At 38.2% G+C, this 237,751-nt stretch overlaps 1 protein-coding gene and 1 pseudogene across 2 annotated transcripts; both read left to right on the forward strand.

The window, feature by feature from the left end:
- The first annotated feature begins 7,252 nt into the window (after window positions 1-7,252).
- On the forward strand, window positions 7,253-203,416 carry AFG1L (AFG1 like ATPase). 2 transcript variants are annotated; one of them, XM_001503984.7, is made up of 13 exons: window positions 7,253-7,621; window positions 37,103-37,326; window positions 59,277-59,328; window positions 70,547-70,648; window positions 71,584-71,714; window positions 86,747-86,846; window positions 106,425-106,483; window positions 139,998-140,080; window positions 163,244-163,314; window positions 163,571-163,671; window positions 196,263-196,403; window positions 199,458-199,571; window positions 201,551-203,416. In XM_001503984.7, the coding sequence occupies exons 1-13, from the start codon at window positions 7,486-7,488 to the stop codon at window positions 201,677-201,679; spliced, it is 1,443 nt and encodes a 480-aa protein (XP_001504034.2). In that variant the 5' UTR covers window positions 7,253-7,485; the 3' UTR covers window positions 201,680-203,416. The 2 variants fall into 2 exon arrangements, with proteins under 2 accessions (XP_001504034.2, XP_070081437.1); XM_070225336.1 differs by lacking the exon at window positions 196,263-196,403 and having other exon boundaries at window positions 7,264-7,621.
- On the forward strand, window positions 26,091-28,334 carry LOC102147673 (large ribosomal subunit protein eL42-like; annotated as a pseudogene).
- Window positions 203,417-237,751: the final 34,335 nt, after the last annotated feature.

Consider the following 237,751-nt stretch of genomic DNA (forward strand, 5'->3'; position numbering starts at 1 on the left):
ATTTACTGTTGTTTTAGATTCAAAACGTTGGTTTTCACAGACATTTCAGTCTAATGCAATGTCAATTAATTAGGTCCCAAGTAAAACAGCTGCCACGGGAGATTTACATTACCACAGCTTACATTTGAGAAAGTCAAAATTTTCAAAATATGGTTGGTTTCAAAGTATATTTTTGATAAACTAGCTTGAATACTGCATTGTGGATAACAAGGTTAAATAAAGGTTCTAATAAGACAAACAGCGACAATTTAAATAAATCAGATGTTTTTGTCGAAGATTACTCTGTGATTTTCTCCACTTATTCATGACATTTCACCTATTCATATTGTGATCTGTTTTAATAGTGGAAGGGAAAAAAAACTTTGTCTCCTTGTTTATTCTTTGTTCTCAAGGAGATAAGCTGTTTATAAAGATACGTTATTTGTTATTTAAATCACTTTTACTGAAGTTGTTTATTTCCTTGTTTCAGTTTCTAAAAATATTGCAACAATTGGAATGCTTCTTAGAGATGTCTATTCAATTCAGAGTGATTTGTACTGAAATCCTTTGCTAAATGGGCACAGGTGCTGATGTGTATAACATCCTAGAGTGAGTCAAAACTAATAAATGCTAAAAAAAAAAAGATAACGGGGATATACTTGTCAACTTTTGAAATCTGTGATTAAAAACATTTTAGACCTAAAGTCTCAGATATTTGTAAAGGTCTACCTGAATACTTGCCATTTCATAACCATTTAATAATAGTAATAATAATGATGATAATAATAAATTAGATAACACCAAAACTATAAGCAGAAAAATTGCATAATTTAAATCCAGAAATCTATTTCTTGGAAAATGCCCTTTAATCACTTTGCAGACTTTCAAGATCATAATTATTATATAAAAGTAATTACATTAAAAGATAATTTACCTGGTAGTAAAGTGTCAAATTAAAGCTGAAAAACAGTACTTATAAACAGAATTATATATTTTTTTTAAATTGTTCAACAGCAAACATGGGAAATTATATCTCCTGCTTCTCTCTTTGCTATGCATAAAATTACCTCCAGAATAAATTTTGGTAATTTGATACTATAAAGCTACATAGTAGGACTGTATAGCATAGAGCTCTGTATTACACATTTTGTATATCAATCTATAAACCCAAACTATGACTTATCCTAGATAATCAACAGGATTGATGTGTGAAATAAAGACAAGTGGATTTGATATTTTAAGGGGTGGTTGATTATTTCCAAGAACTAAAGCTTCAAAATCCAGCTGAGTTGATTTGGACTAAAGAAATGAAGCCTGGTACCATAAATTATAGTATGTCTTCCTGCTGAGTAAGTCCTGGATACTGCAAACTGAGATCTGTGGATGCACATCTCTCCCTTTGAAGTTGATGAGACTTGCTTGGCCTAAGTGAGATACATGCTGGGAAAATTGGGCCCTTACGATTAGTGTGTATAGACATTAGAGGTCTCATGACACTTTCCTCATCTGGTCCCTTAGTTTTCTCCAGTCTTGGTTTTGGCAGAAGACACTCAACTTTGGAATAAACCCTTCTTGAATTAGATAGGTCCCAAGAATAAATGGTATTCAGGTTTTATTATCTAGAGAGTCTAGACTGAGAACTTCGTTATCAGCCAAGTTGGCTAAATAAAACTCACCTTGATTTAAAACTTATCCAAGCAATCTCCCCAGGATGTCCATTTTAAAACAAAAACAAACAAAATCACTTAGCTGATTCCTTTGAAGTCTAGGCCAAAACATGGCTAATTCTGAGTATGGTCACCTGATGCAAGTACTAATACTTATAAATAAATGAATTCATATAGTTTTATGATTGCGTCTTGGGTTTTGAAGACTGGCTACACTTTAGGTCAACTTCAGTTCCTCTGAATAAGCAGTCCACAGAAGTGAAAAACATTCAGTCTATTTGATTGGATGCATTGCATCAAATCATCTAACCAACCAACAAAACTAGATTGGTTATAACCATCACTGAGAGGCAATCAAAATTCTATGTAGCACGGTCTACTTTTTATCTGTATATAGATCTGATTTGGGGGCTATTTGAAGAACTATCTCGTTGAGTAGATAAGCTTTCAGTCCCTATTACTGTTCAGTTAACTTTAAGAAGGAGTAGTACCTATGTTATCTTGGGTAAGTCACTTTATCTCTCAAGATCATTGAGTCTTAATATGTAAAATGGCTGGGTTAAAATCAGAAGATCTTTAAGCTCCCTTGAGACTCTAAAAATAATTTTTCTCATTAAGTCTGGATGTCTATCCACATGCTTTTTTTTGTAATGATGAATACTGAATACATATGCAGTATTAAACTTGGAACATTCTTGGAGTTGCCCTGGAAATATTAAAATTCAATTACTAGTTTTTGTAACTATTTTTATTAACATAATTTTTCTCCCAACTAAAAAAAGTATCAGAACACACAGGAAATACAGATGGGGGTAGGGAGTGGGGGGATGGCAAGTTTTCCAGTTTTTCCAAAATAATATATATGGAGGTTCATGAAAACAAATGAGATACTCCGTAAATCACCCATGACATGTATTCTGGGTCTAAATCATTTGAGTGATATGAGAAGATGGAAAGGCAGTAAGAGCCAGGTCTTGATTTTCTAAAGTCCATAATAAAGAAACTGTATTTCACTCTGTAGACGTAGGAAGGCATTGGAAGTTTAGACTGTGTGATGGGATGTGGTCAGATAGGCCACATTTTTCGAAATAAATCTGACAGTAGGATGGAGTGGAGGAGAAAGACAGAGCCAGTTAGGAGATGACTGCATTAGCTTCAGAAAGATAGGAGGAAGACCCAAAGATAGTAGATGAATTTAAGCCATATTAAGATGATAGATTCAATCATGTCTGGTGAAAGACTGGATGTGAGTGATGAAGAAGAGAAATTAATTGAAGGTTGCTCTCAGATTACAAATTTCCATGTGGAGTTGGGGGAGGTTAGAATTGATTGGGGGTTGTTGCTGTTTTAAAAAGATGCCAGAGAGACTATTTTTGTTTTTGTTTGTTTGCTTGTGTTTTAGCGAGGAAGATTCGCTCTAAGCTAATATCTGTGCCAATCTTCCTCTATTTTGTATGTGGGTCACCATCACAGCATGGCTAATGAGTGGTGTAGGTCTGTGCCTGGGATCCAAACCTGTGAACCCAGGCCACTGAAGTGGATTACACCAGATTTAACCACTATGCCAAGGGACCAGCCCCCAACAATGTTTCAGTAAAGGAAAAAAATGGCAACTTTTGTTGAAGATTAGCAAATTTATAATTTTTTCTTATTAGAAGGAATGGACTGCTTGCACCAAAATCTACACTTTATATAAATTTACACGTCACAGGTTAGCTATATCTTGTTTAGAAATTTTCATAGTCAATAAGACACAGGCATATTTATTTATTTGTTGAAATTAAGTAATCTAAATTATACTTTTGGTTAAGGATCAAACACAAATGTTGGAATGTAGAAGTTAGATATTTGACTCTACTTGACTCCAAAAAACAAGTTATAATGGTTTAAATGATTCCTTATCTGTCTTCAAAGGAACCATATCATTTCTTATAGCTCTAAACTGTTTCTTTATTAAATTAGAAGAATCTCTAACTATGAAGCATCATGTGTAATGACAAATATATGAATAAATAAGAAGTGGAAAATAAGGGCTCTTTGGTTGTATTCCAGTTACTTCTGTGATATTGAGTTTGATGGTGGTTTTTTATTAATCTTTCAATTTGGCTTAAAAATATTAGGAGCATCACTGATTTCATGAAGTAGGTAGTCTGCTTTTTTGCAGAAAAACTAAAGGATGATAAATTTTGTATTTTTACTAAGGCTACTCATTCAGGCATTCAACAAATGTTTATTGTTTGCTGAGTGTCTACTAACTTAGGCACTATTCTAGGCCCTGGGGATATAGCAGTGAGAAAAAGACATAAATCCCTGCCCACGTGGAGTTTAAATTCTAGAAAGAGCAGTAAGAGCAGATAATAAGCTAATAAATTAGTAAAGTACGTATTATGCCAGACGATGGTAATAATTGTGGAGAAAATAAAGCTGGGAAGGAGGAAAAGGAGTGCTGACTGAGATTGTAATTTGATAGAGAAGGCCTTAACTGAGAAGGTGTCATAAGGAAGTAAGGACATGAGGAGTAAACCAAGTAGCTATCTTGGAGGAGAGCATTCCAGGCAGAAGGTGCAGGCAACACAAAAAGCTTTTGGGTGGGAAGCAGGCTTGTGAGTTCCAGGAACACCAAGAGAGCCAATGTGGATGGACTAGAGGGAGGGGAATGGAGAGTGGCTTGAGATGAGATCAGAGAGCTAGTTGGGGTCGAAGTCATGAGGCCTTGTAGTTTATTTAAATAATTGAATGACAGAGGAAGGCACTAGTGGGTGTTGAACTCAGCAATGGCATGATTCAAGCTAAAATTTAAAAAATGAATTTGGCTGCTCTGTGGAGAATAGGCTGTAGGCATCAAGAGTGGGTGCAAAGAGACCAATTGGACACGACTGCATTCATCCAGGAGGGAGATGATGATGACTTGGACCAGGATTGGTCGTAGCAATGTTAGTGGTGAAAAGTGATGAAATTCTGGATTCTTTCCAAGGTGGGGCCAACAAATTTCACTGTAGACTGGATGCGGGGATGAGAAAGAAAGAGGATGACTCTGATAAACGGTCTGCGCAACTGGAAGGCCTGTTGCTATCTACTGAGGCAGAGAGGGCTACAGATAGCGTAGTGGAAGTTGGAATCAAGAGTTAGGGCATCCTCTTACCCAAAGGGAATGCTCATAAGGAGAAGAACAACAACAATAACAGTATTAAGGGATGGCATCCTGGCTTGTTCATGCAACAGCCTATCCCATCTATAGTCTGTCTCTGACAGTGGCCAACAGGCACCCTCTAAGGTGACAACCTTGTGAACTTACTGTTGGAAAATTATAGTGTCCTAGAGCTAGAGAAAAACTGAATACTCCAAATCACCCATATTTATTATGGATTATCATCTCATTTATTTAAATCCTACTTGAAATCCCCCCCTTTTTTTTTGCTTTTAATGAGTTTTATAAATTTGCTGTTTCAAGTGTTAAGGTTCAGTAGTACTTTCCTCTATTTATTTAAAAATTTCCCCCTACTTTTTTCAAGCTTTAGGGTACATGCCTTATTTCTACACTTCTTGGATATCATGAATCCATGCTGGTCTAGGCTCTTCCTTACTTTAGATTTTGACCTTATTCCTTTTCAATTTCTATTTACATGTGCATTTGACTAACTCTTTGTGTATATACATTATCTCATTCAATTTTCACAAAACCTCTGTGACGTAGCTGGGACAGACACCATCTTAATTTTATAGATAAGGAAAACAGAAAGGGAGAGGATAAATCAGTGACTAAATCAGAATCCAAATATATCTTCTGATGACTACTATAGTATGTTTTCTGTCAACCACTTTTTTCCCATTTCCTTCTTTATTTTATTTGTCCTTCTCTGGTTACTTTCGGACTAGTTTTGTCCTTGAGAGCAGATGTCAGAACTACTTGGCCCTTTCTCTAGGAAGATTTTTAAATAAGGACAAGATAATGCTTTCTGATTTTCTGATTTACCTCTGTTAGTTTTTCTGATGATGTTCAAAATTTCTTTTAGGGTTATTTTTGCTTTTTTATTTGTTTTCACAATTGCAGGTACAGCAGGAGCACAGGACTGATGTTTTAATAAAATATTTTACAACCGCTACTAGTTAGTCTTCTGGTCATGAGGATTCTCTTGAATACAACAAATGTAATCTAAGTTATTTCCCACTGTTACCCATACTTGTATACAATAAAGTTCATTTGCCATGTTTCTGTCTATTTGCACAGCCACGTGAAAATCTTCTGTAGATCTTCCTGCCAATTTGGCTTTAGACTATATGTGAGTACTTATTTCACTTCCATAATTATTAAGCTGTTGGAAAGTCTAATCAAAGGTAATTTCATTGACCAAGGCAATTGTTTTCCCAGAGGAACAAAAACGATACCTAGATACTCTCTGACAGTCTTAAGTGTGATGAATATGTAAGTCAAGGAAGAAATAGTCCAATTTTTTCAAAAGGTCTTTCACAAAGTGTCACACGAAAAATTAGGAACATGAAATGAAAGAAACAAACGAAAAACCCCATTCCCTAGAGCATAGAGGAATAGCTTGTCACGTCAGACAATGGAATTAAAGATAGAAAACAAATAGTAAGTATAAATTGATTCATTTTGAACGATACAATCAAAATAATTTTTCCATAAATGATTTGACAGAGTTGGTAGAGAAGTCTCCAAACTGTTATACATGCTATGCTCTCCCTTTTCCCGTTTCTTTGGAATCTTCTATTGTGGACCAACTGCCTAACTTCCTGGAACTCTTTCCAGTGTAGTTTTTATTTAGTTTTCACACAACTGAAACTTGGCTTCTCCTTCCTGTAATCCAGACTTTCTTTCCTGCCTGCCTTAGCTCACTTTACTCCCTGTTCTTGGAATGTCTTCATTTCCTGTTAAAAGTAAAGCTTCTAGAAGGTCTTCCTGATTTCCCAGCCAAAGTGCTCTCCTTTCATTGATTCTCTGACACCTGGTAGAATCTGTTACTTTCTTCATCCCTCCTACTGGAATGCCAGCCTCTTCTGAACAGCAATTTGTATTCCCAATACACTTATCATAGTGACTCAAAACATTTTTTGTTTAATCAAATTAGGGCAGATCACTTAGAAATTCCTCTTTGGATACACTATCTCATGGCCACTCCATCCATTCATTGTCCATCTCAGGCCATTGGCTTTCCCATGTTATTTATAAATTCTTTCAAAACATTTGAGTATATGCCATATTGAAAATGAATTATGCTATTCAAATACAGAAAGCAAAAGTGGTAGGAACACATTTCAGCTATTCTGCCAAAGATGAGTTGGACAAAAGATGCCAAAGATGAGTTTGGCTGGAGACAAAAAACCCTGGGGCTACCATTTAGAGAGGTGTGACGAAGTAACATCAATATTTTCTCAAAATATGAGGGCTCATTGGGTCACCTACATTTTATTTAGGTTTCGGAATCTCACTCAGTTACGCTAACCGAAAAGACTCAGAGGTGGTTACGTGACTACACGTCGTAATCACATTCCAATTCCTTGAGAATGTTTAGGGACCTTACACCGCCAGAGCTGGGCGGAGAATCGCCCTTCCTCCCAAGCCTAGAACTGCCCGCCCCGCCCCTCCCACGGCGCCGCCGCACTGCATGCTGGGAGTCGTAGTCTCGGCTGGCGCCACCCGGAAGGAAGGGCAGTGCAGTCCAACCCGCCTCCTGGGTACTAGAGGTCGCGTTCTTCCGCTGCTCTTTTTCGTTCTGTTGGCCAGAGGGTTCCGTTAGCCCGTCTGCGTTTGTCCGTGCTGCAGTCTCTCATCTGGGTTTCAATAAAATTTTTTTCTTCCTTCCCTTGTACGGAGCTCAAGATGGCGGCCTCCTGGTCGCCCTTGGTTACCCTGCGCTTAGTACAGAGCCGGCTGAGAGGGAGATGTGTTGGGTGCGGGGCCAAGGCCGCTGCTCTCGCCCCTCCGGCCACCGTCCTTGGAAACCCCATTTGGAAAGGTCAGTGACTGTGCCTTGAGTAGGCCATGACTGCCTCTGACCGGGGAAGCCTCGGGTCAGTCACCCTCCCTCCTCAGCTGCCTTCTGCTTTCACGGTTTTCGGAGCTAAGGGCCCCTCGAGAGGACTTTCAGGCCCTTCTATTACTGTCTGCCCATGTAAGAGTCCTGAGCGCTGAGGGAGCTGGCCCAGAGTGACTTTCATTTTGAGTGTCAGAGGTCGACCCAGAGTTTGTTCCTTCCCGGTGTAGAGTTGAGACCCGGTGAGCCCAGGTGCAGGAGTGCCTGGCTTGATGGGATGCAATGTGGGGTTGGGCCCGGGGGACCCTTGCGCCTTCCGCCTGCCCAGGCTCTCCCGGGCTGGTGACCGACCGGGCACTGATCTAAAAGCCAAGCCTGGGACCTCTGCAGGCCCCTGCGGGCTCTCGGGGTTCTGGGAACCCAAGTGTACAAGCATCCTCAGATTGAGGGATAGGTTCTTCATGTTCTTTTCAAGTCTCTATAGGCTTCAGGGGGGTGTATTTTATCATGGGTCTTGCTTCATTCATTCATTCATTCAAATTGTTATGTGTTCACGAATGAATGAACATATATTTTGAGTAACCAAGCCCACAGGAGTGCTAATTTTACGGCTGTATTCATATACTCCCATTAAACTGCGGGCTACTCAAAGGCAAGGACGAGGTGTCATTGTTTCCTCAGCACTTCACACAATGTTTGTTGTCTGATTGGCAGATATGTTTTTTGAATGAATGAATGACGTTTTTCTTATTGTCTCTCTCATACTTATGCTTTCCTGTTTCTCATCTCCAAGCACTCCCTCTTATACATCTTAAATGGATTCTTATTGGCTAATTTAGCTAAAATCGTATCAGTCTTTCATTATTATCATCAATAGAGTTGAAATTAATGCTAGCACCATGATTAAGTCACCTTAGATTTTTCTGCAAAGTTTAGCATAATTCACTTACTATATAATGGGATATTTTGGTAACATAAGGTTTGGATCGTAATGGAAACTTTACTTTTGGAATAGGCAATAAAAGCAAATGATACAAAATTCAAAAGGTACAAGAAGGAATATGGTAAAATGTTAAGACTCATCCATCTCTATCCCTTAGCCACTTAGTTTTCCTCTACAGAGGCAATCTCTGTTACTAGTTTCTCATGTATTCTTCCAGAGACATTCTGTGTATATAAAAACATATACATATATAAATATCTGTTTTTAAAACAATAAAAATGGTAACAGATTATACACACTGTTCTGTTCCTTTCTTTTTTTTCATTTAGTATATCTTGGAGATCATTCCGTATCAATACATATAGAACTGCCTCATATTTTAAATGGTTAAAATAGAATTCCATTCTATACATGTACCATAATTTATGAAAATTAAGATTTAAGGAACGTCATCATAATAACGTATAAGATTTACTGAGTGGTTATTCTGTGTCATGCACTATTCTAACTGCTTTCTCCATACGTTATCTCATTTAATTTTCATTATCCTCATTTTGGGGATAATGAATCCAAGATTGCAGAAGTTATGTGGCTAGTTAAGTGTCAGAACTTGTGGGTTCAAGTAAAGGCTATATTTGGACTTATATCTGACCATAAAGGCTATGCTGTTAACCTGTATTCATACTGCTTCCTATTCTCAAAATTTAGCCAGTTTTGGATGTGGAGATTTGATGAAAATGCAGCTAGGGTAGAGGTTGATTTGATTGTAGCTAAAGATGCTCCTTCCCCTTCTTTAAACAAAAGGACAGTTTAAGTTGAAATGTTATTCAGCGTTTAGAGTCTGATTTAAAAATTTGTTTTGTATCCCTTTCTTGTTTTTTTTTTTTACTGTTTACATACGTTCATATTTTATCTCTACTTTTTCGTCTTTCCAAGTCTACTGTTTACTGCAGTGTAATGTGATAGAAGCATTGGCTTAATGTTAAACAAAAGAAGGAAATAGAGAAAGGAAAGTAATAAGGGGAAAGGAAGAGCAGGTTCTTAACTTTGTTTTTATGCCCCATCTAAGCTTTAATGCCAGCCCTGACTCCAAGACATTTTGGAAACTGGAACTATGAAAACTTTAGGGATCCTAGAATGCTGTTCATCCAAATCACCTACCTGATTGCCTAACTTTAAATTCCTTAGGAAATACAATATTGTGAATTCCATTTGGGATACATCTGTTTAAAATAGTTAGATTATTAAAAAATTGAAAGTGAAATTTGGTGTTTTAGGTAATTTAAGCATATATGGTCAATTTTGATTTCACTGCCTGTTTTCTTTTAGGTCTAAGAAAGAAACCTTCATTTAAGGTTTTCATTAATGTAACAGTTATTCAACCTTTAGATAGTTAAAGGGAAGTATTTTGTTAGAAATCAGAGTGGCTGTGGTGTGGGTAGAAAATGCCTCAAAATTGGTAATTCAGTTGAAGCCTTGTATTAAGTGTGTGTGTGGGGGGGAGGGAAGTGAATGAAATCGGGTCCCAGCCCTTGAATAGCTCACAGTCTTGGAAGGGAGCTGAAATTCCAATAGCTAACGTTTATTGAACCCTTTCTATGTTCCAGGCAGTATACTAGCACTTTCTTTCTTCATAATTTAGTCTTCATTAAAAACCCTGTAAGACTATTGTTATCTCTATTTTATAGATGAATAAACAGGCGTGGGCACTTAACTGGGATTTGAACCCAGGTATTTTTGCTCCAGAACCACAAACGTAACCTCTGTGTTCTACTAGCTCCTTAACATAATAATGGACATTAATAACCCATCATCTAGGCCCATCTGAAGTGAGGGGTAGGACTACAGATGAGAAAGCAGCTCTGCTTAGGGAGAGGAAGTTTTTTTTAGTAAAAGTATAGAATTGAGCTGTACATGGCCTTTATTGGTTTATGGTCCCCCAGTGAGAATAGCTAGAGATGAAGCTGGGAAGGTGGCCTGGGATCTGGTTAAAGGAGGCTTGTGTGGTGTGTGAAGATGTGTAGGTTCAGTGGGACGATTTTGTAGGTTTCTTAAGAAGAGAGGTGATCAGATCTGGTTTAGCGTGATTATTCTTACTGCTGCCTGAAAAACAGATCAGGAATGCCTGGATGGGGGAATATTGGAAGCTGGGTGATTATTTAGGAGGAAGTTGTAGTTCAAGGGAGAGTAGTTTGTGGCCTCAATTACTGCTGTGGCAAGAGGTGGAGAGCAGGCCAGCAAGAGAGGGAATTCAGAGACACTTTGGTAGAGTTGACAGGCTTTGGGGAAGAGAAGGAAAGAAGAGTTAAGACCAATTTAGGTTTCCTAGTTTGGGTAATTTAGTGGTTTCACCATCCATCTATCAAGGGAAACAAACACACGAAAGGTCCAGAGGCATTTTAGAGGGAGATTCCATTTTCGATTTGTTAAATTTGAGGTGTTTATGACGATTCTAGGTAAATAAGTCTAATTAGTTGTAGAAAATATGGGGATCTGAGACTAAGAAAGGAAATATGAGGTGTGGAGACCCATGAGAATGGAAGAACTAGCCTGGGAATATTTGTAGGGTGAAAAGGAGAAAAGGCTGAGGGTGAGTCCTTGAGGAAAACTGACAGTTTATGAGCAGAAGAACATAAACTTGTCGGAGAGCAGGAGAGAGGTCATAGGAAAACTAGGAGAGAAGCCAAGGAAGAGAATGTTTCTAGGTTTTCTAAAACTGAAAATTAGCTTGTCTGAAAATTCTATTTTATTTAAGCTAGACTTAGAAATTAAGTTTATTTCATAGAGGCAAGGTAATATGAGAGTCATATCTTGTGATTTCCTATTATTATAGTGTCCCTCTGTATCTCAATGTTATATTTTTAGGTGTCTCTTAAATGATGACTCATATTTACCTTTAGCTCCACAATCTATTCTTTACTACATGTGCATAGAAGATCTTGATTAGGTATTAATATGAGGAGAACTAATCCAACTCAGCCATATGAATTGATGAATTGATATAATTTATTGGTAGTACAGAAAAGTGGTTAAGAAGATGGGCTTTGGACTTTTATTACCCAATTAGATGAATACCCTTATGTGAAACTTCATATTTCTTGGATTTCCATTAACATTTATTATTATATTAGGAAAGAATATTCATTCCCACTCTTGAGGCTGATTAACTTCATGTTAATGGTTTCTTTCAATTAAAATTTTTTAAAAGCATAGCACAGCTTATTACATAGACATAGTGCCCTAGATGTAGTTCTGGGGTGGAAGGAGAGGCAGATGAAATAGGGTCAGTCCAAGAGTAGAAGTGATAGAAAGGAACTTCAGAGGTCTAGAAATGGATTATTGATCTTCTGTAGATTAGCGCTGTGTTACACCTCAAGAGCTTCATTCTCTTTGTTTAAGTAAATGATGAATGTTTAAATGGGTATAACTGTGTTTTTGAATTTGTCTTTTCACGAAAAGTACCACAGAAATAATTGGTATCAAAGGTGTAGAAATAGGTAGTTCAGCCTTAGGCCCAGTGCAATAATATGCGCTATAAATTCTCTGAGGTCCTCTAGCCTCTGCTTGAATATATCTAACTAGATCACTCATATATTTCACTAACCTGTGACTAAGATTTGTTCTAATTTCTCTCTTAAAAGCCTTTTGGATATGTCTGTTCTTCTTGCTGTGTTTTGTCTTCCTTGCCTAAGGTGTTCTGTTGAGGTCCCCTTTGTATGCCTACCCTACTGGAAGTACCTGATAATTTTATCTCTGGAGTCTTTTTCATAACCTTTGTTGACTGTCTTGCTTGCCCCTTCTTATTTCTTCTCTCCATTGAGGCAATACCAGAAGTTACCTTTTCAGCACGATATCTATCCATATTCTTGACCAGGTGGCAGTTTTCAACAATTTTTAAAGCCTGAGTGTGTAATTCTTAGAGTAGTTCCTTCATAGCTTCATAATGCAGTTTATATCTTAAATGCAACTCCTGTAGATTCCATTTAAAAATTCTCATTTGTATATGTGTGTGAGTGTATAAAATTTAAATGAATATAACAAATAGATGTTGTTTTTCTTTGTCGTTTGAAAGAAAATAGATACCTTAGATCTCATTATTAGTGTATGAACAGAGTGAATATTAAGGGGTTACTCAGTATGCTAGGCCATACCTATAATTACTTCAGAATAGCTTTATTCAGATTTTTACGCAGTATTTTACTGATTTATTATCATGAAATTTAAAGTACAATTTTTTTCCTTTTGTAAAGTTACACACATTGGCATATTTAAGATTAGCTTCTAAAGGAAAAGAATGATAACCAGCAAGCATTTAGTTTTAATTTTCATAATTTTTCTATTTAAATCAAAAGCACCTTTTAAAGCCCCTAAATCAGCCCCTTATAAATAAAGTAAATCATCTTGTGATACGTTCCTTGATGATGGCTTATGTTGTTTTTCTAAAGAAAGAGTTTAATTAAGATTTGATTTTCTTGTATTCTGCACTTTGTTTATTCATTACTGAAGCAAACATAGGTCTTTAATGTCACTGGTAAGTCTGACTTTTTGGGTCCTTGATGACCATTGCAGTTTTCAAAAAAGCAGCTGAATATTTATCTTTTGTGTATGATTAGAACATAATAGAACGTAAATGGGCTGCCTATGACCTTAGCATGGGCTTCTGTCATTGTACAAGAACATTTCTGGTCAGTGGCCACTGTTTACAGTTTGTTAAAGTCAACACAAATGTACAAATAACTCATGAATAATTGTGAGCACAGTATTTGAATGGATGTTTAATAAATATGCGTTAAAAATCTAATTACAGTAATGAAGTTTACAGCTGAAATTTTAATCCAGCCCTTTAGAAATATTAAATGTGCTTTTCCTGATTGTGCGTTTTTCTCACAGCAGTTGGGTAAACATTTTAAACTGGAAATCTAAATTCCTTATATAGTTTTGATTTTGTTTAACTAAGCGTGTGTACTTTTTGGCAACAATCTTCTTTCTCTTTGTGAAGAAGTGAAGCTCCTTTTATTTCATAACTGTTACTTTGAAGAATTTCCATCAGTTCTGTCTTAGGCCTGGTGAACATACGGGATCCAGACAAATGATAAAATGTGACCTGGAAAGACTAGATTGTGATTTTGGTTTCATTTTGTAGTACTGGATCAATCATTTAATTTGGTATTTCCATTTTCTCATCTGTAGAATGGGATTAATTATCCTAACTCTACCTTCCTCAAATGTCATTTACTAGGCTCAAATAAGGTATTATATAATATGAGGAAGTCCTTTGAAAACTATAGGAAATATTATATAAATGTGAGGCTATGCCAGGAGTAATTGAAGTATTAATGCTGAAAATGCTGGGTGGTGGATTCCAGTTAGTGAATAGAAATGGGATGAACTCTATATAGAATTACTAAAACCATTTTAATTTGGGGGAGGACTCACATATATTAACAGTAGTAAAGGGGTCAGTCTGATTTCAGTGCGTTGAATTCTAGAATATGCAGTTTTGATTTTTCTGATTGTCAAAGGGCCTTCGTAGGTAACCAGGGATGGTTTTTGTTCTCCTGGATTTAACTACCTTTTCTCTGGCTGTCCTGAACACCTAAAGTTTCTTAGAAAATATGAATTACTGCTTTTGTCATCATGTTTCAAAGACAGCTGTTGAAATTTGATTTATAGTATGCAGGTAAGTCACTAAGGTAAAATATCTTAATTTAGTAAGATACTGTTTTCTTTTTCTTTTTTCTTTTTTTTCAATTTTATTTTTAAAGACTGGCACCTGAGCTAACAACTGTTGCCAACCTTTTTTTTTTTCTGATTTATCTACCCACCCTTGTACATAGTTGTATATCTTAGTTGCAGGTCCTTCCAGTTGTGGGATGTGGGACACCGCCTCAACGTGGTCTGATGAGCGGTGCCATGTCTGCGCCCAGGATCTGAACCCTGGGCTGCGGCAGCAGAGCGCGCAACCTTAACCACTGGGCCACGGAGCTGGCCCTATGGATGCTGTTTTCAAAGGAGCTCAAGAGGCTGTGAACTATTTACTGTGCAGTAAGATATAAAGATAACGTTTCATAGAACCATAGAATGTTAGAGCTGAAGAGGACCTCTGGGTCGTGTAGTCGAATGTCAGAGGGGCATGTAGTTTCTGTCTTAACCCTTTCTTTTTGAGGCATCCTATTTGTTTTTGGACAGCCCTAACTGTTAGCAAATTCTTTAAATAGGATGAAATTCAAGGTTTTCTGTAACTTCTCCCCATTCATCTTGAATCTTTCTCCAGACACAACATATATAACTCTAGTCCTCATCGGACTTATGACAGCTCTTTAAACATTATCAAGACTGATAGTATCTTATTCATTTATTTACTTGTTTGTTCATTTATCAAATTATTGGGTGCTTACTTGTCCCAATTCCATTTACAACCTTTAAAACATCCTTATATTTCTCCCATTCATCCATTCATTTACTTATTCCCCAAATATTTTTTGGTGCCATCTATATGCTAGATACAGGATGCTGGGGTGTTGTTACTCTCTTCTCAATGTCGGCTGTCATTTGTCCTATCAGTCAAATCTCATGACATGGATCTAGAAACCATTCCTTTCTTGAGATTACAGTCTACTTTATGAATGTCACTCTGAAAATGTGTCCCCCATATCTCAATATATTCCTTTAGATATGCCTAGCAGCAGTATTATAGGTTACCTTTTCTGTTTTGTGTTGCATTAACTTTTGGTGGCCAGATCATATTCGTGTCTCACCTTTAAAACTCTTGGGGCTATTAAGATAGATCTCTTCAGTTTGTATCTGATTATGTTTTCTATTTAAAAAATAAATTATTTTTAATTATAAAAATACTACATGTGCATAGTAGAAAGTACAGAAAGGACAAGTACTGTTAACTTTCTTTTTTTTTCTTTTTTTTTTTTTAAGAGTTTATTTTTTTCCTTTTTCTCCCCCAGCCCCCCGGTACATAGTTGTATATTCTTTGTTGTGGGTCCTTCTAGTTGTGGCATGTGGGACGCTGCCTCAGCGTGGTTTGATGAGCAGTGCCATGTCCGCGCCCAGGATTCGAACCAACGAAACACTGGGCCGCCTGCAGCGGAGCGCGTGAACTTAACCACTCGGCCACGGGGCCAGCCCCTGTTAACTTTATTTTTTAAGTATGCTTATTGAAATATGTTTCATTTAGAAAGTAGATGATAAGTATAAAAGCCCACTGTATTTTGATAAATAGATCTGTGTAAGTGCAACCTAAAGCAAGAAGTAACACGTTTATAGTGCCCAGAGGCTCCCATTGTGCACCTTCCAAGTCACTAGCTTTTTACTCGCAATGGTAATCAACATCTTGATTTATATTACTATTGATTTATCCATTCATCTGTTGATGGACGCCTAAGTTGTTTCCATGTCTTGGCTATTGTAAATAATGCTGCAGTGAACACGGGCGTGAAGATAGCTTTCAAGATAGTGATTTTGTTTCCTTCGGATAAATACCCAGAAGTGGAATTGCTGGATTCTATTTCTTTCATTTATTTTTAAAGATTTTATTTTTCCTTCTTCTCCCCAAAGCCCCCCAGTACATAGTTGTATATATTTTTAGTTGCGAGTCCTTCTAGTTGTGGCATGTAGGATGCACGCCTCAGCATGGCTTGATGAGCGGTGCTAGGTCTGAGCTGAGGATCCAAACCTGTGAAACCCTGGGCTACCGAAGCAGAGTGCGTGAACTTAACTACTTGGCCACGGGGCCGGCCCCTGGATTCTATTTCTTAATGAATTGTAGGAGTTCTTTATATATTTCGGATATGAGTCCTTTGAAGATATGTAGATTGCAAATATTTTCTCCCACTGTGTGGCTTGCATTTTAATTTTTTTAGTGGAGTCTTTTAATGAACATAAGTTCATTATGATCATAAGAAATCTTTGTTTACCTTAAGGTCATGAAGGTATTTTTAAATTATCTTTTAGAAGCTTTATTGTTTTACTTTTCACATTTAGATCTATGATCCATTTGGAATTAATTTTTGTGTATGATGCTAGGTTTGGGTCAAGATTCATTTTTTTGCATGTGGATTTCCAGTTGACCAAGGAACATTTTTTGAATAGAGCTCTTTTTTCCAGGCTACTGCAGTGCCACCTTTACATAAATAAAAGCGTCTATATATGTGTGGGCTTCTATTTTTTACCGTTGGTCTGTTCTTGTAGCAGTATTACACTGTCTTAATTCTCTTAATATCTGGCTGCGTAAGTCCTCTAACTTCACTCTTTTTCCAGACTGACTAGACCTGAGCTGTCTGATACCATAGTCACTAGCCACATGTGGACACTGAGTACTTAAAATGTGGCCAATGTGGCTAGGGAACTAAATTTTTAATTTTATTTAATTTTAATTAACTTAAATATAAATTTTTAAAAGATACTTGATTCAGCTATTGGAAAACTTTTATTTTTAATACACTTTATTTTTTAGAGCAGTTTTAGGTTCATAGCAAAATTGAGCAGAAGGTACAGAGATTTCCCATATACCCCCTGTTCCCACACATCTATAGCCTCCCTCATTATCAACATGGGTATTCTTGGAACAACTTGGGAATGTGAATCCACTTTCCTAACTGTAGATTTTATGAAGTCTAAATACAGATTACATATTTCCAATAAAAATTTAACATCCAAATTGACACATGTTCTAAGTGTAAAAATATATACTGAACTTTGAAGACTTAGTATGAAAATGAAGACTATAAAATATCTTATTAAAATTTTTAAAATTTTGATTACATGTTGATTATAGTCCTTGATGTCAAGAACTGTGAAAGATCTAAGATTTTACCCTGCTTGCAAGGTGACATGTTAACCTGCCATGGTTTGATGAATGTTGGCAGAAGACATGAAACTCCTGGATTTGAGATGAAGAATTTTTTTTTTGCATGGGAAGATTTACCCTAAGCTAACATCTGTTGCCAATCTTCCTCCTTTTTTCTCCTCCCCACCCCCAAAGCCCCAGTACATAGTTGTGTTTACTTAGAAGTTCTCTTGGTTCTTCTGTGTGAGCTGCCGCCACAGCATGGCCACTGACAGACAAGTGGTGTAGTTTTGCGCCCAGGAACTGAACACGGCCCCCGAAGTGGAGTGCTCTGAACTCTAACTGCTAGGCCACCAGGGCTGGCTTGAGACAAAGAATTTTATTAGTCATGGCCCAGCAGGCAACGTGAGCTTCATGTTTGCCTTAGTTCCTCTTGCCCCTCAGACCCTATGGGGTGATGCAGCAATTGGTATAGGTGGGTGCCTGCATATTCAGTGGGTTTGTGTCATAGTTGAGGAACTCTGAGCTTAGGAAACCCTATTTTTTATAAGGGGGCTGTAAACAAACTCAGCTTTTGACCTGGAGGGGGACATTATACTTGACAGCAACAAATACTGTTGAAAAGATGATCTAGGACAAAAGCTATCTGTACCTCTACTTATAGGTGTGCAGAAATGCAAAAGACCGATGAAAAATGGTCTTCCAACAGTTGAAATGATAGTTTGTATGTGTTGGATTAAATAAAATGTTAGTAAAATTAATTTTACCTCTTTTAAAAAGCTTTAGAAAATGTAGCTATTAAAAAATTTTAAATTGTATATGTTGTTCATGTTATACTTCTTTGTACAACACTGATCTGGGCTATTCTAGGTCCTTTGCATTTCCATATAAATTTCAGAATCATTTTAGGAATTTCCTCAAAAAAATATGCTGGGATTTTTTTTTTTAAGTGAAGTGAAATTTAGAGTGAAATCCACAAATCTTATGTGTAGTATTCAGTGAATTTTAGCAAATATATTCATCATGTTACTTGCACTCAATGAAGATATAGAATAGAGGTTGACAAACCTTTGCGGTAAAGGGCTAGAGAGTAAATATTTTACGCTTTATGGGCCTTTGGATCTCTGTCACAACTTTTTCTTGCCCTTGTTGTACAAAATCATCCATAGATAATATATAAATGAATGAGCATGGCTGGGTTCCAGTAAACTTTATTTACAAAAATAGGCAATGAACTGGATTTGGCCCATGGGCCATACTTTGCTGACCCCTGATATAGAACGTTTCCATCACCTTGTAAAGTTTCCTCCTGCCTCTTTTAGTTATTCTTTACATCCTACGGTTGATCTTTGTTCCGATTTCTATCCCCATAGATTTATTTTGCCATAGATTAATTTTTCTATCACAATAGATTAATTTTACCTGTTCTTTGAATTCATCTAAATGGAATTATATAATACGTACTCTGTTGTGTCTGATTTCTTCCATTTTACGTTTTTCACATTAACCTATGTGATTTTATGTTTTAGCAGTTCATTTTTGTTACTGCATAGTATTCCACTGTATGAATATACCACAATTTGTTTGTCCATTCTCCTGTTGATGGACATTTGAATTCTTTCCAGCTGCTTCAATCTTGTGTTAGTTATTTTGTGGATAGTTGTTTTCATTTCTCTTGGATGTATACCTAGGAGTGGAATTTCTGGTTCGTATGGTAAGTGTATGTTTAACTTTATAAGAAACTGCCAAAGTGTTGTCTAAAGTGATTGTACCATTTTACACTCTCATCATTAATGTAGGAGTTTTCAGGTTGCAATACATCCTTACCAAGGCTTGAGGTTGTCAAGGTTTTATTTTTTATTTCTATTTATTTATTTATTTAAAGATTTTATTTTTCCTTTTTCTCCCCAAAGCCCCCTGGTACACAGCTGTATATTCTTAGTTGTGGATCCTTCTGGTTGTGGCATGTGGGACGCTGCCTCAGCATGGCTTGATGAGCGGTGCCATGTCGGTGCCCAGGACCCAAACCGGCGAAATGCCAGGCCACTGAAGCAGAGCATGCGAACTTAACCACTCGGCCATGGTGCTGGCCCCTCTTTATTTATTTATTTATTTATTTATTTGCTGAGGAAGATTCACCCTGAACTAACATCTGTTGTCAATATTCCTCTTTTTGTATGTGAGCTGCCACGACAGCATGGCCACTGACAGACGAGTAGTGTAGGTCTGTGCCTGGGAACCAAACCTGTGTTGCTGAAGTGGAGTGTGCCAAACTTAACCACTAGGCCACTGGGGCTGGCCCCCCCCCCAACCTTTTTGTTTTTCCTGAGGAAGATTCACCCTGAGCTAACAGCTATTGCCAATCTTCCTCTTTTTGCAGTGGAAGATTCACCCTGAGCTAACATCTCTTGCCATTCTTCCCCTATTTTGTATGTGAGCCACTGTCACAGCATGGCTATTGATAGATGAGTGGTGTATGTCCATGCCTGGGAACTGAACCTGGGCCTGCTGAAGCAGAGTATGCTGAACTTGACCATTACGGCACCGGGGCTGGCCCTGTCAAGGTTTTAAATTTTAGCCATTCCAGTGAGTGTGAAATGATATCTTATTGCGGTTTACATTTGAATCTACTTTATGACCAAAGATGTTGAGCAGTTTTCATGTGCTTATTGACCATTTGTTTATCTTCTTTTGTTAAGTATCTGTTCACCTCTTTTGGCCGTTTTTAAATTGGGTTCTCTATCTTATTTGTAGATGTTCTTTATGTATACTGGATACAAGTTTGTTATCATATGTATGTTTTGGGAAAGTTGTTTTCTTGCTGGAATTTTTTTTAATTGAAAAAGTTATTATTAAGATATAATTTACCTTCCATAAAATCCACCCTGTTAAAATGTACAATTCAGTGGTATTTAGTATGTTCACAAAATTGTGCAGCCATCACCACTATCTAATTCCATAACACTTTTATCACTCCAAAAAAGACACCCGATACTCGTTAGCAGTCACTACCCATTTCCCTCCTTCTTCTCTCCCCCCACCACCCAATTGCCCCCAACCCTTGGCAACCACTAATTTACTTTCTGTCTCTGGATTTGCATATTCTTGACATTTCATAGAAAAGGAACCCTACAATATGTAGTGTTTTGTGTTGGCTTCTTAGCGTTATGTTGAGGTTTATCCAAGTTGTAATATTTATCATTCCTTATTATAGCTGAATAATATTCCATTGTATGAATGAATATACTATGTTTTGTTTATTCATTCATTCATCAGTTGATGGACATTTGGCTTATTTCCACTTTTTGGCCATTATGAATAGTGCTGCACACTATTTGTGTACAAGTATTTGTGTGGACATGTATTTTCATTTCTCTTGGCTATATACCTAGGAGTAGAATTGCTGGGTCATGTGGTAACTCTGTTTAACTTCTTGAGGAACTGTTACTATTTTCCAAAGCATCCGCACTATTTTACATTTCCACCAGCAGTATATGAGGGTTCTAATTTTGCCACATCCTCTCCAACACTCAGTATTGTCTTTTTGATCATCACTATCCTAGTGGGTGTGAAGTGCTATCTCATTGTGCTTTTGATTTCTATTTCCCTAATGACTAATGATATTGAACATCTTTTCATGTGCTTATTGACCATTCATGTATCTTCTTTGGAGAGATGTCTATTTAAATCCTTTACCCATTAAAAAATTGGGTTATCTTTTTATTGTTGAGTTGTAAGACTTCTTTATATATTCTGAAGTCAAGTTCCTTATTAGATATGTGATTTGCAAATATTTTCTCCCATTATGTGGGTTGTATTTTCACTTTCTTGATAATATCCTTTGATATACAAAAGTGTTAATTTTGATGAAGTCTGATTTATTTATTTTTTCTTTGGTTGCTTTTGCTTTTGATGTCATATCTAAGAAATCATTGCCTAATTCAAGGTCATGAAGATTTACAATTATGTTTTCTTTTAAGCGTTTTATAGTTTTAGCTCTTACATTTAGGTTTTTGATCTGTTCCTACTGGGATTTAATTATGATTCATTAAGTTTGAGTTTCACAGGTGATTGTGATGTCCAGACAGGTTTGGGCTTAGAAAGTCCGCACCTGTTAAAAGAGTAGATCAGGTGGCAAACGTTTTCTGTAAAGGGCCAAATAATAAATGTTTTTGGCCTTGCAGCCCATATGTCTCTGTCACTCTGGTATTGTAGTGTGAAAACAGCCACAGACAATACACAAACTAATGGGCATGACTGATTTGACCTACATGCTATAGTTTGCAGACCTCTGGACTAAATAAATATTCATGTATACTTTCTTTTTTTGGTTTGAATTTTTTTTATGTATTTACTTTTTCAAACCATCTGGAAATTATTTTGGTATGTAGTATGAGGGAATAATTTAAATTAATTTTTCTATTGTCTTCCAGTTGTCCAAATGTCACTTGTTAAATAATCTATTGCCTCCCATTGCTTAATTCATTTATTTAGCAAATATTTCTTGTGCACCTATCATATGCCAGGCATTGTAGGTGCTCGGTATTATTACCTGCCATCAAGTCAGCTCCTGCTCCTGGTGACCCTGTGAATGAGTGATGTCCACAATGTCCTGTCCTCAACAGCCCTGCTCAGCTTCTGTAGATTCATGACTATGGCTTCCTTTATGGAGTCAATCCATCTCATGTTTGGTCTTCCTCTTTTGCTGTTGCCTTCTACTTTTCCCAGCATTATTGTCTTTTCCAGAGAATCCTGTCTTCTCCTGATGTGTCTAAAGTAAGACAGCCTCAGCTTTGTAATTTTTGCTACCAACAATCGTTCAGCCTTAAATTGCTCTAGGACCCACTTGTTCATTTTTCTGGCAGTCCAGGGTATATGTAGAACTTTCCTCCAACACCGTATTTCGAATGAATCAATTTTATTCCTGTTAGCCTTCTTCACTGTCCAGCTTTCACACTCGTACATAATAATTGGGAATACGAGGGTGTAGATAATCTTGGCCTTTGTCTCCAAAGACATTTCCTTACAGTTAATGATCTTTCCTAATTCTTTCGTTGCTGCCCTTCCAAGTCTCAGTCTTCTCTTGATTTCTTGGCTGCAGTCTTTATTTAAATTGATGACTGAACCAAGGTAGACAAAATCTTTAACAATTTCAGTGTCTTAATTGTCTATGTTAAAGTTATGTAGTTCTTCTGTAGTCATGATTTTTGTCTTCTTGATGTTCAAATGCAGTCCTGCTTTGGCACTTGGTGCTAGGTAGACAGTGAATTAAACAGGCGTGGTACCTTTCCTCTGGCTGCTTGCAGTCTAGTTGAGAGGAATAGACATAAAATGAATAACAAATGTGTAATTACAAGTTGGATGATAAAAAAAAAAGTATGGTGATAAGATTTGGTATTCTTCCCTCTTTTATTACATATTAAATTATTCCATAAACTTCTTTTTGGAATGTCTATTCATTGATCTTTTCATTATAGTGTTTTATATTTATTTTCACATCTGGTAGGCAAGATCCCCCTTGTTTGCTTCTTCATGATTTTCTAAGAATTTCGGGTTAGGATTTTGGTGGAACTGTATTTAATCTCCAAATTAGTTTGTGAAGAATTGGCAATGTTATAATGTTGTGGTTTTCTTTCCAATAATATTGTGTGTCTGTTTTTTCAAATTTTCACTGACACCTTTGAGAAAGATTTTATTTTTTTATATAGTTCTTATAAATTGATTGTTAATATCCTTTATTTTAGACTTTTTATTGTAATTGGGATCCTTTTTTTTAAATTGTATTTTCCAACTGGTTATTTTTAGTACGTTAGAAAGATAAAGCTGTGGAAATATTTTTCCAGTATCCTTCTTCTTTGCCTAAGATGGGGCATAATCAAGCCGCTGCATTCTTTGAAACTCCTCAATGGCTTCCTTTTGCCTTCAGGATGAAATTCACATGGTTTATCATTGCAGGGCCCTGTGTCACCTGGTTCCTTTATACTTCTCTGGTAGCAACTCTCTGCCTTCCACTTTATATCTCAGCCATACTGAGCTTGTTTCATTTTCTTTAGTGTGCCACACTCTTGTGTTTTGGAGCCTTCTCTCAGGCTAATGCATCTGCTTCCCTTCCTTCCATCTTTCCCTGGCTAACTTCTGTTTGTCCTTTGCTCTCAACTGAAACATCATTTCCTCTGAGTACCCTTCCTTAAGTCCCTTACCTAGGCTACTAGCTTTGGTTCTGTGATCTTCTAGCATCCTCTTCTTCCCTTTACTACATACCACACTTTATTAAAGTTGTTTATCCACTTGTTTCTATCTCCCCTAGTGCCCTGTCAGTATTTTGAGTGCAGTTACACTGTCTGTCTAGCTCAGCACTGGTCGTATTTGAATTTTTTAGCACAGAGCTATGCATTTTATAGATGTTTTATTATTATTTCTTAAAATATTTGTTGCTTATTGAATTCTTCTATTTAATAGATTTTCAGTTGATTCTTTTAAGTATAAGTAAGTTTTTGAAAGTAAATGCACCTTAGTTAAATTTTATGTTGGTAGTTTCATCCAGTTTTTCTGGCACGTCAGCATCAACTTGAATCATGATGTGACCTGGCACTGATTTGTCTCCCAACTATGTGTCATCTTCATATTTGAGGGCTAGGTCATTATGTATTTGTTTAGGGCCAAATATATTAATATTTGTTCTCAAAGCTCAAAAAGGTGTACATAAATCTAGTTGGTCAAAATTCTTAAAAGCTAACTGTGAAATAGAAGGCTTTTTGGTTTATATGGAGAGGAATTTCTTTCCTCTAACAGTTCAACTTTGGGCTTTTAATAGAAAAAACTGCTGCAGCTGGTGGGGTTTGGAAGCGTGTTGTTAGCAGAGGCAGGTTGACTCCAGAGTGCAGGCAGGGCAGAGCTCTAGCAGGGCCTGAGGAGGATGGAGCCCCAGGAGGAGCGGGTTGTTGGTTGCTGCAGGAGGCTTGAGTACTTCAAAATAGAGGGCCTAAGAGAGGTTTGTGTTTTGATTTTCTGTTGCCTGGTTACGACAAATAGGAGCGCAGCCTTCACTTGTCTGTAATATTATGGTGGTTTTAATGAGGGCAACATCCTGGTGGTTTTGGGTCACTTAGCTTCAGATCCTGTCTTGGTCATTCACTTAAGTTTCCTAGCTTTTAAGGTATTTTAGCTTCTTCGTTTGTGAGGAATAACAATATCTACCTCAGATTTTTTGGAGAAGTAAGAAAATATATAGAAAGTGCTGTGTGCTAGGTACGTAGTAGGCACTATTAGTGTTAGTTTTCGTTTTCTTTACCTTTCGGGATTCTGTCGCATATGAATTTTCAAGTGAATCCAAGTTTTTCAAAGAAAACCTTAGGTTGTTAACATAAAGCATATAGCTTTTCTGGGTTACATAAATACCTATTACAGTCAGTTGATTTTTTATAACTTCCTTAATTCTACTGAAGTAAACACACATAATGCCTTGAAATAGTTAGATTCATCACAGATTACATAGAATATTTCTGGACATACAACTATCTAGGAAGGAATAATGCAAAAAGATAGTTTTCTTTACCTTGGAAACTGTAAATTTGTGTGGTCATGTGTCATCTTGCATATCTTCAATTCTTTCCTTTAATCATAGGATAGTTTTGAGCTGAGAAATTCTTACAGAATGTTTTTGAGCTGAACCCAACTTTACTGACAAGTTGTATGTAAAATGCACGTTAAACCACATCTTTACTGATTTTGAGTGTGACCTTGGAGATGCATTCTCAAAAAATATTTAACCTCAGATATTAAAACAAAAAGCCTTAAAGATGAAGCAAACCATTAAAATAACATTTCTGAAAGGGAAAATGCTTACTTTCTATTGAAACAATTTGGTCCACCATTTTGCTTAAGTCTCTAAAGAATATCTCTAAGATATTCTTAACTATCTACCTTTGTGTAGAATTAGAAATCCATTCCAATTTAAAGTACCAAAGAACACAAAGGCCACGTATCCCCTTTGCTATTATCACTCAGCTCTATGGAAACAGTGTCAATACAATTAAGCATCTTGATATGTGCATTAGTCAGAGTTCTCCAGAGAGACAGAACCAATAGGATGTATATACGTTTAGAAAGAGATTTATTATAAGGAATGGCTCACACAAGTATGGAGGCTGACAAGTCCCAAGATCTGCAGTCAGCAAGCTGGAGACCCAGAGACCCAGGAGAGTGGGTGGTGTAGTTTTGGTCTGAGTCTGAAGGCCTGAGAACCAGGAGAGCCAATAGTGTAGTTCTAGTCCAAAGACTGGCAGGCTCAAGACCCAGGGAGAGCAATCTGCTTTACTCAGTCTACTGATTCAAATGTTAATCTCATCCAGAAATACCCTTACAGACACAGCCAGAATAATGTTTGACCAAATGTATGGGCACCTCGAGGCCCAGTCAAGTTGACACATAAAATTAATCATCACAACATATGTCAAGATTTATTGCCCTCTGTGTGTCAACAGCATTTCTCTTCATGTTCTTACGATACTTGCAGTAGTCCAGGTATCCTGATTTCTCAGGTAAAAGTATAAAGGCAGAAAGGAATGAGTTCCTGTCCTGGTCTTCTTTTGAAGAGCAGTCGGGGGAACTTTGGCAGAAGCTGACTTCCCCTTAGCATCATTGGCTAGGATGGTGATCACATGCCCAGTCTGCCATAGAAAATGGTCTTACTATGACTGAGAGTTGAAATGGTGGAGTTAGAAGATGAATCTAGAGAATATGACTGCAGAGCCCGTGTTCCTTCCACTGTAACGTCTTGCCTCTCTGCTGTATCTATAGGTACAGATGCTGGCTCTGCCACTACCTGGCTATGGGAACATGGACAGGTTACTTACTTAGCCCCTCTATGCCTCAGTTTCTTCATCTTTAAAGTAAGGATAATATCAGTACCTACCTCATAGGGTGGTTGTGAAGATTAAATGAATTAATGTTTGTAAAGTACTTAGAAAAGCACCTGGCACTGAGTAAGTACTCAGTAAAGGTTAATAATTGTTGTTGCTGTTGTTATTATCTACATGATCCTGGCTAGTTTTGTACTGCAATGCTAACTCTCGGGTCCAAATCACAGACATCTCTGAACTGGACTATTGTTATAATTTCCTAACTAGTCTCTCTGCTTCTACTTTACGTTCCTACCATCTTATTTTCTACTAACAGAATAGTCTTTCAAAAAACAAATCAAATAGTGTCACACCCCTGATTAAAGCCTTCTACCTACTCTTAATCCTACTTATAAAATCCACACTATTTACCATGGCTTACAAGAGCCTGCATGATCTGGTTCTTGCTCTCCTTTCCAGCTTCATCTTGTAACACAATCCACCTTGTTCTTTGAAATCCGCCACATAAACTTCCTTTCTCTTCCTGGAAAATGCGAAGGCTGCTTCCATTTTCGCTTTAGGATTTTGCCCCAGCCCTTCCCTCTGCCGGGGACGATGTTCTCCTAGCTCTTCCTCAGGGCTGACTCTTCTTAGCGTCCAGATGTCAACTTGAATGTCACTTCCATGGGATGGCTTTTCCTCATAATCTGTAGGAGTTCTCAGTCATTGCCTGGCATAGTGCTTCTCAAACTTCAGTGTGCGTGTGAAACACCTAGATATTTTGTTAAAAATGCAAATTTTGATTCAGACCCCTGGGGTGGGGCCTGAGATTCTGTATTTCTGTTGAGCTCCCTGGGGATGCCCACGCTGTTAGTCAGAGGCCTTAGGATATCACTCTTTTTTATTCTTATCAGTGTACTGATCACTACCTGATCCTTTCTGCTTCTTTATTTAATTTTTTGTCTGTCTTCCCTTTTGATTTCACTTTTGACTGGGGTGAAGGCTCCACAAGGAAAGGAATTTGTTTTTAGTGTTTTTTCACCACTGTCAAGAATAATACCTGAAATATAGTTGATTCTCAACAAGCATGAGTGAACGAATGAACAAATTTATCTATGGCTTTTTAAAATTATTTGTATAACAGGATTATTGTGAGGAGTAGTAAAAATAATCACGTTACTTAACCTGGTCCCTGGCACACAAATGCTCAATAAACATGAGCTGCTATTAATAGACTTTCCTTCTAAAACTCTTAAGTTTTGACAATTATTTTTAAAACAGTGGTTCTTAACCAGTTTTGTTCACAAACTTGTTCGAAAATCTGAAGGAGGCTTTAGTATGTTTAGAGATCTTGCCTCAGAGAAAATACACAAATACGCCCACACCCACACACAATTTTCTTCTAATTTCAAAAGGCTTCCAGGTTCCCCACCGCCCTCAGTCCCTAACGGACTCTAATTTAAGACCTTGTTCAAGAAAACTGGTGTGTATATAACAATTCTTGTTAGTGCTATTTGCGACAGTTTGCCTCTTTCTAATTTCTTTTATAACTGTGCTGTTGAGTTGCCTCCTCTTTCTGCATCGTAGGCTACCATGCTCCATTAAGAAGAGCAGAATTGCAGTTTATTATATTATATATTAATGTAGTGAGATTAGTTAAGTGGAGCATATTAGCAAGACTGCAGAACTTCAGAAGAATCTTTTTGTTCCAAACTTCTGTCTTCAGAGGAAAACTTAAAAATTGGGGGAAATCGCTTCTTTCCCTGTTGATAGTGCCTCCCACAAACAAATCTAGTGAACATTCCTAAAACCTGCCAGACTTCCTATAAGAAGTGTGGCAAGCACTAAACGCAAAAAGTGACACAGGACAAGAAGGGCAGGGATTCTCTGTATGTTCAGGGAAAGCAGCCTTATGACAGGAAGCAGAGAGGCTGTGGTGGACAGACTAAGCTGATTTTCCAGAAAAAGGCTAAAAGTACAAAGACGTTTGTCCTGAAACTTGAGTGCATTGAGCCCAACTGCACATCTAGAGAATGGTGGCCGATAGGACATGGAGGTGTTTTTGAACTGGGAGGAGATAAGAAGAGAAAGGGTCAAGTGACCCAGTTCTAAGCCTTACATTTTGTTTTCTTATGAAGACAATGAAATCTTGAGATTATGTTCACCTCAAAAAAAAGAAAATATGGGGAGTAATGGAAATAATCACAAATACACTGAAAGCCTGCGGAAATTCATTTTTTTTTCCTGGGAGAAAAAATTAATTGTTAAAATAGTATCTAGGAAGTTATAATAGATTATTCAGATTCTAGGACATTATGATATTGACTAAATTTTACAGCAAATGGGCTGTAAGCTTAGTTTACAAAACTTAGTTTGGGAGAAAGTGGTGAAATAAGGTACAAAATTGAGGTATCAGAACAGCGCAGACTTTCCGGGCCTCTAAAATCTTCCTGTTATGTTTGTAGATTAGTGTGTGGATCTTGAGAATGGCATTTTCCCACTGTCCATTTGGAGTACAATAAGACAAATTAATACAAATCAAAATAATATGGCAGTAGCATCACATAATTTGTGTACACTGATGTAGTAACAGATTTAATTTAGTGCAGCTTTTGAGAAGTCTTTTGTGTTTCAATTTATACAGCTGCTATCCAGGCCTAAGCTGGCCAATCTCTCAGCCTTGAGTGTCTTGCCTGACTGATTCTCTTTCTCTCTCTTTTTTTTAAAGGACTTTATTTATTTTTTAAGAGCAGTTTTAGGTTCACAGCAAAATTGTGAGGAAGGTACAGACATTTCCCATATACCTCCTACCCCTACACATGCATAGACTCCCCCATTATCAACATCTCCCGTCAGAGTGGTACATTTGTTACAATTGATGAACCTGCATTGACACATCATAATCACCCAAAGTCCGTAGTTGACATTGGGGTTCACTCTTGGTGAAGTACATTCTGTGGGTTTGGACAAATGTATAATGACATGTATCCATCATTATAGTATCATACAAAGTATTATCACTACCCTAAAAATCCTCTGTGCTCTGCCTATTCAACCCTCGTCTTTACCTCCCCCGACTTTGTCTACTACTTATCTTTTTACTGTCTCCTTGATTTTACCTTTTCCAGAATGTCATATAGTTAGAATATATGACCTTACAGAATATAGCTTTTTCAAATGGGCTATTTCATTTAGTTATATGCATTTAAGTTTTGTCCTCGTGTTTTCATGGGTTGGTAGCTCATTTCTTTTTAGCACTGAATAGTATTCCATTGTCTGGATGTACCAGTTTATTTATCTGCTCACCTACTGAAGGGTATCTTGGTTGCTTCCAAGTTTTGGCAGTTATGAACAAAGCTGCTATAAACATCCATGTGCAGGATTTTGTGTAGATGTAATTTTTCAGCTCCTTTGGGTAAATACCAAGGACCATGATTGCTGGATCATATAGTAAGAGTATCTTTAGTTTTATAAGAAACTGCCAAACTGTTTTCTAAAGTGGCTCTACCATTTTGCATTCTCACCAGGAATGAATGAGAGTTCCTGTTGCTCCACATCCTGGCTAGCATTTGTCAGTGTTCTGGATTTTGGCCATTCTAATAGGTGTGTAGTGGTATCTCATTGTTGTTTTAATTTGCATTTCCCTGGAGACATATGACATGGAGATCTTTTCATATGCTTCTTTGCCATCTGAATATCTTCTTTGGTGAGGTGTCTGCTAAAGTCTTTAGTACATTTTTCAATTGGATTGTTTGTTTTCTTGTTGTGAGTTTTAAGAGTTCTTTGTGTATTTTGGATAATAGGTGGGTCTTTTGCAAATATTTTCTCCCAGTCTGTGGGTTGTCTTTTGTGAGACCATGGTGTTGTCTTTTGCAGAACAGAAATCTTTAACTTTAATTTTTATTTATATATTTATTTAATTTTAAAATCTTTAATTTTAATGAAGTCCTGCTTATCAATTATTTCTTTCATGGTTTGTGCCTTTGATATTGTATCTAAAAAGTCATCACTATGCCCAAGGTTTTTCCTATGTTATCTTCTAGGAGTTTTATAGTTTTGTGTTTTACATTTAGGTCTGTGATTCATTTTGAGTTAATTTTTGTGAAGGGTGTAAGTTCTGTGTCTAGATTCATGTTTTGCATGTGGATGTCCATTTGTTCCAGTACCATTTGTTGAAAAGACTGTCTTTGCTCAACTATCTTGCCTTTGCTTCTTTGTCAAAGATCAGTTGGCAGTATTTATTGGGTCTATTTCTGGGCTCGCTATTCTGTTCCATTGATCTAATTGTCTATTCTTTTGCCAATACCCCATTATCTTGATTATTGTAGCTTTATAGTAGGTGTTGCAGTTGGATAGTGTCAATCCTCCAATTTTTTTCTTCTCTTTTAATATTATGTTGAATATTCTAGTTCTTTTGGCTCTCCATTTAAACTTTAGAATTATTTTGTCAATATCCACAGAATAACTTGCTAGGATTTTGATTGAGATTGCATTGAATCTATAGATCAAGTTGGGAAGAACTGACATGTTGACAATATTGAGCCTTCCTATTTATGAACATGGAATATTTCTCCATTTTTAAGTTCTTCTTTGATTTTGTTCATCAGAGTTTTGTAGTTTTCTTTATATAGATCTTTTACATATTTTTTAGATTTATACCTAAGTGTTTCACTTTTTGAGGTGCTGATGTAAATGGTATTGTGTTTTTAATTTCAAATTCTACTTGATCATTGCAGGTATATCTGAAAGTGATTGACTTTTATATGTTAACCTTATATCCTGCAATCTTGCTATAATTGCTTATTAGTTCTGGGAGTTATTTTGTTGATTCTTTGGGATTTTCTACATTGACAATCATGTCATCTGTGAACAAGGAGTTTTACTTCTTCCTTCCCAATATGTATACCTATATTCCCTTTTCTTGTCTTATTGCATTAGCTAGGACTTCTAGTATGGTGTTGACAAGGAGTGATGAGAGGGACATCCTTGCCTTGTTCCTGATCTTAGTGGGAAAGATTCTACTTTCTCACCATTAAGTGTAATGTTAGTGTAGGTTTTTTGTAGATATGCTTTATCAAGGTGAGGAAGTTCCCCCTATTCCTAGTTTACTGAGGGTTTTTTTTTTTTTATCATGAACAGGTGTTGGGTTTTTTTCAAATGCTTTTTCTGCATCTATTGAAATGATCATGTGATTTTTCTTCTTTATCCTGGTGATGGAATGAATTAAATTAATTGATTTTTGAATGTTGAGCCAGCTTTGCATTCCTGAGATAAGTCTCACTTTTTAATATTTATTACATATATATATATGTTTTATATTATTCTTTTTATACGTTGTTGGATTTGATTTGCTAGTATTTTGTTGGAGGTTTTTACATCTATGTTCATGATGGATATTGGTCTGCAGTTTTCTTTTCTTGTAATGTCTTTGTCTGATTTTGGTATTAGGGTAGTATTGGCTTCACAGAATGAGGTAGGAAGTACTCCTTCTGCTTCTATATATAATTTTATACTTATAATTATAAATTATAGTTTTAAATTTAGCGTATAATTTATACTACGTATATATAGTAAAAATACCAGAGTGCATCAAGCATAGAAACATCCTTTTTTCTTACTTTTTAATACTTTCGCTAAACCTCTTATTATATCGTGAAGCTTATTTTTCAGTTAAATATATGTGTGTATGTATATTGGGTCATGATACAAAAAGAGGGTCTAAAAATTTGAAAGCCACTGATTAGAGGACAAGTGAAGGCATTAATAGTCCTTGACGGAATAAGAAATAGCTCTTAAGCTGTAACCTAAGGAGAGAGAAAAGGATGGAGATAAATACAGGTGAGTTGGAATTCTAGTGGTAAGGAGCTGAGGAACCTTGAAGCATGGGTGAGATTCTGTAGAGAAAATTAGGCTGGCAGACAGCTGGAGGAGGATGATGTCCAGTGAGGGAATCTGTATGAACAAAGGATGACTATGAAATGAAAGAATGGAAAATGTTTGAGACGTGGTAAGCAATCCAATCTGACAAGAAGGCAACCCACATTATAGAATCTACCTTTGCATTTTCCATTTGACCAAACTTCCTAACATTTCTGCTATTACCTATCCTAATTTGGGCTTTTATTGTTTCTCATTTAGAATACCTTCTTAACCAGTTTCTCTGTACCCAAATTCATTTTGCTTGCTATTGCCAGTTAATCTTGATACATTACTGCTGCAATTTTTGTCCCTCCACCCCCACTTAAAAAAAAAAAAAACTTTGATATTCTTGATTACCCATTGCATATGGTAGGTGCTCAATCATTTCTTGTATCAATGGATACCTTTTGGAGAGTAGATGGAAAGTAGTCTTGAAATGCAGGCTGGGACCCTATTATGGATTGCTTGCATCCCAGAATGAAGATACTATCTGTGTTGGGGATCCCCGAGACTACCCCCAGGTGTAGTAATTTGCTAGGAGGACTCACGGTACTCAGCATATAGTTGTAATCACAGCTATGATTTATTACAGTGAGAGGATACAAAGTACAATCAGCAAAGGTAAAGGCATGTGGGGTGAAAAATTAGATACAAGCTTCTAAGAGTCTTCTCCCAGTGAGTCACACTGAACATGGGTAATTCTTCCAGCAATGAACTGTGACAAGAGGTGTGAAATGTTGTCTACCCGGGAAGCTCATTAGAGACTCAGTGCCTGGGGTTAGGGGGTGGTCACATAGGCGCTCTGTGTAGCACTTGCTGAAATTCTGGACTTGTAGAAGGAAACTAGGTGTTCAGCATAAACCACATTGCTTATTCATGGTACAGACATCTGGGCACAATGAGTCACTCCTACCATTTCTGGGAATGGTGAGAACCCTCTTGGAATCCAAGTTCCCAGCCAAGGGCCAACCTTTGCAAGCAGGCCTTTCCAAGGACAGTAGTCTCAGGCCTGCTGCATTAACTCTTTTCTGCACACTATTCGTACTTAATGTGATCCTTTAAGGTAGGGAAGTGGCCTTGGCGGCTGCTTTGGAAATGGAGGTGTTACCACACAAAATTGGGGTTCTCTTGCCTGATATACATAAACAGCCCATTAACTATGGCATCAGCGTTTGGGAAAAGAGATCAGCTTTATTCCACGAGATTGATCTGCAGGGAGATGGAGGTGTATGCCCTCAGATCTGTCTATCTGATTCTGGATTTGGGGCAGAATTTAAGAGGTTAGGGAGTACAGTCTGGAACGTGGAAATGCTGGTGGGACGGGTTTTGATTGGTGGGCTTCAAGCATTTGTGACAGGGCTCTAAATATTTACAGTGAGCTTCTAAACTTTTAGGATGAGGTGGGGAAGGAATTTTAACACCAGGTCTTCCTGAATGAGTGACCCCTTGCTTCTGATAAGAGTCTGACTTTAAGTTCTAGTCACGTCCTGGTCCTTTGGTTCCATCAGGAGGACAATCTTTGGTTCCCTGGTCATTTCAGGTCAAGATTTCTTCTGTGCATGCTCTGGCTGTGTGACTTTGCAAATTTTCTGAAAGACAAGTCTTAATTGCTCTGTTGGTAAGGGATGAGGTCAGTTGAATTGTCCTGGAGGGCTCATGGTTACAGGGGTCGTATGGGTGTGGGAATGAGGGAGATGTGAAGAGGGTGGGACTTCGTGACCCCCTCTTCCCACTTTTCTCTTTAATAAATTTAGAATTCCATGGAAGGTTTTGTATATCAAAAAGGTGCTGCTGTTAAAATTATGTTTGAAAACACTCCTTTATACAATGAGATGAATTTCAAGCAAAATATTGATAAAACCAAATTTGGATTTTAGGACGACCATCCCTGTAGTTGATGGAAGATATTTCAGAGATTGTAGTATTGGTAAATTTGGGGCAGAAGCAGGGAGGCCCAGCTGGGGTGGAAGGATGAGGAATGACCAGGAGGAGGGGATGGATTAAAGAGTATTTAGGATGCAAAATTGAGTAGCATTGATGATTGTGCCAACCTTCAAAAATGGAAACCAGTTTAAGAGGCAAAGCATCTATTTGGGATCAAAGAATTAACAATTTGGGGAGCACAGATTCAGGTAGAAACCCAAATGGTGTCCTACTAAGGAGTAAAAGTGAGGGGCTTTTATTTTTTAATTTAATTTAATTTATTGATTTAATTTTTTTTTTTGAGGAAGATTAGCTCTGAGCTAACGTCTGCCACCAATCCTCCTCTTTTTGCTGAGGAAGACTGGCCTTGAGCTAACACGTGTGCCCGTCTTCCTCTACTTTATATGTGGGACGCCTACCACAGCATGGCTTGCCAAGTGGTGCCACGTCCACACCGGGGATCCCAACCGGTGAACCCCGGGCCCCCAAAGCGAACATGCAAAGTTAACCACTGCGCCACCGGGCCAGCCCCAAGTGAGGGGCTTTTAAAGGCACAGAACGGAGATTGTATTACAAAGAATTTTAATTGGAATTGGAGGCAGAAAGCTAGTCTTGGCTAAACATTGATTGACTGTTGATTCTATCTTCAGAAAGTCCACAGTCAGTCTTTGTGATCAGAATGTCTGTTCTCCTGCTGACTTCTCAAACAATTGCTTATAAAACTGCTGTTTTGGCCCAGTCCAAAGGTTTGGCCCAGTCCAAGGTTCAAGACAGGAAGACAGTTTCTCTGGAAAGGGAGCTCTGACTCCATTTTAAAATGGTTCCACTATAGTCAGTTTTGACAATTGATTGGCTGAGGACCTGGTTAAGTGTGGGATGGAAGGGAAGGAAATTAGTATTACTCTTGGGTTTCTTACCTGGTTAACTCCAGAAAATTAAAGGAGGGAGTGGAAAAGAGAATTTTCCCTGTTTGTGAGATTCTCAAATCCTCCGATACCAATGGGTATCCAACAAGTCAATTCAATTCTGATACGATATACCTGGAGGGCGAGTCAGATCTCATGAGTTAAAGGGCTTAGTCCCACCAAACTGGCCCCACTTCAGACACCAGCTGCAAATGGGCTGCCCAGGCTACCCACACTTCTGCATGGCGACTGCATACTCAGGTTTGATAATTTGTTAGAAATGTCTCACTAGGACTCACAAAAACACTTCTGCTTATGTCTACCAGTTTATTACAAAGGATACAACTGAGGAACAGCCACGTGGAAGAGATGCACAGGGCAAGGTATGGGGGTAGGGGCAGCTTCCGTGCCCTCTCTGTGTGTGTCTCCTTCCCAGCACCCTGATGTGTTCACCAACCTGGAAGCTCTCCAAATCTCATTGTTCAGTAGTGTTTATAGAGTTTGATCTCCAGCTTCACCTCCCCTCCCAGGAGGTTGGTGGCTGGGGCTGAAAGTTCCAAACCTCTACATACTTGGTCTTGCTGGGGATCAGCCCTGTCCTGAGGCTATCCTGGGGCCCTACCCTGAGTCACCTCTAGCATAAACTCCTGGTGTGATGGAAAGGGACTCATTATGAATAACAAAAGACACTTGCGTCACTCAGGAAATCCAAGAGGTCTTGGAAGCTCTGTGTTGGGACTGTGGGTGGTCAGATTCTCTTTTGTAGCCTCGAAGCCACCTGTATTAGTTAGGGTACAACTTAGGCCTCTGTAACAAAGAGACCCCCAAATACATTTCTTAAAAAGCAATATAGAAGTTTATTATTCTTTTACATAAAAATCCAGGTAGGTGGTCCCAAGCTGGTTTGGCAGCTCAGCATTGTTGGAGAACTTTGCTCTGCTTCGCTCAGCATTCTGTGTGCCTCTCCCTGCCAGGTTGGCTCTTCCAGCTGCAATCCCTGCACTTTCATTCCAGTCAGAGGGAGGGGAGGAAGAGGGAGGGGTGATTTGCCCTTTTCCTTTAAGGGTGTGTTCCAGAGCTGCACATATTTCAGTTCACATCTCATTGGTTAGAACTGGTTGGCCATCCTGGCTGCAAGAGAGGCCTGGAAATGGAATATTTAGCTTGGCAGCGTTGGACCCAGCTAAAACTTCTATTCAGAAAGAGAGAACATTCATGCTCTATCCCCGACATTCATAGTATATGTAAGGAATTGTCTTTTCCTCTCGGGAAAAAGATGGAATAACATTGTGACTGTCAATTTTTTTCCCCTGAAGTTAAGTGATTTTCATATTCTTGAAACAAAGGAAACATGGTATTCACTGAAACAAGAGAAGCTGGCAAAGTACCTTTGAGAAATCTTTATCTAAAAAATGTGTCAGTTTGTTGCTGTTTATTGTTGCTTCTAAAAAACAAAGAGGTAGTTACCTGCTCATTGAACCTGATAAGGAATGGGGTTATCATTGGACCTTACCATGGCCAGTCATTTCTTTCCCAGGAGGGTCTTAAAAAAGGATCAGAACACCCTGCTTTGAAGCAGATGCTCTGCTTGTGTTCTCTGTGTTCAACCTAAAGGCTATGGGAAAGGGAAGGAATCTCATAAGAAGAGAACTGAGATCAATGTGGTAATATCTGAATGCTGTGTTGTTTTGCATACAGAATAATGGGGCAGTAGAAAACTTTTTGTAATTAGTATCTAGGTCTGTGGTACTCAGGAACCAGAATTAGGCCTAACTCAAAGAAAGGCATCACGCCTGCTGTGGGGAGGGGTCTGAGGAACCAGGTGGCTCATTTAATGGGGTGGAGGCAAAGCAGACTCCATAGCAGGTTAGGCTCTCTAGAAGAGGAGTTACAAAGATAGCTTATGGGTTTGGGGATTTATTCCCTTTTATGAAAATGAAACAATTATAAATATATTTATTGTATAAAACATGTTTTATATTATCTTTATCAAAATGATATTTACAATAACTGCTCAAATGTATACACTTGTAACTGGTTAAAGGTTTTAATGTGACCATTAAGAAACACATGTAGAGCACTGTGAAATATCTTCATTTAAGAAAATCTAAAATTTTGTATTTTTGTCTATAGCCTACACAGTTCAGACACCTGAGAGTATGTCTCCACCTGTGGCTACAGAGGCTTATTCAAAAGCTTTGGCTGTTTGCCGTGGACCACTGGACCATTATGACTTTCTGATCAAAGCTCATGAGCTAAGGGACGATGAACATCAAAGAAGAGTCGTACAGTGTTTGCAGAAGTTACACGAGGACCTTAAAGGATACAGTATAGAGGCAGAGGGCCTTTTATCAAAGGTGAGTTTTGTGTGATATTAAAGATTGAACAATTAAAAGTGTAAGCACTTTATAAAATGGATTAAATGCAGTTAGTTATAATGCTGAAACAGCTTGAAAATTTCCCACCAGTTCCTTTACACAAGCTCTCTGGAATCCCCATTCCTGACCTCTTGATGTTCCATAGCTTTCTTTCACCTTTGGAGGATTCACATTGCTTTATATTTAGGTAATAATTGATGCAGTCCAGTCTAAATGAAAACTTCTGTGCAATTCAAGGCTTTCCCCTCCTTCCAGCTCAGGCCTGGCCCAGGTTCAGCTGTAGAGAAGGGGGAATGATTTGTCCTTCCACTTTCTCTGCTTGCCTGGCCTCTCTAGGGTCAGAATGAGAGGAAGGGAAGATCGAGTGAAAGAGTATAGTCTTAATGACCAGTTAAGGGCCTTTTGTGTGGTAGATGCTGACATGCTAGCTCTTTGTGAAGGAGCACTTTGGTGGGTTCTTCAGGACTCCCAAGGGGACCTCCCCACTGCTCCGCTCTTTGACTGACCTCTTATGCCTCTAGCAGAACACCTCACACCGCCATATTCTGCTGGGACCCCCTTGCCCTTGTACTTAGCCTTTTTGGGTGTGGAGTGGGGGGAATCCTTTCAGGGCTGTCTAGCCAGGTCACCTTTTACGATGTCTACTTAGGCGACAGGAAGCATGACATCTCCTTTCTCCAACCCCGACTGCACAGCAGCTTTGGTGAGTCTCCTGCCCTTGGACTTTGCAGATTAGTAGCAGGCGCCAGTCCCTGTGTTCGTCCTGTACACCCCCATGCTCCTAGGGACACATGCCAAGTTCTTCCGTGAACTCTTCCATATCCTGCTCTGGTAACTGCCTGTGGATTTCCTCAAATTAGCAAACATTCAGCTGGGGAAGGGGATGCCCATCTTGTCTTACACTCCATCTTCATATCTTTGGATGCTTCTCTTGGGGGCCCTTTGCACTTGGCATGAAGTTTATCTGGGAGAAATGCCACAGCATTCCTTACTCAGCTAACAACTTTGTACCTTGATTACTTTCTTCAGTTCCACTTTGGTTTTGGAGCTGTTTTTGCTTTTTTTTTCTTTTTAGGTAATTCCTGCATGGATATGACTAGTGGCTCTCTTTAGAGTGTAGGGGAACTTGTCTCCCCTTTTCCCCAGCTTTGACTTTTTGCTGAAATTCTGAGACAACAGGAAAACTCCCATTCCTTATCCCATTATAGAAGCCAATGTCATCAGTGGTGTCATCTTCAAATTATGAGGGATATTAATAGTAATAAGAGTTAGGGGGCCAGCCCCATGGCTGAGTGGTTAAGTTCACGCGCTCTCCTTCGGTGGCCCAGGGTTTCATCCTGGGTGCGGACATGGCATCGCTTGTCAGGCTGTGCTGAGGTGGCGTCCCACATGCTACAACTAGAATATACAACTATGTTCTGGGAGCTTTGGGGAGAAGAAGGAAAAATAAAATCTTTAAAAAAAGTTAGAATATGGTTCAACCTAAGAAACTAATTTTGTTTTAATTGACTGGCCAAGCAACTTCTCCCCTGCCCTCCACCCCCCCATAAATATTCTTTTATTATAACATCTTTAGAAGGAAGGTGCTGTATAACACGTTAGTAGTACTTTATTTAAAAACTCTGCAGAAACTAATTTTACTTTTTAAAAAGCACTGAGGATATAATCAAATAGTTTTATTTTTATATAAAGAAAAAGGCTGTCATTGTGTTAACATCTTTTAGTTAAAAGGCATAGAGATTCATTTAGGTCACAGAAAGAAATCGAGATTTAGAATAAGACTACATATGCAAATAGCAATGAAGGTAATCTCCATTACACAGCCGGGCCTCACCATGCCTGAGCCAGCTTTTGGCAGCAGCATTGGCTCTGAAAGTGTGGACGACTTGACAGGCAGTAGTAGCAGGTACCTGGTTGATTCTTACTCTAGTGTTCTGCTGTTCATGTAATCCGCTTCCTCTATTCCTTTTCTCCTATACCCATTTCGACTTCTGTTCCTTCTGCCAACTTTTAAATTCTACCACTGTATATGTGGTTTAAATTCTTGAGTAAGAATCCGATAGGACAACCAACCTATCACTTTATTTGTGTTCAGGCAGAGGTTTCACACCAGGTTTGTCAGAGGTCACTAGCCACCATGAAGATCAGATCTCTGCATAAGGTACCCTCTGGAGCTCCTGTGAGCATGGCAGTTTCCCTCAGAAGTGAGTGTGGCAGCCACTGTGATTGGCCCGTCCAGCACAATGGTTATAGGAAGTAATGATGAATTATCCCTTTTGATGGCCAACTTCTTTTTTTCCTGTATTTCCAAAAGTTTATAGGTGAGCAAAGAAATAATAAGTTTGGAAAATTTCGACTGTTTATGTATTGCATACCTAATTATAGTTTGCTATACAGGTTGTCTTCCAAGTAAAATAGCAACTTGGATATGTGTCATAGCCAGGAATCAAGGTCTTTTACTTAACTGGATTTTACTTAACTGGCTTAACTGTTATCTGAGAGTGAAATTGCTTTCATGTATTTTGTATCTTGTTTCCTTTCTAGTCCTTTTTGGAAATACAGTCTTCTTTTTCCTCCTTCCCGCTCTGTGTCATCCCTAGGGCTCGTCTTACTGTGATTGATTAACTTCCATCCAGTCAAACGTCTTCTTTAATCGTTAACTTTGCTGGTTGCCAGTTTAACAACATGATTTTTTTCTTTAAGATTATTGTTTGGCTCTTCTTAGGGGTGTTATCCCACCACCCTTGATTTCTGAACTGGCTATGATGGGTCTCTGTGATAGATAGACAGCTATTTAGCAGTAAGTCAATGTAATACTTACTATTTAGAAGCCCTGGTTTTATTGTGTAGTCGTAATCTTAGGTAAGTAGATTTGCCACATCAGGTAGTTTCAGGTGTGTCTAATGAAAGCTTGTATTTGTTAAATTCGAATGCATATTTGAATAAATGTTTAGTAGATAGAGCCATGTCTCTTTGTGGTGGTATTTGTCTTGTAGTTTCTTTAGCCAGCCAAATCTTTAACATTGAAAAAGACCCAAACAGCTAACGTAATTTTAGTAAAACATATATAAAAGCTTTAGTTTTTAAGATTGAAAAGATGCCACAGACCTATTTCTTCTAAAAATAAACAGTGATATGCTGATTATTAGAGAAGGAAAATTTGGGCTATTAGGTTTTCCAGTGATAGAACTTCATTTGTAGAGCTTTTGGTTTTGGTAATAGGATTTCTGATTTTATGGGCATTTGATTTTTTTCCCCAGCTTTACTGAGATGTTACTGACATATAACATATGTAAATTGATGGTGTACAATGTGATGATTTGATATTCATGTATGTTGCAAAATGATCAGCACAATAAGGTTAGTTAGTACCTACATCCCCTCACATAATAATCTTTTTTTTGTGGTGAGAACTTTTAAGATCTACTCTCTTAACAGCTTTCAAGTGTCTGATACAGTATTGTTAATTATAGTCACCATGCTGTGCATTAGATCCCCAGAACTTATTCATCTTATAGCTGGAAGTTTGTACCCTTTGACCAACATCTCCTCATTTACCTCACCCTCCAGCCCCTGGCAATGAACATTCTACTGTTTCTATGAGTTTGGCTTTTTCAGAATGCTGCGTATAAGTGAGAACATACAGTATTTGTCTTTCTCTGTCTGACTTATTTCACTTAGCATATATGGGCATTTGATTTTGTTTTTAACGGAGATGTTTAAACATTCATTATGGTGGACTTACTTTTTCTCATTATACTTCTAAGAAACTTTCTTTAAGACTTAGCTATAATATTAAAGTAAAATGCACCTTCTTCACAAAATGCCAGAATCGTTATCAATGAGAAAGAAGTCGGTGGCTGACTATTAGCCTACTTTCACCTACCTATGTAACAATGTTTTCTCTAATAAAAATTTGAAAAAGTTATGAGCCGATGACCATGCTGTATGAGCAACAAACTATAAAGAATGAGCATTTGTGAACACTTTACTTTTGTTATCAAATAAAACTTAGAAGCAGGTTAATCTGACACATTTAATGTATGCATAATTGTTATTGTGCTGTGAGGTAATTAGGCATAAATGGTAAGTAGTTCATGTAAATCACTATAATTAGAATTACTTTTACACAGCCAAATCAAGCATTTCTGGAGTCAGGGAGGGAAAGGATTAAATAGAATGTGGAGCTGCTCTGAAAATCTCTGGTTCCGTTCATCAGGGGTATACAGGCAGCCAGGTTTTTTATCTCATGGGAGGAGACATAGCCCAAGAGACCTGGGAATTGGTATGTGGGGTGCACAAAATTCCTTTGCTTTTTCTCCTGCTCTCCATAAAATAATTTTCAGTTTTTCCCTAATGAGAAATTATTATTTCCAACTTCCTCTTATATCCTATCTACCATCTTTTATTTGGCTACCTCCCCTCACCTTGCCAAGAAGAATGCACATAGCAGATAGAAAGACCTGCCCTGCTTTCAATCCAGCTGGTCTAAGGTCTTGATGCTTTCCTTGTTCTGACTTCTAGCACTTGGAGGCTGGGAGCAGGAAACCTGGGATTCTGGACTGTGGAGTTTTCTCTCAGGAGATACGGAAGCCTGTTTGTCGGGAGCCCTTCCATTATTTATCCAAGACCAGGCAGTTTGCTGTTTTTCCCTCAGTTCCTCCCTTCTCTCCTCCAGCTGAACGAATGAGCACTTATTCTTGCCATTCCTCTTAGAATTGGCATGTCCTATAGGTAAAGTAGATTGAGCAGTGTGATTTAGGTAAAGCTTCCCCGATCCCTGGAACTTTATCCTTTAGAAGATCATAGACAACATTGAGTACAGAACAGACAATATCTATAGCTACAGTTTTATTAAAGACCAGAATTTTTTTTTTTTCTGAAGAAGATTTGCCCTGAGCTAAGCTCTGTGCCAGTCTTCCTCTATTTTGTATGTGGGTCACTGCCACAGTATGGCTGCTGATGAATGGTGTAGGTCCTCACCTGGGAACTGAACCCCGGGCCACTGAAGCAGAGTGCACTGAACTTAACCACTAGGCCATGGAGCTGGCCCTTAGAAATATTTTTAAATGAATGTTTGTTGTATCAAATTTTTATGAAAGCAGAAGCAGAAGCATTACGTCCTAACCCAATGATGGCTTTACCTGTAAGGAAGTGAGATCGGGGGGGGGTCACACTACATTGTTTTTTGAGAATTGACTCATACCAAAGACTCATTTAAACTCTGAAATTTGAGAAACAGAGTATAATGGGCCTGATTCAGTCTTCAGAATAATTAACCAACGTATTCAATTGCATTTTAAGTTTTGTCATGGTTCCAAAAGGTGAAATTATGCTATCGACATAGATGAGAATGTCTTTAATACATCCCTTGAAATGAATTTAAAGAAAGGGAGTATAGCCCTATGTTAAAAGGTTTAGGGTTGGAATCTAATCTGTCGCTATCAACCAAAGCTGACTCCTTAGGTTATGGCAGCAGAATTACGTAGGCCATACAGGCATCCGTACCATGGAATGTATGTTGAGATTATGGTCAGGTCTCTAGATGAGGGTTTGACAAGTATTTTCTGTAAAGGACCATACAGGAAATCTTTTAGGCTTAGGGGGCCATATAATTTCTGTCGTTAACTACTCAGTTCTGCCATTGTAGTCAAAGCAGCCACAGACAATACATAAATAAATATATTCTGATAAATATTTATTTATAAAAACAGGTGTCAGGCTGGGTTTGGCTCATAGGCCATGATTTGCCAACTGCTCCTCTAGAGGATTGCTGCCTGATGGAATGTGAGGGCTGGTGGGGGACCATTAGTTGGTCTCAAGCTTCTACTTGAGCTGTACTTAGTCCAGCTTTCCAAGCTAATGTCCCATTACTTCCCTTTATATATTCCTGTCTCTAATCAACAGAACTACTCACGATTCCATTATATAGACAAACAGCCAAGTGGAACGAGACAGAAAGGCCAGAACATAGATGGAAACTTGATACACCTTTGAGTTGGCACTGAAAATCAGTGGGAAAAAGATGGTCTAATCAAGACACAGGAATGAGACAAGTGATTATCTATGTGAAGAGAGAAATAAAATTAGATACCTTCCTCTCTAAACATAAAAATTAAATTCCATAGAATTAATGTCCTAAATTTAAAGTGAAACTAAAACTTCTTGAAGAAAATATAGAAGAATATCTTTATGAATCTGGGAAAAGGAAGAATTTCTTATACAAGATATAAAAGCCTAAACTATAAAAGTAAAGATGGATACATTTAAATACACTAAAATCGAAAACTTCTAGTTAACAAAAAGCACCATAGAAAAAGGGAAAATGCAGACCACAGACTGGGAGAAAATATTTGTGTCAAAAAGAATTGACCACGGGTTGCTATCTAGAATATATAAAGAACTCCTACCAAAAAATAGAAAAAAATCAAACAACCTTGTAGAAAAATGGACAAAGAAGAGTCTGTTTTGGGGGGATAACTAGCAGCTACCACAAAAAATGGATAAATAAGTCAGAATGTATTTTTAAAATGGAATGTTACATAGCAAGGGGATAATAAACTCCCAAATCAGGATTGATAACTCTGAAGAAGGGTGCAAAGGGGGCTTCATCTGTATCTAATGTTTTATTACATAAATCTTGAAATAAATGTGTCAAAATATAAAGATTTGATAAAGCTAGGTGGTAGGTAAACAGGTGTCCAATATTTTCTCCCATTCAGCCTATTTATAATATTCCATAGTAAAAATAATATAAGTGTAATTGTGAGACATTTCAACAGGGGTTTTTTTCCTATAATTTTGAAGAAATGAAAACTTTTCTGGATAATGTAATTCTAGACTCCACTAGTTCAGCATTTCCTTCTTACAAATAGACTGAGGAGGAATTACTAGCACAGTGCTCAGAAGGGCATAGGAAATATCTTCGTAAGAGGTTTTTAGCAATGGAATTTTTTTCCTCTTTCTGAAATTTCATAAGCTGAATTTTCTTGCCCTTAAATCTTTTCCATGAATGCCAGATGTTTCTGAGTTCTATGTACAGTATGTAGTTATGTCTCCATTTAATACTGAACTTATTCTTGTCTCCTGTTCGGCAGTGTCTTGTCATTTCCAGGTAATGTGCCCATTTCAGGTGCTGGGGAAATAATTAGCCAAGTGTCTCTTTGTCTTCTAAAGGAGAATTAGTACATTTCCAGAGTGGGCACTGGGGAAAGTAGTTATCTTGTGTAGCTGGGAAAAGCAATGATTTTTAGTTTTACCAGAAAGTCTATCATGCTTAGCTAGAAAATATATCTCTTTGTTTACCAAAGGACCTTCAATTATTGTGTATGAATTGAATTCAACAAAAAGAGGGTTGGTCCTCATTGTATGCTAGGCTTCATCCTGGGAACCAAGGATATAGAAGTGAATAAGATTAATGGTTTCTGATTTCAGTATTCCTTGTTCTGTGGAGGAAACAATCATAAATGGTTAATTTATAACTCAGTGAATTAAGTACTAAAATTCAGGTGGGTATAGAATGCATATGGGAAAAGTCTTTGAGAAAACACTCTAAATAAAAGGATTTAAATTTATTCTATTCTGTATATTGCTTCACTTGGGACTTATAATTCTGACTCTCATAAAGAAATTTTATGGGGCTGGCCCGTGGCGTAGCAGTTAATTTTTCATGCTCCACTTCAGCGGCCCAGGGTTCACCGGTTCAGATCCTGGGTGCAGACCTACACACACTCATCAAGCCATGCTGTGGTGGCGTCCCACATAGAAGAACTAGAGAGACTTACAACTAGTATATACAACTATGTACTGGGGCTTTGGGAGGGGAAAAAAGGGAGGAAGATTGGCAACAGATGTTAGCACAGGGCTGATCTTCCTCACCAAGATAAGAAAAGAAATTTTATGAATCAAATTACTGTTGATTTACTCTTGAAGGACCAAATTCCAAATGTGGATATATATATCAAAATTAACAATGTAAAACCCACAAAAAACATATGGTACAAATTTATATATTTATTTAAGTTTATATATATTACCTATTAACTATTTGCTCCTGAGAAGCAATGTTTAAAATACTTTTTTCAACATGTTTAAAAAAAATGTGAATTAAAAACATATTCAAGTTACTTTCATATTTGTCTTATAGTTGAAATAAATTAAAATAAGTTACTGCTTTTGGCATATAGAATGGCTTTGCCATTTCAAATGTGTCTAGCTGCTGAACTAATCATGTAGCAGTTTCAGTATTACATAAATTCAGTATTATTCCTGTATTAATGGACTGTTAATCAAATTAAATGTAATAATTACTATCTAGAGAGAATAATAAAATGTAAACAATATACTCAATAAGATTAATTTTTAGATAAACTTTATAAAACTGTTCTGAGAATTATTATTCTGTAAAGCTTCCATTTGTGCAAAAGTATATCACTTAAAATAGCAATTTTTGAAACTAAAATTGAGAATTCAAAATTACATTTGAAGAAAGACAAGAAAAGTCTCAAGTTTCTTCTCATATTCAGAGTATTCAGTAGTAGTTTTGTGTGAATACTGAATCAAAGCTAAAGGTAATTTTCTTTTATTTTCAGAATGTGGGGTTGGTCGGGGAAAATTCAGCACATAGAAGAGGAAAATCAGGATGGATAGACAGTAGGCTAGAAAAATCCCTTGCCAGAAAGTATTTATGGAGTAGGAAAGCTGAGGTCTCTATTTTAAGGATTGTCCACTTGGATCCACTGGCAACAAGGACTGTGATATGGAGGAAGAAGTGGGGAGGAGAGCGTGGTGCAAGGGTGAGGATCTGAGTAGAGGGGAGTGGAAAGATCTCTTTTCACAGGAAGGCCGACCCTTTGGTGAAGGGCATGCTCTATTTGGAAAAGCCACGTGATGTGATAGATTTTGATTTATGTCTAGGAATTTTGTTCTTCTTGTAAAGTCACCAATCACTTAATCTAGTTCTGAATTGTTTAGTCTTTCTTTTTTCAGTTGTTTTTCCATAAAATCTATTTCAACCTGAAGTTCGGAGTTGTACCTAGTGAGCTCTTCACCGGTTGCCTTCACATTTGCTGTTCCTGAAGATTCTCTATGAAGGTGGCATCTTTTAACTATAACTCTAAGAAGTAATAGTCTCTTTTAACGATATTAAGCTTTTCAGGAGGTAGATATTTGCCTTCAGTTAGTTTCTTAAGTTGAATAGTAAGCCGGTTTTGCATTATACAGTTGGTTTTCAGCTGAGTGAAAGCCTCTATTCTGAAACAAGAGACGATAAAAGAAAAACTGAGCACTTGCAAGCCATGCCATCATCTCTCATGGAAATGTGCAGATATTAGGATCTGAACACATGTTTCAAGCCACACTGCCACAGCCATGTACAGTTTCTCCAGGAGAAGCCTGAAGCACAGCTCCAAGGCAATCTGTAGCCCCTTCATGGCAATGGAGACCACCACAGAGCTGCCTTCAGTTGCCTTTGCCCTGATGAACCACGGAAAAGCCCCCACAAGTATTTCTCCCTGAACCACACTTCTATCTGGCAACCAGGATGGCTTGTCAGTGGAGCAGGTACAAGTGGTGATGTCCTTGCCTGTAGTTTCCTCCCATTAAGTGCATGCTCCATAATGTATCACGAATGATTTTTTTTTTTCGAGGAAGATTAGCCCTGAGCTAACCGCTGCCAGTCCTCCTCTTTTTGCTGAGAATGACTGGCCCTGAGCTAACATCCATGCCTGTCTTCCTCTACTTTATATGTGGGATGGCCAGCACAGCATGGTTTTTGCCAAGCGGTGCCATGTCCACACCTGGGATCCGAACCGGTGAACCCCAGGCTGCTGAAGCAGAACGTGTGAACTTAACTGCTGCGCCACCGGGCGGGCCCCAAGAATGATATTTCTAACACACAATCTGATGGCACCATTCTCCTGCATAAGGTTTCTCATGCCCTCAGGAGAAAGTACAAACTCATTAGCCTGTTCTACAAGGTCCTTGAGAGCCTGGTGTCTGTCTCTTGCAGCTTCATCTGTCTTTGTTCTCTGCTGACAATAAAAGCACCAGCTGTGACTAGCCACTTGAAGATCCTTGAGCAAACCTGGGTCCTTCTCTTGCCTCTGGGTGTTTTCTAAGGCTGCCCCCAACCCCCATCCTTTTGTTATGCCCCATCCCATATTGCTCACCCAGTGACCACATGCTTTTTTGGTAAATACTGTGTCTTTCTTTCCTGGGTCTCCTAGATCTGCGGAACCCAGCTCACTGCCTGGCACAAAGTAGTTGCTCAATGCTCAATCCATGTTTGCAGAGTAAATGAAAAATGAATAAATAACAAAGCTGTCACTGAAGATTCACAAAATAATTCTCTGCTGACTCTGAAGGCAGTTGTCCTGGAGGATGTCAGCCTATCCATGTGTCTGCATGAGAGTGTAGGTGTCTCTCTGAGTTCCTATATCCATTTGCCTCTCTGGATATGTTTGTGTTCTCATTCCCTCCTTAGCATCAGCTCTTCACTAATCCAGCAGAAGCCTGGAAGGCCACTTTAGTTCCTCAAATTCAGAACCTCGACTGGGTTCAGACTGAGGAATAGTTTCCACATCTTGCTTTTGATGAATTCCAGATTGGTTTGAGAATTATGCTAATGTCCTGGACATCCCTCTGAACTAGTGGTGGACTGGAATAGATCACACCTAGCATAGCTTTGCCTAAGCTAGGCCAGAAGCAGAATATCAATTAGGAGTGAGTGAACGTGGAAGGATTTGCTGAAGAAATTGCCTCCTGTCGTTTGTCTCCCAGTGGCACATATAGGCACTTCTAAATGCTTGTTGCTTGAATGCATGAGGCATTAAAAGTCATTTGCATCTTCAAATTTTGTTATAATCAGAAATTGAGCCATTTCTTATGCTAGTTGTTTTAGAGGTTTAAGCTCACTCCCCCCCTTACACACACTTTCTAGTTATTTAGATACTTAAATAGGCTTAATTATACTAGTAAACTGAACAAATTGGTGTACTTTAGGTTATGAGGGTTCTTTTGCAAATCAGCTGAAGGCATTTAAAAAAAGATTTTCATTTAGAGAGAATTTACGGGTGCTAACATATAGTTCAGTTTTTTAGTTTTTAAAGATTTTGTTAGGAACCTGAAGTGATTTACTTTTATGAAAAAGTGGTCTATGTTGAGAATCATATAATGCTAGTTTTTAAAAGATGTAATTATGCTCAGCATTCCAGCTGGAATCATTGTCTCCGATTCTGTCATTTTGGGAGATAATAATGGAATGGTGAGGGGAGTGGGGAGAAAGAGGAAAAATAGTATTCCTGCATTTTAAACAAATTGGAAACACTTTTTATTTTAAAGCACCATCCTTATTATCTAATTATCCTAATGGAAATTATGCCAGAGTAGCAGATGGATAGTAACCCAGAACGGTGGAGGACATGCTATTTTAATTTATAACTTTGATGAGAATCACCTTGGGTTATTTGTTCATGATAGAATTTTAATATCATAAGGAACAAAGAATAGGGTTAGAATGATTAAATAAAAGTATTTGGAATGGTGGATGACAAATGTTTACTTTGCAGCAGTTAAAGAAATAGTTTTGGTAACAGTTTTGAAAGTAGCTGTCTAAAATGCAAATATGCGGGTACTTTTGGAATAATTTTAAATTTAATTCAAAAGAAAAAGTAATACAGTAATTAGTCACCTTACCAAATTTTGTTTTGTTTTTTCCTTTTTATTTTGAAAAATTTCAACAATACACTTAAGCCCACTAATGATTAACATTTTGCCACACTTGTTTTCTTCTCTCTCTAAATATATGTTTTTCTTTAGTCATCTGAGAGTAAGTTGCAAAATCATAACACTTGACCCCTAAAAACATCATTATATATCTCCTAATAAAGATATTGGAATAACTGCATAACTGTATTACCATTATCACACCCGAGAAATTTGACATTGATATAACAATATTATCTAAAAGAGTTGCCTGATTTGGCAAATAAAAATACAGGATGTCCAGTTAAACTTGAATTTCAGGTAAATAATGAATAGTTTTTTAGTACACATATGTCCCATGCAATATTTGGAACATACATATACTAAAAATTATTTGATGTTAGTCTGAAATTCAAATGTAATTGGGCATCCTGTATTTTATCTGGCAATCCTAAAAATGAAGCCCACGTTCAAATTCAGACTTCTTGAATTTTTACCCAAATGTTCTTTTAACCCTGTGTGTGTATGTGTGTTTGTGTCTGTGTGTCTGTGTTTGGATCCAGGATCCATAATTCGCATTTGATTTTGTCTCATAAAATTTTGATAGAATGATGATTAGATATTTACTTTTAAAAATATAAACCACATGTTCCAAAGAGTCCTTGTGTGGAAATGGGCTTTATATAAAGTATATGTAAAATTCAAAACATAAATTTTTACTAAATTTAGTGGTTTGGAGTACATCACCAAATGCATAACAGTCAGGACCCCAAACACTCATGACATCAGTGCATTTCCTTCTTGGACAATTTGCAGTATAGTCATATTTTTAAAAAAAATTTTAATGACTGTTTTTGATACCTGCTTTTCTTATCATCCTCTCTTTTTTTTTTTTATTTTAAAGATTGGCACCTGAGCTAACAACTGTTGCCAATCCTTTTTGTTTTTTCTGCTTTTTCTCCCCAAATCCCCCCAGTACATAGTTGTATATTCTAGTTGTGGGTCCTTCTAGTTATGGCGTGTGGGACGCTGCCTCAGCATGGCCTGACAAGAGGTGCCATGTCCATGCCCAGGATCCAAACCAGCGAAACCCTAGGCCGCCGAAGTGGAGTGCATGAACTTAACCACTAGGCCACAGGGCTGGCCCCTCATCTTCCCTTTTGATTTAGGTTATTATAATAAGTCTAAACTTGAGGATGCTTCCTGACTACATATCTATGAGTTTATTTTGTTTTTTTAGATTCCACGTATAAGTGATGTCATACTGTATTTGTCTTTCTCTGACTTATTTCACTTATCATAATGCCCTCAAGGTCCATCCATGTTGTTATAAATGGCAGCGTTTCCTCTCTTTTTTTTTTTTTGAGGAAGATTAGCCCTGAGCTAACATCTGCTGCCAATCCTATTTTTGCCAAGGAAGAGTGGCCCTGAGCTAACATTTGTGACCATCTTCCTCTATTTTATATGTGGGACTCCTGCCACAGCATGGCTTGATAAGCAGTGTATAGGTCTGCACCCAGGATCTGAACCAGCGAACCCTGGCTGCCAAACCAGAGCGTGCGATCTTAACTGCTATGCCAGTGGGCCAGCCCCGGGTTTCCTCATTTTTTATGGCTGAATAATATTTCATTGTAGTTATACACCATATCTTCTTTATCCATTCATCCATTGATGAATGCTTTGGTTGTTTCCATGTCTTGGCTATTGTAATTAATGCTCCAGTGAGCATGGGAGTGCATGTATCTTTTTGAGTTAGTGTTTTTGTTTCCTTTGGATAAATACCCAGAAGTGAAATTGCTGGATCATATGGTAGTTCTATTTTAAATTTTTTGAGGAACCTCCATACTGTTTTCCATAGTTGCTACAACAATTTACATTCCTACCAACAGTGAACAAATGTTCCCTTTTCTCTACATCCCTGCCAACGCTTGTTATTTCTTGTCTTTTTTCTTTTTATTTGGTGAGGAAGACTGGCCTTGAGCTAACATCTGTTGCCGGTCTTCCTTTTTGCTCTAGGAAGATTCTTGCTGAACTAACATCTATGGCAATCTTCCTCCATTTTGTATGGGGGATGCCTCCATAGTAGGGCTTGATGAGCAGTGTATAAGTCCACACCCAGGATCTGAATCTGCAAACCCCGGGCCACCAAACCAGAGTGCGTGAACTTAACCATTACGCCACTGGGCCAGCACCCTTATTTCTTGTCTTTTTGATAATAGCCATTTTAACAGATGTGAGGTGATATCTCATTGTGGTTTTTGATTTGCATTTCCCTGATGGTTAGTGGTGTTAAGCACCTTTTCATGTACCTGTTGGTCATCTGTATGTCTTCTTTGGAAAAATATCTATTCAGATGCTCTGCCCATTGTTTAGCTGGATTTTTTGGGGTCTTTTGGCCACTGAGTTGTATGAGTTCTTTATATATTTTGGATATTAAATCCTTATCAGATATATGATTTGCAGATATTTTCAGCTGATTTGTATGTGGCTGTCCTGTTTTCCCAGCACCATTTACTGGAGAGACTATCTTTTCTTCATTGTATGTTCTTGCCTCCTTTGACATAAATTAATTGACCATATATGTGTGGGTTTATTTCTGGGCTTTCTCTTCTGTTCCATTGATCTATGTGTCTGTTTTTATGCCAATACCATACCATTTTGATTACTATAGCTCTCTCTTGAGAATAGATACTTTCATAAATACTTTACTTATATCAGGCCACTAACATGGCTAAGTGGAATATATTATGGCATCAGTTAGCATGCTTTCAGTTACAAGTAACAGAAAACCCAGCTAAAACTGGGTTAAACAGGATAAGTAATCACTTGACTCATGTAGAAGTCCAGGGCTTAGGTATGCTTCAGGTGCAGTGTATTAGGGTCTTGGCTGTATTTCTTTGAGATCTTCTTGAGTTTGCCCTCTTGCATATTTTGGCTTTGTGTTTAGCTTGGCTTATCTCAAAGTAGCAAACTTGTGTCACGTCTATGCACCATACTGCCCAGAAGAAAGAGCTTCTTTTTCACCAAGTGTTGAACAGCAGAACTCCACTTGATCAAACTTGGGTCATAAGCTCAGACCTCAACCCATCACCCTGTTACGGGGGATGGAGCTGGGGATGGGGTCATTCTCACTTAAAGAGCGTGTCTGTTGCACAGTTGTGGAAAAGTGGAAAGCAATGGATATGGAGTAGGGGGGACTGTAGTTATATTTAAAGATAACTTCCAAAAAGAAAACATGCATTTGAGCTATTTTTTCTAGTAATATGTTGTTTGCACTGCAACCTCCATATTTCATCGTGTCTCCTTGTTGTGATATATTTGAGGGACCTCTGACCAAAGTTGCTATGTCCGTGGAAAGATCTCCTATTCTAATGCATTACAAATCCTACGGTCCTCAGACTAGGTGACCATATTATGGTCACCATGACCTAAAGGCATTTATGAAGCCCCTGTTTATGCCTGCCTGTGGCTAAAGTAATAAATATAAAGAAGGCTGATTTATTTTAGAACTAATGGCTATTTGAAAATATCCAAATTAATACTGGGATTAACTCAAAGCATATGGTACAACAAATTTTTTTCTAGTTGCCGACTTCAAACTTTATTTGTTCTATTTTTCTTGCTTTTAATATAAAAGTTTAAAATAAATTAAACAACTAGTGTTGATGGTTGGGAAGAACAGTCAGTTAGCAAATGTTGTAAATCTGAGGCAGAGAACTCAACAAAAGCCAGTACAGGAATGAGGGGAGGTGATTTTTATGACAACGGGACAGCTCTCATCTTTTGTTCCTGTGTGTAGTCTGTATACACATTTCATGATTTCCTTTTAAGTTTGTCCCAGAAAGCTATTTGTTATTTCTTACCATCGCCTGCAATTCTTGAAGGCATTGACTCAACACTCACTTTTGAGTGTCTACTGTGTCCGTTGTTCTGTGGATGCTAAGATGATTAAGTCCTTGTCCCTGCCATAGGAGATCCTGTTCTAGTTTAGAGCCCAAACTTTAATAGGAAATTTGGAATTTAAAAGTATTGGAAAATTTGAGGAGTGTGTTCTGTGTGGTCTCTTGGCTCCATCAAGTAGGCCAGTGGACACGCTGATACAATGGAACTCTACATGTCTGGTTTTGGTCTGAGAAGAGGCTTCTGATCTTTTGCCTGGGCGTTAAAAGTGTTCTAGGGGTGCTGTCGGGGAGGGGGAGGGGGAGGGGGATGGCTGTGGTTGTATGTGACTATTCCACATACGGATGTTCGCTTCATCCTTCTCCCCCCTTTTTCTCATGCTCTCCACAAGACCCCTCCTTTCCAAGACCTTCAGCCTCTCTAGTGTCCGTCCTCAGGGCACATTTCTCCAGGGCCGCTCTGTGCTCTGCTGTTCCCACCTGCTCGCTCAGTTACCCTCCTTTGTCAACATTCACTCTTCCAGAAGTTTGTTTAAATTTCTACTCAGCTGATGTCTCTTCTCCAGTCCTGTCCTCTTTGTACCTAACACCTTTTTTATCCCTTTACTTTTCTTGTGCTGTGGCTAATGAGTCCTCTGGCATAAGCATATCTACTCTTCTCTAAATCATCCTTTTTAATGAAAAGAAAAAAACCCATTTATACTTGGTAACAAATTAAAACTTTATAAAGGAGAGTACAATTAAAATTAAGACCCTCTTATCCCCTCCGTTCCCTTTCTGGAGTGTTCACTGTTGAGTTTCTTGCGGAGTCCTCCAGAAATTTTCTGATAACCTTTATAAACAATTGTGTATGTGAATGTATGCCCACACATTCTTACTTCTTTTTTATATGGTGGGACCACAGCATACACACTGGTTTGTATTTTTAAAATTTTTTTAACTTTAACACTGTATCTGGGAGACAATGCCACATCAGACTCTCTACTTCTTATAAGAGCTACCTTGCTCTTTGTAATTCTTTCATATGAATGTTCCACAATTCAATAGCTTTTAACAATGGTATAGTATTCCATCATATGAATATATACTAACATGTCCTATTAATGGACTGTCCATGCATCTTTGTGTACATGTGTGGGTACTCCTGCAGGATAAATTTCTAGAAATGGAATTATTCAGTTAAAGTACATTCTAAAAGACAATGCCAAATTGCCTCAAAAGAGATTGCAGCAATTCATATTCTTAGCAGTTTGTGAGCCTTCCTGTCTCCATACATCTTTGATAATACTGTATCATCTCAGACTTTTAGATTTTTGTCATGATGGTATTTCATTGTCATTTTAAATCACACTTCTTTTATTGTGAATGAGATTAAATATTCTTTCATATGTTTAATCCATTTGTACTTTCCTTATCGATTTATAAAAACTCTTCATTTACTAAGGAAATAAGTTCTTGTCTGTAATAGGTGTTGCAAATTTTTGTTTGTAGTTTATTATTTGCTTTTTTACCTTCCTTAGCATTTTTTTCCCAAACAAATGTTTAATTTCACTGCTTTTGTATCTTTCTTTTCCCTTAGGGTTTTTAGGTTTATGTCTTGCTTATAAGACATTACGCTTCAAGATTGTAAAAACAAATTCACAGAAAGACATTTTACATGAAGTTGATATTTCATATATCAGTTGATAGAAGGTTGTATAGGAAGAGGAATCATCTTCCTTTGTCACAGGAAGAAGAGAGGAAAGGATGGATGCAGATATGGGTGGGATTGCAATTTCATATAAGAAGTTGAAGGAGTTCCAACCCAATGCCTTCTGTTTTCTCTCTATGAAGAAGTAGGCATCTGCTGAAAGTAACGGGAAGTGTAGTTTAGCTTGAAGGGAACTGAGAAGGTTCCAGAGAAACATTGTGGAGACAGAGAGTGAACTAACCAGGGAATCAGAATTGTTGACAGTATGGAGGGACTGGTGAGAGGGTACCCTCTGCAGGGCTTCCAGACTTTTTTCAGCAATCTTCAGAAGTCTGGGTGAATGTGTTGGGAAGGTCGATACCTTAGTATGAGATTTTCTTTATTTTTAGTTATCCTTCCATCATTTAGTTCTAACTTTATTACATTATTGTTGGAGTACAGTGATTTTTTGGAATTTATTAGTTTCCTTTATGGCTCGGCATATGGACTACGTTTGAAATTGTGCCACATGTTCTTGAATGTGTTCTTGATTTGTTTGGTGTAGAGTTTATATAGACGTAGAATAGCTTAAACGTGCATTAGTATTGTTCAGATCTTTGAGAGGGATGTGTCAAAGGGTGTGATGTTTCTTTTTGCATAGTCCACAGGTTTGGATGGAAGCAGGCATCAGTAAGCACATGATGTTTGCAGTCTTCAGTGTGAGTGAGTGGGCCTTGTGATTAGTCATGCAGAGGTGGGCAGTGAGTGGGAACTCCCCTGTTCTCTGCCCTGCACCCAAGAGATAAGGAAACAGCGGGTTGTAGAGTTGATGTGTCTTATCCAGAGTCACATAGCTCCTAAGTAGCAGACCCAGAATTTGTACTCGGATCTTTTGGTTTCAACTCCGATACTCTTCTGCTATATCTTTTATGCTTAGGAGGTAGGTGATAGATTACCACTGTCTTCCAGCATCATCCTCAAGCTTTCCATCTACACAATCTATAATACAGTGTCATTGGATCCTTATCAAAAACCCATTAGAGAAGATGTCATCATCCTACTTTACAAATTCACTTGGATACAAGTAACATGACTTACAACTTGTCACTAGGGAAACTTATTCATTTGTTCAGATTTTCAAGTCTTTGTCTAGTGTTTGTGCATTTTAAGGATTGAGTATGTATCAGATTCCTGGGAGGAAACATTCACAGCAGATGTTTCAGATAAAGACTGAATCAAGAGATGACATGGGCAGGGCAGCCTAAGACAGCAAACAAGGAATGGAGGGCTGAAGGAAGAGCCTGGAGAGACCTAGAGCTGTGTCATGAGGACCTCATGGTTCTGGAGGGATGCAGCTCTGCCAGAGATGCAGCACTGAAGTCGGGAGGGAACAGGAGAGAATGATCTGGATTTTTCTCTACCTTCTCCCTCCCATCTCCTTTAAGTAGTGAGTCCCAGGGGCTGAGCCCAGCCAGCAGCCAGCCAGCAAGGTTAGCTTCCTGGGTCCCCAGCAGGAAGGAGGAGGCATATGGGGGAGGGGAGCACAGGAGAATACCAGCACTGAGGAGCTATGCCAGGGTGGAGTTCTCTGAGACATAAGAACAAATTACAGGAAATTAAAACATTAAGAAAGGAATTTCATGGTACTGAAAAAATAGGATAAACTGTGAGAAAATGTAAATTAGGAGTATGTAAATGGTGTGGGTTCCTGTGTAAGTTAGTTATTTTGAAGAAAACTGTGTGAACCTAACTCTCCCTGAATTCACAGCTATGAATAAAGAATTTTAAAACTTCTTTAGGACCCATTTTATAGCCTTCTAAATAGTCTTACTGTTCTCTGTTCAGTCCTCTGATTTACCTCTTAAAATATAGATTTTTAAATCCTTTGAAATAATTTCAGTAATTTTTGGAAGACTGAAATTTTTATTAGGAGAAAATTAGCCTGCCTTAAGTAATACGTGGAGTATATAGCATCATTTAGATAGATGGTATCTAACATTTATCATTTTTGTCAATTTATTTAGAATAAAATCTTCATCTTAAACAGTATTTGTGTCATACCATGTGTTTGTGATCTCAGCTGTGGGAGGATCCCCTTTGGTACTCTACAACAGTATCTCTTTGTCATCCTCTAGATTTTACTATAATATAAATTATATATGTAATATATTTGCCAAAGTGCTCTTTTGAAAATATATTGAATGTGAGTGGGTAAAACAGAAGATAGGACCTGAGTGCTTTTCTTTTTTTTTTCAATAGCATTGAGTTCTCTCCGTGCCATCTTTTCCCCCATCTTTGTTAAATTTTTGCCTTGAACTTTGTTTATTCAGCATATATTGCTTATAGCACATGAACAGTACTAGAGTAGCCCCAGACTATTCCTGCAAACTGTGTTGTGAAGAATTATTAATTGCTATGTGCTTCCAGTTACCTAGTACAGAATGTTGCTTTCAAAAGCTTTCTAATATATAGAATATACTTAGAGATTATTAGGTTGTAAGTTTTCTAATATATAGCATAAACTTAGAGATTATTAAGTTCAAAGGGTTCTAAAATTATTTAAGAGCTAATGCTTTTTTCCTGGCAAGTGGAAAAGAGAATAACCAGTGTACAAGAAGGGTTCATATAAGATATTAAAACAAGGCAAATTAAAAGGTTATGGCAGGAGTGGAATCTGTTTTCAGTTGAGATTTAAGAATAGCTGGTAAGTTAATGTGCAGAGAACAGAGGGGAGGCATTCAGCTGGCAGAATCAAAGCAGAGAAGATACTTTTGCCTAAAGCCTGGTGAAGGTTCTTCTGGAAGGGGCCTGCTGGAGTCAGGGGCTGGATTTATAGGTAAAGCTGAGAGAGGGACAGGAAAGTGAGAGAGGTTTCTGAGGCATGTTGGAGTGAATCCACAGATTAAAAAACGAAAGCATTAGTACTAGATCCTGAAATCTAGCTTTGGAGAATGTTCTCTGCTGAAATATTGACTTCTAGTTGGTGCTAAGTGGTATAACCTTCGCTTCTTTCTGCTTTTACCCTTTCTGAATTCTCTCTGCTCTGGTTTACCTTGGTTTTTGCACAGGTGTCCAGGACCTGTTGCAGAGTTTGAAGGTTGCTCTTCTAAGTGCAACAAAATTCAGGATGGTTATTTGGTTAATAATAATATTAAGCAAAGAGAAGTTCCGTTTTGTTTCTCCCTTGGAGCCCTCCATCCTCCTGTTCTGGACTGGACTTAATTGCTTTCTTGACCTGCTTGTGCCGCTGTGGTTCTGGAGCAACTCTCCATCTTACCAGGGCTTCCTCCCCAGGATCCTCTGTGTTTCCTGGAGCCTGGGTGTTCCTATTTCTGTTGGGGAGGTTTTTTTGAGACCCTGTATGTATGGAATGTCAATTTCCCATTTGCACACTTGATGGATAAATTGGATGGATTAGATTGAAAATCATTGTCCCTCAAATTTTACTCAAGTCTTTATCTGTTGTTTTGACCTGTTCCTCTACCCACCTCTAACTGCTACTGCTCCCCCCACCCCCACCACCTTGGACGTTTGTAGGGTCTTCTTTATGTCCTCGGTGAAATTTCAGAATTGTGGCTTGTTATAGATCTTATTTCCTTCATTGTGCCGGACACTTATTCCGTCCTCCTTATCTAGAAATTAAGTCCTTCACATCTGAGAAAAATCTGCATAAATTTCTTAGATAACTTCTTCCCTCTTTTTTTTTCTCTCTTTTCTCTTTCTAGAATTCCTTTTTGTCATATATTGGGCTTCCTGAATTAATCGTGTAATTTTCTTATGTTTTCCATCTCTTATTGTTGCTATTTATTTGTTGTATTTTCTGGAACATTTCCTCGAGCTTATCATCTAATCCTTTTTCTGGAATTTTATTTCTGCTACTATATTTTACATTTCAGAATGCTCTCTTTTGTTCTTAATGTTCCTTTTAAAAAATTGCATTGTGTTCTTGCTTTATAGTATTAATAGCTTCTCTTATTTCCCCCAGCATATTGGTTGTGTCGATTACAGTTTTAATTTGAAGTTTCCCTTTGCTGTTTGCGTAGTCTGTTTCCTGTGAATTTTCCTCCCCTACTGTTTATTTGCTCTGGTCTCTGACTTTCATCTTGGAAGTTTTTTTTCAAATTTCTATTGATTCTTGGCTATCAATTCGTTTTAGAGTCTTTTCAGATACTAACAAGCTGATTGGAGGCTCCATCTTAAGAGATTTGTTGACTGCTGTGTTTTACTGTAAGGTGATCTGATAGGGACATCTTTGAGAGAAGCCCACACATAAATGCCGTTGAGCCTTTTTTTCCTGGAGACCGTTCAGTTTCTCCAGAGAAATTCTTTTCGTCTCTTGCTTGCTGAGAGGGAGCTTGGTGGTTGTTGTTTGGGGAGCCCATTTGGGAAAGAAGGGGAAGATTACATGGTTAGTAAATGGTGTAGGGGATGTAAACTCAAATTGTGTGACTTCAGTGCCCTTGCTCTGGGCTCCCATGATTCTTGCCTCCTGTATTAAAACCTAAGTTGGGCTTCTTAGCCTTTTACATCAAGTTTTTCGTACTTATTGTGTACAATAGCCCATTTTAGTCCTGTATAGCACAGTTAGGAACACTATGTATATGATGATATTTAATTATTTCCATGTTAGAGATTTATAATTTGTTCTTAATTTGCAGCTTTTTTCAAGGAGAAAACCTCCAAGGGGCCTGTATGTTTATGGAGATGTTGGTAAGTGTGCTGAAATAAGTTTTGAGTGGTCCAAACAGAAAGTGTCCCAGCGTTCACTCAGGGATAACTTCCGTTTCTATCCCTCAATTGGCTGCCAGCAAAGGAATAAGGTAAAATAAGGGGAGAGGAAAGGGGACGGGAGGGCAGTGATCTTAGTTTGCCCTTTTGCTTCTCATAGTGTGTGACTGTAGTTTAAAGCAGGATTAGTTAGCAGGTTAGGGTGCAAACACTGTTTAATGTATGAAATGAGTTGATCTCAGGGAAGGAAATCATCTGTAGATAGGTTATTAGATAAATCTGCATCTCATTGCTCAGTGCTATTTGACTCAGCTTAATACTTTTTAAAAAATAAGCTGTTCTTTTTAACTTTTAATTTCCACTAATATTTCTACTCATAATCTAAGCCCTTGTCCTCAATTTAGTTATTATCTTTAATTTAGTTATTAATGTATATTCTTAACACATGGATGGTAACATTTGCTTGGTGTCCCACTTCCATACATTCAGCACAAAGACTCAGATTTTCTTGGAAACTTTATGAGCTGTCCCTCACTTTCTAGATTTTCCTAATCAGTTAATGTCTTGCTTCTTCCCTGACTTCATTCTTGCTGAAATTATCTATTTCTGGTTTCTGTTTCTTCAAACAAATCCTTTTGTCCTAGTCCTAAACCTCTCCCTGATTACCCACATTCACTGAGGTCATGAACATGGCTCCTACTTTATCTGGCCTTATTGCTTTCAATCATTTCTTTTATTGATATACTCAAAATGCACATTTACATGTACCGAGATCAGTTTTGGTTCTTGACTAATAAACAGCCTTCAGGCTCTCCTGTAGCCATAATAAATTTGAATTATGAGGAAATGGTAGCAGAGGTTATTATCTTACTAAGAATTTCAGTGCAACTCCTAAAAATAATAGGAGTTGAATAAGTAGTTATAGTGCCTTAAAGATGAAACTGTTCTTTTCTGGATCTTCCCTCTCTTTCTGATTTGCTTACGAATGCCTCTCAATACCTGTTTTACACTTATAGATTTAGCAAATCTAATAAAAAGAGAATTGTTTAGCTCACAGTGAATGATAGAGATTGCCCCGTAGGATTCTTCAAGTTCTTGAAATTTAAAAATGTGAAAGAAGCTCAAACTATTCTTTTTTTTTAGTTTATTGGTTAATTGGTATTTTTGAGACCATGCATGCTTACTTCTTACTTAGGAAGCAATTTATACCAGGTTCTTGATCAGTTTCATGTGTCTGCACCTTTGGGTACCTCTAGCAGGTCTCATTCTGTTGTCATCTCTGGTTCTTTGCCTCTTTGTAGAACACTTACTTCCTATACCTTCACTTTCATGTTTTGTCATTGCTAAAATCACCATCTTTGTTTCTCCTGTTACCTTAACCACTTAACCATAAATGGAGATGGTTAGTAAAGCACAACTGTTTCCACTTCTGCAAAAGGACTTAGAAAAACCCAGCAACCTATGAAAGTTATTAGATTTTAGTTTGGAAAATACAGCCATATTCTAATGAATTGAAGGGAGGTACAATAAATGTAATTCATCTGAATGTTGGAGAGAATTAGAAAAGATGTAATAACATGGGATGTTCACATAGGCTGGCTGTGTGGCAACCTCTGGTTAGGAACTTCTTTATTATATAGAGAGGGGAAGAGAAAGTAGTTTTGAAACAGGAAATGAGATGAACATTTTGGTGGCTGTAATCACTTGAGTTTAGAATAGTTACAAAATAGGTAATGAAAGATATGTCAAATTCTCATCTTGGGTGCTCTCTGACTGGGAGAATAGCATCAGAATGTTTTCATTAGCTCTTATTCTTTACTATTTTCCTTTTTTAGACTTGGGCAACAGGTATGAAATTTTAAGGAGGCTGGATGGGAAAGATGATGTCTGCTTCATAGCGCCTCCTTCTCCCTCCTTATTCCTGCTCTTGGCTTGGGCTCTGTCATGCTCACTTCGTTCTACTCTCCTTCTTCAGAGACATGTTGAGATGATTGTCTTAGATGGACTCTCAATCCAGGAAACCCCAGTAGAGTTGATGTAGAAGTTGGAGGGATTACCATCATGGTTCAACCCTGAAGTGAAGTGTTTTCATTAATAAAATGCTTAGCACATCTCATACAGAAGCCCAAAGCTTCAGTAGTAGTATGTTATGGCTTCATTCTTCCCCTGCAACTGGTTTTCTTACAACCAGGGCTCAACTTTTGACCGGCAGACTACAGTGGTGATGGCTGGGCTAATGATTTGTTCGGTACATTAGAAGAGAAAAAAGTACATTTTTGTTTATCAGTCCCTGTTTTACTGCCTCCTGTTTAACCTCTCCTATTTCACATTGGCAACTTCACCAGGTGAAAGGTAGACTTGTTTTAAGGTTAGGACCTGGGAAGCAAAATTCTGCTGGGCTTGGAGGCAATGATGGAGGACGCCGCTTCCAGCTCCTTCTGCAGGGGGTTGGCTGTGAAAAGGGCACCACTAGGCGGGGCTCTCGAGCAGTCAATTTTGGCTTCAAAGTTAGCACTTAAAAGAGTTTTAGGTTTCACAAATTACTCTCCTAGTTAGAATCTTCTTTTGAGAAAAATACAAGGTTTTATTTAGGATTCTGTAGAGACAAAAGCAAAATTGTGAAGTAGGTAAAATTAGTATTGGTTTCTTCCCCACCTTTTTCCAACATCTCCTGTCCACATTCTTCCATTCACTCGACAAGTGTTTATTGAGCTTCTGCCTTGTACCAGGCAGTGTGTTGTTTCTGGAGATGTAAAGTGACTAAAAGGAGACACGGCCTTTGCTCACTGAAAAGTTACAAACTGTTGCGATGGCTTTGAAACATTTTTGAACATGACTGACAGAAATATATTTTGTGTCCCGACCTAGTGTATGCCTGCTCACGTGCGTGTACACACATACACACATACCTATGAAAAATAGTTTCATGAAGGAAAACTTACACTTCCGTGTTTTGATATTTTCTATTCTATTTTATTCTATTCTATTCCATTCTATCTTATGACAAAAAAGTTCTGTTTTAGTGGCAGCTTGCAAAACACTGGTCTGGTGTCTCTAGTATCCATTACTACCTGTTGGCGTGCTAGGGTTTGTTCCTGCTCTTTGACCCCTTCAGGCCTCAGGGTTTCCAATGCTGGATCCTCCAGAGGACGCAGCTTTCTCCTCTACTTGTTTAAATTGGTTGGACTCCTGTTATCCCAGGATCTGCCTTCTAGCTAAATGTCTGAACTACTTCTAAGCTATTTCTAATCTAAGCTGTTCTAAACTACTTGCTAAATTTTTAATGGGTACCATTGGATTAGGAGGTTACCTCTCCAGAACATTTGCATTTATTTTTATATATTTTTTGGAAGATTCGCCCTGAGCTAACATCTGTTGCCAATCTTTTTTTTTCCCTTCTTCTCCCCAAAGCCCCTCAGTACATAGTTGTATATTCTAGTTGTAGGTCCTTCTAGTTCTGCTCTGTGGGACGCCGCCTCAGCATGGCCTGATGAATGGTGCTAGGTCTGTGCCCAGGATCCGAACTGGCAAACCCTGGGCTGGCGAAGTGGAGAGCACAAACTTAGTGGCCACGGACCCGAACATTTGGATTTAAAGAGAATCTTCTAGGAGTTAGAATTTCACTGAAATTTTGGTGTATGAAATGGAACTTTAGTGACCCACCTGGCCACTTAGTGATTTTGGGCAAAGAAATCTTTTAACATCTCTGATATTACACCACCTACAGGCTCTTGCCCACCATACTAAACCTAAAGTTGCATATCATAGACACATTAAAAGAATTTTACATTTCAGAAAGGTCTTGGTTACCTTTTTTCCTATTTTGCTAGTGGCATGAACTGAACATTCTCCTCTGATACTCACACTGAGCACTGTTTGGTGCTGTGGAAAGTGAAATATTGATAATTTCTTGTGTATATCTACTAGTCTCTGTTAGAAGTAGAGAAAATATAGACATTGATAAGAATTAATAAGAGGAATAATGAATACAAAATAAGTAGAAATTTAAGTATGTATAGCCTCTATCATTTTCATACTTTTAAAAATTATTTTTAATTTCATCAAATATTCAGTTATTCACATTTCTAATTATATCATAAATGTTTCTGTTTTCAATGTGATATTGGTCATCTTTAGATCTCTCTTTGTGTGTGTGTGTGTGTGTGTGTGTATGTGTGACTCATGTCACACCAAAGAGGTGCTTCAGCAAAATCCAGATTATGTTTGTAAGTGTGCGTGTGTGTATACATATATATGTGTGTGTACATGCGTATATATGTTTATATATGTGTGCATATGTATATGTATATATGTATACACACTTACATACATATATATAAACTTATTTGTCCTGTAGGGTTTCCTACAACCTGGATTTTGCTGATGCATCTCCGTGGTGTGATGTACGTCCTCCAATTTTGTCGTTTTCAAGGTTGTTTTGGCTATTCTATGGCCTTTGTATTTCCATATGCATTTTAGAATGAGTTTGTCACTTTCTTAAAAAAGATCATTCTGGGGACTTTGATTGTGCTTATTGAATCTATAGATCAATTTGCACAGAATTGAAAGCTTAAAATATTGAGTCTTTTAATCTATGGGCATGGTATATTTCTTCTTCTTCTTTTTTTTTTTCGTGAGCAAGATTGGCCCTGAGCTAACATCTCTTGCCAATCTTCCTCTTTTTGCTTGAGGAAGATTGTCACTGAGCTAATATCCATGCCAATCTTTCTCTATTTTGTATGTGGGATGCCGCCCCAGCAGGGCTTGATGAACGGTGTGTAAGTCCAAGCTCAGGATCTGAACCCGCGAACTTTGGGCCACCAAAACGGAGTGTGTGAACTTAACTACTATACCACTGGGCTGGCCGCAATTTCTTCATTTTTTAAGATCTTTAATTTTTCTCAGTGGTGTTTTGTAGTTTGTAGTACAGAAGTCTGTCATGTTTTTGATAAATTTATTTCTATGTATTTTATGTTTTCTGATGACACTGCAAATGGTATTATATTTAAAATTTTTAATTTCCAACTTATCACTGCTGGTGTGTAGAAGCAATTGACTTTTTGATGACCTTGCTAAATTCAATTATTAACTCTAGTGGTTATTTGGTAGATTCTTTAGGATTTTTCGTGTACACAATCGTGTTGTCTGTGAATAAAGATAATTTTACTTTGTCCTTTACAATGTGTATGCCTTCTAGTTCTTTTTTGGCCTCTTTGCACTAGCTAGGAACTCCGGTACAGTGTTCAGTAGAAGTAGTGAGAGTGGATGTCCTTGCCTTGTGTCCAATTTTAGAGAAGAGTTCAGTCTTTGAGTAGTGAGTATGATGTTAACTGCAAGGCATTTTTTTTCTTAATGTTTAATTTTTTTATCGTTAGCAAAATATGTATAACATAAAATTTACTGTTTTGACCATTTTTTAAGTATACAGTTCAGTGGCATTAAGTACATTCACATTGTTGTGGAACCATCACCACCATCCGTCCCCAGAATCTTTTCATTTCCCAAACTGAGACTCTGTCCCTGTTATAAACAGTATCTATCCATTCTGTACTACCTCCCTCCCAGCCCCTGGCAACCACCATTCTACTTTTGTCTCTATGAGTTTGACCACCCTAGATACCTCATATAAAGGAAGTCATATAATATTTATTTTTTTGTGTCTGGCTTATTTCACTTAGCATAGGATCTTCAAGATTCATCTATATTGTAGCATCTGTCAGAATTCCATTCCTTTTTAGGGATGAAAAATATTCCATTATATAGATATACCAGTTTTGTTTATCCATTCATCTGTTGATGGATGTTTGGGTTGTTTCCATCTTTTTTTTTAATAAACTTTTTTTTTTTTGAGGAAGATTAGCCCTGAGCTAACGTCTGCCACCAATCCTCCTCTTTGTGCTGAGGAATACTGGCCCTCAGCTAACATCCGTGCCCATCTTCCTCTATTTTATGTGGGATGCCTGCTACAGCATGGGTTGACAAGTGATGCATAGGTCCGCACCTGGGATCCAAACTGGCGAACCCTGGGCCGCTGAAGCAGAACGTGTGCAGTTAACCTCTGTGGCACTGGGCCGGCCCCGGGTTGTTTCCATCTTTTGATTGTTGTGAATAATACTGCTGCGAACACTGCTGTACAGATATCTGTTCAAATCCCTGCTTTCAATTGTTTTGTGTATATACCCTGAAGTGGAATTGCTGGATCATATGGTCATTGTGCATTTACTTTTTTGAGGACCTGACATACCATTTTCCACAGCAGCTGCACCATTTTATATTCCCACCAGCAATGTACAAGGGTCCCCATTTTTCCACATTCTTACTAACACTTGTTATTTTCTACTGTTTTTTTCTGCTGAGGAAGATTAGCCCTGAGCTAACATCTGTGCCAGTCGTCCTCTGCTTTAGATGTGGGTCACCGCCACAGCATGGCTGATGAGTGGTGTAGGTCTTCACCTGGGATCCAAACCCATGAACCTGGGTTGCTGTAGCAGAGTGTGCTGAACTTAACCACTATGCCATGGGGCTAGCCTCTCTTTTCTTTTCATAGTAGCCATCCTAATGAATGTGAAGTGGTATCTCATTGTAGTTTTGTTTTGCATTTCTCAAATGATTAGTGATGCTGAGATCTCTTCATTGTAGTTTTTTTGTATTCATCCTTTATGAAACTGAAGAAGTCTCCCTCTTTTCCGAGTTTTCTGAGAGTTTTTATCATGAATGTGTGCTGAATTTTGTCAAAATTGTTTTCAAATGTTGTGATAATTATATGGTTTTTATGTGTTGAATTTTATTTTGGCAGAGGGTTATTTGCATGCCAGATTGATTCATTTGAAGTATTTTTTTTAATTGAAATTTGTTGAGATAATTATCAATTCACAGGCAGTTGTTAAAAGTAATACAGAAGGATCCACATGCACTTTATTCTTTTTCCCCCAAAGGTAACATTTTGCAAAACTATAGTATATATATCACAACCAGGATATTGACATTGATACAATTCATGGGCCTTATTCAAATTGCTCCAGTCTTACTTATACTCACTTATGTGTGTGTATTTAGTTCTGTACAATTTATTACCTGTGTAGGTTCATGTATCTACCACCACAGTCAAGATACTGAACAATTCTATCACCACAAGAATCCCTTGTGTTGCCCATAATTTTGTAACCATACCTGCTTACCCTCAATTTCTTGTTTTTTCTTTTGGTGAGGAAGATTGACCCAGCACTAACATCTGTTGCCAATCTTCCTCTTTTTGCTTGACGAAGATTCTCGCTGAGCCAGCATCTGTGCCATTCTTCCTCTATTTTGTATGTGGAATGCTGCCACAGCATGGCTTGATGAGCGGTGTGTAGGTTTGCGCCTCAGATCCAAACCTGTAAACCCCAGGCCACGAAAGCAGAGCATGGGAACCTAACTACACCACTGGGCCAGCCTTCATCCTCCGTTTCTAAGTTCTGGCAACCACTAATCTGTTCTCCTTTTCTAAAATTCTGTCATTTGGAAAGGTTATATAAATGGAAAATATGTAACCTTTTGAGACTGGCTTTTTTGCACTCAGCATAATTCCTTGGAGAGTCATTCAAGTTGTTGCACGTATCAATATCTCTAGAAATTGTTCATCTTACACCTTCCTGGTGGCCATTCTTTGCCTCACATCATGGAGTATCAACCTACATGTGAGCAGCTAGTACTCAGCCAAAGACTCAAGAGTACCCACAGGTTGATTTCTAGAGCTCTTTCATTATAGTGTAGCCTCCTCTTCTCTGGCCCTTTGCCTTGCAAATTTCCCCTGCATTGAACTCCCATAATTCTGATATCTCTTAACTCACTCAGCTAGACCTGGGCATTTTACTTGGATTTACCCTTTCGGTGCAGCAACCTTCAAGGTGCCTCCAAGCCAAAAGCTGGAGTGGTATAGGGCTTATCTTATTTTTCCTTTCTCTCAGGCAGCAGAGCCTTGTGTTGCTTCTTTTCCAATGTCTGAAAACATTAGTTTCATATATTTCATCCAGTTTTCTGGTATTTTATGTTGAGATGGTGAGTCCAGAACCAATTTCTGTAACACAGGCTCTTAAGAGTTTTCATTTTCCTGATACACATTGCTAAGCCTTTCTTACTCCAAGGTTATGCAAATGTTCACAACTGTTGTCTTCTGGGTCTTTCATTTTTTTTAGCAACTTAAATTCATCTGCAGTTAATTTTGGTGTGAAATGTAAGGTGTAGGGATCTGGTTTTATTTTTTACAAATGGCTGAGTATTTGTCTTTAGCAATTGTTAATTTTTTTCATATACGTTGTTATTATATATACTTCAATCTGCTTATTTGGTTTAGTTGATATTTTAAGAAATCCAGTACTATTCAAATGTAATTTCTCTAATTTTATAATATCGTTTTGTTTTGTACTTCCTCTCCCTTCTCTCCTTGCCTCCCCCAACCATCACTACTTGCCACTTACCTTTTTTAAAAATATTTTTGACACTTCTTTTTGTATTATCCATTTAAGTGAAAATTTTAAAGTGTAGGTGTTTATTTTGTTTTACTCAAATGTTAAGTATTTTTTCAATTAATTGTACATCCTGGATGTCATGCTATATCAGTACATGTTGATCCATCTTGCTCATTTTGCTGAGTATATACTATTTTATTATATGAATTTTCCACAATTCACTTAACCAATTTCCTGTTGATAGGCATTTATTTATTTATTTTTAACCAGGAGATAGACTGTAGAATCATGTTGTCAAATTATTCCTAAATTGATTTTGATTGGAATTTCATTGACCGTCAAAATAATTTAGGGAGAAGAAATATCTTTACAGTAGTTATTTTGGTTCTGAGTATTTTTAAGCCATTTGATGGACTTGCAGAAAGACAAATTGACTTGGAGAAAGATTGGTCTTACACTCCCAGCAGAAGGATGTCAGGGTGCTTATTTTCCCACATCCTCACCACCGTAAAAATGGTATATCATTGGTGTTTTAATTTGTATTTCTTTTATTTCTGGTGGAGTTAAACTTTTAAAAATATGTTTAAAGCTATTTATGTTTTTGGGGTCATTTTAATACTTGTATTCTTTGCACATTAATGATGTTAATTCTGTGTTGTTCAGTACTCTTACAGTTGCAGTGAAAATAAAAAGCCAGTTGAATTAGCTGAACCGGGGAGGAATTTAATGGTGGCTTTAATTGTTAAGTCTAGTAATAACCTGATTCAGCCACGGTAGATCTGTGAGCTTAAATGGTATTTGGAGGATCTCTCTCTCCTTCCCTCCCTTTCCCTCCACCTTCGTCTTCTGGTTCTGCTTTCCTTATTGTTGGCTTCATTCTTGGTCAGGACTCTTTAATGTTGTAGGAAAGATGACTCCTGGGATCTTCTAGGTTGCTCTCTTAAAAGGAGAAGGGACGATTCTCATTCTCAGAATCCATATTAACTCCGTCTAGAGAGCGCTGATCTAATTGGGTTACATGCCCACCACAAGGCCAACCGCAGCGAATAGGGTAATGGGGTATTTTGATCGGCCCACCCCGTGATCAATACTGTCATAGAATCATACTAAGTTGAGAAGTTTTTAGAAGGAAGAGATTTAGGACAGACAGGGGGAAAAAAAAAGATATCCATTGTAGTTTCTAAGAGCTGTTTATATCTTAAAGATATATGAGGTTAAACCCTCCAGCTCCATGAGGGCAGGGATTTTTCTCAGTTTTGTTCACTGCCGTATCCTGAACACCTAGATTAAGATCTCATACATGGTAGGCATTCAGTAAAAATATATTCATTAAATAAATAAGGATATTAATATTATTTATGGTGACCTTAAGGACCTGCAGGAGGTTGAATTTCCTGTAGCCTAATCTATCAAACTTTTCCTTTATGATTTCTTCCTTTTGCTTTTATCTCCAGAAACTTTTTATTTGATGGTCTTATTATATTTTAAGCCCAGTTTTAGAGTTAGTATAAAGACTACATTCAAATATATATTATTTACATTTTTGGTTAGGTAATTCATGACTTTTTTCTGGATCCACAAGTATACTATCCTTCATGCCACAGAATTTGAAACTTTATTAATTTACTTTGTTGCATAAATGTAATCATATAAAATCTACTGCCACTCACTGTATCAAGAGATATTGTACTGAATATTTTTGCAAAAAATTACTCTTTGATATAAATGATCTCTTCATTAAAAACATGTTTGGCGAATTGTATTTTCATATGCAAAAAACTTTCTGGCCATTCAAATGGCATGGGCCCAAAGTCATCTTATGGAAAAGAGGAAAGTCCCAAAGATTTAAGACGCAGATCTTAGTTCCTGAGCTGCCTTTGAATTTACTAATCACAGCTCCTGTGAGGAGAGTGTGGGTACGGTGGAGGTGGGGTGGTGGAGGAAGCAGTAAGGATGAGAGACAGGATCAGCATGCCCTGGCCTGGCCTGCCAGGGAATGCTAGGTTTGAACCGAACTTGAGCACTGCCACCGTCCTGAAAGCTCTGGGCTTTCTGCGACGGAACGGGGCTTTCTGTGCATTCCTTGTTGAATGCTCAGGCTGTTGACTCTTCAATTACTCATGCAGTCATAGTGACTAGAAGTTTCAGAGTATTGAAATTGGATAATTTCTTTATAAGGGTTAACTGTATCAAAATTTCTTTCAATAGGCCTCAGTTTGAAAGACCTATATTCTCTGCTTTTTAAAAAAGTGTTATAATTGGCAATTTTCCTGCTCTAATCTACATCTGTTTTTATTTTCTGTATTTATGTTAGATACTAATCTTCATTTTCTCATTTTTTGTTTTCTCATTTTCCCATGGGGCCTGACGGTTCCTCATGCTTAGTAATAGCCCAATAAATATTTATTTAATTAAGAAAGTTATTTTATTTCTACTGATGCCTTTTGGAAGAGAAATTGAAGAATGAATAATCTGTAAATCTTGCCAGTTTATGAACATACATCTCTGAGGGAAATAGCCCTGTAATGTTAAAGTGTTGTATTTCCTAAAAACAAGATTTTAACAGAAAAGGGTAATATCAACATTTTATTTTTAACTAGTTTAACATTAAAAATAAACACCTCTTTTTAAAAAAGTGACATTGTCTTAAGCTTTCCAGCAGAAGAGTGTGGTCTCATTATCCCAAAGCTAGTGAACAGTCGTTAGAGCGATCACTACATACTGTTTAAAAGTATTCTTCCTTTTTTTTTAAGGGACAGGGAAAACAATGGTGATGGACATGTTTTATGCTTATGTGGAAATGAAGAGGAAAAAACGGGTTCATTTTCATGGTTTCATGCTAGATGTTCATGAAAGTAAGTTAATGATATGAAAGAAGTGATTTTTTATGTGGGCAAACACTACAAATAGTTTTTCTCATCTTTTGAAATTCTTAATCTTTTAATCTTTAAAAAAATTAGATTTTTGCTTGAAGTAAGATTTTATTTGGTTTCGTTTGTTTTGGGCTATACTGAAACAATTAGTAATGTGTCCAGAGTTGGTCCTAAATACAAATGCAGTACTTCCGAATAAGAGAACAGGAGTTACTAAATGATGGTAAGGCATTTTCTCTTTCTACTAAGGATCAATGAGAAATGTTAAAACCTTACCTGTTTCAAGAAATTCTCGATAAGGTCCTTTCCTGTGTGTCACTTTAGCATGTAGGCATTTGGGTTATTCTTGTGTGCATGCTTTATTGCTTTGTCAGTGCTCTTATGTAATCTTGTTTCTACATTCCTTGTCTACCAGTTATACTGTAACCTTCCCAGGGCAGGAACATTGTGTTCTTCTTCTAATACCATCAGCATTTAGTACACATGTAACGAATGAAGTGGGACTGGCTAGAGACAAGGGAACATCCTGATTAGATATGCTAGTCATAGGGCAGGGTCACCACCTCTGTCTGCATCCCTCAAATCCTCAGGACTAAGATGGATCTGTCCATCCATCTGGTCACCGTCTAGTCATCTAGTCTATCACTTTGTCGTCTCCAAAGTGATTGAAGAGTAGAGATGGAATGACCACAAAGTGTCCCTACAACCGTGGGAATATAGTAATATGTGAACAACTTATTTTGAGGTAGAGAAAATGCAACCACTTTCAATAATCGCATTTGATTGTATGTGGAATTTAAACTTAATTTTTATGCTCACACTAAAGTTTCATTTAGAGATTTAAAAAATATGTTATAGTTGTCTAAAATGTACTGTTAATACAACATTTGATTTGTGTTTACTTTCATCCATTTAAGGAATACACCGCCTTAAACAGAGTTTGCCAAAAAGGAAAGCAGGGTTCATGGCTAAATCATATGATCCAATAGCTCCGATAGCCGAAGAAATCAGCGAAGAAGCGTGTCTCTTATGTTTTGATGAATTTCAGGTAAGGTAGAGATGTTTCATAGATGTTGAATGATATACTGAATGAAGTGTGAAGATTTGACACATTGTCTCTTGTGACTTCAATTTTGTTTTTTTTAAAGATTTTATTTTTTTCCTTTTTCTCCCCAAAGCCCCCTGGTACATAGTTGTATATTCTTCGGTGTGGGTCCTTCCAGCTGTGGCATGTGGGATGCCGCCCCAGCGTGGTTTGATGAGCAGTGCCATGTCCGCGCCCAGGATTTGAACCAACGAAACACTGGGCTGCCTGCAGCGGAGCGCACGAACCCAACCACTCGGCCACGGGGCCAGCCCCTCTTGTGACTTTAATTTTACTGTCTGGTCCAGGAGTTGGCAAACCGTGGCTTGCACAGGGCAAGTCTGGCCCAGCTGCTTTTGTATGACCAGTGAGGAAAGAAGGATTTTTGTATTTTTAAAAGGTCATTAAAAAAGAGAAAAGAAAATACAACAATGTGGCTTGCAAAGCCTAGAATATTTACTATTCAACCTTTTATTGAATAAGTTTGCCCACCCCTCTATTCTAGTAGTGGATTCACATTTCCCCTACACCACAGTGGAGATAATGTAATGATTACACAATAATGTCTTTAAAGATGTTGGAGTTTTTTAAAGTGTTATATAAAAACCAAGTGATTCACACATCGCATTTAAGCCTCACCATTTATCTGTGATGAAGGGAGGGAGTTGCCCTAGGTGAACTTTTAAAATTTCTTCTAGTTTTAGGATTCTCTGAAATTGTACATTTAAATTGATAGTAAGTTATTTCCTGATCTTTATGTCTTATGAGAGCAAATATGGCATGAAGGCAAAAACCGTGTCTTATGCTTATTCTGTATCCTATGTCATAGCCAGTGTTATAATAATAATAGTAACAGTAATAGTAAATACTCTACATTAAGAATTGCTTCCTTTTTATTTGACTGATTTCTTTAGTAGTTCTGAAAGTACTACTAGTAATAGTTGGTTTTTCTATAATGCTTATCATAAAAGCAATTAATTACTGGGATAAAAATAGAAAAATCCACAAATACTGAATATAAGCTTAAAAATAGGGCTTTACACCCAAAGCTTTTGGAAAACATTTCTGGGGCTGAGTGCAGAAACGCCTGTGTCTGATTGCCTAGAAGAAAGGCCCAGAGAACTTTCAAGGGCGGGAAACTAACTGTTGTGTGCCTACTCTGAGGTAGGGCCTGGGTCATTCACACATCTCATTGAAGTTCACATCGTATTTGTGATGAAGTGAAGGAATTGCCCTAGTTGAATTTTAATGTTTCTTCCAGTTTTAAGATTCCCTGCATTTATGCACTTAAATTGGAAGTGAGTTATTTCCTGTTCTTCTGTGCTTAAAAACCATGGTTAGTGGGAAGATAATGTGGGCCGGATGCCTTTGTCCCAATGACGCATGATAGGTCTTCTCTAACAACTTGATACACATAGCTAACAGTGGTCTCGATTTATGATAGAGGAGAAAGAAGAATTTTCACTAGGAATGGTGTTACATTGAACCATCTACAAAGGAGGAAACTTACTTCTTTACCTCTTTAGTCATATTAAGACAGCCTGGCATTCACCCCTTCTTTTCAGAGGTCTTCAGAAGAAAGGCTTATGGAAAAGAGATGTTCCCTTGCTACTCTGAAGAGGTATATGAAGTACAACTGTGTATTACAGAAAGAGAAGGGCCTCACTTAGTTCTAAATTTAGTTCTAAATATAGCACTGAAGTTAATAGTTAAGCTGCCTTCAACAACAAAAGTCAGGGATGAATCAATGAAAGCCATCTCTCTTATCTTCTCATTATGAGTTTCTTAAGCAAATTATATCTAAATAAAATTGAATTTGGCACAGTAAATTTTCTTTTGCTTGCGGAAGATTCACCCTGAGCTAACATCTGTGCCAGTCTTCCTCTATTTTGTATGTGAGTTGCTGCCACAGCATGGCTGCCACTGACTAGTGTTGGTCCGTACCTGGAAACTGAACCTGAACCATTGAAGTGGAGCATGCCGAACTTAACAATTAGGCCATGGGGCCAGCCGCACAATAAATTTTTACTTAAGTTAGGATTAAGTAGTGAAGTTAAAATTTTTAAGAAGTATGTTAATACCCAACCTTTGTAAAATGATTCATGGTTTACAGAGTGTTTTTACATCCTTACTTCATTTAATTCTATAAAAGAGTTATTATTATCTCCATCATATAGTTGAGGAATATAAAGGCATCAGAATTTCCTAGGTATTGTGTAGAAATTGTTACCCTTAACTTAAAAAATATAAATTTTAAAACACATAGAGAAATGATTGGCAAGTTTCTGTGACGTGAGGACCGTTGGCTAGACTATTTCAGGTTAGGAGCCGAAAATCTGACTGTGCAAAAGAGATCCTTAGATTTATAATTAAGCAGGGCCACATTGCCCATTAAGCACAGGAGGTACAGTCCCTAGGGTCAATGATACTTTTAGGGGCCCATGGAAATATTTTAATTTCTTTTAAAATTTGAAGAAAAAAATGAATATATCAATAAAGGATCCAGCTTGAATCTGTATTATATGTTTCTTATACCAACACAGTTATAAGATATTATACATATACAATTAACTTATTTTTTAGTTGAGGAAGGGGCTCATGAAGGTAAAAGTGCCTAGGGCCCATGAAAGTCATAATGCCGCCCTGATAGGGAGGTCCTGACAGAAATGTGTCTGGTTGCTCTGGGAATTCTCCATTGAGTTCAGATTTCAGAAGGGTTGAGAATTGGCTGGGAAGAAGGAAACAAAAGCAACTATCAAGATGCTAACGTTTCCGATAATCCAAGTCTTGCAAAAGAAATGCAGGCAACAAAAAGGATTTTTCAAATTACACATTAAATAGAAGGGAGAGCAGACCCTTTGCTTATAAAATAGCATTTGCTAACGAAGAAAAGTGGATGTGATGGGGCTGTCTGCTTGCTTCATCCAGAGTTGGTTTGATGTTTATTCATTCATTTATTAATTCATCCCAGTTGCCTTCCAGAGCCTTATTTCATACCACAGGACCCTATCTGTCCCACAATCAAATAGACTGTGTCTGGACATCTGATCTATGAATAGCCAGTCTACAAGCTTGTCAACAACCTTGGACTTGTGTGGTGGGGCTTGGCAATTGGGCCAATCATATACTCTCCTTCATGTATTTAAAAGGCATAGAAGGAAGTTCCCACTTGGAAAAGAGACAGGAACAAAGAGACATAGGAAGTAACTCACTCACATTAGAGGGAGGAGTACTAGGGTGCTCCCTAGACAGCTGCTGAGTTCTCCAGAGCTACCTCCAATCCCAGGGCAATTCCAGCTCCAGTTCCCAGGAGGTGTTATGAGTCTGTTCCTATCCTGGAATCTCGAGTAATACTCCTTTTCATTGATTGATTGATTGATTGTCATATTGATGATTATAAATCACATTGTGTGTACATTATTATATGTCACTTTCTATATAGACCGCATTGTGCTCACCACCAATAGTCTAGTTTTTACCCGTCACCATGCTTATGTGTCCCTTTACTACTTTTGTCTACTCCGCCTCCCCCTTCCTCTTGGGCAACCACTGATCTGTTCTCTTTATCCATGTGTTTGTTTATCTTCCACATATGAGTGAAATCATATGGTGTTTGTCTTTCTCTGTCTGGCTTATTTCACTTAACAAAATACTGTCAAGGTCCATCCATGTTGTTAGAAATGTGATGGTTTTGTCTTTTTTTATGGCTGGCTAGTATTCCATTATGTATATATATGCCACATCTTCTTTATCCAGTCATTGATTGATGGACACTTGGGTTGCTTCCATATCTTGGCTATTGTGAATAATGCTGCAGTGAACATAGGGGTGCGTAGATCTCTTTGTATTGTTGATTTCATGTTCTTTGGATAAATACCCAGTAGTGGGATAGCTGGGTCAAATGGTACTTCTATTTTTAATTTTTTGAGAAATCTCCATACTGTTTTCCGTAGTGGCTGCACCAGTTTGCATTCCCACCAGCAGTGTATGAGGGTTCCCTTTTCTCCACATCCTTTCCAGCATTTGTTATTTTTTTCTTGTTAATTATAGCCATTCTGACGGGTGTGAGGTGCTATCTCATTGTAGTTTTGATTTGCATTTCCCTAGTAATTAGTGATGTTGAGCATGTTTTCATGTGCCTGTTGGCTATCTGTATATCTTCATTGGAAAAATGTCTGTTCATATCCTCTGCCAATTTTTTGATCGGGTTGTTTGTCTTTTTGTTGTTGAGTTGTATGAGTTCTTTATATATTTTGTCAATTAACCCCTTTTCAGATATATGATTTGCAAATATTTTCTCCAGGTTGGTGAGTTGTCTTTTCATTTTGTTCATGGTTTCCTTTACCTTGCAGATGCTTTTTAGTCTGATGTAGTCCCATTTTTTAATTTTTTCTTTTGTTTTCCATGCCTGAATAGACACGGTATTTGAAAAGATGCTGCTAAGACCGATGTCAAAGACTGTACTGCCTGTATTTTCTTCTGGGAGTTTTATGGTTTCAGGTCTTACATTCAAATCTTTAATCCATTTTGAGTTACTTTTTGTGTATGGTGTAAGATAATGGTCTACTTTCATTCTTTTACATGTGGCTGTCCAGTTTCCCCAAAACCATTTATTGAAGAGACTTTCCTTTCTCCATTGTATGTTCTTAGCTCCTTTGTCAAATATAGCTGTCTGTAGATGTGTGGTTTCATTTCTGGGCTCTCAATTCTGTTGCACTGATCTGTGTGTCTGTTTTTGTGCCAATATCATGCTGTTATGATTACTATAGCTTTGTTGTGAATTTTGAAGTCAGAGATTGTGATGCCTCCAGCTCAGGATTGCTTTGGCTATTTGGGGTCTCTTGTTGTTCCATATCAATTTTAGGATACTTTGTTCTATTTCTGTGAAGAATGTCATTGGGATTCTGATTGCGATTGCATTGAATCTGTAGATTGCTTTAGGTAGTATGGACATTTTAACTATGTTTATTCTTCCAATCCATGAGCATGGAGTATCCTTCCATTTCTTTATGTCTTCTTTGATTTCTTTCAATAATGTCTTATATTTTTCAGTGTATAGGTCTTTCACCTCCTTGGTTAAATTTATTCCTAGATATTTTATTATTTTTGTTGTGATTGTAAATGGGATTGTCTTCTTGACTTCTCTTTCTACTAGTTCATGATTGGTGTATAGAAATGCAACTGATTTTTGTGAGTTGATTTTGTACCCTGCCACTTTGCTGTAGTTGATTATTTCCCATAGCTTTCTGGTGGATCCTTTAGGGTTTTCTGTGTATGGAATCAGTCGTCTGCAAACAGTGAGAGTTCTACTTCTTTCTTTCCAGTTTGGATAGCTTTTATTTTTTTTTCTTGCCTAACTGTTCTGGCCAAAACCTCTAGTACTATGTTGGATAAGAGTAGCAAGAATGGACACCCTTGTCTTATTCTTGTTCTCAGAGGGATGGCTTTCAGTTTTTCACCAGTGATTATGATGTTGGCTGTGGGTTTGTCATATATGATCTTTGTTATGTTGAGGTACTTTCCTTCTATCTCCATTTTATTGAGAGATTTTATCATAAATGGATGTTGGATCTTGCCAAATGCTTTCTCTGCATCTATTGAGATGATCCTGTGATTTTTCTTCCTCATTTTGTTAATGTGGTGTATCACATTGATTGATTTGCGGATGTCAAACCATCCCTGTGACCTTGGTTTAAATCCCACTTGATCGTGTGTATGATCCTTTTAATGTGTTGCTGTATATGATTTGCCAGTATTTTGTTGAGGATTTTTGCATCGATGTTCATCAGTGATATTGGCCTTTAATTTTCCTTTTTTGTGTTGTCCTTGTCTGATTTTGATATCAGGGTAACGTTGGCCTCATATAATGAGTTAGGAAGCATTCCATCTTCTTCAATCTTTTGAGATAATTTGAGAAGGGTAGATATTAAATCCTCTTTGAATGTTTGGTAGAATTCTCCAGGGAAGCCATCTGGTCTTGGACTTTTGTTTTTTGGGGAGGTTTTTGATTACTGTTTTGATCTCTTTACTTGTGATTGGTCTATTCAGGTTCTGTATTCCTTCTTGATTCAGTTTTGGGAGGTTGTATGAGTCTAAGAATTAACCCATTTCTTCTAGGTTATCCAATTTGTGGGCATATAGTTTTTCGTATTATTCTCTTATAATCCTTTGTATTTCTGCAGTATCCATTGTAATTTCTCCTCTTTCATTTCTAATTTTATTTGAGCCTTTTCTCTTTGTTTCTTAGTGAATTGGGCTAAGAGTTTGTCAATTTTGTTTATCTTCTCAAAGAACCAGCACTTAGTTTCATTGATTCTTTGTATTGTTCTTTTAGTCTCTATTTCATTTATTTCTTCTCTAATTTTTCTTATTTCCCTCCTTCTGCTGACTTTGGATTTTGTTTGTTCTTCTTTTCTAGTTCTGTTAGATGTGATTTAAGATTACTTATTTGAAATTTTTCTTGTTTGTTGAGGTAGGCCTGTATTGCTATAAATTTCTCTCTTAGCACTACTTTTGTTGCATCCCATGAGAGTTGGTATGTTGTGTTTTCAGTTTCATTGTTTCTAGGTATTTTTTTATTTCTCCTTTGATTTCTTCATTGATGCAGTGGTTGTTCAGGAGCATGTTGTTTAGTCTCCACTTATTTGTGACTTTCCCAGCCTTTCTCTTGTAGTTGATTTCTAGTTTCATAGCATTGTTGTTAGAAAAGATGCTTGATATGATTTCAATCTTCTTAAATTTATTAAGACTTCCCTTGTTTCCCAACATATGGTCTATCTTTGAGAACATTCTGTGAGCACTTGAGAAGAATGTGTATTCTGCTGTTTTTGGATGGAATGTTCTATATAAATCTACGAAGTCCATCTGGTCTAGTGTTTCATTTAAGGCCACTGTTCCCTTGTTGACTTTCTGGATGATCTATCCATTGACGTAAGTGGGGTGTTGAGGTCCCTTAGTCTAATTCTGCTGCTGTCAATTTCTCCCTTTAGGTCTGTTGACAGTTGCTTTATATACTTTGGTGCTCCTGTTTCAGGTGCACTTATATTCATGTTATGTTCTCTTGCTGGAATGTCCCTTTTATCACTCTATAGTACCCCTCTTTGTCTCTCATTGTCCTTTTGACCTCAAAGTCTGCTTTTTCTGATATAAGTATGGCAACACCTGCTTTCTTTTACTTGCCATTTGCTTGGAGCATCGTCTTCCATCGCTTCACTCTGAGCCTATGTCTTTAGAGCTGAGATGTGTTTCCTGGAGGCAGCATATTGTTGGGTCCTTTTTTTTAAATTCATCCAGCCACTCTGTGTCTTTTGATTGGAGAATTCAATCCATTTACATTTAGAGTGATTATTGGTATATGAGGGATTAATACTACCATTTTATCTCTAGTTTTCTAGATGTTCTGTATTTCTATGTTTCTTTTCCCTTGTATTTCTGACTGCCATTTCAGTTTGGTGGTTTTCTGTGATGGTTTTCTCCTTATTTATGATTTGTGGCTCTGCTCTGATCTTTTGTTTAGTGGTTACCGTGAGATTTGTATAAAAGATCTCATAGATGAGATAGTCCACTTTCTGATAGCCTCTTATCTCCTTTAGCCTAAGCAGGTTCTGCCCCTTTCCTCTTCTCCTTCTGAGTTTTTGTTGTCACAAATTGTTCTTTTCTTTGTTGTGAGTTTGTGACTAAATTGAAGTGTTTATAGTTATTTTTGATTCTTTCCTTCTGTTTGTCTTTTTTGTTATAATTAAGTATTTACTAGGCTATTCTGATATAGAGCTGCACTTTTCTGATTTTATCTGTCTATTTATCTCCTTGCTTAAGGTTTTGTAAACCTTTGCTTTTTAGTTTCAGATAGGACAGCTCCTTTCAATGTTTCCTATAGGTCAGGCCTAATGGTGATGAACTCTCTTAGCTTTTGTTTATCTTGGGAAGCTTTTACTTCTCCATCATATCTGGGATAGTTTTGCTGGATAGAGTATTCTTGGCTGAAAGTTTTTGTCTCTCATTATTTTGGCTATATCTGTTCTCTCCTAGACTATAAGGTTTCTGCTGAGAAATCTGCTGAAAGCCTGATAGGGCTTCCTTTTTAGGTTATTTTCTTGTGCCTTGCTGCTCTTAATATTTTTTTCTTTGTCATTGACTTTTGCCAGTTTTAGTATTATGTTCCTTGGAGAAAGTCTTTTTGTATTGATGTAATTAGGGGTTCTATTAACTTCATGTACTTATAAGTCCAGATACTTCCCCAGGTTAGGGAAGTTCTCAGCTATTACTTCTTTAAAGAAACTCTCTACTCATTTCTCCCTCTCTTCTTCTCTGGAATACCTATAATCTTTATGTTACTTTTCTTAATTTAGTTGGATATTTCTCAAAGAAATTCTTCATTGTTTTAAAATCTTGATTTTCTCTCCTCCACTTGAAGCATTTCTATGTTTCTATCCTCTAAATCACTAATTCTGTCTTCTATCATGTCAGCCCTATTTTTTAAGTATTGTAGATTATATTTTATCTCATTATTGTGTTTTTCATGTCCAGAATTTCTGTTTTTTTTTTTTTTATAGTTTCAATCTCTTTGGTGAAGTATTCCTTCTGCTCATTAATTTTATTCCTGAGCTCACTGAACTGTCTTTCTGAGTTGTCTTGAACTTGTTGAGTTTTTTTATGACAACTATTTTGAATTCTCTATCATTTAGATTGTAAATTTCTGTGACGTCAGGATTGGTTTCTGGAGACCTGTCATTCTCCTTCTACTCTGAACTGTTACTATAGTTTTTCATGGTATTTGATGAACTGATTCTTTGCTGGCCCATTTGTAGTAGTATCAGTTCGCAGATTCCACCTGCCATCACTGGGGGTGCCAGGATCTCTGTTTTCTGATCCCACCCCATCTGTTGGAACTTGTGCTGGTAGGGCCACTCTGTGTTTGCATGGCCTGCCTACAGCTGCTAGGTAGGTCACACATGGATGTGGAGGTGCTCTGGTGTGGGGCTGCTGCCTTGGCAGGGGACCAGCCAACGTGTTGTGTTAGGCAGGAGGAGGGGGGCTTTCTTTCACTTGCATGGCCCATCTTTGTGCTTGCATGCCATTCGGTTGATCTGGTGGGGGCTCCTTCGTAGGGGCTGAGTCATGCCACTTGGTGGGAAGTGTTCCCACAGGCAGGGCCACTGTGGCATGGGCTGGGCTACAACTCTGAAAGTGTTTATTCAGGCTGGGCTGTCTCCACCTCCTCTTACAGTCATGCCAGCCACTGTGTGAGGACTCGTAACCTAAATCACTGCTACCAGGGAAGGGGAGAGGTGTGTTCATATAGTTCCATTGCCTCCTGGGCATCCAGTCCACCCACGTTCAGATGCATGGCTGCATGGATCTTTCAGATGTCCTGTTGTGCTGTGCAGGGAATCCTCTGCTGGTTAATGAATGTCTATTTAATTGTAACTTGGAGGGGAGAGACAAAGGGAACAATTCACTCTGCCGTGAGGTGATGTCACCCCTCTCAAGTAAACCTCCTCTTCTTAGTGACTCTTCTGTGCCTATTTCTTGCAAGTAGAGTCTTGCTGAGAATGGAACTATTCAACACCTGTTTTGCTCATTTCTTCTATGTCAAGAGAGATTTCCCTGTGATCTACAAAAGACAGCATAAGTAGAAGTACTGTGAGGAAATTTCACCTTCCTTAGTATAAAATCTGTTACCTCCAATGGAAGGAGAATTACCTGACGAACTAAAGCCCAGGAAAGCAGAGATGAGGTATCTAACAGGATGCTTTTGGCTGCAGGTAACAGAAAACTCAGCTTAAAAGGGCTTAAACTCTAAGGAGGGAAATACTGTGCTATATAAGACAGTGTCATTCCTCTTGCTCAAACCCTGCTGCTTCCTCTCTGACCTTATTGCCTACACTTTCAGCCTTGCTCATTGCTCCCTACTATTTTCTTTCGAATCCTATTTTATTCATAAATTGGGGAACCATAGTTAATAGTGGGTGTTATACCAAGTGCCTCTTTCTCACCAGGGCTCTGAAGAAAATAGGCACAGAGATGACAAAACAAGACTGAATATCAAATTGATTGCTTGTATTTGATCCCAAATTTCAGTGTAGCCTTGTAGTATGTTAGAGTTGACAACATGAGAGGCCTCCTTCCCTTGAGCAAAGTTGGGCTGAATGTCCTTGAGTGGAAAATATTAATAGTCTTGCTCTTTTATTTCCTCTGTGATTCCAAACTTGAACCCTGGAGGTTACCACTGCATTCAAGAAAAGGACAATGTCTCCGTATACCAATTGTTGAGAAGAGAGAAAGAGAGAGTATAAGGGCAAGAATCTGTCCCCTAAGGGTGGAAATGATCCCTGAGCAGATCCTGGATTTCCTAGTTTCAATATCCTGGAGCCACTTCTACTGGCCTTAGAGAAGCTCCTTCAACACACCAAAACTGGATATTGCTGGTCCAAATCTCTGTGCCCCTTTTCTAAAATTCAAGAGGGTGAAAGGATACCCCTAAAAATTGCTGCACCAGGACGCTGACACCCAATATCCACGCAATTTAGAACAAACAAGCAGAGCTTTTGCACTGGACATTCCTTGTACATGAAACAGTTTCGCCCATATACCTCTCCTCTATCAATATCATTTTAAAAATAGGTTTGACCATTTTCATAGAACAGCAAAGCTATTATAAACTGCTAATAAAAGATAGGTGCTTATTTTTGTGCTAATACAAACCAAATACTAATCAAAATAACTCTCTCACTTCTTCAGGTCTTTGCTCAATTATCTCCTTAGCAAGACTCATCCTTGCATCCTATTTAAAACTGCAATTTGCCATTGACTTCCACACTTCCAATGCCCCTTGCCCTCCTTTTTTTCATAAGAGATATCATCTTCTAACACATATATTTTCTTTTTTATTTTGTAAACTTGAAGGTGGGAATCTTTGTTTTGCTAATTGATGTATCTCAAATGTCTAGAACAGTGCTTGAGAATGAATGAATAATTATACAGAGTGAATGAATAAATCCTAGTAGTACCAAATGATAACCATTGAAGTAGCCCCCAGCTTAGTCCCACTTTCCTTCTATATAATAACAACCCATATTTTTTCTTAACATTCTGAATTATCTTAACATTTTTGTCTAATTTAATAGATAAAAAATGGTATCTCCTTGTTTTAATGTGTATTCCTTTAAGTAATAATATGGTTGAACTTTTTGCATGTTTGTTTACTTACTAGTTAAAATACATCTTTTATGATCTGTTTGAGCCAATGCCCATTTACCTATTGGAATGCTTACATTCTATTATGTATTCTGGAATAATATTAGCTACTGTCTAGTGAGTGCTTTCTTTGTGCCTGTGTTCTTAGCTGCTGTACTATGCTATGTGTCATTCTGTCTAGAGCTAAAATTCTATACAGCTATGCATAAATAACATGGAATTATACTAGCATATGTACCATACATAGGTAGTAGTCACAGTAAGCATTTCTTGAGGATTTACATACGTATCATAACAATTTTGCACCGTAGATATTATTACTGCTTTCATTATATTGATGAGGAAATTAAGGGTCAGAGAAGTTAAGTAAGTTGTCCAAGGTCACACAGGTGGTAACTCAGTTTGAATCCATTGTCAGTGCTCTTATTCACTAGTAGTAACAACTATGTTATATGGTCTCCTTGGTATATGATGTATTCTATTGTGTGTTTAAATATATAGAGCTAGAGCTGGTAGACTTTTAGTAGATGTTTTAATGATAGAACCTAAAAATTATCCTTAAACCTTTTAAAGCCTATTACAATACATTGCTGATTTACTAGAAAAGAATTTTTTAGGTGCTTTAATCATAACGACAGTATGTCTACAATCACCACTTCACTTTTAATTGAATCCTATTAGTGGTCTTGATTTTTAACCAATTATTATTGGCCTTTAGGTGGTGTTAATTAATATAATATTTATTTTACTTGGGAGATGAGTGGGAATTATTGCTGCTTAAAAACAAGAATATGCTCTTTCTTTTTTGTGCTTTTGAATTTAGGGCGTTTTTAGGATTATGTTTTGGTAGCATTCAGATTACATTTGCAGAATGTGTTCCTCATTAGCTTGGTCATCTTTGCTAAGTGTAGCCTTTTAATTTTACCTATGGTGTCAGATATATTATTCTTATTTTGTTTGAGAAATTTGTCCAGATAATTGTTTTTTTTTTTGTTTTAGTTGCTGAGATAAAAGAATAGATTTCCCTTAAAGTTTTCTTTAAGATCTTCATTATGTCCTCCTTGAATATTTATATTTCTCATTAAACCATTTATGATTCTGAAGATACCAGAATACTAAAGGAAACTGATTTAGAAAAATGTTATTTCTTCTGATCTCTTTTTAGGGACACTGGATAGATGTTTTGCTAATATGGTTCCAAAAAAAAAAAAAAAAAAAAGAATTCTGATGAGCAAAATATCATTCAGAATTCTCCTCTATAAGCTATCAATATCATTTAAAAAATAGTTTTGACCGTTTTTGTAAAACAGGAAAGCTATTAAAAACTGCTAATAAAAAATAGGTACTTATTTTTGTGCTAATACTAATTACTGATAATGCATGCTTATGTTTGTCACTCATTACATGGCACTGTACCAATCAGTGGATGACTGAGACTCAAGCACTTACACATGTAAATTAACCATTAGATTTTTTTTTTTTTCTTTTTTACTTAAGTGAGTCATAATGGAAAGCAACTCTAGGTCATAAAAAATCTTTTCTCTTTAATGCTAATGAAATGTCTCCACTCTCTGTATTAGCAGACTACCCTTATTGGTAATCTGTAGCCTTCTCTTTTGTTCCTGGTGGTAATGAAATGCTGGATGCTGAAAAAGCCTGCTCTCCAAGAATGTGTGGCCAATTGTCTCCTGTTCACTTGTACTGTAAAATTACTGTTCCCCAGCAAAGCTGAACAAGTGCGCGGACAAGATCAAAAGAGTATACATTGGCACCCGGCTACACCAAGTGACTCCTGCTTTATTAATGAGCCATAGCTTCTCCAAGTTAATTTACTCTGATAGAGCAAAAACATTCTGTAAAGGAAAAACAGCAAATTATAATTCAACCACAAGTCTTTATTGTTTGCTTTCTTCAACTTTCAGTTTAAACCTTTGCACTATGTTATAAGCCAAATGTCCCTTCAGTTTTCTGAACCTTAGGGCACGAAAGCTATTTTTGATTTTTTCAAAAACATTGGTGAGATAGTCAAATGACCTTTTTTATTCTCTAAGATTGGATAATTTTTAGCTGATATTCTTTTTAAAAGTCAGTGTATTGGGGATCCAGTTTGAAAGTGCACTCCCTTCTAAAATTTACAAGCTAGTTCTGTCCTCTCATCAGAAATGCCACTGGTGTTTAAGCATTTGAAAAGGGCCTTCTCTGTGAGTGTTTTTGTGGAAGCAAAATTTGACAGTGGTCCTAAGCTCCAAATTAAATAATATCACTTTCCTAAATAATTAAAGAGTGCCACTCTCCTTTTCATTTTAATCACTACTTTATAAGTTCCTGAAGTCTTTTTAATTTAAGGAATGTTCAGCAGTTTTTTAGTTAATGTTTTAAAGTTACAGCCTGAGACAGCAAAAAAAGATCTGCACATCCCCATATCTTGATTTGGTTTTGTTTTTTCAGGTGGGAAGGAAATGATTAAACTTCTGAGTAACATATCTACTGTAAGGAGAAAAGTGATTTAGACCTGTGTAACCCAGGTTGTTGGTATTAGTTGTGTTATAGCCATTTAGTGGGTAACTGTTAGTATTTTGATTCAATTTTAAAGAATTCCACTAGTTTCTATGTACTCTAACATGGTTTAAAAATAACAGTGTGATCATATATTATATGATATATTTTGTGAATATAAAACAAGCTTTATTGAGATTATCTAAAATGTGCTATTAAAGAAAATGTAAAAACACTTTTACATTGGGGGTATCTAAAAGCTGTGTTATTAATATATTCGTAGGGGAAGATGCAATGATGAATATCAACCTTCACTATACATTTGTTTTTGAAGTCAGCTTCCTTCCCTCCTTAATTTCTGTGTTTCTTTGTGATTTTTAAAAGCTTTTAAAAAAGTTATCATTAGGCTTACTTGTTAATTATGGATTTTTAAAAAATAATTTTAGAAAAGATCAGTAGTTATATGTATCTCCGTAACTTAACTTGGATGGAATAGTTTCATAACTGATGCATTTCTGGTTTTGTCCGAAGTTATTTTTTTGAAGCACTGTGTTAACTATTCTTGTTAGGTTTTTTTTTTGTTGGTAGAACGAATATTTGTGTTTGCGAAGGTTAGCAGAGGCTGGCTGTGCTGGAAGTGACTGCAGTGCCTTTTGATTATTCATGGACAGTAATAGAAGGCACTTAAAAAGAACAATGAAATTGCTTATTTTTGTGATGGGCCATCTGTTGAATTGTTTTGTGCAACAATTGCACAATAGTATCTATGTCATATCATTCTATTTTCAACAGCAGCTGATTATGTCTCGCTGGCTACTTGTCCTTATTTCTAAAGTCTCATAACCATTTAAAGTCACCTTTTCAGGGCCTTTGCCAGAAAGGTATTAGAAATCGCAACAAACTGTGTGTTTTTTTTTTCTATTTTTTCCCTTTTTTTTGGAGAAGGAGGACTGTGATGGGAGTAGGAGGAGGAAGTTGGTCATGTTAGTTCTAATTAATTAGACTTCCTAAATGTTTAGTACAATTATCTATGCTTTCCACCTGTAGTACTATAAAAGAAGTTAACATAGAACCATTTGATAATTCGCATAGAAATGATAGGCTTACAAAAACAAAGAGTCAAGTTTAAAAGACTACTATATAGTCTTTCATGTTTTTAATTATCTACTCTTTTCTTCATGATGATAATTAGAATTTTTCTCTTGGAATTCACTTCTATCTTAAAAAAGAAAAAGATGAGCCATTAGCAAATTTGTTAGAGCAGAAGTGAAATTAAAATAAAACAAATGTGTTGTTGTCCATAGGTCACTGACATTGCTGATGCCATGATTCTGAAACAGCTTTTTGAAAATCTGTTCAAAAACGGGGTCGTCGTTGTGGCAACATCCAACAGACCACCGGAAGGTAAAAGCAAACATTGTGTTAGTCTCATCCAATTAGATGGAAACTAACAAGCTTTAAAAAAATCCATAATTTTGTACTCATTTTATGGTTTTAATAAATCTGGTGACTTTGCTTATCATTAATTTTATGACTGACTTAATCTGAAAAAATCAGTTGTTTTTTGTGTTTGAAAAATGTTTATTCTCAGCAAGCTAAATCTAGGTGATTTTCCATGTTTGATGTCTTTGCTGTTTTTCTCTGAGTATTAGGCATGTCATACGTGTATATAGAAAAATGCAGGCCTTTCTAACTCTTTGCAGGCAATGAAAGAAACTCAATGAAATGAGAGAAAAAATTCCTAATTAAATTTTAGAAAAAGACCTAAAACTCACTTGCACAAGTAGTTTCTAGTACTTCATTTAATTTATCATTTCTAAAAAAGCACTTGTGGCTTGTTAGGAAATTATTTAAGAATTTAAATATAAGTCATATTTAGATAAAAACAACAAGTTTAAAATCTTGTATCTTTCAGTTCATCATGTGGTCAGTTGAAGGGCCAGGGAACCAAAAATAGTAATTTTTGCATTCTTAATATTCACGTCTTTCTGCCTGGAATGCTCTTCCACCAGACATCTGCAAGACTAACTAAGGCCTTGCTTCCTTGAGGTCTTTGCTCAAAAATTACTTTGTTAGTGAGCCTAGACTTATCCCACTGTTTGAATCTACATCCCTTCCCTTTTTTTCTGCCACTGCGCCAACTTACCTGCTCTCTCTTTTTTTTTACCTTGTAGCACTTATGGACCCAGCAGATAATTTACTTATTATATTTATGGTTTATTGTCTGTCCCCTTCCAGGATGCTAAAGCTTCATGAGGGCAGTGGTTTTTCTCTCTTCTGTTAATGGTTGTATTCTAAACACCTAAAAGTGCCTAGCGCATAGATACATCGCAGTGAATAGTCTTTGAATGTTGAATGAATGTGTGTTTTAAAGGCATCTCTCTGGCTATAGTATTGAGAATAGACTGTGGGGATGAGGTTTCAAGTCTGGAGGTAAGAAGACCATTTAGGAGATGATTGCAACAATCCTAATGGGAGATGAGGGGGCAGTGAAGGTGGTAAGAGGGGTCAGATTCTGGATGTATTTTGTAGGCAGAGCCAAAAAGACTTACTGATGGAATGAATATAGTGTATCAAAAAAAAAGAACGGGATCAAGAATGACTCAAAGGTTTTGACCTACTCAATTGGAAGGGTGAAGTTGCTGTTCACTGAGATGGGGAAGACTGCAGAAGAAGCAGATTTGAGTAGGGAGATGGAAGTAAGGGTTTCTATGATGAGGAGCCAGATGCATATAAGAGTTTAGATTTATTGGTAAGATTTGAACTGGAGATATAATTTTAGAAGTCATTAGTCCTAAAGGAAGCTGTAAAAAGCAGCCAGTGAGGTAGGAGGAGAACCAAGAGAGTGTCAAGTGAGGAAAAGGAAAGTGATACAAAAAGGGTGGATGATCGCCTTTGTTAAATACCGCTAGGAGGCGAAAATGAGGTTGAGAATGGACCACTGGAACTTGGAATTCACTAGTGAACTTGAAAAGAGCAATGTAATGGTGTGAGTCTTTTTAAAAAAATAAGCCATGTCACATTGATGATTTATAATGAATTTATAATCTAATACACCCAGATCTTACTATGTGAGCTGCTGTTAAACTAGATCTCTCTCATTCTATATTTGTGTGGTTGGTTTCTTTTTCTTCATATTACATTTCAGCTTATTAGTTTGTCTACATTGTTCCTTTTTACTGATTTATCTTAATATCTTTTATGTTAATATCTAACAAATTATTTTTAGCTATCCCTACTAACTATGACCTTTATAAACTTGGCAATCATGCTTCTATATCTTCAGCCATTCATTAATTAAAATGTATACATAGGATAGGACCAAGTTTAGACCCCTGTGGCATACTTCTGGAGCCCTTATTTTAGGGAGACATTAATTAATTAATCAATACTTTTTGGATCCAGTTATTCAAGCAACTATAGTTATACCTAATCTGTTACACTATAAGAGAATTATGAATGATTTTGTCCGAGGCGCTTATTAAAACTGTTATGTTAGCTATGGCATTCTTGTGATTTACTAGTGTAGCAACCCTATAAACCCAGGCAGTGAACTTTTTTTTTTTTAAAGATTTTATTTTTTTCTTTTTCTCCCCAAAGCCCTCTGGTACATAGTTGTATATTCTTCGTTGTGGGTCCTTCTAATTGTGGTATGTGGGATGCTGCCTCAGCGTGGTTTGATGAGCAGTGCCATGTCCGCGCCCAGGGTTCGAACCAGCGAAACACTGGGCCGCCTGCAGCGGAGCCCGCGAACTTAACCACTCGGCCACGGGGCCAGCCCCCAGGCAGTGAACTTTTTGACATTAGATCATTTGTCTAGGTGGAAGTGAGGCATGACTCTACTCTGGCTAACTTGTTGGCTTAACAGTATCGTCAGTATTACATTTAGATATTCAGTGACAAGCCATGTTCGTAAATAGGAAGGTGCTAGAACAAGCTTGGAACTCCCCCAACAAAGACTGTTGAAAGGAAGATTGCAGTTGCTGCTTAGGCTACTGCAGTGTGGTAAATTGAGGAAAGATAACCACAAGGAGAGAGTAAGGAACATTCTGGAGCTCAGAGCTTTGTACGAGTGAACTAAGTTACAAGCCCACCAAGGTAGCATGCAGAAATCTGAGGTGGAGCTACCCTTCTGGAGAAGGCTGAAAGTTCCAGGTGCAGAATTGCATAAACTGGGCATTAGCCACAAACTTAAAGACAGCTTTTTCTAAATATATATCATAGAGGGGAAGCTGGACGTATACTAGCTTTTTTTAGCCATGGCAGACAAACAATCATCATAAATAGCTTAATATTTTAATCTAAGAAGATTATGTTGTCTCTCTCTCTCTCTCTCTATGTGTATATGTGTGTGTATAAATAATTTCATGGGTTAAAGAAACAACACTCAGAGAGATTAAGTGTAGATATCAGGAAAAGGCAAAACTGTAGGACAAAGAATGGGTCAGTGGTTGCAGGGACTAAGGTGGGAAGTGTTTGACTACAAAGGGGGCAGCACAAGAGAACTTTTGGGGTGATAGAACTGTTTTGTATCCTGATTGTGGTGGTGGTTACATGTGTTAAAACTCATAGGACTGTACACAAAAAAGAGGTTAATTTTACAGTATGTAAATTAAAAACAAATCCTGTGGCTTGTGAATGGCTGAACAGGGGGTAGAACCTAGGTTTTGTGACCCTTTGAACACATCATCCTCCATCTTTTCTCCTTGCTGGTCATCACGGATCTCTCTCTTCCCTGTCCCAGATAAAGCATGTCCTCTTTTCCAACCATCAAAATGCATTTAACTTTTTCTTTAGGTCACAGCTTTTCATCTAAGGCCCCAGATAGGTTATTATTATTTTTTTAATAGTATCTATTTCTTCTCAGAGTGTCACAAGATGTGAGGGAAGGACATTCCTGGCGGAGGGTTGAGGCAAAGCCCCATGCCTGGAAAGAGAATGGCCCACTTGAGGAACTGAACGGCGGCCAGTGTGGCTGGAGTGCAGCCAAGGAGGGGAAGTAGATGCAGTGAGGAACAAGATGAATCTGGAGAAGTGAGAGCTAGACCTTGTAAAGCAATACTAAGGATTTTGGATTTTATTCTAGAAGAAATGGGAAGCCATTGAAGTGCTTTAAGCAGGGGCTGACAAGATCAGAGTTGGAAATGTCACCCTGGTTATAGTGTGAAGGATGCATTGAGGGATGGGGTGCAGTGATATGGTGGAATCAGGGGGACGTAGTAGGAGGCTCTCGCAGTACAGTAGGCAAGAAATGATGATAGCTTGGTATAGGCCACTGATTCTCAGCAGGGCGGCTATTTTGCCCACCAGGGTATTTGGCAATGTTTGAGACATTTTTAACTACCACCACTAGGCGGGGGTGGGAGGGCGTGGGTACTGCCACTGGCATCTAGTAGGTAGAGGCCAGGAATTCTGCTGAAACATCCTGTAATGTACTGGGCTACCCCCCGCAACAAAGAATTATGTAGCCAAGAATGTCAATAGTCCCGAGGCTGAGAAACTCTGGTATAAGTGATGCCAATGGATATCGAGAGGATAGATTTGAAAGATATTTAAGAAGTAAAATGGTAATATCTGGTTGTAGGTTAGATACCAAGGAAAAGGGAAAGGACAATTTCTAAATTTCTGGCTTATACAGCTGGGTGGGTGGTGGTGCCTGTCATTCAATAAAGAGAGAAAAATCTGAAGATTAGAGGTCCAGAAGGTATTGCCCAGTGGAGAAGAGCACATATATTTTTTTCTTCATTAATCCTTTAGCCTCTCTGTTTAAATTTCTTCTACTTCATTTATTTAATTCCCTTCATTTCTAGTTATAATGCATCGCTTTCATGGGCAAGAATGAGGATTATTGTAGGTGGAGGTTACAATCGTACCCTAATCTTTTATCAGCTAACAACTTAATTGTCAACTTATAGACAAATAAGTTATTAATTTTAATAGAAAATGATCAGAAACATTAATAATAAATAATTTTAATAGAAAATAATTGATAGTAAAGTAAAAGCAACACTAGAATTTGGGAACCTAGGAGAGAAAATAGCTTTGGAGGGAAGTGGTCTGGGAAAGTCCCATAGAAGAGAAGGGGAAGCAGTTCTTGAGGAGGGTGAAGGGAATAAGGTATTAGGGAGTGGCCGTTTCTATGTCACTGTTTTTCCTAAATTCTAATTCCCACCTCACTTGGGTCCAAGACCTCACCCTCTGCACACCGTGTAGTTGTTAAAACCCCAAACCAGTGTCAGTTTATGATTACAACTTTAGCTTCCTGTTTGTTTGCTGGTCTGTAGGGATTTTCCCACTTTCTCTCGAGCTCAAAATATGTTTAGTATATTTTAAATAACATCTCCAGCATGAAATTTGTAGTGCTACTATTTTATATTTTCCAGGATAATCTGATTAAGCCTCTTTAACTTGAAGTAGAGAGGATCTTGGATCAGATCCACAGGAATGGGAAATTGCTGGAAAATTTTCAGCTAAAATATATCTAGGGATAGTTTGTATTCAATTTATTATTTTTATAAAATCTCAAGTAAATGATTTATTTAGCAATTTTGTCATTTAGGTAAATATTTTATATAGTCTATATACAAGTAGACATATTTTTACCTTTGAAAGATTATATTGTCAGGTCATTGGAAGAGCTAGAAACAAAAATCCACAATTAAAATTTCATATATGTTACTCACTTTTTATGTTCTGGAATAAAATTTTGTTAATTTTGTGATATTCTGGTACTGAAAAATAATATTATAAGATTTAAGTGCCTGGAGACCCTATCAACAAATTAGACTAGTAGATTAAATTAATTAAAAATTTGAAATTAATAATTAAACTTAAGAACCTATTCAATCAAAAATAAGAATAAATTTTTATGGGGAAATAGAGTATGTAAGTTGAAATGACTATGTTTCTTTGACAGTAAAACACAAAGTAGTAAAAAGAAAAATGTCCCTTTATTAACTGAAGCTAGAAGAACTGTGAGAACAGTGTATTCTGGACTTTCTACTTTTTTTTAATGCTTTTTTTTTTTTTCTTTTTTGGTGAGGAAGATTGGCCCTGAGCTAACATCTGTTGCCAACCTTCCTTTTTTTTTGTCCTCCCTAAAGCCCCAGGACATAGTTGTATATCCTAGTTGCAAGTGATTTTAGTTCTTCTATGTGGGATGACACTACAGCATGGCCTGATGAGCAGTGTGTAGGTCTATGCCCAGGATCCAAAGCCACAAATCCTGGGCCGCCAAAGTGGAGCATGTGAACTTAACCACTTGGTCATGGGACTGGCCCCTCTAGTTTTTGATTTCCTGTTTGTTATAAGGAAAATACTACAGATAGCATTAGAATGTCCAAGAATAATCCTGTGTTACTTAGATTATCAGGCAACAACGCTGTGTATCCTTCCTCGAGCCAACATATCCATAGGAAATAAAAGACTGGATATCACTAGATGGTTGGCTAGCAGTTACGCGTGCACATACACACATGCGATTTATTGTATTAATGCTTTTGGGAAGAAAAAATCCAGTGGTGTTCACTATCAAAGCTGAAAGACTATTTAGCAAAATTCAGCATCTTTCTTGATAAAGTCACTCTATAAAATATAAATAGGTGTATAGTTTCTTAACACGATACCAAATATATATATATATCATTTCAAAAGTCAGAATTATGCTTAGTGGGAACGTTATATTTCTACTGCAAGTATGAACAAGGCAAAGATACCAACTATTACTTTTTAACATTGAAGTACAATACAGATAAGACGATTTTAAGAACAACCATGTTGATAGTGAAGAGAACCGAGGAGAAACCACATATCTTGATTACAGAGATTCACTGAGATTAGTCATACCACTCCTTGTTCAAGGTTGTATAAAGAGAAAATAGCTTAATATAGGAACAATAAGTAGGAAAGAGAAGTAAGTATTGGAAAATTTCTATTTTGTATTCTTTAAAAATTAGGAAAACAGACTCTGTGATATAGATGATCTAAGCTGAAAGAAGACAACAGATTGAGCTGAAAACCTTTTTACTAAGAAATCAGTTGAAATAAAAAAAGCTAAACGAAATAAGAAGAGATTAATTAATTAAATTAAATCAATTAAAGTCAGCATTAGAAGCACTAAAGTACAGAATTAAAACTACAGAAAATGAAATCAGTGATGTAGGAAAGCAAGAAGCTCTGCCAGAGCGTAGGAGCAGAATAAAGAGAGTAATATGATAAAAAAAAGTAAAGAAGTCTCCTGGAGGAAAGAAGATTTTATGTGAACTTACTAAAAGGAAATATTTGAAATAAGAAAATTATTGTGACAATGAATTGAGTGTAAATGAATATTTGAGTTATTGCTTGCATATGTATTTGTAAATTTTGTTCCCCTTAGAGGGAGAGTTTACAGATCCTGAGTGACAGAGTCATTATTTGTGGCACTAATAAGTAGGGAACTACACAGTCAAGTATTTTAGAATTTAAGATACGCCTTCTACTTTTCAAATTAGTAGAAAAGACAAAAGATCAAAGGAAAAATATTTCTTAAGCAAAAGCTAGAAAACAGAAGAAACAAAAAAAGTGTGAACAAAAAGCATGAAACAAGATCAGGCATGTCAATGACAAGAAATATAAATCATTCACATTCCTCTATTAAAAACTAAAACTTCTTCTGGTATGTCTGAGTAAACTCCTAGCAGAATGACCTCCCTGCTGGACAGCAATCATAAATTCTGAACAAAATAACGAAGCACAACGATCTGAAGGTCCTAGAGAGGGAAGAAAGGCAGGCAGATTCTATAGGGGAGACAGAACTTGGAAGAAGGTCCAAAATGGAGAGACTTTCCAGTTTGTTTTTTTCAGTGCTGTTAACTTTGGGGCAGGTAAAGTCAGTATTACACTGGGTGTCTGAAATTCTGGTAGAAAGCCCACAGTTTTCTCTGTCCTGAAGAACCAGATGGCAGAGTTTGGGGCAAGCACTACTGCTGGGAAATGAGAAGTGATATCACAAAAGGGAAGTCATGGAGAGAGATGCTAAGACTGTGCTGACTCATCTGTACAATTTTTGTAGAGATTAGTGCAAAACACACAATGAACTTAAATGAATGCTAAACAAGTTAGTCAAGGAATCCCATTCACTCACACCAACACCCCATCTGGTGGTAAGGACTTCCCACTCCAATGACAACCTTTAGAGTCAAAGCCAAAGCTATTGTTGGCTGAGCCTCAGCCTCACACTTGATAATGAAATGGTTCTAAAAGTTAACAGGGGAGTTGGAGTCTCTGCGACTAGTTGTTGCCTGGCTGGTTTTGGGTCTTCTTCATGCATGAAAGATTCCCAGAAATACACAAGTTTTGTTTTCTTATTGAAGACTCCAGTCATGATATTTAAGTCTGTTGACTTCTATCTTATAAAGCAGCTCTGGTGTGAAAAATTACTTCGTTAATGTTTGACTTCACTGAAAATCAATATATAAGTGTATGGATGGTAGTATTTTTATAATCAAGATTTTATGTAACATTTTGTAAAGTTTCTTTCTCACGGTTCTTAAAAAAAAAAAGACCTTGTGGGGGCCAGCCTGGTGGCATAGTGGTTAAGTTCCATGCGCTCTTCTACAGCGCCCGGGCTTTGCAGGTTCGGATCCTGGGTGTGGACGTATGCACTGCTCATCAATCCATGCTGAGGTGGTGTGTCCCACATACAAAATAGAGGAAGATTGACACAGATTTTAGCTCAGTGACAGTCTTCCTCAAGGAAAAAAGAGGAAGATTGGTGACAGATGTTAGCTCAGGGTCAGTCTTCCTCACCAAAAAAAAAAAAAAAGACTCTGTAGAGCCTGTAATTTCCTGGGATTCCTATTATCCTTGTTATAGGCGATTGAACCATTTAAAATGTTGTAGGATATCTAAAGTTGAAGGCCAGCGATGATTATTTGATTAAAAAACAGATTCAATTTATAGGACCATTTGTAGGATTGATGGAAAGGATTTCATCTTCCTGCCATTTCTAAGGCAGTTTTCATTGAAAACATTAGGCAAGGATACAGTAAATGCAGTAAATTAACATCAACAATAGATGTGTAGATTACCCTAACTTTTCTTTCTGATTTATTAACTTGTGTGTCAGGAAACACATTATTGGCACTTTTAAAAATAAACTCTTATGATCAGGATATTGGTGGTGGTGAATCTCTCTGGAGTAAATTGAATTTTATTTGTTGTTCTAAACTGAGTGGCAATGATTAAAAAGGAACGAAAGAAGAATGGAAGGAAGGCAAGAACCAAGAAAGGAAGAAAGAGAAAAGAAAGTAATGTAAATGTCAATTTTTCTATTTAACCCAAATATTTTGTGAAGAAGAGACAGTTAAGCATTGTCTAGCATATGTAAAGTCTATGTGAGGTCTGTACTTAAGGTTTTATAAATTATGTAAATATGTTAACCAATTCCAAGTTTCATCCAAAACTCCAAAAATATAGGCATCAAAACAAATATTACTAGAGATAAAGAAGGACATTTCATAATGATAAAAAAGTCTACTTATTAGAAAGCCATAACAATCATAAGTGTGTATGTACCTAATAACATATCTTTAAATTATACAAAGCAAAAATAGATTCAGTGAGAGAATTAGACAATTGAACAATCATAGTTAGAAATTTGAATATCCCTCTTGAAGCAGTTGAATGAACAAAATTTTGTGAGATTTGTAAAGATTTAGATAATCATCTGTCTTGACCTAATTAGTATTTATTGAACATCAAACACAACAACTGCAGAATACACTCTTTTCAAGTGCACATTGTATGTTCACCAATATTGAACATTTGCTGGGCCATAAATGGTCTTAATAAAAATTTACAAAGTTTGAAATCCTACAGAATATGTGTTCTTACCATAATGGAATTAAATTAAATGTCAATAACAATAAGATATCCAAGAAACTCTAAAATATTTGCAAATTAAACAATACATATAAATAACCCATGGATTACATAAGAAATCAAAAGGAAAATTAGAAAATATTTTGAAGCAACATACTGAATGGGAGAAAATATTTGCACATCATGTATCTGAAAAGGGGTTAATATTCCAAATATAAGAACTCATACAACTCAATAGCAAAAAACCAATTTGATTACAAAATGGGCAGAGGGTCTGAATGGACATTATTCTGAGGAAGACATACAGATGGCTAACAGGTACAGGAAAAGGTGCTCAGCATTACTAATCATAGGGGAATGGATACCAAAAACCATAATGGGATATCACATTACACCTTTCCGAATGGCTATTATCAAAAAAACAAGAAATAACAAGTGTTAGTGAGGATGTGGAGAAAAGGGAACCCTGTGCACTGTTGGTAGGAATGTAAATTGGTGCAGCCACTATGGAAAACAGTATGGAGGTTCCTCAAAAAATTAAAAATAGAACTACCATATGATCCAGCAATTCTACTTCTGGGTATGTATCTGAAGGACACAAAAACACTTTGAAAAAATATCTACACCCCCATGTTCATTGCAGCATTAATTATAATAGCCAAGATGGAAACAACCTATATGTCCATCGTTGGATGAATGGATAAAGAAGTTGTGGTATATATATCCTGTGGAATATTATTCAGCCATTAAACAAAAGGAAATCTTGCCATTTGTGACAACATGGATGGACCTTGAGGGCATTATGCTAAGTGAAATAAGTGAGACAGAGAAAGACAAATACCATATGATCTCACTTATGTGTGGAATCTAAAAAACAAACAAAAAAAACTGAACTCATAGATACAGAGAACAGATTGGTGGTTGCCAAAGATGGGGATGCGGAGGTAGGCAAAATGGATAAAGGTGGTCAAAACGTCCAAACCTACAGTTATGAAACAAATAAATCATGGAGATGTAGTATACAGCATGGTGATTATAGTTAATAATACTGTATTGTATATTTGAAACTGCTAAGACAGTAGATCTTAGAAGTTCTCATTACAAGAAAAAAAATTGTTAACTATGTGGTGATGAATATTAATTAGGCTTATTGGTTGATCATTTTGCAATATATACAGATATCAAATTATTTTGTCATGCACCTGAAACTAATATGATGTTAGTCAATAATAGCTCAATTAAAAAGAAATAAAGGAAGCTGGAAAAAGAAAGGTAAATTAAATCAAAAGTAAGTAGAAGAAAGGAAGGAAATATAAAGGTAAGAGGAGAAACCAGAGATAGAAAACAAACGATAGTAAAATTAACAAACCCAAAACTGAGTTTTTTGAGAAGAACCAATTTGTAGAACCCTTAACTAGACTGATCAAGAAAAAAAGAAAACAAATTACCAATATTAAGAATGAAAGGATTATTATAGTTCCTACAAATATGAAAAGGATAATAAGAGGAATATTATGAACAACTTCGTGACAACAAATGTGGCAATTTAAATTAAATGGGCAAATTTATTGAACTATGTAATTGCTAAAACTGCCACAAAATGAAACAAAATCTGAATTTCGATATAGTTATTTAAAAAACTGAATTTGGTGTCAAAAACCTTCCCCCTAAAAAAGATCAGGCACAGATGTTTTCACTGATGAATTCTATCCAACATTTAAGAAAGAAATAACATTATTCTTACACAAACTCTTTCAGAAACTAAAGGAATGGGAAACACTTCCCAACTCCTGTTATGTGGCCCACATAATCATACCACCAAAACTTGACTAAGGCATTCCGAAGAAAGGAAATTACAGGCTAATATCTTTCAAGAACATAGGCAAGAAAATACTGGCAGTAAGCAAATCTTGCTATATATGAAAAGGATAATACATCATGACCATGTAGGGTTCATCCCAGGAATGCAACATTGATTTAAAATTTGAGAATCAATCAGTGTCATCTACTATATTAACAGAATAAAGGAGAAAAATAATATGATCATTTCAATAAATGCAGAAGAAAACATTTGACAGGATCCAACACCCATTCATTATAAAATGCTAGGGTTAGCATTTTATTTAAAAAAAAAACAACAACCAACTAGGGATAGAAAAATACTTCTATAATCTGAGAAAGGGCATCTACCAAAAACTAGTAAATATATTTAATGGTGAAATATTGAGTACTCTCCTTTTCTGATTGGGAACAAGGAAGGCAATGATGCTTACTCTTCCCATTTCTAATCCACATAATATCAGACATCCTGGTCTTGAAATAAGGCAAGAAAAATAAACAAAAAACACATAAAGAATGGAAAGGAAGAACTAAATGTCTATTTTTATAGAAGACACTTTTGACATAAAAATGTGTTTAAAATCTCCAAATAAGCTCATAGAGCTAATATGTGAATTTAACAAAGTCACAGGTTACAAGATTACTATGCAAAAATCAATATGTTTATACACTTGTAGCAAATAATTGGAAAATGAAATAAACATTTTTTTATAATGGCATTAAAAGCATAAAATAATTAGAAGTAAATTTAGCAGAAAACCTATAATACCGCTACACTGAAAACTACAAAACATTGCTGGGAGAAATTAAAGAAGACCTAAATAAATGGAGTGATATACTATTTTCTTGGATTAGAACATTCAAAATTTTTAAAATGTCACTTCTTCCCAAATTGACCTATAGATTCAGTGCAATCGCAGTCATAATAACAGCTTGCTTTTTGGGGGGTAGAAATCAATAAGTTGATTCTAAATTTTATATGGAAATGAAAAGTACCTTGAATAAGCAAAACAATCTTAAAAAAGAGCAACGGGGGCTGGCCCGGTGGCACAGCAGTTAAGTGCACACATTCCGCTTCAGAGGCCCGGGGCTCGCTGGTTCGGTCCCGGGTGCGGACATGGCACTGCTTCACAGGCCATGCTGTGGTAGGCGTCCCACGTGTACGGTGTAGGAGGATGGGCACGGATGTTGGCTCAGGGCCAGTCTTCCTCAGCAAAAAGAGGAGGATTCGCAGCAGATGTTAGCTCAGGGGTAATCTTCCTCAAAAAAAAAAAAAAAGAACAACTAAGTTGAAGGACAAACAAGAGCTGATTTCAAGACTTACTATAAAGCTACCATAATCAAGATGTGTGGCATAAGGATAGAAAAATTAATCACTGGAGATTAGTGATTGGAATGGAGGATGGAGAGCCCAGAAATAGATACCTACTTATATGATGGTTTGACTTTTTGACAAAGGCAGCAAGGCAAGCTGTTATAGGGGAAAGAAATGATGCTGGAATAACTGGACACTGATATGGAAAAAACGAACTTTGACCCCTGCCTCACATGGTATACAAAAATTAATTTGAGATGGATCCTAGACCTAAGCAGAAAAGCTAAACCTATAAACTTTTAGAGGAAAGCATTGAAGTGTATCTTCATGACTTGGGGGTCTTAGACAAGTCACAGAAAGCAATAACATAAAAAAAAAGAGAGAGAAGTCGGACTTCAACAAAATTGAAAATTTCTGCCTCTGAAAGTACCTCAGGAAGATGAATAGGCAAGCCACAGTCAGGGAGCAAATATTTGTAAATTATATGTTTGACAAAAGAATGGTATCCAGAATATATAAAGAAATAGTAGAAAGACAATCAACCCAATAAAAATTGTGTCCAATTTTTGAACAGGCACTTCTTTTGACTAGTAGGCATGTGCAAAAATGCCCAACTTCAATAGTCATCAGGTAAATGTAAATTGAAAGCACAGTGAAACATCATACTACACACTCACCACAATGACTAAAATTAAAAAGACTTGCAAAACCAAATACTGATGAGGATGTGGAGCAACTAGAACTCCCATTGACTGTTGACAGGAATGTAAAATGTGACACACGCTTTGGAAAAAAGGTCTGGCATTTTCTTATAACATTAAACGTCTACCCTATGACTCGACAATTAAACTCCTAGCTATTTGCCTATAGAAATGGGAAAGTTAGTTCACAGAAAGACTTCTTCAAGAATGGTTGCAGCAGCTTTACTTATAGTAGCCAATAACTGGAACCAACTTGGGTATTCATCAGCTGGAGGATGGATAGACTGTGGCATATTCGTAAAATTGAGTACTACTCAGCAATAAAAAGGAATGAGCATATAACAACATGGATGAATTTCAGAAACAGGCTGAGTTAAAGAAGCCTTATACAAAAGAACATATACTCTATGATTCCATTTTTATGAGGTTTTAGAAAAGGTTTTGTGGTTTGCTTTCAAGATTATAGTATATATCTTTAACTTATTACAGTCTACCTTCAAGTGATATTATACCACTTCTAGTATAGTGTAAGAACCTTAGAACAGTATACATCCATTTCTCTCCTCCAAGCTTTTGTGCTGTTTTCATACATTTTACTTCTATGCATGTTATAAATCCCAAAATATATTGTTATTGTTTTTGCTTTAAATATGATTTAGATAATAGTAAAGAAATGGCTTATGTTACCCACAGTTACCATTTCTGGTGCTCTTTATTCTTCTGTGTATTCTAGGGTTCCACCCAATATTGTTTTTCTGCCTGAGGACTTCTTTTTAAGATTTCTTGGAATTCTGGTGTTCTGGTGATGAATTCTTTCAGCTTTTGTCACAAAAAGTCTGTATTTTAGAAGATGTTTTTGCTCAGGATAGAATTCTTTGTTGACAGTTTTATTATTATTTTTCTTTGTCCTTTAAAGATGTTCCTCCACTATGTTCTGGCTTGCATTGTTTCCGATGAGAAATTTTTATCATTCTTATTTTTATTCCTCTATATGTAATGTATCTTTTTTCTCTAGCTGCTTTTAGGTTTTTTTTTTTTTCTTTAATCACCAGTTTTAAGCAATTTGATTGTAATTGGCCTTGGTGTCGTTTTCTTCATGTTTCTTGTGCTTGGGCTTTATTGAGTAACTTAGATCTATGGGTTTATAGTTTTCATCAAGTTTGGAAATATTTCAACCATTATTCCTTCCAATATTTTTTTCTATGCCCTCCTCTCATCCACTTTGGGTACTGCCGTTACACATGTATTAGGTTGCTTAAAATTGCCCCACAGTTCACTATTCTCTGTTCTGTATTTTCCGTGTCTCCACTTGATATGATCAATATTTCTTCACGCTGCTTGAACACATGGAATACAGCCATAACTGTTTTAATGTTCTTGTTTTCTAAATTTATTATCTGTGTCAGTCCTGGGTCTATTTCTATTGACTGATCTTTTCTTCTCATTATGGGTCGTATTTTCCTGTTTCTTTGCATGTCTAGTAATTTTTTATTGGATGGCAAACAATGTAAATTTTACCTTGTTGGGTGCTGGGTATTTTTTCTTTCCCATAAATATTCTTGAGCTTTATTCTCTTTCTTAGAAATAGTTTGATTCTTTTGGGTATTGCTTTTAAGCTTTGTATGGCAGGACAGAGCAGCATTTAGTCTAGGACTAATTTTTCTCGCTAGTGAGATGAGTTTCTTCTCAGTACCCTACCCAGTATGCCATGAATTATGAGGGTTTCTGATCTCACTGGTGAAGACAGGCACTGTTGCCTGCTATGTATGGGCTTTCTTTAATACTTTCAGATGATTCTTTGGCTGGCTTTGGGTAGTTTCCTCACACACTTGGACTCAACAGTATTCAGCTGAGAACTCAATTGGGCCCCTCAGCAGATCTCTAGAACTTTTTCACTTGGCAGCTTTCTCTTCTCTGGTACTCTGTCCTGTGAACTCTAGCTGCATTTTCTTCCCTGGACTCTCATCCATCTCAATTCAGGGAGACTGCCAGTCTCTGCCTGGGTTCTGCTTCCCTGTGCAGAGTTCTATAAACTTTCACCAGGCACTAAGCTGGGGCAGTTGTAGAACTCACTGCATTTGTTGTTTCCTATTCTCAGGGATAACTGTTTTTTGTTCCTGGTGTCCAATATTTACACAAAGCTATAATGCCGGGTCTGGGAATTCAGGAGAGCCACTCTAAAAGTTTGTCTACTATAGTGGATTCAAGGAAGGTTGATAGAGAACGTGGCATTTGAGTAATTGACTGTATAGTATTAGAAAAGAAGGAAGAGAGAGTCATGAGCTCATGCTGACTCTTCTGCCTACAATACCGTTTCTTCCTCTCTGCTTGGTGGCATCCTGCTCATTTTCCCGAAGTAGTCCAGTCCCATTGTTACCTCTCTAAAGCGGCCTTTGAACCTTGATAAAATCAATAACTTCTTGCTCTGTCTTTTCTGTTTATGTTTTGTGTCCCTTTTTACCTTGAATCACGGTTGTGGTCTGATTGTGTCTGTCAGCTGTGATGAGCCCAAGTGGTCACAGCATGCTTCTGAAAAAGTCTGCAAGTTTTAGCATCATTAAAGGTCTTGACTCCTGGGTATATTAATTATTGGCTAGGAATGCAGCAAATTATTTAAACAACTCTGAATATCAGTTTCTTTATTTGTAAAGTTGAGTAGAAATGTCTACTTTGTAGTGTTAATTTGTGTACCATACCTTGCCTAGCAAATTGCCTGGCTCCTGGTAGCTGTTCTATAAATCCTAGTTCCTCCTTTTTTTACCTTATATCTTCAGCACTCATTTCAGCACAGACGTATAGTAGGAATTCATAAATGTATGTTGAACTCTAATTAGTTTTTTAAAAAGAAGCTAAGTAAGCTCTCGCTGCTTAAATGGTCTAAAGCTGCCATTTTCTTTTACTCTATACTAAAATAAGAATCTCCCGGAATGGTAAATCAGATTGGTTCCATAAGGTGTGTAATTATTTTGTGTTAATTTATAGGAAAACTTTTAATATCCTGTCTTAAAAGTTTTTCTTACTCTAAACCGATATGTACTTACATGAATAAGCATTATTCACCCTGTTGGTTTTGACACTTGAATTTTTAAGGAAAAGATCTGCATATCCATGTGCATCTCCAAAGTATTTAGATCCTTATAATTACTTAAAAAGTCCTCTTTGCATGTATTTCATCTGTAAGTATTATTATAGTTATTCACTGAGGAGAATGTAGAAGTCCTTATACCGTTCTCAAGAAATGAATGTCCCATAATTCCAGTACTCTATCTTATATGTGCAAGTGCTCATTTAGCTCTGTTTAGAGATCATAAAAAAATCATAGGCAAAAACTTATGCTGAATTTTAAAAAGTATTTAGTAAATAATGACAAATATTGATATAAATGTATTATGAAAGCTTTATATATAAGAAAAATGATACTAAACAACTAATATTAAAAATTTGATAGCTACATAATGTTTCAGGAGATGGATCTATTGCATTGATAATTAGCATAATATTTGAATTGCAAAAAACTCTTCAATTTAATGAATACAGTCCGTTTTCACTTAAGTGTCCTGTAAAAACCTAAAGGTTTTCAAGCCAAATGAATTCTGTTTAGAATTTTGTATAGAAAATAATTCTCAGAGCATAAAGTTTGAATTATACATCCCTGTAAAGGTGGATTTTCTTTTTAAAGTTAACCCTTTAGAAAATTAAATCTTGAAGACTTAATGACATTTTTATTCTGCTTTAACTTCGCTGATGAGTGGAAATCTTTTAATCAAGAATGTTACAAGTGGGCCTTTACATCTCTCATTGCCGACTAACTAAAAGGTGCATGCATGATAAGTTACATCCCAGAGCCTTATGTGTCCATAAAAAAAAGTTATTATTCCATGAGTAATACCAAAATGTTACCTTATAGATAAACCTTGATTAGCGCAATATGTTAAATTCTATAACATTGTGTTCTTTGATACGCACTAATGTTGTCTACTTTTTTTCCCAGTAAATTTTAAAAGAACTTATTGAGGCATAATTGACATAAAATAAGTGGCACATGTTTAAAGGGTACAATTTAAAAAATATTGACGTAAGTATACATCTGTGAAATCACCACTACAGTCAATATAATGAACATTCCCATCACACCCGAAACTTTCCTCATCCCATTTTCATCTCTCCCCGCCATGTCTGTCCCACCTACACCCTGGCCCTTCCCCAGGCAACTGCTGATTTACTTTCTCTTACTATAGATTAGTTTGTTTTTTCAGGAGTTTTATATAAATGGAGTCTCACAGTATGTACTCCCCTCCCCTTTTTTGGTCTGGCTTCTTTTACTTTGCATAGTTATTTTGAGATTCATCTAGTTTGTTCTGTGTATGAATAATTTATCCTTTTTATTGCTGAGTAGTATTTCTTTTTACGTATATGCCACAGATTGTTTATCCATTCACCTAATAATGGAAATTTGGATTGCTTCCAATTTTTGGCTATTACAAATAAAGTTGCAGTTTTTTGTGTGTTTTTTTTGAGGAAGATTAGCCCTGAGCTAACATCTGCTGCCAATACTCCTCTTTTTGCTGAGGAAGACTGGCCCTGAGCTAACATCCATGCCCATCTTCCTCTACTTTATACGTGGGACGCCTACCACAGCATGGCTTGCCAAGCGGTGCCGTGTCCGCACCCGGGATCCGAACCAGCCAACCCTGGGCTGCCGAAGCGGGAATGTGCGCACTTAACCACTGTGCCACTGGGCGGGCCCCTGCAGTTTTTAGCTATTAGGAATAAAGCTGTTATAAACATTGACTGCATTTTAAAAATTATTTTATTTTCGATTTTTACCACTTGCTGGCAATCATAGCTGTCAACTCTTATCATACAGCAATATTTTTATGCACCTTCTCCAGCAACTTGGTATTAGGGAAGACTATGAAAATACCTAACTTTAAACCTGTTTCTTGCATTTTACCCATTTTACTCATTCAAGGTATTGATTACAGGAAAGAAAAGATCTCATTTTGAATTTTGAAATCCTGACAGCATGGCCAGCATTATCTTACCTTTTATACTAACCCTAAATAAAAATTTTAAATGTAACTGGATTAAAGCCTCTAGTCCTTAATTAACCAAAGAGCTTATGCAAATAGTTTCTTCACTGTAATGATGTTATGATGAATATTTTTATAAGGAGAATAAATGTTTCCTAATGACCATGTTTTATTTCCATAAGTAAATGTGGCAATTGAAGTCTATTTTAGTTATCAAGTTTTCTCTAAACAAGGAAATATAGAAAGGATCCTATAATGCAATACGTAAAAAAAATTGAGACATAATCTAATTTGTGTTTTTTGTTGTTGAGAAAACTTTTTACTGTTCTCATTTTTATACTTTTTTATTTTTAAAATCTTATTACTTTATAGATTTGACTTTTAGGAATGTTTCATATGCAATAAAATTTCGCCCTCTTGAAAAATATTCCAAGTCTCCATTTTTAAAGAAAAATATGCAAAGCTTACAATATGTTGCCCCTTTCCACTTGTTTGCTCTTAACAATGTGTGTATATGTGTCTGAACTTACAGATACTGTGACACATACATATATATAAAATATTCTGTGACACATACATATATATAAAATATTCTAAGGCAATGGATGCTACCTGTTTATGATATACAATTGCATTAAATTCACAGTCTGTTAAGAATGGAGTTTTAATTTTTGGTAATTTCTTTTAAAGTAAAGTGGTCTTAATGTCATTTATGTTAATGACAAATATATAACTTTGATACAAATACATGCACAGTTTTATCTATTGATGTGTTTTCTTAAAAGGCTAATCTTATTACACACTTTTAATTCTGTATAGAGAACTTTTATTATAGATTGAGAAAAGGAAAATATAATTCCTTTCCTAGTAGAATCCTATATATTGAATTATTAAATCTGTTTAAATACATTATTTTCTTGTAGTATTGATTTAGGATCATTTATAATACCATTTGTGAATTGTGAAAAGCAGTTCTTTCGTTGCTTTTTATTATAGTTTAAAGCTAATTTGATTGAATGCCTTTTGATCTTCTTTCTGTGATTGTTAATATTTCTCTTATTAAGAATATTATGAATTTTGTGTAATACCAGAATAGAAATCAATTTTGGTTAATTTTCTTCTCTTTTGCTCCTTTATCTTTTTATCAGTAAAAAACTTTATTTGCCAGGCTAAAATATAAGCTAACATTATGATTTAGGCTCAGTAAAAAGCTAATACAAAGTATTTCTTTCAGATCTTTATAAAAATGGACTCCAAAGAGCTAACTTTGTACCTTTCATAGCTGTCCTGAAGGTAAGGAAAATCACTTGCTTGTGTTCACTGACTAATATTGTATTGATTGATAATCAAGGGCTTTTATAGGATTGCCATGGTCTTTCATTCAAGCAGAATTAATTAATTAATCAATTAATTAATTAATTAAGTTTTGATGAGGAAGATTTGCTCTGAGCTAACATCCATGCCAGTCTTTCCTCCATTTTGTATACGGGTCACCGCTACAGCATGGCATGATGAGTGGTATAGGTCCGTGCCTGGGATCTGAACTGGTGAACCCAGGCTGCCAAAGTGGAGCATGCCGAACTTAACCACTATGTCACCAGGCTGGCCCCAAGCAAAATTCATTTTGATATTAGATAGTAATAGTCAAAGAGTAAAGGAGGAAAGGATCTTTTTATATAGTATTCATCAATGTGTACACAGGAAAAATTACAAAATATAGTCTAAATTATTGTCTAACTGAAACATTTGATAGTTTGCATTTTATAAATTTTAATTTGAGGTTTCCTCATAAATATTACAGTAGATTGTTTAAACTTATACATTGATTTCTGAAGAAAAGGTTTAATGTTCCCTGTTTCCTTCAGGCTAATGGCCATTAACGTGTTTTCCCAGCTATTAAAGTTGCCATTCTAGAATAGCATTATTATAAAAATGTTCTAATATATTTAAATGTGATTGCCATCAAGTTATCATGAAATTATGTCAACTTGAGGCACATAAATAGTTTAAATATTTGTGTATCATCACCACATAGAGTTTAAAATAGTCTTCATTACAATATGATTAAGAATAAAGTAGTCTCCCTTTTCACTGTTAATTTTAAGTAATTTTTTACACAATTACTCAATACTTCTATATTCTACCAATATTTATTGAGACCCTACTATGTGCAAAGTTCTACTTTAGGTGTAATGGATAATATAATCATGAAATAGGCTAGTTTCTTGCTTATAAGTCATTTATAATCTAGTTGGGCATATAGTGTGTACACAGATATCTATAACACAAAGCAAAATGTAATAAGTATGAAAAAGAAGCATATGTACCAAAATATAATTTCCATACTTTACCCAGTCTATAACAACATGACTAAAGAAAGGATAAAGTGTTTTTAAAACAAAAACCTAAAACCTCAAAAATTCCTACAAAGAAGGAGTAAAAACATTTTATCTTCAAACATTCTAAAGATACAGTCAGGCGACCTTCTGAAGTATACTTTAGTTGGAATTGTTGTTGATGCCAAGCTTAATCCCTGTGCTATACTTAGGAAAATTCAAACATCTGTTTCCTTGACCACTTTTAGCTTCCCAGAGGGTTTTAATTTCTCTCAGATATTTTTAGATATAAGGAAAAGTACTTTTTGAAGATTTATGCTGTTGGTAATTTTTTTCCCCTTTATAATCATGTTTTGCATTAGGGGAGAAGGTAGGTTTGATGTGTTTTCTCCACGCCAGGAATCCGAAGTAATATGGTGTACATAGATACCAAAATGTACATAGGGAAGCTAAGAAAAAGAGGTGCCAAAAATAGCATCTTAAAATACATAAAATACACAAGTAGCATAAAATACACAAAATATAAAGAGAGAAAGCTCATAGAATGAAACAAGTTAAAAGGTTCTCAGGGAACTTTGTAGCTGTCCTTTTTTTTTTTTTTTTTACCCCAAACCTTATTTTTTGGCTAGCAATTTGTCATACTTCAATATATAATAGCATTATTAATAGTTTCCTAAATTGGCCAGATTGGATTTAATTTCCTTTCCTTTTCCCACCCTTAATTTTTTTTTTTTTTTTTTGAGATTTTATTATTTCCTTTTTCTCCCCAAAGCCCCCCGGTACATAGTTGTATATTCTTCGTTGTGGATTCTTCTAGTTGTGGTATGTGGGACGCTGCCTCAGCGTGGTTTGATGAGCAGTGCCATGTCCGCGCCCAGGATTCGAACCAACGAAACACTGGGCCGCCTGCAGCGGAGCGCACGAACTTAACCACTCGGCCACGGGGCCAGCCCCACCCTTAATTTTTTTTTTAAAGAGGAAGGAAAATCAAAGAGATGAATAATCCAAATCTGAAATCGAACAAGAACTGAGATAAATAGTACTCAATTTGAAATTGAACATGAACTGAAATTCCTAGGAAACTAAATACCAGATTGGATGAGAAAAGATCTAAAATGTCTCATTTATTCAAAAGACTTTTCACATGTTACAAAACATCAGCAAGATGAAAAGTAGACTGGAGCTTGTTTCCCTGGAGCTGTTTGGTGGGTATATGAAGTTTCCCTTGTAAGGAGAGCTTGTTTCACGTCAATTTAAGTGGCATTTTGCTTATTCACATGTGCTAGTGTTTCTCTTTCGTTTTGGCCCAGCTGAGAGAAAAGTAGAAGTCAATCTTAAAACAAATACAGAATCTTAGTTTAATAAAAAGAGATTATAAACAGCATAGAAATTTATTTGGGGAAAAAGTAGAGTGTAAAATCAATTTTTCCTTTATGTTCTCCTCTATAAACCAAGTGGTAACAAGTTTGTACTTCACCACAAGAACTTGTGATTTGTCGCTTAAAATATTGCAAAGTAGCAAAAACTTAAGCTCGTAGTAAACATGATATTTTGATAAGATAGTAGGAATAATGAGAATGAGGAAGACTAATAAGTTATTAAGAAACAAGTTGTGGTATATGCATACAATGAAATATTGTTCTGCCATAAAAAGGAATGAAGTTCTGACATTTGCTACATTATGGATGCACCTTGAAAATGTACTGAGAGAAGCCAGACACAAAAGGACAAATATTATATGATTCCACTTGTTTGAGGTACCTAGAAAAGGCAAATTCAGAGAGACAGAAAGTAAAAATAGACGTTACGAAGGGCTGGGAGGAGAGGCGACAGGGTAGTTCTTGTTTTGTGGGTATGGAGTCTCTGTTTGGGACGAGGAAAAAGTTCTGGAAATAGATAGTGGTGATGGTTGCATAACATTGTGAATGTACTCAATGCCATTAAATTGTACACTTAAAAATGATAAATTTTTATGTTACGTATATTTTACCACAATTTATTAAGAAAAAGCCATAGAACTGGAAAGGATATAGAAAACGCTCAGGTGCGTTCCCTCTAGGAAGCCTTCCTGGAGTAGCTCCTTAAAACAAAGCAAAGCAAAGCAAAAACCAAGCCCTTACATAGAATTTCCACTGCTGTTAAGTAGGGAGGTTCCTGTTTTGCTCTCACTTGAACTTTCTTTGAGTTTATTTTGCTGTTCTTTTTCTGATTTACTAAGATTAATTTTTTAATGTCATTTCAACCTTCTTTCCTAAATGTATTTCAGGCTATTTATTTCCCTCTAGCTGCATCCATGCAGTTTCGATATTTAGTATTTTCACCATCAAGTTCAAAGTATTTTCTAATTTCCATTGTGATTTCTTCTTTAAGCCATGAATTATCTAGAAGTATGTTTCTTATCCAAGCATATGAGAATTTTCCAGTTATCCTCTTGTTATTGTTTTCTTAAGAAATGCTTAATTGCACTGTGGTCAGAGAATATGCTCTGTGCAACTTTAGTCCTATCAAATTTGTTGAAACTTGCTTTATGGCCCAACATGTAGAAAATTTTTGTAAATATTCTCTGTATTTTTGGAAATAAGTACTCTCCAGTTGTTGTATGTGATAATATATATAGCTGAATACACCATATATGCTGTTCAAATCTTTATTCTTATGTATTTCTCCATCAGTTACTGAGAAGCTTATGAAAAATGTCTCCTCCTTATGATTTGAATTTGTCTGTTTCTCTTATAATTCTGTCATTGGCCTTACATATTTGGAGGCCATGTTATAAGTTGCATGCAGATTTAAAATTATTAAATATTGCTTTTGAATGGAACTTTTTAAATGATTTTATTATTAAGTAGTAACATAAGCTCCTTTGTCTCAAGTGTAGTTATAATTGCCTGTTGAAGCATTTTTATCATGTCTGCTGTAAATTGCGTATTCCTGGGTTAATTTTATCAGATAATTCTAACATCTCTATCATCTTGATGTTGGCATCTATTGATTGTCCTTTTACATTCAGTTTGAGACCTTGGGTTTTGGTATAAGTGAATTTCACTTGAAACTTGGACATTTTGATAATTTGTCCTGAGACTTTGGATTTTATTTTTTTAATCAGTTTTTTATTGTGGTAAAATACCCATAACATAAAATTTACCATTTTAACCATTTTTAAATATAGAATCCAGTGGCATTAAGTGCATTCACTTGTTGTGCAACCATCACCACCATCCATCACCAGAACTTTTTCCTCTTCTCAGACTGAAACTCTGTACTCATTAAATAACAACTCCCCATTCTCCCCCTCCCCCAACTCTCTGTAGCCACCATTCTACTTTTCATCTCTATGAATTTTCCATTTCTGGGTACCTTACATAGGTGGAATCATATAATATTTTTCCTTTGTATCTGGCTTTTTTCGTCTAGTGTAATGTCTTCAAGGTTCATTCACGCGTGTGTCAGAATTCCATTCCTTTTTAGGGCTGAATAATATTCCATTATATGTATATACCACATTTTGTTTATCCATTCATCTGTTAATGGACATTTGGGTTGTTTCCAGCTTTTGGCTATTGAGAATAATGCTGCTCTGAACATTTGTGTACAAATATCTGTTTGAGTCCCTGCTCTTAATTCTTCTGTGTATATACCCAGAAGTGGAATTGCTGGATCACATAGTAGTTCTATATTTAATTTTTTGAGGAATTGCCATACCGTTTTCTACAGCATTTGCACCATTTTACATTCCCACCAGCAATGCACAAGGGTTCCAGTTTCTCCACATCCTTGCCAACACTTGTTATTATTATTATTTTGATAATAGCCATCCTAATGGGTGTGAAGTGGTATCTTATTGTAGTTTTGATTCACATTTCTTAAATGATTAGTGATGTTTGGCATCTTACTTGTGTGTCTTCTTTAAACTTTTAGTTTTAGGTGGCTTTTTTTGACACTATTCTGGCAGAAGAAGGAGAGGCATGGTATCATTACTGCCAGCTATGGGTAGAAGTCCATGTTCCCTAATCAGCCTCCACTGAGCGATGCTCCTTGTTACTGCAGGTGGAGAGGTTCCACTGACATCATGGGAGGGAGGGAGGGTGGTGCTCAGTATTGACTGGTAGGGATGAAACTTCTGGCTCCCTACTTGGCCTTCTCTGACTCATCCTGGCAGGAGTGTTGGGATGCCTCATTACAGCCTTGTGAAAGTGTAATTCTGGGCTCCCTCAGCCTTTGCTGGAATGGGTAAAGGTGACTTCAGTTTTTTTCTGTGGTGGTTGTTTCAGTAGGACAGTTATTGTCAAAAAGTTTTCTTTCTTGTTATGCTGCCATTTTCCGGCCTCTTTGGCTAAAGAGAGCAAGCTTTTGTTGGGGCCTCGGTTGTCTGTGTCCATTGGCATTTCTGGGTTGCCAGCTTCTTCAGCTCCAAGTCTGGAATGTATGAGTCAAAAAAAACCCCCAGAGAACTCACCATTCTGTTGTCCCTCAGGTCTGGAGGTCCCTAGTTTTTTTCCTTCTTTCCACTTTTCAGTGTCTTCTTATGTTTGTTTTATGTATAATTTTTCAGGATTTTAAATAGTATATAGCAGGAGGAATAGGGAAAAGTACACCTACTTCATCCTCCTAGAAGCAGAAGTCAGTTTATTAAAAGTCCTTGTCTGTTAATTCTATCATCTCTGTCATTTCTGCTTTTGTTTCCAGAGTTTGATTTTTTTTTCCTGGTTGGGAGTCCTATTTTCCTGCTTCTTTGCAAGTTTAGTAATTTGTAATTCGATGCTGGACATTGTGATGATTATGTTGAGTCTCTGTTAGTTCCTTTAAGGCTGTTGAACTTTATTTTGGCAAGTGGTTAAGTTTCTTGCACATCAGCTTGATCCTTTTGGGGCTTGTTTTTAAGCTTTGTTAGAGTGTCTAGAGTGGCCTTTACTCTAGGACTATTTTAGTTTTTCTTTAGGTGTGACCCTTCTAGGCTCTCTACTGAATCCCCCTAGTGTTCATTGAAGTCTCTCTACTCTGGCTGTTCAGAATGCTTATATCTCCCAGCTTTGTGTGGATTGTTCTTTGCTGAGTCTTGTGGAGTTTCACTTTATGCATATGCAATTTAGTATTCAGCCAAAAATTACAGACATTCCCTATGAGGATATCTGGAGCTCCTTCTCTACATAGCTTTCTTCTTTAGTGAACTCTACTGTGCAAATCCCAACAGCCTCAGCTTCCCGAAACTGATCACTGTCTCCTCAATTCATTTAGACTGCTGTGCTGCAGTCTATAAATTGCCTCTAGGCAGAAAGCCAGGGAAAATGGAATGCTTGTTTGCCTGATTTACTTCCCACATCTCAGGGATTGCTATTCTTTGCTACATATTGTGTTATGTCTGATATCAGAAGTTTTACATGTTTTGTCCAGTGTCTTAATGCTTTGTGACAGGAGGGCAAAACTGAATTCTAAATACTCTACCTTTGCCAAAAGTATCTGTCTCTTTCTTAGTTTTTAATTGTAAAGAAGAAAAAGGCAGAAGTTTTTGTACTTCAGGAACTCAGTTCCATATTTTTTCCATAGATAAAAAAATATAAACAGGATAACTATTAAAAAAACAGTCATGGGCACATCTTTCTCTCCCATGTTTAGAGGAATCATTAAGTAAATGATGGTACAGTCACATGAGGGGATATAGTATACTTACGTGGAATGATTTTTTTTTATTGAGTTCATAATAGTTTACATCATTGTGAAATTTCACTTGTATATTATTTCTCGTCCATCACCACTCAAGTGCTCCCTTTTACTCCCTGTGCCTAGCCCCCAGGCCCCTTCCCCTGGTAACCACTGAAGTATTTTCTTAGTCCACGTGTTTGTTTATATTCTACATATGAGTGAAATCACATGGTGATTGTCTTTCTCAGTCTGGCTTATTTTGCTTAGCATAATGCTCTCCAGGTCCATTGAAATGATATTTTTAAGAAGCTTTTGATAATGTAGAATAATGATCACAGATAATGTGACTGAGAAAAATATGATGCAAGAGTATATCTATTGCTCTTTTATAGAAGTAATATACATGCATGGAAAAATACTCGGAATGAATATCCCAAAAGGTAAATAGAACTTATTTCTGGATAATAAGATTGTAGATGATTTAAATTTTCTCTTTAAGACTTTTCCAAGATTCCTGGAACAATCTTGTATTATTTTTATAATAAGAACCAATTTTTAGCAGGTAAATTTTTGCTTACCCTTTTTAGGAAATCAGCAGACCTGAGTAGGACTACCCATATTCAGCAACAAGCAAAATGGATTGAACGTAGGTTCTATGTATGGAGGCTATCGTTAAAAGAAATAGAATGGCAGGCATAGGAAGGAAGCAGGAGGAGCAGACAGGACACAAAGACAAGGGGTAACAAGTAAAAGCACATGAAGAATATACTTTGGAAGAAGAACTACCTCAGGAAATAGGAGACTTTTTCAGATAGAACTTTTCTATATTTTAAAAGAAATTAAAGAAGTTATGGTACTGATAAAATAAGAGATCAGAGATGAAATAACTATAAGATTAGATGAAAAGTGAGCTAGCAGAGCTAAGAAAACAGACCAAGGGTGGACCCATTAAAAAAGTGAAAAGCATCTTAGAAAAAGCAAGTTAAAGAACCAGCACTTCTGAAAATAAAATCAGTGATAAAGAGACCAGACTTATGAAAAAAATCACACAAAACGAAGCTAGAATAGTCAGAGAGAAAAACTGTTACAGAGAAGACGCTGGATGTAGAAAGCAGACAACAGAGATCAAACATTCACATAATTCCTATTTCTAAAATAGAACATAAGATAAAATAGAAGAATAATACATTTTTCTGGTGCATAACTGAACTTCAAGGATAAAGAAAGAATCCTTTAATTCCATAGAAGAAAAAGCAAGCTGAACTGCGACTTGTTTGCCATGAGTAGATACTATAATAGAATAGAGTAGTTTGTAGTATATTAAAAAAAATGGTGTATCCTCTTGTCGGCTGGGCTGTCATGAAAATCTAAGCTCATAGATGTGTATTTTTGGACGTATCGTAACTTAGGAATTATAGTCCTTTTGAAGCTTCCTGAGCAAACTACTTTAAGATTTATACCACCAGTCAAAATTAACAACTTATAAATGGAGATATTATGGTAAGACAACAGTGGCATGGTGGTCATTGAATCTGATTAAATATTGTCTTATTCTGGTAAGTCAGACAATAAAAATTTTTTTGTATCACGTGAGAACTTCTGTAACTGAGTCAACTACAGAATGCTAAAGAGTATAGAAAAGGGGCCCCACCCCACATTAGCGGTTTGAGTGGGAAAGCTGGTACATGTCAGGAGTATTTTCAAAGAGGAGACGATGCTTAAATTAAGACTTGAAAGACAAATAAAAGTTACCAGGCAAAGTGGGAAAGGGCGTTCATCATGGAGGAAAAAGGACATGAAAAAGACACAGAAGCATGAGAATTATAGATTAAAAATTTTGTGATTAGTAATTAGTTCATTGAGATTTTTCACAAAATAATAGCTATCACTATTCTTCTGTTTACTTGAGGCTTGGAAATTTATTTAAAACTCAGAGTTTTTCCTCCAAAAATAAAAGCAGAATATATTTTGTATTGTACATAAATTAAAAAAAAAAACTATTTTGGTACTTAACATTCCCTTATTTATGGAAAAAGATGATTAATATTATGATTATTGTGCCTGCTTCAAACTTGAAACTTCTTGTTGACCATATGACATAACGTCCTGATTGTACCGATTTGTTCTTGAAGAATTTTTGTTGTGACTTTAATAAAACTTAGGTAATTTTTCTAAAGTATATGAACAGATATAATTGTGAAAGCATTTGTTGGTATCTACATAGCACCATTCTATAACTGTACTACAGTATTTTAAAGCAGACTGTGATAATCTATACCAGGGGTTAATAAAGTATAGCCAGTGGCCAAATCTGGCCTGCTACCTGTTTTTGTAAATAAAGTTGTATTGAAAAACTTCATGTTCACTTGTTTATGTATTGTCTGTTGCTGTTTTCACACTACAGTGAAACTAGAGTTGAGTAATTGTGGCAAGAGACCTATGGCCTTGAAGACCTAAAATATTTACTATCTGACCCTTTACAGAAAAAGTTTTCTTACCCCTGAGCTGTATGACATACGAAGGACAGAGAGATAAACAACTGTTTAAAGTAACATATGTAAATAGCACTTTTTTTCTATAAACTGTGACTTGCTTTATGTGATGGAAATCATATGTCAGCATAGATTCATTAGTAGGTCTTAGAGAAAGTGACATTTTAAGAGCTTGCTGGATAAATGGTTGATAGAAGGGAGGAAAGTTGGTGAACCAAAAGACAAGAGGGTGATTCAGTTTCAATTTCAAATAATTCTATAACTTGAGAAATATAAGCTTTGTTAGAATCAACTTTCTTAGAAATATCCTCCATTTTATACATTAAAAAAGTAGCATGTGTTAAATGTACATTCAGTGAATAATATACATTGAACGTAATCTCATTGCATTGTGAACATTATTTAAAATTATTGTGGAAAAGAGGACCTATTGGTATTTTGATCAGAAGAATGATTTCTTAAGTTAATTTCAACTAGACTGCTATTATTGGCCTTCTTGATAAATGGATTGCCTGGTAAGCATTGCTATTCTCACCTTACCAAGTTCCAGCAATCCATGATATTTTGGACAGGTGTTTTATATTTAGGTAAAAATCTGTTCATTCCATCACTTACACTTACATAAACCATTTTGTTTGATTCATTCCATAATGAGCAGTGAAAGAGATAGATGCTATTCATAACTTTTAGAGCTAAAAAAAATTCTCCATGTGAATTTCATTAACTTTCTTTTTTAATCAGTTTAACAGTATGGACAAATCTAAAATAATCTGTCCTTGGAAAATGTTCATGTGCAATATTGTATGTAGTGTTTTTGCCACATAGTGATAGATTCTGTTGTCAGTAATAGAGCACTTTACTTTTCATTAATACTAACATTTTAGCATACTGTCTTCTTTTTTAAGTTTTTTATTTCTGTTTAAAATTCAGCGAGTTAGGTGATTAATAGATTACTGAAATGGTAACTGTAAGATGGCCAAAAATAACCAACAAGGCATTCTACAGTATAATTTTCTCTTTGATGAATGTCAGTTAGTTGACGGAATTAGAGAAAAATAAGATACTAGCATGAACTCTGATGAATATGAATTTCCTTTTCCTGATAAAGAGTTGCCCATTTGGAAAGCATTATAATCTGATTTGGTTTAATATTTTTTGGGTTTAATTATGCAACACATAAAAATACTTTATAATCTGAGGTTGTAATAGTTTTATTATTATTATCACTACTTTTATAATATTTATTTAGTGTTCAGATAATGACTTCGTTTCTTCTATGTGGTTGTTAATGTTTTTCAGCTGTTATGCATCCTTTATCTAAAACTTAAAAAAAATTAAGCTGTATATTAGCCTTTGTGTTTTTGTTTCCTGAGGAATTTTTTCCAAGGAATCTTATACCTTTAGTGAACTCTTTGAGAATATTCTCATGGTGGATCTCTGGTTATAACCTTTAGAGAAGTTGTTTATAACCTTTAGATAAAAGGTTTCAATGTTCAGCTTTTGTCCAGCCACCTGCTTTAGGATTCATAGACTTGCTAAGTGTATATTTCCCACTTTTTCCTGCCACAATTTTCATTTCATTGGTGAAATTGATTTGTCAGTTTGTTCATTATAATTTTCAATACTAGAGCTTTCACAGGGCTAAATAATCAGAATCAGCTTTTGAGGTCAGTGTCAGCCCCACTGACCTCCACTGTGTTGTCACCTGAGTCAGCCTGACAGGGATTAACCCTTTGTTAGTGTGATAATGTCTTTACTTATGAGTTGGCTTTTTAATACTTAAGATTGAAAGAAACAAAAGACAGAACAAAAGTAGCAGACTGAACTCCTGAATTGAAAAGAGTTTTGTCTTTCCCCCACAAACCATGAAAGTGTTCATTTGAATTTTAGTATTAATATTTTAAGATACAAAAATGACTATTTGACTTGCAAAACGTTCCTATAATTACCAAGTTTTAGGCTAAATAAATTAAGGAAATACATGTAAGAAATTTTCATAAACTTGGCTATTTCGTATAGGTCTAAGACAATGTATTTAAGAAAATTGGCTGTAGTGACAGGCATTAAACTTTATTTTTGGTGGTATTTTTGTGCTGTGTCCTTGAAATTAATAAATATCTAGAATAAAAATCATTGTGATGTGGATTTAAAATGTAATTCTTGTCCATCTTCATACCAGGAGGTACACCTTCTATTAGTCAGGGCCTACCTATGGCAAAGTAATTTGGGGTGTATACCATTTAAAATAATATTTTCTATAATTGTCTTATATAAAATAAAAATAAAGGTTTCTCATGAAATATATAAATTATGTGTTTGTTTCAAACTGGGATACAGCAAACTATTGCTTGTATGTAAAATATATACTGTTTAGGCCTTGAATTCTCTTCTCTTAGATAGTAAATGGTTATTTTTTGTTAAATTACAAGAAATCAATTCTTTGAGGACGAAAATGATTTAAAGGAAGTGTGTCTTAAATATGAATTAGTTGTTTCTTTGACTCATGAGATAAATTAGTTTAATTACACGTGGCAATTTTCTTGGCTAGTGATGTAATGTGAAATAAAATTCTCTCTTTCCCGTCCCTGAAAACTCAAGCCAATTAATAGAACTTTTAAGCTCTTTGTCATAGGCCACCATGGAGGTCTGCAGAGAAGAACTTTAATCCAATAAACATTTCATTTAGATCATGAAAAGAAAGCATGAGGAGAAGCTCCTGTAAGAGAGGGTGTTACTATGATTCCACCCATGAAGAGATGTGAGGAATTTGCCAAATTAACCAAGAGGTCCTCATATTTAACGCATAAATGTGTCAAAACTAACAGAATAATTATTTAATTTGCTTGAACTCTATATTGAGAAAACTCTAAAAAGCCACAACTGTTTTCTTCAAAGCCTTCACTGTTGGGCTGGATGGACAGGGCAAAGGGAGGTTGTGAGAAATCCAGATAGCAAATAACACTGGCCGAAGCTGGTCAGAAAAGGGAATAGATAATTAGACGTAATTAGCGTGTATGAATTGTTGTCTCTCTGCCCTTAGCTTGAATAAATTTTGAAGAAAAACCCCTAGTAGTGAAAATCCTTTGATGTAGGAAGAGTCATTGTGGCTTGGCAGCATAAAGGCAGTGTTTTATACTTCTTACACAATGGTTGTGATACAGAAAGAGTGAATAGACTCTGCACCCCCCTGTCTGCTTTATAGCAAGGACTTTTGGATTCTCTTGAAACAAAATGCATCACAAGTTTTCAGTTGTTAGTAATGAGGTAGCGGACCTCATCAGGGCTCAGAGGAAGCCATCTTTAGCTTTTGTTTAAATCTTAATCACAGTTTTTTTCTTTCTGGGAAATCTGTTTTCTTAAATCAACACTTCTTTTCCCTTCTTTGCTTGCACCTCCAATAAGAGAAAGGAATAATGATCAAGATAGCTAAATAGAAGAGTTAAACAAAAATTATCACATAAAAGACATGCATTTTTGTGTTTTTAATCCCAAATGAAAAAGATGTTTGCTATATTCCTTTTTGCCTCGGATTGGTAACATTCTAGTAAGGTTGTTTTTATAATAAAATGTATAAGAAAACATGGGGAATGATTTTAGATTGGTTTTTGAAAGAACTTATTTTTCAAATTGAAATTACACAAAGTAAAATGGTATGTTCCTATTTTATTGTATTTAAGTTTTTAAATGGAAATCAGTTTGTTTAAATATGTTACTCAGTAGATTTACCTTAAATTTATTTGAGAGACAGTGGAAATACAGGTTTGGGAACTTAGTTCTGTGTGGATATTCTGTATCCATTACGGGGAAAACAAATTATTCTGGAGAAAGTATTGCATCTATTTGGAAATTTCCTGAGACCTGAGACAATAAGTCACCTAAAATGCAGTATCAATTTATTCTGGTAGTTGAATTATGTTCACTTTGACTATCTAAAGTATTTTTAAAAATTAGCCCTCAGCAAAAAGAGAAATTAGCTATTTCAAAATTCTAAAGTAAATCCTGTATTTTGGTGGGGAGGGGGACTAAAAGAGTTTACACGTTATCCTCAGTATTGGAATAGCATCTCTAAGTAAGTTTTATATTTCTGATAATTTTCACTCTCCTCTGTCAGCTATTCTGGAATTATGTTTTAAAAAACTACCCTTCGGATACTTAAGTGCTCAGATTTCCTTCTAATTAATATTCCTCTTTTAACATATTTTAATGATCAGACTTTCTGCAGCAATCATCAGTGATCCATTCCTTCGTGTTTAATCTATGAATCTATTTTTATGTGTCGCTTTGCTTTGGTGTATTTTTGTTCTGACGTTTTGATTCTGGATAGACTTCTTTCAAGGCACAATGCTCTGAGATGCTTTTGGCTACTTAACCCATTTTGCATATTGTGCCATTTGTAGAATAAAGTAGCCTTTTATACTCAAAGTTGATTTGAACTCTGAAAGGCAACACCTGAACATCTCACAAAACTGGATAATTATGGCTGATTGTGTTTTTCAGGTATAGGTCACAGGAAATTCATTTGGGGTAAAGTACGTACAAAGCTAAGAAATATGCAGATTTTCTGTTGTAGGATTGTGTAAAAATTATTTACAGTTAATACTTGCATAAAGGTTAGAAAGGTTGATGAAGTGATATTTAGTTTTGCTTTACTATTCACTGCATGTCAGAATGTAATTATGACTGATTCATGAAACTGTCTTAGAAACGAACCATCTTTATTAAAATGCTGATCAAGATAAGAGCTGACAGTAATAAAGAATAGAACATTTTAGTCTTGTTGCTTTTGAATGATTGCTAATTACCCCAGAGGTCATGTATAGTGCTTGGTAGGATTCATTGACATTATTTCTTTTAAGTCTGCTGTTTCAACAACATCTGAGTATGAAGACACAAACTGTGTGCAATCGAACAATAGTTTGGCCAAGTTTTTGAGGCTTCAGGATATCCAAGAAATCTTTTTTCTGCTATAATGAATTTAGCTTTTCTCTCTCTCAAAATTATAGTATATTAGAGGTGCTTGGTACAAAATACTTTGTATATTCATTTACTATTGACTGTATTTAGACTTCCCATTTTTAAGTTGGTATTCAATTGTATACATAGGTTATTGAGACAATGTCCTCTCTAAATAAACGCACAAAGATATAAAATTAATAAGAATAAAATGTAGACTGGAACTTAAATTAGAATCCATAGAAAAGACTTCTTAATATGATCAGAATGTACTCCTACGATCAGTAGTTGGTGTTCAACTTGTTTTTATTAAATGTGAACTTTGTAATTTGTCTTTAAATACACTTGGAAGTCCTTGTAATGTATTCCTCAGCCAATAATGAATAATGGTGGTTAGCATTCACATATTATAAGGATATAGTCAATTAACTGAAAAAACTCTGACATAATGTCTAAAATAACTTGTCTTTAAAATTCTTAACTGAATGTAGAAGAAACCACACAATCACATCACACATGTTTGTGCGGTTTCTATGATATAGCAGAAAAAACAATGGGTTAAGAAGGCAGTCCTTTGTGAGTCTGGCTCTGTCACTGACTTTGGGCCAGGTTCTTGAATCCACTTGAGTTTACATTTTTTTTTTTCCATCTGTAAATGATGGGGTTGGACTACAAGATTGCTAAGGCCCTTATTAAGCTAAGAATTTTAAAAAAGATTAAATTTCGGAAGTTTACTTGTAAATGGTTTCTTTTGAACTATGATCGATTTCTCCCCCAAACATTTTTCTAAATGTGGCGTTAAAGTCCTAGGCTAGCTAGTCTACAAAAACCTACTTGCTCCAAATAGCTGAAATATTATACCTTTTTAAGATAAAGTAGAAGAAAGCAATGTTCATGTTTCAACATGCATTAGTTAAGTGCTTAATCACTGGGGATACAATGATGAATATTGTCCTGAGATGAATCCTGCCATCAAAGACATCAGGATGTTCTAGTAGAGGAAATAGACACACCAACAAATAATTATAGTATAGGAAAAATAGTATACTACAACATACAATGAGTAAGGAGTGATTAACTGTGTGTTAGGAGATTACAATTCTTATAATTATATAAAACAGCAATTTATTAAATTAAATTAAAACCACAACTTTTAGATAAGTTTTCTACTTTCTGTAAAGCTGGTGATTATGGAGGATAAGGGAATGAAATGGAAGTTTTTGTGAATTCTGACTGGACTCCTGCGTGTGTCTACAAATTTCAGAGGTTGATGAAACTAGAGCTTTGTTATGCCTTTTGTTTTCTTTATTTGGATGTATCACTGCCATCACTCTTGGTTTAATAATCATGCTTATGATTTAGTTTTGCTCTAATTGGAATGACATAGAGATTTTCCTGAGAAAACTGGACAAGGCTTAGAAGGGAGGAGAGGGCAGAGGAAGAAGGCTAAAAATAGTTTCAGTGTATGTGGAAGAAGTTACCTAGGTGGAACTAAGTAAGTTATGAATAGTGAGAGTTGAGAAATATAGAGCAAAGAATATGTAGAAACTTGTTTTGAAGGAGAAAGAAGGGTAGTAGGAAAGGGATGTAAGTCATAACTAGAGGTTAAGAGAGCCTGTTTAACTTTTGGAATATCCTCATTTTGTGTGAAGGCAGACTGCAAACACAGGGCTATCCATGTTAGCCATTTTATAACTTGAGGAGTGCTTGTAAATAAGGATGATCATTCAAACTGCTTAACAACTGGTACAGCGTTGACAGACCAATCAGAACAGACGTTGGGCTCTGAACAGTCAGTCATGCCATCCTGGTGTGTGCTAGTGAGTACCAGCCATGCCAATAAATAAAAGTAAGTGTGTGTATATGTATGTGTGTCTCTACTCACAGAGGCCGTCAAAGTTTGAAGGAGCCTTAGAAACATTTATCCCACTACCTCTTTGTACAGTTGAGACAATCGAGGCTCATGCCTTAGATCGTCTTACCTAAGATTGCCCAGCTAGTGGCAGAGCCAGGTCTAGAACCCAGATTTCCTGCTCTTTATTGAGAGTTCTTTCCACCAAACCATGTTGCACAATATGTGTGTGTGTATGTTTTAATATTTAATTATAATATATGATTATATATTCATTATATTTACATATTATAATCTTATTGTCTTTGGGTAGAATTAATATATTCTCAATTGCTTTTATCCTTAAGGAACTCTTTATCTTTTTCTTATAAAAGTATAATCTACCTTTCTAACGTATCTTTAGTTGTATACAATAATAAGTTAAATATGGTGATAGGCAAATCTTGTTTTAACAAATAGCTTAAAATTTACTCTTCAGATCTTTTATCAGCAATAAGAATAAGTTGCAAGTTGACTGAATTTGTCTTCTTTCTCTTCCTCTTTTCATCTTCAGATAAAAGTGCTAATGAACAGTGAAATGACAAAAAGTTGAGCAAATACAATGAGGAAAGAGCAGAAGCAGAGTTTAGAATATTTATAAATGCTATCTTGAATGCTGAAAGTCTTGATAATGAAGTCTGAAAATAGACGGGTTTTTTTTAAGCTAAATATTTTATTAAGATTTAGTTTTTCTTTATTATTTCAGAAGTTGTGATTATACTGTAAATGAATCACATGCATTATGGACTTTGTGTATTTATATTATATTATATTATATTACATATATATTATATATATATATTATAGTGTTTTTTTTAGATAGAAAAGTTATTTTTTACTTCTGATTATTTGTATAGAAGAAGGAAAAATCTTGTAGATAAATTTATTGGATTTTGAAAACATAGATTTTGCAAAGCTGCATATATAGCAAGAAGTCCCTATTAGCCTGGAGATTTATTGCAGAGTTCCTTTTTGTGGGAGAAAATGAAAGCTTACAGGGCTGCAGTTATGCGTTTGGTAGCATGATTATGAGAAAGATTCTCAAAAGGTACATGCATCGGCTTCTTTCCAGTTTGTAATAGTCATACTTATGTTTTTCTTTTTTTACCTCAGGAATGAGGACTCTGGTTTTCTTTGATAAAGTAAACAGCAGGAGAAGAATGGAATATTAATTAAAATTCTATTTGTTATAACAGAGCTGGAAATGTATAGTGTCTGTGATTTCAGTAAGATAGCTATCAACTTTTTCCGAGCACCACTATTTAGGGACAATACATGAGTTCTCTAAAATCTTTCCTTTTGTAAAATTTCATGAGAGACAAAGGAATGCATGGAAGGTTAAAAAATCTAAACATCATATAAGTGTATATATACAGGCACACCTTGTTTTATTGTGCTTCCTTTTATTGTGCTTTGCAGATATTGCATTTTTCGTAAGACCCTCCACCAGCAAAAAGATCACAACTAGCTGAGGGCTGAGATGACGGTTAGTATGTTTTAGCAATAAAGTATTTTTTTTTTAAAGATTGGCACCTGAGCTAACATCTGTTGCCAATCTTCTTCTTCTTCTTTTTTTTTTCCCCTCTCCCCAAAGCCCCCCTGTACATAGTTGTATATTGTAGTTGCGGTCCTGCTGGTTGTGCTGTGTGGGATGCTGCTTCAGTATGGCCTGATGGGTGGTGCCATGTCTGTCCCCAGGATCCGAACTGGCAAAATCCTGGGTCGCCAAAGTGGAGCACGTGAAATTAACCACTCGGCCCAGGGCTGACCCTAGCAATAAAGTATTTTTAATTAAAGTATGTACATTGTTTTTTTAGGCATAATGCTTTTGCACACTTAATAGACTACAGTATAGTGTAAATAGAACTTCTCTATGCACTGGGAAACCAAAAATTTCATGTGACTCACTTTATTGCAATATTCGTTTTATTGAGGTTGTCTGGAACCAAACCTCCAATATATCTGAACTATACCTGTACTAAATATCAAGAGCTCCCCCTTCACTACTCTTCCCCTTCATCATTTCCTCCCACCCTTCATCCCAATCTTGTTCCTACTTCCCTCCCAAGAAATATCACAGTTAAACATTTAATGTGGAGGCATGACGTCAGCATCATGGCTGAATAAGACATCTTTTGTTGGTGTTCCCCCACCAACAACAATGTCGCAACCATCTACAGGCAAAAGAGCCTTAGTGGGAGCTGTTAGATTCAGCACCATATACCAAGAGACCTGGGAGGAGGCCCACCCGTGTGTTAGGTAATAGGCATATAGACCTCAGTCCTAGCTGTAGACCCTGCAGTGGCCCATGAACCAGCTCCAGTTCCTCTCAGCCGTGGTCTGGGAGCCCCTGGAAACACTGTCTTAAACAATCACCCAAGGACAAGGGAGCCTTTGTGGATGTCCAGGTTTCTAGTGGAGAAGTTCCAGCACACCACTGGAGCAAAAAAAAATATGAGTTTGGATACATTGGAGAGGGTAAGAGGAACATTTGCCGTTACCTGTATTACCCCTCCCCCAAGACAGCACAGCTTAGGGCCAAGAGAGATCTTCTTGGCCTATGATTTCCCCTGCAGGGGAAAGCAAGAGCATGTGAGTGATCACTTAGCTTCCCCAGCTGTGTGGGGTGCTCCCATAGAAGCTTATTTCTCTTTTGCCGCATCCAGAGTACTCAGTCGTGAGCTGCATGACTGGAGAGCAGGAAGAGGCTGGGAGAACAGCAACTGGGGCTCTTGGAAGGCATTAAAAGGAAACAGACCCTCCTAACTGCTTCATGGATACCATTAAGAAGTCTGCCCATGAGCCACTGGGAACACCTTGCCTACAGATCCCCTAACTAGCCCAAGGGCATCCCCAGTTCTCTGTGAACTTCACCCACACACACCCCAATCTGTGGCTGGCACCCTATGTGTGCTCCTAATGGCAGTGGTGAGAGGGAGCTTTAGCAGACGGCTAGTGAGCATATTCAGAAAGCCTGAATCTGTGGGCCAGGGAGAGACCACAAACTTGAGCTTTGGTGCCATCTTTGGGAAAACAAAAGGAAGGCTGTCAGCATTTGGCCTGGTGTGTTGCAGGATCAAGATAAGCTGTATAAGCTTAGGAATTCTACCACAAGAGTGAACAAGAATCATGGGGCAGGTGTATCCATAGAACGTCTGAGAAAGCCTCAAAATCCCTAGCAGGGCTGATGGAAGGTATTTCTCTCCTGAAAGCAATTAATAAAGACTGGAGGAGGTGACTGCTACTTCAGATGTAAAGACAGCAATGCAAAACTTCAAGGAACAGGAAAAATCAAGGAAACATGACACCATCAAGGGATCACAATAATCTTTCAATAACCAATCCCAAAGACATGGAGATCTGGGATTTACCCCATAAAGAATTCAAAATAGCTGTTTTAAGAAAACTCAATGGCTACAAGAAAACAAGCAAAGACAATTCAACAAAATCACGAAAACAATACACAAACAAAATGAGAAATTTAACAAAGAGATAGAGATAAAAAAAAAAAGAAAGAACCAAACAGAAATTCTGAAGCTAAAGAATAAAATGAATGAATGGAAAAAAAATGCAATAGAGAGCATCAACACTGAACTTGATCAAGCAGAAGAAAGAATCAATGAGATTGAAGACAGGAACTTTAAAGTTGTCCATTCAGAGGAGAACAAAGAAAAAAAAATGAAAAAGAGTGAAGAAAGCCTATATAATCTATGGGATACCATCAAAAGAAACAATCTGTAATACTGGGGTTCCAGAAGGAGAAGGGAGAGAAAGGAAACAGAAAGTTTATTTAAAGAAATGGTGGCAGAGAATTTCCCAAATCTGCAAAGAGATATCCAAATTCATGAAGGTTATAGGTCATCAAACAAACTCAATTTAAAGAGTCCTCTCCAAGATACATTATAACAAAACTGTCAAAAATTAAAGACAAAGAGAGAATCTTAAAAGCAGCAAGGGAAAAGGAACTTGTAATTTCCAAGGGAACCCCATAAGGCTATTAGCAGATTTCTCAACAGAAACCTTACAGGCCAAGAGAGAATGGGATGATATATTCAAAGTGCTGAAATTAAAAAACTGCCAACCAAGAATACTCTGTGCAGCAAAGTTATCCTTCAGATATGAAATATAGATAAAGACTTTTTCAAACAAATGAAAGCTGAGGCAGTTCATTGCCACAAGACCTGCCTTACAAGAAATGCTGAGGGCTGGCCCCGTGGCTGAATGGTTAAAGTTTCATGCACTCCGCTTTGACAGCCTGGGGTTCACAGGTTCGGATCCCGGGTGTGGACCTACTCCACTCATCAGCCATGCAGTAGAGGCATCCCATATACAAAGCAGAGGAAGATTGGCACATATGTTAACTCAGGGCTCATCTTCCTCAACAAAACAAAGAGGAGGATTGGCAATGGATGTTAGCTCAGGGCAAATCTTGCTCCCCAAAACAAAAAGAAATGCTGAAAGGAGTTCTTCAAACTGAAACGAAAGGACAGTTGTTAGTCTGTCCAACATGAAAACATACGAAAATATACAACACACTGGTAAAGGTAAGTATATAGTCAAATTCAGAATACTCTATGATTGTGATATGGTGGAATGTTAAACACCTAAGCTAGTACAAAGGTTAAAGGACAAGAGTATTAAAAATAACTATAGCTGTAATAATTTGTTAATGATTACACAATATAAAAATAGGTAAATTGTGACATCAAGAACAAAAAAGGAGGGTGGTAAAAGGGCAGAGTTTTTGTATGTGATTGAAGTTAAGTTGTTATCAGTGTACAATAGATTGTTATATCTAAAAGCTGTTGTATGTAAGCCTCACAGGAACCACAAAGGAAAAACCTACAGTAGGTGCACTAAAGATGAAGAGAAGGGAATCAAAGCATACCACTAGGAAAATTATCTGTTCATAAAGGAGGGAGGAGAGGAAAAAAGGAACAAAGAAATTATAAAACAGTGAGAAAACAATTAATAAGATGGCATTAGTAAGTCCTTACCTATCAAACAATTATTCTAAGTGTACATGGATTAAATTCTCCAATCAAAAGGCATAGAGGGGCTGGGTGGTTAAAAAAAAAACCCAAAACCTAACTATATGCTGCTTAGAAGAGACTCCCTTCAGCTTTAAGGACACATAGGCTCAAAGGGAAGGGATGGACAAAGATATTCCATGCAAATAGAAACGAGAAAAGAGCAGAGATAGCTATACTTATATACTTATACTTAAAGTAGTCTTTAAGTCAGAAACTGCAAAAAAAGGGCAAAGAAGATAATTATATAATGACAAATGGGTCAATTCTTCAAGAAGATAAAACAATCATAAATATATATGCACCCAACATCAGAGCACCTAAATATATTAAGCAAATACTAACAGATCTGAAGGGAGAAATAGACAACAATAACAGTAGGGGACTTTAAAAAATGGGCAAAGAAACTGAATAGACATTTTTCCAAAGAAGACATACAAATGGCCAATAGGTACATGAAAAGATGCTCAACATCACTAATCTTCAGGGAAATGCAAATCAAAACCACCATGAGATATCACCTCACATCTGTTAGAATGACTACCCTCAAAAAGAGAAGAGATAAGTTTTGGGGAGGATGAGGAGAAAAGGAAACTCTTGTGCACTATTGGTGAGACAGTAAATTTGTGCAGCCACCATGGAAAACAGTACGGAGGTTCCTAAAAAATTAAAAATAGAACTAGCATATAATCCAGCAATCCCACTTCTAGGTATATAGCTGAAGGAGATGAAATTACTACCTCAAAGAGATATCTGCACTTCCATGTTCCTTGCAGTGTTATTCATGGTACCAGTAAGTGGGAACAACCTAAGTGTCCATCAATGGATGAATGGATAAAGAAGATGTGGTATATATATATACAATGGAATATTTTTCAGCTATGAGAAAGAAGAAAATTCTGCCATTTGTGACAAAATAGATTGGACCTTGAGGGCATTATGCTAAGTGAAATAAGTCAGACAGAGGAAGACAATTACCGTACGATATCACTTATATAAACTCCACATATAAATGGAACTCATAGAAACAGAGAGTATATTGATGGTTGCCAGGGACTAGGGAGTGGGGGAAATGGGGAGATGTTGATTAAAGGGTACAGACTTTCAGTTATAAGATGACTCAGTTCTGGGGATCTAATTTACAGCATGAGATTATAGTTAACAATACTGCATTATAGACTTGAAAGTTGCTATAAGAGTACATTTTAAATGTCCTCACCACAAAAAAAAGAGATGATAATTTTGTAAGGTGATGGAGGTGTTAACTGATGCTACTGTGGTAATCATTTTGCAATATAGTAAGTATCAGTTGTACACCTTAAACTTAGACAATGTTATATGTCAACTATAGCTCAATAAAGCTGGAAAAAAATCAATGTGTATCTTTTCAAGCATTTTCCTGTACATTTATATGTGTACATATCTCTTTATATGCCTAAATATGTAGTTTTCTTTGTTGTAAATTAGTGGAGTAATAGTTACGTCTTAATCTGATTGTATTTTTATCCCTTGAAGATATCCTGGAGATCTTTTGCTATCAGATATCACTCTGTCTCATTCTTTTAGAAGTGGTTGCTTTTTATTTCACGTTATGACTGTATTATCATTTTTAAACTAACCTGGTATTTTTGTATACTTAGGTTTATTCTAGTTTTTACTTTTCAAATAATACTTTAAAAAACCTGTTTACAAATGTATTTTTAGTCACACGAATCAATGTTTCTGTGGGATAGATTCCTAGAAATGGAATTTCCAGGCCGAAGGTTCTGTTCAATTAAAGCTTTGTTGGGTTTTGTCAATTTGCCCTTTACTTGTGTACTAGCTAATATAGAAAGTTAAATGGTGAAATTGAATTTACAAATAGTTAAATGATATTTTTTTAAGAAGCCACATTAACCCTTCTAGCACCGTAGGGTATAAATAAATAAATGACAAGAAATCTTGTGGAGTTGAGGTATGATGTATGATGTGGTCTTATTGGATGTTACTTGTACATATTGAGTCAGCAACAGGTTATTGCAAGATCATATTACCAAAATATTTAAGGGTGGTAGAATTTTTGAACCTTTGTTCTGTGTCTTATTCTGAACATAGGAAGTTTGTGTTGTGGTGAAGACACATGGTCTGCAGACTCGAGGCCAGGTCTTCTGCCCCCTATGAGCTAAAAAAACTCTAGACAAGTGATCAGAATATTTGACCTTTTCAATCCTCAAATACTGCATTGGCAAATTGAGGTCAATAATCCTATCTTTAAAGGTTATTGTAAAATTAAGTGCTCAATAGCTGGTAACTGTTGTTATTTTTATTCTTCCTGACAGTTTTGTAAAGATAACCGTGATTAAATATTTTTCTTCTGGATTAAGTGGCAGTGGGGCATCTTCTGTATAGCCAATAGAAAGCATATAAACTCTACGTACCATCCCATGGGTCAAAGGTTGCCACTTTTCTAATGAACAGAAACAGTTCTTCCTATAAACATTGAATTCTTTGTTTTGTTTTCCACCCCTATGCCAAAATAATTTGGTAGTATAAGGACAAGACTTCGTCGATTCTGACTTGCTTACCATCCTGGCACATAGCTATTTTGGATGCAAATTGGTATCTTAGATCATCCAAATTAAGTCTTATCAGGAAACATATGCTAACAGCACAAGTTGACAAAGTCAGTATAGATTCGCGTTCTTCACAATTTCCTACTTCCTGATGGTCTAAAGATGTTAAATACCGTAATTTACTAGAGTCCAAATATTTTCTGGAAATCACTATGTCTAAGATAGAGTAAGTCATTGGCCTTCTGAACAATGCCTCTGGTTACACAGTAGTAGTTGCCACAGTCAGATGTTCCATTTTTCCTTTTATAGATGTGAGAGTGGTGGTGCGTTCCACTCGAGTTCCAAACACTGACAGAGAGACCCTGTAGCTGTTGTGCTGGGCTTCAGGGCTACACTTGCTAAGTTTGATCAGGTGTGCCTCCAGATGCTGGTGCTTTGCCCCCTACTCCCCCCCTCCCCCCACTTTTTATAGTTACTTTGAAAATATTTTGTGACGTATCAAGAAACATTATTTCAGAGGAATATTGGGATGTTCCAATTCATAGTAGTGCTCAGAAAGATAAGGATGTAACCTCACTTGCAGTATGAGATGTGAGTTGAAAACCTAACTCTGTAAACTTCTGGTTGTCTAGTTTGAGATGTTGGGATCCTTGCTGGACTGATCTGTAGTATCTCATCACTCAGGTCTTCTTCTGTCCTTTCTGTACATTCTCATATTTTTTTCTCTAGGGAAATTTGTTCCAAATCCTTTTCATCTAATCAAATTACTCCAGCTTTAGAATAATTCTCCAGCCCACATTAAGCTTTATCAATCCTTTGTTTCCTTAGTATTCTGTTATTTTCCTTTGTTCATTCAGACAATTCTTGACAACTCATATGCTTTTATGTCCTTTACCCCCATTGCAGAGTAATTTCCTTTTCATCTCATTTTATCCAAATATGAGCGAGAAGGGAATCAGTGCTACTGATCTAGGATCCTAAACAGCAACCCTGGGTGGTCCTATGGCTTTAGTTACCACCTATGGTGGACATTGTGGTTATTTTCTTTAAAATCCATTCCACCTCTCTGCTATTGTGTAGTAACCATGTGATCTGGATGGGACCGATCAGAGGTGGGGCTAGATTAGGCTAAGCCAGTGGTTCTCAGCCCTGGCCACCCATTAGAATGACCTGAGGAGCTTAAAACAAAACAGACAAAATCCGCCAAATAAACCCTCCCCAGCAAAAATGTCTGCAAGTGGGGCCTGGGCATTGGTACTTTCTAAATAATTCCCAGCTAAAGCTAATGTGCAGCCAGTGTTGAGAACCATTGGTCTTCTAACTAGGTGTTTCCATCTTCCCTGCCACTTGCATTGGTTCGGGAAACTCAAACCTAAGCAGTTAACTTGTGCCATTCCTCAAGTTACATGAATTGGTTATGGTGGGTATAATCAGCCTAATCAGCATAGCTCAGGACTTTTGTTTTCTGGATGTGGATATGTTTTCAGTTTCATCTCTTTGTTGTGAAGAGACCCTGCCTTGGGATGAAACTCTTACTTGGAGGAGGACAGAACTTCTTAGCTGAGTTTCCTCTCTCGGCTGAGTTTTGACAAAGACTTCTCTGACCATACTTTACTTACCCTCCTCAAGCCCTCTTCTCTACCAGGCCCCGACTTTGGCCTACCAGGTGCATGTTAGTCTTTGCTGAGTCCATTTTTGCAAGAATCCTGCTGAATCAGCTCCCATTTTGTCGTAATAGCTCTTTGGGAAAGGCACTTTACTGATTGGCTGCTTCTTTTAGTTCCTAACATATTCACTTGCACCTAAGCTTTGCACATACATTGCTGATGATTTGTTCAGTTGATCAATATTTACTGAGCATTTACTATGTACTATGTACTAGATAGTGTGTTATGTGCTGGGGACACAATAATGAACAACACAGACGTGATCCTTGTCTCATAGGGTTTACCGGCTTGAAATTCAAATCCGTTTCTACTATCTCAGTCATTATAGGAAAACTTTCAGTTTGTTATGTGCAGTATAATATAGCTGGGCAAAGTCTCTAAAAAGCTGCCTCATATATTTTTGTATGGGGTTAGACTGTAAATAAGTAAACAAATCTGTTTGCAACATGGCTGCTTGTCACGTTACCTGTGAAGACTAGGACTTGCTCAGTTAGCATACGAGCTGGGGGCAGCATAGGTACAACTTTCCCCGGGGGGCTGACAGAACACTGCAAGAACTCCCCAAAAAGCCCACAAGAATTCTGCATTGCCTTGTATATCCAAGTAAGAGCCCTGATTGCTTGAACATATGCTGGGGCATGGTGGCAATAAGGCAAGCAGTTAAGAATACGAACAGTGGAGCCAAAATGCTTGGGTTTGAATTCTGGTTCTACCACTTTTGATCTCTTTGACATTAGGCAAGTTACTTCTCTGTGCTTTAATTACCTATCCATCTGTAAAATGAGAATATAATAATAATAAGAGGATTAAGTAAGAGGGATATATTTAAAGAATTTAGAATGGTTCCTGGCACGTGGTAAGCCCTTATATCAGTGTTTGCTGTTTAATAATGTTGATGATAAAGATGGACCTGTTTATTTACATCTCAAATTCTCTTACCAAGGGCCGGCCCTGTGGCTGAGTGGTTAAGTTCGCGTGCTCTGCTTCAGCGGCCCAGGGTTTCGCCAGTTTGGATCCTGGGCGCGGACACGGCGCCGCTCGTCAGGCCATGCTGAGGCGGCATCCCACATGACACAACTAGAAGGACCCACAACTAAAATATACAACTATGTACTGGAGGGATTTGGGGAGAAAAAGCAGGAAAAGAAAAAGAAGATTGGCAACAGTTGTTAGCTCAGCTGCCAATCTTTTAAAAAAAAAATTCTCTTACCGAGTTTATGGCAGTCTTATGAGATTTTTAAAAATAAAAACAGAATCTGCATGTGTATTTTGTAGAAGAGAGTAGTCGTCAGAGATTAGTTTGTACTTTCCTTTTTATGTCTGTGAGAAGGGGGAAATCGTCGTCACTGGACTCCAGTCGTGCTTTGAAGGGCCTGTGAATGTATGGTGTTGTGTAGTGAGGTGAGCAGGCAGTCCCTGCTGTCTTGGAGTTTACCTTCCAAGACTGACAACGTTGGTTTAGATGATCAAACAAAGGTCGGAAAAACAGTCGTCTATGAGTTGACCAGACACTTTAAACGTAAAAAACATCCTATATAATGGAAGTTTACTATAATACAACTCATTGTAGGATAGGATTTAGTATAGGGTGCATATATCTCTTACACAGTTTTGGACTAAATACTTAAAGGAAATTGTAATAGAATCATATAGTATGGACCTCTAGAAGAACAATTAGCACATTTATACTGTACAGAGGTAATTAATTTGGGACAGGGAGGGAAGAGTAGGGGAGCAAAAATTTATCATTTAAATTGTATAAGGCCAAAGAAAAATGGTCCTCTGGTTACCGTTTAATATAGCAGTGTGATATGGTGGGAAGACCATGGATTTGGGGACAGGAATGACCTGGGCAAATCATGGCTCAGCCACCTACAAACTCTGTGGCCTCTCTGGAGCTCTGTGAATTGTGAATTTACTGTGTTTTCCCTTCCAGCTGTGGCTGCGGAAAGAGTCAGATTTGTAGCTCACCTAACAAACAAGTATATATAGGTATGCTTTTTAGCTTCAGTCTTGGCTTTTAAAATTTTAATCTTACAATTATTCTTTCCTTTTTTACTGTTTTTAAAAATGCCTTCCTATATACTTATTAATGGAACAAGAGTATTAACTTGCTGGGGCTTCCCTAACAGAATACCACAGACTGGGTGACTTAAACAATAGAAATGTATTTTCTCACATTCTGGAGGCTAGAAGTCCAAGATCAAGGTGTTGGCAGGGTTGATTTCTTCTGAGGCCTCTCTCCTTGACTGGCAGATGGCCATCTTCTGTCTTCACATGTCGTTCCTCTGTGCACATGCATGTCCCTGTCCTAGTTTCCTCCTCTTATAATGCCACCAGTCATATTGGATTAGAGTCCACCCTAACGACCTCATTTTAATGTAATCACCTCTTTAAAGCTCTACCTCCAAAGACAGTCACATTCTGAGGGACTGGGCGTTAGGACTTCAACTTACGCATTTGCGGGAGACACGGCTCAGTTCATAGCAGTAATTAAAAAAAAGGTAACCTCCCTCATAAATTTCCTCAACTATAGAATGGGGATTGCAAAAATGATTACCTTGCTCTTTGTATGATTATTGTGAGGATTATATGAGATAAATTCAGGTCAATTGCCTAGAACAATTGACTCAAATAATAGTCACTTTGGAATTGTTAAATATCTTCCTTTCCTACTTTTTGGAAAAGGAGAGAAATTCTGTAACTGATTGATAAAAGAAGAGACACAGACCTTACCTACTAAGGCGATAGTGTGTGTATTTGAAGTGCGAGAGATACCTGGGGTGGCCAGGGAAGTAGGAGTAGGGCAGTGGGGAAAAAAAAGTTTTTGCTTACTGTGGAGTATGAGATGATCCACAAAGCAAAGGCGCCGAGGTGGCTTGAGATAGACTCTGAGGCTGGGGTCTACTCCAAGATGCAAAAAACCTGGAGAACTTTGCCCTGAAGTGGAAGAACTTCAGCAATAGTGTTAAGAATTTTGGACTGAGTTTAGAATTTCCTTTATTTTATGAAAGAGGAAACTGGCATCCAGAGAGGTTAAGTAATAGGCTAAAATCACACAGCTAGTCAAGTGGCAGAGGGCTTATCAGCTTTAAAAAATTACGTGCATGATTGGGAGGAGAAGAAAATGGTAACTTGAGGCAAATATCTGAATTTTACCAGACTGTCAGAGCTTAAGCTATGTCTTATGCATTATTGTATCTCCAGTAGCCAGAGAAATGCCCAGCATATAGTGTTCAATGATGTTTGTAGTTTGATCCAAAATAAATATTAAATTTTCAGGGGACTTAAACCTTAACTGTACATTTTTATGATATAAAACAATGTAGCATATTTATGAAATTTATGGAACATCTTTGGTATCATCCCAAAAATCAATATACAAAAAAAATTACATTAATAAGCGAGTTTCCAAGACTGCTAGATACAGAGTCAATATTGAAAAATCAATTGTATTTCTTTATACTAGTAGCAAGCACATACTTAGGAGTGCTTATACACTCCTGGTGGGAGTGTAGGTTGTACAATCACCTCAGAAAACTGGCAATATTTACGAAAGCTGAGCACACTTTTACCCTCTGGTCAGGCAGTTACTCTTCTAGGTATATATCCAACAGGAGCATGTGCACGTCTACACCAAAAATCACGTGCAAGAATGTTTGTGGCTGCATATTTGAAAGAGCTAATAACCAAATGGTCATCGACAGTAGAATGAATCAATAAATTGTGGCATATTCATATAGAGGATACAGTATGACAATCAGTAAACTACAGCTATATGTAACATATGGTTGGGTGAATCTTGTAAACATCAAGGAAACAAGTCACAAAAGAATACATGCTATATGATTCCACTTATATAAAGCTCCAGAAACAGGCAAAATTCTGTGATGCTGGAATCAGGATAATGGTTACGTTTGGGGAAGTAAAAGAGGATACTAGGGGCTTCAGAGGTGCTAGTAATGTTCTATTTCTTGATTGAGCTGGACACTTATGATTTGTGTACTTTCTGTATTTGTTATACTCGATTATAAAAGGCTTAAAAATATGTAGAAGTTTATGTATTGAATTTTTATATATCATTACTTAAGTTTAGAAATAGCACATGATTATTTTAAATGAGACTGAAGCAATTGGCTTAGAATGTATAGCTGCCTCAAAAAAAAACACAAAAAACCCACCCTCACCCACTCTCCCACCCCTTGTTTGGTTCACTATCTTTCTTGTACTCTTACTTGTCATTTGCTTATAGAACTATATTCCTCGCAAACAAAATTAATACAGTATGCAGTATAGTTTTTCTATATTTAAATCTGTAGTTGTTTCTCTCAGAACTTTTAAGATATCAAAAAGAATTAAGCTTAGAACCATGTGTATAATATGATCCCAATTTCTCTACCTGCTTGTCTGTCTGCCTGTCTATCATCATCTCGATACGCGTAGGAAAAACTTGAAGGATATAAGCTATAAGCAAACTTTTTTCTGAGAAGGGGATAGACTTTGTTTCTACTTTAATACTCTTAATATTTGAATTTTTTACAATGAGCATGGGACACTTTTTTAGTTAAAAAAATACAGTTTTAAAGAATTAAGTAGAAAGATCTTAGTTATGACAATATTTTATTTCCTAGAACTAGAAAAAGTCTCAACCATTTTTTCCTTTTATACTTATTAAAAATGTATAAAACCAATCAATTGAATACTGTCAAGAAAAACTCCAATAATTTTGATCCTTTAAATTCCTATTTAATATAATCACTTAGATTAGACATAAGATTTTGATTTATGTACTTGGATTTTTTTTCTTTTTTTCCAAATTTTCTGTGGTAAGCAATATTACTTTTATAATAAAGAGTATTTAAGGGAGGCAGATCTTTATTTATTATTTCAATCTTTGCTTATGAAGTTAGTGTGTTGTGCTCTTAAAGGATTTTTCTCCACAATATTTATCGTTCTTTTGTTCCAACTGGGAAGGGAAAAGGCAGAGTAGAAGCTATATAAAGTTGTTTTGTGAGATGGCTGTTTTTCTAATGGTATTATTCAGAATTTCTAAAAATACACACAATAGATTTTGAGGAAAAGGCAAACTGCTGGAATACAGTTCCTTTAGTAGTACATTTTTCTTTCCACAATCTAAGGCCTTTGACTCATGAGTGTGCTCCCAAGGGTGTATTAACCTCCCTCCTTTTCCTCCCCAAATTTCCCAATTGCATTTTTAGTTTGTGTAATTGTATTTGTCCTTTGTATACATAAATATACAAATTATTTTAAAATACATTTTCTTTGGTGGCTGATTAGTTTTATGCATTTGAATTGGATGGTGATAAGAGGTCACAGGTCTTGTAAATATCCCTGGAAATTAGGAAATTACTTAAGAGATCATGCCCTTTTGACTAGATTCATTCTCGACTTAGAAATAGCTTATCTTTCACCCTCCTTTCCCCTTCTGCAAAGTGTTTTGAAGAATCTAGCTTAAGTGAATAAAGTCTGAAAATCTGAGGTTTATTTTTCTTTAAAAATATAAACTGAGTGTTAGTATTTTTCAGACAATTAAAAGCTAACATCTAAGGGCTTCTGTTATAGTTCTGCTGCTGCTGATTAGGTATTCCTCAGTGGTGATTAGGAGATGTACAAATGCAATCATTTGCTAGGGCTTAATCACTCATATGAGAGAGAAGTTAGAACCCAGAAAGAGAAATTGAAGCTTGTATAACTTCCATTAGCCTTATTTTTTTAATGGCAAAAAAAAAAATTTGTTTTGACTAAATTAGGAATATTAAGCCATATAAGATAAATTGTGGTTTAAAAGAAATAAAGAACCTGGGGAAATACACTGATGTGAATACATTGCTACACTGTGTAGTGTTTTGTCTGTAGAACAGGTTGCTTAGGAATAATCGGCCCTTACGTCCCAGGACAGATTTCCCTCAGAGAGGTAGAGTAGGAAGGCTGCCTCGACAAGTGTCTCTCCTTCTTTCTTTGTACTGGGTGGCTGAGTCCAACAATTATAGCACAGGCAATGGGGGGACGTGGCTCTTTTCTCAGGTTTACTACATTCTGACTGATAGTTGAGAAGGAGAGAGATATATGGCTATGCCTTTTTTTTTTACAGGTCATCTGAGGCAAGGGGAGAGTGGAGTGCATGTATTTGGGCAGTGCTGTATTCCTTTCTGGTGAGAAGCGTTACAGGGCCTGAGTACCGAGAGTGAGGCCTGGGGAGAGGGTTTGAACAACTTAGCGTGATGAGCTAGGGATGTCTGGATGGGGAGGCCAGCTGTCTGCGCAGGTCAAGCCCTGTAGGGAGGCGTGACCCTGTTAGATTCAGGGGTCATTCTTCTGATGTGCAGTTCACAGGCTCAGATTTGTAGCCTTCCCCAGAGGACAACTTCTTGGGGATTGTTTTATACTAATCACATTCGCTACTGCTAATACATAAATCAAAATGCAATACCTACTTCAGCCTTTCAGCCCAGGTTTCTGGGTCTTCACTGCTAGGGTGATCAACTGTCCTAGTTTGCCTAGAACTGTCCTGGTGTGAGCACTAAAAGTGCTACGTCCAGAAAAACTTCTCAGCCTTAGGGAAACCCTTCAGTCCCATGGGGATGGTGGACCTCCCTATTTTACTTCCCTGAGTCCCTTAGCAACTGCAGCCCGGGAGGAGGGGAAATGTATTCTCCCCGCTGCTGGGGGCAGTCTCTTCCCTCTACTGCAGGTAATAAAGAGCCCTCAGCCCGTGCAGAGCCGTACAGCCAGGATGCAACTTCAGGGAGGAAGAAAGTTGCTACATCTCAAATGTGCCCTGATAGCTATTGCTGTGGAACAAATGACTGCAAAATATAGAGGCTTAAAATGGCATTACTTTATTATCTCCCCTGGTTTCTGTGGTTCAGGGATTTGAGAAAAGCTCAGCTGGCAATTCTGGTTTGCTCACTACCGTAGTGACAACAACTGGAAGAGCTGGGGCCTGGTCAGACACCTCTGTCTTCATGTCACCTCAGGGCCTCTCCAGGTCGTCTCCCTGTATGGGCTACTTTAAGCTCTCCCATGGCACGGTTGCCTCCGGGTAGTTTGATGTTTATCTGGCAGTTCAGGGTTCCAGAGCAAGTGTTCCAGCCAACGAGTAAGAAGCTGCCTCAAGTGTCACACTGGGTATTATTGCGTAGCAGCATTGTCACCGTAGTCACAAGATTCAAGGGGGAGTACGTAGACCCCACTTCTTGTTGGTTGGAATGTCAATGTCACAACATGTTGGGATGGAGAGATTATTGCAGCCATCTTTGGAAAAATACAATCCACCATAATTAGCCCAATAATGCAGTTTTTCGTTAATAAAAGTAATGAAGTTGTTAAAATATAATTTTTTCCTCATGAATTTTCATAATGCAATTTTCCTTCTGAATGAAAACAAAAAGGTCAGCCTGTAAATATTTCTTTGCATTGTTCTGAAAACCCATGCTCATCATTGTTCTGCTAGAATGAATATGTATATGTATATGTACATATATTCTCTCCCCTCGCAGAAAAGCCAACTGACCATGAGAGGTATATCAAACGTTCATTTGCTTCCATAGTAAGAGTTTTATGGGTGTGTGTGTGTGTGTGTGTGTGGTGTGAGTTTCTGTGCACATATACACCTGGGGGTCTAGAAAGGAAAGAGTAGGTGTGAGAACAGGAGGACAGCAGTGGCACAGGACGACTCAGGTTGAAGGGAGGCATCCACAGCAGGAAGGAGCTCTGAAGACCTTGATAGCTGGAAAGGGAGCTAAGGGACAAGGGCAGTGGCGGTCATTTAGAAGTGAGGGGCAGGTATACCTATAGCATCACTTTAGTATGATCATTCGTTTGAGATGTGGATACTGACGGTCTGATGCAGCTCTCTTAGACTCTCTCTCCCATTGTGACACTTAAGACCCATGACTTATTCTTTCCGACAGCCTCCAGCTTCTCGCTTGAGAGTAATGGAAATTGGGGTTTTAAAAAAAATCTAATGCAGTTATTTGGGGAATTTGCTGACAGCACTGTTTTAGCAAAGTTTCAGGAAGGCATGCTGCAAATCTTAATTTTATTAAACTGATTTTTTTGGCTTGATTTATGATTCTTGCATGAGTTCTATTGTTTTGTCCTTAACTCATTATATTATTTTAAAGAGGAATATTTCAAAAATTGAAAAAAAATAGGATAGCAGAAAGATGATAATTCTAAGCTACCACTTGTTTAAAAAGATATCTTGTGTGTTTGCATTGTAGGAATACTGTAGTACGATCCAACTCGATTCTGGGGTGGATTACCGGAGAACGGGGCTTCCTGCTGCAGGAAGACTCTACTACCTGTAAGTTTGTCAAAAAGTTTTCATTTTCCAGGTTTAATATCTAATAATTAATTAGGAGAAGATGTGAAAAATAAGTAGAGTGACTATTAGAACAAGAAAGGCTAGTTCTGAAGCCCGAGATTTTCAAAATATGAAATGTTCTACCGTTAACTTCTTTAAACTGCGTTTTTTGCCATGCACATTTGCATGATTTATAATGTGTGATTGGAGGAAACCCTAATTAGTTTTTTGGGGAGGAGTGATGACAGATGGTTAGAAAGTAATGAGTATCCTCTTATAAGAGACTCTAGTACTAAGAGAATATCTTTATTGTGCTAAAGTAATTAATTATTTGTGGACATCTTCTGACAAACGTGTCATTTCTGTTCCCCCCAATTGTTGTTTTATTTTCTCAGGCAATCTGCTTGTAGTTATCATTGTTGATTGACTTCCACACGTAACTGTGTAAAATATATACACACAAGTGCAACTGGATATATTCTGTCTTTGAAAAGCTGAGACGCTCCTGAGTAAGAGCAATTTGTAATAATAGATGTATTCAGCACGTGCCGTTAATGCTGAAAAACAAATATAGTTTGTTTTAAAATGTCATTTGCGAGAACCTGAAAAGGAAAAAGTGCTTTACAAATGCAAACTGTTGTTTAGCGTGTGCTGCCAGTGTTTGGCACATCGTGGGTTCTCAGTGAATAGATCTGTCTAAGGGCTCATTGTGATTTAACTCAAAGGCATGTTTCTGCTAATTTAAATTTTGATGACAACGTGCATATGAGAGGTTCAGAAAAGTTCTTGTCTCTGCCACCTTGTAAGCAGAAGTACTTTACTGTTTTTGAAGCAGAAATTAGCTAGAAAAATCACATAATTAAAACTGCATACTTTACAGTGTACCAAGGGGACTATTTCAGTTTATTATTCAGATTCTGATGATTATTATAGGAGGTTCTTCATCTACCCTTAAGTACTTTGTCTTTAAAGTACTTTATAATTTTAAAAAGTTCTTGCACTTTTTTCTGCTTTAACTTGGACTTTTTTTCCCTCCAGTTTCTTTTCTCCTTTTTTTTTTTTTGGTTGGGAAGATTGGACCTGAGTTAACATCTTCCTAACGTCAAATAGTCTTCACATCAAATAGCTAACATCAAAATAGTCTTCCTCTATTTTGTGTGTGGGTCACAGCCACAGCATGGCTTGATGAGTGGTGTAGGTCTGTGACTAGGATCCGAACCTGTGAATGCTGGGCGCCAAAGTGGAGCACGCCAAACTTAACCACTATGCCACTGGGCTGGTCCACTTCCAGTTTCTTTTATGTTTGTGTTTTCTGGTTTTTAAAATTTTTCTGATGTTCTCAACCTTTCCCTGATTCTTTGCTACCTATTTCTTGATATTCCAGATGTGTGATACTTATAAATTAACTTATTATTATTCTCTTTATTCTTTTTCAAAAGAGGTAATCTTTGTACCCTGTTTTCCCACAAAATATGTCCTTCTATGGAAGAATTAAAACATTTTCCTAATGGGAAGTTCCTTAAATAAAGATGGTAGTTTGAGTCTAAATCATGAAATTTGTTTCATAGTGCCGGAGAGGTCTCAGTGGAATTTACAGGAGGTGGAAAGTCTGCTTTTGCTTGGAGCATAGCCATTTTCTCTCTGACCTACCCTATGTTGGCTCTTCCTCTTCCTGATAAAAGTAATGCAATTCTAACACAATGAAATTCAGGTTTGTACTTAAGATGTGCACTGGAAGAAAACAGAATCTAACAATATCCCAGAAGTCCAGGAAACTAGAACTACAAAGGATAGATACCCTGACACTCTGGAACAGTATTCTTAAAAATATATAAATTCATTTAATCCTCAAGGAAGATAGATTTGTTCATGAATTTAACAGCAAAAGGGCTTCACCCTAGTCTGGTAACCAAGAATAGAGTCTAGAGTCACACCTCACTCATAGGGTATGGCAGATATGTATCCCTGAGGGGAATTAGGAATTAAATCATCTCAGAAGTGGGAGAATAATATTAGACACCAAGATAGGGTGCTAGGAATGTAATTTATATTGTTTCACATGAGCCTTTAGGTGGAACTTCTTTCATGACAAAGTAGAAGAAAATTTCCTGGGGTCATACTCACATTTCTGATTTAATTAGGTTTCTTTTTATCTTGTTCTCACAGGAAAACTTATTAATTTCCCCCCATAACAGATTTTAATGTGCCATGCTATATATTGCCCTGTTAAAGCGTGTGTTTCTCTGCCTAAACATCTGGAATTGGTTCCTGAATATGCAAGCCCTTGTCAATCTCACTGGCACCCCAACTGCCCGAAAGGAACAACAGAATTCTGGCTTCCCTCTAGGGGAACACCGGGCACTCTCTCAGAATTTCATACAAGCAGAATCCCTTCTATGATATTTAATTAAATAGAAATATTCATTAATTCTGTATTTTATTAGTCTAACTTTCCAAAAGCCAATTAAAAATGTCCCAAAACACAATCCAAATAATATCAAGAATTACCAGAGATTTTAAAAGACTACCCCAAAAGTTGATGTGGAAAACTGTCTATGGTTCATAATATCATGTGGGTTACAGAACTAATTCATATGTGGCATTGTATGTGTGTGTGATCTATTTCAGTTGTAGTTTTATGTCACGTTAAATTTAGAAATCATAGAGTACCTTTATAAATAAGTTTCAGATGTTTTTGGCCCATCTCAAGAAGTTTTTAACCCCATATAAAACAAACTCAGAGAATTTAAATTTAGTAAGTTACAAGCGACAGAGAGCTTGAGTGCAAATTTCCAAACTTTTGCGTAGATTAAAACACGCCATGGTTGTCCAATTTTTCATTCTCTGGTAACTGCATGATCACCCCAGAGATGAGCACAAAGTCATTTTCTTCCTGGTTGCTTGGTGGATTGGGCTCAATAAGATGTCCATATATGGAATATGGTTTGCCAAAATCCAAACAAGTCGACCAAGCGTTGGGCTCAGACCAGTAATTTATTTTGAACTCCTGGGTGTTTGCCAACGGTGGCCCTATCCCATGCCTTCCAGAGAATTTAACTGCTTCAGATTAGCTCTCTGCTTGGGGGCTGGTGATCCTAGAGGTAATCATTTTATGTATTCATTGAACATCTCTTTTCAGACAGGAAACACCACTGCTGAGGGGGTCCATGAGATGCTCCCCCAGGCCATTTTGCTGTGTGGGGTTATGGTTTCCTGCGGAGAGGAGGTCACCTTAGACTCACCCTTGCTCTCTGTTTCTTTTCCTTTTCCATTCAAAAGCTGAGTAGTATAGGTTTTTTCCTGCTAAGTCTGTTGAAGGAACTGGGAGTTGAGGGTGGAGAGAGGGTTCCTGTTCAAACACCATACCTCCATCATACTCACATACAAACTCTCCACCGCCAGCACAGAAACCACAGCCCCAGTGGAAGATTGTAAACTGAACCAAAAGAGATGGGGGACAGGTGCTGGACCTGGGATTTGTTTTTACCCTGCTTGTACATGAATAGGTTTACCTATTATTGTTTCATGGATGCTGGCAGAAGGCACAAGAGACCTGGATCAGAGACAAAGGATTTCATCTCTTTCGGCGTGAAGAGCATGTTGTGCCGGTTCCCTCCTTGCCCCCAGTCCCACTGTAGGGGAGGGCGAGTTTTGCTTAGGGCCCAGATAAATGCCTGCATAGGCAGTGAGTAGTGTTATAGGAGAGGACCTCTGAGCTTGGAGAATCCACCAGTTTACTGCCAGAAGTAAGCAAGCCTGCTTTTTGTCTTATGGGAGACATTGCTTCATCCCTCAGGGTTTCTTGCTGCAAACACAACCTTGAGAAATGGTTTGGGCCTTCCATTCTTGGCGGTCTCAGCAAGATGTGTAGGTGAGTGAGAGACCCATGGGGGATTGTCTGTCCCAGCAGAGGACATTTACCAGACTTTTAACCTTAAAGAAGCCAGGCTTTCTCCCTTTATTTCATTTGGCTCCTATCCACTGAAGTCATCTATCACTTCAACAAAATTACATCTGAACACATTATTCAGTTATTTAATACCTCAATTAAATTGTCTCAAGACCATTTCAATTCCATGTATATGGGGACTAGAATCATACTGAAAATAATGAAAAATATAAATTACAACTTTTCAGACACAGCCGAAATACTCACATATTTTTACCTGGCTAATTTACTACATACGTTCATCCATCTTTTGAATATATTTCAAAAAGAAACTTCTTGAATACTTTTACCAGTGGAAGTTTCAAGTCTTAAGTACTCTTAATCTTCCACTTGGGAAACATTTATTCCAAATAAAAAATCATTTCTGAGAATATATCTTTGAACATCATTAAAAAAAGAAAAAGTTTGCTGGCAAAAAACACATGGCTTCAAGGTTATAGCTCTGTTTTAGAAGAAACGTCTGTGAAAACAAAGACTGGAGCTCATACATGTTAAAATGTACTTCCCCACAATCAGAAACTTCCTGTTACTTGTCTGTGATCTTACGTATACTCCCCTGCCCTCACCTGAGAAAACCAGATCAATGAAAATTTAAAACATTTCCTAGCTTGATTGTCATATTTTCTCATACCTAAAACTTTAGCAAGAGATCTATCTTCTGCCTGGGAAGTTGCCACCTCTGGTTCAGCAGAGTCTCCAGGACATCTTGGAACCTTTCCCCCATCCCCCATCATTACCATTCCAGGTGTTTCTGTTACAGACATTGGAATTTACAGTTTCAGTCTTAGTTTTTCTTACCAGTTAGAGTACCAGCCCAGTCATTTCCTGTTTCAATTCCCACTAAGAACCTCTGAAACATCTGCCAGTAGAAGCAACTTGAAAATTGTTAGGTCTAGCCCCCTTCCTTTTAGACTGTGATTTGTTTCAGTTTCATGTACTAGACTGCCCGGAGTCCCTAAGAAAGCTATGTGTGTACCCCATTGAAACAATTTATCATCTATCATCTCCAGCAAAGCTGTTATAGTGGCATGCCGATATAGGTCTGCTATACTCTTTTCCCTTCAGTTCACTAAATTCTCTCATGTATCTTTTAGAGTCTTCTGCATGCACCTCATTCCTACTTCTGACACTAGTTTGCATGGTGTCACAGTGGAGCAGTGATGGTACTGAAGGGAAAACATCACACAGTTAAAGAGTATAAAATTTATTCAGCAGCAAAGAATACAGAAAAATATCCATACAGAGATAGTTGCACAAAACAGAAGACAACAACTCAGATGAGAATATGCTATGTTGTCTTCTGTTTTGTGCAACTATCTCTTGTCTTGGTGAAGTAAGGGAAACTGACCTTTGATTCACACTGATTGACAGTGAACATTCAGGCATGTTCTAGGATTTGCATCTCGTTGTTGCACCTGGTGAGCAGGCAGGTACATAGCCAGAATCTCCCCCATCCACCCACCTAAGATTGACAAAGGTGACCTGATGGAATCCTTATCCTGATCAGGTGCTATCTTTGTTAGCTGATGGGCCCTTATGGGCCAGAAAAACATACAACTTCAAACAAGAATATGCTATAGAAGTGGAACCTGGATTTGACCAATTTACAGGAAGTATTAGGTGCAATGGAATGTATTAAATAACATCATAAGAGTACGTTCATCAAAATATAGACTGTAGATTTTTTAAAATTATGTAAATAAATTGGTTCTTCAACAAATAAGAAAAAAAGAGAGAGAAATGGTAGATGGAACCTGTAGTTTGAAAAAGACTTAAGGAACATATCAACCAATTGCAGTGCATGGACCTTATTTGAATCCTGAATCAAAAAAAAGAACAAAAACAAAACAAAAGCTGTGAGCAATCAGAGAAATTCAAACACTAACTGGATATATCAAGACATTGAAGAATTATTGTTAACTTTCTTAGGTGTGATAAGGATATTATATTTATTTTTTAACAGCTTTATTGAGATGTAATTCACTTGTCATACAATTCACCCATTTAAAGGGTCTAATTCAGTGACTTTTAGTATATTCACAGAATTGTGTAACCATTACCACAATCCATTTTAGAATATTTTTATCACCCCAAAAAGAAACCCCATATCCCTTAGCCGTCACTTCCTTCTCCCCACATTCGCCTCACACCCAATCAGTCCAGGCAACCACTAAGCCACTTTCTGTCTCTATAGAATTGCCTATTCTGGATATTTCATATAAATGGAATCATGCAATATGTGGTCCTTAGTGATTGCTTTCTTTCACTTAACATAACTTTTTCAGGATTCATCCATGTTGTAGCATGTGTCAGTACTTCTTTCTTTTTTATTGCCAAATAATATTCCATTGTTTAGATATATAACTTTTATTTATCCATTCATCAGTTGATGGACATCTGTGTTGTTTCTCCTTTTTGGCTAGTGTGACTAATACTGTCATGAACATTCATGTTCAAGTTTTTATGTGGACTTATATTTTTGTGTCTCTTGTGTATACCTGGGAGTGGAATTTGTGGAGATGGTAATTCTGTGTTCAGTCTTTTGAGGAACTTGTAGACTCTTTTCCAAAGCAGCGGTACCATTTTACATTCCCACCAGTAATGTATGAGGGCTCCGGTTTCTCCGCCTCGGTGTCAGCACTTGTTAGAATCTATGTTTTGGTTGTAGCCGTCTGTATTAGTTTCCTAGGGATGTTGTTACAAAGTACCACAAAATGGCTTAAAACAACAGGAATTTATTGTCTCACTGTTCTGGAGGCCAGAAATCTGAAATCAAGTTTTCAGCAGGACCATGTTCCCTCTGGAACCTTTAGGGGAGAAACTTTCCTTGCATCTTCTAGCTTCTGTTATTTGCACAAATACTTGGTGTTCCTTGGCTTGTAGATATGTCACTCCAGTCTCTGCCTCTGTAGTCACATTGCCATCTTCCTGTGTCTCTCTCTCCTCTTCTTCTAAGGACATTAGTCATATTGAATTAAGGGCCCACCTACTTTAATTACATCTACAGTGACCCTATTTCCAAATAAGGGCACATTTTGAGGTACTGGGGGTTAGGACTTCTACATATCTTTTTTTGGAGACAACCCAAACACAGTCCTGGTGAGTGTGAAATGGTGTCTCATTGTGGTTTTCATTTGCGTTTCTCTGATGGCTAATAATGCTGAGCATCTTTTCATGTGCTTGTTGACCATTTGTATATCTTCTTAGGAGAAAGAGCTATTCAGATACTTTGCCTTTTTTTTTTTTTTTATGAGGAAGATTAGCCCTGAGCTAACATCTGCCACCAATCCTCCTCTTTTTTTGCTGAGGAAGATTGACCCTGAGCTAATGTCTGTGCCCATCTTCCTCTACTTAGTGGGACACCTGCCACAGCATGGCCTGATAAGTGGTGCATAGATCTGCACCCGGGATCTGAACCAGCGAACCCTGGGCCACCCAAGCGGAGTATGTGAACTTAACCGCTGAGCCACTGGGCCGGCCCCTGCCTATTTTTCAGTTGGGACATTTGTGTTTTTATTATTGAATTTTAAGTGTTCTTTACATTTTCTAGATATAGGTCCCTTGTCAGATAGATGATTTGCAAAAATATTCTCAGACTGTATGGATTTTTTTTATTTTCATTTTTTAAAAAATTGAGCTATAATTGACATATAACACATTAGTTTCAGGTGTACAACATAATGATTTGATATTTGTATATACTGTGAAATGATCACCACAGTAAGTCTAGTTAACATCCTCTTTTTATTTTTTTGATGATGTCCTCTGAAGCACAAACTTTTAAATTTTGATAATGTCCAATTTATTTTTTCTTTTGTTGTTTATGCTTTTGGCATTATACCTGAGAAACCATTGCCTAATCCAAGGTCACAAAGATTTATGCCTATGTTTTCATTTAAGAGTTTTGTTTTTAGCTTTTATGTTTAGGAGTTTGATTAATTTTGAGTTAATTTTTATATATGGTGTGAGAAGGTGGTTCATCTTCATTTTTTGCATGTGGATATCCAGTTGTCCCAGTACCATTTGTTGAAAAGCCTATTCTTTCCCTATTGAATTGTATTGACATTCTTGTTGAAAATCTGTTGACTGTAAATATGAGTTTATTTCTGGTCTCAATTATATCCCACTGATCTATTTGTCTATCTTTATGTAATACCACACAGTCTTGGTTGCTATAACTTTGTAGGAAGTTTTGAAATCAGGAATTGTGAGTCCTTCAACTTTGCCCTTTTTTCCCCCAAGATTATTTTGGCTATTCTGGGTCCTTTGAATTACTATATGAATTTTAGGATCAGCTTTTCAATTTCTATAAAGAAGCCAGCTGGGATTTTGATAGAGATTGTCTTGAATCTGTAAATCGCATTGAGGAATTCAATATCAAGTCTTGTGATTCATGTAATGTTTTTTAGTTTCCTAGGGCTGCCATGCAGAGTGCCACAAACCAAGTATTTTAGAATAGCAGAAATTTATTCTCTCGTTCTCAAGGCTAGAAGTCTGAAATCAAGTTGTTGGCTGTTTGGTTCCATCTGGGCACCCTGAAGGAGAATCTGCTTCATGCCTCATGAAGCTTCTGGTGGAGGTCCTAGTTTCTGGTGGAATTCCTTGGCTCGTAGGTGCATTACTCCAATCTCTGCCTTTATCTTCACACGGCGTTCTCCCTGTGTGTCTCTATTTCCAAAGTTCCTCTTCATATAAGGACATCAATCATTGCATTGGGGACCACCTAATCCAGTATGATCTCATCTTAACTTGATTACATCTGCAAAGACCCTATTTCAAAATAAGGTCACACTCATAGGCATTGGAGGTTAGTACTTTAACATCTTTTTGGAAGACACAGTTCAACCTATAACAGATGCCTTTCATTTATTTTGGCCTTTAATTCCTTTCAACAATGTTTTATTGTTTTCAGTGTATAAATTTTGCAATTCTTTTGTTAAATTTATTCATAAGTATTTTATTCTTTTGGAAGCTAGTGTAAGAGGAATTGTTTTCCTAATTTCATTTTTGGTTCCTTCATTGCTACTGTTTGGAAATACAATTGATTTTTGCATATTGATCTTGTCGCCTGAAACCTTGCTGAACTCATTTATTCTAATAATTTCTTGGTAGATTCCTTAAGATTTTCTAAATGCAAGATCGTGTCATCTGCAAATAGAGGTAGTTTACTTCTTCCATTCCAATCTGGATGACTTTTATTTACTTGCCTAATTTGCTTGCCTAGAAGCTCCAGCGCAATGTTGGATGCAAGTGGTATATTCTATCATAGAGAGGAGACACCTTGTTCCTGAGCCTAGGGGGAAAGACTTCAGTCTCTTACCATTAATTATGATGTTAGCTCTGGGTTTTTCATAGATGCCTTTTATTAGGTTGAGGACATTCCCTTCTATTCCTAGTTGAGAGTTTTTATCATGAAGGTGTGTTGGATTTTATCACTGCATTTTCTGTGTCTATTGAGATTATCGTGTGGTTTTTGTCCATTATTCTGTTGATATGGTATATTTCATTAATTGATTTTTGGTTTTAAATCAACCTTGCATTTCTAGGATAAATCTCATTGGGTTGTGGTGTATAATCCTTTTTATTTGTTGCTGGATTTAGTTTGCTAGTATTTTGTTGCGGATTTTTGTGTTTATATTCATAGGAGTATTGGTCAGTAGTTTTCTTTTCTAGTGATGTTTTTGTCTGGTTTGCTATCAAGGTAATACTGGCCTCATAGGATGAGTTGGGAAGAGTTTCTTCCTTTTCTCTTCTTTCTTTTTTTTTAAAGATTGGCACCTAAGATAACAACTGTTGCCAATCTTTTTTTTTTTTTCCCTTCTTCTTCCCAAAGCCCCCCAGTACGTAGTTGTATATTCTAGTTGTGAGTGCCCCTGGTTGTGCTATGTGGGATGCTGCCTCAGCATGGCCTGATGAACACTGCCATGTCTGTACCCAGGATCCAAACTGGCGAAACCCTGGGCCATCAGGAGCGGAGCACGCAAACTTAACCACTTTACCACGGGGCCGGCCCCCCCTCCTTTTCTATTCAGATTTTCTCTTTCTTCTTGAATCAATTTTAGTAGTTTGTGTTTTTCTAGGAATTTGCCTATTTTATCCAGGTTATCTAGTTTATTAGTATACAGTTGTTAATAATATTTTCTTATAACTCTTTAAAATTTCTATAAGGTCGGTAGTAATGTTTCCTCTTTCACTTCTCATTTTAGTAATTTTAGTCTTCTCTCTTTTTCTCGGTCCATTTAGCTAAAGGTTTTTCACTTTTATTCACCCTTTCAAAGAAGCAAGTTTTGGTTTTGTTGATTTGCTATATTATTTTTCTATTCTTTATTTCATTGATTTCTACTCTAACCTTATTTCCTTCCTTCCACTTGTTTTAGGTTTGCTTTTCTCTCCTTTGTCCAGGGTCTTACGGTAGAAGGTTAGGTTGTTGGTTTGAGATTTTTCTTCTTTTTTTCAATGTAGGCATTTACGGCTATAAATTTCCCTGTAAGCACTACTTTAGCTTCATCCCATAAGTTTTGGTATATTGTGTCTTCATTTTCATTGTCTCAAAGTATTTTCCAATTTTCCTTTTGCTTTCTTTTTTTGACCCCCTGGTAATTTAGGACTGTGCTGTTTATTTTCCACATATTTGTGAATTTCTCAAATAACTTTCTGTTACTAATTTCTAGTTTCACTCCATTGTGATTGGAGAACACACTTTGTATAATTTCAATCCTCTTTAATTTATTAAGGTTTGTTTTATGGGCTAGGATATGCTGTTTCCTTGAGAATGTTCCATATGCACTAAAGAATATGTGTAGTTGGTTATTGAGTATTTATATAGATGTCTGTTAGGTTTAGTTTGTGTATGATGTAGTTCATGTCTTATTATTTCCTATTGATCTTCTCCCTAGCTGTTCTATTCATTATTGAAAGTTGGATATTGAAGTCTCCAACTATTACTGTTGCATCGTCTATTTCTCCCTTCACTTATGTCAGTTTTTGCTTCATGTTATTTTGGTGCTCTGTTGCTAGGTGAATACATGTTTGTAATTGTTATATCATCCTGTGGATTGACACTTTTATTATTATGAAATATACTTTTTAATCTCTAATCACTTTTTTTTGGTTTGCTTTAAAGTCTATTTTGACTGATATTAGCAGTGGTTGCTATTTTCACGATATATCTTTTTTCTGTCCTTTTACTTTCAACCTATATGTATCTTTGAATCTAAAGCATATCTCCTGTACAGCATATAGTTGGGTCTAGCTTTTTTATGCAATCTAACAATCCCTGCCTTTTGATTAAATTGTTTAATCCATTCACAGATTATGTTATTGATATAGTTGATTTATATCTGCTCTTTTACTTGTCATTTTTTTAAAGTTTCGTGACTTTCTTGTTCCTCTATTCTTCCATTACTGCCTTCTTTTACATTAAGTGAATATTTTTTAGTGTAACATTTAAATTCTTTTAATGATTTTTTCTTTTATATTTTTTGTTATTTTTTTTGGTAAAGAACTATTTATCTCTATGAGAAGTATAAAGTATAAAGTTTCATTCAAACTGAAATGTTATTTTAAATTCAAAATGGAGCATTGTATGTTGCTATATGTTTTGATAATTAAAAAGTCAGTAATGGTAATGAATCTTTATGCTGAGGCCATGAGTAGGGAAAAGGGCCCAATGGTGGGTAAATATAGTTGGCTCTGAAAAGTAGATATGCAGTAGTGTCTTTGTCATAAAAACTCCTGTTGATAATTTATGAATGAGTAAGTGTCTACGGCATTGCAAACTTAGAACTGGAAATTAGTACACAACAGCAACAACAACTTTCTGTTTTATATCCTGTCGGACATAGTCAGGTAGGCTATTTATTAATTATGTCTGTTAAAATCACAAAATTGTCCTATTTGACATAATTTAGATGCATATTTAAATATTTATTTATTAATCTTATATTAACTCAAGGACTACTGAATTAAAAATTAATATCAAGAGTTTGAAACACCACCTGAAAAAGTGGTGCAGCAGCAGCAGCAATTCATCTTGCATAGACTTCAACATCAGGTTCCGTCAGTCCACTCAACACACCTCTTATCTTCTATTCCTTTATTGAACTGTAATTTGGCAATAGCACATCACAGCGTTTGTTTTCCAGCAGGCCAGACAGGACCAGAGTAGAGTTGGCCCGCCACTTCCAGCTAAACGCATTAACAAAGTGTTAAATTGTATAGCTGTACTCACCTAGTAAACTGTGAATAAGCTGTTTACACAAAATGTACATGATTAGATAATATATGTACTTGTAAAGTACAAAAGAAAATTTTTAGATTTTCTTAGAATTCTTGTCTTCTTGTTATTTCATCTTCAAAGAGAGATCGTTTATAACTAAAAATCAGTCTTCAACATAAGAAAAGCTGTTTTGGCAGAAGTCCTAGGTCTTTAGTTACTTGCCATGTACCTTTTTTACCTACGAAAACTCCCTGGCCTCTCTTTCCAGGGTGGATATGACCATCTTCTTCTCCTGAAGAGGAGTTAGAGCTTTTTACTCTCAAGCTTCTCTGCATTTTCTTTTTGTTGTTGTTATTCTTTTTAAAAATCTTCAATTGGGGCCTGGCCCCGTGGCCGAGTGGTTAAGTTCATGCGCTCCTCTTCGGCAGCCCAGGGTTTCACCGGTTTGGATCCTGGGCGTGGACATGGCACTGCTCGTCAGGCCACACTGAGGCGGCGTCCCACATGCCACAACTAGAAGGATCCACAAGTAAATAATATACAACTGTGTACTGGGAAGTTTTGGGGAGAAAAAGCAGGAAAAAGGGAAAAAAACTTCAATCATAATAGCCTTTTTGAAATTTTATGAAAACGAAATATTTTTGGATCTACCAAGTTGCATTTCTGCATGTTACACCACTGATTTATTTGGGGGGAAATGCAATATATAAATTTGGTAGAAATTTTACATGGAATTTGGGGCTGAGAAGAGGGAGCGAGGGTCTGGAATTTGAGAGCTAAAAGTGCCAGATCCCACTTTCTGCATTATACACAGGTCAAGATTAATGGGACTAGGTGAGTTACTCTCCAGGTGATTGAGAAGGGTGGGAAATTTAGAGACTGAAATGGATCTCTGAATAGTCAGTTAAGCCTTTGAGTGATTGAGAAGATAAATACTAGGACAAAATCCATCCTAACAACTGAGTCCGTTATGTAAAGCAAACCTACGGGATGTGAAATGCAACCAAGTCTGTTTTATGTTAAGGCAAGTATAAACCAACTTAATCTTAGACCTGCCTCCAGCCCCAGATTATGCTTGGTGTGAGCACAAAGAGCTGTACAGCATGAATGCACAAGGAATCAGTGGAGTGAGAAGGCTGACTGCCAGGGAAGTTTGGCACAGGCACTCTAAGAGGAAGGGGAAATTTTTCCCTCGTTGAATCAACTTTGGCTCTCTGGAATAGAGAACATGAAGAGAGGGGGACCAAGGAAAGCCAACCCTATTCTACTTGTTGATACCTTAACAAGCTGTTGATTTTTAAAAGGGGATAAAGGGGCAAAGTGTGGGTAGCATTCTGTTCCCCGAGTCAATCCTAATGAAGTAGGAGGTTCTTGAAGAAATTAATTTCCATTTAAATTCATGTGTGACCCTCTTCTAGAAACCTCCACTTGTTTTGGAATTTTTGTTGAGAATTTCAAGTGATCCAGCAATAATAAGGTCTTTTTTTGACATGTTCTAATTCGTAAGTCTACGTTTCATGTTGAGTGCCTGATTTCAGCTGTAGAAATTTTCTCAAAATTGAAACGACTGATTGCTTTCCTGTTTACTAATTTAAGACAGAAAAATAAATCATGATTTTTGTACTTCCGAACCAATCAGGCTTTTAATCCAGGGTACTGTACTCACAGGATTCCTGTAGGAGTTGATGCCAAATTTCCTGGCGAAGGAACAGTGGTCAATTCCAGGGCTTTTCTGACTTAAAGACACAGTGGTACTTCTCAGCAGAAAATACAAACCTGCCCCTCCACTGCAGTTGCTGAGCTTAGCAAAAGGTGACAGAAGCAATGAAATGGGTGGATTTTACCAAGGCATTATAGAACAAAGAAAAAAGAGTCGGTGATCTTCTTGGGCCCCCCCACACCCTACCCCCCGCCAACAAAAAGCATTTGAAAAGACTGACTCTGTTTCTTCTTCAGAAATGACTTTAATTCTCTTACCGTGGTCAACTTTTGATTATCTGTGGGCAGATTTTCTGTTTTGCATCTTATCTGCACAAAGGACTACTCTACAGTAGCATCCCACTGATGGAGCATTTACCCAGAATTAGAGGAAGTCACTTAAATTCTTTTTTGGTTTTTTTTTTGAGGAAGATTAGCCCTGAGCTAACTACTGCCAATCTTCCTCTTTTTGCTGAGGAAGACTGGCCCTGAGCTAACATCCGTGCCTGTCTTCCTCTACTTTATACGCAGGATGCCTGCCACAGCATGGCTTGCCAAGCAGTGCCATGTCCACACCCGAGATCCAAACCGGCAAACCCCGGGCCACCGAGAAGCGGAACGTGTGAACTTAACCTCTGCGCCACTGGGCTGGCCCCTAAATTCTTTATTCCTACTCAGTTGTAGGAGCTTATGTTTCTGTCTCCCCTCCTGGGAGAAAAGGGGGTACAATTCATAGCATCTGAGCTTAATTCCTGTATTTTCTCCTGATCAGTTTGATGCTACCTAAGGCTCCCTTCCTTAAGATATGCGTCTCTGGTTAAAATTGAACTACATAAAGCTGAACAGAACATTTTCTTTCATGCTGTGTGACATGATGTTCTTTTGGTTCCAAAAGAAAACTCTGAATTTAGCTCCCTTTTACACTGAAAAAATCATGTTTAATTTAGTGCCGTCCCTAGGCTGTAGCTTTTCCGTGCAACTGCTGTTGACTGACAGGCATTGCTTTTTCCTCAACTTAACTGGTTAGGCTGGAATATTTTTCAGTTATTTTTGTAATTTGATTCTAATTTTAATGACTCTTTGTATTTTTGTATAATCATACCCTTGTGTGTTTTTTATGCATTTGTTTTCTGAATACACCTTTTGCCCACCTTAGGTCCAAAACACTTGATTTTTTAAAAACTAGCTGAGCCTGGTCATTCTTTGGTGCTTCACAGCCATGGTTGTATTTCTGAGTGTAGATTTTTAGTGTGAGGGAATGTTGCTATCTTTTTAAAGTGTTTCACTGGAAAATTGACAAGAGGGCCCTGGCGTCATAGACTTACTGCTGTTACTCCAGTTTTTCTCCATTATAAATGCCATGTTTTATTTTTTTTCTCTGTTTTGAAGTTAAAGACATTTTCTGTGGCTGAAATTTTTACAATAAAGTTGTGTTCTTGAAATTTCGTACTTAAAAAAGCCAAGAGGTCTTAGGTGTTTTAAAGAATGGATTTTAAAATTTTATGTATATCATAATGACATTTTACTAAGAAAAAGTGTCTGGATTACTATTGCACTAATTAAATTATATTTGTATTTTTATGCCCCACCCATTTCCAAAATAATTTCAGGCAATTTACATTAAAATCATTTATCATACATCCGCCATAACCACTGAAATGGAAGAGGTAGAAAATACCAAGTGTTGACAAGGATGTGGAACAGTAGAACTTTTTGTACGCTGCACGTGAGAGAGTAAATTGCTACAAGCGCTTTGGAAAACTGTTTGGCAGTATCTGCTAAGCTGAACATAGGCAAACCGTATGAGCATTCTACTCCTGGGTATATACCCAACAGACATGTATACATATGTTTACAAAAAGGCGTGTACTAGAATGTTCACAGTAGTACTATTTATAGCAGCCCCAAACTGCAAGCTACACAAATACTCGTTGTTATGGACTGGATTGTGTCCCCCTAAAATTCATAGGTGAAGCCCTAACCCCCAATGTGACTGTATCTGGGGACAAGGCATGTAGGAGGTCATTAAGGTTAAATGAGGTCATAAGGGTAGGGCTCTAGTCCCATAGGACTGGTGTCTTTATAAAAAGAAGAGATACCAGGAGTGCTCTCACATGGAGGAAAGGCCGTGTGAGGACGTAGTGAGAAGGTGGCCATCTGCAAGCCACAGAGAGGCCTCAGAGGAGATCAAACCTGCCAACACCCTGACCTTGGACTTCTCACTTCCAGAACCGTGAGAAGAGAAATTTCTGTTGCTTAAGCCACCTAGTTGGTGTTATTCTGTTACGGCAGCCATAGCAGACATACACTCATCAACAGTAGAATGGAAATAAATGGTGATATTTTCACGCAATAGAATACTGTACAGAAACAAAAATAAACAGATTACTTCCACATGCATTGATATGGATGAATCTCACAAATATAATATTGAGTAAATGAAGCCAGATACTTGTTAATAAGGGAAAAGAGCTTATATGAAGCAATATGCACCCCAGTACCCAACTTGAAAATGATTTAGGACACACTCTTAATGATGTGATCACTATTAGTGCAAAAGGAAAGAAATTTTCCTATGTCTGGAATATTTTTCAATCAGCAAAGTTCAGGACTATCAGATAGGGTAATTAATACTTTATGTTTTAAAAACCTTTAAAAAGTGATAACTTTTACATATTATATATTTGAGGTATTTAAATTTTAAAATAATTTTATTTCTCATTTATTTTGTGTTAATGTTTCCTGCTGTTAAAAGTCTATATCAGGTAGAGATCATTTTTACATGTTATTGAAATATATAATCTTACTATTTTGGTTTATAATAGTGATAAACCATAAACTTATTATTATACTGTTGTTTTACAAAGTTTTGTATAAACCTAAGATGGAAAAATGATTCACTGTTTATTATTATGGACGCTCATTCTTATTTGAAAGCATATAAAGTATTGTGATAAATACAGAATAACTTACGATTTCAGGAATTTTCAAGATTGTTATCTTTTGGGAATTTAGAAACACTTTTTCTGGGATTCCCTCAGATTTTCCAGCTGTGTGGTTACCCCTAACTCTCCTCTGGTTCTTCATGTTCTAAGGACTGTAGGTTTTCTAGTGGAGTTTTAGTTGCCCTGAGCAGTACTGACTTCCTGTCTTCAGTCTGAAAGCTGTAAAAATGGGTAACTTATCCTGATTTTCCCTTCTCCCTGGTGTCGGCCCCCTCCAGAATCTACCTGCTTCTGTTCACTGTCCAATGCCTTCAGCTCGTCTGGTTTTGTATTTTGTCCAGAGTTTATAGCTGCTTTTGGCAGGAGAGTCCGTTGAGGTGGAGCTTCCTTGGTCCTACTAGAAGCAGAACTCTTCTCGCTGTTCTTACAGAGCACACCCTCTAGTATCTTCTGGAGAAGGCCACATGGAAAATGTGTTTTTGAGGGCTCATCTGTCCAATCTAATTGCTTGATTAATAGTTTGACTGGGCATAGGTTGTTTGACAATAAGATTCCCTTAGAAAATCTTAGACACTATACTGTTATCTTCACGCTTCCATCATTGCAGTTGCAAAGTTTGATGTGAGTCTTTCTTGAACTTTTATATTTGACCTATTTTTTTCCCTTTTGGAGTTTTTAAGATATTCTTTCTTTATTCCTGGTTTCCTGAAATTTCATGATAATGTGCCTTAGAATGGAGCTTTCCCCTGCTATTCTTTGTGCTGGGTATTCATTGGGCTCTTTCAACTTAGAAGATCATGTCCCTCAGTTCCAGGAAGTTTTATTTTTCCTTTGATTCTTTTCTTCTTTGCTTTTTTTCCGTAGTCTTTGAAGCTCATCCTGGTTAGATATTGAACCTTGTGGATTTATCTTCTAGTTTTTAAAATTTTCCCTTCTATTTCCCATCTTTTTGTCGTTTTGCTCTATTTTCTGAAAGATTACTTCAACTCTTTCTCCCATTTCTTTTGCTGAATTTTCTATTTAGCAGTCATATTTAGAGCTCTTTCTTTCTTTTTTGAAGAAGATTAGCCCTGAGCTAACTGCCACCAATTCTCCTCTTTTTTTTTTTGCTGAGGAAGACTGGCCTTGAGCTAACATCCATGCTCATTTTCCTCTACTTTATGTGTGGGACACCTACCACAGCATGGCATGCCAAGTGGTTCCATGTCCGTACACGGGATCCGAACCGGCGAACCCCGGGCCACCAAAGCAGAACATGCGCACTTAACTGCTGCACCACCGGGCCGGCCCCTAGAGCTCTTTCTTATGCCCTAATTGTTCTTTTAGTTTACAGCATCCTTCTTTGTTTTATGGATGCAATATCTTCTTCTCTCTGGGCATATTAGAGTGTATTTTTCCCCTTCTGGTCTCTGTATTTTTTCTTTGCTTCCTCCAAGATCCTTTTTTCTACTTCTTTATTTTGGTTTTTATCTTTTATCCTAGAGGCTTTCCTTAAATGCCTAGAAATACTTGGTTGTCCATTCACACTTAAGATTGAGGCATTAAAAAGCTTATTAGGGGGCCAGCCCATGGTCAAGTGGTTAAAGTTCCATGCACTCCACTTTGGCAGCCTGGGTTCACAAGTTCAGATCCCAGGCGCAGACCGATACCATTCATCAAGCCATGCTGTGGCAGCAACCCACATACAAAATAGAGGAAGATTGGCACAGATGTTAGCTCAGAGCTAATCTTTCTCCAAAAAAAAAAAAAAAAAAAAAAAAGCTGATTTGAAGTTCTATGTGCATAAATCGGGTTTTATTGATTGGTGAGCTTCACTGGAGGGTGATAAGGTGGCAGGTTAGGTTTTCCATTGAAGAACCCGCAAATGTCAGTATCTGCAAGTCTTTCTTTTGGCTATTCAGTTTACTCCAATCTTTCTGTCTGTTTCCTGGGATGGAAGCTTGGCTAGTAGAGTTCTGGATGCTGGAGAGGGAGGGACTTTTGGTTTTGTTGTTTAATATGTAGGATTTCAGTATGGTGTCTCTCCTCCTTTCTTTTTTGTTAAAACTGTCCCAGACAGTAAACTTACCAGTTTCAGCTGGAGTGGAGAAGGTACAAGAATCTGGCAGTCTAGGTAAAGGGAGGGAATCTAAGGAACTGCCTTTGTCTTATTTTCAAACTATGCCTCTGTTTCCAGCCTGACCCCTCACCTGTATATTTGAGTGTATCTAATGATGCCAAACCTTTGGAAGATTTTTGGTGAGAACTGGCTTGCTTCATCTTGGCTCAGCACCTCATCTCCCACCTTCTGATTTCTCAATCTGCTGAAGTCCTGCTCATCCAACTAAGGAAAGCAATGGCAGTCTTCTTCCAGACTCCTCTTATCTTTCCAAGTGATTCTCTTAGAGAACCCTTCCTCACATCACTTGTCTTTGGGGAGGATAAATTACCCTCTTCTTTCCTAATGGGAAGGGAGGGAAAAAGTTCCTATCACAAATACTAGACACAGAGGCCAGTGGCTCCTGACCCCCTTTTCCCTCCTTATAAAGGAGTGGTGGTGTGGGGAAGAGGAGGGGATGGTGGAGGAGGAGTGGCATTTGGAGTAGGGCTGCTTCTCCTCATTATTTAACTGTGAGGGCAGGAGTCTGGATCCAGTTAATGGTGGATTGTTGGTGGTTCTCTTTAGAAACAGTGGGAGTACTTAGCACTTCTGGCCATCAACTTTGGGCCTTAATTGCAGTTCCAGGACAAGAGGGAAAAGTTGTGCTCAAAAACTGCATAAAATTCCATTGTATGAATGTATCTAAATGTATTTCAAATTCCCCATTGTTGGACATTTAGGAGGTTCTTTTTCACTTTTTTAATGTTGGCAGTGTCACAGTGAACATCCTTGTAGTTCTTTTTCACTTTTTTAATGTTGTCACAGTGAACATCCTTGTAGTCATTAACCATTATTTCCATAGGTGAAATTCCTATGCGTGTAATAGCTGGGTGATATGATATGCATGTTTTTAATGCTTTTATTATATATTATCTGGTTGCCCTGAAATCTTTTACCAGATTTACACTCCTCTCAGCAGTACATAATAGGGTCCCTTTTCTCTTACCCAGGCTTGCTCCAGCTGTTTGATCTTTTTTCTTATCTCTGCCAGTTTGGATAAAAGAATGGCATCTCACGATTTTACTTTGCATTTGTTATCACTAGTGAGAATGAACGATTTTACATAAACTTCTTGCCCATTATGCTATTTTTTTGTGTGTGTGCAATTTGCCTGTTCAGGTCTTTTGACAGTTTTTCTATTGGCGTATTCAATTTTTTTTATCTGTTGGTTTTTTTTATACATTGATAATATTAATCATATGCCATAAATGTTGCCACTATGTTTCCTGGTTTGATATGCCTATATATTTTATTTATAATACTTTCTGTTATACAGAAAATTTAAATTTTATATATTCAGATCTTAGATAAGTGACTTAATTCTCTGAGTCTCAGTTTTCTCTTCTGCAAAAATGGAATAGTAACACATACTACGTAGTAAGGTGGGGTAGTATAGGTAAATTATCTGCTATATAATAGTTGCTCAGCAAATGATAACTTTTATTCCCTGTATGACACATTGAAATAGTTCAGAATCATCTAAATTTTTTACTAGAATTACAAAACATACTCAAAGATGTTTAAAGCAGGTGTGAACTTGGATAATGAGTAAAACTCTGAATCTTTTAGGCTAATATAGACAGGTAAGTTTTAATTTCCCTTTTTACTTTTCTAATTCTCATCCTTAAAAAAAATTAATGAGCTCTGATTGATGCATCCTCTTTTTATTTTTATTTATTTATTATGAGGAAGATTAGCCCTGAGCTAATGTCTGCTGGCAGGCCTCCTCTTTTTGCTGAGGAAGACTGGCCCTGAGCTAACATCCATGCCCATCTTCCTCTACTTTATATGTGGGACGCCTACCACAGCATGGCTTGCCGAGCAGTGCCATGTCCACACCTGGGATCCAAACAGGCGAACCCCGGGCCGCCGAAGCGGAATGTGCTCACTTAACCGCTGCGCCACCGGGCTGGCCCGATGCATCCTCTTAAGTAGGGAAATCTGAAGCCTGAGTGGAGTGTGAGAAGACTAGTGTTTTCTTGTAAGTTATTTGTTAAGGGATTATGAATATATTCATTTCTGGTAAGGATTCCTTTCACAGCATCCTTATTTATTTTATATCAATATAGATACATCTAATAAAACCAAAAACACACATTAGCCCCTCCTGCTTTTAAGACAATACGAAGATGAGGTTCCTGTTCCCCAGCAGATCAGTAGAACTTACTCCCTGAGGTCAAGTACAAGTTGGCGTAGATGGGTAATAGTCTATTCAGTTGTAAATTACATAAACTGCGTTTGTGAATGTTTATTTTTAGGCCACTTAACACCAATATGAATTTTTATTTTGCATGTTCTAACTTCTGAGTAACTTTTTATGATAATATAATAGAATTCTTATAAGATACTGTTATAATAAAAATAATTGTGTAATTTCATCACTATAAGTGAAATCACATATAGTAATTTCATAAACGACATAGAATATGTGGCCTGACTAAAATCTGGTGAGCTACATTTTAATATTATATTAGAGCACAAAGTAAAAAAGAAATCACCACTGAGGACATTTTTAATCAGTTGTTTATTCACCGAATATGCTTTTAGAAACGTCTTGTGTGCTGGTTATTTTTCAGAATTCAGTTTTCCTCCTCTGTTGGGTAACACGCCTGCCCTACAGAGAGGTTAACTTTCTGAAAGCCAGCAGATGCCCTCTGTGGCTGGCATTGCTCCCTCTTTTCCATATCCCTTAAAAAGTGGCTCACTTCTCCAACAGTTTTGCATGTGTATGCTGCCATTGCAAGGTGGAGACAGTTCCAAATGAACTCCCAAGAATGATGTGGGCAAAGCCATCTGAACATACATGTGCTTGGCGTGGGCATTGACATTTACATTGGCTTGGGTGATTTCTTTGTACCTTTTAAATAGGTTATTGTCTCTATAGTCACTCTTTCTATAATGTCATTTTGTTATTTTAATATGGCTCTATTCAAATGTCATACAAGGCTTTATGTAAGTCAAATAGCATTTTCCCTGCAAAGTTAATCATTGCAAATGATTTTTTTAAGATCCTTTGAGGTGGAGTGGTTATTACTTGCAATGTGATCATTCCAAACCCTTCATAATGACTGTGTGCTTTGTTGCATTTTAAAGGCATGTGCTGTAGTACAGTTGAAGAATTAGGTGCTCGTGTATTAAATGCCTGCCACCTGATAACTATCTCAGGGGAGAAATTAGTTTGGTTTCATTTAAGCTTAATCTAAAGAAAAAATAATTTGTCATATTAGTTTTCAATAAGACTTATTAAGATAGATGTCCAGAACTGAGTTTAATTGCTTCCACACCTACATAAGAGTGATTTGTGTATCAAAATTAAGCATATTGGCAGGTCATACTGTATAAGTTTGTATGTAGAATGGAAGTAAACTTAACATTTTCACTTGAAGTGTTTTTTTTAACAGCATTTATTTCTTCTGCCAGTTATTTTATTTTGTTGACTGTTAATTTATCAACCCCTCTTTTTAAAAAAAAAAGTGAGAGGAAAAAAGGCCATAGTATTATCACATTTATATATGTGGGTTCCCTAAACCATATGGTGATTTCTAATTAGAATACAAAGGATTCTTTGATGAGGCTAACTTTATAGTAGCTGCAATGGTGGGCATCACAGAAGGAGAGTTTTCTTGAATTTCCAACAAGGGTACTTTTGAGAGAAATCGTGTAGTCTATAATTGTCCTTATACTTGAAGTCTGATAAAGTTATTGATGTGCAGATCAAGTTGGTATTTCGAAGCTGGTAATTTAATTCTGGATGTTTGATCCTCTCAGTCAGTGGCTTGACTTGATTTTTTTTTAAAGCATCTTCAATATTTAATTTCACATGTACCCTCTCAGTAGAGATTTCAAAGGATACTTTGCTGGATGCTTGACTGCCTTGTCTATTTGCTCTTGTTTTGCATGCAAGAGAGAGCCAGAAGCCTTTCTTCTCATTGTGTACACATAGTATTAATGGATTTACTCTGCCTGTATCGTCTCATTACTGGAAACAGCCAGAAGCACAGAAGTCTTTCAGTGTATGCAAATAAGGCAGAATCATCTACCTGAGAGTTAATATTCTCTGCTTTTAAGTGTATTCTAAATCTAATGTTTGTATTTAGAGCATAACATCCTGTTCTCTTTTTTTATGGGCAAAAAGCTAAGCAGGCTCAGGCAGCTGTTTGATGTTGGCTTCAAGTGTTATTAATTTCATATTCTATTATTCTTTTCACTGTAGCACAAGTGAAGCTGATGTGGAGGCTGTCATGGATAAGTTGTTTGATGAGCTGGCTCAGAAACAAAATGATTGTACGTAAGTTAATTTCTCTTGAAAGAGAATACATTTAGAACACAATGCCCAATCTCCACTGACCAATTAATAAGTTCCATTGCTGTATATGGGTTGATGCCACGCTCAAGTGGCAGTCATTGTATCAGCATTTTGTCTAATTTATGTGTTGAATCATGTGCTATTATTCATCAAGCTATGCATTTCCTATCTGTAAGAGATGAATTTTATAGTAATTATCCAGACAAGATTGAGTCTTTGTTCGTGTTCCCATAGTAACTAGACCAAGGATTCTAAAAGTGCAAGGCAGAGAGCTACGGCTGAATAAAGCCTGTGGAACCGTTGCCGACTGCACATTTGAAGAGCTGTGTGAGAGAGTAAGTATCCAGACACGTTCAGACTCATTGGCCTTTTCACATATTAAAATACTTCATATTTTCCTCTCTGCCTGTTTCAAATTTTAAAATACTATTCACAGAGTCAACTGACTAAAAGTCTCATTAAGGGAAATACTCATCTGTGTATGCCATGTGCTTTTTATAGATATTGGCACAAAATTTGCACTTAGAAGGACTCTAAAGGAAAATTAGAAATACAGAAAGAACTGTCAACTGTTGCTGGAAGCAAAACTCGAATCAGTTTTAGGGATCTTTTGTAAAAGTCAAACATAAGAGAATTGTTTTTTTTAAAAATTGAGGTGAGGTTACTATGTGGAGAAAGGAAGATGAAGTAATACTACCGTGATCCAGGGAAGTGTGACATAAAAGAATTTCCATTCCTTGTTCTTATTGCCCACCTGTTATTGCTGTGACATCTGACCTATTTGGGCCAGGGTCAAAGAAAGTGAATTTCTATAACTGTGACATCTATATTACATAATAATATATTCAACAGAGAAAAAATGTATATACACACACATTCATATAAATGAGAAGGACCTTGATTGTAGATTCATTGTAGTTATGAATTCTGTCTTTAAAAACTCTGGAATTCTCAGTACTCAAAGGATATTCAATGTATTTATTGACTGTAAATCTTGAGAAAAACAAATCCAAATTGCATATAACTTGAAGCATAATGCCTCAATTCTCATTTGTAAATTATCATTCCAGCTCGTCTCTGATTTATATTGACTTTTAGGTAACTAAAAAAGAATTGTTTTTCGGTAAAGGAGATGAGAAAGTCTTTATTTATACCTGATAGTCATTTTATGAGTACTTTTCTTCAAAGCTAGTGACTTAATTACTTCTCACCAATGTAAATTTGTAATTTTTGAACCAAAGAGATGAACCCAGTCTATAATGGTTGTTACAGAATCAAAGCACTTCAAAACCAATGAAGTTTAGGATCAATTAGGATGCTCTGACAGGGTGATAATGTCAACCTCTGTTAGTGAAAGTCATTCTGGGTGATATGGACCCTTCACACTTCTACTGGATCAATCTCATCAAGGCCCTAATAGCCTAATATCCCCAGAAAAAATTCGATCGAGGCTTCCATCTAAGTTTTACTTACTTTGCCAGAGAAGTAAACTTGAGAAAAAATCTTATATATTCAAAAAGATGAAGCTCCTCCTCTTTCCACAGAAGGGGTCCTAGTGAGGAAAGGGTGAGGACAGACCTGTTGTAGACCATCCAAAGATGGCCCGTTGGAGAAGATACTGAGGACATAAAAATATTTATCCTTATTTTTTATGTGCTCATTATTTCAGGAGACTTAGTACCAGGAAAAGGCTGCTGATCAGAGACCAAAATCTTCCTAGTCTACTGTATGGGGGTAGTGGGAAAGAAGATGGATTGGGACTTCAGCTTGAAAAATGAAACTAACACATAAAAATAAGTCATTTTTATTTTATTTGACAAAATATGGATTATAATCGCAACTATGAGTTAAATTGCTAGAATAAACAAGGAAGAAACTGCTATTTATTTTTGGCATAACTTTCTTTACAAAATTTTAGGTCAATAAAATAGTATATCCTGCACTTTACAATTTGGTTGTTCAAGTCCATAGAAAATCACTTTTATGAAAATATTTTAAAATTTCATCAGTTTTTCAAAAATTCTCTTTTAATTCCTGAATATTTCAGTTACTTTCTTTTAAACTTGTTATGGTGTCATTATCCGTATTGATTTATTTTTTCTTCAAGTTGGCCAGATCCTCATTTGTCAGTGACTTTGCAAGGATAGATTTGTTTTTTATCTGCATTGTAATTGTGGGATTTTTATCACATTTGACAAGCAGTGAATGACTGATGAAAGATACTGACATGATGGGTGGGGTTAGGTACCCAGATCAAGCTGTGAGGGATGTTTGAGGAAGGGCTACATTTTCAAATGGTCAGTTCATTTGTGGCTATTTTCTTGTTATGATGATTTTATGTTTCTTTTCAACCTTACAACTGTGGGAATTCAGATATTAAATACTTGCATGAAGAGGACTCTTGAAATCATTCAGCTTCAGATATAACCTAAAACTCTTAATTAGTTATAATGATCTTATGAGCCAGGCTAAATAGTTGCAAAAAACTGTTCAGTAAAGAAAACACAACCAACCCAAGATAAAGAAGCAGGCATCTGGTGTGTCTGGGATAGTCCCTGCTTTGGATCACCTATTCTAGTTTTCTGGGAGGCTCCTGAAACCTGAGGCTCATCCAGCCATGACTCCTGACACACCATACCATCATGAAAAAAAAAAAAAAAAAGCCTTTGGCAAAGAGTGGATGGGTTGATAGTCTGTAATGATTATTTTTGAGCCATGGCCCCTCCCAAGGAAAAATAATATGTTTATAAACATATATTAGATAGAAACTTATCTGTTAGTGTCTTGATAGGGAAAAGAAAGTTTTGATTATAAGTCCTTGATGTACACCATAAGTAAAACTAAAAAGGCCCAGAACATTCCCCTCTTCTTACACCTCTTTCCCTCCCTGCTCCAAGCACATTTCCTGAGGTCTGGAATCCCGCAGGTTAACATCTAGCCTCTTAGCATCTCTAAGATTCTCTTTCTTTGCAAATCTATAATTCAACACTGTCATGCTCAGAGAGGCAGCCCCAATTAGGAAACTCTAGAGCACCTGCATAATAATAACAGCGAACATTGCCATGTATCAGGCATCATTCTAAGCACTTTATGTACATTAACTCATTTATTATTTAAAATAGGTAGGCACTATTATTATTCCCATTTTATAGGTGGAGAAATTGAGGCACCGAGATACGAAGTTACTTCCTCAAGATCACACAGCTCGTAACTGGCCGAGCCAGGGCTTTGAACTTCTTGGTAGTCTGGGAATCCAATTCTGCGCTCTTAATGACTATGGTATCTCTGAAAATGCTTGACAGTTATTTTCTTCAAAATGAATGAAGTGAGACCGTCACTTTAAGAAAAACAACTAACGGTATTTGTTTCCAGTGATAAAATTTGAGCAAACAAGTAAAAATTAGAATTTTGGAAAACTTGTTGCCGCCACCATGAACTTGACAGCTTCCCAATTCTTAGACATTTTTTTCTGATGAGATTGATGGTGATATTAACAAATGCAGAGTTTTGACATTGTGTAATTAAATGTGTCAACATTTGGAAGATCTACATAACTCATGAAACCAGTATTTTCCAATAACGAATGCATACTCTTACAAAATCATGTATGACAAAAGATCCATTTAAAACATAAGAAAGATTCATGGATTTTAATATAACAATTCAAATATTCTGATATTGTTTCAGATTCTACATTGCAACCAACATTTAAAAAACTACTTCTTGTCAAGTTTTAAAAAGTTTTTAAATAGACTATTTTTTAAAATAGTTTTAGATTTACAGAAAAATTGAGAAGATAGTACAGAGAGTTTCCATATACTCCCAAATCTAGTTCCCCCTATTATTAACGTCTTACATTAGTATGGTACATTTGTTACAATTAATGAACCAATATTGATATATTATTATTAACTAGTCCTTATTTTACTCAGATTTTCTTACATTTTACCTAACGTCCTTTTTCTGTTCCAGGATACCACATTACCTTTACTTGTCATGTCTCCTTAGGGTGCTCTTGGCTCTGACAGTTTCTCAGACTTTCCTTGCTTTTGATGACCTTGACAGTTTTGAGGAGTACTGGTCAGTTATTTCTTGGATGGGATTTGTCTGATATTTTTCTTATGATTGGACTGGAATCACGGGCTTTTGAGAGGAAGACAACAGACATCAAGTGCTATTTTCACACGTCATATCAAGGGTACCTACTATCAACATGACTGTCACTGTTGCTCACACTGGTCTGCGATAGTGTTTGACAGGTTTCTCCACCATAAAGTTATTCTCTTCTCCCTCTTTCCATAGTGTGCTCTTTGGAAGGAAGTTCTTGTGAATTCTCATGTAGCATCAAAGAGGAATAGCCACAGTTGCCTGAAAAGGCTATTCAAGTACTTTCCCCTTCCAACTGCATATATGTGTGAGGCCAGATTTTCTATATGCTTCAACCCAAACAACATAGCACAGTAGAGTGAATGTAGGAGCAGATATGAGAATCCTGCTTTCTTCTATTAAGCCAGCCTCTAAAGAGATTTGCAAAAAATGTAAAACAGTGCCACTCTTCTACTAAATTATTTTCATTTTGGAAAATATAATTATTTTTCTTAAAATGTTATTCATGTTAATTTGATGGGTTGAATGTGGTGGTTTTATCATTGTTCTTTTAAATAAATTAATAAATATTTAAAATTTTTCTCAGTTTTAATTTCTAATACAGTAAATATTGGGAGAGATAACCCACATAAATAAAAGCTCTTTGGGTTCCTCAATAATTTTTAAGAATGTAAAGGGATCCTGAAACCAAAAACTTTGAGAACCACTTGCTTTAGGGTTAAACTTCTGTGGACCAAAAATGAAAGAACGCTATTCAAAGGAAGCAAGCCAAAACTGAATTCTAAAGGCTTAATGAGTAAACTGACTATACCTAAATTTTCCTTATTGAGAAATGTAATTTTTACACCTGCAGAAAATTGTTTCCTCAACTGATAACTGTGCTCACAAGTAACTATTTGCAAGAGTAGTTTGTTATTTGTGTCTTAAAAATAATGACAGGTGGCCAGGTGTGTTTGTAAAAAGTCTGAGCAGAAAAATGTATCAGTTGATGCATATGCATGGATGTACACATTGTTCACTGTCAACTTCTGGTTCATTAGCTTTCTTCTTTGGTTCTTAGTATTCAAGGAATGGGCCATCAGATCTGTGTTTTGACCTTCATCTGTCTGTTGATCTTGGTTATGTCATATTAGTTTGTATATCATTAGACTTATACTGTACTGAACAGCGTCTCTTGGGGAGTTGTTAAGAGACATCTTGCTTCTCTTTCTCTGTTTGATGCTTTATTTTGCTTCATGTATTCCAAATGAAACCACTGGTTGTGAACTACTTCTGGTTTGTGTCCTCTGCTTGGTACACACTCAGCAAATACTAAAGGATGAATAGCTTTTATCTCTACTATTTGGCCAAGAGTCAAGACTGATGGTGTTTGGATGCCAGCCGTGGGTGGTGATTATCATTAGGGAATAAGGGCATTAATCACCAGAGCCGAGGTAGCCCAGGAATCTCCACAGCCCTTTACCTTCTCAGCAGCAAAACCATTCTTGTAGCATTGCTGATCTGTGTGTGCCCATTTCCCAGATATGCTGACCTCTGGCAATACCACGTCCAAATAAGGCAGGCAGGCAGCCTGGCTAAAGCATAGGGGACAGGTAAGGCAGAAATGAGATTACGAAGAGCTTAGTAGAGAATAGGTCAGATTCTTATAGAGAGGAATGTGTATCCAATGTCAAAAAATGATCTCTAAGTCTTTTTGTCATTTGTCTTTCTCTGCCCCGATTCCTGGTCAAGCCTTAAGCTAAAGAGTCATAGTCTTGGTGTTGAAAGGTACCTTGAAAGTCATCTTATCTATCCAGTCATGAATCTTCCCTAAAACTGTAGTCCTCTAGTTGTCCTGCAATGTCAATTTGGGGGACAGAGTTGCATGTGTGAGAAGGAATTTAGGACACATGCAGTTAGATATAAAGTTGCAACATACAGACCTGGACTTTAGCCTGTTTCATATGGGCCCTCAGTATTTGTCAAGAAGGTTTGTAGAATGAAATCTCATAATTGACCTATGTGATAATTTGATTTAAAAAGGTAAGATGTATACTAGTAACTTTTTACCTGAATTTATTTAATTATCCTGCAATTTTGTAAATAAAAGAAAAAGAGAGTTCTCTGCAAGGTTGGAGGTTGGACTGAAGGATCAGGCTTTACTAATTGTTGATGATGATTTGTATCTTCCAAGGAAGTAACTAAACATTGGGTTAAAAGCTGTTGATATGTTTGTTGTGTTTTACTGTTTTAAAGGAAAAAAGACTTTTAGAAAAAAGCCCAAGAAAAGGGAACTGGATTAGAAATTTGAAAACTGTAGCCACTTAGAATAATTGTGGTCATTGCCATGATGAAAAGCCGGGGGCGGGGGCGTGGTAGTGAAGAAGAATCAGCAGGAATGAGGAAAAACGGAGTCCAGAGAACACCTTCTTATTTTCTTCACATGGCAAGTTTTCTGTTATAGGACACATTGTGAGGCTGAGCAGTCTTGCTCAGCTTCTGTTCCCAAACTAGGACAAGAACAGGCCCTCAGATGATGCGGCATGTGTCTACAGATTGTACACTCTGCAAGCCGCGGGCCTCTCAGACTCAGCTGCCTGAAATTTCTCTGAGGCAGAAAACTTGCTTTCATTTTCTGTGAATATATTTATGTTGTGTGCTAACTGATGTTTAAAAATATGGCTGGTCCCTGTAATGGGGAGAAAGTACTTGGGGGTTCCCTGAGGGTCTTAAGGGAAGAGTAAGAGTGCTAAGAACTGTACACCTTCAACATGTTCTCTTTCTTAGCAATAAACTTATTGGGAGGATCAGATCTAGTAGTAACACAACTCCTCATATTCCTTTTAAGATCGCTTCTACTCTAGGACAGTATGACAAACTAATTAATATTTGCTTCAGTCTTTGGGAGGAGTGTGTCGTTTACTTCCTCAGACAATGATTAAGAAGTATGACTTAGAGTTAAAAACAATTAAAGTGGTCATTAACTTTTTAAAATTACAATTTGTTGTTAACTTTAAAGTAAATGATCTCGCTTGGCTTTTAATAATAAATATATCACAGCCCTAAATAATAATTGGGAACAGTTCTCTAAACAGAAGACCTATAGGATGAAACAATTGGTAAAGTGCTGAGAAAAAAAAATCTAAGCCAACCAATTAATATGACTATAAAACACTTTAAAAAGTACTTGTTTGATTTTTAAAAATACTTTCAGCCCTGATGGCTTTTCTAATGCTTACCTACCAACTGACTGGGGTTTTTTAAATAGAAAAAAATTTTATCAGGTAATTTTTTGATTTGTAATTTTTAAGTTTTTCTGTTTCCCAGAATAAAGTATGTGATGTGATATACTCCGTAGTACCTTCCCCCTAAATTAGATCAATTGACTCAAAATTAGTAACTACTTAGTACATTACTACTTAGAATATTTAATGACATATCCCATTAAATATATTATTACTTTGAGATATATTTTATAGAAGAAAGTTTGAAAATTGTGAGAATATACTATTTTTGTTTCTTAAAATAATTTGGTGAAGATATTATTGAGTCAGGCAAAAGATTTTGAGAAGAAAAACTAGAAGTGAGCTATAATATCAAGAAATTATAAAATTTCCACATCTTTTATTGTTAATCAAGAAATATATGTTATATAAGATTTCCCCCCAATATTGTTGCATTGATTCAATGGTCAGCAACTATTTCTTAAGTGCTTCCATATCTGTATGCCACTATGTTATAAGGAATATAAAAGAAGTATAAGAAGTTGCTTTCAAAGAGTTTACAATTTAATAAAGGATAGAACATGAACCAAATACCAGACAGCGTAGTATGGTGGAAAGAGGCCTTTGGGATATTCAAGAGATATGAATTCCAATTCTTACTCAGATGCTATGTAGCTGAGTGGCCTTAGGCAGGTCACTTAACTTCTCGAAGTCCAAGTAACTCATCTGTAAAATGCATGATGTGATCAGCTAATTTCTGTCATTATTTTCAGCTATAACAGTCTATTTTAAAGAGCTGTGCTCACTAGTTAAGTACCTGTTATGAATGCATCAGGAGTTAAAAGTAAAGATGGTAAAGATTGGTAAGATTCTGAGGAGACATGAAATTTAAGGAGGAAATTGATCTTGACCTTGAAAGGTGGGTAGAATTTAGATGAGCAGAAAGTATTTCAACCATAATCTGAAACCAAGCATTGAATGTTTTAGGAGGAACAGGAGATACTTGTCTAATGAGAGCAGAGTGCATGTTGAGAGAAAAGGAAAATAGAGTGAAAATCTCAGAGAGATCAGCCATAAAAACAAGGCAGAGAAATGTAGACTTCTTACCGTGATCCGCAGCGAGTCATTTTGGGTTTTAAGCAGGAACATGGTATGTAAAGTAATGTTTTAGGAAGATTAATGAGGTGGTACACTCTAGGAAAGGTTGTAACTTTCACCAACATCTTCTAGTGGGTCAGCAAATAGTATCTTCTCTTGGGAAGGTCCTTCCTTCAGGGAGGAAACTTGATTAAATAAACAAACATGCTATTAAATATTTGTTTAACTTACCTTATACAGGGGTAACAGAGAGAGCCTTACTCTCTTTATATTTTATGGCACTTCTTCTTAGTCATTTAATAGATATTTACTGAGTACTTAACTGAAAGTTGGCATAGTTCTAGTGCTATAGGGGTAGCAAGATGAATAAGAGTCAGTCTCCACGCTTACACAGCCTTAATTTAGAAGAGAAAATGGAGTCAGTACATGGATCACTAAAATGTGAGGCAGATTTTGATTAGTACCACAGGATCAGTATGACCAGAGTGCTGTAGGTATTCAAAGAGGAGCTGGGCCTTGAAGGCTGGAGTGTTGGAGATGCTATTGGTGCAGGGGAGGTAGGGGAGAGTGTGAATGTTTGGTTGTTCCTAAGGGGTCATGAGGAAAACCTTTGTGATCTCTTCCTCCTCGGAGGTTTTATGTATCTATGAGAAACACAGAGATGGGAAATTACAGAGTATGTTCAAAGAACTGAAGACTCAAGGGGTCTTCCATTAATGACAGAGTAGCTCCTATTTACCAACCCACCTGTCGATCACAACTGTAAACTCTGGACAAAATCTAAAAAATAACTATCTGGAATGCACTGTTGAGCAGCCAAAAGCATGGAGAAAGTGGAGTGCAGTTAACACTTGGAAGAAAGAATTTGACACTGGTGAATTTCTTATTTTTATAGTCTTCTGCCTGAGAGCAGTTCTAGTTAGCCTCATATGAGACATCTGAAACTCAATGGGAACCTGCAATATTCCTGGCTTGAAGAACCAAAGGAGAGTGACCATGGCAGCTGGAAAACAAGAGGAGAAATCATGGAAAGGAGAGATCCCCAGAGGAAAGTCCAGTATTTTCATGCAAACTCTGCCCACATCTTGTGCTAACCTGTGAACTATACATGCACTGCTAAGGCTAAAAAAACTGAACAGATATTTCAGTTGCTGCTCATCACAGAGGAGATGGATGGAGTTTGGAGTTTGAGACTAGCCAAGTTAATTACCTGCTAAAATAGCAACAACAAAAATTCAGTGTACTTCGGTGGAATATAAAAGAATCCTAAATTTCCACAACATTACCCACAATATCCGGACTACGGTCCAAAATTACTAGATGTTTGTAGACACTGGAAAATTTGACCTGTTTTAAAAGAGAAGAGATAATCTACAGAAACTGACTCTGAAGAGACACAGGTGTTGGAATTAGTGGCAAGGATTTAAAAGTAGTTTTTATATCTATACTCAAGGATATAAAGGAAAATATACTAATAATGAGTGAACCAATAGGAAATCTTAGTAGAGAAATTAAAACTATAAAAAAGAACCAAATGGAAATTTTAAAACTAAAAATTAAAAATTCTAGACCTGAAATTTTTAAAGTTTGCCGTAGGTACTTAATAGCAGATTGCAAATGGAAGGAGAGTCAGTGAACTTGAAGACAGATCAATAGAAATTTTGCATTCTGAAAAACAGAGAGAAAAAGATTGAAAAAAAGGAATGAAACCTCATGACATAGAAACTATATCAAAAGTCAAACTATATCATTGGAGTCCCAGAAGGAAAGGAGAGAGAGAATGGGCAGACATTTCTTTTTGAAAAAATAATGGCTGAAAGTTTTCCAAATTTAATAAAAAAGGTAAATTTACAGATTCCAGAAGCTCAACAAACCCATAGCAGATACAAAGAAAATCACTCTTAGGCATGTCATAGTCAAACTATTGAAAACCAAAGATAAAAAAAATTTCAAAGCAGCCAGGGGAACAACAATATGATTAAAGACTGGCTTCTCATCAGAATCAGTGGAGACCTGAAAATAGTGCAACAACATCTTTAGAGTGCTAAAAAGAAAAACCACACAATCCAGAATTCTCTTTCCAGAGAACTTAAGAGTCCTGGTTGGAACTTAGATTATATGTAGGAGAGTGGTGTGGGCCCAGACAGGATAGATGGGTTGAAGTCAGTGTAAAGGGGCTTGCATATCAGGTGATAGAGTTGGGATTCGAATCTTCATTGCCATAAAACAAACTAGTCATTATTTTTTAACAGATCTGGATAATCTGGCAAAGATGTACAAGATTGACACTGCTGCTGCCATATATGGAGACTTTGTGTGCCTTAGATGAAACTGCTCCTCAAGATGGGCATGGAGCTAAGTGAGCAAATCACGCTTTTATGTGGCAAAAAGGGTACCCTGTTGGATGCTGCCCCTCACCAGGGTGTGTGGCTTGGCAAACAGAGCATGGACTGGGTTTCTGCTCCTAATTGCCCCCTAAACCAGGTATACATGTTAAATTGGAAAGAACAAGGTGAATGTGAGAGAAATTTATAGATTGGATGCAGAGAAGCCTCAGGGCCAAGGACGAGCTACCAAGGACTCTGACGTTTTCAGTTTGGGTGACCAGAGGAATGACAGGACCCTTAACAGAAATACTAGAGGTAGAAGAAGGGAGCTTCTGAACAATTGGAAATCTAGGACTGAATCTAGGACTGAACAATTGGAAATCTAGGAAATGATCTGGAAGTCGTTTGTAGAGATGTGTTATTTTGGAGTCTAAAGGAGTCCGTGAAATCACCTGTTCTGACATCGAAAAAGGAAGAGATGAGGGGTACAGGTGGGGTTGCATAGTCTTATCACAGGAGTCAGTGGAAGTAGATAGAGCCAAAGTCCTAGTACAGATGAATCAAAGGAACAATAGGAACAATACAAATTTCCCACCATTTTATTGAAGAATTTTAAAAGGAAGTAATTTACCATTTTGGTAACATCTTGGGACTCGGATATTACTTTGTAGAAGGTCTTACTAGGCATATATAACAAGCTGCTGCTCTTAACCTAATGTAGCTGCTTTTCAGCCTTCACATGTGTGAAAAATTCTGTAAACTGTAAATTATTCACGCTCAGATGGAGATAGAAAATTTATCTTGCATACCAAAAGATATGCAAGATATTCTCAACTTCTTTCCTGAACTTTCTGCATTCCCTTATCATGTCCTAATACAAATCCAGATTGTTAAATATCCCCATCATTTTGGATCACCCTTTGCAATACATTCCTAGTCTGCTTTACTAAAGCTAGTGATGCTTTGCTTTTCTCAGGCTACTTCTTCATACCAATTTCCATTCAATTCCATGTTCATATAATAGATTTCTACTTCCCTACACTGGACACATTCCCTCTCATTGAAAACCTACCTTTTCTAAGAATACCACTCTCCACATTTAGTGCTATGCAACTGATGGATGCTCAGTATGTACTTGTTAACTAACAAAATTAAAAGAGGCTCTACTGTTTATTTTCTGAAGTTCTTACTGACAGTATCTCTCTCTGAATCCCTTTTGCCTCCTATTTAACTGAAAGTAAACTAAATAAAAAAACAAGCTTTGAAAGGAAATAGAAAAAGAATAATTTTTGCATGTATTTATTTATACTTTGATTCCAAAAAGTTATATGTGTGTACACAGACACACACATACACACACACATAGAATTAAATAGATTTTTTTTAAAAATTAGGGCAAAGGTAAAGAGAGAATAGTTAAGTTGAAAGACAGCAAAAGTTAGTATACATAAATCGGTGTCATAAACTTCTACAAAGTTCTTAAAATTGAACAATTAGGGGCCTGCCTGGTGGCGCAGTGGTTAAGTTTGCACATTCCACTTCGGTGGCCAGTTTGGATCCTGAATGCGGACCTAGCACCACTTGTCAAGCCATATTGTGGGAGATATCCCACATATAAAGCAGAGGAAGATGGGCACAGATGTTAGCTCATGGCCAGTCTTCCTCAGCAAAAAGAGGAGGATTGGCGACAGATGTTAGCTCAGGGCTAATCTTCCTCAAAAAAAAAATTGAACAATTAAATCAACTCTCAGCATCCTCTTAGACAAAGTAGGAAAAAGATATTCAGTAAGTTAGAAGAGAGAAGCAAATTAGTTACTCAGAAGAAGTGAAGATTTTTCTGGCACTTGGGCCTTTCCCCCTTTAGGGACTTCTGAAAGATGGCAGTGGACAATGTCCTCAGCCCCATTCCTGCTGCCGATATAAGTTTGTACCATACAGATTCTTATACACAAGCTAAGGGCATAATGACAAAGTACAGTTCAATGAAGCTAGTGCTATAGAGGTCAACAAGGTGCTTTCAAGTCAGCTTTTCTCTTTCTTTATCTAGCTTGATCCAGAGAAATAGTTTTAAATGTTTAGATATTGGATAAACTCTCATTCAAGCCTTTCATGAATGTTGTATCTTTAGTAAAATTTGGGAGCAGATAATTCAAGGTTGTTTTTTTGACAAGATGGAGTGAAGAATTCTGTTGGTCTTCGGTTTGAAGGGTTTGGCTCTTTGTGTATCCAGCAGCACAGAGAGGCACTCTACCTTGCTCTGATTCGCTTTTTAATATCTTTAGAATATGAATTAGCATTTTCCACCCAGTATTTCTGTGATTTGGAAAGCAGAATAGTGGGAGGAAGCATAATAACTCTCTGATACCCACTTCTTTTCCGACTCTGATTAGGCTTTTCAGATATCCAGATCTAAGAGGATTCCATTTCTCCCCAATGACCTCTCACAAGGAAAAGCGAAACAAAAATAACAAAATCTCTGCATTTGTAAGACTTTAACATGTTCAGAAGTCATCACTCTCAAATTTAAAATAAGTTCTTTGCTATTCTAAAGCCTTTTCTCTTTTCTCTTTAGTTTTCTAAATGTCACTTTTCATGCCTCTTAGCTCCGATTTCCAAAGGGAAAGGAAATTGATTGACCTTTCACTTCAAATGCACATGTAGGACCAGTAGCAAAGGGTACAGAACCTCTTCTTGCACCTTGTGGGTAATCTTTTCAGATTTCTTCTGGCTAGATCTCAAAGCAAGACAAATTTATAACACTGCCTTTCCTCCCACAGAGATGTAGCAAATACTGCCCTCTACTGCGGGGATGCTCAGGATAGCTCAATTAGTTAATGAGCAGGTGCTAGTCTTTGCTTACTGATTTCAGTGATTTTGGTAGAATTGTGTTGTTACTAATAACTTCATTATTACCATATACATTCCTATTAAAATCATTATATTTAAAAATAGAAAAAAGGATGGAAACATATTTTAGCCTTGGCCATATACATTTATTACCTTCTGTAGTCTGTATAATCAGATATCATAATGTCTGAGGCATTAATAATGTTTAAATTTCCATTTGTTTAGAACAAGTTAAGAAAATCCCTTTTCCAGCGGGAAATTAGAAGGGAGCTGTTATAGCATTATTTTAGTAAATAAATTTGTGGAATAATTCTAACAATGGTTGGGCTATTTTTCTTCCCCCGCCGATGTTCTTTTCAGTGTCTATTGGATTGTTAATATCTGGATTAGTCATTTCAAAGAACTAGCTGTTTGTGCAGCTAAAGAAAATTTTCCTCATTCTTTATTATGTTAAATGGTTAATTATACATGGTTAATTAACAGTAGAGGATCACATTAAATAAACTAAATACCTTCCAACCAAAAACGCCTTAAAGAAAGTAACTACTGAAATAGTTATACACACACACGCATATATTTGTATACGTCATGTTTTTGCAAAGTGTCATGCTATCTGTGTTCCTGGATATGAAGAATATGGGTCCTCTTATTAGGCTAAATGTCAGTATAATGCACTATTCAGCTCACTTGTGGTGTTCCCTTTTTTCAGAACCTGGTTTGCTTAGGATTGCCTTGAAGCTAAAGAGATTTTAGCAAGGGAGCCATGAGAAACAAAACCTAGTAATCCACAGTGTCCCCATGGCTTCTTATGAAATCTAAAGCTTAAACTTCTCATTACCTTAACTCAGAAACCTTAGATACCATGAGAGCTAGTAGGAGAGTCTGATCAGGTTAAGTAATCCCGTGGTGAGGGTAAATTCTAGGACGCGGTTACCCAACGTTTGTAAGGGAGGCTCTGAAGTCCCATTTCCCACAGCTTTACAAACCAGAGAAGCTGTCCTCTTTTTCATCAACTCTAGGCTGCTTTCTGACTATCCCTCATACTACAGTTAATTTGAAAACTTAGTCTAAATAAAGTACCTAGGCAGGATTTTCTAATTCCAGAAGTATCTGGATCCTTTCTAAGTGTTGGGCTCTGAGCTACACTAACTCATTCACTGTTGTTGATTCTGTTGGCTGGTTGAACCCAGCTTATCTCATCTCTAAAAGGAGCAATTCTTGACTTCCCTCAAATTTTAGATGTCTCTTAAACAGTTGACACTCCATCCTAGTCAGATGCCAGCTAATTGTTTAACAAATGATTGTCTGGTTTACTCAATCTCAGGTAGTTAGGATAACAATTTTTTTTTTATTGAGTTCATAATAGTTTATATCAATGTGAAATTTCAGTTGTACATTATTTCTTGTCTGTCACCACATAAGTGCTCGCCTTCACTCCCTGTGCCCACCCTTCAGCCCCCTTCCCCTGGTAACCACTGAACTGTTTGTCCATGTGTTTGTTCATATTCCACATATGAGTGAAATCTTATGGTGTTTGTCTTTCTCAGTCTGGCTTCTTTCGCTTAGCATAATTCCCTCTAGGTTCTTCCATGTTGTTGCAAATGGGATGATTTTGTCTTTTTTTATGGCTAAGTAGTATTCCATTGTATGTATATACCGCATTTTCTTTATCCAATTATCTGTTGATGGGCACTTGGATTGTTTCCATGTCTTGGCTATTGGGAATAGTGCTGCAATGAACATAGGGGTGCGTATGTTACTTTGTCTTGTTGATTTCATGTTGTTTGGGTAGCTGCCCAGTAGTGGGATAGCTGGGTCATATGATAGTTCTATTTTTAGTCTTTTGAGGAATCTCCTTACTGTTTTCCATAGTGGCTGCACCAGTTTGCATTCCCAGCAGCAGTGTATGAGGGTTCCTTTTTCTCCACACCCTCTCCAACATTTGTTATTTTTAGTCTTAGTGATGATAGCCATTTTAACAGGCGTAAGGTGGTATCTTCGTGTAGTTTTGATTTGCATTTCCCTGATGATTAGTGATGTTGAATATCTTTTCATGTGTTTATTGGCCATCTGTATCTCTTCTTTGGAAAAATGTCTGTTCATATCCTCTGCCCATTTTTTGATCGGGCTGTTTGTTTGTTTATTGTTCAATTGTGTGAGTTCCTTTTATATTATGGAGATTAACCCCTTGTCAGATATATGATTTGCAAATATTTTCTCCCAATTGGTGGGTTGTCTTTTTGTTTTGATCCTAGTTTCTTTTGCCTTGCAGAAGCTCTTTAGTCTGATGAAGTCCGGTTTGTTTATTTTTTCTTTTGTTTCCCTTGTCTGAGAAGACATGGCATTCGAAAAGATCCTTTTAAGTTCGATGTCAAAGAGTGTACTACCTATATTATCTTCCAGGAGTTTTATGGTTTCAGGACTTATCTTCAGGTCTTTGATCCATTTTGAGTTTACTTTTGTGTATAGTTACAGATTTTTTACCACTAGTTTTTATCATCTTATGGAGATGTTTTGCAGTTTTTATGTATTGCCTTGCAGTTGTATTGATGCTTTCATTCGGTGATGCTTATTAATAATAATGATGATGCTAATGATAATAATTTCCTGCCTCTTCATATTCTTCTAAACGTTGTATTTTTAACCTATCTCCACATTTTTCATTTTGGTTTTCTAGGCTGTAGGTTATAAGTCAGATGTTTTTGTGCCAATTGTTGGAGTTTTCCACTCCCCAAATGAACTGGAAGTATTCCCAGGAATGAACCTAGCACAGTGCTTTGCATGTAGTAGGCACTCAGTAGATCTGCTTTGAGGTGGCTTGTGTTTTGAGCAAGTTGTCAGTTCCAGAATCTCCAGGATTAGATATCTCCAGAATTTGGAGATCTATTACATACACAAAGCTAATCAAGTGGGGATGGGGAAAGGGTGCAATTGCCTCTAGTGTGCTGCTTGAATTTTTTGGTGAAGTCATTGTTTCTACAAAGTACATTGTTTCTGTTATTCTGTTAAAATAAGAATATGACGCCCCCCAAAAGAGTACTGTATTAGCCGTTATTATTTGGCCATAGAGGGATAGTTTAGCAAAGATCTGGCGCATTTAGGAAGAACTGGCCTCCTGCCATTGAGACTTTGTAAGTCAAGTAGTAAAACTTTGTAGCTCCCCGAAGAACACCTTCTGAAGTAGAATGTGGTAGTATTTTCCGGAATTGTGAGATATTTCCCAGCTGGGTGCTATAGACTTCATATTAATGAGATTTCTCATCCTAAGGTGCCAGATGACTAATCTTGGGAAATTATTTGCTGTACAAATACACACATTTCAGTGCTCTATTTTTCTAATTAGTATCTTTGTTAATTTGATGCACATAAGTTGTTTTAACATCAATTCACATGATATTTTTAGTTTGTTTTGAAAAGGACATATTCATCTGAATTCCACTCAAGCATTTTTTTTCTATTAAAAGGTACTTCTATTTAAGATATGAGGTATTGTCATTTCTCTGTAAACAAAGCAAGTTACCACAAATACTTGTATAATGAGGAGCTTTCAGGGTATCACTACGTAGAATTTGTAAAGAGGCGTCTATACAGATAAAGAGTAACCCTTAGGACAGTATAATCTAGACAGCGCTTGAAATAATAATCGTCCTACTTGAGCTGAAATAATGGTGGCAGAAGAAGCATTAGCCAGGCAGAGAAAAAAAGAAACTCAAGCTGACAGCTCATTCGTGTATGTTGAAGTGGATCAGCCACTCACTGCAGGGCAGAAGGCAGCCTGGTGGTAGCGCTCGTGCATTTCACGTTGGTGTAGCATTGAGTAAATCCCCACCCCTGGCACCAGGGTCAAACCGAAGCAGACAGCTTTTCTCATACTGTTGCTGTTTCTCAGGCAGGAGAAAGAAGACGTCAAGCAAGCTCTTTATTCCTAAAAGTTTGTTTGAGAAACTGTGCTACATATAATCCAGCTGTATACTCTCGGTAATTAAGGAAAACAAATGCTCTTTGCAAACTCATTATAGATTTAAAGTTCTTTAAGTTTTCATCAGGTTTCCACAGAAACAGAGTTTGAAACAATAGTCGAGAATGCACAAACCATCGAATAAGTGGATTTTAATTGTTCCTGTTCAGAAAATTATTCAGATAACCAGCCACATCAAAGACTATTAAACTTTTTAATTGCTCAGGTAGAAAGATGGAGAATGTCATCATTATCTATCATAAGAAGAACCTGCATTAGATAATGATACTTGAATTCTGAGCTAGAATAACATACTCAGGGATGCTACTAACTGAAGTGCCATTTAGTACTCAAAAATAATCATATGCTTTAATTATTCATAGGACACAATGCACGAATTTACAATACTAATTGTGATTTCAAAAAATGTCTTATGCTATGGTTTACTTACATATGAGATCAATTAATGCAAAACAAAAGTATAAATATTAGCAACTCCCTTTGATATTGTATGCTTGCAATTTAGTGATAGTGAGGTCAAGAGTGGAGAAATGTGTCTTCTCTGTGTTTTGCTAAGTTCTCGTAGGATTTAGTACAGTGCTTTGTATTAAGGATTCAGTAGTTATAATTGATTTTGAAGAAGACTTGGTGATAGTGTATTCAGTTTTCACCAATCTTGTATTATGCAAGCCTGAGTTCCCTGGGCTGTGCTAGATGCTAGGGACATGGAGGTAGATACGATAGTGCTGGCCCTGTTGGGACTCCCTGTCTTGAACAGGGGAGTAAGTGAGGGTGGCAACTGCAAATCTAAACAGATTTGTGACTCCTCAGGCTCTTTAATTTATGCATTTATTGAATATTTTACACATTCACTCTTCATTATTATTAGGAAAGATGCAGGGGACTAAATAGCTGAAAAACAAAAACCAATGTAAAGTATACAGACTTTGTTTGAATTAGTAAAGATCGCCAACATTGTTTTGCTACATCATTCTCTTTTTACCCTTTTTTGTTATAATGTATTTTGTTTCTCTCCCCTTTGGAAAATGCGGAAAAATCTAAAAAATAAACAGGATCAGAAGTCTCTAAGTCTATCACTTAGACCATTTAGAGATAACAATTATTAGCATTTTTTTACATATTTACTTAGCCTTTTTCCTACAAATGTATTTTGAGCAAAACAGACACCTTAATACAGTTATAATTTTGCATTATGCTTTTTTCACTTAGCTTTTTTACCAAAGTTTGTTTCCCTATCATAAAATATTTTTCATAAACACCATTATTTGTTGGCAACGTATTATTCCATTATATCCATGTGCCATAATTTATTGAGCATTCCTCTGTTGTTATATTTTAAAATTACTTTTTGGTTCGCATAGTTATAAATAATCCTTTTCTATAGCCTTTGGTTGCATTTCTGATGATTTCCTATAGATTGATTTCTAGAAGCAGAATGACTGGGTTAAGTTTATGTCTCTTTTTAGGACTCTGAGCTAATTTACTCTTCCAGCAGCAGTGACTGTCTTATGACATGCTTGCCAGCACTGAGTAGTATCATTTATTTTTCTTTGCAGAATTGCTATATGAAAAATATCTCTTCTTTTGTCTTTCTTTAGTTACTACTGAGCTTGACTATATTTTTCTTTTGTTTATTAGCCTCATACTTTTTATATTTTCTGTTCTGTGAATTGCATATTCAAATTCTTTATGCATTTTTCTGTTGGCATGCTCTTACAATTTCCGTTTTATTGCAGTCATTCCTTGTCTCCCCGATTCCTTTTTCATGTCAACTCGTTCTCTGTGGCTTTTTGTTTTTATTTGATTGAGTCCATGTTTTCTTACTTTCTGTAGGGATACCACATAATTTTCTGGCTTTTTTTCTTCTAGTTCTTGTATACAGTAAATCATAAGTTTTATTTTTGGAAATAAGTTTTCTACTACACCTTAAAAATTCCAAAATTGATTACAAAAATCAATGTATCATAAAATAAATGGCAATATCTGTGTTTACATATATTTATCAATTATGTAAAACTGATCTTTTGCTATAAAAGCTAGATCATATTTTTCTACATGTGCTGGACTTGTTAGTGTCTTCTAAAATGTGGGCTTTTCCTAGTAAATCTCTCTGCAGCAAGTACAGTATTTTGGTTAGCTATTGCTGCATAACAAATAACCCTTAAAATTCAGTGGCTTAACAAAATAAGCATTTATTATTGCTCTGTAGTCTACAGGTCAACTGGGAAGTTTCTTTTGATCTGTTTTGGGCTCACTTATGCATCTGCAGTCAGCTTTGCTGATCTTGGTTGGGCTTGCTCATCCGTTTGTGGGGCCAGCTGGCTGTAGACTGGCCTAGGATGCTTTCCCAGTTTAGGTAATTGGCTCTTCTTATGTCCCCTCCTCCTCCAGCAGGCCAGCTTACGTGGTACAATAGAGTGAGTGGAGGCATGCAAAGCCTCTTGAGACCTAAGCTCAGACGTGGAAAATTGTCACTTTTGTCTCCTTCTATTGGCCATGGTAAATTATAAGCCTGGCTCTGGTTAAAGAGTTGGTCAGAGAGACTCCATGTCTTAATGGGAGAGCTGGAAAGTCACAATCCAAAGGGTGTGGACAAGGAGGCAAGAACAGTAGGAGCCACTGCTGTAATCAGACTGCCCCACATAGGCATTCTTCATTTCTCCAAAAACATTTTAAATGGGTTTGAAATTATCATAATTTCCTGGAGAATTTTTTAGTTAATGCATTTGAATGCCCCACATACCTTTAAACACTGAATGCTATGGAAAGAGGAGATGAATAATCCTGTGGCAACAGTATCAACTTATCAGTCCTAGTGATCAGGATGTCACATCAAAAATGATACCATTTGTGAGGCACGTGGGGCTGTATAAGATGTTTGGCAGCGTCTATATGTGGTTTGGTGAAAACATTTGTTATATTCCTCTATATTGTATAATCATGAAAAGAAAAATAAATTTACAAAGATATTTTAGAATATATCAAATAATGAATTAGAATAAGACTTTCAAATAAAATCTTTTCAAATTTGTAATGAGAAAAGTTGCCTCCATGAACATAACTTTTAAAAAATAAGATTTGATGGGGCTAGCCCCGTGGCTGAGTGGTTAAGTTCGCGCGCTCCACTGCAGGCGGCCCAGTGTTTCGTTGGTTCGAATCCTGGGTGTGGACATGGCACTGCTCATCAAACCACGCTGAGGCAGCGTCCCACATGCCACAACTAGAAGGACCCACAACGAAGAATATACAACTATGTACCAGGGGGCTTTGGGGAGAAAAAGGAAAAAAAAAAAATCTTTAAAAAAAAAATTAACTTAAAAAAAAATAAGATTTGATGCTGAAAATGGCTAAATGCAGTTCCTGATTAAAAGTTTTTAGCGGGAATCTGAAGAAAATTTGAGAAAATTTTTTTTTCTTTTGTGAGGAAGATTGCCAATAAACTAATGTCTGTGCCAGTCTTCCTCTATTTTATGTGGGATGCCAACATAGCATGACTTGACGAGCAGTGTTAGGTCTGCACCAGGATCTGAACCCGCAAATCCCAGGCCACTAAAGTGAAGCGTGCAAACTTCACCACTATGCTACCGGCTGGCCCTGAGGAAAAATTATTTTTAATTTAATTTTTAATTTAATTTTTTAAATTGAGTTCATAATAGTTTACATCATTGTGAAATTTCGCTTGTACATTATTTCTTGTCTATCACCATATAAGTGTTCCCCTTCACCCCCTTGCCCACCCTCCAGCCTCCTTCCCCTGGTAACCACTGAACTGTTTTCTTTGTTCATGTGTTTGTTTGTATTCCACATATGAGTGAAATCATATGGTGTTTGTCTTTCTCAGTCTGGCTTCTTTCGCTTAGCATAATTCCCTCCAGGTCCTTCCATGTTGTTGCAAATAGGATGATTTTGTCTTTTTATGGCTGAGTAGTATTCCATTGTACATGTATACCACATCTTCTTTATCCAATCATCGGTAGATGGGCACTTGGATTGTTTCCGTATCTTGACTATTGCGAATAGTGCTGCAATGAACATAGAGGTGCATATGTTACTTTGAATTGTTGATTTCCTGTTGTTTGGGTAGATACTTAGTAGCGGGATAGTTGTGTCATATGGTATTTCTATTTTTAGTTTTTTGAAGAATCTCCATTCTGTTTTCCATAGTGGCTGCACCAGTTTGCATTCCCAGCAGCAGTGTATGAGGGTTCCTTTTCTCCACACCCTCTCCAACATTTGCTATTTTTAGTCTTAGTGATGATAGCCATTTAACAGGCGTAAGGTGGTATCTTCATGTAGTTTTGATTTGCATTTCCCTGATGATTAGTAATGTTGAACATCTTTTCATGTGTTTATTGGCCATCTGTATCTCTTCTTTGGAAAAATGTCTGTTCATATCCTCTGCCCATTTTTTGATCGGGCTATTTGTTTTTATATTGTTCAGTTGTGTGAGTTCCTTTTATATTATGGAGATTAACCCCTTGTCAGATATATGATTTGCAAATATTTTCTCCCAGTTGGTGGGTTGTCTTTTTGTTTTGATCCTAGTTTCTTTTGCCTTGCAGAAGCTCTTTAGTCTGATGAAGTCCCACTTGTTTATTTTTTCTTTTATTTCCCTTGTCTGAGAAGACATCGCATTTGAAAAGATCCTTTTAAATTCAGTGTCAAAGAGTGTGCTACCTATATTATCTTCCAGGAGTTTTATGGTTTCAGGACCTGTCTTCAAGTCTTTGGTCCATTTTGAATTTATTTTATGTATGGCGTGAGATAATGGTCTATTTTCATTCTTTTGCAAGTGGTTGTCCAGATTTCCCAACACCATTTATTGAAGGGACTGTCTTTTCTCCATTGTTTGTTCTTGCCAACTTGGTCAAAGATTAGCTGTCCATAGATGTGTGGTTTTATTTCTGGGCTTTCAGTTCTGTTCCACTGATCTGTGTGCCTGTTTTTGTACCAGTACCATGTCGTTTTGATTACTGTGGCTTTGCAGTATATTTTCAAGTTAGGGATTGTGAGGCCTCCAGCTTTGTTCTTTTTTCTCTGTATTGCTTTAGCAATTCAGGGTCTTTGGTTGCCCCATATGAATTTTAGGATTTTTTGTTCTATTTCCATGAAGAATGTCATTGGGATTCTGATTGGGATTGCATTGAATCTGTGGATTGCTTTGGGTAGTATGGAGATTTTAACTATGTTTATTCTTCCAATCCATGTGCATGGAATCTCTTTCCATGTCTTTATGTCATCATCTATTTCTTTCAATAATTTGTTCTAGTTTGCATTCTGTAAGTCCTTCACCTCCTTGGTTAAATTTATTCCTAGATATTTTATTCTTTTTGTTGTGTTTGTAAATGGAATTGTATTCTTGAGTTTCTCTTTCTGTAAGTTCGTTATTAGAGTATAGAAATGCAAGTGATTTTTTTTTTTTAAAGATTTTATTTTTTACCTTCTCTCCCCAAAGCCCCCCAGTGCATAGTTGTATATTCTTCGCTGTGGGTCCTTCTAGTTGTGGCATGTGGGACGCTGCCTCAGTGTGGTTTAATGAGCAGTGCCATGTCCGCACCCAGGACTCGAACCAACGAAACACTGGGCTGCCTGCAGCGGAGCGCGCGAACCCAACCACTCGGCCACGGGGCCAGCCCGAAAATGCAAGTGATTTTTGTAGGTTGATTTTGTACCCTGGAACTTTACTGTAGTTGTTAATTATTTCTAATAGTTTTCCCATGGGTTCTTTAGGGTTTTCTATATATAAGATCATGTCATCTGAACAGCCAGAGTATCACTTCTTTACTCCCTGTTTGGATTCCTTTTATTCTCTTCTCTTGCCTAATTGCTCTGGCCAAAATCTCCAGTACTATGTTGAATAAGAGTGGTGATAGAGGGCATCCTTGTCTTGTTCTTGTTCTCATAGGCATGGCATTCAGTTTTTCCCCGTTGAGTATGGTGTTGGCTGTGAGTTTGTCATATATGGCCTTTATTATGTTGAGGTAATTTCCTTCTGTCCCCATTTCGTTAAGAGTTTTTATCATAAATGGCTGTTGGATCTTGTCAAATGCTTTCTCTGTGTCTATTGAGATGATCATGTGGTTTTTATTCCTCATTTTGTTAATGTGGTGTATCACAGTGATTGATTTGCGGATGTTGAACCATCCCTGTGTCCCTGGTATGAATCCTACTTGATCATGATGTATGATCTTTTCGATATATTGCTGTATTCGGATTCTCAATATTTTGCTGAGGATTTTTGCATCATGTTCATCAGCGATATTGGCCTGTAGTTTTCCTTTTTTGGATTGTCCTTGTCAGGCTTTGGTATCAGAGAGTTGGCCTCACAGAATGTGTTAGGAAGTGTTCTGTCTTCCCTAATTTTTGGAACAGCTTGAGAAGGATAGGTATTAAATCTTCTCTGAGTGTTTGGTAGAATTCTCCAGGGAAGCCATCTGGTCCTGGGCTTTTATTTTTTGGGATGCTTTTGATTACTGTTTCAATCTCTTTACTTGTGATTGGTGTATTCAGATTATCTATTTCTTCTTGATTCAGCTTTGGGAAGTTGTAGGAGTCTAAGAATTTATCCATTTCTTCTAGATTGTCCATTTTGTTGGCATATAGGTTTTCATAGTATTCTCTTATGATCGTTTGTATTTCTGTGGTATCTGTTGTTATTTCTCCTCTTTCATTTCTAATTTTATTTATCTGAGCTTTCTCTCTTTTTTTCTTTGTAAATCTAGTTATGGGTTTGTCAGTTTTGTTTATCTTCTCAAAGAACCAGCTCTTTGTTTCACTGATCCTTTCTACTGCCCCTTTTGTTTCAATTGCATTTATTTCTGCTCTGATTTTTATTATTTCTCTTCTTCTGATGACTTTGGGCTTTGTTTGTTCTTTTTCTAATTCAGTTAGGTGTAGTTTGAGATTGCTTATTTGGGATTTTTCTTGTTTGTTAAGGTGAGCCTGTATTGCGATGAATTTCCCTCTTAGTGCCAATTTTGCTGCATCCCTTATGAGTTGGTATGGTATGTTTTCATTTTCATTTGTCTTCAGAGATTTTTTTGTTTTCTCCTTTAGTTTCTTCAATGATCCACTGGTTGTTCAATAGCGTGGTGTTTAGTCTCCACATCTTTGTCCCTTTCTCAGCTTTTTTCTTGTGATTAATTTCTAACTTCATAGCATTGTGATCAGAAAAGATGCTTGTTATCATTTCAGTATTCTTAAATTTTTTGAGGCTTGCCTTGTTTCCCAAGGTATGGTCTATCCTTGAGAACATTCCATGTGCACTTGAGAAGAATGTGTATTCTGCTGTTTTTGGATGGAGTGTTCTGAATGTGTCTGTTAAGTCCAACTGGTCTATCTTTTCATTTAATTCCACTGTTTCCTTGTTGATTTTCTGTGTGGATGATCTATCCACTGATGTGAGTGGAGTGCTGATGTCCCCTACTATTATTGTGTTATTATTAATATCTCCTTTTAGGTTTCTTAATAGTTGCTTTATGTACTTTGGTGCTCCTGTGTGGGGTGCATAGATATTTATAAGTATTATGTCTTCTTGGTAGAGTGTCCCTTTGATCATTATATCCTGCCCCTCTTTGTCTCTCTTTACCTGTCTTATCTTGAAGTCTGCTTTGTCTGATAGGAGTATCGTGACACCTGTTTTCTTTTGTTTGCCATTAGCTTGGCGTGTCATCTTCCATCCCTTCATTCTGAGCCTGTGTTTGTCATTGGAGCTGAGATATGTTTCCTGGAGGCAGCATATTGTTGGGTCTTGTTCTTTAATCCATCTCACCACTCTGTGTCTTTTTGTTGGAGAATTCAATCCATTTACATTTAGGGTGATTATTGATATATGAGGGCTTAATGCTGCCATTTTATCACTCATTTTCTGGTTTTCCTGCATTTCCTTTGTTTCTGGTCCCATGTGTTTCAGTCTACCAACTGGGTTATGTAGTTTTTTATGTTGGGTTTCTTTGCTTTCTCATTATTTATTATTTGTGTCTCCATTCTACTTATTTGTTTAGTGGTTACCCTGAAGTTTATAAAATCTCGTAAATAAGACAGTCCATTTTCTGATGGCCTCTTATTTCCTTAGACTAAACTGATTCAGTCACCTCCCTCTTCCCATCCTATGTTGTTTTTGTCACATCTTATTCCATCTTGTTTTGTGAGTTTGTGGTTAAAATGACAAGATTTTCTTTGTTTTTGGTGTTTTCCTTCCTTTTATCTTTAATGTTATACTTGAGTATTTGCTAACATTTTCTGATGTATGGCTACGATTTTCTGATTTTGTCTACCTATTTATCTCCTTCCTTTGTGCTTTGTAACCCCTTTCTCACTTTTTTTTTTTCCCAGTATGAGGGCGGATTTCTTGTAGGGGGTTCTTGTGGCTACAAACTCCCTTAGCCTTTGTTTATTTGGGAAAGTTTTAATTTCACCATCATATCTGAAAGACATTTCGCTAGATAATGTATTCTTGGCTGAAAGTTTTTGTCCCTCAAAGATTTGAATATGTCATTTGAGTCTCTCCCAGCCTGTAAGGTTTCTTCAGAGAAGTCTGCTGAAAGCCTGACAGGGGTTCCTTTGTGATTTACTTTCTGGTCTGGAGATTTAATATAATCTTTGATATTGCTTGAGGGCATGGCTTTGTTTTTTTGCATTGTGATATTATTTGGTCACAGTTACCACCTATCGCCACTGGGTGGGTGTCAAGAGCTGCATATTCGGAGCCCTCTGCATTCTGCTGCGATCCCAGCCACTGGAGCCAGTGCTGGGCAGGTGGGGGAAGGGGCTCTTTCTCCTAGGTGCCCTCAGGGTTTTCTCGCTCTGCCCTCACTATCTGCTTTCCTGGAGTTTTGGCTTGATGAAGTCACCCCCCCAGTAGCTTTCACCTTGGTAGGGGGGCCTTCCCCTAGGCTGCGAGGGACCTCAGGGATCTTTGATGTTTCTGTGAATATGTGCACCCTCCCTGCTTCCTTCCCTTTTGGATGCTGCATGCAGTCCCAGATCACAGTCTTTTAGGGAGGGAGCGAAGTTTTCTCTTACCCCATTCCACCTCCTTTGAGGGGGGCTCCAGCCTCTCCGCCTTCTGGTGTATGGCTGCGTGGGTCTCTCAGATGTCTTTTGTGTTGTGCTGATGTCCTCTATTGGAATATGAATGTCTTTTTCGTTGTATCATGGACGGGAGAGATCACTGGGAGAGCTCACTCTGCCGTGATGCTGACATCACTCTTGAGAAGTCCCAAGGAAAAACTTTTGATAGTTACTATCTTGTGTGAATGAGAATCTTTGTTCACACAGGAGGTGTTAGAAAGTCTTCCACTTCAATAGTGGTGGACTCTTTGTCAGAAATTTGTACCAACCTTGTAGTTGGGACAACAAAGGGAGCTGGATGAAATACGTATTAGGACAGGCTACCTGCTGAAACAAACAGTCCCAAAATCTCTGGGACTTAACAAATAAACATGTGTTTCTTGCTCATATCACCATCCAGTGCAGGTTGGCCAAGAAACTCTGCTCCATGCGGTCCTTCATGGATCCAGGCTTCATCTCACTTGTGCCTCTACCCTCCTTTAAGTCCTCAAAGCCCTCTCTTTTGAGCCAGCAGATGAGTAAAGGAAGTGAGGGTTCTGTGTGGGAGGTTTTTATGGGCCAGATCAAGAAGTGATGCATATCACTTACTCTTACATTCCACTGGCCTGAACTTAATCATACGGCCACACCTAAATGCAAGAGAGGCTGGGGAATATAGACAAGCTCTGTGCCCAGGAAAATGAGGAAAACAGGGATATTGATGAGCACTAGCAATCTTCTTTTAAAAAGTGAGCTGAGCTTAACTGAGCTTACTTTTGGCAGCCTCACTGAGTTAGTGGGACAGAAGTCAGGAACTAGGGCAGCTAAGGATGTGACCTGGTAAACTGCTCCCCACTTTGGATGGAACCCTGCAGACCTGCACTCTAGGAGTAAGTATGGACCAGAAGTAAACCAGCTGTCTTGTGGACTTCAGTCACACTTGTGTGAGCCGAGTATCTCAGAATACTTCCAGTCTTGAACTTGGACTTTTTTTCTACAAGTATTTTTTTCCAAAGATAAGTCCACTACACAAAGATAGCCAGATATATGAGGAGACAAGACACTATGGATGTGAACAAGCAAATGCAAAAACAATAAAATTAGCGACACCAGATATTGGAATTAATGAGTCCATATTTTAAATAACTAAGCTTACATGTTCAAAGAGATTTTTTTAAAAAAAGCTAGGCTTGGAAATTTAAGTGTAGAAATTCTAGAACTGTAAAGTACAATAACCAAAATTAAGAACTCAATGGATGAGTTGAAGAGCAGATAAAACACAGCTAGGGAGAAATATAGTGGACTAGAATATCAGTCAGTGGAAACCATTCAAAAGGAATCATGAAGGGGCTGGCCCTGTGGCTGGTTGGTTAAGTTCATGTGCTCTGCTTCAGCCAGTTCGGATCCTGGGCGTGGACCTAGCACTGCTCATCAAGCCATGCTGAGGCAGCGTCCCACATGCCACAACTAGAAGGACCCACAACTAAAATATACAACTATGAACTGGGGAGGCTTTGGGGAGAAGAAGGAAAAATAAGTAAATAAATAAAATCTTAAATAAAAAAATGAGTCATGAAGAAGTGAAAAAAGGAAAATACTAAAGAAAGGATAAAAGAAATGGAGAATATGAAGTTTAACTTGGGTTCATTTAGAGTACCAGAAGGAGAAGAGAGAGAGAATGGAGTAGAGGCAATATACACTTACAGACGGACTGGATAGTGTGTGACGTTTATGGAGAAAAGGAACAGTGACAACACACTAATCCTCAAGCTTACGTGGAGAAAAGTTGCTCAAATTAAGACACGATATAAACAGGAACATACCAACCTGGACTGTGACGTGGAGTTTGATGCTACTAGGCCTTTGATCTGGGGAGCTCGTGCGCTTGGCTGTGAGGGCTAACCACGAACTATGTGGGAGTGTTGCCGCTCACCCCATCCCCTCCCTCCCTCTAGTCGCCCGAGTGTGAAGAATCGTTAGCTGAGTGTAACTATAGAACCGAAGTCAGATTTCATCCCAAATATCAAATCCTTTATCCTTTTGTCAAAATTTAAAGGAGAAAATATATGTTCAGCTTATGTTTTATTTTCTTTTTAAACACTCCTGAAAAAAATTCCACTTCTATAGATTAAGAAAACTTACGGGGAAAACATAGAAATGTCCATGACGAAACTGATATTTTGATCTCACACAGGTGAGATGTAGATGATAAGATGCCCATTATAAAAATGACCTCCAAAAAAAGCATTATGGTTTTTGCTGTTTAAAAGTAACAACACAAGTTCACTGTAGAAAAAGAGCAAAAAAGTATAAAAGAAACAAAATTGATCTTGTATGCCACCACCCAAAGATAAACACTGTTAACATTTTGGTCTATATCTTTCTAGACTTTTCCTACATATATATTAGGATATACAACAAAGGCTTGCCTTGGGAATGGGAAATTTGGGCCAAGTAAGAAGAAGTGGGATTTTTTTTGTAGGTACTTCAGTTATTTTGGAAATAAATGTGTATAAAAGAAGGAATAGGCCTGTCCCCCAGGCTATGTTGTATTTTATTCATACATTGACTCACTTATTCATTCAGTAAGTAATAAGCACTTCCTATGTGCCGTGTACTGGGTTAGGGGCTGTTCATTATGTGAGCCTGGGGGTTCCCCCCACATGTGGTGCTAATGGTGTTACCAAAAGACGTGTGGGAGGGAGAGGGCCTGAGGCAGACGGTATTTTTGTTATGTACATATGACTTCATATGGGTCACATGGGGTGGGGAGAATATTTTGATGGACCAGAGACAGCAGGAAGGACCGGAGGGAGCGGCTCTTACCTCCTGTGTGCAAAGGCAGCGGCAGACTGGAGTCCGTTGAGCTGTTCACTTGTTAGGCTGCCTAGCTTCATGAGCTGAGGAAAGGGTTAGTTAATAGTTAAGAAAAGAATAACTACTGTTTATTAAGTGTCTGTCGTATGCCAAATAGCATACTATGCATGTATCATTTCATTTACTTCTCACATGAACTCTGTAAATTAATAACTAGCATTTATTGAGTACGTACTGTGTGACAGCTACTGTTGTAAGAGTTTACATGCAGTCAGTATGTCAACTCCTCGGGACAAACCTGTGAGACAGGTCATGTGAGGACCCCCCTTTTACAGATGAGGAAATGAAGTTCAGAGAGACTTGCTCGAGGTGACTGGACATGACAGACCAACGATTCCAAAGTCTCTACCGTATTTCTGCCCACAACTGTTTAATTTATTTAATTAATGAAAAATAGTGTCTCTGATTAATAAGAAACCCCATCTCTTACCGAATTCACTCCTGGAAGTTTGAATGTCATTTCTTAGATACTTCACATCGAAGCCAGGATAAAACACACTCTTTAAATATCTGCTAAAAAAGCCCTTCATATTTTAAATTAATCTTAATTTTGTTGGAGCTGATTTCTTTTGGGAAAAGACTTCCTTCTTCAATTAATACATTTCATTCTTCTTTCCTATGTTTTTAAAGAAAAAAGTAATATTGCTGTCTCTCCATGGCCTAAATTGGGATTTCTTTGGCAACTGGTAGGCTCTACGTTTTTTAATGACTGTTTTTTTAATTGTGGTAAAATCAGAGATAAGATAAAATTTACCGTTTTAATCATTTTTAAGTGTACAGTTCAGTGGCATTTAGTACATTCACGCCGTTGTGCCACCATCACAATTCTCCATCTCTAGACCATTTTCGTCGTCCCTAACTGAAATTCTGTACCCATTAAACACTAACTCCCATCCCCCAATGACTGCTGTTTTTAAAGGAGATAGATAACTATATTGAGCTTGGTTTTCTTTATTTGAATGAGCACATAATTGTTTTAGGAATATGAAGGAAAGGAATATTTGCCAGTATAATGGTAAATGCAGAACCTACTGACAAAGATATATAATTTGTAAAAATAGCTGAGTGGGCAAAATTCTGATTTTCAGTTGCCCTAGGCACTTGAGGGCACTTCTGATAATGATTTTCCTTGGGCATGTAGTTATACTGATAGAAATCACATCCACGCATAAAGAGTGAGCCTAATTATACATAACTACATACCTAAGATGCAGTTTTACATTTGTTTACATATACTTTCTGATTTACAAAAGATGAGACACTAAATTCTAACTGATCTCAAAAAAGTAGTGTGTGCCACCCTCAGAACATGAGAGTCTTATTGTGTGAATTATCCCTTTTATGTGAAGATGCTGTATCTTGCCTTTCCCTTCCCCCTTTTGGGAATTGTTTTCATGACATGAGGATTCCACAGTCTCATCCAGCCCCTGCTGTGACTCTGAGGGCAGGCAAATGCACAAAGGCTGATTTAGGGTTTGGGATGTAGTCGGTGGTGGAGCAAAACTAACTGGTCCTATTGAGAATGTCACTTCTTTACATCCTCAACTCGTTTGTACTGAGCCCAATCATTTGAGCTCAAAATAATAAAAATAAAAAGCAGCCAAAATGATTTGAATGCGAATATATGCCCCAGGCACTGTGCTAAATGTTTTACCTTTGTTACATCATTTAGTCCTCAAAATCCTCTGAGATAGGATTCAAAGTCCCGTTTTACAGGTGGGAAAACTAAGGAACAGAAAGATGATGTAACTTGCCAAAGGCGCACAGTAACTCAGTAACAGACTGAGGATTGAAACCTGGGCCGTCTGGAGCCCTTGCTCCCAGCTACTCTGTTAACACATGGGCCTGGTCCATAAATTGACAGCAGGGGTCCTTCATAACAGAGTCAAGCTTAAACCAAAAATATATACACACTCGAGCCCCTACATGGGTGAAGCGAGCAGGGGAGTCCCAGCTGAGGTCAGGCATGGGCATGTAGGTAAAGGCTCTCCAGCCAGGGGAGGGAAGTGAGAACGACAAGGGTCAGCTCCTTTTGGCCCCGTTTGTTACCTGGTTGGTGAGAGGAGATGGGAGGAAGGGACATCACTAAGCAAATTTCCAAGGGAGTCAGGTCATTCTTTGTGCTCTCTCTCTAGTTTTGTGCCCCTCTGCCCTAGGTCTTGTGTTTGCTGTATCCTCCTTAGAACTGCTCGCCCTTGAGGGAACCACTTCTCCAGAGCGTCACTCTCTGATTTACTCTTACGTCCCCACGTCTCCATGAGCGGTATTCTTTCCTGAGCGTAACTGATTTCAGCTGGTTGTTAGGATAGCTGGGGGCTTAAATGAATGAACTCTAAGCTGAGAATGGCTCTCCCCTTCCTCATAATTCTCCCAGGAATGTAGCCAGATCTATATTTCTGAAAGAAGTTTTAATGCAAATAACTCCCCAAGTGAGGGAGACATTTCTAGTGGGGAAGATATTGATGGATTCTGCCAGAAATTGAAGATGCTGAGCCAACTGTGTCCTGGGGATGGGTCATGATGATCCAGGAGCTTTCAGAGGGGCCTCAGAGCAGCTCCAGCCCCGGTTAGTCTCTGGCCTCCTCCACATTCAAGAGGGCCAGAAACATGCTCCTGGTTCTTGCCACAGGGCGCAGTCATGCTCATGCAACTTAAAATGAGGAGAGGGAACATTTCCTGAGAATGTTCCTAACCTCAAAGAATGTGTTTGCAGATAACTTTCATAATTTTCATGAGTTAAATTTATGTTTCAGGAATAAGAGCCTTACATCTGTAGGTGGCACCTTTGTGGATAATCTTGTGGACTGTGAGAGTTGTCCCCTCCTCGTATGAAGAGATAGCATGCTGTGCCAGACTATGCCCCCATTCTCCGTCTACTTCTGGTCATTAAAAGCCTCTTGTATTTCCTACAGAGGTTAGCAATGTTTACTACACTGCAAGTGAATAATTGTGCCTCAAATTAAATGAAAAATATTCTCTGATGATTTTCATACTGAAGTATAGTCTTTATTTCAAAATGGTGACATAATATTCAGCATGCCATTATAAGATAGCTCCATTTAACAATAGTGACAGTTTCCAGTTGAGTCATGGGAAGGGTTTGTTAGGATGTGTTTAAAGTTTATAAATAAAGAAATTGAAGACTGCATTTAGGATGGGGTCCTACTAGGTACCAGCTGAGGCGGCTCGAGGTATTCCTTCACTCCCCACCATGCTCTTGTCTTCTTTCTTGCCTACTTGTTACATCACTATTACAGCATAGTATGCACTGTCCTTAGCCTGTTGTGAAAACACTATCCCATTTGGTCAAGTGACCCCAAAACTACCACCTAGATTACACCATGACAAGAAAAAGGTGTTTTCAAGTTAAACTAATCCAATGGCAAGCAGAATTGGTTTATTTCAATTTTCTATTCTTTATTTCATTTTAATTACAGCCACTTGGAGCCAGTGACTATTTGGAGCTATCAAAGAATTTTGACACGGTATTTTTACGAAACATTCCACAATTTACGCTGGCAAAGAGGACTCAAGCTCGAAGATTCATAACACTCATTGATAACTTTTATGATTTCAAGGTGAGGATGTAGTACATCTTGTCAAGACTCAGCATTCTGGACTGTGGAGCCAGGTTGCCTGGGCTGGAATCCTGGTCCACCACTTACTTCACTTCCTGTGCCTCAGTTTCCTCATCTGCAAATCAGGAATGATAACAGTATTTACTTCAGAGAGTTGTTGTGAGGACAAAATAAGCTGATCCATGTAAAGCATTTAAAATGCTTGGCACAAGCTGAATGCTGGATAAACACTATTAGCGGCAGTATAGTAACCCTCCCATCAGAAGACACTCTGCTGTGTTAATGATTCTGTCATCCAGCTAGACATGTCATGTGCCCTGTCCATGCTGGTGTACAACAGAATGCCTTCCCTGGATTGAGTGCTCAATAAATATTTGTTGCCTGAATAAATCATCGGACTGATAAAATAATGAATAAACAAATGGGTGAATGACTAAAGGACCCTCCTCAGTATTGGAGCTTTCTCTCCCTATGACCCAGAGACCCCAGTAACTGGCATGGTACAATTTTGTTGTTTGTTTTTTAATCTGTGTGTTTTAAGCGTGAGTTGCAGAGCGACGATCCATTCCTCAGAGGCAGGATAGCTGAGTGGTTAAGGGGTGGGCTGTGGGGCCAGCTGTCTACCTTGAAGCCTGGCTTCACCTCCTCAGCTTCAATTGCCTTCTGTAGAGAAAGGGGATCATGATGGTACTTATCTCATACGGGTGTTGTGAGGACTAAATGAGCATGTGAAACACTTAGAACACTGTGTGGCATATAGCATATAGGGAGGTTTCAGGGAGGGCGAGCCACTGCACTATTAATAGGATATATCTGTAAATATACATTTTCAGTAAAAGTGTAAGTACAACTTCCAATTAGAGTTAATTTAAAAATTGTTTTACTGTTAGAGACAATTTCCCTCCCTATTCCTTATACAGAAATGGATAGAGCAGTGATTCTAAAATTGAAGGGACTTTGAGGGGAGGAGGAAAGTACCAGAATCTGCTGGGAGGGAGAGGTGAGATTTCAATGCTTCATTTATTCATTCATTCATTCATTCCCTCAACAACCTTTATCATGCCCAGCACAGTGCTAAGCACTAGAAATTCAATGACAAGCAAAGCTGGATGTGGCACTTGCCTTCATGGAGCTTATAGTCTTGTGAAGGAATATTAATCAGATGTCCACACAGTTAAACGTAAAGTTGCCACTGTGGGATGATCTCTTGGAAAGAGAGAAAGGAGTTTGCTGGGAGAGTAAACTGATCTTTGTGTGTGTGGGGGCGGGGAGCATGTGGAAGTCCTGCTCAGGACCACCTGCATCAGAATCATCTGGGCTATTTAAGATCTGGATTCCAGAGCCCACCCCACCCCCAGCCCAGCAAATGAGGCCTAATCCTCGGGGATGGGGTCTGGAACCTGCATGTTCACAAGCTCCTCAAGTGCTTTTCATAGACGCTGAGAAGTGAGGGCTGAACTCCATGTGCAGGGTGGAAAGGGTTGCTGGGGTGAGGACTTTGCAGCAAAGGCCCTGTGATGGACCGGAGCATGAAGGGCAGGCAGCGTGGCTCTGGGGCAGCACTGACGGGAGCCTTCCTTAGTGAGTGACATCAAAGTCTGCTGCAGACTCCCATAGGTCTGACGTGGGTGTGAGCAGGGAGTTAGGAGAGGAAGGAAGCTGAGAACAGCAGAGCACACCAACTCCTATCACTTGTCTCCTCTGGGTCACTGATCCGGAGACTCTGTTCTGAAATAATCATATGGGGTCCAGAATAAAGGGAGTGAGCGTGAAGGTGGCACTCTGTTCAGAGGGCTAGTGCTTCAGGAAGAAAGTGGGACAGGGGCATTACTAGGTTGTTCTTAGAGTGGAGGATTGATTGACTCTTATTTTTTTATATTTCAGCTAGGAAGACCTTACAGAAAGCTTGTGGTCCCAATCCCTCAGTCCAACCCCCTAATCCTACCTCACCCCCAGTCCCACCCCCTAATCCTACCTCACCCCCACCGTTTCACTTCTTAAATAAAGGAAAAATGATTTGTGTGGCAATATGATGGAATACCAGCACCACTCTCCTAACATTTGCTTCTCCTAACATTTAACTAAATCACACATTTGAAGTTTATATTCTTTTTAAAGAATAGTTGAAATTATCTTATTTCATAAATTGAGAGCATTAAACAGACATTATTATAGAATGTATTCATGGAAATTTGTGAAATAAGGGTATTCCCATCAAAATAATGAAAAAAGTGTCATTTGTGATTAAAAGAATTTATAAGAAGAGGTAGAGGGCCATTTAGATACAGAAAAACTAGCCCCAAATGTCTATACATTACAGTATTGGCATGCTTATTTAAGTAATGATTTTAAAAAGATAGCTGTGAATCTTGAAAACAAATTCAGGGTGCTTTAAATGTCAAGAAGAGTATATTTTGTATTTAAACTAGTGGACATAAAGTTTATAAAAATACAAAAGCTGTTTCCAGTATATGATCACATATGCACACTCATCCAAACACTTACGTAATCAAGAAATATTAATGTAAAGCTTAGTCTTTTTGAAGGCTGTGTTGGCAGGATGATGGTATAAATGTAGGTTCTAGAAACTCAGAGTGTCATAGAGTAGCACTGCACAAACTCAGCAGTCACCTATGCAGTAAAGTGGTGACCTCTTCACAGTGCATCTGGGGAACATCTTTGATGCACAGAGACGGGCTCCAAACAGCCAGGTGTAAATGTCAACCTCGGGGTGTAATGGAAAGACATGGGACTTAGAACCAGAAGATCTGGGCTGGCATCACAAGCTGAGACCTCTCCAAGCCTGAAGTTGCTAATAAAACCTTTCACAGGATGTTGTAAGCTGTGCGGAAATATTTCGAAAAGTACTATGCAGTTTAAAAGTACGACTTTAAAGAGACACAAACTATTAGAAAAAAAAGTGAACATTTTAAAAGCCAAAATCTGAGCTCCCTGTTATGACGAACAGAGTTATATTTTATGAGAGATTTGTTCTTACCTTAGACTTGTGAAATGTAAGAAGTAATACCATTTACTCATTTTCCTCTGTTTCAGGTGCGCATAATTTGCTCTGCGTCGACTCCTATATCAAGCTTATTTCTGCATCAACATCATGACAGTGAGTTGGAGCACAGCAGAATACTGATGGATGATTTGGGGCTGAGCCAGGTAGGCGATATTAACATAATCTCTTTTTATTATAAAGCAGCTTAATTGTTGTTGGTTTGATACAAGGCTACATTTTGAAGAAGGAATGCAGTATATATTTAACCATTGATTTGCTGCGTTCTTCTAAAACTGTATAGCAGACTTATTCTCAATGTCACTAATTAAAGAGAATTACAGCCTTAGAGTGGAAGGAATCTTCATGATCATTTTTGCATATGACAAAAACAAAGTCCAGAGAGGTGGACTAGTGGGCTCGTGGTCACACCACTGACTAATGGCAGGCCAGAGCTGGATACCAGGGCACCTGTGTCTGGTTCTGGGCTCATTCTGCTACACCGTGCTGCCTTTCCTGGATATTCTTCTTCCTGTCTGCTGGGTTTGCAGAGTGCACAATATAGTATCCAAGCATGCGGGCTGGCTGTGCCAGGACCAAGGAGTGCCTGGCAAGGCCCTTGGCTTAAAAAGAAATGCATGATTCATCTCCCAAACGCCATTCCGTGAATATTTATGGAGCACCTGTGGGTGCCAGGCTCCAGGGACACTCTTAGGGAACCAACCAATGCTGGGCCCGTTCTCCTGGAGCTTGGGGTCTGGTGATTCACCCCAGGCCAAGCAGGAGTGACTTTACATTTCCTTCCTCTGTCAGGACGTTACAGGTAGATTTCTCAAATGTAGACAATGGAAATACTAGTTAAAATTTTGAAACTATCTATAAAAACTCACCCTCAGAATGAGGGGACCCCCATTCTTTCAATGGGGTGTAATGCCATTTGGAATGAGGAAACAGTTTCTTATTGACCTGAGTAGAAATTATGCATTCTCAGGAGTTTGGGAAAATGAGGCCAATAACCCTTTAAAAAGTGAACTTTCAAAATATGATTACTTAAACCTACATGTAGAAATAAGTAGCTGCTTATAAACCCAGTGGTGGGACCTTTTGAAATGGTGGTTTCTCAAAGAGCAATACTTTCATTCAAGTAATGCCTCTGACAGCTTGAGAGGATCCCCTTGAGGCGCTACGTCACCGCGGTTTCTAAAGTCCTTTAAATCATTCGCTCTTAAATGTGTCTCCCTAGGATGGGCTCAGATACAGGGTAGAGTGAGCTCAGCCCTCGGGGCTCATAATATATAAAGAAATCAGGGCATGCCACCACAGGGTCATACGGGGTTACTGTGGGTCAGTGGGCAACACAAACTTAGGAGTCCAGAACTTTCCTCTTGAAAAAGGATAATAGCAGACCTCTAAGGAAAGAGACAAAAATTCAATGCCCACTTACTGGCCACAAGCCCACGTTAGTATCATCAATTCTAGGCTGTTTCCTGACCTCACAGAGGGCTCCCCCCTTACCTCTAGATGGGCAGATCGAGTGTCCGAGCAGCTCAAGACCAGAAGCAGCACTGGCCTTCCCAAAGTCAGCTCCCAGGCACAGTCTCCAGGCCACACCGAAGACCTCTCAGCCACCCATGTGGAGAAGGCCCTTCAGAGTTTATGCCCAGGGCCTCCCCTCGGGAAGGTGGCGCTGTCTGTGAAGCTTCAGAGGAGGGCGCCAGCCTCTTCCTAACTTGGCAGAACTACTGTTTTTCTGTTACTTGTTTCTGGCATGCATTTTTGGAGAAAGAATCCCTTTTCTGTCTGGAATGTCTTTCCTTTAGATTTTGCAGAGAACTTTCATCTGAGGAAAAATTGTCATATTTGGGTTTTGGGGTGTTGTTTCAGCTTTAATTTTTCTTTTAAGGTTTTCCCTATTGTTTTCTCCCTGGGAATTTGTTCTGTTTATTGATTGTTGGTTTAAAATACTTGATTCTCTAGTCAAATTTAAGAGATTGTATATGAAGAAAATTGTAGAACATTTTATTATCTAAACAGATTTACCTAACAAGTTTTTTAAAACCTGTGCTTAGTTCTGTAAGTTTTTATTTTTGGTGGTTTTAATTGGTGCTGGTTGCTGTTTTGTTTTGCTTTGTTTTTTGGTAACCAGGAGTCCGCGGAAGGACTCTCCATGTTCACCGGAGAAGAGGAAATCTTTGCATTTCAGCGCACAATTTCCCGACTCACAGAAATGCAGACGGAACAGTACTGGAACGAAGGGGACAGAAGCAAGAAGTAACCGTCACTTTCGCCCGAGGAAAACTCTGGACAAGTGATTACTGCGGGAGAACTCTTTATTATGAGACTTGAAGGAATCATTTTCTCATCATTAATTATGCACTTTGTCCTCTGGACCATTTTTATTTAAAATTGCTGTCAAAGATCTAGTGGATTAGTAAGTTAAAGCCCTTTTTATAGGTCTAATTTTTGCCATTTATTTGGCCTATTTCTGTACCACAAAATTAAAATCTGCGCCTCTGAAGATTAACGTAGGACCAGACATTTTGGCTTCATGTCAAGCCATCTGAATGAACCTTGAATACACACACACACACACACACACACACACACACACACACGGTAAATGCAGGGTGTCTGGATGTCTCTGAGCTTTGGTTACCTGGTAGCCAAACGATAGAAACACATCTTTTATGAGGGGTTGGGTGAACCCTCATTTCAATTCAAAGCAAAGAAAGCTTTCTGATCTTATTATAAACAAAAGAGAATAACATTTTAGAATATGGGCTCGTAACATGGATTTTGGGGGGCTACAAATTATACTAAATCTCCCCGACCTTCAGCTTTCCTCATAACAGAGAGTGTTTTTTACCCTGACATCAAGCTTGGCAGGCAGGACCTGATCTCCAGCGGCCACAGAGTTGCCTGAAAAACTCGAAGATTATGACACCATAGAAAAAGGAGCAAGGGTGTTAAATGCCAACCGACAGGCAGATCCCCCAACCCTGACAGCCAATAGGAGGACGGATCCAGGAATGGGGAGCAGTGGGAGTGTCAGGAGGAGCAGAGTCCTGGACACAGCATGCAGCAGAGCGCACTCCTGCTCGTTGGAGGCCAGCAGGACCCCAGTGGCCTGCAGGCTCCTTCCCACCACTCATACGTGTTTGCTGTGGCTTCACACTGCCTCTCTCCATCTTTGCTGCTGCGTCTGTGGTGAGACGGACCTCACAGTAAACAGGAAAGTACCCTTGATGAACCTGCTTACGTAAAATCCGACCTGGCCTCGCTGAGGGCATTCCGTGATTCATCCAAGTACAGCCTGACTTTGCTAACTGTTGTCACACAAGGGGTCTGGGTTGAGGCTGTTACGAGAGTCCAAATCCCTCTTCAAGGAAAAAAGAGAAAAGAAAAAAATGTGAAATCCACAAAGTCGTGTAAAAATCAGATATTTTTGGGGGTAAGCACAGGTGAGTCAGTTCAAATAAATGATGATGATTGTCAACATACGTAAGCACTTTGAACCTATTTAATTTATCAGGTTATAGTGTATCCACATTAGTCTATGTTGGACATTAACCTAAGTCCAGCAGATGGATGGATCGGGTACCTAAGTACAGAGAAAAGTTTAAGTGAAGGCTTCTGAAAATTAAATGTGATTTAAAAATATTTTTATTGAAGTGAAACAGTGAGTTCAAAAAGAGATTAATAGGGAGAAAGGATAGAAAATAACCACTGTGTGCCAAATTTATTGCTAGACATTTATATGATCCCAGCTAAAAAATTAATCTTAGAGTTAATGTAGTCATCCCTGTTTATAGATAAGGAAACCAAGGAAAAATTAAGTAGCTTGACCTGAGATTCTCAGTTAACTACAAAATTCATGCACTAGGTTTTGTCCCACACCACTTCTTTAAACAAAGAGATCATTTTTAATATTGATTTTTTTTAAACCCAGTGAAGATAAATTTACAAGAAAACCATTGCTTTGACCTCAATAAATATAAAATGTTTAACTTTATTTTTTTAATAATAGCTTTTTGCTTTTCACATTTTTTTTGGCAATTATGCTGCATTTAATATAAAGATAATGTGAAGGGATGGACAGACAGACAGATGGGCAGCCCACCTGAGAGACAGAGGAACTGTCCCTGCGTGTGTGGGTGTGTGTGAAGTAGGCCCCCGCTCAAGTTCTGTTGTAAAAGTTTGTTTGAAGTGAGGTATTTGGAACTAGAATTTCATTTTTCCATAGAAAAATAATGTGTTAGTTAAGGCCCTGGCTCAAAGCACAGAAGCCTATGGAATTCTCAGTGTAGCCGCCTTATAATTTGGTACCAAAGAACTGAAACTCGTTAAAATGTTGTTTCTTTGTGGAGAACTGTGGTTCAGGTTCCTCCTGAGTGCTTGGATCAGGCCCCCGCTTCTGCCCCAGCCCCTACGCCCCACCCCCTTCCAGGGCCTGGTGGGCTAGGCTGTAGTGGAGGGGCTTTCTGAGCTGGGAGGGGTGAGGTGGGGGGATGGACTGCAGGGGGTTGACATATTGGCCCAGGTACCAGGAGGGGAGAGGAGGGAGTTTCATGGTAGCCGGAAATGGTATATCTTTATCCCCAGCTCCTCTCCACAAAGTCTGTTTCATAAAACAGCCTGCAAGAAAATGAAACAAGGGTCTTAAAGAATAGCTGCTACTGGGAAACAATATGGCGGTTCTACTGAAAGAAAATTAATGCCAAAGTGAGACACGAGAAACGACCCCTAGATTGGAAAGCAACATTTCAGTTTGGTGTTTCTCTTCCGAGTCCTGCCCCCGGCAGTTCTTGGCATTCCCATCTTTCTCCCTGGGCTTGTGTGAAATCTCTTGGCACAAATGCTCTCTTCTTGAAAGTTTTAAATTTATACTTGAAGCTGGAGGTTTAAGCTGAGTGTTGCTGTGGAACATGCCCATTCACCTAGAAACTCAGACGGAGGACGTCTTTATAGCCGGGGAAATGCCAAGGGCGCCCTCCAAAATGATCGCTAATTCCCAAACTCAGAAGAAACCAAGTGGAAAAAAAGGAATACTGTTCTTAAAAAAGAGAGAAAGGCACATCTGATCACTGCATTATTCTTGTATTTCTCTAGGCCGTGGATAGGCTTATTTGCCAGCATCAGTAATAATGAAAAGAAAAACATTGTGGATTAAAGAATTTTTAACTTATTTCGCATGTTTATAAGGCCCAAAAGACTATAGTACCATTCTAATCAAATTTATGCATTTCAGTGGGATTTCAAATTTTAGTCATAAGGCAATACTTTAATCTTCCTGAAGTGTATTTCCTGTACCTACAAGTGTGCAAATAATATAATTTAAAAATTACTTGAAATTTGGAAAAAAAAGTAAAATTTCACTTGTAAATACATAAATGGATATGATCGTATCCATTTATTTATTTAACATGATTTAATTTAAGAAATGCATAGTGCTTACTGTGTGCTGGGTGGGGTTGTAAGTGCTTTATCAATAAATTCTCTTGATCCTCGTACCAATCCTGTGAGGTTGGTACTGTTACCTCCATTTCACAGACAGGGAAGCTGAGGCACAGGAAATAGTGCTAAAACATACTGAATTGCTAAGATGCACATTGGAGTCAGTAAAATGATCAAAATACTAATTAATTAAACTTTCCATGGAACTGCTTCTGTCCCGAATACAGTCTCCTATGCCAAGTAACGTGAACCTACACTTGCAGCCCCTTCATCTGGGATAAAAACACCTAGAGGGTTTGGGGTCCTGGGGCCCTGACATTGGAATCTGTCCATCAGTAAGTCTGTCAGTGATCTTGTAAATGATCTTCAAATGACCCACTAAGCTCATCAGACATCACTTGGTAGTAGAAAGAGATTTTCCTTGGAGACGAGTTTGCAGCTTTTTCTTAAGGCAGAATTAAGGTTTGTTTTTCCCATTGATGTAGCAGTTCGTTTTTATGGAACAGAAAACTAAAAATAATAAGATCTGTCCTCTTGTTGAGTGTCTGCTGACTCTATACAGCTTTGCACTAGAAACTTCGCTTCTGTTACCTCAGCTGGTCACTCAGCCCAGTCAAACATGTCTGCTGACCTGTTGTCTGTGACGGCATGAGACTCAGAGGACATCTGTGCATCCTTCTCCCTTGCTTAGGAAGTCTCCCAGAGGTTGTCCTGAGAAGTTTCCTCTTTTCGGGTCCCAAGCGGGTGACTACTGATCCCTCTGATGCACGTGCTCTTCTCATCCGAGTACAGCGGGAAGGGCTCAAGATCTGGTTCTGCCAACTTTTGCTTTGTGACCTTCAACTAGTGCTCTGAGCCTCAGTTTTCTCATCTGTAAATGAGAACTTTAATACCCACTCATAGAGTTATTCTAAGGCTAGTTGGTGAAAAACACTTTGTAAATGGTAAAGGATTGAATGAATATTAGTGGTTATTGGTCCTAAAGATTATGATCTTAAAGCAAAACGAACACCTACTCTGCTTTGCATCACAGCCCCATGAGGAATGCACATCAGTAGACAACACATCCCAACCCAGCACAGTTTCTAGCAGAAGGGAAAAGATACGCATTAAATGGCTGGACACCAAGGGCATAGAATTCTGGCTTAACCAGGTGCTGTGAAGATTGTTAAATTCAAACCCATTCTTTCAGGATTAATAGAGAAAACGCATTGTTGCCCATTTGGCGAACATCATATTTCCCAGAAAGAGTGCACCATCTTGTGGTCAAAGGGATGAACTGACAGAAAAAAAAGTCCAAGAATCCCACAGGGTTGGAGCACAGTGCTTCTCAAAGCTGCGCGTTCCCAGGCCTTGGTCCCACCCCTGGAGAGTCTGATGGAAGTGGTCAGGTGTGGGGCTCAGGGTCAGTAGCCATTAATGCTCCCCAAGGGATTCTGACATGCAGCCGAGCTTGATAACCGCCCATCAGGAGCTCTTGCTGGTGACCGCACAGCCAGGAAGCGCGTAGAGTGGGGCCTACAGCTGGGTCTCCTGACTCTGCACCAGGGCCTTGCCCAGAGAGCATAGGCTGCTGCTGTGACACTCGGGCGTCCTGGAACCCAGGTCACCCACGCACCAAAGCATCTCCAGGCCTCCCGGCTGCCTCCCAGTGCCTGCTCCTCCCCTTCTTCCTCTGCTTTTCCCCCTCCCCTAGTTCTGCCTTTCTCCTCCACCCCCGCTGACAACAGAATAGCTAACCCGGCCGTGCTTCCTGCTTTACACAGCACTTGCTCCTGCCCTGTCATTCCATCCACGGCAGTCCTCGGAGGGGAGCGTGGTTATCCCTCCTGCCTGTGAGGACACGGAGGCCCCAGGTGACAGATCTGGGAAACGCAGGGCTAGACCCAGAGGCTGTGCTCTGTGGCCTCGTCTGCCATGGGAGTAATAGTAATAGCCCCCGTTTATTGAGTCCTTGAGGACCTTGAAGGCTGGGATAGGAAAGATGTGGGTGGAGAGGTGTGCATGAGGGCTTGTTCCTCACGGCGCCGTGTGTGATGGCCAAGAACTGGAATCTCGGTGGTTGGCAAAACTCTGAACTACCAATTGGCACCACAACTCTGTAAAAGGAGGTATTATCGCCACTAGTCCTTTTGTTTAATGAGAAAACTGAGTGTCAAAGAGATGGGCTAATTGGAGGCCACCTGGGAGTCCATCACTGGGCGACGGCTAAGAAGGGGGACTCTGCCTGCAGGGGAGTCCTCGGCAGCAGTCGGAAGCAGTGAGCTGGATTTCTGTATGGCGTCATGGACAAAGCTGAAAACCATGCTGAGGGAAAATTAGATCCAATACCGTTCATATAAGTCTGGAAACCCACACATAAAATAACACTCAGTATTTTTGTAGGGCACCCAAAATCCAACTATATCTCTGGAAGATAGATTGGAGGGAAACAGCACACACTAGAACGGACGCTTTTGGGAGGAAGGGAATGAGATTGAGTATGGTGGATGAGAGAGGAAAAATAAACCAAAGGGCAGCCTTGCATGGACAAATGACACCAACGTGTCGTAAACTGAGGAGTAGGATCAACACACTTTGATGCACCAGAGGCCCCTAAAAAGAGAGAAGAGTGGCAACTATTTGGAACAAGCCTTTGAAGGAAAGTGATGGGGGTGGGGGGCTCCGCTAGGCATGACTGAGGCAGCCCTGAAGGCCCAGCTGGGGGAGGCAGCATGGGTGCTAAAGGAACCAGTTGGCACAGTCGCTGGACCTTCTCCAGCACACGGGGACTCCAGGGAGCTGCAAAGACCACAGACATTTTTGGAATTGGCAATGAGGGTTTGTAAGTCTCTGCAGGGGTGGGAAAGGAGGTGCTGGAGAGAGACCGGTGAGGCCTGAAAAGCTGGGATGTCAGAGCACTGCAGCAGAGCTGGGGCGGGGAGCGGAGGAGGGAAAGGAGAGAATAACCCCCTACGTGGTCAGAGAAGGGGAGTCAGGGACTTGAAGAAGGTAAGGAGCTTGATAGCACTTATCAAATGTCTCAGGACTACTTTCCACGCTTAAGTGATTGCAGACTCCAAAGAGCTTTTATTTGTGTGGAATGTGTGTGTGTGTGTTTAACCATATTAGAAATTAAAATTGGGAAATTAAATATTTAATTCATTTAAAAATAATAAGCTCATTACATATCATTATACATAAATATCATTATAAAAATACCTATATTTTCCAAGACAATTTAGTGAGAAGAGTGGTATTGTTTTAAATTTTTGCAAATGTCTGGCTTAATAGAATATAGCTAAATTCTCATATCTGCTCATGCACTCAATCTGTTGGAATGTCACACATCATGTAGCTTCTGGAAAAGTCAACTGTATATTTATGAGAGAACAAGAGTAAGAGAAGTAAATAGTGTCTCTATTTTTTTTTTAAAGATTGGCACCTGGGCTAACAACTATTGCCAATCTTCCTTTTTTTTTTTTTTTTTTTTAAGGATTGGCACCTGGGCTAACAACTGTTGCCAATCTTTTTTTTTTTTTTTTCTGCTTTATTTCCCAAACCCCCCCTCCATAGTTGTATATCTTAGTTGCAGGTCCTTCTAGTTGTGGGATGTGGGACGCCACCTCAACGTGGCCTGATGAGCGGTGCTGTGTCCGCGCCCAGGATCCGAACCCTGGGCTGCCGCAGCAGAGCACGCGAACTTAACCACTCGGCCACGGAGCCTGCCCCCTGTCTCAGTATTTGAAAAATAGTTTTGACCTCATGGACCCACTGAAAGAGTCTCTGGACCACACTTTGACAAGGTTGAATTCGTTGCTAATGGGATAAAGGATTCCAGTGAACCCACTGGAGCCCAGTGTTAAGAGCTGGTGTGGAGAACCGGAGGGGGAGAGGGCGCTGAGCATGAATGAGCAGGGAGCAGGGTGGAGCATGGGGTAGGGGTGGGAATTTGAGCACAGGAGAAGATGGTGGCCAGTCTACCTATGGAAATGTCTCCTCTTGGACAACCCTGACTTCCTGATCACCCTCATTATCTCCTGCTGCTCTGAAGCATTTAGCACTTTGCCACCCCAGCCCCACAATTGCCACTCCCTCCTGGTTCTCCTCCTGCTTCTTACCTCCTTCTCTGAATGCTTCTGGCCTCTTTTCCTTTTCTACCCCCTAAGTTCTTTCTTGGACCCATTAAAAATGGTAATTATAAAAACAACACCCAATATTATACAAAGCGCTTTCACACACATCATCTTCTTCCCATTCTTTTCTTGATTTCCACAGCTACAAATACCAGTCAAAGCCGAAAATCCCCAAACATGTGTTTCCATCCTTGACTCCCCCAGTCTCCTGTTCTGCACTTCCAACTGCCTGTTGGAGCTCTCCTCTTGAATGTTCTTGAAATTCATGTCTAAAATGGTACTGATCTCAACCCAGTCTTCCAAGCCTTCGGTATCTTCTTGAAATGATATTGTCCCAGGCACTTGGGCAGCTGCAATAGTCTATGAATTGACAAGAGCCAGTGATGTTGGGAACAGAAAAGGAGGGATGGACATTAGAATCATCTTGATGCATGATCGAGAAACTGGTCAAGTGGGTATTAGTGCAGGACAGGACTTGGTGGATAGATAGTTGTTAGAATGAGCGGCAAATTCCACAATCCGAAGATAGAAGCAGTTTGAGCAAACATGATCCCACACTTTTGGCCTGTCCTGAGTGTTTCTACAGTAACCGAATCAGGTCTGGAGTCTCCCCAGTCCGCAGTATCCACCTTGGGGCTTACAGAACGAGGGGGTGCGGTAGATAGGTGATCATTCTCGTTCTTTTTGTTCAGTCTTTCATTTATTGATTAACCGGTGTTTAAGAGCTTCTTATGGTGAGACACTTTACTAGATGCTATGTGGGATATAGTGATGTAAATGCTTTAAAAACAGTGCTTATTTCGATGAGAGAACCTTTATGTTGATTATATTGTTTCTTAAGGAAAGCTCGCCAATTTAAATCAAAATAAAAACTGGAATCTCCAAGACTGACATAAGAATGAGACTCTCCTTACTGGAGGTGCCAACCTTGTCTGGAATATTTGGCCCTCCCCTGCTCCTAATATCACCTTCTGTATAGTCTGGCACAGGCAAGGATGAGCCATATTTGTTGAGTTTCCCCGAATCTTAGCTAAGACAAAGACTTCATTCATGTTTGGGGAATACAGACAACAAACTCAGAAAATACTTGGGATCTAGATTATCTGGCTAATATTTAATTTGTAGCATGCCTCTCCCCTTTGTTTCAGCTCCCCCTCCACATTCCAGACACCACCTCTGTCCCCTACCACAAAGGGGTACCACTCTCATAGGCACAAAGAGAGCTCCAAGAGCTTCCCTCGAAAGAGCAAGGTCCAAAAAGCAGCCCCTTCTCCAGCTAGGGTACAGAATTATTAGAGCTCGCCCAGTTCCAGTCGTCTCCTTCCCAAGCTTACGGGAGGATCAGTCTTCCCGGCCTTTGGCGTTAGGCCAGGCCATGTGTCTAGTTCTGAGCAATTGGTTGTGCGCAGAAGTGATGTGACGTGTCACTTCCAAGGTGAAGCGCTTATTAGCTGATTTGAGATTTTGATCTCTGTTCTCTTGCCATGGAAAACTGGAAATATCCTGTTGAGACATAAAAGTAGCCTACAATAGTAAGCTATCACTTGAAAATGCATAATGAATGTTGCATGAACAATAAATAAAATTACATTTTGATAAGCCATGAAGATTTTTGGAGGTGTTTGTTACTGCATCATAATCTAGCCTATCTTGACTATATACCAGCTAGCCCCTAGGCCATTTCTGTTTCTTGTCTGAGGACCTGACTCTCCCCTGAGGACTGACACTAAGAATGGCTTCTCACTTCAGCTTCATGTCCAGATCCACGTGGTGTGACCCTGGGAGAGCTGAGCAATATCAGCTCATCTCTGTATCCGCCCAAACCCCAGTATCCGTGCATACACTCTAACTGTCCCCATCAGCCCCACCGCATCCCTTAACTCTAAATGCTTTCTTACTTCGTTTTTGCGTTCTTGGTCACAGAGAAAATATTAGGTGGACAGGTTTTAATTTATTCTAAGACTTTAAACCCATCCTTGCTAGCTCTCAGGTGGCCAAGAAAGCTGCTTCAAATTATCTAATGATTGGTGTTCAGACACAGTTGTTTAAAACTTTCAAGAGCTGCCAGTTATAAAAACCATCCACTCAAATATAAAGCCTGCACCCAGAGAGAACCTTTGTCAGAGACGAAATGAATCCAACCAGAGAAGAAAAAACAGGGCCTGAAATCAGGCAGCCCTGAAGCACATGCCTATCCTGGCTCAGGAATCCGGTCACTTCACTCTGCAGTGGGGGGGGGGATCCAGAGGCACCTGAGAGGGCCCCGGGGGCAAGAGCAGAGCACTGGTGAGGAGTCAGGAGTGTATTTGAGACCCTGTGCTGCTACTAACCATACATAACCTTGGGCGTATGACCTTGGGTAAGTCACTTAACATTACTCTTTGGGCCTCATCTGTGAAGTTTGTTCTGTGAATCGCTGACATTTTATAATTTGATTAAATAGTCTACAGATACATGTGCCCAATAAACACATGAAAAAATGCTCAATAACTCAAGGAAATGCAAATCAAAACCATAACAAGATACCACTTCACACCACTAGGATGGCTAGAAGCAAAGAGACAGATAATAACAAGTGTTCACAAGGATGGAGAGAAATTGGAACCCTCATACATTGCTGATGAAAGTGTAAAATGGTGCAGATTTGGAAAACAGCTTGGCAGTTCCACAAAATGTTAAACATAAAGTTACTCTATAACCCAGCAACTCTACTCCTAGGTATATACCCAAGAGAAATGAAAATATATGTCCCCCAAAAAACTTGTACATGAATGTTCATAGACAGCATTATCAATATTAGCCAAAAAATGAAACAACCTAAATATCCACTATATTATGTGGATATCCACATAATGTGGTATATCCATACAATGCATTATTATTAGCATTTAAAAAATGAACTACTGACACATGCTAAAACATGGATAAACCTTGAGCACATTATGTGACATGAAAGAGGCTAGTCACAATGCCACATATTGTACGATTCATATACAATTCCATGTATACAAAATGTCCAGAATAGGCAAATCTATAGAGACAGAAAGTAGGGCCTAGGGGGATGGTGGGGGATGAGGAATAATTGCTGACAGATACAGTTTTTTCTAAGGGTAATTTCAGGGGGTCTAAAATTAGTCCGTGGTCATGATTGTACAATTATAAGAATATACAAAAAACTACTGAACTGTACACTTTGAATGGTTGAATTTTATGGTACGTGAATTATGTCTCAATAAAGCTGTTAAAAATCGTGTCTCGATATTCACTAATCATTCGTTCATCATTTGCTTGCTATCTATTCTGTGCCAGGAGCTGGGCACACCCAGGTGAATGAGACAAACTCCTCAGCCATGAAGGACTTATGATCTTTTGGGGGCAACACACGGACACGATGTAGTAAATGCCAAGAGAGCAGCTTGCCCAGGTGTCCTGGGCATTTAAGTCAGCCAGGAAGTTTAGTGAAAGGCAGAGAAACAACAGAGCAACAGACATTGTGTTCTGGGGGAGAGGCGCAGGATGACTAGACCCATCCTTCCTCTCCAGGAGGTGAACTGGGTACAGAGAAAGTGCTAACAGACAGGGCAGAGTGAGATAAATACCATGAGAACTTACTCAGTCTGCTGGAAATTCAGAAGAGGGAGATAGAATGACTTGAATGTTACTCTTCCAAAGGTTCAGAGAGAAATGGAATATCATTTGATCCTCCCAGACTTAACAATACCTCTTTAGAACCCAAAACTTAGGGTGCATAGTCTTAAAACTGCTGCTGTCATCAAAACATGCCCCTTATTTTGCACTAATAACCTATCATGTTTTTAACCAAATTCTGTAACATGCAGACTATTAAACTCAATTGCTAAAGAACTATCAGTTGATTTCTGTTGATTAGAGTAATGGCCTGTGGATTTAAAAATAATCGCTTATACCTTTGTGGTACTGACATATTCAGATTTGACAGCACAAAAATAATCCTCAAACCATGATAAGGCGACATTAAGTTTGGGGCAAAATAGACACCTGGTGTATGGGTGGCCACACTCTCATGTTAGGATCCCCATGAGGTAACCCACGCTGTGAGAAGGAAAAGATGGAACTGCTGTGACATGGCTGGGAGAGGACTCCCTCCTTTAGGAGCCACTGAGAAGGAGGGGCAGGATATTGATACCCAGAGCTGTGTTGTAGCACAGGTTAGAGTGTCCCAGGATGGCCTGCTGAGGGCAGGTCCTTCCTGCTGGCACTGGTGTGACAGCTCCCAGACGGGCACAGGGCATGGCTCCTTGTTCACGGCTGAACTGGATCTGCAGCCTGTGCGCGGCCTCTGGGCCCACCTTCACACTTGGCTCAGGAAGAGCTTTCTCCTCCAGGGCTCTGGGCTGTCCCCACTTTGTGCCACTGAGTTTCAGACCCTTCAACTCTGCCTCTAGACCAGAGATTGTGCCCCGGGGTTGCGGGAGTAGGGCAGGGCATCCTCACACCTGCTCTCCACCTCATTCACAGCCTGTGTTGGCCCCGTTTGTCCTCTGCAGAGCAGAGCTTTGGTTTTCTGCTTTCATTTGTCCTCTTTCCAAGCTCCACTGGTGGTAGAACAGGTCTGGACTGGCATCAGGAGACGCCGGCTGGGGCCCCAGCTCTGTGACAGGGCAAAGCCCAGTTCCTACGGACCTGGTTTTCTCACCCACCCTGGGAGGGCGAACTTGCTGTTTGGAGTCAGACAGACCTGGGTTTAGCTCCTGTCCGTAGCCCGGAGACCCTGGTCTGTTCCCTAACCTCGCTCCCCTGCACTTGCCTGATTGTAAACTGGGGGAAAGCACACCTACCCTGCAGCGTGTCACGTGTCACGGGGACTAACACTTAGCATCCATTCAATGGTAATTGTCATCTGTGATTATCTCCTGAGAGCATGCTGGGTCATGGGGAGGCCCATTTTTCCCCATTTTTCAGGCTGACCGTGTCAGTTCCATCTGAAGGATGAGGCGAGGTGACGCTGAGGAGCCTGCCGGTGAACTCAGAGGCCCAGAGGATAGGTGGCTGTCACCCCTGCACTCCTGCTCCCACAAAGTGGCCTGGGGCAGCGCACTTCTCACCTTCAGTCTTCCTCCTGCTGCCCTTGGTGTTTGCATTTGTGCTTCTTGCTCCAGCAGCGCAAGTGAAGCCGAGTGGAGGGGGCCCTGAATCCTCCCCCCAGCACAGATCTTCACCTGTGAGATGGGACTGCAGAGGAAGAGGCTGGCCGGCACTGTGGTGCTTTTTATAAACGGTCTCGTCCTTGAAGCTGAGGCCTGACCTCTTCAGTCATGGGCTCCATCGGGAGTCTGAGGATGAATGCTCAGAAACTGCAAAGTAATGGAAACACGGCCACGTTCTGCACACACATCCTCTGAGGCCTTTGCATGGACCTTTGGGGGGCCCACGGACCCCAGGTGAAGGACGCCTGAGTTATAGTCACTGCATGTATGTGTGCACAGCCTCTCCAGGAAGGGAGGAGGCTCAGAGTGCTTGGCTGCTCCTTGGATGGTAACAAATTCGGGGCTTCCCCGGCCCAGGCGCTGCTGCTGGTAATGATGAGGATGCTGAAGAGACTGTGGAACCTGCACCGCCCTCCGCTCAGGGGGTTCCTCCTCTCGGTGACCAAGAGGGTCCCCCAGAGGGAGCCCCAAGGGGTCTGGCATGTTCAGGGAGAGTCAGGCCAAATGTCAACAATTTAATCAGCAAATTGTAAGCAAAATCTTTTACTTCTTTGACACCATTTTCCTCACAGTAATGGGCTTTCAAGCTGTAGAATGAACGATTGCTATTGTTTTCTGGATGACTGGTAAAGGGTAGTTTATTAGATTGTTCCCCAAACTCAGGGAACTATCAGAATCACTTGGGAAGCTTAATACAGATGAATGGACCCTAGCCCCAAATTAACTGAATTTGAATCTTCAGTGGAGAGGCCTGAAAATCTGTATTTTAAATAAGTCGACTCAGAGAACCTGTGATTAACTAAGACTGGGAAACGAGGACTCAGAACATTTAACATTCCTAAAGAAAATTGTGGAGAAATCAAATACTCAAAGTTACTTCCCCAAAGTATGGGGTTTTTTTCACCACCAATAGTCTAGTTTTTATTCATCACATCAAATGTGCCACGTTACCCCTTTCTCCCACCCCACCACCCCCTTCCCCTCTGGTAACTACCAATCTGTTCTCTTTGTCCATGTGTTTGTTTATCTTCCACATGTGAGTGAAATCATATGGTGTTTGTCTTTCTCAGTCTGGCTTATTTCACTTAACATAATATCCTCAAGGTCCATCCGTGTTGTTGCAAATGGGATGATTTTGTCTTTTTTTTCTGGCTGAGTAGTATTCCATTGTACATATACACCATGTCTTCTTTATCCAGTCACCAGACAGTGGGCACTTGGGTTGCTTCCGTGTCTTGGCTATTGTGAACAATGCTGCAATGAACATAGGGGTGCATGGGTCTCTTTGGATGGTTGATTTCATGTTCTTTGGATAAATACCCAGTAGTGGTATGGGTCAAATGGTGTTTCTATTTTTAATTTTTTGAGAAATCTCCATACTGTTTTCCACAGTGGCTGTACCAGTTTGCATTCCCATCAGCAGTGTATGAGGCTTCCCTTTTCTCTGCATCCTCTCCAACACTTACTATATCTCGTCTTGCTAATTATAGCCATTCTGATGGGCGTGAGGTGATATCTCATTGTAGCCTTGATTTGCATTTCCCTAGTAATTAGTGATGTTGAACATCTTTTCATATGCTGGTTGGCCATCTGTATATCTTCTTTGGAAAAATGCCTATTCGTATCATTGCCCGTTTTTTGATCTGGTTGTTTTTTTGTTGTTGAGTTGAGTTCCTTATATATTTGGAAATTATTTGCAAATATTTTCTTCCAGTTGGTGGATTGTCTTTTCATTTTGTTGATGGTTTCCTTTGGCTTGCAGAGTTTTTTAGTCTGATATAGTCCCATTTGTTTATTTTTTCTTTTGTTTCCCATGCCTGAGTAGACATCGTGTTTGAAAAGATATTGCTAAGACTGATGTCAAAGAGTGTACTACCTATGTTTTCTTCTAGGAGTTTTATGGTTTCCGGGTTTACATTCAAATCTTTAATCCATTTTGAGTTAATTTTTGCGTATGGTGTAAGATAATGGTCTACTTTCATTATTTTGCATGTGGCTGTCCAGTATTCCCCAAATCATTTATTGAAGAGACTTTCCTTTCTCCATTGTCTGTTCTTGGCTCCTTTGTCAAAGATTAGCTCTCCATAGATGTGTGGTTTTACTTTTAGGCTCTCAATTCTGTTCCATTGATCTGTGTGTCTGTTTTTGTGCCAGTACCATGCTGTTTTGATTGCTATAGTTTTGTAGTATATTTTGAAGTCAGAGATTGCCTCCAGCTTTGTTCTTTTTTCTCAGGATTGCTTTGGCTATTCGGGGTCTCTTGTTGTTCCATATCAATTTTAGGATTCTTTGTTCTGTTTCTGTGAAGGATGTCATTAGGATTCTGATTGGGGTTGCATTGAATCTGTAGATTGCTTTAGGTAGTGTGGACATTTTGACTATGTTTATTCTTCCAATCCATGAGCATGGAATATCTTTCCATTTCTTTATGTCTTCTTTGATTTTTTTCAATAACGTCTTATAGTTTTCAGTGTATAGGTCTTTTACCTCCTTGATTAAGCTTATTCCTAGATATTTTATTCTTTTTATTGTGATTGTAAATGGGATTGTATTCTTGACTTCTCTTTCTGCTAGTTTGTTATTAGTCTATAGAAATGCAACCGATTTTTGTAAGTTGATTTTGGACCCTGCAACTTTGCTGTAGTTGTTGATTATTTCTAATAGTTTTCTTGGTGGATTCTTTAAGGTTTTCCATATATAGAATCACATCATCCATGGCAGCAAGAGTTTACTTCTTCCTTTCCAATTTGGATACCTTTTATTTCTTTTTCTCTGGCCTAATTTCTTTGGCCAAAATCTCCAGTACTATGTTGAATAGGAATGGCGAGAGTGGGCACCCTTCTCTTGTTCCTGATCTCAGAGGGATGGCTTCTAGTTATTCCCTGTTGAGTATGATGTTGGCTGTGGGTTTGCCATATATGGCCTTTATTATGTTGAGGTACTTTCCTTCTATTTCCATTTTATTGAGAGTTTTTAATCATAAATGGGTTTTGGATCTTGTCAAATGCTTTCTCAGCATCTATTGAGATGATCATGTGATTTTTATTCCTCATTTTGTTTACGTGGTGTATCACATTGATTCACGGATGTTAAACCATCCCTGCATCTCTGGTATAGTTCCCACTTGATCATGGTGTATGGTCCTTTTAATGTATTGCTGTATCTGGTTTGCCAATATTTTGTTTAGGATTTTTGCATCTATGTTCATCAGTGATATTGGCCTGTGACTTTCCTTTTCTGTGTTTCCCCTGCCTGGTTTTGGTATCAGGGTAATGCTGGCCTCATAGAATGAGATAGGAAGTGTCCCCATCTTCTTCACTTTTTTTGGAATAGTTTGAGAAGGATAGATATTAAATCTTCTTTGAATGTTTGGTAAAATTCTCCAGAGAAGCCATCTGGTCCTGGACTTTTGTTTTTTGGGAGGTTTTTGATTACTGTTTCAATCTGTTTACTTGTGATTGGTCTATTCAGATTCTGTATTTCTTAGTGATTCGGTTTTGGGAGGTTGTATGAGTCTAAGAATTTATCCATTTCTTCAAGATTGTCCAATTTGTTGGCATATAGTTTTTCACAGTATTCTCTTATAATCCTTTGTATTTCTGTTGTACCCATTGTACTTTCTCCTCTTTCATTTCTAATTTTATTTATTTGAGGCTTCTCTCTTTTTTTCTTACTGAGTCTGGCTAAGGGTTTGTCAATTTTGTTTATCTTCTCAAAGAAAGAGCTCTTAGTTTCATTGATCCTTTCTGTTGTTTTTGAAGTTTCTATTTCATTTATTTCTGCTCTAATTTTTATTATTTCCCTCCTTCTGGTGACTTTGGGCTTTGTTTGTTCTTCTTTTTCTAGTTCTGTTAGGTGTAGTTTAAGATGACTTATTAGAGACTTTTCTTGTTTGTTGGGGTGGGCCTGTATTGCTATAAATTTCCCTCTTACCACTGTTTTTGCTGCTTTCCATAAGGGTTGATATGTTGTGTTTTCATTTTCTTTTGTCTTCAGGTATTTTTTTAAATTTCTCCTTTGATTTCTTCATTGATGCAATGGTTGTTCAGCGACATGTTGTTTAGTCTCCAAATATTTATGACTTTCCCAGCCTTTTTCTAGTAGTTGATTTCTAGTTTCATAGCATTGTGATTGGAAAACATGCTTAATATGATTTCAGTCTTCTTAAATTTATTGAGGCGTCTTGTTTCCCAACATATGTTCTATCTTTGAGAATGTTCCATGTGCACTTGAAAGGAATATGTATTCTGCTTGTTTTGGATGGAATGTTCTATATAAATCTATTAAGTCCACCTGGTCGAGTATTTCATTTAAGGCCACTGTTTCCTTGTTGACTTTCTCTCTTGACAATCTGTCCAGTGACATTAGTGGAGTATTGAGGTCGCTTACTATTATTGTGTTGCTGTCAATTTCTCCCTTAGGTCTGTTAATAGTTGCTTTATATAATTTGGTGTTCCTGTTTTAGGTGCATATATATGCATAAGTGTTATGTTTTTTGGTGGAATATCCCTTTTATCATTATATACTGCCCCTCTTTGTCTATCATTGTCTTTTGATCTTGAAGTCTGCTTTGTCTGATATAAGTATGGCAACACCTGCTTTCTTTTACTTGCCATTTGCTTGGAGTATTGTCTTCCATCCCTTCACTCTGAGCCTATGTTTGCCTTTAGAGCTGAAATGTGTTTCCTGAAGGCAGCATATTATTGGATCTTGTTTTTTAATCCATCTCTCATCTGTGTCTTTTGATTGGAGAATTCAATCCATTTATATTTAGAGTGATTATTGCTATATAAGGGCTTAATACTGCCATTTTATCTCTTGTTTTCCAGTGTTCTATATTTCCATTGTTTCTTTTCCCTTTTATTTCTGGCTGCCATTTCAGTTAGGTGGTTTTCCATGATGGTTTTCTCTGTTTTCTCTTTATTTATGAATTGTGGCTCTGCTCTGATTTTTTGTTTAGTGGTTACCATGGGGGTTGTATAAAAGATCTCATAGATGAGATACTCCGTTTTCTGATAGCCTCTTACCTCCATTAGCCTAAGCAGGTTCCATCCCTTTCCTCTTCACCTTCTGGGTCTTTGTTGTCACAAATTGATCTTTTCTGTCTTGTGAGTTTGTGACTAAATTGAAGTGTTTATAGTTATTTTTGATGCTTTCCTTCCATTTGTCTTTTATGTTATAATTAAGTGTTTACTAACTTATTCTATACAGAGCTGCACTTTCCTGATTCTATTTATCTCCTTGTTCAAGGTTTTGTAAAACTTTGCTTTTTAGTTTCAGATGGAAGAGCTTCTTTCATTTCTTGTAGGGCAGGCCTAGTGGCAATGAACTCTCTCAGCTTTTGTTTATCTGGGAAAGCTTTTATTTCTCCATTGTATCTGAAGGATAGTTTCACTGGATAGAGTATTCTTGGCTGAAAGTTTTTTCTCTCATTATTTTGAATATAACATTCCATTTTCTCTTAGGGTGTAAGGTTTCTGCTGAGAAATCTGCTGAAAGCCTGATAGGGGTTCCTTTGTAGGTTATTTTCTTCTCACTTGCTGCTCTTAATATTTGTTCTTTGTCATTGACTTTTGCCAGTTTTACTATTGTGTTTCTTGGAAAAGGTCTTTCTGCATTGATGTAATTAGCAATTCTATTGGCTTCATGTACTTGTAAGTCCAGTGTCTTCTCCAGTTTTTGGAAGTTCTCAGTTTTGACATCTTTGAACAAGCTCTCTGCTCCTTTCTCCCTCACATCTCTCTCTAGAATACTTGTGTTACTTTTCTTAATTGAATCAGATATTTCTCAAAGAATTTCTTCATTTTTAAAAAATCTTAGTTCTCTCTCCTCTGCCTGAAACATTTCTATATTTCTATCCTCTAAATCACTGATTCTGTCTGTAATAATATCAGCTCTATATTTTAAGGATTCTAGATTATTTTTTACCTCATTAATTGTGCTCTTAATATCCAGAATTTCTGTTTGTTTGTTTGTTTGTTTTTAGAGTTTTAATCTCTTTGGTGAAGTATTCTTTCTGCTCATTAATTTTATTCCTGAGCTCACTGAACTGTCTTTCTGAGTTTTCTTGTAACTTGTTGAGTTTCTTTATGACAACTATTTTGAATTCTCTGTCATTTAGATTGTAAATTTCTGTGACTTCAGGATTGGTTTCTGGAGACTTGTCATTTTCCTTCTGCTCTGAAGTGCTACTATAGTTTTTCATGGTGTTTGAGGAACTGATCATTTGCTGGTGCATTTTTAGTAGTATCAGGTCACAGATTCCACTTACCACCACTGGAGAGGGCAGAAGCTGTGTTTTCTGATCCCGCTGCATCTGCTGGAAGTTGTGCTGGTCAGGCCATTCTGTGTCTGTGTGGCCTGGCCCCAGCTGCTTAGCAGGTCACACATGCATGTGCGGGCACTCTGGTGTGGGACTGCTGCCTTGCTAGGGGACAAGCTGAGCTGATGCACTAGGCGAGAGGGAAGGGGCACTTTCTTCCACACGCATGGGCTGGCTCTGTGCTTGTGTGTGGTTTGACTGAGCTGCCACACTTTGTGGGGGCTCCTTCATGGGGGCTGTACCACACCACTCGGTGGGAAGTGTTCCCATGAGTGGGGCCACCATGGCACTCCTGTGGGCTGGGCTACAACTTCAAAAGCATTCATGCACAGGCCTGGCTGCCCCTGCCTCCTCTTACAGTCACATGTCAGCTCCTGCATGATGACCTGTGACCTAGATTCCTGCCCCCAGGGAGGGTGAGGGGGCTGCTTGCCTAGTTCCACTGATTCCCAGGGATCCAGTCCCCCACCTTCAGATGTACGGTTGTGTGGATCTCTCTGACATCCTACTGTGCTTTGTAGGGAATCCTCTGTTGGTTAATTAATATCCATTTAGTTGTAACTTAGTGGGGAGAGACACAGGAAACAACTCACTCTACCATGATGCTGATGTCCAAGATGTGTTCTTTAAGGTCCAAAGTATTTTTAATGTATTTATTAATTCAGTACCTTTTTTCTACAGCCTAAGGCATCTTTGAGAGATGCATGAAACACAGTGATTTTTTTTTAACTGAAGTAAGAAATGGAACAAATTAGATTAATTTCATATATGAAATAGGGATTTCATATATATAAATAAGAATTTCAACGCAAGCTGCCTGGTAACCTCATACATCAGATTTAACTGGTAAAATTTCCACTCTTATATATTTTTCTCTCTTTATTCCCATAAGTGGATTTGGGGTAATCTCAAGTGGGGCCATTTCACCAAACTGACCTTGTAACAAGTATTTTATGAGGACCTGGATGAAGTCGCTCACTCAATATTTACGGTCGGTGATCAAAGCAGCCCTGACCTTATATTTGTGTGTGTTTGGGGGGGAACAGTAAACAAATCACCATAAAAATAAACAAGAAAACCTCAGGGTATGTTTAGTGCTGAGACAAAAAAGAATGGTGAGGTCATGGAGCGCCCCTGGGCTCCCCTCAGTTAGGAGGTCAGAGAAGTCTCTGGGGAGGCAGCATCCAAGTGGAGCCCTGAATGACATGGGGGATCAGCTGTGTGGCCCTCTGCAGAGGGTATTCTAGGCAGAGGGAAGCTACTGCAAGGACCCTAAGGCAGGACCATGTTAGGGGTGTGGGGAGAACAGGAAGAACATCTGTGAGTCCTTGTCTAATGACTATTTTTAACCCATTAGGTAAAAAAAAAAATTGTTTTTTTTTTTTGTTTTGGTGAGGAAGATTGGCCCTGAGCTAACATCCATGCTGATCTTCCCCAATTTATTTGTGGGATGCTGCCAAGGTTTGATGAGTGGTGTGTGGGTCCATAGCCAGGATGTGAACCCACAAACCCCAGACCACCAAAGCAGAGTGCATGAATTTAACCACTAAGCCACCAGGTCAGCCCCTCACTAGGTAAAAATTTTTATTAAAAACCCAATGTATCTGGAATACTGTAGCTACTGAAATGTCCCAGCCCACCACTTGTGGAGTTTTTTAGTTTTTTCTTGAGAGTGACATGGTGAGCTCTTCCTGCTCCATCTGTATTTTCCCCTGACAGGCCCTTCTCTGTGATGACATCTCCTAAGGGCCACTTCATCATCTTCTGTCCATTCTTTCCCTTGTTGCTATGGTGCAAAAATCTACCCCACTGAACAGAATGCCACCTCCTCCAGGAAGCCTTTCTCAATCCTAGTACAAAGAATGAACAAGAACCAAGAGTCATTTGCTCCATTCTCCCACAGCCCTTTCTTGCATTTCCCCAGCAGCTCCTAATTCATTCTGCACTGGCTTGTATGCTGTCCCTTGTTTACACATCCTTCACCCCAGTACATGAGGAAGGCTCAAGAGTAGGGTCTGGGCTGTCTTCACCTCTAAGCCCTGCCCCAGCCAGGTCTGCATGGGCATCTGCACATTACAGGGCGCACTGTTGGTAGAATCCAGTCATTCCATTAACCCAGTGTCATGGAGCAGCTGAACTTTGCTCTCCCTGTGCTAGGTTCTTGGCAGGAATGGGAAGGGCAAGGCACAGCCCCTGTTCCTAAGAAGCTTAGAAACCCATGGCAGTGGTGGTTGGGGGCGGGATGGGGGACTAGGCAAGACTAGCACCCTGAAAGTACTCACAGGGCAGTGGTCTCCAAACTGGGGGAGAGTGCACACCACAGGAACACTTGATAAGCACTGGGATGCAGGAAGAAAGCACAAGAAATTCCATTTTGTTGTATTGCTTATTTAAAATTTAGAAATGTTACAAACTTGGAAATAAATTTTTTTTACTCATTTTCACTATCTGGCTTGCCCTTAGCACCTGTCTAGGTACATCATCAGACAGCCAGTCACAGGACTTGTCCTCCCGGAGGGGTGGTGGCCACAATGCCGAGGCCTGGATGATGGCGGCCCCACTTGTCCACTCACCAGCAATGAATCACCTCACACTACAGTGTAGGTGTTACAGGATGTCATCAACATGGTTACTTTTATAAAGACAAGACCTATAAATAATAGGCTCTTTACAGTATTTTGTAAATGAAATGATGGAGGACAGACGTGGCCATGAAAATCTTTTGTACTACATAGCAGCTTTGGGATTGCTCACAGCAAAGTGCTTAAAAGAATTGTTGGACTTAAACATGAGTTATGTACTTTTCTTTGATAAATAAAAGAAAAAACATAATTGTTCTAAATTTGCCGACCTTTCCTGGGATAAGTGGTTTAGTAGCGTGCCACCAATGAGTGTTTTTAAATCAGTCCCTTCAAGGAATGGGTGATATTTTTTAACAAGAGTGAGAGAGAAGCAGCCTTACTACGGCTGTACCAGCTGCCATAAAGAGAACATTTTGGACACATCTGGGAATATTGCAGCAAGATGTGATCTGTGGCCAAAAATGACGTTGAGTGTCATTTATAAAAACTCCCACATCGGCACACTTAAAAAACATAAAGTTTTAAAGTCTTCCAAATTCAGGGCTCACTTGTTAAAAAAACACAAAATACCTCTTGGTGTCAAGAAGATGGAAAAAAACTGTGCGTAAGTGGTGGACAGAACTGAAAAATGTGTATCGTGAATTAGTAAATGCAGACATTAATCCAATTTTCCTAATTTGAATCTACATATCAGTAGCTCGTTCTGTTATAATAGCCACTAAAACCAAGTACAGAAATCAACTGAAGACTAGGCCTTTGAATCATAAAGTATGAAACTAAGATTTTTAAGAGAATAAACCATTTCCAACCACAATCTTGAGAGTAAAGAGCTCTTTGAAACCTGTTAATAAATAAAATAACAAAACTCCACTATTTACAATTTTACTTTAATTTCAGCTTTTCAAACATATTTTTTTGTATTAGAGAGTATGTATATATTGCTACATCAGTAGTAGCTATTTTACTAGCAAAATATGTATCATGTCTATTGATTGGGGTATATGATGACAAACATTTGGAGACTACTGGATTGGCACATTTTTAGTGGCTACCTCCCTGGCATCTATTCCTTTTATTCCATCAAAACTCAGGGTCCAGTTTCTTTAGAGAATGCCCCACCCCACTTTGTGAAAGCCATACGTGCTGTGTGAGACTGATCCCACCCCAACTCCAGGAGGGGCCTCGGTTGGGCTTATGCCAGTCAGAGGATCCCACCCCCCTGGGCATGATTGGCTTAGCAATGAGCACCTGGTCCTCACAGAGGCAGAGGGAAATATTTACCAAGGGCTTCAGACCAGGAAGCTTCTTCAATGTCCAGGCACTACTAGAAGAGATACTCTGCGTTTCTCTGGACTATGTAACATGCAGATTTGAGGCCTGGCCTGACACTGCTACAGTGAATTCTACAGCCTGGGGATGATGCCAACATACAGAGGGGGCCAGAGAGACCCAGATCTGGAAGCCTAAAGACAACATGAACCTCTGGATCAATCCATGTCTGAAGTTTTCCCTACTTTTGTTTTTTTCAGTTATATGAGCCAAGAAATTCCTTTTATTTTGTTGGTATTTAATGTTATTCAAAACATGAAAAGCCCCAATTAAAACAATTGGAGAGTAGTAAATTTAGCTGAACTATGGAAGAGAGGCATCATAGGTGTTCTGGATTATCACTGATGGGATGGCTGCAGTGTTGGTGAAGTTAAGACTTGTTTGTGAAGTCTGTCCTGCAGCATAGTTAGCACTGCACTTCAGAACAGAGTTGGATGGATGGGAGGGCCCCACTTCTCAGGGCACCTCATCTGCCCAGCCAAAGTTCAGTTGGCATCTGATGTTTTCCGCCTCCCTTTCTGGTACCTTTGCCATGCCCTTCCACAATCTGTTTCCTTTCACCTGTTTCATTCTAAGGGGCAAATGAATTATGGGTCCAGTGGATTCTCCCTCTCAGGGTGTGGCTTGTAAGGGACAGAGACTCGCTCGGATTATTCAGAGAGCGTGGAGACGCAGAGTGGAGTTTGCATGTACGCTTAGCTAATGGCCACAAGATGGCAGGAGGAGCTCAGCAAACACAGGCAAAGACCTGTGTCTTCCGGGCTCGGCAGAGGACGGCCCTGGGACCACTCGCTCCATCTTGAGGAAACCACAGGCTGCCAGCGCTGGGCCAGCTTCCCCATCTGGGTAAGTTAGCATGGAGAGAAATAATTCTCTTTTTGTTTAGAGTTCCCTGTAAAATGATAAGAGCTGCTGACCAAAACAAGTAGATGCTGTGAAGTTTGATAGTAAAGGTAACCAATAGGGAGGGATATGTGTTTCTGCTGCTTCTCCCTCTGCCTCTCAGGGGTTCTGGTTGTGACCTACGTCACGGTGATAAAGCAGGCAAGAGAGACGATGAGTAACGTGCCCTGAGTGCCACAGATGAAAGATGTTTCTCTAGGAAGATCAGTGTCAGTGTACAATGTGCGTCCGACCCTTCCAGAACCTTCTGGGAACACGTGCAGTGCCCTGGTCTTCTGGTGGCTGTGGACCATGGGGTGATCTCTAAATGTGCTTCCAGTTCTGACATCGTTCTCTACTTAAGTAAGACAGTGATACCAACTGAGTTGCAAACACTCGCCAGAAAGAGTTGCCTCTTGACAAGTGCCAGAGGCAGAGAAGAAAGACATTTTCTTTGTAAGACAGAATTCTGGGAAGGGCAGATTTGGAGCAGGTGCTGTGGTTGAGATCTCAGCCTGGTTCTGACCAAGCCTGACTCCCTCAGCCCCAACTCTCCCACCTGGAAATAAAGGCCATCTACCTCATAAGCCCCTCACAGGCTCAGCAGAGATGAGGGGAAACATTAATGCTGATCTGAATAAACTTTGTGCCTAATCATGTGTGACAGTTAGAGACTGTCTCCTCCTAGTCCCTTGTATTGAATGTCACCCTTTTCTGAGGATATCTGATTGTCGTCCACCAGGGAAACCTGGAGTCTACTAGTGTAGAGGCGCCTCATTACATTAGAAGTGTGGTGGGAGGGCCCCATCTCTGGCCAGTTGGTCAGCCAGTTTTGTATTCCTTCTCCTTCCCGTGAGTAACTTCATCCTATTTCATAAATATCATTGTTATTTCTTGGCATCTTAAGCTGTGAGATGAGCAACATAACTGGGGTCATGGTATGTTTTCATTTTAATCAGGAAATTCTTCTTGAGACTTCACCAAAAGTCTTTCTGTTCCCATCCTGACCCTCCAAATGTCTTTCACATGGCGGCTGGGAGGTGAAAATTAAAACGAACTGTAGAAGACTCTCGAGTTACTAGGATGAAAGCGCCCGCGGAGGACGCCGAGTGCTCAGGTCTTGGCCAGGAGGTTCTCTCAGGGGATCCAGTTTTCTCCAAGTGCAGTCACAGAGCAGCCTCAGACCGACCCTTGGGGAAACTGGGAACCCTGGCCCAAGAACAAACCCTCCCTTCACTGGAATGTTGTCAGGAATGGGCGCCGGGAGAAAGTCTAGTGGTTCAAGTGAAAGGAACTTGAGAAATAGAATTAAAGTGAAGGCATGTCATTGGTACGAAACAACTCTGGAACGAGGAGGCATTGGCGGAGTTCCGCTCTGGAGGGACGGAGAAGGCTGCAGTCAAATGCCAAGCCTGGCTGCTGGCTCACAGAGCGCGGCCTGATGGGTCCTGCTGTGCGGCTGAATGCACTTGGGGCGCCCTGACGTTGGCCATTTTGCATGGATCCAGGAGGCCATGGCAGCTGGCAGCAGCAAGAGTGGGGAGCCCACAGCAAGGGGGTTAATGATGATCCACTGCGACCCCCGCAGAGAGACTGATGTCAAACAGCATCATACGGAAGCTTCCAGCAAGGATGGCAGTTGCATGGGGTATGGGGAGGATTAGGACAGCATTTGACTCAGGACGCAAAGCAGACCAATCCCCCCGGTTAACAGCAGGGTCATGCAGGCAAAACAATGGCGCAAATACCGCCTGAGGCCTCTGTTGGCAAGCCCCAGTTTCACCTCCTAAGATTGCTCTGAAAAATTACGTTTTCAAGAGAATAATGCTCCAAACTTGGGTCTTATCCCCAAGGTGATTCACTTTTCAGCAACTATTCAATTTTTTAAAATTATGCAAGATCAGAATGAGGGCGGTAGTGGTGGTTATAAAACCCAGAATAAATGTTAAGGGCTTAATTCCGTAGCTTATCTCTTTCTCTTTTTTACAGCTTCAGTGCATGGTTGTGTATCCTAGTTGTTATTTTAGTTCTCTGTGTGAGCCTCCGCCACAGTATGACAACTGACAGACGGGTGGTGTGGTTCAAAGACCAGGAAGGAACCCCGGGCCGCGGCAGTGAGAGCATGGAATCTTAACCACTAGACCACCAGGGCTGGCTTAGAAGCTCATCTCTTTTTAAGAAGGGATGTTTTTTACCAAGCCGAATCTTTCTTGTGACAACAGTTACAGGTCAACTAAGGCAGAAGTGCAAAGACAGTAAGCCCATCGTCCACTGACGCAGATTCACCTCGCTGATGAGAGAGTGTGGGCGTCTTTCCTTAGTCTCATCCCGAAAGGAAAGGAAGCCAGGGGTCTAGGAGTGGGGATAATTGGCAGTTAGATAAAAAATATCCATTGATATCTTTGCCCAACCTTTCTGCATGTGAGGGCTCCTTTTTAACGTCAAAAGGAGCCAAGGCCTCTCCCATGATTGTGGCTCTACTTTATTATCCTTTGATTGAGAAAAATTCATGATGATAAGTAATTATAATGGCACCTAGATACCATTCAAAAATAGTAATGCATGGGTGCATGAGGCATTGTTTTTTGATTTTGGGCACAGGTTGGAGGATATTGGCAGAGCTGTTGTAACAGCCCCTGCAAACCCAGGAGGGAAAATGGCTAAGATGTACCCCTTCTGTTTAGAAGCCTGTCATTTGGTTTTTAAAATGGGCCTACACAGGGTTTGACCTCAGAGCCTTGCCATTAGCCAGCACTGGGAGACTCATGGCTTTGGGACAAGGCAGGCAATACCTTGGACTTGACACAGGACACTCCACCCACAGGCCCTTCTGGAAGGTTACTGAATAACGGGAGATTCTGAGGGGAAGGGAAGAGAAGGGAAGGTGGTTGCCATGATCAGCTCTACAGCCTGACACGCAGCAGCTGCTGCGATGAGCCCCAGCGAACTGGAAGGGGGAAAAGTAAGAGGGTGGGTTTCTGTTTCTCACCATTCTTCTCCCTCAGGACCTTAACTCCTGTTCGCCATTGCCTGGTGCAGGGCTGCAGACCGTTCTCTCTGCCCTCCTCACTGAAACAGGGTAGAGGTTGGGAGCTGTCCTGGCACCCCAAGTCCACATGGGAAAGGAGCAGCTCAGTGCCTGGGGCCTTCCTTCAGAACCTCTCCAAGGCCTGCTGGCTTGAGAATGGGACTTTGTAGACAGGAACATGGCCTGAGGTCAGTCTGGCTCTCAGACAGACTCATTTCAGTCCTTTGACAACTAGATTCCCCCTTTCACTCAGAGATCATCCCTCTTGCCCTGGATGCCATAGAGGGAGGTGGTAAAGAAAAAATAAATCAGCAGCCTGATCCTCCAAGACCAGCCAGTGGTCAGACTTTGGTTAGTCTAGGGTGGGGGTGGGGGTTGGTAAGTTTGTTTTCCACCCCTGCCCCATGGGGAAAGGTCTGGAAATCCAAAGGCTTCTTTTACAGAGGGCAAGAAGCTGTCAGGTGAATGCACCCTGGTCAAGCACGGGAGAACACGGGTGAGCAAACTGAACTTTATATTTGACACCTGAGTGAGGAATATGTGGCAATGATGGGGAGGACATGTAATCGGGGCATATTCATAATAAGTCACAGGCATCAGGAAGTTCGGCAGAGCCCAGGGCTGGACCCAAGTAAAGACAATTAGACCTTCCTGAAGAGCATCTCTAAAACACACCAGCCAAAACTAACAGAAAGCAGGTTGCCCCAAGGAATGTCAGCTCAGCAGAAATAAGGACCTTCCAGAGGAGTAGATTTTCTATGGTTAGAAGTCAAATGAGTCTGGTAACTTTATTATAATATTTTTCTCTTCTCCTTTGCGTGCAGGGGCATCCTTTGGCCTGTTTTATAGACGAGGAAACTGAGACTTGGGAAGGTCAAAGGGCCTGGGTGAGCCAAGGATGGGGCAGAGAGCAGCAGCCATGTCTCCTGGTGCCCATGCTTTTTCTCCCATATGGATCCCCGGTCTGGGAATTCAACATATGATTTATTTTCTTTTGTTTGTTTATTTTATTTTAACCACTTTATTGAGGTATGATTGATATACAAAAAGCTACACATATTTAATGTTGAGAGTGTGAACTGTACAACCACTTTGGAGAACAGTAGGGCATTCAGTGTAGTGGAAGATGCACATGCCTAGGACCCAGAAATTTCTCTAAGTACATACTAACTCATGCACGCATGCTTAGGAATGTTCAGAACAACCTGTTCACAGTTGCCCTAAACTGGATACAACCCAATCAGCCATCAACATTAGAACAGATAAATAAAGTAGCCATATATAGATTCTAGGTAGATGGATAACTCTTCACATAATGGATAACTTCATTCGTAAAATGAATAAAGCACAGCAGCACATAGCAAGCTGGGGGAATCAGGACACAGAGAACACATGGAAAAGGTCACACATGCAGAGTGATCCCACTCGTATGAAGATCAAAAACAGGCAAAACTACATGATAGTGTTTAGGGATGCAAACACAGGCAGGAAACCATATAGAAAAGTAAAGATTATCACTAAAGTTATGAGTGATGACTTTTAGGGAGAGAGAGGAGGGTGTTGATGGAGAAGGACCCCCCAGGGATGAGTAGGGTGCTAGTAATGGCCTATTTCTTGACCTGGGTGTTACTTATGTGGCTGTTCTCTTAACAACCATTCACTAAACTGTGTACTGTTACCTAAACTACAAACTATTCTGTGACTTTTTGTAAGCATGTTATTTCTTGATAAAAAGTGAAAAAAAAAAGAAAGAAAGTAGATGCTAAAGGAGATAGGAGTATCATCCTCATCGGTATAGGGCAAGTCAAAAATATAGGTGTCTTTTAAAATATTCTAAGTGCTTTTGTTTCGTATTGGATAAGCTGAAAGATTCGAGGTTTAAAAACTTTTTTTATATCTGAGAGAATGAAGTAGCATTAGGCAGGACCACGTCAAGGACTTCCAGAAGGACTGTTCCAAGCCATCTAACATTCTCCTCTTTGAGCATTTCTTGAATCCGGAAGTTAAGTAACAATAACATATGAATTTTGGCCTGGCCTAATTTCAATATTAATGTACTACAACTGTGAAAAAGTGGTGGGGGACTAATTTAAAACATATATAGACAAACTGGTTCTTATACTTTTGAGAAAGGAATGCAATTCTCATTGTTCACTTGGGGATCAATTAGTTTAAAAAGAACAATTTGTTGATAATATTGATTTATAGGGGGGAAAAAAATAGGTCAAAACGGCCTCTTTTTGACTGGGCCTCACGGAATTCTTTCGCCTGTGGTTTCTCCAGATCAGGTCTGATTCTCTATTCGGCAGGTAAAGAAACTTGATTTTGCCACTTAACCAAGAGAGTTGTGAGGTCTGGGGGACCGCTGGGAGTGGTTTCCGAGGCCACTGGCCCTCCCTTAGCTGTTGGGCCCGCCGCTCTGCTGTCTGTCCACTGGAGACAGGCCGGCCTGTGCAGGCCGCAGTCTCTCCCCTTTCCCGGCTCCATGTCAGTCACAACTCTTCCAGCTGGTTATCTTGACAACCCATTCACTCTTCAACAACACATTTTTATGGCACTGCCAGAGGAAAAAAAGGGCCCAGCTCAAACCTCATCTTTTTCTTCGTTGGCAAAATCCCCACAAACTCCAAAGGGAGTTTCATTCTCCACAGCAAAGAGGAAGGCCGACCAACGTGACTGGGTTTGGGCAGCTCCCCAAACAGGACAGGTGCCCCAAGGATTGTGTTCTTTTATGGAATTATTCACTTGGCTTCATTATTTGTTTCCAAAATACAGATTTTATAAAAGTCATTGTAAGTGCAGAAAAAAAAAAGCTTTCAAATTATACGTTTGAGAAGTGAAATGGCAAAAGGACTCTGAATGCTACACAAATGTGTGAGGTTCAGATGTTATGCTTCCAGAAAATAACCCATGTTTGGAGGCCTGGACACTTCCTCCTCACATATGTCTCATGTAGCAATTTTGTCACCCGTTTCGGTGGCATAAGATGTCTCTCCAGACATGAGCACAAGAAGGTCCTGAGAGGCCACAGAAATGTGCTATTAAAGGAATGTGAACTATCCAGAGAGTGGGGAAAGGGGTGAAGGAGAGCCCTCTGCAACACGTGGAGAAGGGCTACCTTCTGACAAGAGGGGAGTGAACCACCAACCAGAATTTCTTCTCTGGGGAGAACCCGGGTGCTCTCACACCATCTGCTGGAGTGGACAGAGTGGGCTCACAAAGCAGGTCCCCCTAACACCACTAGGACCCCTCCTCTGATAGACCACCAAGAAGGGTTCCACCAGGACCTGAACAGAGAGAAAAGTTCCTCCAACAAAGGAAAAACTTTCTTCTAAGATGTTTGAACCATCGCTAATAAATGGCATTCAAACTCAAATATGCCATCCTCATAGCGACGGTGGTAGCTTTACTTGGTTCTTTTCTATGACAGGGTCTGTTGTAACATATGCACAGGGCTCATACCTTGCTAGCTCGTGAATTTTAAACTGTTTATATCAGACTTGCAAAATTTGCCAAACTTAAATTTTCCCTCCATTGTCTTCCTGTTTCACAGGTTTACTCCGTTTCCAGGTGTGGAGGTGGGAGAGGCAGGAATTAGATCTGATATCCTTCGAGCCTTAAATCACAAACTGTAGGTGCTTTAGTATTGGACTATTCCAGAAAACTTGACACATTAGTGGACATGTCAAATTGCACCAGGGAGATGCAATATATTCTGGAGAGTAATGAATGGTTCCATATGGCCTTGATTTCTTTTAGGTACCACATCAATGTTTTAAAGTAATTTACATTTAGGATTCCAATTACAGGCATTTAAAATAGATTTTCTAACAAGTGGACATGGACACATGCTCACTTCACAAGTTTTCCCAAGATGAGAAATGGAGTAGATGGACCACTTACAAAGTCCAATGTCATCTGCCACAGGCCAGTCAGCACTGCGTTAATTCCGCCTCCACGTCTTCCTTTCCCTTAGAAGTGATTTCGTGGATCTTACAATTGGATTTTCCAAACGTAGTCACAAACTCACCTTCTTACTGCTGGATTTCAAAAGAAGACTTGAGCACTTCCTTCCTTCAATTGGCAAACAATAACCAATAAGGTGTCGAGCCTGGCCCCTTGTCCTCAAGGACCTAAAATCTATTTGGGAAGAAAAAATTAAAAACAAGAAGCACTTGATTTCAAATCTGCACAGTTGTTTTTGATAGACTCTTGTTCCTGGCTTATATTTTCAAGCTTCTCTTTTATTTCTTGAAATATATTAAGCTAACACATTTTTTGTGTCTGCTTCTCCCAATATCCAAATCTTTATGTATCTGGCTTTTTACTTATGGAGCCTTGCTTCCTTGTTTGTTTTGTGTTTTCTGATTGTGACCTTCTGTTCCTGAAACTTTATCTGTGGGCATCCTTTGAGGCCTGGGTTCAAGATATTTCCCTGGAGAGAATTTGTGTTTGCGTCTGCGACTTGTTTGAAGCACCCCACACTTGGACTCATTACATTTTTTTAAATTCCATGGTGTCATGATTTTGGGTCACAACCTTACATGCAGACCACACCATACTTATGAACTTTCAATGAAGATTTATATATCTTTTTTGATTCCTCTGTCCAGCACCAGGATCAAGACAGGCAAATTTTTCAGGGTCCTCTTCTGCATAGCAGGTCAATTTCTGAGATATAATTGACATAAAACATTGTGTAAGTTTGAGGTACACAAGTGTTGATTGGATATTCATATATATTCTGAAGTGATTACCACAATAAGGTTAATTAACACACCCACCACCTCACAAAGTTACCTTTGGGTGTGTGTGGTAAGAACACTTAAGATTTATTCTCTTACCAACTTTTGAGTGTACAATACAGTATTGTTAACTATAGTCACCATGCTGAACATGAGATCCCCAGCACTTATGCATCTTCTAACTGGAAGTTTTTACCTTTTGACCAACATCTCCCCATTTCCCCCACTCCTTAGGCCCTGGCAACCACCAATCTGCTCCCTGTTTATATGAGTTTGGCTTTTTTAGATTCCACATATAAGAGATCATACAGTCTTTCTCTATCTGACTTATTTCACTTAGCATCATGCCCTCAAGTTTCACCCATGTTGTTGCAAATGTCAGGATTTACTTCTTCTTTATGGCTGAGCAATATTTCATTGTATATATACACCACATTTTCTTTATCCATTCATCTGTCAGTGAACACCTAGGTTGTTTCCATGTTTTGGCTATTGTGAATTATGCTGCAATTAACATGGGGCTGCAGATAGCACTTTGAGACAGTGATTTCGTTTCCTTTGGATAAATACCCAGAAGTTGGATTGCTGGATCATATGGTAGTTCTATTTTTAATGTTTTGAGGAACCTCCATACTCTTTTCCATAGCGGCTGCACCACTTTAGACTGCGAGTGGTTCTTATCCTGCTCACGATCTTGGACAGGCCTGAGGCTTTATCTTCCGTCTCTCAGCCCCTGCACATCTGTCAAAGTGGAAGCTCAAGGATACTGCTGTTTGACAGATTTTCTGGGAGCTTGCTCACTTCCCAGGGGTCCCACCTTAACTTTGTTTTTGATCTCTGTGGTTTTCTTGCTTTCCTGCCAGCTCAATGATTCATTTTAAAAATAGTAAAAAATCTTACCCAGCTTTAGTTTTCATCAAGAAGTTTGTTCTGGGTATCTACCCACCATATTAAATTGAAGTATTTTAAAAACAAGGTTAGATAATGTGTAATCAATTACTAAGCAGAGTTGAGGTAGTTTTCTCAAGTGTTTCTGTTCCCTTCACTTTCTATTCAGAACAAATCTCTGTCCTCAGAACACCAGACTGTGGCTGGGTGGAGTGAGGGCAACGGTGTGCTGGCAAACTGGCTCTCAGAAACAAACAAACAAACAAAGACTTGATCGCTAGCATTTGCCAATTTCTCTGGGGTAAATACTCCCACAATGATCCATTTCAAGCTACCAATTTGATTCACCGAGCAAAGAGTCTGGAAGAGATGTGCACAGTTGTTTCTCATGAATTGGAATGAGCCAGCACCAGCATGCCGCTGTAGAGATAGGAGATACAAGTTAGGGTGGAACTCAAATGCCCAGAGACCAGGCAGGATACACAAATGAGGGAAGAGGGCCTGATGATGGAGTTGAACTGGAGAGCCCATACCAGCTAATTGCTGCCATGTGGGTACGGTGCCAGTGTTAGCACATCCTCTAATTTTTCAAGAACAGTTAGAAATCTGGCTTTTAGATGAAATCTTTCTAGATGTTGGCAATTGACTTAAGAATTTTAAGAATATTTGAGAGAGCCAAAGAACAACCTGATGGGGGCAGATTTAGCCAGACAACCACCAGCTTTGGACTGGTTGGGTTAGTGCTTGGGGAAATGTTTGCTTGTCTCGTTCCAGCCCCACTCCTCTAGGCCAAATGGCCCACCTGACAGAAATACTGTAGGAGAGGCAGTGCAGGCTTGGGGGAGGAGCACACGCTGTGGATTCAGACAGACCCCAGTTCAAATCCTGGGCCTGCCACTTGCTGTGTGCTCTAGGGCAAAACTCTGTGAAATCAGAGGGAGAGCCCCTGCTGGGTCAGGTTACTCTAGAGATAAAGTGAGACCTTACGTGCATAGGACCTGGTCCCTCCTGTGTAGTTAGTTTATGGCTCTGTTATCATTCTTAAGCAGAAGCCAATTAGTCATAGCTGAGGGCAAACACTGCCGTGTGCAGAGAGACCTCTAGCTCAGTGTTCTCAACCTTCACTGCCTTAGATTCATCTGGCAAACATTGAAAAAAATATCAGTGCCAGACCCTACTCCTAAAGATTCTAATTTCAGTTGGTCCAAGATGGAGCCAGGCCATCACTATTTTAAAAAGCTTCCCCTAGTATTCTAATCTTAAATGCTTTAGATTCATAGTTAACCCAATCCTTCCCACAATCCTAAAAGATATTATTCTTATGTTACAAATGAGGAACTGAGGCTCAATGGGTAAATAACAGCCCAAGGTCACATAGCTGGTAAGTGAGGGGGTCAGACTTAACCACAGAGCTTGAATTCTTAAACCCCATGCCATTTAGCACCACTGTATCCACCTCACGTGTTCTTTGTGAGGCTTAAATTAAACACTGCAAATACAGTGCCTAGTTCAGGGCTGGAACATATTAATGGACCGATAGAGGTTAGCTGTCATCATAACCTTATAACACCAAAACAGAGAATCCTTCCCACTTTCTTTTGTGTATGAAATTCCATCTCAGGTAAACTTCACCCTTTTTTGGATCTCCCACTTTTTGCCCCCCTGTAAATACACATACTTGCCCTCTAAATGAACTGCTAGAAGACAGTTACTGTAATGACCTGGGGGAGGCTCTGCTGGGGTATGTCACAATCAGAGGAGGCAAAGAGGAGGAGAGGGGACAGGAGCCCCAGAGACTCCAGGGGAGGTGGTGATGGAAGCTGTCCAGAATTATGCCCCAAAAGACAAGCCCAAGCTCAAGCTCTCTGGTACGCAGGGTTCAATAAATATGTTTTCCACATGTGCAGTTTGCTGAGAAGTGGGGAGGCAGAGGAAGGGGCTAATGAGGGTGTCAGACAAAAGACGGGAGCAGCTATAGACCTGAATATTGGGGTCCTTCTTTCCTTCCAGCTGGATCACACATTTGTTAGGAGGCTTATACTGTGTTTGTGCTTCCTGTCTTCATTGTTGAGATGGACAGAGAAGCCAATCCAAGAGGGAAATGAACACTTTGCTGCCAGGCAATTAGATGTTTGAAATGGTGAATTTACTCAGCTCATTCAGGTAAAAAAAAATTTTAACTTTTGCTCCTCCAGGGACTGAATTTCCAATACGGAGCGGACATCACTACCTTAAATCATTGGTAGAAATAATCAGGGTATAATAAGAAGTAAGGAGAATTGTAACCAAAAATTCTACCTCCAAGGTAATGCTGGCATTCCTTCTCAATCATCAGCCATAGCTTACTCAGCTTCCCTAAACTAAAAAGTTCAGGAAAAAAGAGGGGAGAAGAAATGAAGAAGGACCAAGGAGGCTAAAGGGGAAAGGAAAGGTCAAAGCAATTTCAGGCTAAAAGAGAACAATCACTGAGATTCAATCTCTGAGTTTTCAAAGGTTTGCCCACAGGGACAAATTGCAAGGGTAAATTCTTTGGGTAAGACGCACATTTACCAAGCTGAATGTTTATAGTCACTGCATGTGAAGTTCTGATCCTTAACTCATTTGAAACTTACCCAACACCACGTCTGACCTCTTGTATTTGTATTGTATGCTTTTAAAACTCTTGAACTACTGAACTTTTTAATATGTCTTATCCCCCCAACCAGGACAGCAAGTTCTTTGAGGAAATGTCTATATCATGTCCCTGCCCCCCATTCCTCACCAAGGTCTCAATGAGCTCAGTTAATCTACTGAATCTTTAACTCTTACATTTTTTTTGTATGCCCTTGGGATATGCATTCTGTAAATGGACACCCCACATGTTTATAGTGAAAATCTAATGGCCGACAGCCCAGCCAGTGTAAACACATTCTTTCTCCTTCTGCCAGTCTGCACTTTAATGACAAAAGATTGCCTAGATTTAGAGAAGAAAAAGGGTAGACTTATACAGTGTGTCGTAAGTGTTTTTAAAAAGCGACAGAAAGCTCTTTGGATTTTATGCTGTATCACGCACGGTGCAAAGCCCTGGGTGATCTGGCCTCCTGGTTCTTCGTGCAAAGCTGAACACCAGACTCCGGGTAATGTGCTCCAACGCCCCCGCCTCCCCTCCCCACGGACACTTGAAGCTGGAGAGTTTTGGTCGGAGAGCACCGTCTGCACCGTCAGGCTATAAAGCAAATGCAAACTCAGAGACTCTCAGTGGGGCAGACCCACAACGAGACGAGAGAAGTCGCACGCAGAGGAGCAAGCCCAGGAAACAGTCCGAGCCCCCTTCCCAGACTCCTCCTGCCAAAGACACCCGAAGTATCAGCAGCACATCTGTACGTGGGCAGAGCTGTATGCCCAGGAGACGGGCACGTACGGACTGAGGACATTCGGAGCAAGGGAGCGAGGGCACTAACCACGCAGGGTGAGGAGAGTCCACCTCGCGGCTAGCGTGTTGTGTGCCAGTGAGTACGTGAGCGTGTGAAAGTGCCCCGGACCCGGTGGCTGCGGAGCCGGGCCTGGCGCGGCCTCCAGGGCGAAGAGAAGCAGGTGGCTTTGTTCCCGGAATGTGAAGGAGGGAACCGAGCCTGGGGTTAAGAAAAAGGCAGCATTCCGAGGCGGGAACACGTCGTCTCGGTGGAGGCTTGGGCAGCGCGCGGAACTCGCCATCAGGCTCCCCGGCTTGCACCACCCGCTGCGCTGGAAGCCCGCAGTGGGGACAGCCTCGCAGGCCCGTGAGCAGCGCCCGGAGAGGCCGCGGAGCGGGCCCTGCCGCGTCCCCCAGCCGGCGCG

The sequence above is a fragment of the Equus caballus genome, chromosome 10 (assembly GCF_041296265.1).
Source record: "Equus caballus isolate H_3958 breed thoroughbred chromosome 10, TB-T2T, whole genome shotgun sequence".
NCBI lineage: Eukaryota > Metazoa > Chordata > Mammalia > Perissodactyla > Equidae > Equus > Equus caballus.

Bases quoted from the DNA above. Each gene is read 5' to 3' on its own strand.
- AFG1L (XM_001503984.7), top strand. From the start codon at position 7,486: ATGGCGGCCTCCTGGTCGCCCTTGGTTACCCTGCGCTTAGTACAGAGC. The intron at 7,622-37,102 runs GTCAGTGACTGT...TTTTGTCTATAG, and splicing joins TGGAAACCCCATTTGGAAAG to CCTACACAGTTCAGACACCT. The intron at 59,329-70,546 runs GTAAGTGTGCTG...TTTTTTTTTAAG, and splicing joins GTATGTTTATGGAGATGTTG to GGACAGGGAAAACAATGGTG.